The 288,358-nt window shown below is 36.8% G+C and overlaps 2 protein-coding genes across 8 annotated transcripts; one reads left to right on the plus strand and one right to left on the minus strand.

Moving 5' to 3' along the window:
* Window positions 1-10,592: 10,592 nt before the first annotated feature.
* On the plus strand, window positions 10,593-46,838 carry LOC102682401 (large neutral amino acids transporter small subunit 1-like). The gene is made up of 11 exons (XM_006639426.3): window positions 10,593-10,988; window positions 14,908-15,354; window positions 15,912-16,037; window positions 30,292-30,397; window positions 30,929-30,973; window positions 32,313-32,436; window positions 33,212-33,315; window positions 34,212-34,308; window positions 42,992-43,141; window positions 43,616-43,790; window positions 44,437-46,838. Exons 1-11 carry the CDS (start codon window positions 10,919-10,921, stop codon window positions 44,502-44,504), a joined length of 1,512 nt encoding a protein of 503 aa, XP_006639489.1. The 5' UTR covers window positions 10,593-10,918; the 3' UTR covers window positions 44,505-46,838.
* Window positions 46,839-70,158: 23,320 nt separating this feature from the next.
* Window positions 70,159-216,200, minus strand: tox2 (TOX high mobility group box family member 2). Of its 7 annotated transcripts, none has more exons than XM_015364669.2 (10): window positions 215,558-216,200; window positions 153,328-153,423; window positions 139,042-139,101; window positions 116,836-117,081; window positions 96,979-97,215; window positions 87,507-87,734; window positions 79,945-80,025; window positions 74,306-74,698; window positions 73,405-73,541; window positions 70,159-71,713 (listed from the first exon to the last, which is right to left on the minus strand). In XM_015364669.2, the coding sequence occupies exons 1-10, from the start codon at window positions 215,660-215,662 to the stop codon at window positions 71,674-71,676; spliced, it is 1,623 nt and encodes a 540-aa protein (XP_015220155.1). In that variant the 5' UTR covers window positions 215,663-216,200; the 3' UTR covers window positions 70,159-71,673. The 7 variants fall into 7 exon arrangements, with proteins under 7 accessions (XP_015220155.1, XP_015220154.1, XP_015220157.1 ...); XM_015364668.2 differs by having other exon boundaries at window positions 70,159-71,716; XM_015364671.2 differs by lacking the exon at window positions 215,558-216,200 and adding an exon at window positions 213,880-213,946 and having other exon boundaries at window positions 70,159-71,716.
* Window positions 216,201-288,358: the final 72,158 nt, after the last annotated feature.

A 288,358-nucleotide genomic window follows, 5' to 3' on the forward strand; every position in this document is an offset into this window, starting at 1 on the left:
CTTAAGTATGCCAATACTTTTGTCTTCAGGCAAAGATAAAGGCAACAGGAATCTCTGACTCACATCAGCTAGCCCCTCACTCAGCACATTTCAAACCCTCAGAGTTTAGTGCTGAAGCACAGGTGTGTGGTAGGATCCAGGTGCACACGTCTCTTTTCTGTATGACAGTATAAAGCTATCTCTATGAGATTAATGAATGGTATCTCTATTAAATTATTTCATAACGTGACATTTAGTTTATGTTAATCAATGACTTCATCCACTTTCATGCTGTTACTGTAGAAATATTGCTTATGTTTAAAAGGAATAGCTCAATACTGTACAAGCTATGTCTTTCTCTGTCAGGATAGAAAGGATAAAACAATGAGCTAAAAACAACTTCCAAATCTGGCTTCCTTTCAGACTATGACTATTAAAAAGAAAAAAAAAATACAAATATATTTTCTTTTATTATTTTGCTGTATTATTGCTGTATTATTTTGCCTTCATACAGTAGCTCATTTCAGGATGGGTTAAGTAGTACTAACTGCTAGAATAGCTAATAAAAATTAAATCAAAATGAGACCAGATCCAATAAGGTCATCCCTCTCAATAACAACATACTACCCAGAATGGAGAACTTAATTCTTTGTTCTGTTTTATCTTTCTATCCTTTAGGCATTTTTACAGTGATACATCAAAAGTCTTTCTTTTTCTGCAGGGTTTCTTTGTTCTTACAGCATCATTTTGCAATTCTTATTGACACACTTTTGTCTTCCTGTGGCAAGTGAGTTGATACCACGATTAGAGTTGCATTTTCTGCAGTAGCTCACAGGTGCAAATGGTGCATTCTAAATCTTTTTGTATACTTAGAGGAAATGTATCTATGTAGAATTAGTATAGTTTCTAGTTTTTAAAGCATGCTATCTTCTCATAGCGTCTTGTTAATTTTCAGAAGTAATCCTTTATACAAGTAACTTGTAACTGTAATGGTTTATGTTTTTAACAGTAACATTACCCAACACTGTATATGACAGTCTCCTGAGACCAGGAATCATGATTTTTTGTCCTTTTTTGAGCTCTGAAATATCCTTTTTGCTGTTAATTGTTTGTTGGTTTTTAACAGTACTCATAGTAACAAAAGCAGGTCTAAAACCAAGCAGAATATTGACCTCCAATGATTCCAGTATTAAATCTACAGCCCTGACCAAAATAGTTTAGCTGAGAGACACAATAATGGTAGACAGTGATGAGAAGCATTCTCCACATTGATCTGAGCAATTCCCAACTTGGATTGTCTTCATGGTGTTATACAGTATATGTTCTATGTAAGATTGGGACAGATCATTCTGTACCTCCAGGTTTAGGAAAGGTCATATTTCCATCCTGATCTCTCCAGCAGAATGGGTAAACCAGGATCAAGAGCTGGTTCCACACTTTAGAGACTAGACTTCCTTAAAACTCCATATTTGAGCCTTCAATTAATTTTTAGGCAATCAAAATTTAGGCAATTCTAAAATCAGATGCAGATGGTTTAGGTAGAGAGTTGTAAATACATTGAAAATGAAGCATTGCCAAGGCTTTAAAAACATCACAAAGAGTCATTTTGTGACTTTTGTCACATATTTGGTCATTACAGATAAGAATAATTTGCTGTATTATAGACTGTTCCCTCATGTTTGTCATATAGTGTCAGCCAAAGTTCAGTTGGCCAACCCTGTTTCTCAGCAGAGCAGTAAATCTACATTGGGTCTAGCAAACAAGCAATCACACAGACTGGCTGTCCAAAGCCTGTGATGTCCCTTATTACACCCTGTACAGCTGTATCTTCCTCAAGCTACCTCATAGCTTCCCAAGTAACACAGATGTGTAAGCCATCCCAATCCATCACTAGAACTCCCCCACTGGAGCACTCACTCTCCTTCCATAGACACAGACTGAAACCCTTTCTTCCCAATTGCTCTTATAAACCTCTTAATTAGCCCCAGAGGAGCGTCTGATTCCACACAGAACCTATCCTGACAGCTCCTTTCCCTCCCATGGAATCCCCTCCCCTCTGAGTGCTTAAGACAGACTCAAACTGGCCTTTTCTCATTCTGCAACATTTCTCTACTAACAGGCAGACATTTTGGCTCCAGACCACACCAAAGGACCAGGAAATCATCCTGAGAACATTACAACTGAGAAGTGCTCTGGGGATGCAGTGTTAGGGTGTGGAAGACTTGTGAAGATACAAAGCAAAATGGATGAGGCAACGTATGGAGCAATTCTGGAGGAAACCTGCAGTAGTCTGCAAAAAACCTGAGACATGGGAGAAGATTCATTTTTCAGCATGACAATGACCCAAACCAGGATAGGCTCTGGCTGCCCCCAACCCTTCATTACAAGAAGCAGTTAGAAAATGGATAGATGGTTTAATTTAGATGCATCTGTAGAATTTTGACATTAGAAAGATCCTAATACAATAAGATTACAAATTGTAACAATATAAAATGTGAAAAAGTCCAAGGGTGGTGAATACTTTCGATTCACTGTAGCTGGTATCATCTTCCCCTATCTTTTATTTTTTATTTTGCTGTTTTCACTTTAACATATAACATTTTTTGTATGTTATAATACAAATTTCATACTGTGAACCTATATGGTTTATTTTTTAAAACATTTGAATGCTTGAATAAAAATATGTGTGTACGGTATTTTCTATTGCTGTATATGCACAACAATTGTGGCATATGAAACAAGACCTTACTGCATTTCCCTGCTTAAATTGTCTTAAAATTAAATGCAAATTGCTTGTGAAATACTGCTACTGGCTTTTTTCTCATTCCAGGTTGTTCTCACCTTGTGAGATAGGCATGCCTGTTAACCATATCCCTCACAGGTTCAAGTATGAGAATACGTGCCGTTGGGGGTAACCATAGAAACATCAACATCATCCAATTTCCATGGTTACTTATTTACTCCCTCTGATTCTTAATCTCTAATGACACAAAGCATGAGCAGTAAAGAAAATTTAAGGTGGTACCACTAAATGAAGAGATAGTATATGTACTGCATATCAGTGCCTCTACCTAACCCCCCTTTATTATAATTGCCAATTTTTAACGTCTCCCAACCAACCCCCATTCCTAGTCTCTACCATAGTTGCCCTGGAAACATGTGACTAAGGAAATCCTCAGACTAACACTAATGCAGTTTGTGTGGGTAGACCTACAGCATGTTTGTTTTTCAAATTGGAATTACAAGCCTACTTAAGTGTATAATTAACTGTGAAAAACATAAACCGGTTACATTGTAAAAGTAACAAATCCTGTCTTCTCCTATGGAGGACATAGCTATATTCCATTTTACATAAGGAAACATGTTTCACATTAATCCAAAGATTTGTATCATGTATGTGCACTCTGAATTTCCAAAGATCAATTTCTCTTTTAACATGTTAGAATGTATCTGCAAATACAGTATGTAGGCCTAGGGAATGCCTACTCAAACTCTGTGTAAATTGTATTTCTTTTTTCTCTATGCATTGTATCTATGGAAACAAAGTTTTTTTCAAAACATGAATTTACAGAGCTTTTTTATGGCTACATACATGTCTGCCAGGAGTTCTTGCAAAAAGGTAAAAGTTCAATTGCAACATCAGCTCTGGCTTCAGGTCTTCTGGGTCTCACAGGCTGGCTTTGTATTTTAGCCAATCCGGATTACAGGAGTTACAGCCCTGTGCCCAGTGTCCCAGGATCAGTACTCAAGCCATTCCGATGTATATGAGAGTTTCCCATTTGCAAATCTACTGTAAGCCTCAAAACATGACAAAGAAAAGAATGTGAGGAATTTAAGCATAGAGGGGCCAAGGTATCCTTAAATGTTTGAATGCAAAATTTAACACGACTATACATAAGGCAGGCTGCAACAAACCTAGGGTGATGTTAGAGAAGGGAGGTAGGAAGAATGGATCCTGTGCAGAACTCAGGAGAGAGAGAGAACACCAATCCAAATCGCTAAGCAAAACGTATACCAGGAAAAAAGCAAGAAGGTCAGAAAACGAGGAAGACAACTAGAGAGCAACAATCCAAAATGCAAGACGAAATTGAAAACGAGGGGCGAGCTAGGAGGTCAATTACCGAATGTAGACTAGTAAAGAAATAACGCACTTGGGAGCTCAAGAAGCATCCACAATAGTGAGCGGGAAAGTGAGGAAAGAGGGGAACTAAAATAGTGACGGGAGTGAACGGTGATAGATACATTACTTGCAGCATTAACGTTTGTTAAACACAGGGTGCATGGGAATGGGAGACAGGACAGAGACGAGTGTGAAATGTGTAACAGGTGGTCCATGGATCTTCGAACACATAAAAAGGCCACAAGGGACAAGTGACAACAAGTGCAGGAGGAAATTAATCATTCCCCTTGGTTGAATACCCTCCACCATAAGCCATCTCTAAAGGAGATCTTGGGGGTCTTCAGGTCCGCATGTTTTCCTACAGGGACTGGATCCAGGATTTCTCCAGCAGGCTGTGAGTTGGGCAGCCTTGCCTCTGATAACCCCTCTTATGCCTTCTTGTCACCGCAGGGGCAAACACTCCACTTATGACCTCCATCTCCTCTTCAGGACCTTTTGGCCAGTGCAGCAACAGAAACATCACTCCTCCTTTGGAAACTCAGACTAAAATGACAAAGTCAATCTTTTTCATCCCTCTTCTTTCACAGGCTCAGACCAGGGACCATCGCTAGCTTCCTGAATGCAGAGGAGTTCGGGGAGGGTGTAGGATCACACTTGCCTTGCTGTCAGCATGCCTTTAGTTGCAGCATATGCACTTCTTTACAGCCCACAGTTTGACTGTAAACTGTTCAGAGACTCTTCTGGTGCCATAAGCTGAATCAACAGATAGGGTGTGTTTCTTTGCTGGACAGGCATCCTATGCTTTCTGCTTGAACTTCTGAATCCAGTTATTCTGCTCTGTGTCAGATGCAAAAGTATCTGAATAACCTCCCTCACTCTACTTGCACGGCTCACAGCTCAGTTTGGTTCACCCCTGACAAAGGCTATCCAGCTCTTTAGCTCTTAGGGTATATGTAGCACTTCTTAGGCTGGCGCCACTCACATTTCTTCATTACAACAATTATCCATGGTACACTGTAGTATAAACATGGTGAAGTACTGTAAAACACAAATCAGAATAAAGTGTGAGAGATTTGCATGCAAGCCTAAGCACGGAATGTATCATTTATTTTGCTAGAGCAGGAGAAAGTACCTGCTGGCACATTTGAATGTAATACTTCTGCCACAAAAACTGGTAGAATTCAGATTTTAATGGTTTCAAAACCAATAGATTTGAAGATTCATGCTTATGATAGAAGACATATCAAATAAAGTCTATCTTTACACAACCATTCTCTGAGAGTTTGTGAATGAGTTCAGTTTTGATAAGGGTTTCTGATAAGGAGATAAGGAGAAAAAAACTGTTGAGAAACAAGGATGAGCTTCAGTGAGCCTGCTTCTATTTCACAAGGATCTAGATTTGTCTATTACTTATTATTTCCTTACTTATTACTTATCTAGGAATACTATTATACTGTACTTAATTTAATGTTATTAAAGATTTCTAATAATATTTCTGCTTGGGTCTCTGTGTAAAAGCGGAGGAATGTAGCTAAAATGGGCAGAACTGATAAGAAACATCTTCCAGGTCTGGAACACAGACCAGAACATTGTAATAATAACTAATAAAAATTGCTTACACTTATATTGTGCTTTTCTGGACACTCCACTCAATGTGCTTTACAGGTAGTGGGGACTCCCCTCCACCACCACCAGTGTGCAGCCCCACCTTGATGATGCGACTGAAGCCATAGTGCACCAGAAAGCTCACCACACATCAGCTATCAGTGGGGAGAGCAGAGTAATGAAGCCAATTCATAAATGGGGATTATTAGGAGGCCATGATAGGTAAGGGCCAATGGGAAATTTGGCCAGGGTTACACCTCTATCCTGTTCGAGAAACACCCTGGGATTTTTAATGACCACAGAAAGTCAGGACCTCGGATTTACGTCTCATCTGAAGGACGGCACCTTTTTAAGTATAGTGTCCCCGTCACTAAACTGTGGCATTAGGACCCACATGGACCACAGGGTAAGCGCCCCCTGCTGGCCCCACTAACACCTCTTCCAGCAGCAACCTCAGTTTTTCCCAGGAGGTTCCCCATCCAGGTATTGACCAAGCTCACACACTTCAGTAGGCTGTCAGTTGTGAGTTGCAGAGTGATATGGCTGCTGGTTAGGTCTATTCTAAAAGACCCTATTGATATATGGTGCAGCCAGGTTCCCCTCAGTCCATTTGTCTGCCCGAGATAAGGGGTCAAAGGTCACTGTCAATCACCAAAAGGATGATCGTCCAAACGAGGAACTAAAAATGATGACATAACCAATTATCAACTCTTCTTTCTACAACTATCCTGACACTCTGACTTGTGACAGCATGTGACACGTGACAGCAAGCAGTCCAAGTTAGGACTTTTTTCCAGGAAGCCTGGCCAAAAGAGGGAGTCAGTAAAGAATGGAATTCTACCCAAGATTTGCTTTCTAAATTAACCAATTGTTATTTTCACCTGATCAACAAAAATAAGACAGGTGGACTCTTTCAGGGTGTTCAGTAAAAAGCTACAGTATATCCACGACGAACTACATTTCTCCAAGCCATCTAACTTCCTACAAGACCCAAGCAGATGTCTGTGCATGGATTATTTTAACGCCGAAGCTCAGGATGACGTTAAGTTCCCTGAAGAGCTGTCTTCAGCAACAGTAGCCAAAGTTTCCCTCTCTGCAGCAGGACACTCCCAGCACAGAGCAAGGAGCTGCCAAGTCAGATGATGGACAAATCTAGCCCATCTCTGTCTTAGCTGGTAATTTAGATTCATCATGAAATTCAATTCAATTCATTTTTATATATTACCTTTCACATCAAGGTTGCCCCAAGGCGCTTAACAATGCAAGTAACCATACATTTTGTGAATACAGAACAGAAGACCAGAAAACAATGGAGGAGAGGAACCAAAAACTCCTTAGTAAGGAGAAAGAAACCTCAGGGGTCCAAGGTCAACTGGCTGCCCAACCCCTTTGGGCATGTTAAGATTATATAATTTAAAAAAAGGAAATAAATAAATGACGGTATTAATCCATCCATCCATCATGTCTTCTGTATGTCAGTACTCCATGCAGATCTTTGTAGACCAGCAAAATATCCTAAACGATATCCATATCCAAAATGTCCCTCTTGGATCTATGACAGTGATCGCGTATCCAACTCAGGACAATAGGATAGTTTTGTCAGGACAGATGTATCTACCTGGTAGGCCAACATAGAGACCAAGACACAATGGCATGTACAGCAGCACCAGCGGCCATGGTTGCAGCAGGCTATAATGTAAGGTGTGAGCAGGCTAGGCTGAAGTAATAGGTCTTCAGTCTGGATTTGAATACTGAGATTGACTCGGCAAATATGGGGTGGGAGACTGTTCTATAAGGTAGGGGCCCTGTAACTAAAGACTTTACCCCTAACTGTTTTTTTTTTATTAATGCGTAGAATATGAAGAAGACCTGCATTCCGTGATCTAAGCAGGAAACTTGGATGGTAAGTTCTATTAGATAGACAGGTGCTTGACCTCTGAGAGCCTGTGAGTATGTAGAAGGATTTTGAAGTCCACCCTGTACCTGACAGGAAGCCAATGAAGAGAGCTAAGTATAGGGGTTATATTGTTCATACTTTCTACTCCCACTAACAATTCTAGCTGCTGCATTCTGAATTCGCTGTGAGGTGTTGAAAGAGTGGTGGGTGCTCCCTGATAGTAGGGCACTGCAGTAGTCTAACCTGCTGTATACAAGAGCTTGTATTAATTTCTCTGTGCCTTGAGTGGAGAGAAACTGACCTAGTATTGCATTATTTCTTAACTGTAGGAAACATGTTTTCGATACTGTTTTAACATGAAAGTTAAATGAGAGCCTTGTGTCTAATATTCGGCCAGCAGCCATATCACCCTGCAATTCACAGCTGGCAACCCACTGAAGCTAAGCAGGTGTGATCCTGGTCAGTACCTGGATGGGAGACCTCCTGGGAAAAACTAAGGTAGCTGCTGGAAGAGGTGTTAGTGGGGCCAGCAGGGGGTGCTCACCCTGCGGTCTGTGTGGGTCCTACTGCCCCATTATAGTGATGGGAACACTATACTGTAAACAGGCGCCTTCCTTCGGATGAGACCTGGTCCTGGTAAAACCGAGGTCCTGACTCTCTGTGGTCATTAAAAATCCCAGGGCGTTTCTCGAAAAGAGTAGGGGTGTAACCCCACCATCCTGGCTAAATTCCCTATTGGCCCTTACCAATCATGGCCTCCTAATAATCCCCATCTATGAATTGGCTTCATTACTCTGCTCTCCTCCCCACTAATAGCTGATGTGTGGTGAGCGTTCTGACGCATTATTGCTGCTGTCACATCATCCAGGTGGATTCTGCGCATTGGTGGTGGTGGGGGGGAGTCCCCATTACCTGTAAAGCGCTTTGAGTGGAGTGTCCAGAAAAGCGCTATATAAGTGTAAGCAATTATTAATTATTATTAATAATTAATATGACGCCTAGGTTACGTGCTGAGTCTTTGAGGCAAATTTTTAAATCCTCTGAGTTAAGTGCTTATAGTAGTCCTATCAGTATTGTTGCCTCCAAACAACAGAACCTCAAAGTTGAGTAACAAAAAGTTTCCACACATCCATTTCATTACTTCATTAATGTAATTAACTAAAGTGATAATAGAAGAGTTGTCATTAGGTGTAAGCGAAATGTATATTTGAGTGTTATCAGCATATGAATGACAGTTAATATGATGTTTTTGTATTATCCTACATAGCGGCAGCAGGAACAGAGAGAACAATATTGGTCCCAACGCTGATCTCTGAGTACCCCAAATTGAACTGATGACATTGACGAAGCAGTACAATTATTAGATATTTGAACATAATGAAAACGATTAGTTAAATATGAAGTAAACCACTTAAGGACGGTTCCACATACTGTAAGCCAACCTCAAACTCAAGCCTGTGTAACAAAACAGAGTGGTCAACCATGTCAAAGGCAGCACTAAGATCTAGATCTAGCTGTTGCATTTCCCACATCAGTATCTAACAGAATATAATTTACGACTCTTGTTAATGCAGTTTCAGTGCTGTGGCCTGGGCAGAAGCCAGACTGAAACTTCTCAAGTATATTATTTGAGTCCAGATACGATTGAAGTTGGGCCACAACTATTCTCTCAAGAAATTTAGATAGAAATGGGATGTTTGAGACAAGCCTGTAGTTGTTAAGAACTTGTGGATCCAAATTTGGCTTCTTAAGGAGTGGTCTAACAACCTCTACCTTAAATTGATCAGGTACAACGCCCGATGCAAGGGGCATGTTGTTCATCATGCTAATTATAGTTACTTCGAGGAAATCTTTGACTAGTTGAGTGGGGAAGGGATCTAGCGGACAAGTGGTTGACTTTGTCTTAATAATTAATTTCTTGAGTTCTTGTTCATTGACTAATTGAAAAACGCTAAAGAGGTGCTCATATTGTTTCTGTACCAGACTTCTTTGCAGCTTATTTGATTGTGTTTGAAGTCTGATGGTGTTAATTTTATCATTGAAGAAGTTTAATGAAATCGTCACTACTAAAGTTAGATGGTGCTATAGAATCGGTCTTATTTGTTAGATAAGCTATTGTCTGAAATAGGTAGCAAGAGTTATTTATTTATGGCCAATGGATTTTTGAGTAATAAAAGAATATAAATATTCTTTATTCACGATTATCACAAAAATAACTATTATTCAAAAACGTTTGATAATTTAGTTCACAATAGTAAATGCACATTTGTATGTGAGAATGTACAATATAATTTAACTTTATGAAACCATAACATGTTATAGTTGATATATGTTAACTTTGATGTTATTATCCATTGTACTCCCTGAGTAAACAATCAACCTGTTGAATCACTGAAGATTTATTGACAAATATATTCTATACTCTATTACTCGTTTGTTATGCAGGTTTTGTTGTTGTATCAATAAATTGTATATTGTATATTTATAATCCATCTGTAGTACTTTAAATTATTATGTCTGATTCCTAACGCTCATCAAAGCACTCTCACATTTGACTGTTTTCCTAATATCGCTACACTGGAAACAAAGCTTGCTCAGATGTATAGTAACAGAGCCTAAGACTTTTACTGAGGAGTTTAACATATTTTCTTTTGTGTATAAGAGGTATATACAAGCAGTTGTTTGAAGGAAAACTGCAGAAGTATCTTGTAAGTTGTATGGTTGTGAATTGGAATTGCAAAATTTCATGTAGCTTTTATATAATACATGAAGTAAAAACAGATTAATAGATTCTTTTTATCTATTTTTTATTTTATTTATTCTTTTTAAGGTCCATTTTCTGTGCTGTGTACGAAAAGAATATATGAAAGTTGTTTGAAGGAAATATGCAAAAGACTTTTTCTCTCCTTCACCAGATGACACATTTATTTTTCCCTTTATCTCTGCACCTGAAACAGAAAATGAGTCATATTACTAGTTGTCCACAAGAGAGCATCGCTGAAGAGAGGGCTGTGCCTTTAAAACACTGATCAATGTGGCACTCGTAGGAATAATTGAGGACACACAAACAGCCTCACGGTGTATATATTCCAAGGATGTGAGTGCCATATGTGCATGCTGGTATAACCCTGGAATGAATAAGTGTCAGGATTACTGTTGTCTGTTTGCCACAGGGCAAGAGAGAAAGAATACATTGATGCTTCCTCTTCTCAGGGTCTGAGATAATCTTTTTCTAAAAAATAACAACAAAGAAAACAAGAATTCCCTCAGAATAAGCGCATATCCAAGTCAGGATAGGATCTGGAAGAGCCAACAGGATGACAGAGCTGAAATCGAGGAGAGGAGAGAGCATGAAGAAGGAGAAGGAAGAGATGGAGGAAATGGAAGGTAAGGAGAAGCGACTGTGAATATGTTTCAGTGCTGTGAGTCACAGTGAGGGGAGCACAACTATACAGAACAGAGCAGTGTGACATGGTGCAGTGTGGTATTGCATTGCTTTACAACTTAACACAGGTGACATTAAAAAGCTTTTAATCAGAATTTTGCTATTTCTTTCTTAAAATTAAAATAAAAACAATGTCACTGAGTGCTACACATATAAATAATGTGCTTAATTTTTCTTTATAAAATAGAAATGGAATTCAGATTGCAAAATGCTGCCCAGACTCTGGCTTTAATAAAGGGTAAATAAAAGAAATATGTGCTTTAGGCCACTCACTGAGTTTTAGTATATTAACTACTGTATGCTGTGCATGTTTGTGAATTTACATTGAGACATTTATATTAGCATGATGTAGAACCAGCTAAATATTTTTATAACATATCCATAGTGTGAATGTTAATTTTGAACATCTGTGTCACTGCAAAGTGATGATATTCTAGTATGATCAAGATTAAATACAACCAAGGTGGGCTTTTTTCCAAGAAGTCAACATGCATGTTTTACCTATAACTACCACTTTTATTTAACAATTACAGTGGCCAGACTGATGAATTTCATTACATGTTAAATGCGATATACTTATACATTCCTGTCAATTGTTGTTACAACTCCTCTCCCTTTTGGCATCCTGCCTGTTAATTAAAATAGGACTGATGTGTAAAATATTGCCATAACCCAACTGTACAAATGAAAAATGACTCATTCCCTGGGCATTCATGAATAAACAAAATTTTGGATGAAATGGATTAAATTGAAATGCTTTCTGTCACCACGACACACTTCTATTTTTACAACGATAGCTATGTATTATTATAGTCTGATCCCATTGGATGTGCAGGCTAAGTTTTCCCATTTGATATAAAAAACTCATATTAAAATGAAATTGGTGAACATATGCCCTTACTCAGGGTGACTTACATTACTTATATTATTAGAAGTGCAATGCCTGTGCAGAACAGTGTGAAAATAGTTAATTGTTTCAAAATAAAACTGCAGCATGAAGTAACAGAGTGATTACATTTTGGTGTTTTGTTTAAGAAGCCCTACTGAGCCATGTTAAATTGTGCCTTCTAGCAAGCAGTCTTAGGCACATTCTTGTTGTTTTTGTTATCAGTGAGCATGGTAGCATTCTGCTTACCACTGCTGTCTGTTGTGTAAGATTCCGATCTGCAGTGCCTTCTTGGTGGAAGTTGCATGTTCCTAATTTTCTATGTGCACAATATAATGTACTGTATATTGTGGCCTGGCATCCCATCCTGGGTGTAGTCCCACCCTATACCCCAAATGTTATGAACAGGATCCAAGTTATCCCTTAGCAAGAATAAGCAGCTTTATGATAAGGAATTATAATTCCTTCCGCCCATTTCAGGGTCAGGGGGAGCCTCAATCTATCCTGGCAAGCAATACGTGCAAGACGGGATACTGTGTATCCTGGATTAATTTTATTGAATATTATTAAAAAAGCTGTTAGAGGCAAGTTTGTTCAGTCTTGGTGATTTGAGATCCAGAGACATCCTTAAGAACAAGCATGTGCTGTAGCTCTTAGAATTATTCAAATTATTTCTTGGAGGAAACATGTCCTGCTATTTCTATGAACTTTATGGACTCTACAGAAATAAAATAAAATAAAAGAATAAATAAATAAATCTAAGTGGCAGGTAACTATTTGAGGCAAATTAGTACTGTTACTAATGTGAAATAGAGACTTTTATTCTCTATTCCTTTTTATGATAGCTTTGGCAAAAGAGAAGTAATTTCAGAGTCATCAACCCATTGCACAGCATACAACATGAAAATATTAATATATATATACCAATTACACAATATACAAAACAATGTCTCTTAGGGGCCTATGTTCTACAGACCCAGATACACAGAATGCTAATCCAGTAACCTGAAATCCTAAGCAACACCTTCACCAAACAAGAGAAATACCCTCCATCCTAAATAAAAGAATACCAACATAGCACTAAATCTTCCTTCTTACAACATGAATGCAAAAAAGTTAATGTGAATCTGTCTCCCAGTTCTAAAGATACATCACCACCTAGGAGAGAGATTGTAGCCTTAGTATTCAACAACAAAGGAAATCAGAATTTCTTAAAATACATAGGACAGCAAGCTCCCTAAAACAAGGTTATAATTACTTAAGAACCAGAACCTTGGTCTCCAAGATTTATCAGAACAAGGTTCTGATAAATCTATAGGAAGGGACAGAGCCGACTTTACTTCTTGAGGAGGCTCAGGTCCTTCAATGTATGTAGTAAGATGCTACATATGTTCTATCAGTTGGTGGTAGCGAGCGCCATTTTCTACACAGTGGTATGCTGGGGCCCTGGGATTAGAGCAGTGGATTCTAAAAGGCTGAACAAGCTCATCAGGAGAGCAAGCTCTGTCATTGGGTCTGACCTGGACCCCTTGGAGGTAGTGGCTGAAAGGAGAATGGTGTCCAAACTAGAGGCCATCATGGACAACATCTCCCATCCCCTCATTGTCAGGCTTGTAGAAATGAAGAGCACGTTCAGCAATAGAATGATTCATCCAAGGTGCGACAGGGAGCGCTACAGGAGGTCATTCTTGCCTTCTGCCATAAGGCTGTACAACGCATCCACCTTATGTCTGGGCAGAGGCAACATTGACAGTGACCTCTTTCTGGCCTGAACACATCTACACATCTACTGCTACATCTGTTCTTTTTCTTTTCCCATTTACAACTGTTTATTGTGCAATATATGCCAGGGACAATACATTTATATTTATATCTATATTTACATCTATATTTATATTCATATGTGCAATACGATTTTTCTGTGTACTGTTCTGTTCTTGTTTGTTTGTTCTTTGTGTGTCCTGGACTGTGAGTAACTCTTGTAGTGCAACCCTCACTGTACTGATTGTATTGTATGTATTGTATTATTATTATTATCGCTTCAGAGAACACGTCAGGGCTGTGAAGATTAAAGATCTCTCCAAGCCCATTGTTTCTCATTTCACCTCTGACGGCCACGACCACACTAATCTCTCCGTCTGTGTTCTCAAAGACGGTTTTCCGAACTCATACATCAGAAAGACCACCGAAACTAAAATTATTCTGCAGTTAGGATCACACATTCTCCCTTCCCTTAACGACAGATTACTGTTCTTTTAAATTTTCTCCATTCATTGGAAATTTCATTTCACACCTCTCTGCACCAATTCTGACTTCACACCTCTTAATTGGCCTCTCTTTCTGTCCCCTGCTCCCGCCTCTCACTCCTCCTCTCTCCCAACCTTTGTTCTCCCGCTACTTTACCTTTGCCTACTGCCCTGTCTCTCTCACACCTGAAGAAGGCTCCACGGCCGAAACGTTGTGTTCTCTTTCTTCTTTTTTTCAGCATGGAATAAACCTATTACTTGTTCCTTATTATTATTATTGTATCATTCGTTACACTGTGGCTGTGTTGTTTTTGTTAAGATGCTGTTGCACTGCAATTTCCCTCACGGGATCAACAAAGTATCTATCTGTCCTCTTGGAGGGCACAAACATAGAGGAGAAGGCTGGTAGTGTTTCTTTTCTCCGTGTATCCTCTGTTTGTCTATCTTCCTCCTAGTTCCCTTTCTTCACCTTCTGTTTCTTTTTATTCTGTATTGTGTTGTGTTAAAATCTCTCATAATTCACCAGAATAAACACTTTTGATTATCTCTGCTTATGTGTCTGTAGCTCACATAAAGCTATGCAAACATATCATTATGACCCTTTCAGTAATAATTCAATCGATCTTATGTTGAATTAATCACTTGATTGATATAATTACACAATCCTGCCCTGCTACCTTTAGTGACAACTCACTCTTTTTGTCTTTCTGCTGTTTCTGTTGTAATCAGTGAGAGAAGGAAATAGTCCTGATGGAAGCACAAGCAAGATCGAGCTCAAGCGGAACATCACCCTTTTCAACGGAGTAGGCATGATCATCGGCACCATCATCGGTTCGGGAATCTTTGTCACGCCCACGGGGGTGCTGAAGCAGGCTGGCTCTGTGGGCTTGTCCCTCATCATCTGGGTGGTATGTGGTGTGTATTCCACACTGGGGGCCCTGTGTTACGCCGAGCTGGGCACCACCATCACCAAGTCAGGTGGAGACTACACCTACATCTTAGAGGTGTATGGGAGCCTCGCTGCTTTCCTCAAGCTCTGGGTGGAGATGCTGATCATCCGTCCGTCATCTCAGTACGTGGTATCTTTGGTTTTTGCCACGTACATCCTGAAGCCGTTCTATCCTGATTGCGGTGTGCCAGACCTGGCTGCCAAACTCATCGCCTGCCTCTGTCTCAGTGAGTAAAACTAGGCCTGTTGCGGCTTACCTGTGATCTGCTATAGGTAGGTTAGAGTGCTGGCACATGGTGATGTGAAGTATCTTGAGCACCATGCACAAAGAAAATAGCCTTGATTCACTCTTCCTCGCCTGCATTTTCATTCTTCTTTCATGTTTACTGCAAATAAGGAGTTTCTATGTTCTCCCCACATTTGCATGGGTTTCCAATGGGTGATCCGATTTCCTCCCACAGTCCAAAAACATACTAGTAGGTCAATTGGCTTCTGAGAAAATTATCCCTAGGTTTAAGTCTGTGTGTCTCCTGTGTGATGGACTGGGGTCCCATCCAGGGTGTACCCTGCCTTGTGCCCACTGCTTGCTGGGGTAGGCTCTGACTAACCTGTGACCCTGGATAAAGCAATTAGAAAATATATGGATGATACTAAAACATCTTAGAAGTATCATTGTGTATAATGTGTTTTTCTACCTTGAAAAATACCATCTAAAAAATATAAATACTACTCAAAGAATGTGTAAACATGGTAGCCTTTTCTACACCCTCATCTGTCTCAACAGCTCTGCTGACATTCGTGAACTGCATTAGTGTGAAGGCTGCCACCAAGGTCCAGGATCTGTTCACTGCATCAAAGCTTCTTGCCCTTGGAATTATCATCATCTTTGGCTTCATACAGATCGCTGGAGGTAAGACATCTGAATGCATAATCATGTAGAATGCTCAAGGTAAGATATCTGAATGCATGAACATATACATCTCTTGCGGTAAGACATCCGAATGCACACAAAAGGAAATGGGACTGGCTAAATGAGACAGGCATGTAGGAAGTAGAACCTCAGCTGAGCCTGCAGGAAACCCCTTCACTTAGAAACACTACATGCAAGAAAGCAAAGTGCTTGTAAGTAGAGCTTCAGGCAATCCTATTGCCTGGACTACATCCCTTAGGGCCATGGAAAGAATGACCCAGACTGTTCAGATTTTAACCAATATATCCTACAAAAGTCACCTGTCCAGTGAGGGATAATAGAGTATTGAAAGTTTTACAGATCAATTAAGGAGTTATACAAAACCACTGCTAAAGTGCCACTGGGTCCCTCAGCCCACAGTGTGGGGTACTTGGTTCCAACCTACAAAACTGCCCTGAAGAGAGGTAAAGTTGAACACAGAGTGGTTCTGGTTGGGACTGAGGAATTGTACAGTAACTGAAGGACTGTTTTATGAGTCAATGGGATATTCATTAAGCATTCAAGTTCTAATCTTGACTAACTGACAGATACAGTTACTAGTTATGTATCCTTTTGTAAAAATACTGTTATACCTCTGAAATCTTGTACTCTATCCCATTATAAAAAGCCTTGATTGACACAATCTCTCAAGTCTATTCTAAACAAAAAAAATCAGTAAGGAGATGTTGCTTTGAGTAGGGAGACTTAAATGAATGTTCAAATAGACATTAAGTTGGCTAAACTAAGGCATCAAGTTAAAAATGAGGGTGAAATAAGTGAACGTAATTCATGCTCTGCATGGCAGAGTATCAAGTCAATGGTGGGAAGGCATGGGAAGGAAAGCAGGAACATTAGTACAGGTGGAAAATCAGATCCTGGCCTTGTGATGAATTGGTTTGATGTACATGATTTTACTAGCAAAATCAATGTTTGTAGCAGCAGTATCTCTGATTGTGTTATTAACATTGATAATTTTAAGGTTTATAAATTGTTTTTTTATAACAATTAAGAAGAGAAAGACTCCAGGTCCTGATTCTGTTTGGGTTAGAGTACTGAAAGGGTGAGCTAGAGACCTTTGTGGCATTTTTTTTTCATTTTGCAATAGTCATTAAGCCGGCAAAATGTTTCTAGGATCTGTAAAGAATCATTGGGAAGGACTCTGTATAGCTCTACATCTTTTGCTGCTCAACTTTTCTTCAGTTCTTAACTTTATATAATTAAAAAAATGTATTTTTGCTAACTTGATCTACAATGTGTCAACAGGAGATTCTTTAAAATTAAAGCACAATATATCACAACCTAATGGGTGTCTCAAAGAAAGGTCATGCGAGTTATCTTGTAATAAAAGACAAAACCGGTATTAGTGGTATTATGATAGTGGAAGATAGCCAGCCCTCTAACTGTATCTATTGTACACTAAGAACTTTCCAGCATTCCCAAATGGAATAAATCAGTGAATCATTTTTATTTTACTTTTAATATATAACAGATGTTTTAATACAAAACTGATTAATTTTACCTCTAACATAATACATTTGTGTTAAAATTATATATTGAATTAACCACACATTTTCATTATAATATCATTGTTATGACCCCAAATGTCTAGAGGTAAAGGGGTGTAACATTTAGGATAATTCTTTTGGAAGCACGTGGGTTCTGGTGAGGGACTAGGAAGGATGAAAAAGGTGGGTGCAAAAGTGACGATTTTAAATTGAATAAGTGACTGGTAAGACACGATAACACACAGAGTAAGGAACTAGAGTGGTGCCAAAGAAAAGAATAACAAACAAAATGGAGCTGGCTAGGAAAGTGAGGGAAAGCTAACTTGACTACAAAAGAAAACGCGAAACACATGGTCTTCGGCGTCTTCAACACCCTAGCTAACCTCCACCGACTACCCAAAACCAGACAAACAGCACTCACCCATACTAAACTAATGTTACTAATACAAAATCAACTAAGTGTGTAGAATGTACCCAACAACCCAAACTAACCTTATACACAAAAGTTCACACGAAAACACAAGTGAACTAGGAATACAAAAGTAATCACCAGGAACAGGGTACAAAAGAACACAAAGGTTGAACATGTAACACATTAGGGCAAGGTAATGGCAAAACAAGGATAAACACAAACAAATAAAAGTACAAACAGAAACCAACAAAACAACAAATCCAAAGCTATACAAAAATACACACTCACAAAACAAACCAACAAAGCAATAACGCAAAGTGAAGCAAAGTGAAGCAAAGTGAAGCAAAGTGAAGCAAAGTGAAGCAAAGTGAAGCAAAGTGAAGCAAAGTGAAGCAAAGTGAAGCAATAACCAAAACCAAGCAGGACCGAAGCTAAAGTCCTTCCTGAAAACCTCCATGTTATATATTGAATAAGATGCAGTCTGATTGGCTGAGAGGCTGATTGATGATGATGTCATATGGAACAGTGGTGTAATAGTGGACCAATGGGGGAGGGAGAACTATCAAAGGTCAGCAGTGTGGAACATAAAAAACACACACTGGGACGTAACAATCATATATCATATTCGAGCACTTATTCCATGATTCTGCTACATTATTTCTACACAAATATTCATTCAATTTAACTCATATCTTCTCCAGAAGGGAACTTTTAGAATAAAGCAAGTTTGATTACAATAAATAAGATCTGGAAATACGGTTGCTTTCCTGTTATTGACTAATTTCTTTGATAGTATGTCTCTGGCAAGTTCAATGCTCTGGGTCTGTTTTATCTGGACTGATTTTCCAGTTGATCAACTTCTCCAACTGCAGCCTGCACCTGCCTTTCCAGTGCTGCTGTTTTCTCTGCTTGATAATATTCTTTTGTTGTTGATACAATTCTGACATGAGTGCCTGTTTTTTATCTACAGAATCTACTCTGAAAACAACTTGCAATATTTAATTAGAGCTACAGTGGCTATCAAAAGCATTAGCTTTCTTAGACTTTTTCACTTTCTTACAATATAGAATCACTTTATATTTATTTGGACATTTTTGCCATCGAACAAGCACAAAACATTCTATAAGATCAAAGTGACAACAAAATTCTACAAATCTTCCTAAATTAATTATAAATGTATAACAGAAAATAGATGATCATGTAAGTATTCATACTGTAGTGTCAAACAAATGACAAAGTTCAGGTGTCTGTGAAGAAGAAGTCTCTTTATTCATATGCCGGCTTGCGACCATCAGACTTAAAAAATAAGTAGCCGAAGATGGTCCTTTATACCTTAAAACACAAAGAGTTACTATGACATATTCTAAACAAATGATGAAACAGCAACACCTACCAATTAATTATATCTAAGTTAGTTAGCTATCTAAGTTAGCAGACTAGACAACAGTTAGTTCTTTTCATATTCTGGGCGTACATCCAGCTTACCAAATACATGCCCTTATCTTACTGACCAAGGACAGGCTGCATCTTTATATACATTTGAGCACAAATCCTACGTCAAGCCACTAGACTGCATAGTTTGCAAAAACATACAAAAATAAGAAAATGATATTATTATCTCACTTCCCGGCCATCTCTCTTATCTCTTTATTCTTCAGTCCTCCCTTAGAACCTTATTGTTCTTCCAATTATGTTCTACCTCTAGATAAGAGATGTAGAAACCTTTCTCAGGAAATCATTCTTGACCCCTGTGTTCCCTTCATGGCGTACAATTAGCACAGAAGCAGCAGCTTTAGTACACACGTTTTTCAAGCAGGATATTAACAATATGATCATTATGAATAATACCAGACCCACAAATATGTATTGAACCAGAGACCCTCCCCATGTTCCTAGCACAGACTGTAGCCGCGCACCAATGCTCCAATCATCTGGATTATAATTATGATATATTTTTATTGTTCTTCATCATAAATGTGCTGTGCTAAGTCATTAATGTGCTCAGAATTGTCTGGAATACAAGTACTGTTTAGTCTTCGCTCACCTAAACAGCAGTCTATCACCCTAATAGAGGATGGCCTAGAACTGTGTTTATAGCAGGGGGCATACAGTTTGTTCCATTCAATACATTTAAGCTACACTCAGACTAAAAGCAGAACTATTTATCCATGCCAATAAATCTAAATAATCATCTCTATCAAAGGGGATTACTCCCATGAGCACCTTTTATAGCAATACAAACCCAACATGAGCTCTGATTATTATTTGTGGCTGATTGATAAAGTATTGATTCCATATCCCCATTTATCAAAGTAAAACTCCTTACTCCTTAATGTTAAAGTCGCACTATAACTTTTTACCTCCCATTTGCAGCACTCGCAGCTCTGCATACATGCTTCTTGAGTTATTAAATCAAACCCACTCAAGTAAATTCAATAATAATAATAATAATAATAATAATAATAATAATTTCTTACACTTATATAGCGCTTTTCTGGACACTCCACTCAAAGCGCTTTACAGGTAATGGGGACTCCCCTCCACCACCACCAATTTGTTTTATTACTGTGTAAGTATCTTCATTCACTTCCTTTTCATCGGCTAACCCCGAGTATACTTTCCATAAAGTTATAAACCTTTCTGTAAAATCTGAAACATCCTCACTTCCTTCTGCTGACATGCTTTTTTCCAATCAGTTTTTGGTGGGTAATGGTCTTTCAAAAATCTCCACACTAATTCCCACCCTTCTCCCAGATTCTCTCTTAAGGCATTCTATTTCTTCTTTTGCTTTTTCTTTTTCTGCATATATAACTTCGTTTCGTTCAGCCATTGCTTTTAGCTTTTCCATCAGGGATTTTTTTAGCCCATTGTTCATACACTTTTCTACATTCCTGTTCAGCCTAAATTCCGTCAACAGTCCACATTTCTTTTTAAGTTTCACTTTGCATTAATCTAATTTTCTTTTTCTGACACCCAGTCAGACACCTCCACTAATTTTTCTTCACACCAAACCATTTTCTCGTCTCCCACATGCCCCGCGGAATCCCCCAGTCGAGACAAACTGACAAACTATCACAATTCTGGAACACGGACCAGGTTCCAAATCCTGGCTTTAATAACACACTTGAATCGAGTTACCACCCTCAGCTCTTCTGCGAGTAAAGTTTGAGTTACTACCCTCAGCCGTACTGCAGTCGTGTACCAGGATACAACACCTGGATTTTTCCGCGTATCAGGATGCAACACCCGACCAGGATACAACACCTGGATTTTTCTGCATGGGCAGGGCGAGACGCTATTCCTTCAGCAATCCCTCTTTTTCTACCCCTCCTTCACAAAACAGGCATCTACAAACACAAACACATACACCATAAACACCATAAATTTTTCTTTTGTACTCGCTTCAGCTTCAGAAAAACCCTCGACAGCAACATGGAGAGGATAAAGGACTTTTTAGAAAAGAGGAATCATTACCTCTTTTTAGAAGCGGCCGCCTAGCTTTTCCTCTCCACCTCTCTGTCAGAGTTCCCTCAGCTGGGAGTACCCTGCTCGCAGTGCCAAATTGTAGCGTCAAACAAATGACAAAGTTCAGGTGTCTGTGAAGAAGAAGTCTCTATTCATACGCATATGGAAGTCTGGCTTGCAACCACCAGACTTAAAAAATAAGTAGCTGAAGATGGTCCTTTATACCTTAAAACACAAAGAGTTACTATGACATATTCTAAATAAATGATGAAACAGAAACACCTACCAATTAATTATATCTACTGTATATTATATATTATATATATATTATATTAAGTTGCAGACTAGACAACAGTTAGTTCTTTTCATATTCTGGGCGTACATCCAGCTTACCAAATACATGCCCTTATCTTACTGACCAAGGACAGGCTGCATCTTTATATACATTTGAGCACAAAGCCTACGTCAAGCCACTAGACTGCATAGTTTGCAAAAACATACAAAAATAAGAAAATGATATTATTATCTCACTTCCCGGGCATCTTTCTTATCTCTTCATTCTTCAGTGCCTTTTACTAAGACACATCTAAACAGACTATGGTGTAACCAAAAAGTCTCTAGAGGTTTCTGGGGGGGTCTCATAATTGATTAGTATAGCTTCCAGCAAAAACTTCATGATGAAGACAAAGCAGCTTTCAAGGTAAATCTAGGATAGGTTCTTGAAAAGATCCAATACCGGGTAAATTTGAGCTTCAAAGCATCCTCACACACGTTGTGGTTTCACACAAGAAATGGTGTGGCAACATATTCAAACTTGGCATAGCTCACCTGTCTGAGAAAATGGCAGCCAGTCCAGACCCATTCCGCTTTGCAAGTGAATGAGCCAGGGAACTACTACAAGGATGAAGACAGAGTGAAGCGAGGGATGTGAGAAAAGACATGCAAATGCACAGGAAGCTACTGCATGTAGTAGAATGCAGAAGCCAACCAGATATATTTCAACCTCCTTTTCAACTTCTGTTAAAAAACTCCAGATTTTGATTAATTACAAGTGTAGTGAAGTGAGGGTTTTTAACTTACTGTAACAATTAGATATTGGTTACAGTAAATTGTGAGAGTGCTTTGATAGCTGTTAGGAATTAATCAAACACAATAACAGTTTCACTCTGGGAATTCTAAATAAACATTATACAGCTTATTAATATAATACTAAAATATGCAAAGCAGACCAGAAAAAATAATAAAATATGTTTTTGAATCAATCTGGTGTGATATAAATGGTTGATTGTTCACTCAGCAAAGATAACAATTAACAACATTTAAAATATATTAAAATAGTTAAAATATATCTAATGTACCATTTTTGATTGTCTATCTTGTAAGTTATGCTCTGATATTCAGAATGCTGACTAAAGAGTCCAACTAACTTATTTTTGTCGATCAGGTGAAATAACCTGGATGGTAAGTCACAACATTTCTTCTATTGAAGGGAATCTTGGGTAGAATTCTGTTACATATGGGCTCGCACTCTTGTAGCCCAGCGTCTTGAATTAATTTAAAGTTCTGACTTGAATGGTAATGGCTGCACATGGTTGGTAAATTGCCAAATTCGATGGAGAGAAAAGAGGAGTGAGCGAGATGGAAGGTATCTTTTAAACCAGGAAATTGTAGTTGGTGATTGGTTATGATGTCATCAGGTCCACAACGCAGTATTAGCACCTTGTCCAGACAACAAAAAGATTAGAAATCATTAATAACACAGAATTATTAGTGTAGTAATATGCCACCACACAAATAATGTATAAAAAGTATTTTTTCCAAATGAACTGCATTATCAAACTAATCCCTGTAATATGTGAAGAAGGGTGAATATTGGAAAATCATGTGTAATGGCAAGGCATATTATTTCACTTAAATTAAGTGTTTTAAAGATTTCTAATAATCTTTGTGTTGCCCTAGGCAACTCTGCCAAGGGTAATCCTATCAGGGAAACAAGACTTTCAGTAACTTAGTTCTAAGGTTCCCTGGGGCAAACCACTTGACCATGACAAGGTCAAGATCCAAGGAAGAGCTTGTTACTGTATACCCTTGGGTATCTTTTTGAAGGTGCAGCAGAGGGTATGGGGTGCTGGAGCTTCTGTTGCCTGCCATCTGTTTCCTGTATTTATGGAGGGAGTGTTGTGTTTGCATTCTCAGTTTTTCAAGGTGGGGGTTAACTCTCCTGTTTCATCTCCTTTCCCTTTCATATCTTCTCTCCTCATGGCGCTGCTGGAGTGTATCCAGTTTGGGGACCTGAGAGTTGCATTTCTGTTGTCTGTGGATGACTTTGTCCTCTTTGCCTCATCTGACTGTGATCTCTTGTGTGCACTGGAGAGGTTCACAACTGCGTTTGACACAGTCAAGATGAGAGGCACCCCCAAATCTCCAACTCTTTCCAGAGAACAGTGACTTGATATCTCCAATAAGGGGGAAACAGCTGCCACAAGTGGAGGAATTTGAGTACCTCAGGGTCTTGTTCACAAGTGAGGGTAGGAGATTGTGTGAATAAGCCATGGATTTATGCAGCAACTGCATTAATGCAACTGACCCTTGAGGATGAAGTGGGAACTGAGCTTTCAGACGAAATTCTCGGTTTCCCGGTTGATCTACATCTCTCTCCCTACCTACAGTCACAAGCTTGGTGAAATGACTGAAAGAAGGAGATCAAGGCTTCACACGAAAATTCATTTTTTAAATAGGGTTGTGGGCTTACTCTCCATGACAGGGTGAGGAGCTTGGGGGTCTGGGAGGACCTTGGAGTAGTGTTGCTGCTCCTCTGGATCGAGAGGAGTCAGAATGAGGTGGTTCAGGCATTTGGTGAAGAGACTCTGGGGCAGACCCAGGACAAACTGGATGCATCCAGGACAGGATTATATCTCTTGACAGCCTGGGAATCCCTTAGGAGGAGCTGGAGAGTGTTCCAAGGGAAAGGGAAGTATGTTCTACTCTGTTCTACTATACTCTGTTAGCACCATAAACCCCATTCTATTCACTGTTGCCTAGTTTTTGTGTAACATTATCCTGTACTGTCATAATTATATTTATTTCCATTTTACCGAGTGTTTCTTGTGGACAACTTGTGGACAACATCTATGAAATAAACATTAATCTTCACAAAAACAAAAGAGACATTCACAGTCGCTTCATGTTGTATACAGAGATGACCTGTTCATGTAAATTTGATACAAAAACTAATTGCACAGAGTACATGATGAATGACTCATCTCTGACTCATTTTGATGTTGATTGATGTTGTAATCAACAGTTGTCTGTGTGAGTCATGTCCATTTGTTTACGAAAATGTGGAGTATTATAAAACAATAAAGAAGAGCATTTAAAACTGAGAATAGGTGGCATTTTACAGAAAGTTTTGCGGAGCATGCTTCTTTAAATATTGTTGAAGCTTACACTATGGTTGGGTTTAAGACTACTCCTGCTTGTGCTTTCTCTGTTATTAGCTTATCTCCGAGGCTTGTTAAGTGGCAGAGTTTATCAGGTCAAGTGCAGACTTAAGGGATAACTGTGACATATGTTTTCCCACTGTCTCCCACCTTGCGACATCCCTCTCAGATCTTTCTGCTCACTAATGTAGTGACTGCTGGAGGGATGATCGGTGCTGTCTGTGTTCTCAAAGACCTGTCTTGCCATTTCCTTTGAGCCCATAATACTTTTTATACTTTTTTAATACTGTGGACTGATAACCTTTGCAGAAGAGGAGAAACACACATAACTCTGGCTCACACCTGAAGAAGGCTCCACGGCCGAAACGTTGTGTTCTCTTTCTTCTTTTTTTCAGCATGGAATAAACCTATTACTTGTAACTCTGTCCTTTGGCATCTCTTTGTACAGCTTCAGGAGATCCACCATGCTTTATATGACGGTTTACCATAGCAAATCTGCCCAGTAATTTTGCTGCATTTACCATGTTGTTCCACTTTTTATACTCTTTATTTACTCTTCCTTGGCATGGGTTGATAAATTGGATCATGCGCTACTTCTCCTCTCTATACTTTACGAATACGTGACTGTTCTTTACTGCCTTTTATTACTTTTAGCATGATATAAGTGATATAAGGACTCTGTACTTAGGAGCATGGTGTGACTCTTATTACAGGCTGAGTATTTTAAACCATATATTTCTGAAAACTACACTGCAGGTGTTACTGTCTGTGAATTACACTAGCCCTATCCAGTATTTGTGATTGCTTTTACATGTATTTCCATTACATTGGAAATTTGGATTGCTCACGTTATTTGTAATGCACTCTTACACATTTTGATTGAATAATTTAATATCTCCTCTTGCTTTATGCAACATTTATGAAAAAACAATAAAACATAACCACAGTTTGGAGTAAAAATGGCAAACAGCTCCACAAGATTACTGGTTCAATAAATCCAAATCACAACAACAGGAAAAATAATAACATTGTTTATCAGAACTCCCCATCAGTGCCGAGAGCTGAGGCCTCATCCTGCTCACTCCGTGCGGGAGTTTCCATGGGAACCAGGCAGCTAGAGCGTCAGCAGCTTGAAGCCCCAGCTTGATCAGATAGCAGAAAAACATAAACACTTAAATTGCCACAGCTTTAAAGAGCCCATGTCTGCTAAATGTTGTTTTGCTAAAAGTGTGTGAATGAAATGTTATGTGAACATGGCTGCGCATGTGCAACAGAAGGAACAGAAAGAATGAGGGCCAGTATCAATACTGTGCATGAAAACGGAGTGCTCCTGTGGCTTTTCTTAATTTACAGCTCTGGTGTCTGTCTGTGCTCATAAATACGAGCATTTCAGGTCAAAACCTGCCTTGTTTATGAACTAGTTTTGGCAAAACAAAGCAAAGCCTTTATTTCAAAAGGGTACATATGAATATAATCAATGTCAATGAATAAGATTACTAAGAATGTCCCAAATACAAAACTGGCTGAGGTCACTTGGGTAAAGAGGTCAAAAAGGGTAAAGTTCCACCTGTGGAGGCTAAAATTTCAGCCATTGCCGTGTTTCCTATCCCTACCACCAGGCATGAGTTGCGTAGATTTTTAGGAATGGCTGGTTACTAACGCAGTTTTTGTAAAAACTTTACTACTGTTGTTCACCCCCTCACTAATTTACTCAGTCCATATAAATCCTTTTTACATGGTCCGATGAATGCTAACATGCCTTTGAGAGCGTGAAAGCTCTTCTTTGTAGTGCTCCTGTTGTTGCTGCGCCAGACTTTACTTAGCCGTTTAAGTTAGAGGTAGATGCGAACGAGCGCTCTGGGAGCTTGTGCAGTGTTACTCCAAGATGATGAGAACAGCATTGACCATCCACTTTGTTATTTTTCCCGTACATTTAATAAACACCAAGTAAATTATTCAACAATCGAAAAGGAAGCTTTGGCCTTATTACTAGCATTGCAATACTTCGACGTTAATGTTGGGTCCAGTTTTGCCAAAGTCACAGTTTGCAAATTGAGCATCAGTTATGCCTTTTCAAGACGCTTAAACTCCGTTTTAAGAAGTGTCATATGTTCCAACCAATCTGATGAATTAACTACAAGATTGTCTAAATATACATTGCAATTGGGTACATCCGACAAAATCAAATTAACAAGCCTTTGAAATGTGGCAGGTGCGTTTCGCAACCCGAAGTCCATAAAAGTATACTGTAGGAAATTATCAGGGGTCACGAATGCAGAAATGTCTGAGGCACGTGGGTTTAGTGGTGCCTGCCAATAGCCCTTCAACAGATCTAACTTGCTAACAAAATGTGCAGAACCTAGATCTATCGTACAGTCTTCCATGCGAGATAATGGAAATTAGTCTGGTACCGTAACTGCATTTACCTTACAGTAATCTGTACAAAACCGAAAGGTTCCATTGGGTTTGGGCACTAGCAGACACAGTGAATTCCATGGACTACAGCTCTGTTTTTTTCATAAGGGATCTTTTGTTGGTATTAACATGGTATGCATGTTGTTTGATAGGAATAGGACCATTAACATCTATGTCATGCTGTAGGACTGTAGTACGGGAAGGAACATCACCAAAAAGAGATGAAAAGTCTTGAATTAGGTTTACAATGTCCTCTCTTTGTTGTGCAGACAAATAAGTAAGATATGATGGCAAATTCTGTAATATTTCAGAATTTGGCAACCTAGTGCACTGCTGAGGAGTGTTGCGCAGCACCAAACCATCCTCATCATCGCCATTAACACCAGCAGAGTCTGTAACCCTACAGGTTCAAACAACAAAAGAGACAGCAGGCCTAGAAATCTCATCTGTAGAGTTTACCTGTGGGTTGTCTCTGGTATGATAGGATTTCAACATTTTAATGTGGCAGACACGAGACTGGCATTTTCGATCAGGAGTGCGAATTTCATAATCAGTTTCACTCAGTTTTTCTACGACAATATATGGACCAGAAAAACATGCAGAGAGGGCAGACCAAGGAATAGGCAATAAAACCAAAACTTTATCGCCAGGATGAATAGAGCAAGAGACAGCTTTCTCGTCATAGTGATGTTTCATGGATTTCTGTGCAATTGACAGTGATTCTTTAGCGAGAGAGCAGGCTAACTAACACATTAGTTTTAAGGTTCGAGTCAATTGCCAGAATTCTCTCCTTCAGGGCTTTTAAAGGTCCCCTAACAGTGTGACTGAAGACAAGTTCAGCAGGGCAGAAACCCAGAGATTCTTGTACAGTTTCATGCACAGCAAATAAAACAAGCAGAACACCTGCAGCCCAATCTCTACCTGTATCTAAGCAGTACTTTCGTAGCATCGATTTCAGTGTTTGGTGAAAGCTTTCAAGTGCGCCGTGATTTTCAGGATGATAAGCACTAGATACCCTGTGCGTTATTGCTAGAGACTTTAACACTTGGGTAACAAGCATTGAAAGAAAATTTGTGCCTTGGTCAATTTGTACTTTATAATAAAACTTTTTTGCAATGCAGCTGAATCTAAATCAACCAAACCAGTCTTAATTTTGCAGGCTGTGATGGTAAATGTTAAATTTAATTGCAGTCTTAATGTGATTTGTTTGCCTCATTTTGTGAAGTAGAGCAGAAATAAAAGATTGAAGAGATATATTAAATGTGAGCTCAAAATGTTGATTCTTTAAAAAAATGTCAGTATCGTAATTTAATAAAGATTGAAAGATTGCTTCACTATGCCAATTCTGATAGAATTCCTATTGTATGCTGTTCAAGGTCTTTCATATTTTTTTAACTTGAAAGCACATTTTTAAAAACAAAAGCAGACTAGACTCTTCAGATTACGTTTGAGAAATTTTTCTTACCACAAGTCTCTTCTCATCTATGATTTTCGATCCATTGGGCACAGTGCCTATTCCATAATTTTCTTGCATTACTTTTTTTAGCTTTTGTACTCTCAATAACTCCTTTGTTATGTCTTCAGAAGTCTGACACCTGCAAAATACTATCAAAGCTCCCAGGTGAAGAGCTCATAAACAGCTTTACTCTGTAGCCGTAGGCAGGACAGTAATAAACAGAAATTCTAAAATTCCCTATTATCCACTCTTTATCCCTAAATTCCCACTCCATATGCCCCAATGTTTATTTCCCCTGGAGTTTCATCAATTATATTGTGGCAGAGTATTTCCTGTTTATTTTTAAATTCAAAAGCATTTAAAATTTTCATACATGTTTTAAAAGGTGTTACGCATATAGATTCAAACCCTGCCACTCACAACTAGCAACCAACTGAAAGCAGGTGTGAGCCTGGTCAGTACCTGGATGGGAGACCTCCTGGGAAAGCTAAGGTTCCTGTTGCAACAAGTATTAGTGAGGCCAATAGGGGGCGCTCACCTTGCAGTCTGTGTGGGTCGTAATGCCCCAGGATAGTGGAAGTCCTGACTTCCTATGGTGATTAAAAATCCCAGGGTGTTTCTCAAAAAGAGTAAGGGCTTTACCCTGGTGTCCTTGCCAATTTTCCCTCTGGCCTTTGACAATCACGGCCTCCTAATAATCTGCATCTATGAACTGGCTTTCATCACTCTGTTCTCCTCCCCACTGAGAGCTAGTGTGTGGAAAGTGTACTGGAGCACTACGGATACCATTGCTTCCTACAGGTGGCGATACAATTGCCTGTAAAGCTCTTGTCGAGAGCGGATGTCGAGAAAAGTAATAATAATAATAATTGCTTACACTTTCTGGACACTCCACTCAAAGCGCTTTACAGGTAATAGGGACTCCCCTCCACCACCACCAATGTGCAACATCCACCTAGATGATGCGACGGCAGCCATAGTGCGCCAGAATGCTCACCACACATCAGTTATCAGTGGGGAGGAGAGCAGAGTAATGTAGCCAGTTCATAGAGGGGGATTATTAGGAAGCCATGATTGGTAAAGGCCAATGGGAAATTTGGCCAGGACGCCGGGGTTACACCTCTACTGTTTTCGAGAAACGCCCCGGGATTTTTAATGACCACAGAGAGTCAGGACCTCGGTTTAACGTCTCATCCGAAGGACAGCGCCTTTTTTATGGTATAGTGTTCCCGTCACTATACTGGGGCATTAGGACTCACATGGACCGCAGGGTGAGCACCCCCTGCTGGCCCCACTAACACCTCTTCCAGCAGCAACCTTAGTTTTTCCCAGGAGGTCTCCCATCCAGGTACCGACCAGGCTCACACCTGCTTAGCTTCAGTGGGTTGCCAGTTGTGGTATATAAGTCTATGGAATTTATTATTATTATTGTTGACTTTAAAAGGGTTAACACAGCATCTCCCTGAAACATTCTTCAGCAGCAGTCATGTCAGTAGCTCATTGTTGCTCCTTGTCCAAACAGGGGATGTCCAGTACTTGAAGAAGGACCAGGTGTTCGAAGGCAGCAAGACCGGAGTGGACAACATTGTCTTGGCCCTGTACAGTGGGCTCTTTGCATTTGGAGGCTGGTAAGCTACTTGATTTAAACATGAAGTGAGGTGACTCAGCCTCATCACCTTCATTGTAAAATATGGTATGAGTATTCAGGTTATTTAAATTATTCTGGTAAATTACCATTACCATTGCTTTTGGGTTCTTTAGGGAATATAAGAGAAAAAAATGAAAGCTGGGAAGCAGGAAAACTTTCTCCATGTTTTTCCATTTCATTTTGGGATTTTTTTGTCTTGTGCTGTATTAAGAGTCAGCAAAAAATGAAAAATCTGTAACATGGTTTTCTCCTCAGCTTCTATGAATTAGTTACACGGTTCAATATGAACCTGCACGTGACTCCGACTCCATCTTTGAGGATTTTGATGATTTACTTCATTAAACTAAGCACTGGTAACACAATTGTAAAACAATTCTCATTTACCAGAAGCAAAATTAACTATATTCAGTCAAAAAAATATTTTTTATAGAAGTTATTACATTTTTCATTATACTGTATTGTACCTACACAAAGTTAATTCATGCTTTATATCTTTCTCACTTGCTTTTAGGAATTATTTAAATTATGTAACCGAGGAAATGGTCAACCCCGAAAGGTAAAAGAATTTCATTGTGTTTGAAGACACCATACATTCAGCAAAGAATGTTTTTGTATTTAGTCTGTACTTTTCCCTTTCCAAGTTATCTTTCTGAAAAAAATGACAGTGCTTTATATCATATTGAGCTTTTAAAACAAAGTCATGCCACTTGTAAATTCACTTTATATTTCAAAAAGATGTACAGTTCACTTTATTATGTATATAATATAGCAATGCCTTGTTGCTTTCACTGTGGAATTGAGTTTTCTTGAAGAGTTGGAGACATTCTTGCAATTTTAACCTTTTAATCTTTGTGCATAGAGGTAGATGCATAAACACGGAGGGAAATATATTTACATATTTTAAGAGACTGAGATGAGATTCCACTTGCAATCTGCAAGTGTTTTATGGTCTCAACAAAGAGTTGCTGGATCTGAAAACCACATATACAATTTAAATATATATCCCTTTGGGATAGTAGTTTTGCATTACATTTGAGTTCCTAAATCAAAATAATTTACACATTGTAAGTTGGTAGAGCTCCTTTCTGCATTCAGAAACTGGTGGTGCATCCCATTACCTTAGTCTGAGGTGACTCAGTAATTTGGAGAGGCACACATTGATATACAGTTAATACTTGCAGTACTGTACAAGGCATACTGGACAAAAGTAATTGTATTATCTAGCAGAGCTCCCAAAGGCTTGTTCTCCAGACCCGTTTTGGCAGTATGTCAGATCTTGATGGAATCATAGGATCTACAGTATAGATGCTGTTCAGAAACCAGTGAGAAGAAGGATGCAGTGCCAATAATTAATCAGACTGACTGCACCATAGGGAGTTTTTTTAATAATGGGAAACAAATAGGTTTTTGCAAAAGAACTACATACATATAGATCAAAGGGTTTCTCTCTGAGCTTTAAATAGCAGCCATAAATAGCAGCTCAGACCCACAGATTTTTACAGCTATTCCTACAATGCATACTATCATCTATACCCTGACCTAAAAAAACAGTTTTTTCTTCCATAATATATTACACAGTATATTCATGTATTCTTATATATACAGTACTTCATGTGCAAAAACGTTTAGAAGGTTTACCTAAAAAATATTTAGCTGAAGGTGTAAGAAGGAGCACAGATTTTTTTCTCCTTTTGTTCATTTACACTTTTTGCTTGATATTTGCATGTAAAAATGTTAAGAAAGGCATATAGTTATTCCTCTGTTACCCTTTTAATACTGTAAAACTGACAATTAGAAAGATCTGATTTAATTAATACCAGTAATCAATGTGTTTTGAAGGAAATTCTGCAATAATTAAAAAAATAGTTGCATTAATCTTTACATCTGCCTTCTAGGAATCTGCCGCTGGCCATTATAATATCAATGCCAATTGTGACTATTGTGTATGTCCTGACCAACTTGGCATATTTCACCACCATATCCCCCTATGAGATGGTAGAGACTGAGGCAGTGGCTGTGGTAAGGCTTTTTACATACAGCAATATTCTAAAGGTAATTGATTTTGACTGGGTACAGGGAGCAAATCATGGATGATTCAGGAAAAAGAATAAAATGAAATCTTCACACTTTAAGAGGCAAAGGAGTGTGGGGTGCTTGTGTGGTGAATCGACCTATTCTGTACAGTATGTATTCTGATACTGTTCTGAGTATTTTGAGAACTGTGCACTATGGAGCAATGACATGTGGTATATTGAAACACATATTCCTGTGGACAACAACTGTGTACTTCAGAAGGCTAACAGACAACCACTCCAGAGGATGAATGTAAACTATCGAGGGCAACTAACTGATATTCATGCTGAGCTAATGCATATCTGTCATTGTCCAAGGAAACATGATCCTATTTGTATGCATACCCAGTTCAAAACGTTGTTCCAAGGTACACAGTTTGTGCAATTCAGTTGTTTAAATAGGCCATTTAACACTTAAAGTTCCCTCTGCTGAGTGGCTTTGTCTGGCAGGTATCACCTTTTTTTTTCCAAAATGGAATTGGTGGAAATGTTCCAGCTTTGGACAGTTCCATCAAAAATGATTCTAAATGTGCAAAAAAATGGGTTAAACAAGGACCTTAACCTGTTGATTTTAGGAATTATGTGTTGTCAGAAAAACTGATTTAACGGTAAATAACAAACAACATCAAAGAAAACCTTGACTTAAAAAAATTACTAGACTTTTGTCTGTCCATGTTTCTCAGTTTCTCTGTCAATGTATATAGCTGATGTTTCTTTTGCAGATTTTTGGTGAATATCATTTGGGGGTGGTGTCTTGGCTCATTCCAGTCTTTGTGGGCTTGTCGTGTTTTGGGGCGGTCAATGGCAGCCTCTTTACCTCGGCCAGGTGAGAATTTCCAGCAGCCTCACACTACAAACACTTTCACATTACTGGACCTGGTTTCAGTATATATTGTTAAAATATGGCCAGACTTTCAGCTGGAAATTTTAGCTGCTCAAGAACAATCAGCAGATATTAACTAATGAAACCTGTTGGATAAATGAATGATTCACTTGAAAAGTGTTCTCTGTTTTATCATGATATTTCTGCCCTATAAAAACCTAAAATATCGAAACACTTTGTTCTCTGTTGACCTCTACACCACTACATTCTGTTGAACACAAAATTCAGCAGCCATATAACCCTGCAAATCACAAGTGGCAACCCACTGAACCTAAGTACACACTAGGGCTACACACTGGTGGTGGTGGAGGAAACTCTCCATTATCGTAAAGCGCTTTGAGTGGAATGTCCAGAAAAGTATTATGTAAGTGTAAGAAATTATTATTATTATTTGTATTATTAAAAATATGGCAATTTATCTTTGGCATTCCCAAACCCAGTATCTGAAATAGTTTATTAATTTGGGCATGGCATAGTACTGCAGCTTTAGAAAACAGATCTTGTGCGAGTGATTCTGGCTTGTTGTGTTTTCTGTAGGGACTTTTTGTAGGGTTTTCTCCAGGTTGTCTGGTTTCCTCCCACCCCCTGAGGTTAATTGTATCTCTAGATTGTCCTGCATGTCCCATGTTCTGCAATAGATTGGTGTCCCATTCAGAGAGTAGTTCTGCCTAATGCTCCGAGTAGCCAGGACCCTTCCTAAACAGAATTCTGATAATGAATGGACAGTTACTAGTTTGATTCGATTTTACTAATTACTACTCTTTTGATAGTCATTCAGTGCAGTGTGGTGTAAAGTGAATTCCTGCACACATTATGATGTGTCTTTGTGTTTGTTGTAGGCTGTTCTATGCAGGTGCTCGAGAAGGCCACCTTCCTGCCGCCCTCGGGCTGGTTCACACAGATCTCTTTACACCTGTTCCTTCTCTCATCGTAACTGTGAGTCACACTGTTACTCAATCATTTTTGTTACAATCCAATATTTTCCACAATGATCATAAAAATAATAAATGATAGAGTTAAAACATATAAAATACAGTATACACACACAAGAAAAAGAAAAATCCCCTTTCACACCCTCCAAAACAAGAAGGGTTTACAAATATATTGGCCAGCAGCCATATCACCCTGTAACTCACAGCTGGCAACCCATTGAAGTTCACCAAGTGTGAGCCTGGTCAGTGCCTGGATGGGAGACCTCAAAGCTAAGGTTGCTGCTGGGAGAGGTGTTAATGGGGCCAGCAGGTGGGGCTCACCCTGCAGTCTGTGTGGGTCCTAATACCCCACTATAGTGACAGGGACACTTTACTGTTAAAAAGGTGCCGTCCTTCGGATAAAAAATAAAACCAAGGTCCTGACTTTCTATGGTGATCCCAGGGAGTAGGGTGTTACCCTGGTGTTGTCACAAAGCATCTTTCAAGACCCTATATAGATGGCAGAATCTGGAGGGGAGTGAGACAAACACAGGGAAAAAAGACTAGGATCGGGCCTTGAAGAAGAACAGGGGGGCGTGTCGACGGTGTGCTGGTGCTCGGGGGGGCATGGTAAGGCAAACAAGTCCAAAATGAGTCCGTAGGAAAATCAAGAGAATGCAAAAGTCCAGAACCGGGTAATCCAAACCAAGACAGACATTACAGAAGTTAAAAACTGGAGCGGGATCCAGCGAAGGGTCGGGGGATTAAAAATGGGTAACAGGGCCAGGTGCTCCAAGCTCTGGACCCAGATGGTCAGGACGCCATTGCGAAGCCTATGCCATCAAAGCTTTCCTGGACTCGCCCGTAGGCAGGTTATTGGGCGTCCATCCTCCAAAGCTGAGCCCAGATTGGTAGGTCCGTCTAGCTTGTATTAGAAAGGGGCTGGAACCAGAGGCAGGTGCAAAAAATCAAAGACAAACAAAGAAGAGCCAGAGCGTCCTTAAGAGGAAGGGCTTACGATCGTGACAGGTGTCCTGGCCACATTTCCCATTGGCCCTTACCAATCATGGCCTCCTAATAATCCCCATCTGTGAACTGGCTTCATCACTTTGTTCTCCTTCCCACTGAGAGCTGGTGTGTGGTGAGTGTTCTGGCGCACTTTGGCTCATGTCGCATCATCCAGGTGGGGCTGCACATTGGTGGTGGAGGGGAATACAAATTACATGTAAAAGTGTTGAGTGGAGTGTCCAGAAAACGCTATATATATACTATGTATAAGTATAAGGAATTATTAATTATAATAATGCATAATCAATACATCTGAAAAAGTATATATATATATTAATATATTTATTTATATATTATTTCTTAGAGTGACATTTATATTTATAGAAATATTTTAAATCTAAAACTTAATTTACACTCATAAAGTAGTAATTCAGTTGAACAATTATTACCTTTATCTTTAATTATTTATAAAATACCACTTCAGAATATATTAAGCCTTCACATTTTCTCCTATCTATCTTCAAAAACTTTATTCTGATCCCTTATTCTATGTGTTATCCATTCAATTTGATAAACTTCTGTAATTGTCCTTTACTGATTTGAGGTGCTTGTGGTTTGTTATTTGTCATTGTTATTTGTTTTAAAGGGGTTATTCTTACTATTTTAAAGAAGTTATTTATCTATTTCAGAAGGCAGCACCCATGGAGTAAAACATGACTGTGATGACTTTAGTCTCCCCATTATTTCACCAACAAGCAGTTGTGTTTGTTCTATTTAGGGTGTTTAAAAAATCTCATCTGTATTTTCCATGCATATTTCTTCCAAGACCAATAATTAGTTGTCTTAAAATTATTCTGAAAAGTATCATTCCAAGCATTAGAAATAAATTCTGCTTGTAGCTCATTTTTAGCTCATTTTGCTATTGAATATAACTTTAAATTAACCAATAACCAATAAATTACCAAGCACATTCTTAACATTAGATTCATCATACATTTTGCTAGAAAATAAGGATGTATTTAATCAAATGTTTTATTGATTCCCCAAATATTTGTAATATAACTTATAATTTGCAAATAGTTAAAATAACTGAGAACTAGGGAATTAAGCATTTTAGATACATTCTCAAATGAGTCTACTACTTTATCTGGGATTATTTGATGATACCTAATCAGTCCTCTATGTGCTCATAACATAAAAGTGTCAATTAATGTATTTGGTTTAAGATTTGGATCACTTTTAATTTCCCTTAAGTATATTAAGTATGTGTATATTTTTACAAACAGAAATCCATGCTTATATAGTACTGTATTTTGAATACATATATTTTCCAAACGTTTTGAATAATTATCTAATTTTGACAGAAACAGGACTGCAGTAATTGATCGTTCTATCTACTGAATTTCTGTCTCTCTCTTTATTCATTCATCTCTCTCCAGTCCTTATCCATCCATGTCAAATTGGGTTTTATTTTTGCTTTTGATAATGCCAATCCACCCATTTCTTTAGATTGCTTAATTATCTTAAGCCTAACCCTTGGTTTCCTCCGATTCCATATAAAATAAATCTACTCATAAATGTATCCCATTGTTTAAAAACATTTGGAGGTATAATCATTGGTAATGTTTGAAAAAGGAACACAGATCTTGAAAGAACATTCATTTTTATGGCTTCAGCTCTTCCCATGATTGTTATGGGTAGCAAATTCCATCTATATAAATTCTCTTTCTATATAAGTTTATTTTCCAGTACCTTAAAATTATATTTATTGAACTATTGAAGTCTGATAATTTTTTGGGAATTATAACACTAAAACCTTAATACTTAGGAAAAAGGTATTAAGGTTTGTGGTCCCATCTAAACCTAAATTTGGATTTAATATCTTGAGGTACGATTTGACCCACTGTTTTCCTATATATTATATCCAGATATTTTTCCATATTCTATCTTCCATTACTACTGGAACTGACGGATTTTCTGTCAGATACAGAATGATATCATCTATGTACATATGTTCTTCTTCTCCTACCACAACACCTTTTATTTACAAAGATAAAAAACACCATTATTATTAATTTAGATGGCTAATACAGTTAACCAAATCAACATTTACCCATTTAAACACTTGGACATTTTACTGGAACAATAGGAGGACTGTACTTGGCTCACAGGTAGAACAACAGAGCCTCACCTGGGACCTGAACACAACCTTCCAGAGCCCTGATGACAATGCCATATGACACTTACAGTAACGATGTCTTGAGTATTGCAAACAGCAAAGTAATTGTATATGGCAGAAGTGTGAAACTCTGTGATACTAGACACAGGAATATCACAAATGACCACCTCCATTTTCAATACACAAGCATGAACAGAGAAGTCTATTGATGAACACAGGTTCTTATACACAGCTCCTTTAGTTCAAGTGTAAAATGACAGCCCTGTTTTCTTGTATTCATTTCTTGTTTCAGAAGTTCGTTTAGATCCCAATGGATGTGATAGATAAAATATGTATAAAGTATTTGGTGTGGCTTGCCCACCTAAAGGAATGGCAGCCTGTATAAAATAATAAGATGCCCAAACCCCCTTACTATTGTGAGGATTGAATGAGTTAGTTTGCTGCAAGGGTGTACTGTATATGGGAGGATGCAAGAGAGATAAGCGAAGCAAAACAGCTCCTTTACATATCTTTCATTGAAGACAGGGGTTCTATAGCCTTGTCTTTTTCCTGGGTGCAAGATTTACATATGAAAGCGAGCAGAAGTGTTAGGATTAGGACACTCTGAGATTAGTGCAAGATTAGGATCTAACCTCCCACCTATACTACTGTTATAAACTCCATTAAGTAGTTTGGAAAAAAACTTCATTTTCTGTAGTTTGATCATATTCTAATAATAATGAATCAGGCCAACGAACAGAAACAGTGTACTTAATACTGAAGTAATTAATTTAGTAAAAGATTATCTCGGTTAAAGGTTGGAGTTGTCACAATCCCCCTTATTTAAGAGGAATGAACCAGGGAGTTTTTTAAATGGTGAAGCTGGGGTAGAGGGATGGGTCCTAGAAAAAAGTTGTGGGCAGCCAACAAGTATTTTTAAGTCCTCTCTACATACAGTATGGTGTTAAATAACACCATAAAACAAAAAAGATGCATGATTTGAATTAGTGAATTTTACTGGCATAAATTGCCTAACTGAGGAGAATGCCTATTTGTGCATAAAACAAGGTTATTGAAGCCCTCCCTTTAATGAAGGATCTTCTGTAAGGGTGAAGATGGAGTGGAGGGAGGGTTATGAAACATGCAAATAAGTAAATTTAAAACAGCATGTTTATATGCAGGAAGGCAGAAGTGGGTGATAATAAAGTTTGACTTCATACAGGACATTTATTTCAAACTCTATTTTAATAATTCAGACATAGTTAAAAAAGGGAAGAAGGGAGGTTCAGATTAGTAATCATTTTTGGTAATACTCACCTGGTTGAGAAGAACAACAATATTCATTATAGACATCATCACCTACCCATAATGAGGAGGCTTTCAGAACCCCAAAAAGAGGCAAAACAGATCCCATAATGTTGAAGCAGAACTCTTAGGTTAAGGAATCTAAGACTATGAATGAGGATATGGTTAGCAGATTGAATGTACAAGGGGTATAGAAGGTAGTAAGAATACTTAGTAACATTTCAAAGAGGTTGTAAACCGTTGTTAACATTTTGCTCTTAGGAAGGTTTTGAGAAAGAGGAAGGAATGAGGACCACTTAATACTGAGACAAAATTATTAATTGAAATGGTAAACATGCTTATAGTGAATTTGTGAATTTGTAAAGTTCAAAATAACAAGGAAATGAAAAGCTACAATTGTGATGCCTTGATGAGCAGTGAAGCTGCACCAGGAAATATCCAGCAACAGCTGGTGCTGAAGTCTGCTTTGTCAGTGTTTTTTCAAGGTGGTGTAAGACACAGCAGCAAGTCACTAACTGATGGATTGTTTTATAATTAGTGGTTCACATGTGATGGCTGTCTGTCTGAGATTAATGCAATCAGTAGCAAGAAGAGGGAGTTTTTGAAAAGATTGCAGATACTCACTGAATGAATGAAAGGGGAGGCTGCAATGCTCTGGAGAATAATGATTTGAAAAAGTGTTTCAGTATGCAGAGGAAGCAATACTGTCATTTCTGAAAAATGGAAAAACCAGCGTTAGAAATTGTAGATCAGATGGTTTAGGAGGGTTGCCTGAAACTATATTATGTATGTATATGGGGGAATAGCAGATGTGACTAAACTTTAGACCCTGTTATAAGCACTTTCGAAGTCAAGACCCATACCATGTGTCTTAGAAGTTACTGAAACAACAAGAGAACATGACCATGTTCGATGAAATACAGTAGAGCAAATGTGATAATTAACACAATTCTTAACAACCTGAATTCAAGATAGAAGTGAGGTTGATTTGCATGAATTAAAAACAGACTGATTTGTTTTATTAAAATAGACAAGTTTATTAGGATGAAATAGTACAAATAAAAGGCTTATGGAAAGAGATAAAGAAATGGTCGGAAATATTAGAAATATTAGAAAAAGTGCAAGTTGCAAAGGCATAGAACAGTGCTAATAAACTTGAATTCTAATTCGAGGCAAAAGTCATCATGTTAAATTAAATTATTTTAAGATAAACATTTTATTTCACTCTATCATTAGCAAAGATTGAACCCAAGTACTGTACATAAATGCAAACTATTTCTTTAGGAAGTATGCAGTCTAGAAAGCTTGGTGTGTCTCTATTGTTCATGTCATGGGTAGCGGGGAAGCAGGCATCACCTGATCCGCGGGGATTTGTTGGCCAAGGAGTGCTGTGACTCTGCTCAGGAGCAGTGGACTGCAAGTAGATGGGCTGCTGGCTAGAGAGGTTGGAGTATCGGTATCGGTGTTTCGGACTTTGCTTCCCATGTCCAGTTGAGCTCTTTGCTACTTCTTCTCCTTTGTCTGTATTTCTTGGGTTTTGACGTCCAGTCCTCTTAGGCTTAACTTGATGTAATCTTTCAAACTTACAATCCTCTTGTCCTCCCAGGTGTAACTTCCCTGACCTAACTTCCAAATTGTGGTTTTTGGCTTTCCCTATTTATTAGCCTTGAATTAGCCTCAAACAAACCCTCTGCCAGGGTTCTGGTTGGCCAATTCAAATCTGTGATTTCTATATTTCTCCTGCAGGAGTATTGCCTCTATCTAGAGAGACAGGATAAAATGTTCAGAATTTGGAAAAACTCATAACTTCTTTCTAAGTAATACACACAGGTTTAATATTCTTCTCATATATGAGAACTTGCCATGTTGGGCCTATTTACCTGAGATCCAAAAAGCACAGCTCACTAATTTGTGAAGTGATGCCTTAAAATTGTATTTTAGATGGATTCAATTTTAAATAAATTTGAGTTTACCCTTTGGTAAAAGAAATGTAGTATGAGATGTGGCATCAAATCCAGTTTTTCAGTACTGTAGTCTTTTACCAATAAGGAATGAAGGATGAAGGATTTATTGAGTCAAAATTCAGAATTAAAATTTGGATTTTCTATGCAAGCTATGAGAGGAGGTTGTACCACATTTCCCCACTAGAGGGGTGACTCAGTTTTCCAAGTTTCCACCTGGACTCTCAATCGATGTGAATGGATCAGAATAACCTGTTTTATTATCAACATTTTCAATAATGCTTGTTGCAGTCATAATTCTGGCCATTTCATGTGTTTTGTTATAACTTGCAATTAAGACCAAAAAGTGATATATGTGGGCTTTTGACCATCTTGAGGTTTAATGCAGTTTGTTATGTTTATTTTGGGTATAACCGTAGGACATGTTCATTTAAGATCTGCATAACCTGCGTAATCTGTGTAACCTCCTTGTTCACAGCTCCCTTGACCGCCCTCAACAACCATCCGCACAAGGCACTTTCCCTTGCAACAGAGCTCGCTGTATCACCTGCAAGTACACATCCACCACCCCACTCATTCAAGGCACCTCAGGACAATTCTGGATCACCCAGACAGCATCTTGTACCTCCAGAAACCTTATTTACTGTATCTCTTGCAGTAAATGCCCAGCCATCTACATTAGAGAAACAGGAAGGAGACTCGTAGACCACTTCAGAGAACACATCAGGGCTGTGAAGATTAAAGATCTCCAAGCCCATTGTTTCTCATTTCACCTCTGACTGCCACGACCACTCTAATCTCTCCATCTGTGTTCTCAAAGATGGTTTTCTGAACTCATACATCAGAAAGACCACCAAAACCAAAATTATTCTGCAGCTAGGATCACACATTCTTCCTTCTCTTAACGACAGACTACTGTTCTTTTAAATTTTCTCCATTCATTGGAAGTTTCATTTCACACCTCTCTGCGCCCATTCTGACTTCACACCTCTTGATTGGCCTCTCTTTCTGTCCCCTGCTCCCACCTCTCACTCCTACTCCCTCCCAACCTTTGTTCTCCCGCTACTTTACCTTTGCCTACTGCCCTGTCTCTCTCACACCTGAAGAAGGCCCCACGGCCAAAACGTTGTGTTCTCTTTCTTCTTTTTTTCAGCATGGAATAAACTTATTACTTGTTCATTTGCAGCCTACGCATGCTGACGCAGCTACCCACCTGAACTACTATCTTCATTTAATATCAACAGGGTGGTCAAATATGGTGTTCGTGGTATATAGGATACTGTATATATTTGGATGATTTTAAGATATGGTTGCACAGTTTCTTGAAACTGAAGCTTTACAAAAGTTCATCCTTGCATTCCATGCTAAGTAGTGACTCCAGAATATGACCTTTTCTCTGGTGCTGGGGAATCTCTTCTCTTGACTTGAGAATCACCAGGTCTGCTTTGTTCATCGCCTAATGGTTTTATTGCCATGTCTGTGCAACTCTTAGCAATTGTGGTGACACAAGGAATGCAGATGCCCCATTATTCAGGCATGTTACAAGTGGGAAATGCATGCATCTTACTTATTAGTAAGAAATTAGTACACAAACACCCTAATATCAATAAGTATGGCTAACAAAATACATGTATTCTAAGGCCCTGAAGTTTTGAAATGATTGATTACAAATGGAAACCCAGGTGGGAAGTCTAAGAAGGTTCATAATCTGCAGAGATTAAAGCACTCATATGAAAGTGTGAGTGTGAGCTATGGATATAGGACTGAGTGAAAGAGGACAGAGTAGTGAGAGTAATGATGATGACAGGGCATGATTTGCAGAGCCATGCTGAATCCAATACGATTCATGAGCCTATAGACAATACGGTGCTGGTGACACATTGGAGGTCTATTTGATAACAGGAAGTCATTATAAAAAGACATTCTATTACTCCAGGCACAGGTGCAACATTTTTAGTTCCACCGTGCTGTTGGTGTCCAGTTTAACACAGTACAGGTGCTATAGAAGAAGTACGGTTGGAAAGACGAACAGCAGTGCGCCTTAAGAGATGATACACATAGGCTAGTTTAAGTGAATGATAATGATAAGAGCAAGAGGGAAGGGAAGTGGTAAGAATTGTTTTAGTATTCTAAGAATACCACTTGTCTTTATACAGCAGTATTCTTAGTGTCTCTATAACTTAATGTATTTTAATGTATTACTTATTTTAGAAAAATAAAAACTGTTCTGAGAATTGTCATTGTCATCTTCCTTTTTTCCATATTTCTCTACACAGTGTTTCTTGTCCATGTTGTATGCCTGCTCAAATGACATCTTCTCAGTTATCAACCTCTTCAGCTTCTTCACCTGGTTGTGTGTGGGTATGGCCATTGCTGGGATGCTTTGGCTGCGCTGGAAGAAACCTGAACTGAACAGGCCTGTCAAGGTGAGTGTTCTAACTGTTCACTGTGGGCAAACTATGGGAAAAGTTGGCACATGATTTATCTAAGAATAATTAAGCCTTATTTTGCTGTATGTTTCACAGTCAACACTTCAATTCCAAATACAGTTTAATTTTGTCATTGCTAAATGTATTGAATTATGAAAAACTCAGTATTTCACTGTATTTGACATGAATAATGAAAGCATAGTTTTTAAGCTATGCTATGCCCACCTACTGTATATAGTTTGTAATGCAATATTAAAAGATTTTAACGTTTTTTCCATTCAACCCAAGACTTTAAAATATAATCCAAAACTCTTTATTAAAATGAAAGCATACTGGAATGTGAAAGCAATGGTAAAATTAATCAACAGAGCTTTTCTCATCTTATGAAGAAAAACAAAAATGTGTATGGATTTTGCTTCACAGTCTGAGGAACGTGACAGATTTTCTTCTTTTGATTTCATCTGTTTTCAGATCATCATAGTGGTGCCATTGGTGTTTGTCCTGGGCTGTGTCTTCATGATTGCTGTGTCATTCTGGGCAGCTCCTTTCGAGTGCCTGATTGGAATGGGCATCATTCTGACTGGTGTTCCCTTTTATTTTCTGGGATACAAGTGGAAGAAGCCTCACGTCATAGAAAAGGTCATAGGTGAGTCCTAGATACCTTCACATATCGTGTGGACAGGAAATACAGCTGCACTGTTCTCTTCCCTTGGTTTGTTTCTTTGAAAGACCAAATGTGTTGTTCATGTAGCTGCACCTTAAATTTAATCTGCCATTTCTTAAACAATCTCCAAGCACTTCTCAAATCCACCTCCTTTTCACAGGAGGTCTGGACACTATTTAGGAGTTCCATGGAGTGACTCATCTGCTGTCCTGTTTCACTTCCAGTAGCATAGCTTCTGTAGCTAAGGGATTTAGGCACCTCATTGTGCAAATTGAATAATTGTCCAATAAATATAGAACATGTTTCCCCAATTATGGTGTATTGGTTAGGGGCATAAGTGTGCATTTCATGACTCTCATAGTTGTTGTCTTTTAGATCTGATAAACAGTATATTAGAATAAATGAATGGATTTAAACCATTGCAAATTAACAAAGATAAAAATGACAAAATCCCTTCAGATGACAGAATTTTGTGAAGGGTCTGCTATGCTACATGAAAAGGTAATTGGATATGTGCATTCAGGATTCAGTGATCATCTTGCAGATAGAAGAAACTGACTGACATTTCAGTAGAAGTGCTGAGAATGGGTTACTATAGAGGTGTCATTTTCCCTCTCTTTTCTCACAGAAATTTTCACCTTATTCTGCCAGAAGATTTTAATGTCTGTCCCTGAGGAGAAAAGAGAAGCTGACTGAGAATTCTAAAGCGAGAGAGAGTCGGTGCTGGAGTCTGGAGTTCTGTATGTTCCCATTCATGTTTAAAGTGTTTTTTAAGCCTGTAGACCTCGAGTGTAAAGATCTCAGCATTGTTGACTGCAGAGGCACCTTTCAGTGTCTTAACCGGTATCTTGTTAATTAACATACTTCATTAGAGCTGGGTCCAGTTCATAAACATTTTATTTGAGCATCAGGCTGTGCCATGTCTATCAAGGATGATAGCTGAACACTGCTGCTGTACAAAATGTAACGAGTGAACTGCAAATACATTTCCCCAGTTTCTATTCTGTAACTGCAACAATAGTGCATAGTGCAAATTGCTATGCACCTTCTTTTAGAGATGTAGCCTTTTCAATATAATGCTGGTAAAAATTCCATTGATTTTTCACAATTTCCCTGTGGTTTTACCATAGATTTGCTGTGGTTTCCTTCACTGTGATAAAACCATGGTTAAACTGAAAACACCCAATAGTAAATTTATCATTAAAGTTCCAAAAATGAGGTTGGTGAAACTTTTAGAATCCATCTCAAAACAAAATAAGTAGCTCCCTTCAAAGTGCTTTCTTCAGCTAGCCACACAATCAGAGAAAGTGTTTTTTTCTAACACTTGATTGCAGATCTATTTCTGCAGGAGGAAGCTAAGTATTGACCTTGCAGTGTTGCTAAAAAAAACATATTTAGCCAATTGGTTGTTCACATGCACAGTGCAGTGAGTGTTACATTTTAAAAAGGCTGGATTAAAAAAATCACAAAATCAAAAAATATTGTACAGTATTATATTAGCTATTTGGTGCAAAAGCATGGATACCACTTTACCTTCGAGCCTAAACTTGTCAGATCTTAGAAGCTAAGGAAAGCTGGTCCTTGTCAGTTCAGTTCTCTAAAATCCAGGTTACTGCTGTAAGTGCTGCTGGTTGACCAGGGTGCTCTTCCCGTTGTACCAGCATTTCAGTGGTGGTACAATACAGTGTCCAGGGACATTGTGTTGTAGGGGGGTATGGTGCTTCAGGTGAGATCTGCTGAGGAAGATCAAACTGAAGTCATAACTGCTATTGTAGGTCATTAAAGATCCCATTACAATTTGAAAGAGTAGCATTGTTTTGGCTAAATTCCACTCAGGGGTTGATCTGCTGTGTAATGACGCTGCCCACAATGGTAGTTTCACTTCAATGATAGATGAAGTATTTACAGATATATACAGCAGGTCCACAAATTTCTAACCAAGCTTTGCAACATATAACCTTCATTTGCATTTATATGTTAACAGCAAAAGGAGAGAGGGAAAAGGATAAGGAAGCAGATTTCAGCTGGATTTACAGTGGTATTGCAAACATAGCCAATACAATTTTGATGTGTGGAATCAGAACAAATTTTAAACAACGCTATACAATGATAAAATAAATGAAACATTTCCTTGCACTTTTATCTAAGTGTGATAACCTTACTCTAGTAACACTGTGTATTTTGTGACACAACATCTCCTGTTTAAAATTTCACCACTCAGCTGAAATAGAAAATCTGTCTTTGAATATGGATCCAACCTACCTTGTCCCTACTAAAAAAAACAAATCTCAAAAATGTATCTCCCTGCTGTGTCCTGCAGCTGTTAATGAATGTTACTCTTAGAGAGGGAAGCATTTAGCATATGTAAAGTATTACATAAAATTTAGCATTTAGCATTTACCAGCCATCACCCTCTCCTTCAGTAAACTAGACAGTGGATACAATTATTTATATTAGTGCTCTTACAATCCATTTTTTAAACTTTCAAAAGTAAGAGTTTTTTGGTCATTTTTTTACTAAAAGATCGTACATTTTCAACATTTTGTAACTATTCTATGGTTAAGTCCCTAAAATATATCCATGGCAGCATCTCTACAAATTAGCTTTAGAGCAAACTGTTTCTTAAAAGCTGTTAAAAAGAGCAAAGAAGCAATAGAAGCACTGTTAATTGTTAACTGTTAATAAATTATTTTAAAAATATATTTTTTGTGAATATGAATCCTGTGGCAACTAGTGTCTGTCATAAAGTTTAACCAGTTATTATATTAATAAGTGTTACAGACGTCCTGACCTTGATTTAAAGCCACTATTACAGAACTATTAAAATAGGAATGTTTCTTTGAGGAGCCTTTACTGATTTCAGATTATGACCAATTTTGTCTATTTGTAAGTGCAAATGTTATTTACTTTTATTTTAGCCAAGGCTTGTGTTGTACATTCTGTAAATCGACTAAAGTACAAAGTTGTGCATTTGTCCACTTGATGTCTGTGGGTGTGACAGGCATTAAAAACTTTCTGGTCTAAAAGTTACTGTCTTGTCTGTCTGTATTATCAGCTTCAAATCTGTGTTTCTTACAAAGCAAGTACAATATCCTGGCTGATTTGTTAGGCATATTTGTGTATGTACCCGAACTCCCCAAAGCATTTAAGACACATTAGAAAGCATTAGGAAAATGCAGTCTGTAGTTTCCTATATTTGTAAAAAGACATATATTCAGACACACATTCAAATTCAGAATAGCCATACATTTTTTGATAGCCATCTAATCACCATCACATATTGCTACATAACTACATATGAATAGGATCTACAGTATACGCACATACAGCACTGCCACACAAATTGTTATGTATGAAAATTACAGTCTGTTGAGGGAATGCAGTCCTCACAAGTGCAGGACACAAGTAAGCAAGTGACTTAACCCTAAGTAGGCTATTGTGCAATAGCTCAAATACAACACAACCCTCCTCCTACCTTCCAAATGTAAACTACTTTGTATGCAACTACTTTTTATATATCAGGATTTGTATATTTATATATTAATATGTTTATTTAATTTTATGTAATACTTTACAGGGGTTTAGCGGCATATTAAATTATCCACCACATTACAAAGCAACTGACTTTGAGTCTCCAGTCCTCCAGTCACAGAACACATCATGTTAATTGGTCATCATATAGGGAAGGCATGCATGGAATGGAAGTCAATTGATTTATTCTTCTAAGACTTGTCATAACACATGATGATTCATAATAACAAATAATTATGACCTTTTAGTCCTTTGTATTTTAAGGAATATGGACAATTACAGTCTTAAAAAAACACCTCTGTAGATTAAAAGAGCCAAACAATCTGTGCTGAGAATGTAGAATGGCTTTGATTTCCGCCCTGCAGATCTAGGATTAATCAAAGACCCAGTTTTGTCCCTCTTTTATCATTATGCTCACAGAGGCTATTGTTACTTGGCTTTTCTTTGTCTTATCTGTTGTTAAAATATAATAATCAAGATTCCATCTCCCAGTGCTGACACATTTCCTCTGTACTCAATGACAAACTCACCAGCCAGCTTCAGAATAGGAAATTTGGAAATACCTTGGTGTGAGGGTTTAGAGAATATATTAAATACCTCTTTCAAATTTCTCAAATCTCCCTCAATAAGAACACAAATAGTGAGCATCAACCCCTTTGATTCAGTAAACTTGCCTGTCCTAGCCTCTGGTAGCTCTCAACGGTGTGCCAAGACCATCAAGACTCAGAGGATTGTCACACTGTAAGTCAGCCCAACAGATATCACTCAAAGGAGGCAATGCTTGACAATAATAGGTGGTAATTTGCCTCATTGTCACTCTAAGTGTTGCTTCAGTCCTGCTCCAGTGCCTGGTGATTTGTCATATTTTTATTCATTTTGATACTAATTTCTCCTTATGTTGATTGAATTGTATGTGTTAACAGTGTGTGAACAATGTTTTTATATTATAAATATAATGGAGATTAATTTTGTACTGTATAGTGGAGTAGTGAAGAAAACAGATAAACTGAAGTTAATTGTGAACATCATGAAAATAAATCTCTTTATTATAAGTATTTTACTTGTTCCCTATCAACTAACATAAAACGTAGTTTTTATAAGCATTTAGCCAGAGAACAATCTATATTTTGAATTTCAGATATTCAACAATTTCACCATTTCACCAGCATTGAATGATATGAGTGTATCAATATATGCACCAAGATTAAGAGGGCCATAATATGTCTTCTTTTGCAATTAATGTGTTATTCACATTAGTTTTGTGTCACATGTTAAAGGTGTTTAGTTGTGGAAATTACTTGAGTGCATCAGTGGTCACTGAAGTCACTGATAGTTTTCTTTCCAGGATGAAACAATTCTATGAAAGTGAAGAGCTGCAAAAACGAAATAAATTTACAAAAAAATCATATCAACCAGGAGAAGCAACTCTTCCCAGTCAGTGCAGTTTTCCTCTCTGTACCTTAAACTCATTGCAGTACCTTCCATTTTAAATGGAAAAACATCATGGCCTGGACACCTCATCAACAAGCATGATGGCAGAAGAGATTAAAGCTATCTAGTTAGAGAAGTCCTACAGTGAGTAATTAGTCCACCCATATTTCCTTTGTTACGGATCTGTGGGACTCTCCGGAGACATTTATTAAGGGCATGCTTACGTGCTAAACTAAAAACTGCAACTAAGTGAATGATCTGATGCAAATTAAAAAAATATTAATAAATGTTGTGTAGCACTGTTTCTGCAAAAACAAATAGGAAATTCAGTAACTCATTACGACATTTCACGAGGAATGACAGCAATAAATAAAATAAATAATGAAGTTTGTGTGATGGTAGAATCGTTTATTGAATTTAGCAAAAACTTGGCTTGAAAGCTGGTGAAAGTTGCACCAGGTGCGCCTTATTAGTTTGGCTGCCTTCATTTCTTCAGAACTTTAGTTAGGACTCCATCAATGGATTTATATCACCTCATGGCATTCTCTTATGATCTGATGAACTGCCAAGAAACCCGTTGAATTTCCAAGCAACCAAATGAGCTTTTCAACTGCTAATCATCCTCTGTGAAAAAAATAATTTACCAATGAGATCAGACAGTAATACACTAACCAATGAATAACTAGACATAAGCAATCTGTTTCATCTATTAATATTGCAGCTTTTCATAGAGTTGTTTCTTTCACTGTCCACTGGATGAACAGTGATTACCAGGTTCACTTTGTCACTTTCTTGACCTGACTACTGAGACTTGTTTCTCTCAACTACTGTTTTCCAGGCTGGTCTTCTTTCTGGGAAAGTCTCAACCAACTTTACACAAATGATGGACTTTTTGCCTAATTTTCTTGTCAGACATATTCATGCTCTCTAGTATCTTGGACAGCTGTTATCCACTCTACAGATTCATGATAGGTGACTTGACTTGATGATTCATGACTTGATGATTCAAGTCAGGATTTCTACTGGGACACTAAAGGACATTCACTTTCTTATTCTTAAGCCACTCCAGTATAGATCTTTATCCTGTTCATTTTTTTCATTTTTGTCCCGGTGTTCGGGTAAACTAATTTGATTAATTCAACATGTTTCCCTATAATCAAAGTCTGTACTTTACTCTATTTATGTTCACATCAGTATTAACAAGCTTCCCAGTCTCTGCTGAAGAGAAGCAGAAGTACTGTATAACAAGATGGTGCCTCTTCCATGCTTGACAAGAGGAATGATTGTGTAGAATTGACAGTATTGACAGGATTTACAATAGGAATCTGTGACTGAGAAATGCAATACTGTATATTGGGTTTTTGCCAAACCATAACACTTGGATACTTGGACCATAAGATCGAATTTTGTCATGTCTGACCACATTTTGCCACGTTTACACTATGTGCTTTATTGCAGACTCCATGCAGGATTTAAGGAGGGTTTTCTACACTGCAGTATTGTGTTGTGATTGTTATTGTTGACTCCTTTTCTCTCAGTCATTGAACTCACAGTGACACTTCACACTCACACTTCACAGTGGCATTCCTTACCATTTTCCTCTTTGCCCAGATGCTCAGTGAGTGAGGGCAGCCAGACCTAAGCAGTGTCTGGGTGGTGTGATGCAATTTCCATCTTAAAGATCAACTTCATATTAACCAAAGTGATATTCAGTGCTTTGGAATTTTGTATCTTTTTCCTGTTCTGTACTTTTCTACAATTTTATCCTGTATTGTTTTGAAAGCTCCTTGGACATCATTGCAGGAACTATGCTTAAAATACACTACATGAATGAGGGACTTTGCTAAGACAGGTGTCTTTTTGAAAAATCATATAATCCACTATTTATTACACACAAACAGAACCAACTTTGTAATTTTGTGCACTAAAGTTAATTTAGTTTTATAGCAACAAAATGTGAAAACTACACAAGGCTCTGAAGACTATTGCAAGGCACTGTCAGATATACCAGATATTATGGCTCTCAGCTTGAGTTCAATATCAGTTTACTTCAAACTGGGACCATTCAAAAGTAACATACTTTAGCTTTGATAACAGAACAACTTTGATGGCTAGATTAATGCTTGTCATTTCTGCTTTAGCTGAACTAGTTAGCTGTACTTGCCCTAATTCTGTAAGTCACCTGCTGGAAGTCTAGAGGCCAATATTGTATCATCAGGCCTATGAGAGGATGTTAAGGTGAAATGTTACAGGTACTGTAGCTAAATCTCCACCATCCATTTAACCACCCACTTAAGATAAAGTGCAGCTGGAATTTGAGCCATTCATTAAGCTGTGCAGTAGAGGGACTCACAACTCAGAATGAGAGAGTTTTTTTTTGTTTGATTCTCATCTGGGCCATGGGGCTCTAGTACCTAACCATCTTTCTCAATATATGCATAATTATAAAATTATATAATAATTAGTGATTAAACCGTTCTGACTGGCATCCCATCCAGAGTTTACCCTGGCTTCTTTCCATTTCTTCCTGGGAAAGGCTCCAGGCCCTGCAATCTTGAATTGAAAAAAGCAGTTCGAAAATTGGGCAGACACATGGATGAACAATTTAGCACTGTCATTTAATATTGCAAGAGCGAGGAAGATCCATAAAGATCCATAAAGTAGGAGAACTAGGGGTCTTGTGATAAAATGTTTAAAAGACCCATACAAAAATTATGTTTTTCTTGTCTCTGTAACAGGGCTTTGATAAATTAAAAACTGAATTCTTTAAGAGTCAGGAGGCAAACAAAAATAAATTGTAGGACAAGATGTTAAGTTTATTTTACCTGCTATATTATTCTGATCCCTACAGATGGAGCCATTTCACAGCTAGCAGAAGCAGTGCCTAAATTACAAGATTTGTAGTTTCAATTGTAAATGCCATGTGATGAAAAATAACTAATGTCTGCAAAAAGGTGTATTGTATTGGCAAATGTTAGATCATATTTCGTATAAATTTTAATTTTCTTTCTCTTATTGTTTGTAAGTGTGGGAGGGTTAACCTATACAGGTATCCTCTGCTCTGGACTTGCAGAATCTATCTCTCTACAGTTCCACTTTAATTCATTGAATAATTTCTCTTTTCTACAGCTGTGCAGTGGAGTTGCTGAATGGGTGCAGAATGGCTGCTGAGTGACATCTAGGTGCTCCCAGGCTACACTTCAGGGCTACACTTTAGGGTGAATATAATGGGTCTCCTCCTATATGTAAAGTGATTTGGGATTAAAATCACTATGTTAAATTATAGCAATCATCATCGTATATTTACAAATAACCTCTAGTAGGAACTAAGATAAAATAGACAGAAGTAAGCCTTTTTCCTCCTGTTCAACACACTAACCTACTTGTGTGGCTAATTTTATTTATGAATCTTGAGTTGGAGCACCAGGGGGCTCTCTTTCTCCACTCACATCTTCACTCATTGAATCCTTGCAATTCACTCTTGAAAAGGGACAGTTGGGGTGTATCTCCAAGGATACCATTCCTTAGAGGTGACCTAATTTATTGGACATTGATCTAGTGCCACCTTTTGTCAAATGACAAAACTACAACACATCATCTAAAGCTCCAGGTGTCCAGGCATCTTATTTTACATTCCAGGTACATATCGGACATATTGAGAGAGATATGTCAAATACATATCAAAGAGACATATCTGTGTCCTCACATTTATTGAAATCAACCAAAATCAGTTTACATTTCCATTAATCTCCATTTCCACATCGTGATATACTGTGTGTGTTCTAAAATGTTGTATGAGGTTGGAGTTGAATTCACCAACAGTTTGATCAGTACAATAAATATTCAAATTTGTATTTGTAAGGGAGCTAAATTACACAATACAGTAAAATGCTACAATTTAGAAACCTTTGATGATGATGATGATTAGTATTATTATACATAAATCTTAAGGAAAGGAAAAGCTAATTTAATTGTGAGTTTTCTTAGCTCTCAGCACGAGGAGTTGAATTATAACTAGTCATTTCATGCTAAGGTATTTCCTTCAGAGTTGCCTTTTTTCCTAATGTGTACATTAAACAGGAGGGTTAAGGTTATTAAGTACACCAGAAGCCAATTGTATTTTTGCTCAAGTAAGCTTAGTGGAAACATTCCATCAAAACCCTTATATGTTGAAATGCAGTTATGAATTTTAAAGTAGCCACATATTGCTGAAGGAGGCAGCTGTGATCTGAATTTTGAGCACTGCCTTGATAGAATTCCTGGTTTTTAAAATGTTTAGGAGGCAGGCTGTTGAAAAAACATTAAAAGCACTTACAACTTGAGAACAGCCCTGTGGTTGTATAAGAAGGTTAAGGGGATGAAGATGAAGCAGTCTGATTGTATCAATGTCAAAGTACAGAGTAATTGCATTAATTTACTTATTGAAAACTTTGTGAATGCCAAAATGATCTGTAAGAAACTTCAGAGTATAATGCGATATTTGTACAGGCCACAGAGTTATATAGTGTTAGTGTTATATTTCTGAAGGAAAAAATAACATAAAATCAAAATCTGTATGTATTTGCACAGATTTTTTTTATTTCTTGTCGGAATTGGACTATGTTTTACTATGTACAAACAAAATGACAATGCTGGCTCTAGTATATTGAACAAAAAAAGGAAACACGTTTACTGTACCTCTTGTCTTTTTGTATTTGTTCTTGCTTCAATATGTCAGCCACAGAGGCGACAACGTTAAGACAATCTTGTTTGAAACAAACAACGTATCTGTTTTCTTACTGAGCTGTTGAGATTAATTTGATACTGTGATAAAAACACCTTTTCCTGTTGAGAGGAGGATTTTTCTTGAATTTACAAGTTGTACATGGGGTGAGATAAAATGTAATTATGAAATTTCTCTTGGGTATGTGGTTAACAGCCCTAATGACATTTTTTCACACTTGCGCATAATGCAAATACCCAATACAATATTTTTATATGTTAACCCATTTAACACCAGCCAGAGCCCAAGACAGCTAGTGTGTTATTTATTAATTACATATATAAACACTCAAGTTAATCAGGCATGCACAATGTGTGTGCATATACAGTAAGCCTAAATACAACATATCAATTAATGTAGGCAGAGTGCTGTTCAGTAACAAAATGAGCTCATCATTTCAAGCAGTCTAGTTTCTTAGTGTTAATAAGTAACAATACTGAAACAGTGTTCCAGAGCTCCCCTAACCTGCCTACAACCAGTGGGCAGTAGAATGAGGAATTTTGCCATCATACGCATTTAGCCCCTTGAAAAATGTTCAGGACCTTTTATCAACACTATCACATCATTCACACGTCATATGTACTGTAAATGTACCTACATAGACTAATGCAAGAGCTGTGAAGAAGCACTGTCATAATCAGAGCTATATTTACTTTAAAACCATATTGATTAATACACTTATTTTAATAATAATAATAATAATAATAATAATAATAATAAACTTTATTTTATATAGCGCCTTTAAAGGTGGCTTCTCAAAGCGCTTTACAGGATGACAATAACAATAAATAAGAAGACTACAACAATAAATAAGAAAATTTCACAAGACAGGACACAATTATAATTACAACAATACAACAATAACAATAGAGGAGACCATGGAAGATGGTATTAAGAAGAGCAGAGGGGTGAAGAATGGAACCAGTTAAGTAAAGGCTTTTCTGAAAAGGAGGGTTTTGAGTCTGGATTTGAAGGAGTTTAGAGAAGGTGACTCTCTAATATCCTTGGGCAAGGAGTTCCAGAGCTTGGGGGCATAGCAGGAGAAGGCCCTGTCGCCCATACAATGTAGACGGGCTTGGGGGACAGTAAGGAGGGCAGAATTTGAAGAGCGGAGGTTGCGAGGTGGGGAGTAGGGCGATAAAAGTTCAGACAGGTATTGAGGTGCCAAGCCATGTAAAGCCTTGTAGGTGAGCATGAGGATTTTAAAGTCGCGGAATTTGACCGGAAGCCAGTGCAAGGACTCCAGGATAGGAGTAATGTGAACACTTGCACTAGATCTGGTCAGGATTCTGGCTGCTGAATTTTGGACATACTGCAGCTTGTTCAGAGTAGATTTAGATACCCCAGGGAGCAGAGCATTGCAGTAGTCAATTCGAGAGAATACAAATATGTTGATCAGCTTTTCAGCCACAGTTAATGATAGCATAGGGCGTAGTCTTGCGATATTTCTAAGGTGAAAAAAAGATGTTTTGACAGTATGCTGTACATGTGGGTCGAATGTTAAGCCAGAATCGAATATAACCCCAAGGTTTTTCAATTTTGATTGGAGCTCAAGTACAGAGCCATCTACAGACAGGGTTACAGGACTGGCTTTACGAAGTTGATGGGGGGTACCAATAAGCATGACTTCAGTCTTGTCACAGTTAAGATGAAGGAAGTTTTGAGTCATCCAAATTTTTATGTCAGAGATGCAATTAGATAGAATAGAGACAGCCACATCAGTGTCGGGTTTGGTATGGATGTATATTTGAGTATCGTCAGCGTAAAAATGAAAGCTGAGGCCATGTGATCTTAAAAGCTGACCAAGTGGGAACATGTAAATGCTGAAGAGCAAGGGGCCCAGTATTGAGCCCTGAGGGACACCAGACTTGACAAGACCAATTTCAGACCTGTACCCATTGAGAGAGACAAAGTGACAGCGATCAGTGAGGTAAGACTTAAACCATTTGAGGGCAGTGTCAGAGACTCCAAACACAGTCTCAAGACGAGAAAGCAAGATGTTATGGTCAACAGTGTCAAAGGCAGCACTGAGATCAAGAAGGATGAGTATGGAAAGAGAACCAGAATCAGAAGCTATTAGGAGATCGTTGGTGACTTTGACTAGGGCGGTTTCTGTGCTGTGAAGTTGTCGGAAGCCAGATTGGAGGGGTTCGAAAAGGTTGTTTGTCATGAGGTGGTTATGTAACTGAAGTGTGACAGCACGTTCTAGAATTTTAGAGAGAAAGGGTAAGTTGGAGATGGGGCGAAAGTTGTTAAGATTGTCGAGAGCCATGTTAGGCTTCTTTGGCACTGGGGTAATAGCAGCAGTTTTGAGGACCGTTGGTACAATGCCGGTGCTCAAGGATTCATGTATTATATTGAGGACAATGGGACAGAGAGAAGAGAAACAGGACTGGAATAAAGTGGTGGGAATGGGATCTAAAATAGATGTGGTGGGTTTCATGCGCGTAACTAGTTTGTTTAGGGATGCTGAGTCAAAAAGAGAGAAGCTGGAGAGACGGGAACCAGAGACGTTGGATGAGGAGGAAGGAGGTATGGAAATTATATCCGTAGTGGAGAGAATGTGATGCCGGATGTTGTCAATCTTAGAACTAAAGAAATCTAAGAATGTGTTGCAAAGTTGTGATGAGGCAGGTAATGTGGTGGGGCAGTTTGGCTTGAGCAGTCTGTTGATGGTGGAGAAAAGATGTCTGGGATTGTTTTGGTGATTTTCAATGATGTGAGAGAAGTAGGTGGATCTAGCAGACTCTATAGTAACCTTATAATCAGATAAGTAATCTCTCCAGGCCTGATAATGTACATTTAGGCTGGAAAGACGCCACCTACGCTCAAGTTTGTGAGAGGCTGCCTTCATGAAACGCAGATGGTCATTGTACCAGGGGGCAGGGCGAGAGAAGGAGATGGTTCGAGTTTTTAAAGGAGCAAAGGTGTCGAGGGTAGATAAAAGAGCATTGTCAAGTAACTGTATTTTGTCCTCTAGAGGGTCAGAGGAAGAGAAACAGGATAAGGAGGACAGAACAGAATTTGCAAACCTTGGGTGATCAATTGATCGCCAGTTGCGGAAATTTACAGAGCGTGAGGGGGAAGTGTTAGAAACAGGTAATTCCAGATTGAAGAGAATGGCTAAGTGGTCAGAGAGGCCTAGATCAAGGGGGGAGCAGTGGGAGACAAAGGAGTCATTGACAAAGGAGTCATTTTGCTGAAACATTGTTAAACTAAAATAATTAGGAAACAATACTTCATCTCAGGAATTTGCATGCAATCATAGATGTCTCCCACACATGATGATCTTTAAATACAGACGTTTTAGATTAATTCCTTCATAGAGATGTTTAACATCCTAGAAAGTGTTTAGACCATTATTGTTATAGATATGTGTGTGAACATTTCTTCAGGGCCAAAGTGGGCAGGTAAGAGAATGAGAGTCAATTAGCATGAGAAAATTATTCCAAATGGAAAGCTTGTGAAACAGTTACTGTAACTTTCCTCTAAAAGATCATTTGGAGTTAAAGAGTGTTGGGTTTTCGAGTAGTACACAAAAGATCAGAAAATCCAAAAATCCAAATGGTTTACTACCTTCTAGTTCAATCTTCTCAGATCTTAGAAGCTAAGCAAGTCTGATCAGTGATGGGATAGGAGACCTTAAAGAAACCCAGTTTCCTGCTGGTAAGGGGTGATAGTAGAGAACCCAACCAGTGCTCCAGCATACTGTGCTATTGGAGGTGCCTTCCTTAAGAGGGTTATCTCTCTGAATTCAGTTGACAAAGTAGCTTCTCATTTCTCCACTTGATTTGCAGCAGTGGAGCTGCTGGTGCACAATGGCTGCTGTGTGTCACACAGGTGGGACTGCACTTCAATAATGGATAACATAAGACCCCACATGTATGTAAAATACTTAAAAATGTATTATAAGTGTAAGTAATATTTATTTATATTTAATGTCTCCACAATGTGGTACTATGGAGCCTAGGCATCAGATTTAAATATGTCTTATGTACCTCAACTTGAAGATCCATTAGCAATTATTTAAAATTAAACAATACCAATCCACAGTAATATTTTAGATTAAAGTTTACCAGTGTATACCAATGTATCTTGCCCCAAGATAATTTAATGACAACATATTTTTTATAGTGAATTGCTCTGTTCTGGGTTGTGCCCCCACCCCACCACATGTCATACTTGTGACATATAACTGTTCCTGAAAACTCAGTCTGGCCTGACATATGGCTGATTGCTAGCAGTGCCATGACCTTTGATGTTTATGGGTGCTAATTAAACTAAGAACAATTCATATTCTACATGCTTTTTAATAAGCCTGAGTGTCTTCAATTTACTAAGAGGAGCCAAGATTGATACATTTGTTCAGCCAAAACATTTATCCAAGGCTGCATACATGCAATATTATCACTCTTTGTACAATAAGGTGTAACAATTTTGTTGTCATCTGTAACAAAGTTACATAGTGTGATAAGATGATTGATGCAGTAAATCTAATGTTACAGTACAACTTGCAGAAATTAGAATATCAGTGCAATGCAATATCAGTGCAAAGCAAAAGTAATACAATAGAAACATGCTACTGTACATAAGTGTAAACAATTAATATAATTATTAGACATACTGTACAACAAAGTTATTTGGTCAAACACAAAGAAGAACAAAGGCCTTGATCAAAGGTTAAGAATGCACAGCAGAAACAATACAGATATTTGAGTAGTAAACATTAAGTAATGCATAACTGATGGCCCTTTATAGGCATTGGGATATAGGAATCAGAGGTACATATAAAAAAGGTTAAGTTTCAGAAAGGGTTGAAATATGGGATGGAACAGAAATTATCATGAGTGATTTGCCTAAAAGGAGACCATGAGACCTCTCAACACTGCTTAATCTTTCTATACTGCTAATGTTTCACACTGTGTCCGGAGTCCCGGGTGGTGTTCTGAATCACCTTATTACAAGGCCATGATTTGTTCTTTGAGTTTGACAAAACCGAAGTACAATATTTTGAGTACAGTAAAAGAATGATGGGATGCCACATAAAGAGAAAACATCATTAATGTAAATGGGGAGCAATTATCATCTGACAAGAAACAAAACAAGTTATTAGCTGGCTGGAAGCATAGCTCTGATAACAATAGGCAATTGAAAGTGATTTCTGGTAATCGGGTTTGATAACCGACTCTCTTGAGGCCCCCCAGATAGAGAAAGCAACCTCTCTAGGCCAGAAATTTCTATTGCACTTCAGAAGTAGCTGCTCGGTGTGTTGTTGGTTTTATGTTAAAAGACAAGAAATTGAGAACTGAGCTAGGGCATTCAGCAAGACAGGTTAAAGCAATGAAGACTGCAGGAGGCCAGTGGCATGCTGAAATAGCAACCCATGAAGTTTTATGTGAATGTGTAAATATCAGCTCAGTCTCACTACCCAAGACTCAAGGGGTACCGTCTGTGCTGCTATTATATCATGACAATGTTGAGAATCGCACTTAACTAATCTGCATATGCACCTTAATTAGCTGAACAGAGGTTAATTACAACTTTTAACCAAGAAGCTGCTCTAGATCCTGAGTGTTGTATTCTGAGCATGTGCAATTAGAGAATGAGGGCCTGGATAGATGAACCAATTGGAAGGGTTCAACAAACATTTGCTCTAAACAAACAAATGTTTGTTACAGACATAAAGCAATATGCAATTCAGCTTTGTTTTCAGGATTTCTGGAAGTTGCTTTGTTTTTCTTCAAAATGATAGTTGCAAATGAGAGGAGGCTATTCAACCCATCTAGTCCTTTTTTTGTTAGCAGCAAATTGAGCGTTGAGCACAGGAATTCGTGGAGTCATTTTAGCAAAGGTGCTACTTTCAATGACAGGTCTGTTTAACTTGTTCCGTTCTCCCACAATCCTTAGTAAAGTTCCTCCTGTTCTTTGTTTTAAGCACATTTCAGCATTTAAGTGTCACTTGATGCTGAAGAAATCCACTGAATTTACTTTATCAGTGTCTTTGAAGATTTTGAGTACTTGTTTAATGAACAAACATGAACATAGAAATTACAAGCACCACGTCAAGCACCATGTGGATCATCATGAAGGGATGCTTCAGCTATTATCTAGGCTGATGTTTGTAGACGGATCATGCTGAGCGGTGGTTTCTGGTGTAACTATGGGCATGTACTCCAGAGCACACAAAAACACTTCAGTCAGTGAGTTAGAAACTTTGAAAAAAAAAATAGAGCACATGATATCTTCATATCAATGCCACCATTTCTTTCAATTCTAGGTTATTGGGTGGTTTTACAACTTGTTTTTAGAACTGATACTTAACTCCAGTAATTAATGTCTAGCACTTTGAGAAATAGAATTGGTGACATTGCAGTAAGATGTTTTAACTGTGAAAAACACAAGATTTACATTTATTTTTAAGAAGGTGTATTAGCATGTTATTAAACAGACATGACATAAGTTAATTCATTTTCTTAATTAAAATGTGGATCAACAGAGAATCTGTTTTGAAAGTCAGAGGTTACTAGTGTGTGAGATTGCTTTTAGAAGCAGTACATGCTGTACATCTTTGATACTAGTTTTCATATGTTATCTGTGAGATTCTGTCCTACAGTATTTCTCTTGTATAACCTGGATAAGCATGTGCCTGTTCATTGGTTTCTAAGCCATAGATGATACGTTATCCCAGCAGGAAGAATGCGTCACAACTGCAAAGTTTATTCCACGCTGAAACGAGAAGAAAAGAAACAACTTTTTAGCTGTGGAGCCTTCTTCAGGTGTATGTTAGGATTAGTGGAAGTAGTGGGGGTGTTTAAGGTTTTTTTTTGGTAGAAGATGATTTAGTTTCTTATCCTTCTCTGCAGTGAGGAACTGGTACTGTAAAGTTTGGAGTTGAGGGATCTGATGAGGTTGGTTCTAGAGGGAAGTTGATGTGGTACTGCTAGCCGTAAAGATTCCTTAGCTTATTTGATATTGTTGTCAGAAAGGGTACTCTGTTTTTTGACAGAGAAAATGGTAGAAAGCATTAGTTTCCTCAAAATTTTTTGTAGAAGTCTCTGATTGTTACTCTGGGTGGTGTCAGAGTTAAAAGAAAAAAGTGTTAAATTTCAGACTAAATCCTTTAAAAATGATATTGTAAGGATGACATCTGTAAAGGAATAGGTGGTGGCTAGAAAGCCTGGTCTTGGAACAGACTGCTGTAAAGAGACGGAATGCTGGTTTGGTGAGAGAGGGGGGGCAAGTAGCCCAAGAAGGAGGAGAAGGAATGACGAAGAAATCTAGAAAAAGATTTAGCAGAAGGCATAGTGGGTCGCAGCAGACGTAGGCTGAAGTAGTTCAAGTAGGGAGCTGTGTCAGCATGCGTAGGCTGCAAATGAACAAGAAATACGTTTATTCCATGCTGAAAAGAGAAGAAAAGAAACACAATATTTCAGCTGTGGAGCCTTGTTCTGGTTTCCACCTACTCTGATTTGAATGGAAATCTAGCAAAAAATGAATATATTGCGAAAATACTGTGAAGATGTGTATTTAACAGAAAGGAAAAGAAAACACAGAGCTCTGATACACTGTGCCCAGTTAATGCTCTAACTTCTTGCTAACCTCAAAAATCTATCTGCTGTTTTCCCTCACTGGTGACTGGTGCAACTGTTCCTACACAAGGATGTATTGGTGGGTGTGCTAGATTAGTAATTAAAATATGGCTACTGTGACCAAAAATTATTTAAAACAGGAAAAAACATATACAATCATTCATATTACAAAGAGACACTGCAACATGGCACTATTAGGTAAAAATACACCTATGAAGAAAATAAGCAGATATAGAAAAAAGCAACATAACAAAAGAAAAATACTGTTATATCTCTTCTAGTATGGTTAATAACTGATTGCATCCTGGATGTCTCCCAGTATGTCTCCCAGCATACTCTCAGTAGAATGATTTGGCATACTAAGCCAAAGCAGAGAGAATATTAGTGGAGTCTCAGGCAGAGCTTTGTACTGCCTGGAAAAGTCAGTGTCAAATCAGGAAACTACTGGAAAACATTTCTGTTTCACAGTAGGTGCTTGGTTTTCAATGTGTGTGAGTGAGAACATCACAAATTCACATTATAGTAACGGCACTGCATGGCTTTCCACTTTTTAGTCTTCACTTTTTGGAAACCTACAACCCAGTGTGAAATTGAAATTTCCCATTGTGTACAGCTTTTTTTATTATTACTAATTTCCCCCCTGAGATGATAAACTCTTACCATTGTTGTAATGTTTGAACACAATGAGCTATTAATCTCACAGAACAATAAAAGTACAGGAAATTGACCTGTCTCTTTAAAAATACACTGAATAGAAAGGAAACCCAGTGGAAGTCTTTTTTAATATAAACATATATATTGTATAGACAACACAAAGCTCTTACTGGAAATAAATGATAAATATTCTTGACATGTGTGCCCAACAAACACAAAATTGGGGAACATGTAGACTGAGCTCTTTAATAACTTAAGAAAACATATTTACCCTAAACAGCATATTAAAATCTTGTTGTTGAAAAAACCTTGATTTTTAAAATCATAAAATAAAAATGATCTGGACTTGTGTTGACTTCTGTTTCAATGTCTGGGCTTTATTATTAATTATAACATAAAGAAAATAATTTTCTTGATGACTGAGCATGATTCAAATAAAGAAAACGGTTCAAAAGCTGGCTAAATTGTTTTATTAGGTGCAAGCTAAATGCCTAGTTGCCTGCAGCCTAACCTGAAAGCAGCTGTTTAAAGTGTTTCATTGTAAGGAAATCAAAATCCAAATCTTAACTTTGCCCACTTCACAAGTATAGAAATGTCATATCTCTTAAAGATCCACTCCTCCATCATCATTACTCCTCTGCACCTCATTGCTCACTTTGGCATTCAACCTGCTGAGAATTCGCTCTCCTTGCCTTCATCTGGCATGGCAAATATCCCCAGCCTGATTCAGAGGATGAGGCGCTTTCCCATTCAGATCCACTTCAGTTCCCATTTCCTGTTGCCCCACCCCTGGCTCTCAATTTGTCTCCTTCATCTCATAGTCTCTGAACCACCAGTGCACTGGCTCAGCTTCCAGATTTTCACTTCCCCACTCCTGCCCACAGTACCTCTGGCCCCAGCAATGACTTCCATGCTTCCTGTTTAATGTGTACTGCTGCATCTCTTCACACCTATAAATAAATATCTCTGTCCTTGCTTCCAATCTTTTCCTACACCATAAACTCTTTGCTCACTTTCTTCTCTGAGGATTAACCTTTAGCTTTTCTCTGGTGGTCATTGCTTTCCTCCACTACTCAGTAGTCCGTAAGTGGCTTGATTCTATTCAGGAGTCATAATTCAGTAACTGTTCCTCTGTACTCTATCTCACCCTCTTCCAGATAACTATTCATCAGAAAACCACACCCCTTGCTCTCTACTAAGTTTTCACTTCTAATTTAATTCTTCACATTCAATAATTTTGAACCTCCCTGTTCTTAATACCGATAACATTCATCTAATTTGGCCTTCCCTTCTGACCCTCTTCTCATCAAGAGATAGCGTGATTCGTCACTTGTTCCCACCTCTATATTAAGGCCAGTTTCAGCTCCAGAACCTTCAGAATTGGTGCAGTGTCTTCTGTTGCTCATCAAGACATCTCAAACACTATGATTTAATCCCTTGAGCACAACCAAGTTTACATCAGATCCAACCTGGTCCACTTTCAGCACGCTCACCATACATTCTGCAATTGTAGGATTCTGTATTGGTGTTATGCAGATTCACAGGCTTTTTTCGGGTTCTAGTAACATTTTCCCTATGGCCAAGAGGTTGTTCCCTCAACAAACTAACTAACTGATTTAAATCACTTTGATGCTCTGCCTTAGCAAGAATTTGGGCCAAAGCATTCAAACAATTAAACCTATCCATGTAGACAATGCTATTAGTAAACGTTTCCATCTACTCAGTTGTTATTTCAGATTATAATTCATTTTTAATTGTGGGAGATTTTTAAAAACTCACAAGGAAAAATTTGGAAAGGATCAATTGATTCCAAATTAGCTAATGATGATTTTAATTACATTGATAGCTCAGTTATAATATTTACATCTGCAATTAAAAAACATGTTAATTAAAATACAGCAATGTGTTCATCCTTCTTTCCAAGATACATGTAACTGGTATTAAATGAATTTATATTTAAGGCATTTTAACAATGTAAAATTGTATATTTAGAAAATATATTTTACTTAAGACACTTACATGTTGATTGCAATTAAAACCCAAAATTCACATTTTATTAATTAATGGATACTATTACCATATTTTCTTTAGTTTTTAGTTCATGCCTGCTTTAACCACACCCATGCTACTACTATTAAATATAAAAGATTTCCTTTATATTAATAAAGAATCTGAAAATGCACACAATTTTAATTTCTGACAGAGGGAGAGCACTTAACCGAGCTCAAAACATTTGAGACATTTTACTTCTTGCGGCCTCTAAACTTAAACATCAATGAGAGAAAACGATACTCTGATAACCAGAACGTGAAACCTTTTTCTTGTCAAAACCGCCTACGTGTTTCCTGTGCTGTTTCTACCACAGAAAATGAGCTGCAACTGACATGTTTCTTTGTTCCAGAGCCCCAAGAAGGGGACAGAGGCCTGAATTACTCTTGACCCTGCCCACGACAGGTGGGCGGCTGGGGAGCCTGCGCCCAGTCACATGCTTAATGTGTTCTAAGAGTCTTAACACAGAAACCATTGCTGGTAGATCACACAACCACAACACAGTAGAATTAGGAACAAGAACAAAAAAGGTTTACTGTAAAAGTGTGACCTTTGCACGTTACACCACAAGTTGCAAAACCTCTGAGGTGGAACGACTTTTCATGCTGAGTTCACAAAGCACACTTGTGAGCCTCCCAGTACAATGCCAAAAAAAAAAAAACTGATCACAGGATTAAATCACTTCTATATACAATACCTGCCTCACATTCAAGAAATAGCTGGATGAGATCTTTGGGCGAATTAGCTATGAACTACCAAAACAGTCTAGGTGGGTCAAAAGGCACTCTCTTGTTTGCAAATGCCTTTGACTGATTTTTTTTGTCAATTATTGGCAAGACTAGAGATACTGTTCATTTTCCTCAATGCAACATGGACTTCTGGACCAGAGAAATCAAATAGTAATGATCCAGCAAGAATAAGTTTATTCTTAATAAGTTTTGATTGATAGTTTTTAACTTATCATTTTAGAATGGGATGAAAATTCCAGCTGCACTGCTGCCTTCAAGTTTTCAAACAACGTCTCTCTATCTCTCTACCTCTCAGGTCTTGTATCCTGGGGACACCTCCAGCTGTAAATGAATGATGTGATGAAGTAGATAAAATAAGACTTTTTGTTAATGAAAGATCTTCAAGTTAATTACTCTCACCCCAGTCAGGCTTTGCATCCTAATAATTTACTGTTATTAGAAGGAGAGTATACATGTGCTAAAAACAAATGAAAGCTATGTTCATCCTTAGTGAATAATAACAATAGCTGCATTTTCAATAAATACCAGAGGTGAGGTGCAGTTCTTATTTCCCATTTTCAGCATTCCTCCTCTTTGTAGAGCTCTAACCTACAGTTTGGGAGAATAATTCTGGAAACGTTAATTAAAACCATTGTGGTCCTCCCTTCTGATGGCTGTTAGTGCTAAAATGTTCAAATATTAACAATGAAGAATCATGAGACAAACAATAGGGGGCTATGAAAAACCCTTGATGGGAAAACCTCTTGATGGGGCTCTGCTGTAACTGTCAGAAACGCCTGTCTAACTTTGCTTTCATTGGCTTTCCAGAACCCTCAGATACTTAACTTTTATGGGACCCTCCACTGTAATAGCATGGATTTTCATGTGATGTGTGTCATATCCTAGAGAGGCACTTTGGGATTCCAGTTGTTAAATAATGATTTGTCTGTCAATTTTATACAGAAAGAGAAGGCTGCACCACATGAATTAAACATAAAAAAAGAAGAAGGTGCAGTCAGAACAATTCTTCAACAAAACAATATGCAAGAGAATTCCTCACTTTATGTCTGAATAGGCTGTGTGCTACAGAGCTATGAATACTCAGTTGATAACACGGTACAGTATGCTGTAAATTGGAACATGCCACTCATTTTGGATCACTCATGTCATGTTTACTGGGATAATTTTTCAAAAACAGCAATTTGCACACTGTACAAGTGTGTCATGCAGTATTTGTTTGGTTTCCAAGCTAATTTTCTAAGCACAAAATTCAAAATGAATATAAGCGAATGCTGAACCTGATTATTACTGCAACATGCTGCAATGCTGCAAGCACCCTTCTTTGTAGATGAGTAATGATAAAACAATTACAAGAGCAGATTAAATCAATGCGTGAAAGTTGCTGACAACCACTGCTAATTTAGGTCAGTTTTGAGTGAATCTATAGATGGAAAACTATTTCAGTCCTGATGTTTTCAGTACTTTATGTTTCGTTTTGCTAGTGTGAATTAAGTTTGTGACTATCAAATTAACCAAGTGTGTTATTTGCATCTACATTTTAGATTAAGACCTGAGTTAGAGTATTATCTTTTGCCTTTTGTTCATATACAGTACACTGTCCAGCGGGTAGACAGTGCATGATTTTAGCACATTATTCATTAGATTTCCATCAGATCTTTTAATAAGTGGGCTAGAAAGCCTGTTAATGATGTGTATGTGGATATCACAAATTAAAATATCAACCTTAATGTGGCAAATCCCCAATTATCTGCTTTTCAGTTGTCTGAGGTTGCTAAGAACTTTGTTTATTCGTTTTCTTAGATTACAAACATTTAAGATGTGACAACAGTCTAAGTATAATGCTTACTTTTGTTGTTGCTATGTTATGGTTGTTGAAAGGTGAGAGGAATCAAATTTTCGATGTCTGCAGGCAGGCTCCACAGTTTTCGGAAGAGTTTTACATATTTCATATCTCAGGAGATTATGGTAAAAAACTGAGAACCAACATTCTCAGTTTGCTGCATGACACACTTGTATAGTGTGCAGTTATTCTCATAACTCATTATAAGTTATAAGGCAGTGGACCAAGAATTTCAAAATGCTCATCAAATCATTGACGTTGTAAGATTAGCACCAGTATCCCTTACAGACGTCTACATAAAAACAAGTCTTTGCACCTCAGCCAACTCAATAAGCACTTGTTCTTTCCATTCCATCATTTTGCCACACATTCAATGGAATAGCACAGTCCTGCAACAATCTCTGGGATATTACTGATCATCAGGACTGTACTCTTCAACTACAAACCTAAAATCTAGCACATTCTGAGCAGAAGGTCACCAAAGCATTGCATTCTGTTTCCCAGTTTGCAATTCATGCTTCTTATTAGGTCCAATGAGGCACAGTAAACTGAGCAGTCATTGCTGCATTGCATGTGTATTCCCGCACAGAACCTGTGACTTCCTTACCTGATCTGGGAGAGAGGTGTGCCATCTTCGAATCTTGATGTTTGAACTCAAGATGAAAGTGAGTAAGGATGATGGTGAATTACTGTGGATTAACAGTGAAGAAAAAAATCATTATGCATCTACTATTACAGTATGTGAGCAGTACTTTTTTCTGGAGATTACATTAGGCTATTTATAGGCCATATGCATAAGTGTTACATTTTAGTGGAAGCTGAATTAATCGTAGTAAAGCATACAAAAAGCATATTAAGCATAGTAATGTTAGAACCATGAGTGACAATGGCAAAGAAAAGTTCACACTGTAAGCACAGTATGGAAGATTATGGAAGAAGTAACATGCCAATGCAAAAATGCAAAAAAAGTTCCACTCAGGAGCCTTTGGATTTCACAAGACTTCACAGGGCTCAGATTTGTATTGTGTGTTGTAGTAGTGGTTAGCCTCACCGCACTGGGGCCCTGGGCTCAGTTCCAGATCTGGTGTGCTATCTGTGTAGAGTTAGTATGTTCTCCCATATTCCAAGGTGGCCCTGGTGTGATGCATATATTAGTGTCTACCTGTATGTGTGCCCTGAGATGGACTGCCGTCCCATCCAGTCTGTATCCCACCTTGTACTCTGCAACCCTGAATTGGATAAAGCAGTTAGAACATGAATGGATGGATGCAATACCCATTGCAATCTTTTTCAATAAATCTGCCATTTACATTTTTTTTCTTTTGATACACACTAATCATTAAACATATTTTTATAAACAAAATACAATGTAATTGCTCTCACAAATGTCATCAAAATTATTAACCTGATGCATAAATGCTAGTGGATTAATAGGAACTGTTTCCTGTGAGGCTGCGCTTGGTGTTGGTAAGCATTAATTTAATGGTAATCATTTTGTGTTCTGCCAGCGCATAATTTACAACACAAAACTGAGGTTTGTCAAAATAGGTCATTATCTTGCTCAGTGATACTGGATCTCTTGCAGCAATATTTGCTGCAGCTCTTGAAATAAAATCTAGATGCCATGTATCATTCCAGTTTTTAATAACCTGAACCTCAATGTCTTTTTCTGCGTAAGGTTTAGGTTCATTATCTTTGGCACAGCCCCAGAGATCAAACTTACAAAAATGCATTGATCCTGAAAGGAAGCTTTTATTAACACCCACAGTTTCCTTTTTTGGAGGGGGGGGGAGTCTCTTCATAAAATTCCAGGTATAGCACCTTTCTCTCACATAACTTATGAAAGTCAGTAGGTGTCTGTTTTGATATGATACAAAAATAAGTCATTTCTTTGTGATATTATCTTTGATCCCCACAGCATAATATTGAACATTTCCAATGTCAAAGTAACCTAAATAATATATACAAATGCTTTGGTTGCATACACACTATATATAAATCACAAATATAAAGATAAATCTTGATTCAGCCACCACAAAATAAAATATTTTATTTGAAAATGTCAAAATAAAGATGGGAAAATATACAACCTATTTTAATGATTACCTCTTTCTGAAGCACAAAGGCTGTTTCTGTCAAGATTTTCTTTGTTTCCAATTTGCTTTTTATTTCCAATAGTTCTGTTTTAAATAAAGGGTGAATAAAAAGATAAAAATACATAAGATTCTGTTCTATAGATCTTTGTTCTATACAGTGTGGAAATGTCATACCATAGAAGAAAAATCTAAACAATTAAATTCTTGTTATAAATGCTCATCAAGACATATCATTTACTATAAAACCAGCTACAATCAGAAGAAGAGCAGAATGAATCACTTCTGTTTTAAATTTGCATGTTTTTTGACAGAGGGAAATTAACTATTTATTAAACTAATTTTGTTCATTAATATTAAACAAGCAAAACAAATATTCATTAAAATGAGTGATGAAATATGAAATCAAAATGTAGGCATCTGCTATTATAATAACATAATTTGGTTCTGCTTTCAGAAGGTGAACACTGAAAACATGAGCTGCTGGAAGGCCCCAGGAAAAGCAGGGAAGAACCAGTTTTCATTAAATAAATGTTTTCTTTGCCAAGGAAGAGACCAGATGCCTCTTAATCCTTGCCAAATTTCTGATTCCTTAAATTAAAGGACTGAGTTAGATCTACACTGTGAGATTCTGGGGCCGCTATAAGATCTCACGTCTGGAAAAAAAAAAACTCATTAAAGGACCTGGAGACAATGAACAGCTTGTCTGAGTGCACCCATTATGGGGATCCTCCTAATGGGCTTTTTGGAGCAACATGCGGGAATGTTAGACATCCAACACAGCTCAGTTATGACTGTTGAGGACAGCTCTTAGCCATTCTGTCCATCTTCTGTTTCAATGGCTTCTTGTCTTCAGTGTCCAGGATGTTTTTTTCCTTCTTCTTCTTCATTTTGTATTCCCCACAACATACAGCTGGTAGAGGCATGCATGACAGGTTCCAACTGAATGCAGCAGAAGTATGAAATTCACAAAACAGGAATCAGAACAGGGTGCAATTTATGAGCTAAGATTTCTTCAGATCTCAGTACTTCTGTATCAAAAGTGTTATAACTACACATTAGTTGCATTAATGCAACCCTGATGTAACACAGGGCAGTGTGATATTTATTTTTGCCCACTCACATTCTGAGGGTCCTGGGTATTTCTCTCCATTATATTCTCCCTGTGTTAATACAAGTTTTCTCTGGGTGATCTATGTTTAATTGGCTGTCCTAAAATTGTACCATTCTCTGTGGTGGTTGGTTGTCTTTGCACAGTGTCGAAGGGAAGAGGAGTTGTGTGCTCTTAGTCCCTCTTTGTGCTGGGTTTCCAGGACAGACTCACCAGTCTTACTCTAATTGGCTGCAAAGTTAAAGTGAGCATATTAAAAAAAGGTGGTGTTCCAGTTTTCCCCTTGTCCTTCAGCACCCACTGCATAAAAATTTACCTTCTTCATGGTTGAAGTCATCAGACGCTTCCAGGACATACCTTTGGACCTTGCTATGTCTTCTTTATTTTGTGTTTGTTGTGTTGTATTACAGTAACATTAACATAAACCAAGTATGTTCATTTTAATCTGACAGGACTCTTTAAATAGTAAGAAACGCCACACAAGAATACATGCCATTCCATTTCTCTAGAAACACAAAAAAACAAAATTAAACACAAAACATTTATTCACTTTAAACATTTTATTACAGACAAATGAAAATAAAAGAAGCATTGTGACACAAAATGGACGCGCCGGTGCCCAAAGAAAGCCCCAGCACCAAGAGAATGCAAAAATAATAATAACCAAACAAAATTTAAAAAAGAATGCACCTTTGTAAAAACAAGCCAAAAAAACAGTTACTTCATAATCGTTCATAAATAGATAGGAACCAGTCGACAAAAATTAAATAGAACTTGGGCAAATGGCTGAAAATAATATTATAATGCAATAGAACAGATAAAAAAATCTTCCATCACTGGCTTTACAAATAAAAGAAGTACATTTGGCAGGTTTATACACAACCTCAATGTCTTCCCCCTAATACGTTCCTTAAAACCATAAAAGTGTGCTACGGTGAATATAAAATGTATGTCTTAAAAGTAAATGCATTTTTTTCCACAAAAAAGTATTCAGAAGGATGAGTTCAACACAATTCTAAAACACCTAGTAAAACTACTTGAAAACTATAAACCCACTGTTATGTTTATCTTTAGTAACATTTCACATTTAGCAATTTCACCTGTACAAGTCATGTTGGGGACTGGAATATCAACCTGACTGGGAAAGCAACTAAACATGGAGCAGAAGTCTGTTCTTTATAGACAGACCCCTCAAGACATGTGGTCTGAGAAACAAGGTGAGTCTTTTTTTATCCAAATCCCTTCATACTGTCAGGACACTAAATCTTATATAGTCTTTTCCTGGGTAAAACGCACCAGTGAGCACAGTTTTTAATGCAAGATTTAGTGTGTTAAATCCTTCATTGAAAACATTTGCGTTAAATTCAAATTTACAAAAAATAAAGATAAAAAAATCAGGAAATACAGCTACAGTATTATGTAAAGGAAACATCTGGACTTCAAGATTCTCAATTTGATCCCTAGCAGTGATATATACAATCACACTGTGACAGATCAGAAAAACCTTGACAGGTCTATTATGATACAAAAAGCTTGATTTCTTTCTTGTTACTATTATTTATTTTTGCAATTCAGTGCAGCACTAGTGCACTCAGTTTCTCACTGCCCTCTTACACCATGTGGCATATACAGAGCCTGCTGCGTTCAGGTGACACCAAAGCAGGCGTCGAATCTACAAGCGTTAAAGTCCCTACAGGATTTGTCCATAACAGAGCTTGTGGCAAGCAACAATGACAACAAAAAATAAATAAAACAATTGAAAAGCAATCAAAAAAAGAAGAACTTTATTGTCTTCATAGATTAAAGCTGAACGATGCCCCAAAAAAGTAGGCCCATAGTTTTTTAATTTTATTTTTTAGGTTAAGAGGAGTGCTATGACTCAGGCTCTAGTTGAGGCCCGTACTTCTAAGTGCTTGGCAAAATAGGCTCACTAGTAGTCAGTCGGACTTGCTTGAAATCCTTCTAAAAAACACAACAAAAATAGAAGTTATAATGTGGGTTGGGGTGGTGTTGGGGGGGGCTCCCTGGTGTCCTGTCTTGTAGACTTGCTTCAGCTTCAAGTGAGGTAGAGTGGCTTATCCCTTGGTATCATGCTGCTGCTGAAAAAAGAATGGGACAAAGGAATTAATGTTGACTGGGAAACATTAAATGACAGCTGCATACAGACTGAGTCATTTTAGCCTTTTTGTGGCGAACTTGGTGAACACCTTGCTGGGATATATAGTGATCAATGGCTGTGGACAGCTTCTTCAGCTAGGCTGTGATGTTTCGAAGCCATTCACCTTTTAAATTATCCAATAAATAAAAGCAAAAAAGGCAATTGAAGGACTTCTGTACAATGGAAGAATAAACACCTTGCTTCCCTGAGACACAACTTCTGTGGAATACCAGTTAAAGGACGGTAAAATCGGCAATAGTACATGAGAAATATAAATCAACTCTGCCCCTTTTTACTAATTGAAGCACAATCTAGTAAACCTTAAAACTGTTATGGTAGTCTAGAACCTTTTTTCCATGTGTCACTGACAGCAAAGACCTTAATAATAATAATAATAATAATAATAATAATAATAATTGCTTACACTTATATAGCGCTTTTTTGGACACTCCACTCAAAGCGCTTTACAGGTAATGGGGACACCCCTCCACCACCACTAATGTGCAGCCCCACCTGGATGATGCGATGGCAGCCATAGTGCGCCAGTACTCTCACCACACATCAGCTATTAGTGGGGAGGAGAGCAGAGTGATGAAGCCAATTCATAGATGGGGATTATTAGAAGGCCATGATAGGTAAGGGCCAATTGAAACTTCAGCTGTTGTCTGTGTGGATGCAGTTACCAAACAGAAGTATTTTGTCATCTGAACTGTTAGATAAATACTGAAATTCAGTCCTTTCCCTCCCTGGGTCTTACCCAAGCAAATAAACGTCTTTCTTTGTGCTGCCAATGTACAGGAGTTTGTCTTAAGAAAGATGCTTTTACAAATATCACAAATAATTTTAAAAATGTCACAGATGTGATCAGGGATCGGATGTGTTAAGTATGTGGTAAGGATTATGAGGTTTTAGAGTGCTAAGAGTGATCTGAAGAGATGTATTACATATTCTGTGATAGACAAGACTCTGATCAAACAGGGTCACTGTAAACTTAAAGGGCAGGAGTTTGTAAAAAGAGAGTTCATCATTCTGTAAGACAATGTTTTCCAATCCTAGTTCTGGAGTATCCCATTCTCTTTTGCTTTCATTCATTTAATTCAAGCTGAGCTCTGAATCAATTAAGCTTACTGAGACAATTAATTGATTTATATGTATTTTCTGAACTCATGAGTTAATCTTATTAATAATCTATTTTGTCTGTATAATTTCCAAGCAACAGATCAGAACTCTATTTCAACTTATTTTAAAATTCTTACTTTCCTACTTTCTTTTCGAACTGACTCTTATTGATTGTCAATTAATGCTGTTTAGATACTGGTGGGCAGACCTTACACCTAGCACTGTGTTCATGCTCATTTCTGACCTTTCTCTTTTATTAAGAATTTGGGTAGATTTATTAATATAAAACAAACAGTTCAATTTAAGAGCTTAAAGGGCTAGACTGACAAGGTTTGGCTGAAATGAAAACCAGAGGAGAGGATACAGAGGTTATCTCAGGATTAGGAAAAACACCCCAAAGATATCTGGTTGGCTGTATTGAGAAGAAATTACAATGGCCTTGTATCACTGGCCTGTTTAACTCAATTTCAGCTGCACATCTCACTCACTCCAATAAGCTGAGGCACTCACCTGCAGTGGTTGACTCCACACTCCCTATTGCAGTATTCATTGTCCCATTCTGGATTCTGTCCTCCCACTGGATTAGAGGATCCTGGAGACTGAGAGCCAACACTGTTCTGATACTCTGACTGGATGTGAGAGAAGCCCTAAGAGAAAGAGAAAAAGCTTTCCATCAGCCTCCATAATCTTTAAAAAAAATTGTCCTTTTTTTTAAAGTGGTACCAACTACACTGCATCAGCAGTACTCCCATCTCTCTACTTAAGATTTAAGTGTTCCCCTTAGCCCTCAAGCTAAAGTGTGAAATATTCTACAGCATGACAGCAGTGGTTTAAATTACACTCAGTCTGTATTTAGGACATGCAAATTGTGAACAGGTGAATGATCCAGAGCTCATGCATGCACATAACTTAACAGGATAATATTTTGTTGTTTATTTGCTTGCGGTATTCTGAGGAAGCTGCTGTAAAAGGTCAAAGCTGTAATGTGTATTGTCTTTATTTCTGGCTGTGCATCATTTGTTGTAACTAATATTCTACAAAGGTGCATTTGAAGTTGGTAATATATACAGTAGGACTGGTATGTCAGAAAAGATAAGATCCACATAAAAAAAATAAAGATCTATTTGAAGAATAGGGACTGTACCAGGAAAACTGCAAAAGCTGGTGTCAACAACATTCTTCAATATTTGTTCTAAACTTTAAACGGATTGCCCCAGGATACCCCAGGAAATGTTTTTTTTATATCTATGGATTTTCTCCTGATTAAACACCTTCATAAAGCAAAATCTGTCTTCAAACCTTTTTTGTCCTGACGCAGGGTAAGGCACTGCATGAGAGGCCTAAGCAATTGAAAAAGCAGAAGTGGTAACAGGAGAACCAGCTGGCACTATTTTGAACACACCAGACTTACCTGCTGGCCTGGAGGAGGTGAGTGAAGAGGAGCCTGTAGCCCCATCTGGTGGGAGATGATTGGCTGTGACTGGACCTGCTGCATGCGGATTGGCTGGTTGAGGAGGGAGGTCTGGTGCAGGGAGAGCTGTTGGTGCAGTGGTGGGCTGATCTGGAAAGTGGATGGGGGTGAGGCACTAATGCTGGGCAACATCTGGGACTGGCTCAGAGTCCTGGGCAGGCTGTGGTGTGATGGGCCACCATAGCTCTGCAGGTCTGAGAGGGGGAAGGATCCCGGGCCCAGGTACGTGGAGGAGGGCTGGTGTGGCACGCTGTACATGGGCTGTTTCGGTGGCATCATGTGCGAAGCCTGGCTTGTTTGGGCACTTTTCGTTTCCACCTGGTCGCTGTAGCTCTACAGATAAAGAAGGCAAATATAGAGAACATTTAAAAAGTTCTAGAAGGGAGACTTATGTTCAACTCTGTAATTACATCTTTATTCACTCAGTGGAACAGCTGTTGCACTGGCTAAGTTCAAACCGAGTAAGAAGTGACACAAGGCCCATGCCATTCTTTAATACATTGCTGTAAGTGACACATCCTGATACCGATGTTAAGATGCACTGCATGTTGTAAAGCACAATTTGTACATGCATTAGATACTTCTTTTGCTTCAATGGCATGGGACTAGACACTGAACTGAATTAATTTATCAAAGCATTTAATATGCTAGACCATTAGGACTACATATATTACTTTAAATAACACTATGAAGCCTCTTCTCTTCATTTTTTATCTGTCACAGTTGTTAACCAGATCTATCGATGATAGTTATCTTGTAATGGACCTCATTTGTATGAATTGTGCAAGGCCACTGATATAATCAATAGATACTGTACCTAGCTGAATGAATGGAGGTGTGAATTTGTACGTTTGGGAGCAAGACAGGATTTTCAGGGCTAAGAATGAGATGAATGCCAAAAATAGGTCATCTGGACATTAACATTCTAAATAGTAGAAAAGTAGAAATAGTAGAAAAAGGCAACATGTGCAAAATCATAGCATCTTTCTTTTTGTCCTGTGGTGCTAGAGGAATGTGGTTAATTATGAAAATAGATATTTGCATTAGAATGCTGCATTAGTCATAAGCATCGCATGTCAACACCAGAACAAGGCTCTTGCATGTGTGAACAGATACACAGTTAAATAAGACAGACGCTGTTTTTTAGAATTTTGGACTGAACTGATTTACTACTGCTACTTGCTTTACAATGCCACATTCAGATAAAGTGTGGTAATCAAGCTGTATTTGTTGACTGTGGAGCACAAATTATTAAGCAGCCCTTGCATGTGATAAGACACCAGATGCATACAGAACATTTGATTAGAGAAAAAATAGCATTCAGTCAGCTTTCAATAGATTGAAATTCCCATCCCTACAGACAATATATTTTTAAACGCTTTAAAAGTCTATCCGTACTCTACCTTAATTTTATTAACACAGCAAGAGCAACGTAGAATCTGTTTCAAATTTATATTATTCAAAAAAAATTTAATTCCTTCAAATGATTCCCATAAGGTGCACCAGTTTTAGTTTTTCATTATTTTTTTTTCTTAACAATACTTTAAATGCTTGCCAATTTACAGAAACATCAATCACATATTTGAATTACAGATTTGACAGAATATTTAATTAAGTAAAATGACAGATGAGATTCATTCTTAATAAATACTGCCCTGGGAACACGCTGATGAATAAACCATTCAGTCTGTAATCATGGCTCTTGTTTTTTGGGGTGTAGAAGATTTAAAAGAAAGAGAGAGAGTCAGAGAGGGAGGGAAAGGGAAAAAAGCACAGAGATGCTGCGATTCCATTTTTTTTGGGTAGCTGAAGGAAAAAGAAATTAGTTTCCAAAGTACAGTAAAGTACTGCGAGGTCTGCACAAGGAAAACTGCAAAACTGCAGTTTAAATACACAGATGTGATCACATTAAATACACAGATGTGTAATTAAATACACAGATGTGATCACTTCTTGTGAACAAGTCAAACTATTAATTTCATCAGTCTATTCTGTTTGTTGAAGCATGATCTTTTTTCACTCTTAATAACCCTCCTAAACACATATTCAACTTCATTTTCGCACACTTGACTCAGAAGGTGTGATTAGGGCCCAGGACTCAAGACTGAATGATTGTGGGTCCAAATCCGCACTGGGGTGTTGCTGTTGTATCCTTGAGCAAAGTACTTCAAATGTACAATTGTAAGTTACTTTGGATTCAAGCATGATCTGAAAAATGAATAATAACTTGATCAACTACACAATCTCAGGGGGGTAAAGAGGAGTACCTGATTGATATCCTTAATGGATGTAAGAGTACTTGATATAGGAGTACCTGATTGATATAGGAATACTCCCTTAATATAGGAGTACTTTGAATACAAAGTCCCATTGCATATTCTCTCATATCACAGAGAATAACCAAAACAATCCTAGTTACCTGCTCCACATCAACAATTGATGGATAAAGTCTAACTTTAAAGTTTTTTAGAGTTTTTGTACAACATAATTGACAATATCACTACTTTACTAGTATTCCCTCAACTACGCCTCCTACCTGAACGCTTGTTTCTGCTGGTTCTCCTTTTTCTTGTTTTTCTCAACTGGTATTGCATATGAAATCTCTCCTGGATTCCTTTTCCTTCTTTTAAGTCTTTAACTTTAAAATGTGCTTTGCCAGCAGGCGTTTTCATACCGGAGGTACCTCTTCCCAGTACAGCCCATACTGACTATGGCATTCAGATAGAACTGAAAGAAGACCCTCCCTCATCTGTGGAATTTATGTTCTGAAAGTACTGAGGTTCAGTTTGAAAGAAAATAAATGCAACCAGGCACTCTGAGTACTTCAACATACAGTGGTTTCCTGATTTACAAAAGAAAGTATCCATTCATCCATTTTATTTATTATCAGTGCTTCTTCCTGGTAATGTTCAAGGCAATCTGGAACCCAGGCAACTGGAAGCACAGTGCCACAAGGCAGGCCTATGTGACGAACTGAATGCCAATCCATAGCAAAGGAACAGACACAACAGCACAGAGACAATTTAGAGAAAACTATTAACCTTGTCAGGCTTTGGGAGGTGGGATGAAACCAGAAAAGTCAGAGAAAACGGTACGCTGCCATGCTAACCCAGATTATGATCTTCTTAACATGCAACACATACAGTATGCCTCAGAAATGTAGGGAATGTGAGACATACAGTATGTTGTTGTTTCCCCTGTTGGCAAACTGCCCACTCCACAGTAAATTAGTTAGACAAGTAATCTGCCCATGGAGTATATTGGGGTTGCTTAGCTGGTACAGCAACACTTTTTATGTTTATAAACATGTACCATAGCCTTGGTCAATTCATATATTACCTTATTCCTTATAGATTACCTTAATGTGCACCATCAATAAATCATTTTTACACAGCTCTGCACTGTGATTCCATTGATTTCGTTGGATGCTGCATTTATTTTGCTTCCACTTTGTCTCTCAGAGCAGTAAACAACAACGCCCTGACCTTTCAACATAAATCAAGACATCATATACTGGTAATAGGAGAGCATAGTCTCACTATTCCTTCAGCTGAGCAGATGCAGAAGCAGTAGTGTTAGGCTTCACAATTAATAATGTACAGACATGAAAGAACCATGAAGGGCAAAGAAGGCCTTAATTAAATCACCTTTTTATTTTTAGGGCAGGAACATCCATAACTTCAGCATATTTATATTGTTGCATGCTGGAGGCATCCAAATGTTTGCATTTCACATCATATTACTCTGTTCATGAGTTATAACAATGGGCATTCTGAGTGTTTGCATAGCTGTGTTTGGTTGACTGTCCTTTAAACAGTCAAACATAACCAGACCATTGTAATATTTTCTAACTAGCCTCCATGTGGGATGAAACACAGGCAAAGCAGGCTATGAGACACAAAAAAAGAGTGTAGAGACATAGGGAAAGAGTGATAGGACAGAAGGAACAGAAGCAGAAAAATGGGCAGCTTCATTGGAACCTCACAATCTCCAGGTAATCGGAGCATTAAAATGATTGAATCCAAGTCTTAAGTAAGGGACTTTTGATTTATCTCTATAAAATTCCTATTTCTCATTTGTGGTATCCACCAGGCTTAAAGCAATCTCTCATTTTGTTATGAATTCAATATTTTGAACATGGAAATAGGCTCCCATTTATTGAGCATCAAAGTAATAATACCCATATATAAACTACTGTAGCTTCACCACACTGTTCTCCTTCCTACTGATAACATATGTGTGGTGGGCGTTCCGGCACACTTTGGCTGTCCTATTTTCCTCTTTTCTTTTTGTATTTGTATGTATGGCTAAGTTGCCAGGTCGAGTTTTATTTTCCCTTGTCTGTAGAAGGCAGGGCCTGATACTTACTGTATTGTAAATATCTGTAGTGTATTAGTAGTGAATGTGTGTTTTGTATTAATAAATTATTGTTTGTCCTTTTTTTACCACCTTGTTATTTCTTCGTTACCACCCAGTGATACAGAAACAAAGACAACATGTGCGGAGTACTAAGTGGTGCTCATTTTTCCCTGACAACAGATAATGTATTAATTGTTACTTTTTAAAAATTGCTTGCATAGTAAGCTTGTGTCAGGATATTGATATTGATTTGATTGATTTTCTTATTTATAATTTTAACCTTTATTCAATTATTTACACCCACTAATTGATTACAACATAAATGCCAGACAAAACAATAACAAAGCACCTGTCATAAAAAAGTTATAAATAATGCATCTGTCTATTTAAAGTCCTGGGATCCCTGTTTAGACATTTTAAAATAATGTAGGAAATGCTCAGTTTCAGAACAAAAGCAGAATGAAAAAAATGGGTCTGAATAGTACTGTATGTCTTTAGTTTATTGTTGAATAAAATCTCTGAGATTCATATACTATGATTTTGTATGGAGCATTTGCCATTGAAAGATTTGAAGAATTTGGAGAAGGTTTATCAATTTTATGACAGGAAATAATACTGATTATGTATTTATACACTAAGTGAGTTCAAACTGTTTCACAGCAATTTACATTTTTCTTTAATAAATATCAAGAATCTTTTAGCATGCTGTTTAGCAGGGTACCACACAACATACCTCTGTTCTTCTGTTTTATTACAAAGCTGAAAACAGCAATGCATTTGTGGTGAAATACTGTACAATGCACACAAGAATCTGCCTATTTTCATTCCTGGATGATTTTACAGTTTGTTATTATTCTAAGGAACTATTTCATTCCAGGTGCTAGCAGATAGAATATTTATTCCAATGCACTATTTTCAAAGCAGTAACAGCAGTAGCTGAACCTTAAGGTGTAAACATAGACCAGTGTAACTGGTGATATTTTATATCTCAATTGAAACTGGTATTAAAAGTGACTTCATGTAGGTTAATTTATACTTGTGGAATATAATAAAGACTTTTATTCCTTCTGACCGGGCAGGGAGCCTAATTTTAAAGTAGCATTATGCAGCACATTTAACATTGGGCTGCACCCCCCTCTGGATTAGAAAGGAATTATTCATCTAATTTATCACAGTCATATCTGCACTGACCCCTGTGTATCAAAGAAACAACCTGTTACCTTGGAAACCAGACTGGCTCTGTACGCTGCCAGAGCCTTCAGGTACTCCTTCTTTGCAGCTTCTGTTTTCCTCTTGTAGGCCTGCAAAGTGAAACAAAACAACAATGATGAAGGTGAAGATTAGACTGAACATCAGCCTGAACAATAACACACTGCAAGCCCTGGTCTGCCTGCACAAGCCTGGAAAATCACACATCCCAGATCCTGGTCTGCCCACACCAACCTGGACAAACACCATCAGTCTATACAACTATCACACAGGGTCCCCTTCACCAGCCTGGACAATGACACATTACAGGCCCAGGTCCCTCCACCCCACCCTTGACTATCTCCAGGATTCCATCTGCTGTCAAGTGGCACAGCCCGTCTCTCCTGGCTCCCCCTACAGGCTACCCATCACCATTCTGGTCAAGTATAGGTTTCTTTTACATAACATACAGCAGTTCACCCTTCAGGTATTCTGAACCTCGAGGTGCTTAAGCAGGACCGTCAGCACCTATGTTGGCATGTGCATGAATCCTATCCTTTTAGATTAACTTTAGATTGTGAATTGAAGTCTGATAAAACTGATTTAAAATGTAAAAATAAGTAATTAAGATTTATTATTTTGGGGATTTATTAAGCATTTTGAAAGCGATCTTTCAAAATAACTAAAAATCAAGACATTTCTGCCATTCTGCAGACATAAAGACTGGATATAGTTTAGATTTGAGGCTTTGTTACAAAAATAAAGATAACAAATATATTTACAAAACTACCAAACTTTTCATTATTCTTGGACACATATCCCCACAGTCACTTTAGGGAAAAGCGACTTATTCCTAGTAAAGTCTATTCATTCTTTTCCTGGGTGGTTTTTGTTTTTTCTAGAAGGGAAAAACAGTGAGAGAGGAATGAGGGAATGAGGGAAGACCTTGAAAAGGGCAGTTTTCATCTTTGATCTGTTTTTTATTGTCTTAGAACATGGTATTAATATTTTCAAATAAAACCAGTGACCTAAAGTCCCTCCACTTAAATATTGATAGAAGCACACTGCCTTTTAATGAACTCCAAAGTACTCCCAGCCGTTTTAATTTCAAATTCATTTAACACAGCTAATGATTCACAGAACGACGGATATTTTTAAATAAATTACCATGCCTAAGGATTTCTAATTATTCCAAAGTGAGTGGATTCATTAGCAATTGAAGCTGTCAGAGTCTGGAGGTCGGGGATGTATTAAAAATAACTAAGCTGTAAGTAGCATATGTTGTGGTCGTAATCCTGACATGGGGGTGTCCCAGCAGAATTAGCTGGTAATTGTACCTTAATGAAATGTGCTTGTTTGATAACCAGTTAATTAAAGAAGACAATAACTCCAAACCCTGCTGACATGAGCCAAGCAATTAGGGGGGGAATTGTGAAAAACTTATAGGGGGGTGCCCGGTTACAGCAGGTACACTTTGGGGAAAAACCTTTTCTCTTAACCCAGCTAAACAGAAAAAAGAGAGGTCTATGAAACTGTCATGGTAGGAAAAAGGGAGTTCTTTTTTGTTAAAGCCCAAGTGACCTCTTTATGAAATTCAAGCACAGCTAGTTAGAGCGAGACCTTTAGTTTGTACTATACAGTATGTGATCAGTTTAGAATGTCCTGTATCTCAGCACTGCATATTGCTCCCCTCCCTTTCATCGCCCACTTTATACTCTGCTGTGTCCACCAGTGCACTGCTGCAGTATCTAGTCCATCTCAGTCCTGCAGAATGTTTCCCACCCTGTCGCAGTGAGAGATAAATAATACAAAAACACCCTGAAACCTGATCCCCAGGGAATTTAAGTGCTTGAAAAAATAAAATGATACAAAGGTCTTGAAAAAGTGCTTATTAATATTATGAATTGATAAAACAATTGCATTGAGCAAAAGGTAAAACAAAATAATGAGCCTTTTATTACCCTTTTATAGAGTACATGAAAATGCATATTTACTGTCTTCGGTGGCAAATATTTTTTTCCTAGTTCAATTTCGGGAAATTTAAATAATGAAAAAAACTTTTAAATAATTACTTGGTGAGACCAAAGCTATCTAAAATCATTAACACCAAGTCCACCAGGGATAGATTACCTCATTAATTAAACAAAATATTCAAAAGTCTGAGCAAATATTCTGCTTTGCAATTCAATATATGATACTTTTTGGAAAAAAATGATTTGTTTATAGGACAGATCCTCAACATCCTAGCAGTACCTAGCAGTTTTGTGAGTTATTATTAATAATACATATTGTATATTTAAAAAGTAAAGGTACAATATGATACCTGAATACTGATACAAAAAAATGGTAAAATAAATATAAAGCTCTGAATTCTCATTATAATGCAGAGTCATTTCACACTTTGACATAATCCACTGCGTTCATTCTTCATAATCAACAGTTTCATTCTTCAGTTTTTATTGTTAATCTAACTCAGAGTAACAGATCTGCCAGAGAAAACAACACAGCAGAAATTAACAGTGTAATTATTTTGCAGGAGTAGAAACATTTTTTTTTGCCTTTTTGTGTCTCTGTGGGGATTCGGTTTCACCCTGAGCTCACAGTGCTTTCTGTAGCAGGATCCTCTGCTGAAGACCAGTACATTTTTATGGTTACCTCTCAGATCTGTGCCTTCTTGTAAAGGATATGAAATTGCATGGATGGAGTCCCAAGGCAAATGGTGCTCTAATTAGGGATGTGTAGCTGTTGTCAAACATATAGAGCTTTTCAGAGGATATTAACCAGACATAGGTCTAGCACTAGATGGCAAATTGAATAAGCAAGTACAGCCACCCAATTAGGAACTTGGATTCTTCACATGCGGAGAATGAGAAAGTACAGACTGGATCTTCTGACCCAGCCATTTATCATTTATCAAGAAGCCAAGAGAGCTCTATCTGGCTAATCCCAGCCTTTCCTCTAGTGGTGCTGAGCCAGTTGTGTGCCGCTCGAGAATCCTGAGAACAGCCTAGTGACATGGCCCTGGCTTGACCCCACAATGTCTGAAGCACTTTTGCTAGGTCAGCCACGTATGAGGCTTAGATAGATCTGTGAATTTAAATTTAATTCTTCTTAAAATACATACAGGTGAAAAAGCGTTATATAAAGTACGTATATATGATGTCAAATACAAGACCCCAACATACAACAATATCAATTTAAGAGCATATAAACACCCACACCTTTCCTTTCCTTTAAGCCTTTAGCTGTTCCATATACACATACTGCCACTCCACCAGAGATTTGTCTGTCACTGACAGCTGGGGGAGCAACCAAAATAGATTACAAAGTGAGCCTTGAACAAGGGCTGTACCTACAGATAAACTGTTATGCATTTAATTCATTACACATAATACATTTTGTTGATTCTCCCTTCAGGTATATGGAATTATATTTTAAGAGATTTCCTGCTTTTTCTCCTCATCGAGTGTGATCACAGATCCCAGCACCACATCCTGAGGAAATGCACAAGCCCGGACTCAAAGGGGTTAACACAGGGCTTATAAGCCATTATAGCAGCATTCCCTCTTCATTACAGCACTGATGCTCCCTCATCTCAATAGTCCATCCTTCACTGCACTCATGAATCATTTCCATTTCCAGCCATTTGAAGAAATGAGCTAGAACCCTCTTTGAGTAAATATGACATTGTCTCTTCTTTTCAGAGCTTGCAGCCATCAGCATCCTAGTGCAAGGGAAAATGGCATTAATTATTATACTATGTTTTCAAAATGATTGTTATTATTATCTTTATATCAGGAATACATTTCAATTTATATCTATGTGAAAAAAGCCCATTTTATAGATACAGTATTACAATTTTTTTTATAAAATGAACATAAATCGCCCTTGAAAGAAAATAAGAATTCCTAAAGAATAAGCAAAACTGAGGTTCCTTTATTCCAAGTTACATGTATTCCAAGGTCTTAATCTCTTACAGGCATACCTAGTTGTCTATTTACCATCTTGTACAAATACATTTCCCCCAAACACTTTTCAAGTATTTTTAAGCTTGAAATAAATAGCAGATACATATCAATATTGTTCTAGTAATAATGTGTAATCAAGATAACTGCTCTGCTTTTTATTTTTTTTTATTTTAAAAGAGATTTGTTAATGCATTCCTGCTAATAGTTATTTGAATAAAAGAAAAAAAGGCATACATTATTTTAATAATTTTAAGGGCACATAAAAATCAATCAATGTTAACTATTTCCCATCGTAATATGGATGTAAGATTTGTTACTCAGAAAATAGTTCAGAAAAGGCATCTGATTATTAGACAGAAAGCGCAAATCATTCTAATGTTCCTGAGAAGTTATACAATAAGAATAGGAGATCTGAAGAGTACAATAACAGCTAAGAAGAGGCTGTCAGCCCATCAGTTTCTAACACAATATTAGATTCAGGCCAACAGTAGGCATTTATTAAATGATCTCAAGGTCTTTCTCATGCTTTTTAAAGCTTACAAATTTCATCAGGTAAAGTGGTATCTGACAATGTAAAAAATGTTATATCCTGCATTTAGGATAATGCCTAAGCACATTTGCCATGCTCACATTTTTATAAACTTAACAGACTCTGCATACTCTACTGTGTCTGCTTTATTTAAATTCACACCAACTGGTTAGATTGGGTTCAAGAATCTAAAACACACATGAGATATTATTATTTAATACTGTAGCAAATCTTATATACATTTAAAGGTTTAACAATATCAAATAATGGGAAAAAGTAAAGGCTCACTCTTCTTTTCTGTTCTTTCAAAGAGAAACAACATATACTCATTTTAATAAAATAAGGTTTTACAATTTTATTTTATTTTTAAATTAAATTTTCACCCTAAAATTTCAAGGGGATTATTGGCACACTTTTAATAAAGAAACCAAAAGCTATAGTTTAAATCCCCACACCTTAATCAGCTAAACACACACTCTTCTCTGGGTGATGGCTCTCATCTATGTGAATATGTCTTTTAACCCACTGTTCTAACATCAATAGTTGTCACCTTGACCACAGAGCAATTGAGGTCATGAATGAAACTTGCAAAAAGCATGCAGGGACTGTTTTTATCGGGTAACAGTGTTAAGTTAGAGCAGCGTGCATGTGGTTTCTGTAGTTTGCACTGTTATTAGTATAAAAAAGAAACATCATTTCTCAAAACACAGAGACTAACAAATTCATATTTTGAACTTTTTCAGAAAAAAAAAATAAAACCAAACCAATAAGTATTTATCTCCACAATGCAAAAGAAAAGGGACTGCTGATTTAGCATAGGAATTATAGTGTGGGTGCTGAAGTTTTATTATCAATACTGCTGCCTTTGGCTACAATTTAAAATATTTTTCGATTTAAGTCTTTTCTTCCCGTTCCAGGTTGTTCTTTATAAATCCAATGTTTAAATCACTGGTACTTATTTTTCCCATGATAATGTGCAATTTCTGATAAAGACCTATGGCTGTATAAATTGCATATCATCTTGCATTTATATTTATACTTGCTGAACTCAAATGTCAATGACAAGAAATCCAAAAGAACTGCTATTATAAATATTCACCAGTTAGGAAACAACATGCTTAAACTATGCAATTAGCCTTGAATAAGAAGCTGGTCCTATTATTTGCGGAGGTTATGTGCTGAGTTAGCATGCTGATATTCTACGGCAGAGAATGGATATTCGTGCAGAGAGTGAATTCAAACCCCCTCCCCCCCGCCCTCCCCGAACTTAAGGGGTTAAGGAACAAAAACAATAACAGCACTTCCTGAACAGGTGTCCTTGAGGCGAATTCAAGGACGAGGCAATTGCTAATCTTGTATTCCTCAGCATGATCAAATCGCCAGGCAACAGATATAAATAAAAAGACAGGAAATGAGGAATTCACATTCGAGGGTGTCAGGGAACAAAATGAAGATTCATTGTGAAGAGCCGGCTGAGGGGAGGCCAAATTAACGACACAACCACAGCCACAGCCAAGCAGTAATATCAGACTGGGGGACATTCACTTTGAAAATTAAAACCAAGGATTAACGCAACCACTACACCTTGTCAGGAAGTTCAATTGTTTTATTTCCCAGTGCAATCTGTTGATAAAAAAAACAGAACATACCAAACACCTACACCCTTTTGTCTCTCTGCCTGTACCTTTTTCTATACCTCCCTGTCTATTTAATCTACACCATCTATCTGGTACTCTGTATTTAGACATGTATAACTAGGTATTACACCTGTTTTTAACAATAATTAAGAGAAAATGAAAAGTTTTACACAACTTATAATGAGAGCCCAGGGATATTTTTTTCCCCTTTCAGAGTTGTCCAATAAACAATTATGTTAAAATACAGAGCTACCTCATTAGATTTCCACACATACTTTCATTTAAGCTTAATGCAAAAGAGCTGGTAGTTGGTCTAAAAATGGGATACAGTAAGCCTAACTGTTTTGGCTGAAAATGTAATGAAATTCTGAAGTCAGCATGTGCTGGCTACTAATGTTTTTTTGACGTATTCTAAAGTTGTCACAGCAAGGAAGTGATGTACAGGTCTTTACAGTAAGGACAGCGGAACTTGTTTAGGTTTGTCACTAACTTCCAAACTGCTAGTGTTCTTGTGGTCCCTAAGACATTTGCTCAAAATATCTTGCTGATAAACAGAGAAAATCCTGACCTAAGGGATGGATGTTAGGCATTGCAGCTATAGCTGAATTTCACAGAAATAAGTAAAAAATTAGATGAGTGCAGCTCCATCACTGTTGGGATTTAATCATGATCATTCTTGTACTTGGAACAAGCTCAAGAGATACAGCCCTGCTCCCCATAGAGTGGGGATTTCCACCATACCAACAGTCTCTCATGGTGTAGTCTCACAGAAGTTTGTGCTATCACCTGCTGTAACAGGATCTGTGCCACTGAGTCATGGTAAGTACATGCAGACAGAGCTGGGTTATTCTGTTTAACACCTTACAGAAGTCAAGAGTCCACTGTTTCAAAGGACATGAGAGGGGCTTGCAATTTTAGAATGTTTGTATTTCATCCACATACAAAACTAGATTCTCAAAAGACTAAATACAGAGTCATCTTAAAACATTAATTTCGTTGAGTTTTCTTAACGCATTGCATAGAAATACAGTACACTGAAACCCCAAATGAACAGTAATCAACATGTAACGGCCTCATTTTCCGTTCATAAGGTGTGGTAAAGGTGGTAGCTGTTGAAGCAGAGTTTCCACATCACAGTATCTTTAAAGGTGCTAGGTGACACTGTGGCTGGTAAGTAAAAATCTATAAACACTTTTATTTTGTGTGGCTCTTCTTCAAGTCTTCAAACAGATAGGAGTGACATGTAATGAAGAGCCAAATGAGCAAATGTCAAAGTTATTCCCAAGAAAAGGGATGTGCTGGCAATAGTTTATACATCTTGCAGAGATTTTACCCACTCCGTGATGCAGCACACACAACCACTCCAAACACAAAAAGCTCCATTCTGGTTGCCTACTGTGCTCTGCTCCTGGCACTTTATAGAAAATGTGCTGATATCACATACAGTAAGGGGTTCTCACCTGTTTCTGCTCCTCCCCCAGGCTGTCCCACATGGAGGCCACGATCTTGGAGACGTCTCCAAAGGTGGCGTTGGGGTTCTGGCCCTTGATGGCGGCCTGTGTGTCCCTGAAGAAGAGTGCATAAGCCGAGACTGGCTTCTGTGGCTCATTGGGATCCTTCTTCTTCTTTTTCTTCTGTGGTTTGGGCTTCTTGATCATCTCTGATGATGGCCTTTTCTCTCCAGTAATCTGGAAGGCATACAGGTCCTCAGATTTGAAGGAAATCTTGCTAAGAGCTTCATGTTTAGTTACTGGAAAAATATATTTTAAAAACTCTTTAGTCTTAAAGCTGGAGCTGAAACAATTATTTGATTTATCACATTCAGTTTAGCAGGAGACAAAATGAATCACTGGGGAAAATCTGCACAGTGATTTTCCTGTTTGTCAGGTGTCAGGTTATTCTAATCATGCACCGAAGTGGAAATGACTATTTTAGTTAAAGAATGTTTTGCATATGATTAAACCTAATAAAAACAGTTTCACAACAATGATTATGTAAAGAATTATTGTGTCTTTTCTCAGTGGGTTGATCAATCAACTCATGTTCTTGCAGTAGATCTTGAATTGAATGGTTTAAAACAACTCAAGACATACAGAAGCACTCTTTACTGAAAACACATTTTGAAAAATCCAATAATCATGCCACACAGCTGTACGTGCAACAACAATAGTCCGAGTAATAAAGAATCTTATTTTATAATAGCTAACCTTGAAAACCATGTTTTATTTTAGTGAAAATTTAATTCTCTAACTTTCTGAAGATGCTCAGGCATGTTTAATGAGAACATCTGCCAAGGAAAGACAAGTTTAAAAGTACTGGTAATAATAATAGGTAATGTGAAATATGTAGAGGATACATTTACAGTATCTCAGGATACAGTACATAACATCTAGAGGATTTTTAGTTAAAAATAAATATCAGACAATAAAAAAACAATCATAATTTTCAAGCTCCAGAAAAGTAAGTGATTCCATGTTGACAAGCAGTCAAGTGGGAAGGATTGAAGAGGACAGTAATGGGAAGAGAGAACAGGCTGCCAAGAAGGCCTTTAAACCTCACAGCCTTGTGTAAATGCTAAGATATCAACTCTTCTTATGAAACGGCTTAAGACAAGGAGCTGCAACTGACTGCCAAGCAACTATAACATCAGGCATTAGAGCAATGTTTTCTCCCATAAACCACTGCCTCATAATCATTGTTTAACACTAGTGGGGCTGGGCTTTTTCACAGAGAACATGCTCTGCAGGGACTGAGGCTTTCAAAGGGTCAGAAACCTCACTCCCCACCTTTTGATGTGAAAAGGGTTGATATGGGCAGTCTAGTGCCATTTCCTTTAATTTACTTAATGATTCTTTTAGGAGTTTCATGTAGTATTTACCTTCTGAAGGTTCTATAACACCTCTTTACTGTCTTGAAACTATTAATTTTATTGTAGGAGGTTGTAAATGCAGCACCTTTATTTTCAGCAAATTTTAATATAAATTTCCCACAATCAAATCACATTCAGGGGACTAAAAAGGAAAACCATGGGTATTTTTATACCCTGTTTGTTGCACAGTAGAACAGATTTCACAGTGATTAGTGATGCTCAGAGACTTTCTCATAAGAGATGTAAATGTATACGATAACAAGCATATTCAAACAAATTCTAAATGCACACTGATTAATGCATTCAGCCATAAACTGACATATTTGTTTCTAAGACAATGACTAACTGCATCTCTGAATATTTCGAAGCACGGTTCACATGAATATCAAATGTTCTGTGACCTTTTTACCCCACAAAGTCTGCATTAAATTTTATAATTCAAAGTCTCAGGGGCAAAAAACTCAATTCAGAACATTACATTGTCATGGTGCATATTTTGCTGAGCAGTGATGCTAAATCTCTGAGCTCACATTACACTCAGTACAATAAACCATATTATTTAGGCTGAAAAACATACAGCAAGAGGCACAGAATGGTGATGCATGCAAACGCGGTTTAAAGGTAACTAGTTTCTTGCAAGTATATTGTCTCACTACATAAATAGCCTCTTTTATGTTTTAATTGCATCCAGGAAGCTGTGTAAACGTTGTGTTTCACTGGATCTCTAATAGCTGAAGCAATTCTTCATTTTGCCATATCCACTGTTTTGCAGCTTTCATTTTTATTTTTGCTTAAAGCAAATCATGAATGCATATCATCTATAGTTTATCATTCACTTTTGATTAAGACAAAGCAAATGTTCCTTTTGTAAGACCTGTTTTATGTGGTGATGCCACCAAAAACTGTGTGTTGTTTATCCTGGTTTATCATTACCTTGGGGTTACTAAACCTCACAGTCAGGATAATTTTGCTCTATTCCATTCTGTCAATGTTCACAAATGTTGAAAGAGAGGGATCTATCCTGGTATGTTTCTTTCCTTTTTTTATGTACGTGTTAGGAATTTACAGTATGTTTGAATACAGTATATGGGCTTTAAATAACAATCCAGATCACAATTTATTACGAGATTATATATAATTCAATAATACAAGCTCACTCTGAAATCAGATGTTCATATATCCACAGTGCATATTTACATTTTGTTATAAACTTAAAAACATTACTTTCTGCACAATATATATTTTTAATTAAGGCAAGATCGATGGGGAAAATAAAGAAATATACAAATGGGATATGGTTTCTGAATTAAATAAAAAGGTTGTGCTGTATTTAAAGCTTAAATTATATTTTGAAAGAGAAGTAACATAACGTGCTGAGTGATATTTTATGGAAATTACTTTTACTGTTGCTGAGCAGAGCTAAAAGAGCATACAAACCATTTCTAGGGAAAGTCAAATCAAATATTTAGTGAAAAATTGATTGTTTAATGCTGCTGGATTGCAGTGTCTTCTTTTACATCCCATTAGAATCAGTGCTACATGAGTTGATATCTGAAGCAAGCTTTCAAATCTGTTTCGTTTCTAAAACACTGAAATATTCTAAAAGGAAACCATTTGCATTATTTAAAAGAGAGGGAAATGAAAATGAAATGGTTGATATAGAAGTGAACACGCACACAGACAGAAACTGTCAGCATAATAGCTTGTATAGAAAAATAATTCTGTTTAAACTAACTGTTAACTTGATGTTCTTTCAAAATAAGAAGCAACTACCTGCCTAGAGCACAGCTGATGTGCGTATAGCTTGGGATCCTGTTCATCAAGATAACTTTTATGTCTTTGGAAAACTGCATTTCGTAGGAGCAGGACCAAACTGGCAAACATTATTTTGTTGTCATTTATAATACCGCAATGAGGCCAATTCCCAGAGTTTTGTTGATTCCCTGTATGTGTTATGCTGCCGCTCTAGGGGATCCAAACATGATCCCAGAGAGAAAACGTTACAATATAAAACACTATATCCACACCTCTTTAGGTGACTTTCACAGAAAATGAGTCCAGTAAACAAAGTTTAGACCCTCCTGTTCAGATTTCAGAACTGAGCCTGGTCCCTTTACAGAAAGAACAGGAGCACTTCAAAACCTCTGTCATAGCATAAACAGACTCCTAATCCTTCCGCAGAATTATTATCATGACAGGTATCTTGATCTCCTAATTCCTTGCTTTCTTTTTCCCATTTGATAGATGAAGGAGTCACTGTGCTCCATGTGTTTTTATTGTTATCCATGTTATTAAAAACAGAATACCAAGATCTACAGCAGAACACACCAAGCCATTATTTTGGAAGTTCTGCTACTCTGTGGCACATGCTGATCTGCATTCCCAAACCTGCAGCCAAAGAAAATGTCATCCTCCTGCCCTGTGTTGTTGCCATCATTCCCACATTGACAAATAAATGAATCATTTGTATATCAACGGCCACCCACACCAACTTCTTGTCAGCTTTACAGACTTGCTCCACGCAGTTTCTTCCTGGGTGATGAAAACCAATTCACCTGTAGGATACTCAAAACACAGCAACTAAAGCCTAGCAAAACAGACTGCCACAGTCTGTTTTTATCAAACTTTCAAATAGCATACTTGCTGTGTTAAGGCATTTCCTTCCTAACAAAGCATAGAAGTCCAGATATTCAGACCTTCTCAAATTATTTTCTCCTAGTATGATGCGGTTTCCTTATATACATATACCATTAAATATCTTTAGCTGGAAGAAACTGGAAGAATACACTAGCCTAGATTTACATACATCTTTTAAGATTTTTCATCAACAATAATATTTAAAAGATATTTAAGAGGAAGTACCACAGAAGTGATATATAAAAAATATTTTTTAGGTATTTTATATATAAGTATAAACATTTGATACTGAATGTAGCATTTTTATAGTTCTGACTTTATAGTTCTCAAGTTGCTTGGAACTATTTTTCAGAAAGCTAAAAACATTGCAGATAAAAGTTGCTCCTCTTTAGGAAGCCTATCTGCCTATCTCTGAAGTGAATGAATTAGATAGGTAATTTTCTCACTGTTTACTCACAAGGAAACTTGTGTCAGTTATCATTATGTTTTTTGGACAAAATAATTTTAGTTAGAGGTAATTAGGACTTTTTAGAAAATATGAGGTTATTGATTTCTTCAACACCCGAAGAAGGCTCCACAACCAAAACGTTATGTTTCCTTTCTTCTCTTTTCTTCTGTGTTTCTGTCCATCTTTATTCTCCCGGTTTATCTCTGTCTCGTTCTGTCTCTGTCTACCTCTCTGTCTCTCCCAGAAATTAATGGAAAAAAATAGAAAGAAAGATGAACTTCATGCTGTTTCCATTTCTCCCACTAGTAATATATTTTTTTCTTCAGACTGTGCAGTTTCATTAAAAAATAATCAGTTCCCAGTTTTATGCAATGAGGCAAAAAGTGTTTGAAACGACATCTGTTCCTTCTTGCTTTGATGTGAACACTGAATAAATTGAAAGGTGCTGGATGGAATGACACTGAAAGGCAAAATAATCTCTGGCAATAATCATTTGTATTTATACATTGCAAAGCATATCACTACATGACATCTGTCAGGAAAAAAGGCAATTTTCTTGAAAATATGACACTTGAGTTTTGCAAGCAGAATTGTATATGCATATATGTACTGTACACAGATGATGAGAAATGTTCAAGTATTTTAAGAGTTAGGATTCCTAAAACAAAACAAAATAAAGCTAATATTTTTACATCATTTTTAAAAAAGAAAAAATATGTAAGAAATACGAAATATAACCTTCAAAGTGCAGAAGCCCCTTTCCATGGAGCGGTGGCTCTTTTTCTAAGGATCTGTGCCCATGGCTAGAAGGTTGCTGGTTCAAATCCTGCAGCTGGCAGAGGAATCCTACTCTGTTGGGCCCCTGAGCAAGACCCACCTGTTCCAGGTGCGCTGTACAATGGCCGACCCTGTGCTCTGACACAAAGCTTCTCTCCCTGTCTATGTCTCATGGAGAGCAAGCTGGGGTATGTGAAAAGATGAATTTCTAAATCAAGAAATTGTATAGGGCTAATAAAGTGATGTTATGTTATACAATTTGTGAAGTGTGATTTGACATTTTAAATTTTTCCCTTTTTAGTAATGCTGGTTGCTGCCTTCACACTAGATAAACAACAATGAAACACAAGTCAAAGCAATAAAGACATCTCAAGGTAAGCAACATCAGAGCTACAACTTCCAAGTAGTTCATCCAAGTTTGGTTCCTCCTGTTCCACTGTTCATAAGTGATACATTGTACATTTTTTAAATTATCTGAATTAAACTAATTTACCCAAGAACAAAGATGGCATCCAGACTAAGTTTTTTCCACAGCTCCTTACCTTCACTTCTTACTGTTTCTGTTGCTCAGTTTCCCTTAGCTAACAGTTGTTCACACCGTCTAATACTGACACCGAGTCACTCAGATTAACAGGAACCTCCCAAATAGCTGTTTATCATCACTGCAGGTAAACTGAGGAGAAACTCTGTCCACATTTTAACTCAGCACTACTAGCTTCTACTCTACTTAACTGTGGTTGATCAAGCACAATACATTATTTTTAAAAGCTTTGAAAAACCAGTATTAGTGCTTTCTTGAAATATGGGAACCACTAGCTAAAGATGCCACTATGACTACAGAATCCTTACTTGCAGTTGTGTTTTAATTGGATACCCATTATTCCTCGACTGCGTGACCAATGAATGTAATTTAGTGCCAGGCAGTGCAGTACACTCCCTTCCCTTCAAGTAATCAATTGACTGTTTTGGAAATGATGACAGGAAGACTTCTGAACACACTCCCTGTGATAATGAAGGGTTTTGAATAGATCGCATTTTATTACAAGACTCACATGTATTTTGACAGCTGAAGCACTGTATTGCTATTAAAGAAAACGGGACGAGAAACTAGTTCCTCCCAGTTGAAAGGAGCTAGGATAATTGGATTTTGAGCATTATGGAAAAATAAAATAAATCAAAATAAAATCAAAAGATTTTTACAACGGATAGTGCAGAACTGATCATAAAAAAGCCACTTAATGGTGAAACTCTTCTACAATGCCATCAAGAAAAGGTTAACTGTGGCTTTAAGAGCACTAAAATGGGTCTAGCAGAAAGAAAGCAAACCACCAGAAAGGATCGAACCAATGACATCCAGGGCACCAAGTAAATTCTTAATAACAGCAGTCACATGAGGTGACCACTAGATGGCAGTGTTCCCATAGCCCTCTCCAGTAGTAAAAGGAACCAACACTTTAGCTTAGCTGCATTGCAGGTACTTTAAAACAGACTGTCAAAACATCAGCAAAGGGCTGGGTTTGCATAAGGAATATTTTGTAGCTCAATCATTTTATGCAAAGTTCCTAGCAAGAAGGTCCCCAGAAAAATTTACTTTAAAAGAAAAAAAACGGTTGTATACTACACAAGAGGCATAGAAGCTAAGATTTCCATGAAGCAATTAGACTTCTTGCCTTTATATCTATGAAAGACTAAGTTTTGGATTTGTTAAGAAAGTACATGCTCGAGTGGTGGCATGCTTTCTGACCGGTTGAACGCTGCCTACAGAAGCCAACTATAACTGAAGAAGATCTCTACTTTTAGCGGTAAAGCTTTCTGTCTGTGCTCCTCACTAATGGAAATGGCTCACTCTTCCACAGAAGGCTCTTATCCACAATGTAGATTTTAGAAAACACCAGAAATGAGCAGAAGAAGTATGAAGTAAGGTATGAAATGAGTGATTGTTACCTTGGGTAAATTTTGTGAATAAATCCTTGACAGATACAAGCTGGATAACAAATAAACCAGTGCCTAGAAAATGTGTCCCACCCATTTCCTCCAAAAAACAAACAAATAAAGGCACTCTTTTTGTTTGTGCTTTTCAAAACAGGCACTTGTTTAAAGCATAACCAATTATGAAAGAGGAGGAGATACAATGAAATGTCATAAGGAAACGTAAGCATACAGCCTTTGAGAACCCAAGAATAAAGCTCGTTTGTGATTAAAGCATGACTCAAGCATGATTTCTGGCTCCCTAGTTTACAACTTCGGTTTGTGCTTTGGTACCTTTGCTGGTGTTAATCATTCGGTTTTGAACTTTTAGACTGGATTCTGGTTTACGGCTTTAGAACACGGTTTCACTACTCTGCACAAGATCCTTCACAATCTACCTGGCTATTGTAACACATTCTTTCTGATGTATATTGTAAAAGAAAAGTACAGATAGTGGACATAAAATGGAAACATCAATGCAAAGTCACTTAATAAAGTACCGGGCCACCACCACCACCACCACCAAGTTTAGCAAATTTAATATTCACTGTCAAATGATCTAGTTTCTTGTCTGTACTGGAGAATCTTCCACTCACTGTTGTCCTTCGCTGATGATGTCTTTCGTTTAGAGTTCTGTGTTGACATCACCTTAAACATCTTCATTCATGAAACATCAGCAAGTTGAGATATCTTTGGTCACTGAACCTCCTGACCCAGCAATCACCACATTTTCAACGTCACTGATGTCTCTTCTTGCAGTCATGCTAGCCATAATTTTAGGCAACCAAGCCTGCCCAGCATTTTCATACATGACCCTAAGCATGCTGGGATGTTATTTGCTTAGTAATCACATGAGTTGCACCTTTGTGAAAGCCCTTTCTTTCATTATACTATACTTGGTGTCCATCTTTTACCTAGTTGCTTCTATTTTTGCTCACTACCTGCATAAGAAGCCATTGAAATTTCCAGATACATCCTTCTCATGTACACTGCCACACATCTATACTTAAACTGCGTTGCGCTAATTTAAGGCACAGGCATAGCTACTAGAGTTAATTTTGTTTGTGATTAAAGCATGACTCAAGCATGATGGTAGCCATACAATCTACTGCTTTTACCCCCCATTTTGTTTCACAGATAACATTTTTATGTGTGAACTGATAAGTACAGCTTTCCTTGCCCCTGACACAGCTTGATCTCAGCTGTTTGTGGGTTCTGAGCACAACTCAGCTCATTGCCACTCCCTAGATGACGGATAATTCCACCACTTCTCTAACTCGCTCGGTGGATGAGCTTGTAAAGAGCAAAAGAGATATACTTCTGTTAGACAATCTATCTCTTAGAAATAAGTGTTACTAGAACACAAGTTTCATTGCACAAAAGAGCTGCTAGCATTTGTATTGGTAACTGGATCAATGAGCTTGTGAAAAAGAGACAAACATCCATGAGTTGTATACAATGACGTTAAGGTTTTCTCTAGTTACTCTTTTCATTTCCCAGTCTCCTGATGTTTTCATGTTGTTTTCATATTGTTTGGAAATAAAAGGTTGCCGTTAACACTTTAGCTGCTATCCTCTTGTCTCTTGGTGTTATACACTGACACTCCACTGGCCTTGGAGAAGCACATCTTTTAACCATAGGGTGAATTGCAAAAACCAACAAACAAAAGGGCAGAAACATGAGTGAACAGTTGAAGACTTATTTGTTCCCACAAAAGAGATGTGCTTATTTAACATCAACTCTTTCCGGAATTAACAGAGGGAATCGGATATACAGTACCAACATAGGAGGAAATATCTAAAGGGAACACATGCATAAACTGGATCTCATGGAAATCACTAATTTCAATGAAAAGAAAGATTGGCTCAAATTAGAGTCCCATTTTTTCATTTAGTTGGCTATATTTTCTAAATCAACCTATTTGTATACTTTAGTAGTTCAGGTGGGTAGCTGCGTCAGCATGCGTAAGCTGCAAAGGAACAAGTAATACTGTAGGTTTATTCCATGCTGAAAAAAAGAAGAAAGAAAACACAACGTTGTGTTTTCTTTCTTCTTTTTTTCAGCATGGAATAAACCTATTACTTGTTCCTTATTTGTATACTTTATTAGGACATATCTATTGTTTGTTTTTTGAGAAGGACTGTTAAGTAAAGCCTATGTGCCCAAAGCTGCACAGTTCCTGCATATCCCTTCCCCAACCACCCAGCCCCCCCTCTCCCGTTCCCACTGGTACCTTGGAATGGGAATCAGTATCCTCTTCCTGGGCAGAGCTGGAGGGGGAGGGTGTGGCTGATTTACTTCCTGGAGGTGAGGGGGAACCATGGGTTACGGCACTTCGCAGGCCAACCTGAGAGTTCAGCTGGGACAGAGCGCTCATGTGATGTGACAGTATCCTAGGTGTTCTGTTTATCAGTGGGCCCTGATGGGCGCCGTCATAATGTGAGCCGTCAGGGTGAGTCATCTCCTGGATCTGGGATAAGAAAAGAAGAGGAACTTTAAAATTTTTTTAATTCCCAATTGCCTATTTTATAACTACTGACAGTTAGATGTAAAATCTCCTTTTCTTCTCCCTTTCGCCAGGAGACAAGGGGTTTACATTATGGGGTTCAAGAAGAACTGACTCCCCTACATACTGTATGTGCTGCTGGTCCTGCTGTAGCACAGCAGCAGCTGGCTGGAAGCGAGTTTTGGCCCAGTTTCCCCACTCTCCCCAGGACGAAGAACCAACTCTCATATCCAGGCTTCCACCCAGAGCTACAACTTACGGTCATTGTGCTTCAATGTGGAGCAGCTACTTCTACATTCAAAAGCTGTGTTGAAACATAACTATATGCTATGGTGGTGAGCTTCCCTTGGCTCACTTCCATTTTTTTCCTGTCTTAGTTCTCAAAAGACAAACCCAGACTGCCAATACACAACTCCACTGTGTCACTAATAAAGTTTTTTGGATTTAAAAATGTATAGCTAATAACCTCTTAGAATGCAGAGCCCGTCTAAAGAATGATCAATAGATCACAAGCATTTTTTTAAATGAGGATGTGGAAGGCACTTTCAGTATTACCTGACCTGTATTATTCTGAACACATTGCCTAAAAGAGCTTTGGCAATCAGTGTCCTTCTTCTAACATCTACGCCAATCCAATTCTCTGGTTGCCCAGTAAAATAAAAAGCAAATCAGAAAAGGGGGTCTATCCTTAAAAGTCTTTTGAATTACATTCTGCACATTCTACTACGCTGTTTCTTTACGGATTGTTGTTTTTGTGCACAGTCTGAGCAAAAGACTTAGAAACCCCATACAATCTCACATGAGGATCCAGGTGAGGATGAGGGATGCATCTATCAGTCATATGGAATACAGATCAACTTCTTTACACTGAATTATTTTATCTAAGACAATGAAGGATTTAAGACTTTGCAGTTATTTCTGGGTGCTTGTCTGAGTGCTTTGGATAACTTTTTGCACACTGCTAAGTGTGAACTGAGCTACTGTCATCTGTTAGCAGCTGTTAATGAAAGACAACATTCAATTCTTTGCCTTGACAAAATAAAAAGTAAAACATTTCTTGTGTAGCTGTCACATTCCCAGATGCCAAGTGGAGTACAGTACCTACACTAATCAGGACAAAACACAAAGCTGTGGTCTGGTATTTGTTAATCTAGTAAAACATTCATAAGCAAAAACTCTAATGAGATTAACACCGTGCTAACAAGATCAACTTGGATAGCCCCAGTAGATCAGATCATAATAAACACTGGTAAGGCATCTGAATTTCAGCCCTGGCTGTACAGTCATTTTAATTGGTCCCAATGGGTTGCTAGAATAAAATGTAGTGTAACAAATGAAAACAACAAAAACAAAAAAACATGGCATTATTAAAAACAAGTACAGAACATTACATTTTCTTTTCCCTTTGTGGCTGGCAACAAAAGACCTCTTAAACAAAGGAATTTTTTTCTGCATTTCAAATTACTGAGCTAACCCTCCCCTTGAAAAAAAGAACCACCAACATTTAAATAATAATTTAAAACACCATCACTCCACATGTTGAAGTGGCTAAAGAAATGTTTTCCATTAATTTTCCATTTTGTGTGGCGTTGCCCTTTAAGGGGTTTCACAAACCAAGGAGCATTGAAAAACCAATTAATCAAACATGAATGGGCTATCATTGCTAGAGCTGGGCTATTTCCATAGCAACAGCCTCGGGGCGCAATACTCACCCCCTAATCGGAGCTTACTATGTTTTTAAAAAATGAAGGAGCCAGGTACACCCAGAACAATCTGAAAGGGACATTTTTCACATAATGAAGTATTTGTTGGGGAGCTGACTGCAGTAGTGTTTTAAAGACATAAAGGAATTATGAATGGGTGAATTGTATGTATTGTTAGGGAAATAAAAAATCCACAAAGTGAGCCCCCCTTTTCATTTTTGTTTCTTCAGGTTTTCTGTATGCCATTTTAACGTTTGATATAATTTCTCTTCCAACATATTCTATGATTGCCTATACTGGTACTGTATGGCGTTTCTCTATGAATCTTTCTTTTTTAACACAATTCTTTTTTAAGATTTATATTTTTATGACAAGCCACTGAATGATACATTACTGTGCTGTGTGTAATAAAGTGAATTGTACATACAGGGAGTAGGAACCAGAAAAGACCTATCCTTCAGAATCAGATTCTCATCAAATAAACGCAATTAGAAATTTTGGAATGTCACATGTGATGTTAATATACAGTATTATAGAAGCTTGTCTCTGTATAGGACAAAGTTTGAAGATTTATTTTTAGTTTTATGTTATATTAGTTTATTTTGAGTGGATTTTGAATCCATTTCTGTTTTTGTTTTCATTTTAAATGTGAAATTAAATGTTATTATGAAGTGCATGATTATTTTTGTTTCTTTTTTGTACAATATATTACTGTTGACTAATTCCTTAATGGTAGAAAGAAAGAAAGAGTAAAAAATATTATAAATTTGTTCTTTTTATTGTTTGTTAACTTGCTTAGGCTGTTTATTTGTTATAATAACTTTGTTTTTTAATATTCAGTTAAACTCTATGAATGTCTGCCTATCTCTCACACTGGCTTTACAAAATCTAAAGAAAGAGAATGACTGTTTCGGTATCATTTGTCCTTATTTATCTTCACACAGCACATTAGAATTAAGGCTACATTTCTGCCTTTTAATTAATTTCAATGAATATATTTTTACGAATAATATTAAATTAGTTTTCTCTCTGATCCAGTGGGAGAAACCATATCTTGGCACATGACAGCTCATTACCACGTTACCTCAATATGCTCAGAGTTGCACTTAATAGTTGCACTTAATTGCTGTTTCATTTTCCACATGGTTTTCTCAAAAAAGCACAAACATCCCATTTTGAACTCCGAACGCATGTGCAAGTATAAAGTCTGTCTCTTGTTCGCCTGCCTATCATTTGTGATAAAAGACCAATACAACGATAAGGGTCAGCATTTTCATTTTGAATCAGATTATTCTTAAAAATCAGAACAAGTCAGCTCAATACACATTATTATTTACAAAAAATATCTTGCACTAAGAGCTACTATAACTTTTTTAAAAGAGTTATCCCAATAAATATGCAGTATTTAGCCCTTTTTGTGGTTTCTTTTCATTCAGCTGCACTACAGTTTACAGTTTTACTTTAATTCTCTCCTATCTTAACCAGGAGCGAGCAGGACCATTACTTCCTCTGGGTTAAGAGAAACTGTGTGATGTGACTGCTGTACAAACATTATGAAAGGCTATTACAAAGGTTGGTGGTTGCCATAGGTACTGTATGCTAATAGTTCCATGGTATCATCCTCAGAGGGGGAGCCAAAGTCAAGGCAACTTGCTCTGTGTTGGTATCAAAGCTTCACTTTTGGAGGCCAAGAGTTACAAAAAGGATGCATCTCAAATTTAAATTTGAGCAAGAAACAAGGTATTTCAGACTCACATAAAGCAAATATATTAATTTCTATTTTTTTTTTCTTGAAGAAGAGTATTGTTTTGTTTAAAGTATTTCAACATGATACCTAATGCCCAATGCACCTACTACCTTGTTTGTATTTACTTTCTTAGATGAGGGAAGGAATCCTACAGAGAGAAAATATTTTTTTCTAATTTAAATTTATTGAAAAATATTTCTGTCATGTTATTCCTACTTTTGTAGCAATGGTTATTTTCCCAATGGATATGGTATTATTAGAATGACTCTCTTAATCTGATCGTTAATGACACTGCTTCGCTGTACATATTGTAAATGCAAATGTTGGCAAGACAACACAAAACACAGCTAAATAGCTTCTTTTTAAGAGAAAAACAGAGTTGACAACAGATGAAATTCCAATGATTGACAAGACACATAAAACATAATTTTCTTCCATCTCTGGGTACTAATGTTAAAAACATTTAGGATTTAAAAAAAATTAATATCCATCAACAAGGGGAACTTCAATTTAGAAAAGCTTAGTTTCCACTTAGCTTCCTAATTTCATTTCAGAGTTAACAAACATCTGGATTATATGTGCAATTAATGTAAGACATATAACAATTTTGAACGTACTGTATGTTTCAGGTTTCATTTCTGCAAATATTTCATAATTGAAAAACAAACATCCAAAGAATATGGTCCTACTTCCATGTTAATTAGGTGACTCAAACAACACAATGTTTAGGAGAAAAAAACAGTTCCTGGAACACCAATCTTAAATGACAGATGTTTTACTGAAACTTTGAGATAAGCTGTATGGCAGTGCTGTGAAATTGATTTTCTGACATCTGTTTTTAATGTTATATGATTTGTATTTGTGATAGATACAGAGTATGATGCATTGATCTTCCTTAGTCCTCTCCAAAACAGAACAGAATCACATTCATCTTAATTCAGGAACATAAAAACCAATAAAGAGTGCACTGTAAATGATGAAAAAACAAGAAAGCTGCATTTAAGACAGTGATGAGCTTTTTGCAACACATTTCACAGCCTTGAATTTTTGAGAATTTGAATGCCTATTTTACTCAAATGAAAGCCATACTGTACAGTATATAAGAGGCCATCCAATGAGACGTTGTTCACAGAGCCTGAGACGAGATATACAGTAAGATCTTTTGCATTCAGGTTCCACAGGTCTGTTGATTTCAGCTTGGAAATGATTTCAGTATCAGCTATGACTGCTCTGCAACACCTGGCCTGCCAAAAGAGATATATTTATGGCACTAACAGCAACACTACCAAATAACACAAATATTACAAAAACAGAGTAACAGCTGAAAGAAACTGTTTGGAAGTTTGGAATGGCTTAAAATAATACTTTATAATTGCATTTAGTACTTCACTGATGGGCATTTCCATTTCAAATTGCTACATGGATATCTCCCAACAGGATGAGATATGACATCTGTTGTTCTATTTATTTCATTGTACAGGATTCTGGCGACACGGCAACAGCCAGTTTGTGAAGGTGTAAGTCACTATCTGGCAAACTCTGCACAAGCTGATGGTACGATCTGATAAATATTCACATGCTGGTCTAAGGTGGCACTACAAAACACTTATAAAGTAAACCCTTAAGTAAAACAAAGCTTCAATTGCACTACTGTCAATTGGAAACTGTCTTGGGGTGCCACATGCCTCCAACTTTTACCCAGTGACAAACTGCGGTAATGTACAGGGTTTTTACAGCAGGAAAAATGGGTGAATCAAGCATTTTGATTTAGTCAAGCAACTGATATACAGAGGAGCTGAGAAAAAAGGAAAAGTGACATTAAACGTAGTATGAATAATTGTCAGATGTAATGAATTAATGAATTAATGAAAGGTATAGACTTTGAAGAAATGCATCAGAATCAATTAGCAAAATTTGCTAAAAAACTGTAGGCAAAAATTCATCTGTTAAATCTGTTAGCCACTGCAGGAAAACACAACCACATAGTACAGCTTCCCCGATAAGCTGTATCTCCCTCATCTCAAACTTGCATAACACTTCATATTAAAAAGCAATCTTCACACTAACTGGCTGTGCAGCGCAGCAAAATTTCATTCACATTGGCTTTTAAAATCCTGGCTTTGTTGGCCCTGGCTTATGGCCTAGTTCCATAGAAAGTTTGTACCGGAGAAGATAAGCTCTGTGCACGCACCGAGAACTGTTGCATGAAACAAAACATTAAGATGCAAAATTAATTGTAATTTGGCCCTTTTTAGAGTCATCCCCTCTTCCCAATTTGAAATGTCTGCCAAGTGATCTGTCATTCAGAAAGCAGAGATAGTAGCATCAGCTATTTTTTACCCTGGCACACCTGTTTGCTTGCCAGTCAGTTGCTCAACTGAGGGGCACGCCCAGAATTATGTCCTAGAAACAAAACCAAACAGGAAAGGTGAAGAAAGTCCTCAGAGCAACTGGGGTATCTGCTTTTCGCCTGGTTTGGAGACATCTTGTTGAGAGTAATAGCTTACTCACACAGGTTCACAGTTGCTATTGTAAAATCACAGAGCGTTTAATTGAAACAAATGACTATAATAATGGAACATTATCCCTGCAGGCTCCCAGCCATGACAGCTTTAATTATTGCTGTGTTGAGGACTCGGAACGCTGATCCTTCAAAGGAATGGCAAACATGTTTGCAGTAGAAAAAGCAGGCTGCCTCTTCTCCTAAGCTTTTCCTTCCTCACACAATACACAAAGTATGATGGATAAAGAGACAGAGAAAAAGAGCTAGTTCTTTTGCAGTATCTGTACTGCTTTGACCCACAGAATAGCCATCCCCTAAGAAGAGAAAGCAAATCTGTCCTTAGAATTTGACTGTGAAACAATCAGTTAAATTACTTGGTTTTCATTGCAAATGAACAAGAATCACAAGACAGAATATTAGTTTTCTAGAACCACACATATCAGTTTCTATATTTGTTTTCCCTTGAATATCACCCCTTCTGGCAATATCACATTCTCAACAACAAAGATTATGTATTTAACTCTCATTATTAAAAATCATTTCACAAATGGTTTTTATGAAACCCACTCTTAAAATATCCCTCCATAAACAACCCTTGAAAAACATAACATATAACAAGTCATAACTCAATTCTCATTGTTAAAAATAAGAATTGTTATTTTCTGTAGATAAACAAAGATAATATCCATATAGGATGAATGCAAAGCAACTCCAGCTAATGAGCCATTTACATTCCACCCTTTTTGCTCTCTTCACAAGACTACAAGTTGGGGGTTATTTAAATAATTTCTATCAAGGGGGATATTTCTGAAACTGTTCCACTCTTGTTTTGAAAGAGGGCAACAGCACAAAGCCCTGGTATAAATGTGTAACTGAGCACCACTCACCAAAACAGACTTTGCAAAAAAAACCTTGAAATGACTTGACAAATGACTTATGAATTGAATATCCCATACAGACAAGCAAAAGAGCAGCTCCACGTGATTAAGAATTCAAATAATTAAGAATCCAAATCTGGAAGTCTGGTCTTTTTGTACTCTATCTTTGAATCCATTTTCACTCTTTGTTAGCTAGGATCGCCTTCAACTGAAACATGTAATATTACTGGCTGTGAAGTAGTGGATGCCATGTTCCATTTTTGGAAAGTGGTCAACCCCTTTCTTTTCCTTTAAATTAATAACCAGCTATCCAGATTTAATTGTTTATTCTCTGCAGCTAATCCCTGGCAGTCAGCTAATGCAATGTTCAAATCTCTTTGGCCATGCTGTTTTAAATTATTCATTAGTCTTAACAACAGTTGCCAAAGGTAATTTAAATTAACAGTCATGAATATTCATTAAATGTAATGAATACTGATTTGTTTTTAATGTTCATTCCTTAAATACTTTACTTCACTGCTTCCTATTTATACTAACCTATTACCCTCACAAAAATATAGCAAGACTTTTTCCCTTTGAGATACAGGCAGTATGGCATATTCCTAGTCTTTTATTTTCAATAAAATGTAACATTTTTCGTGCCGTGTCTAAAATGCCACTGCTAAGCATACATCTCTGTGCAATACAAAAGCTCATTTGGAAAAAAAGAAGCATTTCACCTGCGCTGCAGAGCTGATTTATACTGAAACACTACCAGCTTCTTTAATACCTATTTTGTTCAAGTGCAATGGTGCAATTAAAATACAGTAGCGCTTTTGGCTACACTTGATGGATATGTCAGCTTGCTTTTGACATTAAGATTCTTCATTTCCAGTAGATACTTCTTTGAAGGTTTTCAATAAAACTTCAGACTGGAAAGTACCCATTTTATGGTTTTATCTTGATTTTTTTACTTTTTGAATCACAGTGCTTTGGTGGGACTGGTTCAGCAAGAGGCTTTCTTAACAAATACCATTAAAGCTAGTTCTGCAGCAGAGGTAATATTTATCCTTAGTTTGCTAGAGGATCAATCAAGAAACTCAGATCACTGCCTCGTTGTGAACTGAACAAGATGAGTCTCCCAAAAGCTGATTGTATACAGCAAATGTTGCTTTATTTCAATTCCAGAAACTAAAAAAGTATTTAGGACAACAGCTTCTTTGAACAAGCTGCTGTACCTGTTGTTTAGGCAGACTCCATTTTGTTTGACAGTTTGGCTTTTGTGACAATTCAGCCCGCTGCTGTGGGAAAGTGTTACAGTGGTCATGGTGATTCAAACTGAAAGGCTTTAAAATTTCTTATTAACTAAGTTCTGAAATGTGATCTGTGGCGGAGAAACACTGAGAAACCACGTTCTGCATTTTTTTTTCTCTTCCTGCAGTCAAAATCAGCCCATTTGTGCAAACAGCTGTGGTTAGGAGAGCATACATTTTGCATGGTGATCTTCTGAAAGCTTCCATACATTCGATATGGTGGCATAGCCAGTTTTTGGCTTCTGTAGAAATAAGATGACCACACTCTAATACTTTGCACACAAAAGAAGTGTGCTTTGAGACAGAAGTCCAACACCACTAGGGACCACATCCACTTAAATGCATCTCATCTCTCAAGGTACGAAAAAATGCAATGAAATAGAGAAGAGACATAATTGACAATCTTTAAACTCTAAGGAACAGAGCTGGATTTTTCAATTGTACTCATAAATCCTATAATATTTAACATAATAGAGATGGATCTCCCAACAGGCCATACTTATAAATTCTATGGAATACAATGAATTATAATACTATGTTTTAGAACCTTGATATTGGTGAGTCTGTGATTAGATGCTGCAACAATATAAAAGTGAACCTCTATATATGTTGGGATTTTAAATTTTCGAAACATTACCAGGAAAAAAATCTAGTCAGCTTGAGCTGACTATGATCTTACAAATCCCTAAGTGTACAGCACATACCTGCTTCTTCTCTGAACCTTGTAATTTGGCCATCTCATTTTAAACAGAGCATTTTCAAATCCAATCCACATCATGGAAATGCAGATGACACTTTTGATTTCAATTTTTAAGTCTCAACACACCTATCTGCATTCCCAGGCTCCTCATTACTGGTATTGTCACTGCATCCACTCTTTCAAAGAACTGCATCATACACTGCTTGGAATTTTACAACAGATAGGATCTGAGGTTTGCATAATATGACATGTTCGCTACTGCTTAAAAAAGTACACCCAGAGAAGATACAATTGTTAGTTAGAGATTAAATTATGGATGTATTTTGCAATCAATTCGCTATCTCATACTATAAAAGTTCTTCCTACACCTTTTTTTGCAGTTAGTGAGTCATGTTAGCAATTAATTTATACCTGCTTTCTCAATACAGCCACTCTTCTAGTCTTTCTTCTTCAACATCATCAAACGGGCTCACTGCTGGGAAGTGCAACCCATAGTTAAGAGGAACTCAAGTAGATTTTTAAATAAAAACAGGCATTTGTTTTTTATTTCCTAGCCTTTTCATTTAGAAAAAAATAAAATAATAAATTGTTAATAATTTCTCTCTAATTTTAAAACAGCTACTTGTCACTGCTGTCAACAATAATACTTGGGATATTATTTCAATACATCTGTCAACTTCTAATCTAGTTTGTACCTGTAATGACTTAATGTGAGAAAATGAACTTTCGTATGCAGGTTAGTTCTGTGGGAATGAGAAGGATGGAAAAAGAAGACCATGAGTGCTGATAACAGCAAGCAAATGAGGCTCGATTGGCTGAGTGACCTCCTCTCATTTGAAAGCTTTCTTACATTCTTACACCTCAGAAACTGAGGCAGAGAGAACAGAGGGCTAAAGGAGAGGTTTCTATCACTTCCATTATCCTCTTTTTATGTACACTTCTATATCTTTATATTTGAACTCTACTTCTCATTCTGATATTCTGTTATTTGGCATATTCTGTTATTTGGCATTCAAATGTTGTAAAAAAGGGAAAAAGAAAGATTTCTCTGATTTTTTTCTGAGTGCTACTCAGGGGAAGCAAATTAGCATTGATCTCTGACATTTGGCTCAGGAGACATTGCTGAGGTGCAACTATGATATCTGCATTCCCAAAACCTCGGAACAGCTCACATTCAACTGGGACAGAAATTTGCTCAGAAGCCATTTATTGCAAGAGCAATTTGTTGCTGTGGAAACCAGCAACAATCAGAAATGGCGCAGAGAATGCTTAGTAGGAGACAGGATAATAGAAAAATGTACAGTTGACATAAAACCAGACAAGGGTTGAGTTAGTCCAAAATTTAATTTAAGTTCAGTTAAGTTATAATAGTAATCCAACTGGAGATGAAGATCAAAAAGATCCTTTGGCCCTCAAGGACCAGAGGTTGGCTATACCTGATACAAGCCTTTACAAAACCCACACAACCTGATAGAAGGCAAGAATGTCACTTTGGAAAGGTCCTACAGCATCTGTGCAATTAACCTAAAGTGGACTTGCTCTATGTCAAAAACATTTTGGAAGGACCTGAATTTTAGAGAATACAGGGGCTGAACTGCTTGGCATGTACATGTAAAACAGCTCAGTAAGACACCACAGCCTGATACAGACAGGATTTTATTGAGTGATAATCTGAACAAGCCTTTGGCAAAATGTAGCATACAGCCTTCTATCATCGTAACACTGTCCCTAGAAACTATATATCTTGTCTGATGTAGTCAAGTTTATGTTGGGATCTTTTACAGACGTTAATATAGTTTAGAGCTCACACAATAGCAGAAATAAAATAAAGACTGTGAAGTTATATTAGAATGCATCTTATATATCAACCATGCTGCATTTTGTCTTCACTGTCCGAATGCTAGAGCTTTGCACAGCCAAATAGACCTGCAATGTGGATCAATAACAAGAACTACAGTATGCAGCCTGTTTTGTGCAAGAAAAAAATGGAATATGTTGCTGGAGGGGTACTGGCAGGATTGTTATCTGATCAAAATATGTTGATTTGATGAAGCATAGCTAGCTTTAGTGTGAACTTTAGAAATGACAATGTCCAAAACGTTTTAGCACACTATCTCTGGAATTATGCATTATCAAGCACAAGTAGTTAGTAGTATCAAGTCATCATTAATGTATTTATTCAGACTTTCTCTATACTGTACAAATTATGACATTTATAAAGAGGCAACAGTAAACATCTTGATGTTTTAGCCCACAGCTCTTTTTGAAATGCAGTGAAATATTAAAGGCTGGCTGAAACATTCTTACCTAGTGCAAAACATAAAAATATGATTTTTTCACTTGCTTGCATTTGTTATTCCACACCATCCACAGTACCCTATATGATTAAAAAAATAAATTAAACTCGTACCTTATCCTTTTATTAGCCTAATCTTAAAGCTAATTGACTTTTTTTTAATAAAGAAGATGAGTTCTATAAGAGAAATGAAAAGTCCTTTTGACATAATGAAATTGAAAATAACTTCCATTTCTTTAAAATATTTCTCAATATACAGCTACACAGTTTTATATCATATTGCAGCAGAAATAAGGCCCCCTTTTCCCTAGAGATAATAAAAGAATTGAATTTTTCCTTATCGGTCATCTATTTTTCCAGAGAAAGCTATTACTTGCTGCCTCTGGTTGCTAAGCAACAAGAAATATTAATAGCAGCTTTTATTAGCCAGGCTTTACCAGAGGAGTACTAAAATGAGAAAGTGGAAAACATGAATGTGTTACATAAATCTTTAGACCTTTCAGGGTTTGCGCAAGTCTCTGTTTGTGCAATGATTTATTGCGATGACGGTTCATTTATGAGAAAAGGGGGTGTGAAATAAGAAAATGGAACATTACCCTGAAGGACTATTTGAAAATAAATAATTGCAAAGGTGAAAAGAAAGCTGTTTAAAAACCAGAGTTCTCTTTCACAGAGTTTTTATTGGCCTATTACACACAGAAAAAATAAAAAAAGAGTTGCATTTTTCCTCTCTTCCCTTCTCACGTAGTAGCAATATAAATACATTCATTTATTATAAACTATCCCCAATAAAATGCTTTTTCCATCAGCAACAGAAGGATGAGGATATTAAAAAATGTGTTTTTTTCACCCAGTGGCCGTAATCCCTAACTCGATTTTATATCAAATGGATAAACCCAGCACAAAATACTGAATAAATCTTTGGCTTTCATCAGTGAAACATTTGTCTAAACCACACTGCCTGGTAGTTAATATGAGAGACTGTAATTCTACTAATGCAGTTCTGTTAGGAAAAAAGACTATTTCATATGGTACCATGACCTTAATTTCTATACATACATGTCTATCACAATAAATTTAAAATAGAACTGGATGTAAAAGTTCACTGGAGAAATATTTCTGTTTTGATAAGCCAAAATATTGAATGCCTGTAAATTTGTAATGTTTTGTGTTCTACTACCACATTTACTTTTCTTCCCTTGGTTTTCCATAGTTTATATCACAATTTACAATACTTTGTGCTTCACCATATAATAAAAAAAAAATCACCTTTATTATGATTTCTATTTAATACACCTCACACTGTTTTTACAACAGAAAAATAAAAGGAAATGTATCTTTTCAGTCTTTAACAGAGAGAACAACAGTGGAATTTATTCAAGTATTTAAAATCTTTAAAGGTTTTAACAAAATTAATATGAAGGACAACTTTAGGACCAAGAGAAACGAAGCCCTGAAAACACATAGAAATTTAAATGATGTGAATATCCATCTGCAAACAGCATTTAGTTTGTCTTTTGAGTGTTTAATGTTCTGTCCACACTGTTGAAGCAAATTCCTTGAAACCCATCAAGAAATGTCTTGAATAAATGAATGATTAAACTACTAATAACAAGTCTCGTTAGGTTATATACTTATAGTACATGCATGTGGCATGTATAAAATGACACCTACACAAAAAAGAAACAATACAGAAAACTGTAGGAACTGAGGCAACTTTGTGACTTTCTCTCCTTCGATTCTGCGAAGGCATGCCTCACATTTTTGTAAGTCAGAGAGGCCAAACCCCCACCCACAGGATCAATTCTGGCAGAATGTGTAAGTTTAGTCAGCAGATAAAAAATATAGAAATTCAAATTGGGACCTTGTCTCAAACATGGAAACTAGGCTCTACAAAAATACTTTCATGTGTCAGAGTAACTCTTACAACTTCTGAAAGGTATAGGTGTGATGTACTGTAGATCTGCATCTCAAGGATCTGAAAAATTCAGAGCTTATAATTTTCACTGTTCAGAAAGCTTCGTTCACTTGAATGGCCCTGTATCTGTCAAAGGTGTGTATGTCTGACTGCACAGTGTGCTTTCTGTATGAAAACCAGGCTTTTACTTAGAACCCATAGGAATAAGATGCTATGATGCTGCTTTTGTTGACAGAGAACAATTTATTTCACAATTAGGCACACCTGAAGTCCTAACTGCAATTATGTAAATGAGTTGAAATGATTCAGTATAATGCTCAGCCTTTTAGTTCATAGCTGTTAAACATACCTTATAATTCCTATTCACAATAATCTTTTAAAAATAATCAAAATTGGAAAAGCAGGGTAAAAAGTGTTGTGAAACATAGTGAAACCGTGGCAAAGACATGGCAAAGAATAGCACAAAAAGACAGTAAACTGGGGTAAATGAAAGTGCACCATTGGTACTGTACAAGTGTAGTAAAACAATATAAAAAACATTAAAATAAATACCCACAAGAGTAGATATTAACCATGGTAGGAATTCATAAGGGTGCTAAGTTCAACAAACAGTCTGTTGAAAGTGAAAAGTTATATGGGATAAGGAGAAACAGACAAGGCTCTCTTTTCCCTTCACAGGGCAGAACAGATCTCTTAGCAGTGGCAGTTACATCATCGATATTTCAATTTATCTCTCCAGGGCTCTGAACTTATCTTTCTTTTGAAAAAGTGCATACACGTACATGTACTGTAGTACACGGCTGCAATATCGATGGTTTCATTTACGGTTGTGGCTGTTGTGGTTATTGTTCATTCTTTCTTATTTTATCAAGTAATTATTATGTTCTCGTTTAATTTTCAGAGTTCATTTTCTAATTACGTTCTAACTTATGTAAAGCACTTCAGTCTGGAATACACATTAGATCTAATTAAATTTAGATAATTTGGGCAAAAATAAATTCCTATCTCTATCTGATGGGTGAACATATTTAAGTATGAATATTTATAACACAAAGTCATATTTAAATCAGATGAAAGTATATAACGATGAATAATTTACACAGTGATCTATTATTTATTTTGGTCAAATCTATGATTAGAAGATTGCTATTTGCTTGCCAGGGTTGTGTGCATGCTCTCTATTAGGCATTTTCATGTCATATCAAGTAATCATTTATATGGTAAGAGTAGTATATGGCTTCAGATGGAAAACATAATAGGAGGAGAAACTTGTTTCCAAGCTCTTAAATGCAATACATTTCTTGGTATACAGGAAGAGATGAAAAATTACGCTGGTGAACTAAGGGTACAGACAGATGCAAGAGAAGAAAGCAAACACTGGAATTGTTCAGCATTTTAAATGTCTCACTTATATTGACACAGTGCAATGAAGGTCAAAGACAAAAATGAAGGACCTGTGGCTAGTTGCAGAAAACACCTTAGGTTCAATCTTCCTTAGTGTTTCCACTTCAGTTTAAGGGTGGTGCACAAAATCAGATGAGCATAACCAAACGATCATTTTACAGTATTTGCTATGGTGTCTTTTGCAACAGTTTTTCACAGAGCTCTGTACAGAATTGTACAGGAGTCGACAATATTGTAGACAATGTGGGCAGAAGAGAGAAAAACATAACCCCCCAGGGAGAGAAAATAAACCACTGGGGATAAATAATTCTTCCTCCCTCTTCAGGCCAAGGGTTTGTGGTACATTAATTATATATATACAGTTATCTGATAAACTGAAATCTCAGTAACATCAAGGGTTTAAATCCTACTGTCCTGAGTTTGTCATCAAGGTTAGTTGTAAGGGAAAGTCCCTATTTTACCCTGGAGGCGCTCTGCCAGTTGTGTTTAGGGAGATCTGGTCACAGTCAGTTAGTGATATGACCCAAACCCAAACCAGTAACATCTGGGTTACAACCTGCAAGATCAATGAGAACCTTTGCTCTCTGAGCTCCTTGGTAACCCAAGAAGGCTACATCTGTACTGTTATTTTTTTCAGTATTTTTCATGGCCTTCCAGCCTTCCAGGTCAAAACCAAAAGATATTCAAGGTCTTAATTATGGAGCCATCATTTATTTATTATTGAATTATGGATCTGTTACGACCCCAAGCGTCTAGAGGTAAAGGGGTGTAACATTTAGGATAATTCTTCTGGATACAGGTGGGTTCTGGTGAGGTACTAGGAAGCTTGATAACAAAGGTGGGTGCAAAAGTGATTTTGTAACAAACAAAATGGAGCTGGCTAGGAAAGTGAGGGAAAGCTAACTTGACTACAAAAGAAAACCCGAAACACACAGTCTTCGGCGTCTTCAACACCCTAGCTAACCTCCACTGACTACCCAAAACCATACAAGACAAACGGCACTCACCCGTACTAAACTAGTTTTACTAATACAAAATCAACTAAGTGTGTAGAATGTACCCAACAACCTAAACTAACCTTATACACAAAAGCTCACACAAAAACACAAGTGAACTAGGAATACAAATAACGGAAAATGAGAGTAATCAACAGGAACAGGGTACGAAGGAACAAAAAGGTTGAACATGTAACACGTTAGGGCAAGGTAATGGCAAAACAAGGATAAACACAAACAAACAAAAGTACAAAGAAACTAACAGAAACCAACAAAACAACAAAGCCGAAGCTATACGAAAATACATACACACAAAAATAACCAAAGCGAAATGAAGCAAAGCAAAACCAAGCAGGACTGAAGTCAAACGAAAGGCCTCTCCTTCCTGAAAACCTCCATGTTATATACAGAATAAGATGCAGTCTGATTGGCTGAGAGGCTGATTGATGATGATGTCATACGGAACAGTGGTGTAATAGTGGACTAATGGGGGAGGGAGAACAATCAAAGGTCAGCAGTGTGGAACATAACAAAAACCACACAGACCACACACTGGGACGTAACAGGATCCAATCAAGCCTTGGGCTAATTAAAGCTTTTTCTCACTTCTTAAATTGATTAGTTTAAAAAAGATAAGATGGACTCAATTTTGAATCTGTACACTGCAGTATACAAATCTGGAAATAAATAGCTACTGTATATGTTTAAAGATAATTTGCACGGGAGAGTGCTGTTCCATCTAAAATGGAATTGAATACAGTCATTAGGGCTCTGGAGTCCAGACTGTAAGGTCTTGGGTTAATCCTATGTGTGATGCTACTGTGCTATCCTTGAGCACTGTACTTCGCTCAAATTGCTCCAAAATGCCCTGCTGTATAAATGGATCCCCTTCTCATGACTGTAAATGACAGTGACTGTATTTAGCTGACTGACCCTAAATAAAATACAGAATAAAGTATACTGTAATTAATCCACTAATTCTGTAAATGGCTAAAACCTGGATAAAAGCCTTGCAGTTCATGTCTATTATTTGCCTGACAGGTCTATAAATGGGTGTTTTCACTCAATCGCAGTTTCTCTCCTTGTTATGCTTATTTTCAACATTCAGGTATATTCTTTGAGAAAATAATGAAAGCATAAATATACAGTCACTAATAAGGTATAGAAAAAACAAAGCAACTGTAATACACCCTGCCTAAACCATTAACAAAGACGTGTGTCTAGTCTGATCACATCTATGTGATATGCACTACCTGAATATGGATATTAAACATCTAATGCCTTTGGAACCTCAGGGAGCTGTCATAGCATTTACAAGTTTAGCGGGAAGAACAGGAGGCTGGCAAATAATATCACTCAAAGCTGTGTACATTAAAAACAGCTTGCAGTTGGGCACCAGGTTTATCCCAACAGCATAAAAAAGCACAAAACAATGAGTGTGACAGGGACGAATGGATTTGAAATGGTCTTGAATTAGGAAAATTCCAGCAATTATAGCTTTCAATCTAAATAGTTGTCATGTCTGAAAAAGAGGCAATCTGAAACATTAAACAATTTCTGATGAAAGGTTGGATTTATTTATATTTTATGTTCCTAATTTTAAGCACCTACAGTACCTGGACTGCTGCTTGATTTGTTTTTGTTCAAATCACAAAGAAGGTAAAATGGTGGTGCATAAATAATGTTTTATTCAAAATTCTCAGGAAGAAATGCACATGTGTGTAATTATATGCTTTAAGCATATACAGCCACTTACTAAAAAGAAAAAAAATGGGATTAGATCAATTCACTGCCACACTTCAGGGAAAAGTGCATTCTCCAGCTTTTCCAAATTCAGGTCGTTACCCTCCCCTTTGTTTCCACTTTAGTTAAAACAGAGTTCTCAACAGCGCCATCCTCTGTCTCTCCTCACGCAAAACTGAACCATTGCATTAGCTGGCTGTATGCAAGTCTGTCATAATTGATCCAGTTCTGCACACTGAGCTGGTCGTTGAGGTTAAAATGGAAAGCATCCCATTGCACATCTTTTAAATGTCTTGTACGAAGCCATAGGAATTGAGAACTTCGTAAGATCTTTTAGAGATTCAGTTCCTCCCTGTATATGTTTATTTTTTTTCTGACCCCAAATCCTGTACTCTTCTTACAGTACATAAACTCAATACGCCCCCAGAAACTGATCTAAGTAGCTTGGCTGTATGATTAATGATCAAATTAAGGTATAAAACAATTTATTCCTGAATTTTTCTACTTAATATTGTTTGAAAGTATTAATTATTTTTTTATTGTTTTGAAAAAAAACAACTAAAATATTATACCAAACGAATGAGAATTACATCCCTTTTAATCACAGAATTAATCTAGTCAAAAATGTATGTAATCACAGGTTTTGACTACCAATGTCAGCTGTGTCACAGCCAGTACCTGAACCGTGAAAACATGTCTGTTGCATAAATACTGGAGGGATGCATATAGTAGCCACTTGGGGGTTATTATTATCATTGAAATACATATTGACAAATCAGTAATTAATATATATATATAATAAACCTACTTATTCTTTTCTCATCTATCAAGAGACCGTCAACATTCTTCATCAAGAATTTTACATTTGAACATTTTCTTTTCTCTTCAGCCTTCTCTGACTCTTTTTTTCCAAACTCTAGTGATGAATCTGCCTGATAAAAACAGATCTTATTGCTGCAGTGTACTGGCATAATACCTAATTTCCCAGCCTGTCAAGTGAAGAATGCCTGATGCTGGGCAGATGACGTCTAATGGATTTTTTCCAATTGAAAATTTCATGTACTCTTTTTTTACAGTGTATGGAGAAGAAAAAAAAAACAAGTACTCAAGATTAAACTGATGCTCTGACCTAAAGATTTCCGTGGAGCTGTGCAGCAAAAGTCCAAAACAGTCCAAAACAAATTTAGCATTACAGTATTATGGAGAAAGCCTAATAAGGATTTAAGTATCAAATAAAAATAAGCTACAGATTGAAATATCAAAAATAATGAAAAACAGTCCTGAATTACACACAAACTAGTTTACAGGTAAATGTATTTTTCAACCAATTAAAAAAACAAATTTTGATTAATCAAAGATGCACTGTTTTGATTATTAAAGGTTATTCAACAACAGCTTGAGATTTCAGTGATACTATCTGAAAAAAAAAACTCTTGTCTGAAAATATCATAGAACTTCTACAAAATATTGTAGCAGTTTTCATATTAAATTCAGGTCCTAACTTACTGTATGTTTTGAAGGGATTGAAAAACAGGTGTACACTGCCATTTAGGTGATAGCAGGTCTTCTAGGTCAATTAAAACAAATAAGATTCAGACTGTTTTGGTAGTTTCTTACTACCCAGAGATCTTTTTTCATATTACGGTAGTCGTTTTAAAATATATTTTACTGTGCTAATATATCCACTATGATTAAACAACTCCTGAATTTGTCTAATTTAATTTAAATGTTATTTAAAGAGGTGATACTCACAGTTACAAATTTACTACAAAATTCAGCTTCCTGTTTAGCATAGATTTTATCCCTTCAACTCATGTCAGAGTTTTTGTCACAAGGCAAAGCAGTAAGCAATCTCCCGTTGATGCAAAATGAAATCAAAGGTTAGTTCTCTCTTGAGTTGGAGCTGTTACTGATTTTAGGGATAAAATCCTGAAACCATTGCTCCCCATGAAACAAGAAGGAGCTAATCTTGCAGTATTGATATTGCCCCTTTCTTCAAAAGACTCAAAGCGTTTTAAACAACATTCCTCTGATGTGAATCCCTGTCCAAACACAATCTATGCATAAGAGGTTAATAAGCTACAGAGGAAGGCTTTTTAGCTGTATTTATCTTTTCTACCAAGTACAAATGATGCACACAGCTACATGCAAAGACAGGGACATCATACTTTCTGTTGCAAGTCTTTTGTTCCTAAGCTATGGAAGTGACTTACTGCAGCAGGATGAGCTGAGCAATTAAAGTACTGATACAATCAAAGTCCTGCCAAAGGCATGAATTGTATGAGAAGAGGATCTCAGGAAATTGTGTCCCTGGTTTCCTTTTGCTGCCTGGGTTCATTCAGACACATCAGTCACTACAGACATAATACTGTGCCTAGACAGGGGGGTAAACCAAACTGACTTACAGAAGGCATTTGGCTGGAGAGCAGATGTCCATCTTGCCCAAGCATGTTGGACATCATGATGGCTGGCAGTTCTGGGTAGGAGTAGGGATTCAGCAGGCCATTGGGTGGCAGTGAGTGGCATAGGGAGTGGTAGCCAGACTCTGGGTCCATGAGGTGGAGCAGGGAGGGGTCAGGGAGATTTGGAGGAGTGATGGGGGGGATCTCGTAGTCCTCATCACCTCCACCACCACCCTGACTGGAGTAGTTCTGGAGAGCAAAGAAACAAAAAATGACTTTCTAGCAATTCAACCAACATACAGGATTATACCTTATAAACGCTGCAGTTCCTCTTTGGGACAAGCAGATTGGACTGTTTTGTAAGAAGCATAGTAAACAGTAAATGTGTCTCATCAAGACTGAAATCACAAGGTTCCTAGTCAACCCAAAAAATCTTAAAGCAGAATAATGCAACTACTGTATACAGTGGTTAATGAAAAACAGTTTCGCCACAAGTAATATCACAGTGTAAATATTGTGGGTTCAGTTATTTTTAGAGAATGAAAAACTGAGGGAAATATGATTCTGTAAAATACCCATTTAAGTGGGTCCTGAAAACACAGAAAATCCCAAGAGTTCAACATAAATATTTGTGAATTTCCCGTTTGCACAGAACTACGTATCATTTTCACTTCAGGGTACTGGGAAGTCAGGTTGTGCTGTAAAGAAAGCAGGCCATTAACATACCTGACCAAAAACACAGTTCTGTTTGTAATGAAGATTAAAATCTATCCCTTCCCACATGCATACATGATTTACTGTACTTTGCGCAGTTTCTCATTCTCACATAGCTTACATATATGATTCAGCACCATGTACAGTTTACCAGTTACAACTCAGAGAAATTCAGGGGAAAATCCCTGTATGACAATAAAACATAACAAAAAAACTTAAAAGCATAGAAAAGGGAAACAATAAGGGCAACAGTAAGCATTAACAACCCTATAATTCCTAAGACAAAGTAACTTGATTTCTTTTTTGTTTTAAAAATCACCACTTCCAAGCATTTCTCTATTATCATCTACAACTACCTCAACATAGAGGTGTGCTGAGAAATATGATTCTGTACTCTCAAAATGCATACTGGGGGTATTCAATGGGGAATGAAAAGCAATTTTGTCAGAAGCAATCTGACTTGACTCCGTTCATAATGACTGAGTCGAATTAATCATCACAAATAATATTCTGGTGTCAGCCATTCAAGAGGTTTTTAATAGAATTTTTATGATTCATGTCTTGCGGTATATATCAAACAGTCAGTTCTGCAACATTTCAGAAATCAATTCAATATCATCTTCGTGTAGGCTGTCATCTTCTTCACCAGAACAGCCATTTATCTTGCAAACAAATACTTTTAGCACATAAACAGCAAAAAACGTTTTTCAGAGTTTTCCATTTTCTCTTTCATTTTACAAAAGCAAAAAAACAGGGCTTCAAAACAGAAGGATTTTTTTTCATGATCTAAAAAGCACACAGTTAACATACTGACCTTTTATTTATTTTACAGTACACACAACTTTCCACTGTGTTTTACAGTATGTTAAGATGTAATGATGCTAGCTCCTCAAAACATGCTATTACAATTAGGTGAATGATCAAGGAGGCAAAGAGCAAAGCTTTGGATCATGGGATATCCAACAAATAAGGTAACAATTAATATTAAGATTACATGTTTAACATTTTATAAATAATATATGTATACAATTAAAAAGGGCCTTTGGCTTTGGTTTGAACAGGAGCAGTTCAAAAAACATTTAATAATTATCCAAAAATTGACTTGTGTATAAACAATTATAGCAAGTAAAAACCACTTTAGAAATGGTTTTTAATATCCTTGCATGCTAACAGAAATGGAGAACTCAATTGCTTTGATTGGATGTACTTTGCCTGTGCTTTGTCATGTTGTAGAGATTAATTTTCTAGATTGTCCTTTTGAAGACAGATGTTTTTGTAAACCTTCAAGGATACTGTTATTGTTTCGTCTAATGGACGAGAAAACGAACATTTCCTGAGATTCAATTTACCTCATAATTGTTGGAAGGAAACTAAATTGTCTGTTGTAAACATTTGGAGCATTGTGTGAAGTGACTCCCTGTCAGTGGACTTTGGGAACTCAACATCTCTTTCTTTTTTCACAATACAATTGTATTATTAGACTCATTATTTTCCTGGCATGGGGTTCTGACTTTGCCAGGATTTGGTAATGTGAAAAGCATGTGGTTAGCCATGATTTGCCACAATAAAAAAGACATTTGTCAAGATTATGTCTTCTATATGGAGAGAAAAAGTGAGCAATAGCTTCCCTTTTCCTGGGCTCTTGGTTTTCAAAAACAAAATCCCACAAGATCATTTTGCACTGTCTATCAATGCCACATTCCAGGCACCTAAACGGAGGCAGATTCAGACCAAAAATGTAATGGAATGGTGCATACCCTGTGACTTTATCGCACGAAGAGAAGTACTGAAATCAGAGGAGGACATATGGGTGGACTGGTGCTTTGAAGGAGACACCTCTGTGTTTGTTTGAGCAATAGTATTGCATAAATGATGTACTTAATCAGTAATCAGTTAACAAATAAAAAAAGCAATGTTAGACACCAAAAAAGAAAATACCATCGTTGTGGATGAGAGATTTTAAAGTGCAGCCTTTTAAGTAGTTTCTTTTAAGTAGTTTCCAAACAAATCAAATTGTCAGGACTTCAAACTAAAACAGGTTTTAAACTGAATTTACAGCTTTTGCTTCTGAGCAGTCAGAACGTAACAGCTTTGTTGATGAGAGAGATGCAGTACACGTGTGAAGGGGGCTGCATTTATGATGAGTTTATGGAAATGTGATTCCTGAAATAAATGCATGGAGAATAAAAGGATTCATGCTGTAGTTGAAGGTGTCAGTTTGACACAGTTTTAATCAACTTTGTTATTTCATATAACGGTGAGTCCTTGTAGCATCTTCTTTTCACACATTCACAACCAATCAGAGGAGCTATTTAAGTAATTGATCCTTATTTAACTATGCAAATTGTCTGCTACTGCAATGCACTATGAACCACATCACCATGTAAGAATTAAATAAGAAAAAAATAAAAACAGATTGCTTATTCCACTTTTAATTACCTATAAAAGACTCTTCATATATTATGAAGAGTACTGGATTTGTCAAATGTTAAGACTGCACTGCTTGCAGGATGCCCTTGAAGATAAGATGCAAATCTCAAGGATGTTTCGAGTTGAATATTTTCTAAATAAATAATTCATATGCTTGAGTTTTATGCAGGATACAATTGCCTATGTACCAAAAAGGGGATCAAAATGAAATGTCAAGAACTGAATTTCTTTATTTTTTTATAGATTTAAAATCAAAAGGCCCAGGACCTTTTTTAATCATTCATTCTTAGAGTACTACAATGACACAAAGAACGAGTAAAAAAACAAGCCCCTGCAATCATTTCAGATTCCCAAGAAACAAGCCTTGCTTTCCCCTAGCTCTTGCTTTTGAATTTTTAAGAACTATACTACAGTCCTTTTTTAAAAATGCCTTTATTTTAAAATAAATCAATACAATAATATTAATCAATAAAGGCCATGATAAAATTGAATGGCTTTTTTTAGCTTTTCCATGTTTATGCAAGGTATTTTTAGTGTTTCCTACAGTGTGTATCATGCTTTACCATACATCTACATGGTCTGTCTTGATGGTCTTGTGCTTTCCTATATATTTTACCTGATTATATCATATGATATATATATATAATTATATCAGAATTATACTCTGCTTTTACCATATACCATGGTAAACCTTTAGAAATTATTCCATAAAAGTTATTTAGCTTTTTGGACTGCTGAACTGAATCTTCCAAACACCTTCTGTCACAATTATGTACAGGACAAGACAATTTGTATGAGGGAGCAGTATGGACATTAAGAAGTGTCTCCTTGCATTGATGTTAGAGTAAATGCCCAGATAATAATCTGATGGCTTGCATGGAATTCGCTTTCCGCTCCATGATTGCATAAATTGACTTACTAAAATTGTCTTGTGTATTTGGGGAATTTCTGCACGTGTGGTTTTTAGTGTATGGTCAGCGTTTCTTTTTAACCAATTTTGAAAATATAAGATTAAAAAACTGATCTTCTCGCACATTGCCTACTCCACTTCGAAGCAGAATTAAATTGCATGATAAATCTAAAAGAAAATTGCCCTGTATGATTTAAATAAATTCAACTCCAACTCCAGTAAATTGTAAATATTGTGCAGTGATTGACAACTGGATGTCAGTCTACTTTCACTGTCCACTCTAGCTGAGTGGGTTAAGAATGACACTCAACGGCAGGAAAATACAAGTCCACATTAAGAATTATTCCTGAGTGACACCGTCCCTTTTGAACCCAGCTCCAACAAATGCCTTTTTGACACAAGCCCCAGTATTACGGTTATCCAGACATGAGCAAGGGAGTGCAGCTTGACTGAGAAAACATGAGACAGAATGGCACTGGGATGACTAATGCTCACCTTTTCTTTCAGTCACAAACTCTTCTACCACATTTCTTTTAAGCCACTTAATAGATTTTCACTTGAAGAATATCACTTTCCATTTGAACATATGATCAAATACTGTGGTGTACAACAACAGAAAAAGGCATTCACTCTTTTGGGGAGTACTAGGTGTGGGAACAATCTGTCAAAATATAGACCTATCTGACATGATCAAATTCAGATTTTGTAACTCCTTATTTTAATTTTCTGATAGAGTCAGTAAGATTTAATGTGGTGATGAAATGGATTGATGAACTGGACATATCTGAGAATGGTGTAGATTTTCCTTTTGTCTGCAAAAACGACCTATCATAATTAAGACAAAGCGATCGCTCTCAAAAAACTATTTAACTCAGTTATCTATGTTGGTCAGTTTGAAAATAACGTATATCAACTGATAATTTTAAAAACTGTAAAAAAATTAAAAACAAATGTAACATTTCTTCTATTGTAGATAAACTAAAAAAAAGATAGAAATCAGTCCTTACACCCATGTGGCTATGTGATCCACCAATGACAATCATGCTAGTAAATACCAGCCCATTTAAATAGCTTCCAGTGATACAATAAATATAAGTGTCCCATAAACTGGTAACAGCTACAGCTGCTGCTTGTTAAAGGATACTTTTGTAAATTTTTAAATCTGGTTTTACATGCGCACTAAAAAAATCAAATGGAGGCTTGCACACTTAGAACGATTCACTATTCTTTCATTTACCTAAAGTGCAGATTAAATTTCCTTATGCTAATTTCTAGGTTGTGAAATATATCCACAACCTAGAAAACATCAGCACATTGCACATTCCAGTACTTATAACATTACAGTAAAGCCAATTAAAAACCAGAATAATATATTTTGGAATTTTATAGACTCCCACCTTTACTTTCAGATAGAGTTTATCTCGGTCTCTTTCCAAAAACAGGGTTAGTTATTTTATTCTTGAAGCCTGTGACAGACCGGTTCCCCAGCATCACCCACTCAATGGCATTTCTCTTAAATGTCAGATTCAAATTGATCTGATTTCAGTTTTTAAAAAAGACCCTCTCTGCCTGCATGCTGGGCGGAGGTCACTTCACTCCAGACGGATGACTCTCTCACAGAAGAGAAGAAGAGATTGTATCTGATACTAAAAAGTGATTGTCACACCTACTGTGGTATGTAAAACTGACACTGAAGAAGTACATTAATTTTTTTTAAAACATCATCTACTACATGGTAGATGGATTTACTACATGGTTATGTAAAAAATTGATGAAAATATCTGTGTGAAGTTATTACACAAGATGAAGGTCATCCAGCTATGTGAGTATTTAATGACAAAAATGCAATTACCAAAAACATAATAGAAAATATGAAAAAGAATACCGAGCATAAAGATATTTAAATTTACATCATAGCTGTTTACTAATGAAATCAAATTATCATACTGTAGCTAAGGTTAAACAAAGCAAGGACAAAAGTAGGAAGATGCATGTTTTCTGGACCTTCTGTAAATTCCAGGGCACACAAGCAAAAAAAATAAATTTTTCTTGTGCTTTTCCATGCCTTGTACTGCATATTGCTACATTAGCAAAGGTGTTTACTGTACATATGTAATTTGTGCAAATACCACACAAAGCATGTGCAATGCTTTTACAGTTTTCATTAGATGTGTAGTCAAAGTCCTGCTGAGGGTCATGACAAGTCTCCCATGCAAGCCGGAAGCACGGGGCACAAGGTGGGAGTGAGTACATGATAGATATATAGGACATTTATATTACTTTTGCATTACTCAGTTTATGCTTTGACCCACTTCACCATGCTTTACCATAATTTAACCATGATTTTACTGTGCCTTATTATACTTAATTGATTTAACCATGTTTTACTACAGCAAATGTTTATTCATTTATTTAAGCACAACATCTCCCTTCTAGAAAAGCTGTTCAGAATCTAGTAACCTTTTATGTGTGGGCTTCTGTCTAACTTCTCTCCCTGCCTCTTATCTAGCAAAAGGCAGGAGAAAGAATAAAGCCGAGAACGTAAACTGAAAACTCTCCAAAAAGGCCCTAAACTACTGAACTGTCAAAGAGCTGCTAAACACCTCCAGATTTCCACTCTGTATTCTACAGTTCAGTACTGAAATAAACACATTGCAAATGGTAAAAAATACACACTTTGTAAAGGGTGACAAATTTGTTGTTTTGTGCCCAATATGCACATACTGTATCTCTCTCCCAGAGGGCTGTGGCAGATTATAATTTATGCTTACACCCAAACTGGAGGAACAGTATGTTAACTGTAATTTCCTCATTTCAGGTTTCAAAGCGGTATGTACGTATCTTGCCAGGCTAAAAGTGCTTCATCCATTCTCATCTGTCTGATGTTTTTTAAAGACAAAATAACATCTCATAAATTATCCCAAAGATCAGGCTGCCAACCCTGCAGGTCCAGTGGTGACTTTGGAGGAGGGTTGTGGGAAGGTTTATTAACACACCAGGCTTAATCTCCTGAATGGAGACTAGACCTTCAACACCTGTGAACATTCACCTTACCAACACCTGTAATTCCCTTCCCCAAATATAAGAAGAAATACATTAAAATGAACAAAACCATTTCCCCCACACAATCCCTTTCAGCCATCTCCAGTCACTCCCTATCATACTGATCCTCCACTGGAACCATGCTATGTATCCGAGTTGTCAATAGCTTTATGGAAATAATATCAAGACAGGACCCTATGATGCCAGGAGAATGAATGTAGATGCTCTCAATGCACTTCAATCCAGCATGAACAATATTTAAGCTGTAGTCAAACCAGTCAGACAAATTTGTTTCTACAACTGTGAGAAGCCCATATTATCATCTAACAAGAGTGACAGGTGAAAACAAAAATAGGGAATATGTATATTTAAAATTATAGAATGAATAAGACACCTTTAGAAAATTAAATCAGTGTGGATGTAGACATTTTCTTAGCCAACCAGTTAATTATTGGAATAGCATGGTACAGTATCTCAGACAGATAAACACTTTTTTCCTTCAGAATGACAACGGCCAGATTCTGCTGTTTCAATCGTTGGCTGAAAGAGAGTGCCAAATGATCCTGACAAAAGAGGAAGAGGTAGATGCCCATTATCCTTGATAATGAAAAGCCACTTTAAACCCAACAACGCAAGTCAGCTGCATCACTTCCTGTTGGTTTGTGCCTGGAACACAATGTTCTTCCTCAGTATGAGGTAAGTCTTGCACCGTCCCCATTGGGCTACGAACAGTAACACACAGTGGAATGAGGAAGAAGTAAAACCACAACACACACTATGGGAAACCAAAGTAAATGTAAAAGTTCTGCATAAACCACGAGAAAGCTTAGAGCTTACTGAGAACATTCACCATGATACTATTTCTTAAGGGCCGGCTCTGGTTCGTACTAGCAAAAACTGCAATCCAGGAATGGATAAAAACCATGACTTCCATAGCATAGATGAAGCAAAGATTCTCTTTTACCTATGAAAAAAATATTGGAATCCTTCTGAGTAAAAGATACCACATAACTCCAAATTGTTATCATTAGCTTACAGTAACTCAACACCAGTGGCAAATAGAAATCCAACAGAATACAATAGGTTGTGCTTTACCAATGATTCCAAAACTAAATGTCAATTCATTCTGAAGGACTAACACTGAATTTTAATGTAATTATAAATTTATTTCTATATCATACAATTAAGATGTGAGCAGTGAAATTACCATTCTCAAAGGCTGATTTCTCCTATGACTAACTTTCAGAGCTAGTGTTGTTTACCCTTCAGTCTGTCCTCTCTCTCCTACCCTTCATTTTCAGTGCAGCCTGACCAGTCCTTCAGTCCCTCTACTCACCCTCATTAAGGGTCTGTGCAGTATTTTAGAGTTTCATTTCTTACCATTCCATGTCTGAAATAAGACCACAAAAGGCTCTCTGGAGCAGCACTGACAGTGGTGTCGAGTTACTGCCATTGTACACTTTGTGCCCCAACTTCATCTGCGCAACAAAGAGAATGCATTATTTATCCCCCTCTAACTCTGATCCCATTTGCATTTGGGAAATCTAAAACTCATGTATGCCTATGGCTCCTCTGCATTCTTGTCCAAGGTACATGTATGTGTAAGTTACAAGTCTTCAAAGTTGGTCCATGCTACTGGTACACCATTAAAGATTATTACATTATAATCACTGCTGTGTTGTTTTCATTTGAGAGCTTGACTGGGTTTATCAATCAACTTCTTAACTTTCCATCTCAACTTGCAGTACATTAGGAACCTAAACCACATTACAATTGTGTTCACATCTAATTGTAAATGGGCTCTTAACTGAAATTGTAATAAACTTTAGAAAGACCATAAAAAAGTGTGCCAAGTATTTCTATTTCTTCATTTTGTCCTACAGTCTGAATTGGTAACAAATTGCCCCAAGTATGAAATTCACTTGAAACCCTGCCCTGGAAAGTGACGTTTTAGAGCAATCAAACTTTATTTGTATGTCATGAGAAGATGGGAGAAAAGTGGATAGTGGAGCACCTGCCAAAATCTATTTTAAACATGGTGAGGAGCAGGTAAATAATTGTTTATAATTGCCTACACCTTGGAGGGGATGCAAGTGTGTTGCAGGGCATAATAATAATTCCTTACATTTATATAGTACTTTTCTGGACACTCCACTCAAAGCGCTATAGAGGTAATGGGGATTCCACTCCACCAATGTGTAGCATCCACTTGGATGATGCGACGGCAGCCATAGTGCGCCAGAACGCTCACTACACATCAGATCTCAGTGGGGAGGAGAACAGAGTGATGTAGCCAATTTATAGATAGACAGGCAGCATAAACTGGAATTGAGCTTAGGACTGCAGAGATCTAGGGTAGCAGCAATGAACACCTTACCGCTGTACTGAGGCACAAACTTTACCATAGTGCATAAATAAAACATTATGATGGTCTGTAATGGACGGTCTTTGCAGTAGTCATACTATGCTTTTAGCACACACTTTACTTTTACATTATACAACCACCTGGATTTCACTGTACTTCAATATACTTTCATCTGCATTCACCACATTATAAACCAGTAAGCTTTTACGAAGGGGTGAATGATGAATCTGCAATCTTCTCTTGGTCATTCCCTGGGATTCCAAAGAGCTTTTGAGTCCAAATCTCGGCCTTGTGTTGGATGAGTCTGACATTCACCAGGGCAGTGCATGATTTTTAATCTGGGTTACATGGTTCTTCAATTGGGGTTAATCGTTTTTTTTGAGGTGACACATCAAACCTGGTGGCCACCCACAACTACCTGTACGTTAAGTAGTCATATTGCAATTTCGACACTGTTTTTAAAATAGAAATGTGCCCTCGGGAATAATTCATTCATTTATAAACCTGGAATGTCAGCCTAATCGCTAATGAGTAAATCATTACTTCAGGATCCCAGAGTGTGAGCTTTATTTATTCCCTTTGGCTTTGAAAATCTAAACGTTCTCATATCATTATCTAACATACATGACCACAGAGGACTAGTGTTTTTTATTTCAAGATTACAATTTTAAGACATTCAACAACATGTACTGACCTTTCCTCAAGCCAGCTCAATAGCAGATTTATGCAGTATTTTAGGACAAGGTCATCATGTGCCTAGTGTCCCTGAAAACCAGCTAGACCTTGTACTTCCTGCCACCCTTTTTGCTCATCTTCATCTCCCTAATGTTTATTTTTGTGTTGTCAAGCCATCAGAGGTAACAGAAATGTGGAAAAAGAAGATTCTTCACCAGTAGGTGATGCTTGTAAAAACTGTGATGGGAACGGTGACACTATAGCTTCTTGCAATTGGTGTGGACTTAAACACTCAGATGTTAACTATTTAGTAAACAGTCCTAAAAAAGGACTTGGTCTAGAATGAAAAAAGTGATAGAAAGTTACTAAATTAAATGTAGTAAACGAGTCTGGAACACAAGACCTACTTAACTGGTCCTGATATATATAGTGGGAAGTGAGAACAACAACTCTGGAAAAATTAATCCCTAAGTAAGTGGTGTCATAATTAAGGCCACAGGACTTTTGATTTATGGAGATCAATCTTCTGGAGGCTGTGACTCATCAGGTATTTTTATTTCAAGGTTGTTTCTACCCTGGTAGATGGCTCCTTCTGAAAGAAAGCAGGTGATCCTGATTCATTTTCACATTTGAGGGATCTATGTTGTTTTTACCCAAAATTACAGCTCAGAAACTACCCAGCAGAGACAAGCCTTTGTAAAAGTGAGGAAACCACTAATAGACAGATAGAGTCTGGCATCCTATCTTCCCCATTGTGCTTCTCAAAGTTCAATAAACCTGAAGGGCTTATCATGCCACGTCAAGGATATTAATATGTTCTGGTGCTTTCCTTGGTTGTTCAGACAACAATAGCTTAGATTTGTTGCAAAGGGAAAAATTGATATTGTTATGATATAGGGATTTTAACTGGAACTACAAGATGTGTGTATGTTTGTTAATAAGTATTACTGTGTCGCGGTTTTATCTTCTGCAGAGAACAAAACAAAAAGTAACTTAATTGTATTGGAAAAAAATCTGAATTTGTATATTTGGGTTATGAGATGACGAACTAGGGAGACATATTTTAAAACTAATATTTCAGGCAAATGAATTACTTTAGCCTCAGCTCATGCCCTTAAAACATTAAAATAAGATTTTTTCAATCTCTTGAACCCTGTAGGAAACTGCCGAGCTTGATATGTTTCTGGGTATAGATATAGCTGTCAAGAACTGTATACATGAGAGACTGAAATCGAAATAGACAAAAGCCTATGTCTCCTACAGCTTTAAGGAATGATACATTTGACTGTGGTGTGGTACAGTAGATATATGGTTTATATGGACTTAAAAAAGAGAGTAATTTCTGTTAGAGGCTTCAAACCCTTCACAACCATAACTATTTTGAACATTTCTGATGAGATATCCTGGGACACCATTTAAAGCCACATTAATTCTGCTTCCAAAAATCATAATCATCATATGATTCAAAGGCCAGTCCTTCTTGCTGATTCTCAAAGCCCTGGCAGCCGGCATCTGTTTCTTTCGGCACAGGAAGCAGAGCAGTTCATTAGATGTGAACAAGATCTTTTCACAGATACATTCCTGTTGTTGCGTGCACAGGTAAAATCAGAACAGGGTTTTTTGTTCCGACTTTTGTTGGGACTGACTTTTGTTTGCAGAGGGGGTGTCAGCTCAGTTTTGTTTTATACTAATAATTATTTGCAATTGAGATCTCAGGGACTGTCATTTTTCATCCAGAGTGATATTGAACTGAGGCTCAGCACTCAGAGAATTGAAACACTAAAACAAAGGAAAATATTTTTCACTTTTGCAAGATGGACATAATCATACTCAGTTGTAATGCAGCTTTTGATCAAGTATAATTTAATTGTTTTGGTGTAACATAAACAGTCTTTGTGATTCCTTAGAAAATTCTTACTTAAAAAGAAAAATTACCATCGACAAGTTAGCGCAACACTGCAGCTCTTTGTTACGAGCTCTGCCCTTTTGTCTGGACATAAATATTGGATGAATCTGAAACAACATCTTGCAGCAGCAGTCCAAATGTCTCAAACTTTATCCATTCCTTTTCTCTAAGAAACCTTTTACTTGCAACAAGAGCCTTTCTTTGAGGAGATAAAACAATAGCCCTAGTGAACAACATCCTGTTGTGATCTCTCTCTCTCCATGCCACAGTGCACACTTCACTCATCTCCAAGGTCAAAAGGTCACCTTCATTTGATCAGATGTCATCTTAGATTAAAATCAGGGGCTTTGTGAGATGTCATATTTCATTATGCATTTCAGTCATTTCTGGGGTCGGGGGTCACTCTGATTTGATTGGATGACAGAAATGATATAATTTGTGTTTAACCCTGGGCAATATGAGTTCTGAGTGGCGTACTAATGCATTTTGCAAAGATACAGCTGCCCTTAGTGACTAATTTGAAATGGCACACTGCAGAGCTGCACAAGCCATCTATTGTACATCATCGGGGGTTACATGGGGGTTTATCAAATAATAAATAAGACCTACAGTCTCTCTTCCTGGCATAATGGCACTTTGATTCCACTTAGAGAGGAGGTTCACTGTGGTACAACTGTCTGCACTAACAGGTCATTATTGGTGAACACTGGAGTGGAACAAAATGCAGTTCAAATCTTTCAAATAAAAGGTCTAAAAATGAAACAAGAACATCAAGAAAGAAACCTCTGGGCAGAGTCTTAATTAATTTTAGGTTTAAACATGATCAGAGACAGATGTAAACATGAATCAATATTATATAATATAGAAATACAATTTGTATTAAACATTGATTTAGCATGCCAGGCACATGCTAGATATTACTTAATGGTGTGTTATAATGCCCCCAATTTCTTCAGAAGGTTGTCTTTGCTACACAAACGGTGCACAACAAGGGTTCCCTTGCATAGATCCTACACATTGTGACTTTATGGGCCTACACTGAACATGAATCACCTGAACAAACAGGACCTTCCCCTTGTTTAAGTACATCAAACTTCTCTGTCAATAACTCTGCAAAAGAAAGCTTGCAAGGACAGGCCAGCACCTCTTCCATCAAGCTGTCAGGATATGATTTATCATACACTGGAAAACTGTGCTATGAATATGCTCTTATATAACAGGTAAGGTATGAGATACAGTACTGCAGTAAAATAAAGTCTGTTTTCCATTATTGTAAAACACTTTAATTAGAGTTTTTGCCTCACTTAAAATGACTTAAACAGGATGCATGATAAAAAAAATTTAAACACCAAGCATTAATATTCCATAATGTTCTGCAGTATTTTTATAGAGGGCACTTCTTTCGTTCTGTAGAGGGCTCTTGTAACACCATTGGTTGGCAAGTTTTAGCTCTGTTGGCTTTTATGTAGCTTTCACAGGCACATTACTTTTCGTTTAGCAGGCAATGCAATTACAAGCCAATATAAAATGAGATCAACAGGAGAGTTTATGAATTTTTAGCGCCACTTCAAATAGTTCAATTTCTGTATTATTCACAGGCTTTCTGTATTTCATACAGTGGGAGCTGTTACAAACAAAAGCCATTTTTGCCTGTATACCTAAGGGCAAAACAATCTGAGGTGTTACAGATCTCATAATCATTAATTACATTAAACCACTTCCAAAAACATAGGGAAATATGAGAATCAGCTTGACTAACACTTTCACTGAAAAGATGCTTGGTACAAGTACAGTCTGCTTTCTCAGAAGCTTCTGTAAACTGTTATATACCTATGATGAAAATCGCATGCTGACTGTTGGCATGTGAGAAGGACAGTAGCCTCTGGTAACTGTATGGTATCATTGCATGAAGCAGGTTCTATAAATGTGTGTGTTTTAGTTTCACTGTAGGAAGAAGGGATGAGCACATCTGGGACTTGAACTCCTGACTCTATTATTTACTACTGGCTTAGGCAGTGTACTATATTCTTAATGCTCTTCCAATGATCCACCCTTTTCTCTGCTCTTTGCCCCCATTTGCCAGGCATTAACACTACTAAGTGTAAGCGGGGAATTCTTTATAGTCTTATATTATTTTTTCTTTTTAAATCACATTTTGTAATTACATTACAAAATAACATTAATCCATGAGGACATCTTTTTAGAATACATAGAATTGGTTGCTGCTGAATATCAAACTGCATAAGAAAATAACATTTTAAAGTTTTGCTATCTACAGATCTATGTACATACACATGTATTTATCTGCTAGACTGCTACTTAATTCTCTATATTGAAACTCTGTTACTTAAATCTCTTCAAAAAACTAATGGGAGTTTTTCAATATTCATAATTAGACCATTGCAAATATAAAAAAAAGAAAAGTATTTGATCATTCCCAAGCAACATCTGTACATCGCAAACAGTATGGCCACACTGCGGCTTCAACTGCCTCATTTCAACATTTGACAACTTCCATTTTTTAAATTCTTGTTTTGAGTAACACTCCAATCCTGTGAGAACCCTCACAGGATTATAAAGGAATAAAGAAATAAAGGTTAGTTATGTTCACCAAAAATGAGAAATTTATATCATACACTGCAGTTTAAATAAAAATTATATTGTTTCCAAAACTATAGTGAGGTGACTATTACACATTTTTTAGATGTTAAAATAATCAAGTCCTGACATGTTCCTGTGCAGACCATGACACCACTTAAGCATAATACCACTTAAGAACTCACATTCTAAACAAGATTGGCCTTTTCTCCTGTGTTACATTTCTTACAAGTTCTTATGTTTCCTATTATAATGAGTAGAAAGGCTAGAGTTTACTTTGTCTCATGCCTTCAGTCTCCGAGCCAGACATGGCCATCACAGGAGTAGACATTGAGAGCTCTGTGAAGCCAGCTTTGTACATTTGTACAGAAGCTCTTTGAGGTACAGTAATAAAGGTCTCTGAAAAAACAATGTGAAGGAACAACAGTTTAGACAGACATTAAAAACAAATACAGTCTCAGAACTAACTGACTAGCTGTTGAAACAAACAACCATTTAAGTTTGCTCTCCTCCAGTCTATTATCAATGGAAATCTGTCTGAAGTCTTGACGTTTATTTATGGTTTGAAAAAAAATGACTTAGATGTGAAACCTGTAATGCTACTATGCCAGACAGGCGTAATCGACTACAGACAGCTAGAGGAAGTTGTAAATCATGTCTAGGAATTCTGATATAATGCAAAACAGTGGGGGAAAGGACAGAGACAGACCCATGCAACAGGGCTCGAACACGGTGCAGAATTTCTTTAATCAGCAAGATAAACCAATGATTTTTGTCCTAATCAGAGGGCTTCCTGACAGTCACACTAGACTGAATTTAGAACATGGAATCTGGTTTATGTGGATACAACTGGGGACTAAATACAATAGGTGGTCCAAAGAGAATGTTTGAAAGTAATACTTGCAAGTATTTTTTAAAGATTAAGAAAGAAAATTGACTGCACACAAAAAAAGTAATTGTCACAGAGATGGTATCCTGTAGTTGTCTCAAGCAATCGTACAGTACATCAAAGAGGTTTCCAGCTCAAGCTAAGGGTCCAGGGTTGGCTTCAATTCCAGTTTTTCAATTCCGTCATTCAAAGCAATTCCTTTTTGCACATTCAGAGAATTGGAATTGGGAGATGGAATTGAAAAACAGGAATTGACTGCAACCCTGGAGAACTCATTGCTGAAGGTAGAACACTCCTATCTTTTCACTCTGAAAGGAACAGAAGGTTCATGAGGTATTTTTAACAGCTCCAAGTGCTTACTCTATGGATGAGCAGTCAATCCACCAGTCCAATCCAAAACCTTGGCTGTTTATGGGATAAGGAATTTGACTTTGTCAAACAGAAAAAAAAGGATTCATTTCCAGATTCTCAGACTATCCAAAAAAATCCTCTTCCTGCCAACTACTTGATGAAAGAGAGTGGGAGGAGGGGTAGATTCTCTATAGTAAAAACAAAGTCTCAAAAACAAAGTGCAGGGATAAACAAATAAATGAATAAATAGATCAACAAATAAAAACTCAAGCAAGTAATTATTTATTCTGGCCCTAAATTGATACTTCAAAAGGTATATTTCCTTTTGGCTTCTGAGTTTTATAGGAACCTATAAAAGCACAGGTTTCAGACACAGTTGCTGTACTGTTGTAATGAGAATTAACACGTAGTTTTAAATTATATTTTGCAAAAGAAACACATATACAACTCATTTAGTAAAGAGACAGAGACACCTGACATGCAAGACAGGTGTTAAAGACAAAGGTTAGGCTTCATCACTGCATGCCTTCACATGACATAAGGACTCCTGCCAGTGGAAGAAAACTGAAACGTTTCAATTTTGCAGGTTTTTAAAAATCACACCATGGGGTCACTCAAAAACACTCTGTGTGTGAAACAGACTGTATAGCTTTAATATACTTTTTTAATATACTTTAGTTCATGGAATGCAGTGAGAATGAACTAAAGGAATGTTAGTACTTTGAAGGCAGTTTGTCTATAGACATGTTCAATCAGTTGATTACATATGAAAAGAACAAAAAAGTACCAAATCAAATGATAAAATAAAAATAAAATGCTGCAATCAAACTTCCAAATTGGATTTATCATTATCATTAATTATGTGAACGGCCTGCATTTCCACCCTTTAGATCAGATTTTAAATTTCAAGTTTCAATGAATATCTGAAGTCACAGTACAGTGGCATTAAAACTGTTTTAGTTCCCCCATGTGGGAAAACAAAGATTGGTGCCATATTTTGAGGACCAGAGGAGCATAGCACCTCCATGTCTGACGTGATATGTCTGAAAGAAGGACAGGTCAGGTCCTTCAGGTCTCCGAGTCTCGGAGAAGGGGACTGGTCCGAGCCCTGCTCACTAACCTTGGTCCCTCACACTAGAGAAACCACACAGGCCCCGGTGAACAGGGTACCCAGCAGCCACGCTGACCCAAATGAATGATAAAGGGGGATACTATAATTTAACTAGACTATAAGTACTGCTAGTCATAATATAATAATGAGACTATTCAAGTTTTTAACTCCTACTACACTTTTAGTACCATACATAAAATATATTAAAAATAAATCACTAAAATAAGACTAAAAAATAAGACAGGAACACTGCTTCTGAAGACTTTTTCAAGACTGTCAATTTTTTAATTTATGCTGATTTGAAAATTCAGGTTAAGACCAAATTGTTCCCCGTTTCCTGTAGAGATGCAAAGGCAGATTTCAGTTGATGCAAAGAGCACAAGAGCTACACAAGGGAAAAAAGAATAAGGAATAAGAATAAAAAAACTGCAAGAAAATCATAATATACTATCTGGGTATTCTTCAGTTGCATAAACAGATAGGGTGAGGTGAAAGAAACAGTCCTTGCTATTTTTTATAAATAGTTATATACATATAATATACAGTTTTTACTACTGTACTGTATGTTGACATAAGGTAAGTTTGAGCTCTTCCTTGCAGTTTTGTTGTCAGATGCATTTGCAGCTGAACTCAGCAGAGCTCAGTGGCTCTGGCAGGCGTGTCTGCGCAGGGTCGCAGGCGGGAGAGTGGGGAAGACACCTGTCAAATGCTGAGAGTCTTAAAGCAAACCATAAAGAATTTGCACTCTGTCCCAGGGTACAGAAAGGCAGTTCTGAGCCATACTGTAAAACAGCATGCCCATTACAAAGCACTGTTCTAATTGTATGTACTGTAGTGTAGATTCTGTGGGTTATGTGACAGATTATAAAACATAATATATTTAAGCACAATGCATTGGTGCCACAGCCATTTATCAATTACTTATCTGCTTACTTAGATGTTATCTGCTAGATTTTCCAATCAAATGTATTTATTTTCAATAATTTCTCAATCAAGATCATTTTTGTGTTAAACCCAACATAAAAAGAAAGCACAGCTCCAGGAACGGCTTCTCTTGCAGTACTGAAGGAGAGCTGGTTCACATGACATTCTCCATGTTTTACAGACACCTGCTCACTGCATTTATATTGCATGTTCCAAAAAACACCCAAAACTGTGTATATCCAGACTGTAAATTAAAGACTGCAAGTCATACAAATCTTTGTGATGATAAAAATCCTTCAGTTACAAATAATTTAAAAAAATATTAGGGACTGAAAACGGAATGCTTAAAAAATAACCCTGTTATGTCACAAGCCAACATTAACCAGGAATCTCCAAGTATGGGATGCGCAACTGGCTCAGTGCCACCAGGGGTCAGTTTGGGATTAGCGAGCCAGGGCCTTTTCAGATCTCAATAAAATCATGACACCTGCAGGCTCCTAGCTTATGCTGACATCAGTGAGGGGTGAATCTCTCCTCTCACTGCAGTATTTTTCTGCAGCACTTGGAGTGTCAAGAGGTCAAGAGATGATCGGGTCAGAGGAGCCTGTCTGCCCTTGCACGTTTTCTCCATGTAGGCCCAGACAACACAACCAACATTTCCTAATTACACAAATATAGAGAAAAATAGGTAATTTTGAATATAACAATAAACATTAAATAAAACTTGTGAAGTCCAGGGAGGTGGTCAGCTAGGTATATTAGTTGCTGCTACACAGGAAATAGGCCCTAGGCAAGCTCTAAGCTGGCAAGCACAGCATACATTGTATCTGTCTGTAACAGAAGTGTGTGGCTGGACCTTATTTAAAATAGAAGCATAGTAGAAGTATTTGTTCAAAATTGTGACCACTCAGCTGTGATTCATGACAGTATTGGAAAAATGCCTTGAGTCCTTCTAATCCTAATAAGCAATTTTACACAGGAACCCCACAGTCCATGATGTTGAGCCGATAGCCCAACACAATAATATTATTTGACACTAAACACTTGCATTTATACAGTGCTTTTCTTTTCAAAGGATCCCAGAGCCATCTACATACATACAGGAGAACTTTTTCATCCACCACTGAAACCACTTGGGTGATGCATAGCACCTGTTCTGCACCAGAAGCCCCACTAGTCAGCAGATCAGGTGAAGAGCTGTGATATTATTTTGCCAATTGAAATAAAGGAGGATATTACTGAGGCTAGATTGTACGTGTCCAGATAGGAATTTACCCAAGATACACAAACAACAGGATGCTGGTTTAATGTCCCTCTGAAAGCATCTCTAACACCAAAGTGTCCCTGGTCATGGTGCAGAACCATTGGTTTAAAAAATCTAGTTCAGAGTGAAGAGCCCCACCAGATGTGGTCCACAGACTCCACTTATAATAGCTATCTGGTTTTCTTTAAAGGTCTGCAATCGCAGTACTGACCCAATATTGCTTAGCTTCTGAGATCTGACTCGATGAGGCTACGAGATGGTAAAACTGGTACTAAAGGGTAAATAAGGAATAAGGAAAATAGAAAATTAAAAAGCTAGGTTTTTTCATCACTTTGTCAATTGCAGTGAATATCAAAGGTACAATATACATTAACATTACAAGATGTGAGTATGTCAATGTATATCAAAGTAATTAAGCAAAATTGCTTTGTCCCTTGAACATAAATTAGCACATAAAACATGGAAGCAGCATGTCACTAAAGAGTAAATATAGTGTTGCATTGCTTCTGTCTTCACAAAGAACTAGTGAAATGCCTCATTGCATTACCCTTCTTTTGCTTAGAAAATCTTGGACAGAATCCCAGTAAACTTTCCTCAGAATCATTAATTTGTCTTATTATTAAGGCATACAGATGTCAAGGATGCACATTTTATAAATGATCTAGTCTTAATCCTAGGGTTATGTCATTATTTATTGGATGTTTGCTATCTCTGTTTTGTGTGAATGACAAAATAATTGGATAGATATTAAAGGACACCCCCCAGCTAAGAAACTAGCTGTTTACTTAGAAAAAATCAAATGCATACTTTAGATTTAAAGAGCACACATTTATCTCAATTGAATGTCCTCCTGACATGTAAATTTGTTTTACTTATAAACATGTCTTTTGAATTTTTTAAAACACCCACATCCAATACAATTTGTGCACTCTAAACCTTCTTTACCACTGAAGGTTGGTGTGAATGATCTCTCTCATTCAAGTGGCTGTTTGAACAGCTTAATATTTTGTTTACATCCGGGCTTTAGTTTCTTAAACGTTTTTAAGGATTTGCTAAGTGAAATAAAAATGGACAGGACAAATTAAATTTTAACACTACTTTTTCTGCTTGCATGGAATGGTTGTATGGTGGCTAGCCCTGCGGTCCTGGGTTCAATTCTAGACAGACCATGGTGCAGAGGGTGCCTTTTTTGTCTGCATGCTCACAGTGGGTGAGCATGGTTTTTGTCAGATCCTACAGTAGTCACTCACTTTTCAAATACATGTTTTCTATGATAATAGAAATCTCTAAATTAGGTTCTAAAAGAACTTAAGTGTTCCCTGTGTGTAGCCATATCACCCTGCAACTCACAACTAGTAACCCACTGAAGCTCAGCAGGTGTGAACCTGGCCCGTACCTGGATGGGAGACCTCCTGGGAAAAACTAAGGTTGCTGCTGGAAGAGGAGTTAGTGGGGCCAGCAGGGGGTGCTCTCCCTGCATGTGGGTCCTAATGCCTCAGTATAGTGAAACAGGGACACACTGCCGTCCTTCAGATGAGACGTAAAACCAAGGTCCTGACTCTCTGTGGTCAATAAAAATCCCAGGGCGTGTCTCGAAAAGAGTATGGGTGTCACTGGTGTCCTGGCCAAATTTCCCAATGGTATCATACTACTGATACCATCTATGAATTGCATTCATTACTCTGTTCTCCTCTCCACTAATAGCTGATGTGTAGTGAGGGATCTGATGCACTATGGCTGCTGTCGCATCATCATGGTGGGGCTGCACATTGGTGGTGGTGGAGGGGAGTCCCCATTACCTCTAAAGCTCTTGGATTGGAGTGACCAGAAAAGCGCTATATAAGTGTAAGCAATTATTATTATTATGCCCTGCAACCCACTTGTATCCCCTCCAAGGTGTAATTTGCCCTGAGCTTCTGGGACAGGCTCTGGGCGCCACGATTCTTATCAGGAATAAGTAGCTCATTGATGATGGATGAGCAGTTTTTCCCCTGCCATTCAGGATACACTTTCTTTTCTAAGATATAGCACAAATTAACACTTTGTTAAAACATAGTGCTTCACACCTAAAAAATCAACGTGTCTGACAATTAATTAGAGTAAAATACATTCCTTAGTCACCTTAGTCTAAGTCAGCCTGTGAGAATTTATCTTAGACCTGGGACTTTAAGAAAATGATGTCTTTAAAAGTCATGTCTTTTCTGAGCTTGGAGATTGCAGAAGAACTCCTTATTAGAGGTGTGTCTGATTCCTTTGGTTTGTAGTTGTCCAACCTTCAAATCAAAGCACAACTTAACCCTATAGACACCCGGTAGCAGATTCTAGGTGTCAATGTTAATAAAATCAATTACTCATGTATTCAGATTACTGAACAAACTTCAAATCCAGAGGGCAACAAGTATAGGGGTAAGTATAAGGTTATTTAAGAAATTAAAGCAGGAGGTACAGTACTTCTGTACACAAACAGTTATAGGTTTCAGAACAAGCTACCCAACCATCGCTTGACAGTCAGATTTCACTGGGGATTACATAAGAAGCAGTCAATGACATCCTTGGATCAATAAGCCATAAGCAATTGGAGGAAGAAGACTGAATGAATAGCTTTCTTTCCTTTGTAACCTTCCTTATGTTCAAACTTTTTCCAACATCAGCTTTCTACCTTGTGGGATTAGGTCAGCTTCAAACAGACACAACCCAACTGAAACAAAGGCATATAATATAAGTAGAAGAAAATTATAATTGACAGTTACAGTTATAAATCATGGGCTTCCCTCTTGTTGTAAGTCTTAAAACAATATCAACAAATCTTGAAGCCCATAGAGAAACAAATATCCTTTACCAAACCATGTGTTCTCTCCAGCTGGGAAACCTGCCCCCTTCCAAGGTGGCACTGCTGTGTTTAAACACCATGTGATCTTCTGTACTGCAGTGATACCCTAGATCCAATACCTATTTAACTTGTCTGTCTGCCCAGTGGCCTGCAAGGCTTTAATGTGTACATAAAACAGCTGAGAAAGTTGCAGAACTCACCTGATTTGGAGAGAGAAATTCCTGGTTATTTTCATTCATGTACATGTTGTCACCATCAAACTGTAAACAGAAATAAAAATAATGTATATATGACGTTAGGTTTATAGGAAAGGAGAAAGAAAAAGCCTAAACATGAATCCAATTACTTTGACACATCTTCTCAACCTCAATTGCTCTCATAGATGTCAGCAATTAGAGTTCATTAGAACGAGATCTAATTAGATTGGTCAGGCTGGATAATGAACAGCAGTTTGCCCAACAGGATTGCACGGGGGCTCTAGTGCCTTGTCTCTCACAAGAATAGGTGAGAAGGCCAGCTGATTCAGCGCATTAATCATGCCAGGCAGAGACACTGCGGCCCTGAGAGGTGTAGAGTCAGGAAGGCCACAGGATTTCAACACTTTCTCACTCGGGTAGTCCTGAAAACACCAGAGTGTGACCAGGAGCAGGAAGGGGGAAGACAAACATGAGGGCCAATTTGCGCTGATGTGTGCGGCTCATGGCAGGAGTACAGAGTGAGAAAGAAAAGCCCTGATCTGCAACAGTTCAGAAGGCTTAAGCACACTGACCCTGAAAAGGGAACTGGCTGCTGTTACTGGCAGCTTGCTAAAAAGATATGGGGGGGGATTATAACCTCATTGAGGTGTCAAAAAGTCAGTCTTAATCTTCTTTGGGATTCTCCTTCATGACTGCCCTACAGAGAAAAAATAAAAATTCAGCTAAGCCAGCTGCACTGTCATGTGGTTTGTGAAAGAAAATGCTCTTGCTAACAATCAGCTCTTTTTTGATAATCAGTTTCACTATTCAGCCTTTTATTTTTTACAAAACACATTTTACAACCTCTTAAGCTTGTCAGTTGCTGTTTGTGATAAAATGAGAAGTTATTACTGGTTTTGCCTAACTTCATCATCCACTGTCCCTAGTCTTCATATTCTTTTATAGATAAATATTCTTTATTATTTTCTCCTTATCATTTTGTAAGGATCCATTAGTCCGTCTCAGAATAATTTCTTCCATACAGTAAAGGAAAATACAATCTATGATCTACCTGATATTTATTGACGGCAGATAAGCGTTTGTTATGCAAACTCATAAAAGAGCTAAAAAATAATTTACAATCACAAAAGTCCTTGCTGTCATGGAGCCTGTATTGGTAAACATCCTACACTCTGATTAATATTGCTACTAACACTGCTACAACTTCTACTACTAATGTTATACTGAGTTACCAATGTACTCTCTCTGATCCTGAGGTCTAATTGTCACTCATCCAAGTCAAATACCAACATTGATTTCCTGTGATGGGCTGCTATCGCTAAAAGCATCAAAACCGACGGTTTCGTAAACACAGACAGATGCTGAATTTGAATCCCATAGTCCCTCCTCCTACAGTATTGAACATGGTGAAAAATCTTGACAGCTTTAAGCCAGCGTTTGCAAGCAAAATGAATAAACTAAAACCAATTGTATCATTAAATATTTTTAAAAGAATAGCATTCACAGTTTATGTAATAAGAAATAATTTGTTTTGCATATTGAAAAGAAAGAAAATGTTGTGGAGGGGAAGGAACTCCAATGATCAAACAATGGAGTAATCTTGTTGCGGCACTCACTTCTTCAAATCTCTTCTTCGGCTGACAGCCACTATGAGAACTGTGTTAACACCACATCTCTCTTCCTTAATCTCTAAATCACTTTCAAAGATAAAAGGAAGAATATAATCTGCACACTGAACAGATATTTAACTCTTAGCCATACAAAGTACTTTTATAATTTGTACAACTTTAACAACTATCTTCTCATCCTGATATAACTGTGTATATCTGTCAGTGCTATTTTACTACTAATATTGGTTGGCATTGTACTGCCGAGTTCATGGCTTGGATTAAGGTTTGTCAAGATAATTTATGGAAATCAAAAACAATGAAGACACTTTTCAAGAAGGGGAGAAAATGAGTCCATATTTCTAAAAGAGATTGCTCTGTCAAAAAAACAGACTTGAAGCGCTTAGGGGTGATGGTTTGTAATAACTATGAAACGTATAATTTGTGATACTGTAACACTGGAACTTGTACAATACCACAGAATGTAAACAAAAACTTAACTCACTTCTTATTTGCATTGTTTCAGGCTTAATACAAAAACCGTAAAAATGAGAAATGTCCAATTCTTCCGGAAAGTCGGCAATGAGATACAAAATAAAGTTACATATACAGTATTATGTTTCTCCCATATCAGTAAGGCCTACAACACATTAGTTCTTTAGAGCAAAGGACTGTTCCACATACACAGGCTTCACAATCCATTGTGGGATCACACATTCAGAAAAGTAAAAAACTGCACAGCTAAATAAATGAACAGCACAGAGCACCAGTCAAAGACACAATGAGAGAATGCTAAACAAAAGGCAGCAAACAAAAGCTATACTGGTAGCAACAAGAGGCTTATTCTAACTACTGACGCACATCTGACACCTAACACTCTGGTTTGCAAAACTACAAAAGCACAGTGCAGAAGATATAAATAGAATTGGTTTTGCATAAACTGAAGCCACCAGAAGTGATAAGTTGGTGGGACATGTTGTCATTGAGATCCTGGCAACAGATACACAATAGCAACACATGAGCCCCTCCCAACTCCACACCTCCAATGACTATCAGCATATCTTTGATACATACCTAAAAATGTACTCTACTTCGGGAGACTTCTGGGGTTTTCAGTGCACAGTAAACAACCAGAAAACAGGAAAGAGGTCTATCCATGGGAAACAGCAGTATTCCCTAAACACTGTGTAGCACAGTGCCAATCCCAAACTTCCAATAATTCCAGTATTCTTTTATGAATTATGAACATCTCCCGCTGACACAATACTGAGAAGCATAATTCAGCTTTAAAAAAAGGCAAAAAGTAGATTATATCTGCCTGTTACTGGAAAATTTAAAAAATGCACTAGTTTTTCACAGGCTGCAATTTTAAAAAGCTTCAGATTGCTTACTGCTAGACTTCCAGTTCATTAGCAATAATCTTGTACAGCAGAGCCTGTACCGCAAGTGCATGAGGTAGCCCCAAGGTCAGCAGTATTCAACTCATTCTGCATAACCATATTTTAGTATCAGATCTATAAACATCCAATGTATGTTCATGTAAATTTTGATAACTGAATTTTGAATACCACTCAGAACAAAATAGGAAAAATGGTTCATTTAATAATTTGTTCAGAATTAAAACATGGCTATGTGTGTAGGTTGTATACAGTATTCTCCCTGTTTTTACCAGTTATGCTGGTTCTTCCCACAGTCCAGGTTAATTGGCTTCTGGTAAAAACTGGCCCTGGTGTGAGTGTATCTGTGTGAGCCCTGCAGTGGACTCATGTCCCACGCAGGCTATATATCACCTTTGCCTGTTGCTTGCTGGAATAGGCTCTGGCTCCTCCATGACCCTGAATTAGATGAATTACAAAATGAATGAAGTACAAAATACCCATTTTGATGTACCACCCAGGGAAAATATTGAATTACTTGTAAAGGTATTTTGGATTTCTTTATGTTTAAAATTAACTTGTTTTAACTCATTCAGTTATGTTGCAATTATTACATAGTCTATTCAGAACCCCACTGCTCATACTGTACATACTGTAGGGTGTATATAAAGTGGTGTGGCCTGTTTGCACATCTGTGCACCATGTTGCAATAAAATCTGGCACAGATACAAAAGGGACAATGGAGAACAGATTCTCATGGAAAATACACACCAGAGGCCACGATGCTAATAGGCATTTGCAGCAATCTAGTGAGCAATGGTGAGTATACGCCCTATGGTGTGTATAGCCCTTGTCCATTGGAAGGTATCTCCCTTGGTTCCATCTATGGTTACCAAATCTTTATGCTCCATGGTGTATAGTTTTTACAATACAGATATTTGAACAAGGAAGACACAGTGGCACAGCCCTGAGTTCAATTCCTGACCTGGTGTGTTATCAGCATGGAGTATGTTTGTTCTCCCTGTGTTTGCATGGGTTTTCTCTGGGTGCTCTGGTTTCCTCCCATAGTCCTAAAACATACTGATAAGCTCATTAGAGTCTTGGAAAATAGCCCTAGTATGAGTGTGTGTGTGTGTGTTTGTGTGTGACCTGTGATGGACTAGTATACCTTGCCTTGTGCCCACTGCTTGTTGGGATAGGCTTCAGGTCCCCTGTAACACTGAACTGTTGGATGAAGTAATTTGAAAATGGATGGATATTTGAACAGGGCAACTAACTTTAGAATCAGCATTTATGTAAATCACATCCTTTTATGTGAACAGTTTATGAATGAGAGCCTTACAATAGGTTTTAAATTTCACCCTAAGTGCAATATTAGAAGAGCCATTAATATCCTCTGGGCAAGACACAACTAGAGACAAGACCTTACCCATAACCTTAGGATTGCCTGTCCTGCGGAATCACACAATCCTTACAATCAGATTGTTGCCGTAAGCTGAACAGGAATAATTCAGCAACAACCAGAAGTCATGGCTAAGGGAGCTCTCAGAAAGCCATTCATGATCTAAAGCTTGACATAAGTGAAGATAGTGAGGAGTGTGGCATAACACAAGTCTTGTTTTTTCTGCTCTGGCAAAGTAATCTCCTGAAATCTCTGCAGAATTAGAAAGCCAATGCAAAGGGCAGTTTGATTGTAAACATGTTCAAGCATGCTTGTGAAAGGAATAACAGGGTGCTGCTTAAACCAATGTCTTTTTTTATTCGCAGTCTTGCACTGAGTAAAACCCTGTAATTATTATTACAAATACTGGAACTACTATAGCTGAGATAATAAATAAGCATGGCATAATGCTAAATGAATTCATTTTGGGTGATTGTTTGATATGCATGATATGAAATGCAAAGTGCAAAACATTTCCATGCCAAATATAGAAGATATATTTGGAATATAAAATTTTGGCACAAACTCAAAATGATCATCCAACAGTTTCTCCTGTTTATATATTAAGAACATGTACAGTAACAGGCTTAGGGTAGTTTACCTGTTTTTATTTATTTAAGAAGAAATAAGGAATAAAATCACATGTTAAAGGTAAATGACTTATTTCTTTACATTTCTTCAATGGTTGCACAGGCAACATAAAGAGAAAAAAGCTTTCTGTTACTGGACATTATTTCAGCTGATGGGACTTTCCATTTCAAAACTGCATCCCTTTTCTGTTTCTCAGTGTGACCTCTGCTTTCAGAATACATCAAGTGTTTCATTTATTTAAGCGATGCCCCTCATAGACTGTCTGTCATAAAGTGGTCTCTTGATATAAAGGCCACTAAACCTTGTCTCTGGATTCCATTAAATCTATTAAAACCTTCAGCATTATATCATGCACCACACAATAGTGAATTCCAAGGGCAGTGTGAGAAAAAAAAAAGCTTACAATAGAGTTATATTTGATGTACAGCCTTGTAGTTCACAAACAGCATGGTATGTTTGAGCTGTTCTCTTTCTGGTCATTTTTTCCCTGATTTTTTTCATTTTAAAAAGTATTTTCTGCTCTTCGCTTTCAGTAGGAACAGCACCAGATAACTTTTGAATGTTATTTAGCTTCAACAACTCCCACTGCTGAAAACCTGAGGTTAAAAGGTGTGAAGATGCTGTTCCTCAGAAGGCGGAAGAGTCAAGATGCTGGTCTTGTCCTTGTTGCAACTTTGACCACCTTCAAGAAAAGATACAGCTACACTTCTGGATAGGAGTCAGTTTCAAAATCAGGTTCATTTACAGAAATAAACAAAGTAACGGTAGTAATGATCTTTAGGTAATAAAAGTAACAGTGCACACTGTATGGAAGTGTGATCACAAATACTGTATATACAGCAGTGTTCCAAATTGATTAGGTTGACATTAGGTTGACATTGGTTTTAATTACATTGATAACCGAAATGAATGTCATACCTGTATACACACTCCCACAACCAACTCAGTTCACAGGGTAGAGAGGCAGAAGAAATTCAAAATGCAAAATTCAGGCCTCTAGACTCATAACTGGTAAGTTGTATGTTGAAACCCTAGGTGGGGCACTGCTGTAGTATCTTGTGAAAAGTACTTCACTCACACTAGTCAGCATTTCTGGCATTTCTGTCTGAGATTTCTGACAATCTCATAATCATTATTCCTGAAATCAATTCAGAAGAATGATATTGCAATGCAAAACCCATGGATAAGGATATCTCACAACTGTTCTGACGAATGTGATAATAAATTCAGTTTGGATCCGATGAGTTCTTAAATATTACATTTTGAAGGCTAGTGAGCTGTCCAAGTTTCTGTGCCCCTTAGCATGACTGCCAACAAACCTTAATCCCCAGTGGCAGGAGCTGGGGGAGTATCCCCTTGTGTCTCCTGTTTTGACAACAACACCCCATCCTTGCCCATATGCTATCAGCACAACCATTATTTTGTTTTCCATGAAAAATTACCTTTCATCTGTGCTCCTTTTTCTATGCATCCCTGGCATTTGAGCAGCACTTTCTATTACAAATCTAATTGCACATTCCAGACAGACAAGGGCTCATTAAGCCTTAATTACACACATGTTGTTTTCTACAAACATCTCCATTTGGATTGCTTTGCATTGTAATTGTTCAGCGGGGACTGCAGTCTGAGATTACACAGATTGTCGTGATGGAAGAAGCTAGCTGGAACTAGGTCATGCCTTGTTTTAAAATAATATACCCACACTGTGGAAGTAATACTAACTACTAAGTGAATCTGGGACTCATGTAATATTTACAGTGCACTAATAGATAGATGGTAGGTTTTTCAGAGCTTTTTCTTCACTAGGTTTTCATTTGTGAGTTTCAAATAAAAATCTTGCTAAAAGAGGACAAATTTCAAGGGGCATTTAACTAATTTTCTTTCTCTTTTTAAACATTATCTATTCATGTAAATCAGTCTTTTTTTAATTTATATATTCTTTACAGTTCCAGTAACTGATTTAATTAATTTAGTAATTGCAAAGATAAAATGTGATTAAACCACACTTGAAAACCTGAAAAGGGTTTATTGCACATACTGTTTCTGTACTAAGCAAATTAATCTTTTAATTGGTTGGAGGAAAAAAATGAAACAAACTTAATATATTAAAAACATAGGTTTCTACAAATATACTTTTAATAAAAATTTAATAAATGATTTGAATGGCTCTTACATTATTTTAAATATTTGTTAAATTTATAACTTGTTTTGATCTGTTTGACTAATTCTGTGGTCCAGAGAAAAGCTCCTGTGTTTTAAACACATACTGTGTTGTGTACTGAGGTTTTTTCTACAGGTTTGTTAAGGTCCCTTTCTCCGGTTTATAATGAGGGCAGCAATCAGTAGGTAAACAACACGTCATGTAACTGTTTGTTTTCGGTTCTTTTTTAAGGAATTATGTGTCATTCCATTTGGAAGTAGATGATTCATTTGAACCCATTCTCAGCCACAGCCTATTTCTTCTAATATTCATTAAACCTTTATAGGACGGGGCTGTTGTTTTATTTTAATTTCCAGACAGATTAATTAAAAACTCTTTATTTATGCAGAACTCGTCGTTTTTCAATGAGCAATGTCTCATTAAAATAGAAAAGTATGAATGGCGATCAGCAGAAGAACTGGAGCAGACTTTTTGTGTGGTTGGTTACCATAAACATTCATATCTCCTCTCCAAGGAAATCACTTAATACCCATTGTATTAAAATATGAGGCATCATAATATTGCAGTTTTATTTGACTTCCTTGCTTTTAAATGTTCACCCAGTGCCAAAGCTTTAACTGTCAACTTTCAAACAAAGACAGTCTTCAAGCTTTACTGGTTTTGTTTTACAGTTTTACTGTACAGCTTTGTTCTGCAGCTAAGTATCAAAGCACCATTGGAAATGGACTAATGACTAATCAGAATTCTGAGAAGACACCTAATGTAATTGTAAATTTACCCACAACTGAGTTTGGCTGTTGTCTTTCACCAACACAACATGAATTTACTTCCAGCAGCTGAATATTTTACTATGCCACACTCATAATGGTACAGCCATGCAGGGCAAATATCTATCTTTACAACATGATTTTAGGAAAAAATAACTTTGACATTCAGAACTGCAAATTGTTTTCTACTTGTATCTATGAACAAAATAATATGCATATGGAAAAACCAGTTCCCCTTTCTCAAACAAAAGGGTGAGGAAAAGTTCAGTTAGATTGATAGCTAAACTTAATGATCTGTTGAAAGAAGTTCAATAAAAGTTTGTGTTTATTCCCTCACAAAGTAAATATTATCATGAAACACAGGTGTTGTTTTCTATTGCTCTCCCTGAATTGGAGAAGGCATTACCTAGGACTAAATTAGAAAGTTTTTACTGTATGTGCAAAAAACAAGGCGATTAAACTCTTCACTCTCTTTCAGAAGCAAACTAAATTCTCTCTTCATACAGCTTTTTTCATGGCCCAGATAAAGCATACTAGTACTGTTCTGTAATTCTTTTCAAAGCAGACTTCTGAAACCTATGAGGCTAAGTTCATACAGTACGTACTGTTGAAATGTTGATGCTGTCATGAATTAGCTGAGAGGCCACTAAATAATGATTAAAGTTTTATACTGAATCCATTGTGGCACACTCACAGTACACTATTTTTCAATCTAGTAACTTAGCAAAGTTTTTGTGTTGCAGTTTCTAAACTAGAGCTTATAAGAAGAGAATGTGGAGCATTAAAATCTGTTTCTTGAAAAATTCACGTTGAACTGTGACAGGGTAAAAATCGGCCTTTTTATAGACAGATGTTTTTTTTGTTTTGTAAGAGAAAAAGGGATTTCTTGAAACTTTAAAAAGCCACTACTGCTATTGTTCCCTCTATAATGTATATACTATACTTACAGAGCAGAACTAAAAGGCACTGTTCTATACAAAATGGGTCTCATATAATATTTATTTTGCCCAGTATGTGGTAACTTGGTTATGCCCTCCCAAATGTCACATAACATAACTTAATGAACTCTGTAGGTCCTGCATGCAACGTGAAACAAATACATTTATAATTAATATAAGCAACATTACTTGTCATTCACGCAAAGTCACTGAATTTTTCAGGAATGTATTTCTGGGATACAAGCTAGTTCACAGGAAAGTGTGACTAAATAGTGACAGTTCTGATGTTAACTCGCCCTAAGCAAATAACAGCAATCCTGCTGACTTGATCCAAGGTTTTATTAAGTTAGATTATGCAGTACACAGGCCCATTAAAAACCAAGCCACAGCAGCTTTATCTATACTGCTTTTAGATAAGGAAAACTGGTCCTGTTCTGTGCTTGAATGGTCAGACCTCCCGGTCAGCTAGAGGGGTGTTTGGTGACTCAGACAGGTACCATCCTGAACAAGCTCAAAACAAAATACTTAGGTTAAAGCAAGACCAGGTCTGTTAATTTACAGCTGCTTGTCAAACGTTTCTAAGGGTTTGACCACTGCACCACCCATCCCCAATTCCCAACTACAGTACCATCCTCACATTCTACCTAAATTAGAATTAAAAACAACAAACTCGGCAATATCAAGCTTAATGCTTCATTCACCAGACAGTTTGTTCTCTTAATATTACTAGTCAGTCCATAGGGGATATTACTCATTATATACATTGTACTCAGCTCTGTTGTTCACTGTAGGAATGATTGCAATATTGGTTAAAGGGGAATTTTCTTTGCTTTTGTGGATCCTTTTTTATTCCAACTACAGACTTCATTTGTGACACAAACTCGATGCTTAGTGTACAGCTGTTAACAGTTTAAGCTGCCCGATGATGTTCAGTAAAGTTGTGTAGACAAAGTTTCTATGTGCAGAGAATTTAACTGACTGAGGGACTTACCCTAGCTGTGCTTATCCATCGGTGTCTTACAAACTCTGGACAGTGGGAAAAGTAAATTATTTATAAAAAACAGTTATTTTCAGTTCTTGCAGTTGCCAGATGAGGCTGTGAAAACCGGGATCCCATGCTCTCTGTTCTGATGGTCCCAGGCTATGGAAAAACATCTGAGCATCTCACTCTTATACTCCAGCTTGTTTAATTTACATTTGTATCTGTCTCTTTTGTTCGATCAAACAAAAATAATATGTTATGCGTCATAAAATGACATACCATGAAAGATGCTATAATGGTTAGATTATGGTTATTGTTAAAGATCGTAATTCCCTTAGAAGAATGTGCTGTGATATAACAAGGTAAAATATCCATAATATGTAATAAAGCACAGAGTGGAATGGTAACACGTGATACCAAGCATGTGAAACTGTGGCAAAGTAAATGGTACGACTGGAAAAAAAAAAGCACAAATACAGTAAACACTCATAAGTGTAAAGTTTATATTAAAGTCCCCAATACTGCCAGACTTCATTCCAGCACCAGCTTCCTGAGGGAAAGGAAATGGGATTAACCCAAATATCTTCCTAGTGTTGTGCAGCCAGGGATACAGAAAAGTGAAAGGTTAAAAGCTGAAGGGACTTCAGGCTGAAATAATTAAAACATATCAAACATAAGAAAGGTTTCCATTCTACCTGCTGAAGCTATTCCAAAAGCAAACATTACAACTCATGCAAAAGTTATATAAAATGTAAAATTATATTCTGTGGCCAGGGTTTAAAAGTGTGCTAGGATCAGTGTTAGTTGTGGGTTTTATGTCGTCATCATAATGTCTGAGGGACTGAACTTATCCTCATGTCATTAACTCAATAGCAGCATGCAGTCCACTTCTTTACTGCCACAACATGGCAGGACAGCAGCCAGTGACTGGAATGCCTCTGCTGACAGAGAAGAGTGCACTTCATGATCAGGTTCTACAGTATGTGTTGAACCAGCGTCCTCAAGTCTGCTGCATATTCAAAAACAGCAAATTCTCACTCTTTTGTCACCTTTCTCATTTCAACCTCAGAAATTTGTGTCCAAAATCTCAGCTATTACAATAACGTCCATTCACCACAGACCACTGCTCACATGTAGCATTAGTAGAAATGTCTTATTTTCAAGACTAGCAATTATTTTAAGAAACAGTATATATTGCCATAAGCACTACACTTTTCTATGTGTGATAGAGAAAGCAGAAAGAGTAATGTAATTGTAAAACCAAGATGTGCAAAGGAGAGTTAATTCAATCCAATAGGTTTTATGAAGGTCTCGCACTAACAGGGAATTGAAACAGGTCCAAGACATTTAAAAGGCATGTGTTATTAAATGCACATTGAATTCATATCTAATCTATTCTCTATATGTGGAGTAAATGTAAGGTTTCCATCAAACAGCACATAAGGGATATGACTTTCAATAATGAAACAATCCCTGCTAATAGAGAAGCTACATATTATATAATTTATTTTGCAAATAGATCACTAACTTATAAGGATTTTCCAGTTTAACAGAAAATACAGATGTTGGTCAAATATAAAATAATTTAAAATCCCTTAGAAGCACAATAATATTTAGGAAATGCTTATAACGTATTTGGACATCCTGGATCTTTCAAATTTTGTTAAACCTGAAATAAATAAATGCTCTTCGTTCACACAGCTGTAACCCTTCCTTAAGAAAGAAATTACCCACCTTTTCATTTTAAATGACTGAGAGGAAGCTACTGTAAAACGAAATAACACAGCACAGGCCACAACAACTGCCAGTTCTGAAAACTATATCTGTTCACCTGATGCGTGGAGCCCAGTAAGATGGAGCGATGTCACAGTATCACCCACACTCCAAGTCATCCCAGCGCAAAGAGGTATGAATGAGACTGAGGACTGACTTTCTTCACACCCCTTCCCAACCTAGCTGTCAGGGACTGTGTGTGGGGAAATACAAACTAGTCAGCGGAGCTCTGGGACTCAGCTACTACAACTTCACAATTCTAAGGAACTATAAAACAACATCCTTTCAAACAGCAACAGTGAACACCTTTGCAAAAAGCTGCAAAAAAGGAGACTGCATGAGTTGAGTGAGGTTACTTTGGCAGGAGAGCGGATGTAGAAAATAACCCACTTTTAACTGAATATGGTAAACAGAGATCACACGATAAAGGGCAGAGTGAATGTAATAGGGCTGTGAGTTACTGCGCATTGCCTGTGCTCACCACAACATCTGATAACAGCAATGGAAAAAGTTCTGGTTTCCTTTAGCATATAATTGGTTATCTTAATGCAATCTACAGTTCTGTTGCTTTTCTTCACAGAATGAAAAAAAAAACACTGTAGTTCAGTTATTCTGACAGTGTCAAATATAAATCATTACAGTAAAGGAAGCAGGCATGTTTATTTCTGTCTCTTTTTTGTTTTTAAGTTTTTTTGTCTTTTGTTTCAGGAGATACAAAAATCTTCCAAAAGCTGTGTAAAGTTTCACTTCTAAGAAAAAGAACAATTAAAAATCCACAATACTTATTTCCTAATAATGCCTTGCTGTTTGGTTCCCATATGGAGAAAATATTTAATAAGTGACCTTTATTGAGTTGGGCACGGTCTTGTGTCCACATTGTCACAGATCTCTTTTTAGTTTTTTTCTATCAATTAGTATTTTGTTTACATTTCAGCATTGTGAGAGATAAACAGCCACAAAACAAAAGTCAAGGTGCAACGTAAACAGCTCACATCTTAACTGACTTAAAATATAGAAAGGGATGCTTCCTAATGTTTATTTTAAAACTTTAAAGTTTTGTACAGAATTTTTTAATAGAAATGCATTGCAGTATCAGGCTAAATAACAGATCATACTTGGCTCCAAAACAGGATGAGTTTTGTGGCCATGCTTTGTTAACAACCGTCCATTTGATAAATGATTCAGGACATGAGGTTCAGAATATCAATAAGATCTCTATTGTAATTTAAAAAAGAAATCCTTTACAATACTGTACTATTTAAACAAGGTCCAAAAGCAGGGAACAGAGAGATGGATAAAATAAATGCTGGTCTGTGTTCTACAGAGCAGTTAAATAGAGAGCCAATTCAAAGGAAAAGCGCTGCTTAACCCCCTCAGTTTTTCATTTCTTTGCATTAATTCTCCATATAACTACAAATTGGAAAAACAATACAAAGTAAACATGATTCATAGTCAACCCCCCAAAAAAACCTTAATTGCCAACATGTTTAATCTGTTTTGGACATAAGCTCGACCATTGAGATAGCATTTGATACAAGAGTGTTCTTTAAGAGTAGAGTAAACTTTACACAAATGTGAATTACCATTGTGCACACATTTTCACTGTAGGTTCCTATTATTAATTTCTAGGTACTGTATTCCAGCTATTTACAGAGTGTTGTTACTCAGTATTCGGTTGGGTACCTCTTTACCATTACAACAGACACTGAACTCATGCCGCATCTTTCAGCTGTGGCAGACTACTGAAGACACTATAAAACCAAAACAAATATATTAAAAGGCTGTCTGATGATTGTTTGATTTATCAAATACTAAAACTGTCATCAGTTGTCAAAAGCAAGTTCTCAAACAACTACTTAAACCCACAAACAGAACTGTGTTTCTATATATCCAAGAGGGAAAGGGAACATTGTTTTAAAAAATAAACTGGTAGATCTGCTGTACATGTAAACTAAATGTCATCAAGTGTGGACCAGATTAATCTCCTATCTCCCCCAGTGACCCCAACAGAAGGGAGGAGGAAGACGAAAGATGATGAATGCTTCTATAAAATGGACATGAGTAAGCAGCTCATGTGCACCAAACAAAACAAAAAAAAACACCCAAATGTGAGAAACGCAGATGAGACCGGACGCGCTCATCTGAAAGCCATTCATAAAAAATGGTTCCTCGTTCCACCAGGGCTTTCACCAACACACTCAGTTTGTTTTCTGAAAGAAAGCCAGAGCATTCTGACAGACGTGTTTATAGATAATGCAGATAACACAAAAACACCAAGTAACCAGACAAGGGTGGTGGGATTTCCAGGTTCTATATGATGTCACTAATGTTGGTTTATGTGGGTAAAACACAGCAAAAAATACAGTGAGGGGGCGAGCTTCCTCTTTTGCTTCTAATTTAATATTAAAAGAATCTCAAGGGACTGAGCTGAGGTCCTGAAGGAAAGCTTAGGGAGTGTCAGGCATGTTGTAAGTCTACAAGAAATCAGAGCTGCGCTGGCGATGTGGCCACAGGTTTCGGACACTTCACATTTGAAGTGATGCCCAAATCACAACTACAGAACCGCTGTTCAGGCACAGAGGCACAGCACTGGACCCCTGTGGCAGTGGGGCTCCTTGCTTTAGGAGGCAGGGGAACTTAACTACATTCTCACCCCGGCAGCGGGCAGTCTTTTCCCGTCAGGGTTGGGGCACATTGGCAGCGCGCTGTGAAGGAGCCTAACACCGCGCTCACCTGCGCCGTATCTGGTCTGTGGAGAAAGAGAAAAAGAGAAAGAGGGGGGACTTCAGTCTCAATTACATCAGGTATTGGAAATAAAACTCCTGGCATTGCGAAGCTGTGACCCTTGGCCACAAACTATTTGAAAAAAAAAACAGCACAAACTCTCAGAACTATGCAGTGTTCCTGGAAAACAGTGAGGCAGGCCTGATGAGGTTTTCTCTATCAAAATGATTTTAAATGGCAAAGGTTTATACACCATAGGTCCACAAGTTTTACCAAGCGATACTGTACATTTTCATATCTAATTAATTACACAAAATACCATGGACCACATAAAAAAATCAAGGTGTGATGTCTTTAGCCCAAGAGAACAGAGACACTTTGACAACATTTAACTTCATGAAAACCTGTTCCCACTGTCAATAAATGGCAGTTTCTTCTATTATCGCTGCTGTGCGCCCAGTCATCAGTGTGCGGTACCATCTGATTCAAGTTGTTTGTTTTGGAAAACACAAGCTGTTAGGAGTGCAGCTAGGGAAGCTGATGAGTGACAGACTGAAGATCTCATGCTACAGTCCTGCGCCAGAGAGAGAAGCTGAAGTATCGTTACAGACCAACAGATGAGGTCGCCTTCAGTCCATTGAAAAGATTCAGTTAGCTTCTCTCCACATGACAGCCTTATTCCTACATCTCCTCCTATTCTACACATAACATTTTGTTTCACATACAGTGCTATACAGCTTTTGCTTAGTCAAACCTCTTTTATTTCAGGTAGAGATTAGGTTCCCCATATTACACACAAAGGCCAAATACGAACCTTCACCTGTTCTTCCTACAGGTCCTTCCAGTATTAGGCCTTGATTATGTTGACAAACATATTCATGTGCATTATTTATATTTTTCCAGTTATTTTTGCCACATCCACCTGATTTGGAATAGCTAGCTGTGTGTTTTTTACATCTCAGTTTGGCTGCAAAGGATCCCATGATTGCACACAGGTGAGCCACCTCTGACATTCTCTAACATTCTCTGACATTCTCTAACCTGTCACAGACCACACAGCTGTATATATCCCATAATCAGCTCTGAGGTGAGGACAATAACCCCATGCCAACTAATTATAAATAATAATAAACTTTATTTTAAATAGTGCCTTTAACAGTAACTTCTCAAAACACTTTATAGTAAGAAATATAGATGAGGAGATAACAACATAGGAACAATTACAAACAAGGGTTTAGAATGTAGTAAAAGATGCAAATGGCCAGATAGAGGCATTAATTAAATTAAAGCCTTTCTGATGAAAACAGTTTTGAGTCTGGATCTAAAAGCATTAAGGTAAGGTGATATCCGTGGGAATAGAAAGAATTCCAGAGTTTTAGGGCACAGCAACAGTATTATTTAGATGAGCTTGGGGGAAAATAGGAGACCAGACTTAGACAAATGAATGTTGTGAGGTGAAGAGAGGAAGATAATATGTCAGATAAGTACCAAGGTGCAAGCCTTGTAGAGCCTTATTGGTGAGCATGAGGACTTTGAAGTCGACACAAAACCTGATAGGAAGCCAGTGCAAGGACTCCAGGACAGGAGTAATGTGATCACTTGCATGGGACCTGGTCAGGATTCTGGCTGCTGAAAATGGACATACTGAAGTTTGTTCAATGTGGATTTAGATATCTCAGTGAGTAAGGAGTTGCAGTAATCAATTCTAGAGGGGTCAAACCTGTGTTGACCAGGTTTTCAGCAACCAGACAACATAAGGTGAAATGGAAGAATGATGCACATTTGTGGGGCAAATGCCAAGCCAGATCAAATATCACCTACAAGTTCTTTACATAGTTTATGAGAGGTGCCAAGAAGCATGACTTCAGTCTTGTCACAGTTTAAACGATGGAAAGTTTGAGTCATCCAGGTTTTTATGTCAGAAATGCAATTAGAAAGTGCAGAGAGAGGCACTTCAGTGTCAGGTTTAGAATGGACGTAGATTTAAGTATCACTTGTTTAGAAATCATAATTCAGACCATGTGACAGCTGACCATGTTGGAACATGTAAATGTTGAATAGAAGGGGGCCCAGTATTGAGTTCTTAGGAACGTAATGAACCCAGGTTCAGAACTGTAACCCAACATATCAGCTATCAGTAAGGAAACATTTAAGATCAATGTCAGAAACAGTATCAAGATGAGAAATTAAGATGTCATGGTTATCAGTGTCAAAATCAGTGCTCAAACAATTGTGCACCACCATTTGGGAGATTCTTCCTGCCAGTCACACACTTACTGTAAATTAAAGTAAATTAAGATTAACAGCAAGAAATGCTTTGTGACTCTTCTGGAAAATGCAACTGCAGTGCTGGTCACAACAAGATTTCGACTAGATGTACAGTAAGCACAAAGAAGCAGAAACTGAGTTTAGGAAAGGAACTGAGCAGTGCAGAGATTTCAGTTTGTTTCAGTATGATATTTGTTTTTCATCCTGAATTTAAATTATTGACATATTGAATCTAATGAAAAACAAACTGGTTCAGGCTCACTTTTATTGCCCCACTAGGTGTACTTATTAAGCTACAGTTTTCTCACTTCTCACACTGCCTAGACAATCCTGCTTATACAGACTGTCTGGGGAACCAGAAGTGGGTTTTGTGTGCATGCAAACATGCCCGTTTCAAACAAATGGAAAAGGAAACGTAAAATATACCTCCATGATCTTGATTTGATATGACAAATGCATAGTGCAGTGCATTTCAAGCCCTCAGATACTGTACCATTACTCTGCCAAATAGTTCAAATAAGGACATTTCTCCTGGATCATGCCATTTCACATCCTTTAATGCTCAAACAAAATTGCCATGATCAAAAGCTCTGAAATCCAAAGGTGTCAGTGACAACAAAATAAATAAGGAAAGAAAAATGCCAAAGGACTAAGAAGTGAACGGCCATATAAACAGACATCAGCACAATATGCAGACTAAGCTACAAACTGTAAATGCCGAATGAGAGCCAATGATGAATTAGCCCAGCACAAGATAATGTAAACAAGCTCACTGTAGCACTATATTTAATAGGCCTCTGCACTTAACGCTGGCATGGAGCAGATGTCTTTGCCAGCAGGACTCCCCTGGGAGGCATGCAGTCTGCGAGCTGGCTGGTCATTTACCATGCGCCCTGTCATTGCCATCTCATTCTTTCCAGGCTGAAACAAAAACAGCTCCATCATCTCTTATCTGAACAATTACTGCATCTATTAAAATATGCAAAACCTAGCCTGTTCCTTTCTTCACAGATTTCTTGTGCTCTGTCAACAGAAAATGACACTTAGAAAATAGCAGAAAGCTAGGGCATTTGTAATAGAGGAATGAGCTTCAAGTAAAGTAGGTTTCATTGGTGTTTGATCAAAAATATGAAGAAAATACAATCTGCAATAGTACACTTTAATCCTTACCACAGGACAGGATTTTCTAATGTGGCTAGACCGACACCATTATCTAGACTAAATAGTGCTGAAAGTACATAGAGACAGATGACACAGGAACCAGAAATATACTTTATAATAGTAGTATAATCATATCAGTCTAGTAGTAGACATAAAAAATGGAAAACTATTTTATAAAAAAATGTCTGCGTTTTTTGACTTGAAATTTCTACATGCAAGACAGAATTGGAACCATCTCTTTAGATGGTTTTTACCTCTTTCAGCATTTTTAAAGTGAGCTAATTACAGTAACATCCATTTTCCATAACTCATAGTAACTGCATGTTCTTATAACATAAGTCTGAAAGGTGGACCTTGTTAAACTTTAATTTCAAATTAATACTGTTGTCCCAGTTAATATTTCTTACACCCTATAATAACAATAATAAAATACAATTCAGTTGAGTAGGAATTTTAAGAATGAAACACCCCTTTTAACATTAAACCCCTCACCATCGATGTTTATCACATGTTATGATTTTAAAAATATTTTGCCTTTTATTTACACATATCACCACAAAATTGTGCAGGTTATATAATTGTGCCTTCTAAAACGCAGCTATGAAGTGACTGAAAAAAAAAGATGCGAAGAGCATTTTGAATACTTTAATACTTAATAGTCAATGTGCTAAAACTTGTAATTCAGGCAGAAATTCTCCAAAAGAACCAGCCATTTAAAAAAATGTCAAGGCAGCAGAGCTCAAAATAACTTACTCCTTCAAATTATACTCGCCTTCCAAAAATGTAAGTTCACCTACTGTTCTCCGCTTCCTTCATGTGACTGAATCTTGTCTTGTCTTGTGTGAATCTTTGATCTGTGCTCCATTTTTCACATCCCTATTTTAACCTTTTCTTGAAAGCACACTTATTCAGAGTGCTTCAGGCCAAGCTAATTTAATCAAAAACTGAATCCATTGAAGTTTCCAATACTATAGACCTTCTCATACACCAGTATTTTAATATTAAAAATTACCTTTTGTAAATATTACAGACAGACTCCTCTGACCTAGCTACCCATGAAGACATTCATCTTTTGACATGCTGCAAACTCAATAGCATCTAACAGGTGGATCAGTTTCAAATGGAGAATGCTGCTTCAGGAATCCAGGTCACATTACCTCCAGTTTTTCCAGGAGTAGGGAAATCTTGTAATAAGTAGAGACCAGTCAATGCTGCTGGCCATTGGAAAGCAATGTCTAGGGTGAGAATACTATGAGCTTATGCCATTAATACATCTCCAATTTTCTGTTCAAGTAATGATGTCAGCCAAAAATGCCACCATTGAAAGACTGAGACAATACCTGTCATAATCGTAATCCCTCCTCTTAAGGGGGCTCCGGCCCTTTCGTATTTTTGTTGATTACGTGACCTGCCGCTATTCCTGGCTCAGCATTGGGAGATGGACACCCGGAAGCCCGCCTACCAGCTGGTCCAGGAGAGACCTGACGGCATAGGCTTCATCACGGCGTCCTGACCAGCTGAGTCCAGGGCTCAGAGTGCTTTGCCTCGTTACCCTGGTTTTTATTCCCTGTTTCTGATCCAGATCCCGTTCCGGTTTTTAACATTGTTTGTCTCGGATGTATTCCCCGGTTCCTGGACTCTGGACTGCACCCTAGATTCCCCCTTTTGAACTGTCTGGATTTGTTTGCCTTCGCCACGTCCCACCTAGCACTGGATCACTGCTGTCACGCCCCCCTGTCTGTCAACCTGTCCTGATGTCTACGTCTTTTCCCCGTTTTCCTTCTCCACTTACTTCCAGATTATACCGTCTGCATAGGGTCCTGAACTAGGCTTCAATACCCTGTTCCTAATTCTTTCATCCATATAGCTTTCTCACAATGGAGCAGCGTGACAAGTGGAATCTCAGAACTGAACATACAGAACATGAAGCTTCAAGGTACATGTGTTAAAAAGATTTATAGCTCCTTAAAAGAAAAGCAGTAAAGATAATACATTGCTAATTTGGTGAAGAAACAAAATCAGGCACAGGAAAATGTACATTTATAAGAATTAGCATGATTTTTTCTTCCTTTTTTCAACTGAAGTGAAACAAAAAATCTGAAGAAGGACGTTTTTATTGTTGTACACTGGGTTTAAATATATATATATATTTTAAATCATTTGTTTCAGGGCATTTCGGGATTAAAAGAATTTAGCTTCTCCTTAGTGCAGCACCTTATTTTCACACACGGATGTATAGAATGAAGGAAATGAGCAACCAGAGAGCTCCTGAATGCCCATGACACTGTGCATTAATTCACCTTCCACTCACGGTAGCACCGTCACTATGACATTGTTCCACATGAGTAGAAGGCAAGAGCTTGAATCGCATATTGCAGGGTTTTCTTAACAGGAAAATACAGTACACTAGAGGAGAAAAGTAAGGCAACAACAAAATACATAAATCTTGGAAATCAACAAATGTGATATACAGAAAAAAACAGCACTGTAATCAAATGCAAATGAACAAATGCTTTGTGAAGATTAAAGTATCAAAGTCTTATCATAAACATAGATTTTGTAAAAGCAACATTTTGTAAACCCAGTAAAGAATAAGAGAGAGTTTCACAGAGTGTAATTAAGTCCTTCTTCACTGTAGGAAGACCCTGAATTAAAAAAGAAATTGTCTTCGGGTAAAAATAAGCTTCACTTTTTATTACAACATTTTCTGCTGCACACCTACATTATAAGGAAAACATTATAATACCCATCATTGGCAATTTAAGAATTTTTCAAATCTAACAATCTGTTTATACTGATATCTATCAAGGCGCACTTCTATAAGCATTGTCTCAAAATGCTCTAGTACCTTTTACCAGCTCAGTGAAACCTGCAAGTTCTAAAGCTAAGAAGCTCAAAGAAATTCTGTCTGTTAAAGACAGCCAAATAACACAAAAGTGGTATTTTACAGAGAATAATTCTTATTTAACAAACATTAAAAAATAATATATTGGACATTATTAAAGGTCTGAATTAACAAAGCAAATGTTGTACTTCAAAGACTAAATAAGGAAATCCAAATGTTAACTTTGTCAGCGCTCAGTTTCAGACAGAGTTCTACTGCTTCACTGGCCTTTTGCTTCAAATAATTCCTGGATTAGTTACGTTACAATGGGCAATTTGGCTCTCCTACTACATATTCCAGATGATTAGCTCAGAACTCTCAAAGTCTGAATATAAGAACATTCAACAAAACCTTTTACATTGCTATAAAACACTATTGTGTTCATTCCCCAGAGAATGCAAAAACATACTTTTTACACTTCCCATTGCACCTGGCCAGTGTCCAAATGTTTGTGACAGTTCTATCCCCAATAAAACTTCACCACAGCTATAAGAGATATAATTACAATTATAATTAAAATGACAAACAGAATACTTATTTCTAATAATCATCAATGCCCAAACACATTGCTCTAATTCAGGAGCATTTTGCCGTACACTAATAAGGCCCAGTAATAATCTGATAAATACTTATATTTTAATGTAGTTTTTTGCCTTGCTGAAGGAATGCAACGGTTTCTCCAGGAACCTTGAGCTTCAAAACACCTACTGTAGCTCTTATACACCAATTCTGGAGCTGTGAAAGTGTCTGTCCATTCACTGGATGTAAAAATTCTCCACATTTATCTGCACAGACATTTCCTAACCATGGCCTAAGGGTCTTTTTGTTGAAAGCCAAATGCAGTGCTAAAGTAATTTAGCTTTGCAATCTGCTGTGAGGGATCTGGCTACTGGCATCCCTGCTTTCCTGCTGAGAGTGAAGTAACTGTAATTCTGCAAAGGCTTCAGAAATTTCAAACTATTGAGTCAAGCTGGGTAATGGGTTGCATTCAGAGTGCTCGGTGATCCCTTTATAGTGAAACACTTGTAACCCAATTATAATGCTATACAGTTTCATTTCTTATTTTTTGTTAATGAACTAATGAGACTTGAAGCAGTAGATTCTGAAAACTTTGTTGCATAAAACATCTGAAATTCTGGCAAATGAAAGACCATAGGTGAGCAATGGAACTATTTGTTGGGACAGTATTACACAAAGAGAAAGAATCCTCAAGGTAGAGAGGGAGTATTTTAATCTTCATAATATTATATGTATTAGTATTTCCTGGATAGTTGCTGCTTGGGAAGGGAACTGGCAGAAGGGAAAGGGAAAAAGGCAGACATTCCATTAGAAAGATCTGTTGGAAAGAGGAATGCATCCTGGGATGCCTATTTGCATATGCTTTGCATCCCCTTTGTTGGAGCACAAGGATGGAAAAATCACTCTTCTGTGCAAAGGCCATGCATGCTCTGCACACGGAGCTGACTCCCAGAGGAGATGATAGGGGGAAGTGTATCAATTTTCAAGAAGCCCAACATTAGGGCAAACACACCTTCATGCTTTCCTGAAGGCTTTCAATGAAGGCCTTTATCTTGCAGGTAACCAGGAAATGTTTGGTTAGCCTTGTTAGTCAGCTGACTTTTGGTTGCAGACTTCCTTTTGCCAGGAGACCAGAGATTGTTCACAGATGGCAACCAAGCATGGAATTCATCAATTTTAATGTAGCAATTCAGTGCAATTAGTATGACTTAACAATAGAAATTGCCACTGAACTTCTATGCCTAGTCAATTTTGACCCAAGGCTGACTAGGTTAGGTTGTGTAAGGCTGTGGTAAAATGTGTAGGAAGAAAGTACATTACTTAAGCATGCTCTATTTAATTAAAAAAACATATAATCTGTATGTTAATTCACTTAAGGGGGACAGAATAAGAAGACTGTTGAAATGGATTTAAACCGTGCACATTAAAGTTTTTGTTTCTTTTTATTTGCTGTATCTAATATTCCAAAAACAGCACGATGTTGATGTGTTAGCAATCAGTTTGGATTTCACCACATTACTGCACTGTTACATTTTATAATACTGTATCTAAAGTCATATAATGCATGTTCCAAAGTGGTTTAAAAAAAGGGATAAATTCAAACTTTATTGCAATGATTTCATTCCTAGATAGTTTTCATGTAGGTATTCTGACCTAAACACATTTTATTTATAAAGCACACTGCTGTACTGTATGTTTGTCGCAAACAGACTTAGGGATTAGTTCTCCAGATCTGTCTTAGCCCTTGCATTAAAGTAATCTGCTATTTGTATGTTTTTTATTTCCATCAGATAGGAACAACCCAGTTTTTTTCCTATCTACTTAATGCCATCTGCTCTTTGTGTCATTCTTAGCAAAATCTAAATTTCACAATGCCTGGGTTTTGACTTTCTGCCATTGCTGTGAAGAAGAATAGTGTTAGCTGGCCTTCTAGAGGGAAGCTATTGTACTTGGTCCACAGGGAAGCTATAAATTCCACTTGCTATTACTAGAAATAATAAAGGATATTGGATTCTGTTTGGCAGAACATTAGAGCCATATGCAAGCAAGGCCTTACCTGCTGGGGCAGCTTTCATCTCATTCATCGTGGTGCCAGAAAAGGGGGTGCTGTGCACACTCTGTCAGATTAGTAAGGCCTGTCACGGAATCTGATCGCATTTGAAAGGATCTCACACAAAACTACACTGAGTGCAGCACCACACAAGTGATTTGCCCAGAAACACAAGACTCTTAGCACATGGGCTGCACTAGAAATCTTCACAGAGAGCAGCTTCTACTGGCACCTATGCCAGACTCTGGGCTGTGTGCTATTGTTAGGATTAGGACAGTGGATAGGACCCTGAAATGGAGACAAATACTGAAGAGCACACAGGCTCTACATAGCTTTTATGGCCACTGCCACACACAGGAGCTTATCTTTGAGGAATATAAGGTATACACAGACCAGGGCAGCGAAGCTACTTGCACAAAGATCCTGACAACAAGCTCACAAGAAAGCAAGAAAACAAGATCCTGAAAACTTGTCAATCAAAAATAGAAAGAGAACCATTCAACCTGCTGTACAATGGGGGAGAAAGTATTCCAAATTATTTTTAAAGCCGGGTGTTACCGTGTCTCTATCGAAACAGTGCACTATGCAAAATGTTTCTATCATAGTATCTTCTGTACAAAATTACTGTACACATTCATTAAGTAATTCAGAAATACAAATCTATTAATGACTCTTAAATTAAATTGGACACATAAAACAGCATAGGGTATATTTTCTGTGAAAGAACAACAGCTGCATATGTACTAAAAGCATAGCCACATTTTCCTTTCACCATTGCAGTGTAAAATAGCTCAGAGCAGTAAAATAGCTCATAGATAGCTGTAGAGTTTTTGGACAGCATATTATTTACAATGTCTTCCACATTGATGCAATGTAATTCACTGCATTATTCTTTAAATCATCTTGATTTTTCCTCCAGTGACAGTAAAAAAACTGGTGAGCAAATTCAAATGTACTTTACCTCATTCTGTTTTCTCATGCCCTGTACTGAAATGAAAGAGCTTTTTATTTTGACATTATTTGCTAGCTCTTATTCACAGTAGGCAACAGTAAGTGTCAAAGTGTAAATTAGTCGAATCTATCCAGACACTTTAACAGATTTTTGAGACAAATTTAATATGTGTTAAACCACTTACTCACTAGCGAGTTCCAAGTTTCAGTGTGTTAATATAACTGTAATTATTAGCTTTGTTGTGACAGTTTTGCAAATTCACTCTTTGACAAAATTGTTCAAAAGAGACTTGCGTCTTTGTAATTTTGATGCACCAACACTTGCTTAAATAGGAGCTGACTGCTTGCGTGGCTTCAGCATCCATCAGAAAGGCATGGCTGCTACTCGGAGGCACACATTCAGTCTTCTCTCCCGACCTGACTGCCTGCCTCTGCCGTGAGATTTCAAAAGCAGATGTCTCGTGTTGTACAACACTACAAATTACTGGTGCTGTTGACTCAAACATCAACAAAAGCTGAAACTATGGGAGATGTGTAAACAGAGAGCAGAGGATCGGCCTCAGTGGAACCCACGGCTTATCGGGGACAGGCTGGCAGCTTGTGCTCCTGCTGCTGCTCCTGCTGCCGTGGGATCCTTCCAGCAGCTAAAACACAAGTTCTGTGTCCATACGCCTCACCTGGCCCCAGGACTGCTGAGGTGCTGCTTCAGATTGTGAAACCAGAAGCACTGAAAGAGGGGCCTGGATAAACCACTGCTACATGAGGACTGAAACATTTCTGTAAGAACTGTGTATGATGGCAGATGGGACTGGCAGACAGCACACAGTTAATTATACTTTCCCTGTCCCTTATATTCCAGAGGGCTGATAAGATAAGAAGTGGGAAAAGTTCTCATGTGACTGACTGCACAGTGACCTCCCAGCTGAAGAGTCTACCAAGCAACTCACTCCTATAGCAATAATGTATGCTCTGTGGCTAGACCTTGATGACAAATGCTACAATTCTAAAGTCACTCTGAGTCATGATCAACAGTTCATGGGCTACTAATATGTAAATTGTTTCTTATTTAAAAAGTATAAGTATAAAGATGATTGGAAATAAAGAAATAAAAATAAATGGGGATCAAAAATCTAAGTTTTACCTTAGTACAATTGACTGATATTGCACTGAAACTTCTAATTTAATATTGCACGGTGCTGTGTAAGACTCTGAGGGGGGTTCATCACACTGATATTGTGAGAGTTCAACAAGTCAAAGAAAATATCCTAAACTACCCAAAAATGATGCAAATTTCTCAGTATAAATTCTCAGCATTGTAGGTGATTATAAAGTAGAAATCTTGCTAATAATCTTGCTATTAGTACAGGTTTTAATTTGTGTTTTTTAAAGAAAAATAAAATAACACATTAGCACAAATTGTTTTCTTGGGGGTCTACCTACTTTACTGGGGAGAGGAAACAAAACAAAACGGAAGAAGCATTTTTCAAGTCATCTACATATCCATGGAGACAATTAGCAGATAATGTGCACCTGTCAATATGATTTACCTTCATTAAATAAAACTTGATTTTCTGTGATCTTGTCATGTGAAATCTGCAATGATATTCACTACATTTTTAGAACTCTATAACGGCATCACTGCCTGTACGTATACAGGCCTTGATTCAGTACCGCACTTTCTTATGGGCTGCCTGACGACCAGTGAAACTGTAGAACATCAGTATAATGCTGTATTAGGCTACATTTCATTTTTACACAAAAGCAAGATATCTACATTGCACTATTTGCAGTATCCACCCCCTTTTTCCTTCCCATAATTATTTGCGACACAGCATGCTAAGGAATTTTCTCGTAACAAACACAGAAGGACTCGAATTGCACTTGTTTTATTTTTCACATCTCACCTCAGAGACTTGTCTACAGAGTCTAGAAGTTTCTGTAGTTTGAATCTTAATAATTCTTTAATAAGACAGCTGCACATCATTAGATAAGCCTGGGGGGTAAAAAAGAAAGATGGAAAAACAACAGTAGGAATGTGCTCACCCCAGCTGACATGCACGTCCTTGATCATATCTGTCTGAAGACAAAGTTGTGTGGGATTAAAGCTGAAAAGTGTGCAACAGCACACATTCTTCAGGTTTCATTTCTCCTGTTCTAATTCCCTAGTCCTGTATGAGGATCATTGGCCTTTTGTGTACTACAGAGGTTCACTGTAAAATTAAAACACAAAAGGCCCCAAACTGAACTTAAATAATTGATCTGTAATCAGTTATTTTTCTGTCTTATTATTTTGATGGAAATGTGTGCAAACTGAAAGTTGCTGAAAGTTGTTTGTGGGTAAACAGTAGCTGGGCAGAGCTGCTTTCTTAACTTGGATACATGGATACATACAGTACAGTGGTTTAGCTGGACAAGAAGACACGCATATTGTTTTGCATCCAGAACATCTGGCCTGTGCCACAATTTTATTTTACTGTTTCAGTAAGAGTAAGAAATGCAGTGCTTTGCCTGGGAGGTATCTCCTTTGAAGAGCTATTCATCACCTCCAAATATAGTCCTTACACCCTCAGTCAGCTGTTTGGAGAATGTGCCAGCTGACTCGCTGTCCACAGAGTACCAGAATTACGTAATGAAAGTACTGAGATTGCAGAGCCCCAGTAAACATCCTCAACAAACTACAAATCTACAAACAGGAACTAGTGAGAGTCTTTATCAGCTGCATTAAAAACCACGGCAAATGATTCATCTTTTCATTTGTGCAATTGCAACCCAACCAATGACAGAATTTGCACTAGATTCTGTTACAGTGACAAAATCTGCCAAAAAGATGTGATCTTCCAATTCTATAACGCCATCAGGAGTATGGGTCTAAGATGATAAGTGCAGGCAGTTTATCTATGTATACACACAAAGGCTCCAGGAAACACGTGCTGCCTTCTTCAGAACAGAAAGACAAGTGAGCTGCATTAAGTCGTATTTTTCAATTAAACTGATGTGAACAGTCTGCTTGTCTGCAGAACTTTGTAGATCATGGTAAAATGATTTTCAGGCATTATTCTGAGGACAAAATGAGTTCCAGTTCTTCATATACACTATAAATCATATAATTCCCCAGAAATTCCTCTAGAAACTAATAAAGGTAATACATTAGGTTCCAGGTGACACAATTTGCAGGCAGATAGAGTACAATTACACAAAAGGTCATTAAAAATAATAATTAAACAGAAGACAGTTAAATAAAGAGAAAATGCATGCCTGCATTAAAATATATTAAAGAACACAGATTAACAAACTTCATAAATTTGTAACATTCAAGATGATAAACAGATTGAAGGGATGGGCCTTACAAGTACCTTGACTTCAATAAGAAACTCATAGTGGTTAACGATAAGATAAATGGCCCACAGCCTAGGATTTTAATGCTCACACTCCTTCCCTCCATTGTTACTTCCACATCAAAAAGCTTAAATATGATTTTTTTGCTCTATTGTTCTCTAAGCTGCTACAGAGAGATTTGCTTTTCGATTTAAGAGCTCAGCTACCGGTAAATGTAATGTTTGCTTTGGTGTCTGTTGGGGGAGCCCCAGGAGCACCAGCCTGCAGACATTATCTTCACAAACACACACTCAATATTTCCTGTGACCACAGGCCCGCAGCCTACTGTATTGAAGGAGCATGAAGAAGCATGAAGAGCTTGGACTCCAGAAAATGTCTGAGGCTCGCAAGTCAGAGAACTCAGAGGAGAGACGAGAGGACCACTCTTGATTGGGCACCTGGGCATCTTCCTAACCTATGTATGTTCGGCCTCATCTGTACCCCTGAGTTATTCAGAACTCTGTTTTTTGTTTCTTGCATGTTTTTGTTTTTAAATTTGTAGTAAAATTGTCATGAGAAGAATGCCAAACCTCTAAAGAAATTATTTGTGTAATAAATTCCACCGAACAAACTTAACTGTCTATGCAAGAAAGCAGAGTTTAAATAATTCTTTCCAGTGAGTATACCACTTACAAATTCAACAATGGCAAATATACTGAACTTTCTATGTTTAGACTAATTTATATATTATGTCATTTTACATTCATTAAACACAATTTAATGTTCAAACAATTGATCCAATATATCCCTCTCTCTAGAACAGACAAAACATATATTTGTTTACAGACTTTGTTTTAGAGACTTAAAAAGCTAAAGCAATATGTGATTGAAAAGGTGTTACAACAATTTAATTTTTCTCAGTGTAAAGATGCAACAAACCACTTTTCTAGCTGACAATGTACATATTGTGTCTGCAAAAAGCAAATTGCAAAACGTTGCTCATGTCTAAATGAGACTATACTGAAGAAAACTTCTGGAAGCCCTGCCTTTTGATCCTGTTTAGTTCAGTTTCTTCTGCAACTATCATATCTGAGAACAGGGAGCATCTGTGTGAGAATGACGGGCACATTAAAATGGCACATCTTGATTTTTTTGAACCAGCTTTCATTGAGAATGAGGTACTTCTTGTTTCACAATGGATGCATTGTTCACCTCCCACCCATGCCCACTGAAATCACTAATGCATCTGCATATATTTCTTCTTAATCTTTATTTCTTTCCCCAAATTGCCTTCCCTCATGGATGACACGAAGGGGTCAGCAGCAGCCTTGTTCCACACTTAAGGAGGAGAGAGAGTGTCGGGAGTCACACAGCTCTGTGCCAGCTCTCTAATGAGCCTGTCAGGGTCTGTTAGAGGCAGCCCCTCCATTTACTGCCTGCAGCCTGCAGACAGCTCTTATTAGGCGGGTAATGGCATGCCACAGGGGCAGATTAAGCAGGCACTGTAGAAACCCTCCTATCATATTTTCATTTATCTGTTGTGATGTAATAAAGCCCCACTTCCTAGTAGACAGTATTGGTGATAGTATTGGGAGAAGTAGGGGTAAATAAAATACATACAAGGCTCCCAATATGTTGGGAGTTGCCAGTCAACCTGTGGCAATCCATTTCTTTGCAGAAGTTTGCTTCCACCAGATTTTCAGTTCTCTAAATGAGAATTATCATGATCAATAAAATGAACAGGAAGCTGGTCTATCAAAGCACTGCAGTGGAGTGGATTGGAAGGTCCAATGGTTGAGCGGCCCAGTTCTAAATTAACAGCAAAAACTATACATAAAACTATACATGTGGATAGATTTGTACACATCTTAACAAAGAAGTTGACTTTCTCAGAACATTATCTTGAAGCATCATAAGAACAAGAAGAAGATACTGGCCTTTCAAATATATGCATGCCACACACACCCACCCACATAACACGGGATCAGTTAGGTGTCAGCAGAGATTGCTTTATTCCAAAATATATCTTACCAAGCACATGCATATTTGGTCAAGCAAATTAGCTGTGTGTTGAGGAAAACAAACTGAAACAGGAAGAAAAAGCTTTTCCTAAGTTTCCTGTCAAATATATGATGGGGTTAAAAGGGTATAAACTAAACCAAAAAAAAATATCTTTCTCTCTTGACATGCCATGCAGCCAAAAGATACATAAAATACAAGAAACCATAGCAGTGATGTCCAAACCTTTAAATGATCTGCTTTTGAATCAACCAGATACAGTATATCTACTATATCTATCTTGAATTCTTGAGCTGAGCAATCATGAGTTCAAAAGACTATCCAGTGGGAGAGCAAACTGCGGGGACACAATAAAGCCGGTTGTTGATGTAAAAATTTTATATGCTTATATCCATTATGTACCCTACTAAAGCAGTAATTATGTACAGGTATATGTGCACTGGAAATAATAAGGCCCAAAGAAATGAGGTCAGAAGAATTCTATATTCGCTAGATTCAAGACAGTGGCTGGTCAAAGAGTTTAAAAGCCTCACTGCAACACCTCATACTGTTTTTCAGGCTAGTCCTATGGGACAACTGTGAGGGCAATCCTACTAGCAGCTGGAAGTTACAAGCTTCCAAGCAGGTTAAAGCCATCCTTTAACGACATAACACTAGTTACAAGCAAGAGCGATCCGAGGATCTTATCCAGCCACTTCTTGAAAAATGCCAGACTTTCAAGCTTCAGCAACATGGCTGGGTAGATTTATTCCAGGTTTTCACAACCTTTGTAAAACAAAGCACCTGCTGTTCTAGGGTTGAAATGCACTTCACTGCAATTCCCACTTGTGTCTGCTAGTTCATGTAGCTGATTTGGAAGGAGTCTTTGTGTGTCTTTGGGGGACTTTGTTAAAAACTGAGGATTCAGAATTCTTGAATCAGGTCTGCTTCTTGACTTCAAGTCTAAAAAGATTTAATTATTTGTGAGAGAGAAGAACATTTATTAACTTAAGGAATGAACAGACTGCCATTGCCATATTTCTGAACATTTCAGTTTATTCTTGTCCATTTATTCAATTAATCTTAATTTTTCATGTGAAAGTGTCAGATAAACTGTCTGACAAACACATCTAGAATGGTAGGTAGCTCCTCCTGTGCAATGTGTGACACTGTTTTCTCAAAAAAAAGTAAGAAAACACTCAAAAATATTTATCAGTTACACTTATCCCTTAAAGAACAAGAACAAAACTGAACGTTCAGACAGGAAAGAGTTAAGTCTCTTATCTCTGGTCTCCAGAAGAAATTCCTAGTAGAAGCCACAGTCCACTGATTTCCTGCTTTCTTACCCAATGCCCTATTTTTACTTTCCACTCTAGAATACCACTGACAGCTTTTTCCTTGTCACTGACACATTTCCTGCCATTTTAACTTTGACATTTATGTTCTCAGCTAGTTCTACAGCATTTCAAACAGCTCCTTTTCTCTGTAAACCTCTGCTGAGCTGATCTCATTCAAGTTGCTCTTTCTTTCCTCCCCCCTCTTGTTTTCATTGCCCGTTTGCTCTTGTTTTTACACTTTGGGCTCTCATTGTAATGTAATGTGCACAGGCACTTCCAAGCAGGATCACGGGCAAATTGATAGAGACACAGTAGTTGCAACACGACATTGGATTGGTTATGTTTGAATTAGCTGTGCTACTGTAGTGGTGTAGAACGCTGACTAATGGCCAATGACCATCCATGGTGACTGACTACATTATCTGTAGCATTCAGTAGTCAAGAGGGTTTTACCAAATAAGTGTGAAAGCTATACCTCAAATCATGTATGAAATATACAGTATGCATTTTATCCAAATATATTTAATTATTTAACAAAGATTTATTCAAAGTTATTCTGCAATAAAGGACACTACTGATGTCTTGCTGTTATAATTCTTAAGGATCATCTCTTAAAGCCATCAGTATCTTTGGAGATTTACTTGGCGCATTCCTTCCTTCCATGCTGTTGGTGTCTGCAAGAGGTCCCTGCATTATACTATAATTAATAATCTATAATGCCAGGTGGCCTAACTGGATTCTAATAGATTTGGTATGGAAAAATAGGATTTGAAGCCCATTATGTCCAGCGAATCCCCATGGTCAGACTTACCAGCAGAAGAAGAACACTTCAGCATACCTGTTAGGTGGATAGAACTACTGCTTAATGATTTTTGGGGGGAGTGGACATGAATTAACTGCACAGACATGAAAGATAAGTAGATTTCCAAATGTCGTAAGTACCAAAGTATTAAAGCATATTAAATTAGTATTGTGCATATTAATTAGTGGACATCCATATTAAATTCTAGGTAACCATAAAACTTCCATAGCTCCTGTTTAGTCTTAAGAAGAGGCAGTCTGAGTGCAGGAATACTCATTCTCCATAACAGACTTTAAAAATAAAATTAAATAAATAAAAGAGGAAAACAATTATTTTCACCATTCTTTTAACATCTGTGCAGTCACTCAGTCACTTTAATAGGTTAAGGGAAACAAATCTTGCTGTGGATGCATGCAATTCCAGAGGCATAAAAGCTAAAATTGGTTTACAGAATCTGTGGTGGCAATCTGTTCTGTCAGTTATTTGTGGGTGGGCCAGTGTCTCAACTGCTTCCAGCTAGATAATGTCATAAATTAAACCCTTCAATGAAGAAGAGACAGAGAGGCTCAGAGGGTTTAGTGTAGCAGGTTAATAATGACAAGTTGAGGTCATTGAAGGGTTAAAGGTCAGTGTTGATCAGCCAGAACCCTTGAGAGTGCAGGAAAAGGAAGTGGAGGGTGCTGTTCCATATGCCAGTAGGCCTGTGTAAATGAATGCTAGAGTTCAGTCATTAGCCCTAGATGTAGAATTCTGTGTTTTGTACAAATTAAGTATAAATTAAGTAATTATCAACAGGGCACAGTTTTTTAGTACACACAAGTCCTGAATTAAATTTAGTGAAGAATGATAAAAACAGCTAAAAGTGGTGCAGTGTGGGTAAACAAAAGTAATATATAACAGCCAAAAGAAGAGAGAAGAACATAAGGCCACACCCAGTGTTCCATCCCGACTGCCAATTGCAGGTGTAAAATACTCATGAGGATGGAATAAAATAAAAACTTGAATCTCTATCAGGTTGAATGATTTCTACAGGACTTTCTGCTTTGTTTTCAAAGTGTTAATTACCTTCACAGATATTTGTGACTTTCCAAATATTATTAGTATATATTATTAATAATATAACTAAATACCTGTCATAGGAATATATCTCCCAAAATGAATCGTTTATAAAATCTGACATACTGTCCAATGATGTGCTTGCAAGTGTTTTGGAGAGAATGGTGCACTGTAACAGTTGTTAGGTTCAGTGTTGTGCTGTCCTTTTTTCATTGGGTCAGTAAGGATATGGAAAATCTTAATATTGTATTCCCCTGCAAATCCCCATCAATTGACAAAAATACCCTCTCCACTCTATGTCAGAAAGAGATGTTTTCAAGTGCCATTTGGAGAAAGACTTGTTTCACATCCCTGAAAGATTAAGCTCAGTTACGCTTGTCCACTTGAATGTAGCCTTCCTATGATGCTTCCTTGCATCTTTGCAAATATCAAAGGAAAGGCATCGAAGATGCCACAATTGCCATAGACGTTTGACTTTTTCACAAACACTAGGAAAAGTAATGATTATCTACTGAAGAGTTAAAAAATAAACACTTAACAAATAGCAACGTATATAGGATTAAGAGCATGGTGCAAAGCTCTGCTATCTACAGTAAAAATGCAAAACATTTAGAGCAAAGCTGGAGAAAAAGATTTCACATTTTAAAATGTTTTTCTGTTGGTATTTCTCCTCTCACAGAAAATCAAAAGTCCATAGCAAATTCGAAATTCTCAAATTGAAAGAGTCTTCTCCACATCTCCTCTCACATTTAACCTTTAGCACTGTGGGCCTGATTTTGTAGACTTGGTAAAGAAAGTCAGTTGTGGTATAATTAATCAGAATGCTCACTAAAAGGTCAGATTGCTAAATAAATAGCCTTCATAATATCAATACAAATGCACTCCAGAACAATGATCTTAAAAGAAAATTTCTGAGTTGAGACATTGCAGAAATCAGATCATGCTCTCAAACCATGTTCCATCTTCCAAAAAGAAGGACTTGTTTTTAAATAAAAGAAATAATTATACTGCCGCACCTTGTTATATGCAACATCTGTTGGAACTGTGCTTTGTTACATAATGTTGTCTACGAAATCCTATCTTTTTAGCATTTCTCACAAACAGCGCATCAGGAGGTGCAGTCATTGCACATACTGTGTACAGTACGGTACGCTGCAATGATTCTGTTATATCCCCCAAAAGTAGGGAAAGACATCTGAGACCTGCAATGTACTATGAGATGGTGCTATTAATTAAAATGAAGTTACTGTTAGAATAAAAAGAACCAGTCTGCCATATTTATTGTGCTGGCTTCATAAACTTGTAGAATAATTGAACTCTGCCCCTTTGGCATTCTGACTCCATTTAGTCAATATTGAGTGGTCTTTGATTGTAAGGAGGCATAAATAACATACTTGTGTCTTCTCTCTCATCAAAACTTCTTAAATATGGCATTTTAATAACTCTGAAGCTGCAGCTCCTTTTTATTGCATGAACCTCCTGTTTCCAAAAGACAATCGTTCATTATGGAACAGTATTCCACAGCTTGAGCAACAGAGTGAAAACTCTGCAGTAAAAACAGACTGCTAGTTATTACAATCCTCAAGTGTTAAGAAATTTCATTATTTTCTGTTTTCCCAATGAGAAAATAAAAAAACCCCATCAGGTTCTACATACCAGAAATGTAGTACGTATACATTGTAAGTATAAAACAGCCCATTTAATTAAAAAGATATATTTTGATAGTTCAAATACATTACAACTGATTGTACTTTCTAAACCTTACAGCTATAATGGAAAGTAAAATTTTGCATTGATTTAACCATTAATTGCTTTACCAATTACCCTTTTTTAATGGATCAGTCACCTAACTCTGTAAATTAATTTCAAAGAAAGAAGACAAACAGATATGTGTAATATTCGTAATGAAACTGAAAGTTCCAATTTTAGTTATATCAATTCATATTCAATTCATGGTTGACCATTCAGTTCAAAATAGTAATGTAAAATACTTTTAGAGCATACTGTACATAAAAGCACTGACTGATAATAATTTTCTCACAAGATAACATCTGGTTATTTACCAGTTGAAAAAGCCAAAGGAACACAAGTCAGCAATATGAAGTCTTTCAGTTGCAATTCTGAAATCAGTAGAAATAAAACAATAGAAATATCAACTAAAGATAAGTTTGAAATGTATACAGCCTCTTGTAAGCTTATAAGGACTCACAGCCAAAAGGGTAAGTTAGTGCAAAAATTCAGCTTCCTTAACATAGTCTATTGCAAACCTAGGTTATCCTCTCCTCTTACCTACTGAAAAAGTAAATGAGTTTATCACACTTTCAGTCTATTCTGCAATAACACTTTGATGAAATGAATCACTCACTTCCCCAATAGCTGCTGCATGAATGTCACTAATGACAGAGATATGTGTTGTGTGTATTTAATTCAAAATACTGTTAGCCACTGTTAGTGTGTTCTCACCCATTTAACTGCATTCTTCAACTTACACCCATAGATGGGTTGTCATCCGAAATGGCTACGCTGTCAGAAGCGAGACCTTGCACACATTACTGCCAATATGCACTCCAATCTCATTATAGCTCTATAATAAGAGGGCCTCTGTTCTCACATTAGCTCTCTCTAAAGTGCCTTAGCCTCTCTGCAGTGGCTCTGCAGAGTTTACTTTGTAAATCTAGCGCTAACCTTTATCACTCATCTACTTCATTTTTTTATATGTTAATGGACTGAATCATTCATTCATCCTTCATTTTTTGACATGACCCGTCATTCAACATCTTGTGCTTTTGATGACAGATAGTTAAATAATTCATTGAATTTATATAATGCTTTTCATCCCAAAGGATCCCAATGTGCTTTACATATAGAAGGAGTCCATGTATAGCAGCCATAATGTGTCAGCAGCTCCTCTACATATTGAGTCAGGTGGAGAACTGAGAAACTGCTACATTAATTGAATGAAGAGGGAAGTTTAGAGAAGTCTGACTATGCAAGCCGGTAGAGCTCAGTCTAGAAACCATAGTTAACACCTGTACTCTTTAAAACAAAATCACTGAGCCCCTGCTTAGTTTCCCTCCCTGACTTTAAGGATGCCCAAGCAAGTCAGCAAGTGATCATTTGTGCCAAGGATCAGTATCTCCAGTTCCTGAGAGTCCACGAGACCTGGTGGGTTTGTGCCGTAAGAACAGCCATATTATCCTATTAATGCATTCACTTCCATAATCATGATCAACGGTGTTATTATTAATACAAGATCATACCCCCAACCTACATCATGCTACTGTATTTCAGCTCCCCCTGCGCTTTCTGGTGTGTGTCCGATCTTCCACGAACGATTCCATGAAAGATGCTTGAAACAGATGTTGGCATGCAAGGGAGACTCTCAACAGTATAATTTGATTTTGTACAGTTATAGAACAGAGACAAAAAAAGCTGGAATAAAAAAATATTATGTTTTTGACAAAAATATGTCACTTTCCCATCAGTAATAATAAGTAGTAAATTAATTTCACCATTGTATTTTTTTGTGCTACAACTTTGCTCCATTTATTTAGTTTATGCATGTGTAATGACTTAAATGAAGGTTTGACCATTATTCAGTAGAACTCAATGAGCTAATGGAAAATTGCAGATGGCCAGCTTAACCATGTGTCATAGAAAGAAAAAATGTTGCACTAGTTATACAATTCCACTAGCACAGGCCTCAGAAATACAAGCTTTGTACAGTGCAGTAAGTTTATAGAGCAGGCATAAAACTAAAAAATACAACTCCATGTAAAAAATGGTTTTAGAAATATTCCCACAATCCAATACTAAGCTCTCTTTGCTGTGAAAGTTAACTTGTTCATAGAAGGAGAAGCTGAGAATCTTAATGCATGAAAAAGAACTCCTGAGACAGTAATTGAATGATTGAGACAATCAAAGATGTCAATGAACTGATAAAGCTATCCATCAGGAATGTAGCAGCATCTGAAAGCTTCACTCTTCCACAAACAAGTATAAGATGTAACGTATTGTACCGAGTGAGATTCCTATTTGGAGCAGGCTTATTGCTGCCATCAAAGGTGCCCCAATCTGAGTTACAGTATATGTCCTTTGCAAGATGTGTGATTTTACATGTTGTGCTTCAGGCTCAGCATGGTCACAACCCTTACCACAAATAAGCAGCTTCTGTTAATGGATGGATAGACGGACTCTATATCTTAAATATATTTTGAAGGAAACTAAGATTTAATATATTGAAAACCATGACCAGTTAACAGCACACAAGTTTCTGTTATATTTAGGATGACCAGAAGGCCTGGAGTGTTCAGGTGTTGCTGACTGGGTGTAACACAAAACAACAAAGAATCTGACGGACTGACGGTGTGTACAGCTAACAATAAAATAACTTGTCCTGTTGAAAAAGAGTAGATTTTGTTTGACCTTGCCATGGAAACCAATGGATTTTATCATAATCACACTTCTTCTAAATCTATACAGATTTGTGCAAGTGGTTCCTGTATCAATAAATGGTTTGTGGAAGAAGCGTTAGAAACAAGATCGACAGATAGGGCGTTGGCTGCAAGTGACTAGGTTTAGAGTGCCATTACATAAATGCTGTGGTTTGTACACTAATAAAAGGGCAAAATGTTGGCAATAAAAACATAAAAAGGCAAACAGGAACCAGCCTGAACCTGGCTTTCTGTGGGGGATAACACTCAACTACAACAGCTGTCAATAGATTTATCTCTTAATAACTTTGTTTTTTGTTGAAGATGGGGAGGTTCACTTGGTAAGCGAAGTGCATTTAATTTCTCCTCTGTTTATCAAAGGCCTTTAATAACCTTATCCCAAGAATTATTAAAACCACTATGCTTCAGCACATAATATAAAATGTTGTATTACATGACAGGCATAAATACATACTATAGGCATAATATAAAACAAAATCAACTTCAAATGTTTAAGTATCACATGGTTAAAAACTCTATCAAATATCACCAGTGATAAAGATGTACTTTAACTGCCTGAACAATGCATGTTGAGCTGAGTATGAATATCATGTTGCGATTTTTCAGTTGTTAAATATGATTTATTTTTTTTATTTCATAGGACTGTATTAATTAAAAAAATATGCAATAACACTCCTGCTTCTTACTCTGCTACATATGTACTGTAAATAATATAATCTTATCCATCGGCTCATGTTCATGAGAGTTTAAGCAAAGCATTTTGTTGGAAGTAAAGGACAGCAGGACAGAATACCTATTGGCATTTACAGCTAAGTTTAATTTAGCCTCGTCTTAAAGAAAGGACTTTAAAAAATTTCACCCTTTCCAACAATACACCCTTTAAAAAGGTGAAAGATCAAGCAATACCAGGCATCTTAAATGTTTGCCTTTCCCAAAATAAGATACAGATTCATTGTAACTAAATTTTTATGTTGGGCTGTAAATAACATGCAAAAGCCCCTAGATGCTAGAGCCTGTCTCTATTAAGAGGAAATTAGTTGATTCCTAAATTAAAAAGGCCAGTCTGGTCTAGGGCAGGCTTTCGTCTCTGTAAACTGAAAAGGGTTTCTGTGAATCAAACATAATTTGAAAACAGAACACATCTTTTCAGAACATCATTTTTTTTCTTTCCCCTGAATTTAGCTTTAGGTTTCTTTCAATAAAATAATCTAATTGCATTCCCTTGCTGCTTAGAATTAATTTATATTCATTAAAGTGTGGCAATCGGCAGAAAAAATTCATTCACAGGGTTCTTGGTTCATTTTCCGTGTAATTAAATCAGTTAAAATAAAAACATGTAAACTCACAAATGATTTTGAGAAATTTGCATTTTTAATCACAGCAGATTAGTTTAATAACTCAATCAATCTGTGACAGTTAGAGGCCCATTGCATGTTGTCACGGCCATTTAGTTCTGCAATTTCAACCAAATATCCTATTATGTAAATCAGCCTGGGACAGTCTCAGATGGGGTTTATTCCTTGATAAACCACCAGCCAAAGTTATTAACACGATAATCCTCAATTAGTATACCATTCACCTTGAAGTGCCTTAAGCGTTTTTATGACTTTTTCTATCTTTGAAATGAAAACATCAACACAGTATCAGTATCAGAAACAGAATCCCAAATACAGAGTCACTGTGAACATTGCCATGGTAGAATCCTGCTTGCTCCCTATGGAGATAAACTTCTACGGATCAGCAGTAACTTGGGGCACTCCACCGCCCAACCACTAGGAATGGCCCATTTCCACTTCTTTCCAAGCACATTTGGATTAGATGAAAGAATATAATCCCAACACATTTTTTATTTTTTCTATGAAAGCATGGCTACTTTTGCTGTAGCCGTGCCAAATCAATACGCCCCTATGAAGCAAACCGAGCTCTGTCAGCCAGAAAGAGGATATTATAATTTCATGTAAACCCTGTATATTTTTCACAATATCTTCTTTAAAACCCTCTTTTTCAAGGGTCACTTTATTATTTTTTAATGTTATGATAAAGCATCAATAGTATTTTAATTTACATGTATCTACAAATCCTTGAACTGGAACTAGGAGTGAACAAAACAACGTATTTCTTTCACAAGAGAAAAATAAATTGTGCACAAAAGGTACAAAGAAATGAACACTAGCATTACTTAAGCTATAAGTGGTAATGGGCCTGAGTTGACAAGTCAGTAATGGGCTCTGTGAGCTCAGTAAACATTCAAAAACAATTTACCACAGCACAACGCAGTAGGAGCTGCTCTTTAAACCATTTCCCTTAAGACTCATTACTACGGGTAAGAAGTAGTGTCATGTAAAATTCCTTCCGAAAAATATTCCCAGTATTTTTTTATTGGTGTTTGAACACGTCCCAAGATCAATATCTTTCTCGAGCATGAAGTAGCTACTTTACTATCCAGAAGAATTACCAAGTGATAAAAAGAACTTCAATATTGCTATTGTAAAGGCTGGGTATTTTTCCAGCACAGAAAAAAACAGTGAGGTGTATTTTAATGTCAAGCAACAGCCAATACATGGCATGTACTGAGCCCTATTCATAAAATTTTAATATGGCCTTTTATTTATTTTTTTAAACCTTCTCCCACATGAATTACAATTTCCCTTCTCAAAACAAAATTTGGGTGTTTTTTCAGCATCACTCATTCATTAGGGTGTGTCCTGACAGGGTTAAAGTCTGTTTTCATTAATTAAAGAAGATTTAGAATTTAATACCCAATTCAAAGACGGTTTTGTCTTCAGCCTCTATTCTCACATATCACTGTACTGCGTAAATAAAGGGCCTTTTCTTTTCCTCCCTAAAATAGAAGCCTTACTTTTCAAATCAGAAAAGATGCAAGACATTCTAAGCCAGTACAGTATGCATACTACTACAGTGCTGTATCGGTAGTTTAAAAAAAAAACAATACCTCATGCAAACCACTAAACATAAGTATGTCACCACCGTGGGCATTGTGAGAAACTGGGGCATAAAGACAATCATTATTTTTGTTCTATGGAGCACAGACTTAAAAGGAGAAAGTTTGACGTTGATATTTTGATGTTATAAAAAGACAATAGTGATCCCTGCATTAGACACTGCATTAAAAACTCACAAAATAAGTTTCTGAAGATTTGAAGTGAGTTTTGTCTCACTTAAATAGGACCACTTAAAGGATTAACTAGTCTTGTTGTGTTATTATCAAAACTAGAATTAGGTCTGTGTTCTCCCTGAATTCAAGATTTTACAAGTAAATCAAAGGGGACAGACAGTAACATGTATATAAGAAATAACAAGTGGCTGTTCTTTTGTTCTAGCTCAGATTGTTCATGTAGTCCTGCCCCTTACAGCCTCACAGGGTGATGTACATGGGATAGGAACTTCGCACTAGCATGACTCTTCAGACTCACCAGCCTGACACTCTACATCATTGACATGTAGTTTAACTGGAAAGCAATTCCACTTCATCATGAATCATAGCAGTCTAGATAGATATGACTGTTAGAGAATTATACAAACAAAACCAATTTTTAGAAAATAATACAAGTGGAACCACTGTCAAAAAGCACCATTTAGAATATTTCTTTGACTAGTCTGTGCCCTGTTATTTTAAATAACAGCTAACTGCATTTGATTTACTATTTGGGTTTAATCTTGTTTGCCTCTCTCTCCTCTTTTGTTAATTGTATTTTTATTGGAAAGAGCGATGTGGTGTTTCTGACATGAAGAATGCAATAGAAAAGAGAATTATTATTCTTAAAGAGAAATATGAGCTTTCTGTTCCCACTATTCATAATTATAAATGAATATAGACTCCACACATACAACCAAGTACAATGTTCTTCAAGGACCAGTCAAGTGCCTGTCACAACTACAAATGAGTTCAATCTTAATTCCCATCACTAAAAGCAGAACTAAGTGAACTATGAAAGGACTTAATCTTGATTAAAGACAACAAAAAATAAATAAAAAGGGTTATAACACATAAATATGTGTACCAGTTTTGTTTTTTGTGTGGGTAAATACTGAAAAGGGTAAGTGCCAAACCAACAAAACAGATATATCCCTAGAGATTCAATGTGTTGCCTAGAACATACTCTAATGTCTTGGCACTTCTCTGCCAACGGGTGCTAACATGGAAGAGCTCCACCACACCCCATCCACCCCACTGTGCCACCAGCAGGCACAGGGTTAAACTATTTCCTCCTTGCAGTTTGACAAGAGGAGGAAAGGGCTGTACCACTCTGTACTCACTGCAATCCTGCACTTAGAAAGGAAATGAATGAGAGGCCTTTGAGTATGTGGCTGGGGGTCTGCAGTTAACTACAAGAGAAAAAATATACAAAAACACCATCCGTTTTATTGTACGATACACTTTACGGACACCCACGCTGTTCACAACATAGCGGTTGCCATGGTCAAAATGTAACATGTTTGGTACACATTCCTTCAGTGATCTCTAATTTAAAAAGGAGGGCACCATACACCTTAAAGTATAGTCTTACACAGTACATATATTTCCAATTAAGCATTTTCCAAGGTTTACAACATGCAGCTCAGCATCACACTAACCTCCAGGCTCCTGGGTTTATCAAACAAGATTTTGCTAATTAGGTGTTACTTGACATGGAATCCAGGATTATTTACACACGCTTTAAATGTTAACATTAGCGTGCCAGCTCAACAGCCCCCTACTGTTGCACAAAGACAGCCTCTCTTTGACAGCACTGCCCTTGAAAGCTATGTCATTGACATACTCTTACACAGCACGTTTAATAATGAAATTGATCTGATAATTGTTTCAGATGCAGTGCTCCTCTGCAAAGCAACCCACATCAGAAAGACACTGCAAGAGAGCAGCTACAGACACATTTTAGTTCACAACAGCCTAAATTAGCAACACTAAACTGTACAAATATGGCATTTCCTAAGAAAATGTTACAGAATTAACATTAAGATCTTTCCCAGAGACAGGGAGGATCTCACAACCCAGGTGTCAGTGTGCTGAACCTGTATTTGAAGAACAATAAGCAACTGACTAAGCAAGTGTACAAAAGTGCAATGAGGCTTAACGTGAAAGACAGAGAACAGGGGATAACCCAAAACCAGCTAACAGTAAATATAAAAAGCCAGCCAGCAGCTCACATTCGGTTAACCACTGCAATGCTAGCCAAATGACAAATAAACTGTATTTTGTTTTCATCCCTAACAAAAAATGCAAAGTCTAGCTCTTTAATATCTTATATATCTTTAATATCTAGAGATAAGAGACTTAGATAACCAAGTCTCAGCTCTCAGTTTCCTTTAGGTCTCTACCTCTGCATTTCTCGAACCGCAGTGGCTTAAAGGAGTAGTATGCTTCTTTTACACTTACATCACTTCTAACTTGTAGAACATCATACTGTACTTGCTGTGCAATTTTCTGTTACTGTTTTGGCTTTCTTCATTCTCTACACTAACTACTTATACCAATAATAACTTCTTCGGAAAAAGACTTGTCAAAGCTGATGGCTGGGAAGTCTAGAGGGAAATCTTATTGGTGTCAAACCAAGCTGAATATTTCCTTTGCTGAGTACAAAAATATTTGGCTGATACAATGCTAATATATGCCCCCACTTCACTTCCTCCATCTCAGATTAGAGAAGTTTTTTTTCGAAGATATTTTTGCTATTATTCAGCTTAGTGAACGTGTTTCCTTTTCACGGTTCTTGGCAGTCAAGTTCTGAAGAAATCTTTTCTGAGATATTTTTACTGGATGGAGTCAGTTATTAGGGTAAAAATGGCTTAAAATACACAAAATAAAATCACACAGAAGATGCATAAAAAAACAACCAATATGAAAGTACTGGACAAACAGAAGTAAGCCAAATGATATGTACAGGCACTGTGCCGTGGACGACAAACTCATATCTCCATTCATTTTACCCAGCCCACACACTCTAAATCTAAGTTCTAAGCGAGAATCTCAGCACAGATGCAGGTTTATGCATTTGGAGTTGTATTATCTGTATTACACACAAATGTGATTATATTGTAGACTATAAGACACTCGAAACTCATGAGACATGGGGACCAGTTCTCTTTATATTAATCTAACGTTAATTTCCTTTGACACTAAAAAAGGGGAGGGACATAAACACACTCATGTTTCTCACAAAGACATACTGTGGCCTTAAATTCTCTTTAGCATCACCTCGCCAGTGCAAGGATCACTATGGCAACCTTAAAGGCCCAAATATACTCTCCAAACAGCATGGTAAGTAAAGCAACTGCAGGATGATCTGCATCATCATCAGTGGCCGCCAAATTATTTGGTTTTGATTAATCTGCACATTTCGGAGAGGCTGCCAGAAAATCATGCCTATATCTCTATGCCTTTTCCTTCCAAAACAGTAATGAAAATGTGGAAGAAGAAGAAAGGGTTACACTTTGATCCCTGTTTCCAAGAGGCATTGTCATTACAGGCTGAGCTACCAGCTGTCTTTACCTTTGCCAGGCAAACAGTGTCATTAAGAGCGGTCATGTTTGTTTTGGTGTTCGATAATAAGCCTTGAGCAAACATACTCATATATCTTAACAGAACACTAACAATGCACACTAACTACACATTTCACATTATATTTGCTGAGGCCTGTCAGTTTAAAGGATTTTTTACAGATAGTCAAAATGAAGTAGGAATCTGAAAATCATGCAGACTACAGTATATCCCATTATCCTACATTACTAATGACTATTACTAATTACTATTCTGCAAAAGTAAAAGTCTGTCCTTGACTTTGTAAAAGACTTCAAAAACACCAGCAAGTCTAAGACAGCCTTTTCTTCAATTTTTCAGTCAGGTTTGCATACAGATACTGTTGTTTTCTTTTTTAAGAAGATGATGCAAAGGATTTGCTTAATACAATTTCCCATGTCTGGCACACAAGTGTTGTCTTGGTGATATGACCCAAGTGATACTGCTTACAAAACAAACAGCAGAAAAAACAATTTACTGCAAAAAAGAATAAAAACAACAACTAATAAACACACCTGCCTTAGCAGTCATTCCCTACTTTAAACAAATTAAGGGACACAAACAGTATCACTTCTTTAAAATGTGCTCTTTTTTCAATAAACCTTTACATATCCAGGCACAACAAAACCTCCTTTAGCTGAACATGGATATTTTTGCTTTTAATATCACTGCATTAATTTTCTGTTTTTTGCCTGAGATAAATCCCAGGATAGTTTGTAAACCAAATATAAAGTCATTAATTTTCCAAGTGTGATTACAGCTGTCAGAGCTATGGAACCCTTAAAGCCCAGAGCTTCATCTTGAATTTGGTATATACTGTAGTTATATAATGCACATATAAACCTCTCTTTTTCATGTATTACCTCATTGTCTCCAATATAGTACAACACAATTGAAATGTTTTGGCCTCTTGTCAACAATAAGATTTCACAGTGGGGGTGGCGAGCATTGACAATTTCTGGGGTGGGTGCTATCTGCATGGAGTTTGTATGTTCTCCCCATGGTCATGTGGGTTTCCTCCCACAGTCTAAAAACATGCTGGTACTGTAGGTTAATTGGCTTCTGGTAAAATTTGCCCTGGTGTGTGTTTGTGTCTGTGTGTACCCTGCAATGGACTGGTTTTCCATCCAGGGTGTTTTCGGCAATCGATTGCCAAGATATTGCAAATCTTTTGATCATGATCTGTGCAGTACTACCAGGTCGAAGAAGGAAACCAATCCATCCATTATCAGAGCTTATCCTGGAAGCACAAGATGCAAGTCAGGACTACACAATAGAGAGAGTGCCAGTCCATTCCAAGGTGCTCACAGAGGAACAATAGAGACACATCAATTAACATAGACAGCATGCCTTTGGGAGGTGGATGGAAATACAAGAAAAACATGCAAACTCCACTGAGGTTAGAATTAAATCCAGGACCCAAGAGCTGTGAGGCAGCAGCTATATCATATATTTTTTAATGTCTGTGTCTAACTATAATCTGTATATGCATTGATAAATGTATACTATGACCACTATTTTATTTCTAATAAATACTATATCCAAAAATTCTAAAATGCCATGTAACTGAAACATCCCAGTGATACTTATAATTAGATTAATAATTTTTAAAGACATGCACATCAGAAAAGGATTAAAGATCCCTCTCAAATAAAATCTAAAAAATATATTTCATTTTTTTTCAAAAATTAAAAAAATAAATTAAAAAAAATGTAAGCAGATGTAGGTTTTTTGCTTAAATTTTATATCTTTCTGATGGGGGATTCACTCAACTTACCCATAGAAATCCGTGACAACAATATGAAGCTACTGCACTCTTAAAAAACAATTTCACAAGAAATTTCACAAGATCATGCATTTCACAAGATCATGATAACACAAGTGTTATAAATGACAGAAGACCTTTTGATCCACTATGGAGTTTGGTGGTGAACAGCTTATTGTAGCAAGAACATTAAGCCATTACTTCAATCAATAGCAGATGCCCTTATTTTGCAAGCTAGAATAAAGCAAAAATAATTTCTGTTCAGAGTTGTGTGCTGTACCCTAAGGTAAGCTGTAGCCAGTCAAATGGCAGGATTTTTATATCAAGCCTAAGTGTACTTTTCAGATCATTAACCACTGTATTTTATAATCAGCCAGTGCTCATATTTATATCAGGACAGCTGTAAAATGACAGATAAAGGTAAACTGTGTTTCCCTAAAGGCAAACAGCAGGAATAGACCTGAGAGAGCAATGTCATTATCACCACAGTGCACTTAACCATTCAAAACCTTTCCTTCCTCTAGCAGAACTCTGAACTCCCATTGACATATTTCCATTTATTTTTTCCAAGCATCTGTAGTTCATAATCATTTAAAACTGAGAAAAGTACAAAAACATAAATATATAATAAAGGTGTTTTTTGGTTTTGTTTTTGGTAAGTGATTCTAATAGGAATTATAAATATATTTCCCTCATGAGAGCAATTCAGCAATCAATTAAGTGCCTGGTGTCTTGCTTCCACTTTCTTGAATTTTGTAAGTCAATGACATGTTTACTTGCCCTCTCAGAGATGATTCATCACCAAATGCTTGTTGAATCAAAATAATTGTGGTTTGGTTTAGCATTGCTTAATTAAAAATATTAAAAAGGAGTTTAGATGTGTGGGCACTTTAACATGGCAGTTAGTGTTTTTTCCATACAGGTTTGATTCCAGACTAGAGGATCTTCTCTGTGTGGAGTTTACATGAGTTTATTTTACATTTGTCTGGGTTTTTCTGGGAGCTGTAGTGTCCATCCATCTCTCTGGTTAGGTTAATTGGACTCTAAGTCGTCACTGTGCGCGTTTGCATGTCCTGTGATGGAGTGGACTCCTGTACAAGCGTAGGGTACTGTCTTTTCCCTTGTGCTTCTGGGATAAGACCCAGTCTGCCTGAAGCATTGCCAAGAATTAAAATGATTTCTGGTAAAACATGGGCAAATGTATTGTTTTGCTTATTTAACAGCTTTCGTTTTTCTACATTTTCACAGCACATCACCTATGTTTTTTATGATCTTATGTATGCTCTCAGAATTGTTGCCTGAGAAATGTTAGAAGTGTAAACAGAATCAAAAACAGAATCAAACTAAAAGCCAGTCCCCTCCCAGTTATCTTTGGACAGAGTAGTGATACGCTGGTAGTATTTCTGATAGGGATGCAAATATTGGGAATAATAAAATAAGATCTAATATTTTCTTGTCTAAAAAGATAAACCTTGCACAAAGATACAGTACAGAAAAAGGAGAAAATGTGCCCTGTGATATTGTGCTTTTGGTTGGGAAAATTAGCTTTCAGATGCTACAGGGAATGTCTTTTTCTCTTCTGTATTAAATATTCACCCATATCTGTAAATAAAGCAGGAGTTTTACATGTTTATGAAGTGCTCTGTGGCAACTTGTTGTGATGGAAGGGATAAAGAAAAAAAAATACAGATTCCATTTTGACAGTGTTGACAGAATTTCTGTCTTCAGGGTTTGTTTAAATCCCACCTTTTCTCCATTATATTGTGTGAGCTCCCATTTTTGTAGGTTTTTTTGGTGTTTGTTGTACTTTGTGTGATTTTATTTTCAAAAATTGTAACAAAACACACCAATACAAATGTTGAGCTATAATCTAAGAAATAAGGCTTGAACAGGAGTTTCAAATTATTCATGAAATATCCATGAAAAGTGCAGAGTAAATAGTCACTGCAGCTAAAGAGGCACTTTCAACCCAGGGCCTAATTGTTTCCAAGGATACCTAAGCCAAAAGCTCATCTCTGGTACCAGTTTGAATGTAAGGAGGTCAGTAAATGAGTGAGTTTATTTAATCTTGGACAGAATATAATCAGAAAAAGTGAGTTATTTCATAGACTCCAGACCCAGCCATTTATAAAACAGTAATTTTGGCTTTAAAAAAAATTAAAAATGGAAAAAGACTTCTTTAATAGCCTACCAAATTATAATGTGGTTTTACAGGGCTGGATACCCATTTTACAAATGACTTTACTTTAATTTTACCTCTCTGTGAATCAAACATACCCCAACATTCAACCTCTTCAAATACAAACAATCACAAATGTGCTTCATGGCATCTCAGACGGTGTTTATCATCACGTTTTTTTAAAATGCATATTTATGCTGCGAGAGCACTCAGCCATATCTTCAAGTCAGAGACACTTTTGTTTCATCGTCTGACTCTTCTAGCCTTTAGCTGAGCAGTGGCTCAACACACTCCAGTCCAGTACATCAAAATGGATGATGTATTCCATAACATAACAGTTTTAAAATTAACAAAGGGTTATCATAACCAACTTGGACTAGCAAATGAAGGACTGGGTCAGACCCTGACTGTACAAAGAACCTATTTTTTGTTTGAATTAATTCAGAACTTGTGTAGCTGAGAGCATCAAGTTGTAAAAATACTGTTATTTAGACAAGAAAGCTACTTGTGTTTTAGCGCTTTCAGCAGAGGAGTGCTTAAAAGACTTCAAGATTATGTGAGAAATAAGCAGCACACTTTTGGAAAAACATGCACAAATGTAATAATAACAAGAGTACCATTCCTCACCACGCATGGGACAATGACGTCCAATTGCTAATTCAAGCCTAGCAATTCTAAGTAATGCAGTTTACATATGATCTATAAGCAATGAGGATCCCTCACCTGCTTCTCTTTCCCCAAATAAAAAAATCTAGAAATTTTTCAATGTTTCCCTTTTCTTTGCAATTCTGTCTGCAAAAGATACTAGTCCACAGAGGATTCTCAGCTGTGTTCCATAAATGGGTTGGGCAGATTTCAGCTGAATATATATACTGTATATATTGGAGAATTCCTTTAGAAATCAGAGATAGAGTTACAGTAAATGCGGAAAAAGAGGAAGGCAATCTCATTATGAAGGATGATGAAATTACAGCTATCTGTGCTAATCTATTTAGATGATATTTTAAGGGGAGACTGGGGGTTGGTATAGCTTAGTATGAAAAAGCAAGGCTCTGCTGATCTTATCTCCAAACAGATCTATGAGAACTAGATGCATGCTTAAAAAACCATCACGACTGCACATCATTAAAACTGATATTCCCTTCGGCCCCATTCCATTAGAAATAAAAATGCAAGACAATTAGTGTTTGATAGGTCTCAGCTCTGTTGACTCGTACGCTCAAGGGTATTAAATTCCTTAATTATTCTGTTCTGTTGTGAGATGTACAATATGGTGTCACACTGTAGTTGGCTTTCATTTTGCATAGAGGGGATAAGGAAATGCATCTTTTTTACAGATAGATATTTTTATAGAAACACCATTTCATTTTAACCCATAGGCAGTTTGAAAACAATTTTATTGGCTTGGTTTCCACATTGCTATTAGGATTATGATAATATTTTAGCTCCACTGGAAATCAGGAGGAAGATTACCTAAGTAATGTTTTGAACATGTTTTTTCAAATTAAGTAATGAAATTCACTTTACTGCGATGTTGCTCTCTAAGTAGCAATCAGTTAATTATCACCCCTGCTTAGGAAAAATTTAAAAAACAAGATATAACATAAACATGTTGACATTTTGACAGCTACAGTGATGTTCATGACCTTATGTGATACTTCTTTGTATACTGGGTGACATTAGAACAAAAGAGTATAAAACCAATGGCATTTGATGTGTTTATAATGCCTCTCAGCATATACAAAACTAGAACACTAAACTTTCTCTGCATTATAAGCTTTGGGAGTTTCAGCATAAAAGCCAAACACTACTTTGCAGGCTTTGAAAGAAGACTGGCTCTAAGGATCATGCCTGTAGGAAATATTAGCAAAAATATGAGGTTATTTTATTCTGTAATTCGGAAATCTTGTGTCAAAAATAATTGTGTTGAGCTATGGAAGAAAACTGTGATGTGGAAGCTTTTGGGCTTCCAGTTCCTGATTTTCTAAGTCGATGTGGTAGTCCAGGTCGATGAACACGAGTAGGGTTCTCATGAAATGGGAAGACATTATTCTCATACAGTATTTTCTTGCATCCTAATTAATTCACATCAGTGGCAATTTAATCTGCCAAGCCTATTGAAGTATAAAAATATAACCCAGCTGTGGTGCAATCTTTAATATTAGTTACACTGTTTGGAAATTAAGATGTTACAACATCTTCCTTTTGTCATTTTACATGGGAACAGCCTGTTCTTTCACAATACAACAGATAAAACTGTTGGCTTGAATCTCTCCCTTGCACTGATCACCATCGATAGATGGTAAATCCATGTGTCAACATCTCTTGAGTAGAAAAGGCTCTGTTTATTCACACTGCGAATGATGGCTCCTATAAATCCCAGATTTCATGTACACTACATCTTTCAACCACTGCTAGACAGCTGAGTATCAGGGAAATAAAGTTAGGCATTTCTGAAAATTCTAGGTACCAGCAGTATTTATACTAGGTACCAGCCTACCTAATTCTAGGTACCAGCAGTAGGACTGTTAGTTTCTTGCCATATAACACTGTCAAGTGCTCTTGCAGGTATGAGGAAGAGGAAACTGCCTGAGATTGACACTGCATCAATATAGTTTCCCCTAGTCTTTTCACAGGGCATTTTTTAGGTTTCCTCAAGCAGAACTCAGTGATTTGCATTATGACACCAAAAACCATGTTGGACCTCTCTGAGCAGTAGGAGCAGCTTGAACAAGACTTATGTTGGATCCCACAAAGTACAGAAATATTTACAGCCTAATCCCATCCAATTCTTTTCACTGGATCTTCTTTTGTCGAGCCTGTGGTAAGAGTAATGGTGTGTTCCACCTTTTTTTACATGGATTGAGATCTGGGGATTGATTTTAGCAGAGACAAGACAACCAAACATTCCCTGCTAGTGACAGACTCTATGCATTAAACTAGGGGTGTCTAATGTTTTGGCTAGTGAGTGTAGCTCTGAGCCAAAGGCTCCAACCTCCCTTCCTCCACAAGTTCCACCCACCACTTGAGGAAAAACAGAATGAAGAAAAAACATTTTAGGTTTAAAAAACAAACCTGCCCTGATTCTGTACATTTTTAAAATAAATGTACTTAAGAAGACATCATCTTGGGGAAAAAATCACACATTAGATTTATATACAAAACGAGCAGAAAATAAAAGCAATTTTCAAACATGTTCCAATTCAAGCAAGTGTTTTCAATGATAGACTAAGGTAATGATGCATGATGAGAACCCAGCATGCTATTAAGAAAACAAACAGGAAAAAAAATAACAAATTCCATATGATAGCAAACTGTTCTGTTTTTGGCAAACACACTGTGTATACTTTTGTCAAAACACACTAATTAGTATTTGCAAAATCTAATTAAAAAACTATTAAAGCATACATGTTGTTGAGCAACTGTCTGCCAATACTCTTTAATTAAATAAGACTGTTATCACTGAAAGGTGGTTGTGATCTTTAGATACTGTATCGTTTAATTAAAAAACAGCACATTCAGAGCACAATCTCCTAAAAGCTACAAAAACATTTTTGTTTCCTTTTTCATGGACATCAGAAGTTGTAATCCATACAAAAGCATGGGGCACAACAACAGCTTTGCATGTGGGGAAAAAAAAGTTATTCTTCATGGAACCAAGCATGTGGCAGCTCATCTAATTACCTACAAAGCTGTGTGTAACTCAAGATGCAGATGACTTTATCTTATTTAATAAAACATTGCATTCTCTTCTGATGGTGCAACTGAAGTTCACTTAATATTACATGACCTATATTATTACAAGCATTTGCCTTGTTTACAACTGATCATGCTGAGCCACTCAGAACAGTATTTTCCATTACAACAATGTCACTGTAGTGCTGAGAGTTTAAACTACAACAACAGCATGCCCTTTTTAATGAACGGGAGGTCCACTCTTTGCTACAGTGGCAATGTTCTGTATTAAGCCACTGCACAATATAGTTCTGTTAAGATAGTTTTTAGCTTGTGTTCTCCAGTGTATTGATGACAGGATCTTTAAACAGTATAGCACTCAGTTAACACTAAAAATGCCAAAATGCATTACACACTCACCTCAACAAACAAACACACAGACCACTGCCTCACCAGCCCAGATATGCAGTTAACACCTATGTTTTTACCATCAACAGATTAGCAGATAGACAGAAACCGTCATACACAAGAGAATGCTGATATTTCCTCTGGGAAGGGCTAATATGAATATTTCTGTGGTAATAGAAGCTAGCCTCAAAACATTTTGTACTGACACCATTTTTAATAGAGTACAAGATGTGTCTGTTGTTGTTTTCTGAAACTTGGCTTAATATCAAATAATGTATTGAAACCAGGAAACTAGGTACAACCTCAAAACAAAAAACTCTGAATCATAAGCATTTCCTTTTATTAGGTTTCACAATTCTTAAATATCCTCTCATACATGATCTACATAGCTCTGCGTCATTGCTGGTGTTCAGAAAGTTGTTTGGCATACTGGCTAAATGAAAAGAGGCATTAAAGCATGTTTGAGCACTGATTGGTAGGAGTGAACTTAACTGCTGCACAGCCAAGAAGCGATTTGATCTAATGACACAAGTATACTGTTTTACCACTAACACACCTTATACAGTACATGCAATTTCTAATGCAAGACAAAATAGTTTACTGCTATTTTTCTGGAATAACTGATATTTAAAGATAAAAAAAAATCCTAGTCAACAGAGTACCAATACAGCAAGTAGAAACAACAGAAACAAAAAAACATAGACAACTCTCCTTTTTTACATGCGAAATGTACAGTAGTGGCACAATCTTTTTCTGATCTTTACCTATAGCTAGACAGTTCTCATAATAGGCCACTTTCATGTCTAAAAGACCAGCCATTCAACCCATGGATAAACTACACACCTCCTACAACATTATCTCAGGACCCCTATTGCAGCTTTACAAATACTCATAAACTAAGGAATGACAGGTTTTTTTTTTTACAGGCATTCACTTTGACAATGTCCACACACAGGGCTCCTTGCTGCAGGTTTTTCATTGCACTTTGGTATCCTTCAGTTTGACTCCAAAGCAGAAACACCACCAATATGAACTGGATACATGTACATTTTTTGTGACAGAAATTAAAACAAAGTCTTAAGAGAAAAAAAACTGTTAGGATGAAACACCTGAAACAAATAATCTTGTCTTGGTATTTCTTGGTATTACATAACGTGTCATAATATATTTGGCCTGTAAATTTCATGAAAGCTTTTTGGACCTCTTCTGTCTTAGTAATGCTACTTGCAGTGCAACAGCATAGTATCTCTAGTATCCTGTGCCTCTGACTGATACATGCCAAGCCTACAGAAAATCAGGAATGGGTTGTACCATATTGTCACACCGATGATGAGAGGGATTATTGCCATGTTTCGTGTATTTCTGACACAACCTCCTTACCAGGCCCATGATACAATTTTTAATAATTACAAAAGGATCAATGCTCTCTACAATAGCATTGAACAATCCTTGCAAAGGAACTCTGAGGGATGTAAGATATCCATACTAAAATAGCCATTACACAGAGATATTATCACATATGCTTTCTCTGATTCCACAAGACAACACAGACCTCAGAGAAATGCTTTGTAGATAAACAGAAGACAGGAGGAATGACTACTTCATGACTCACCTTGTTGTGACATACTGCACCCCAACTGCAAGTGCATTAAGGACAAGGTGAAGAGGAACACTACCTGAAATTGTGCCTGTGTCTTCTGCTGGTGAAGCACTCTCTCTGTCTACTCTTTCCTTTGTACCACCCGATTCTCAAGGTACAATAAACTAAAATGATATGAGTGATTTTAATTCCAAGATGAAGGTTTAATTAATTATATCATGTGCATCAGGACAGGAGATAAAAGAAAGAATGGAAATGCCACTATTTTCTTCTGACCAGTGATTCCTAGAGTACTTTCTTCCAGCACTGTGATGTGCTGATTGTATTTTGATGCCACGTACTGCAGGCTGGAGTCACATGATTCTGCCCTCAGGCAATGCAAGCGGTTTTTTACTGTTGTGGGCTTTGTTATTAACAATTCTATAAAAAGATTAACATGAATTTACCAAGCTACCAGAAGAAGATGGAAACATCTGTTTTATAATAATTGCTGTTTCTGAAATGTCTTCAATTAAAACAGCGACATACAGTATTTGGTTCCGATGTATTTCTCCAACATACAAATGCAAAAACGTTAAAACTTTTTCTCTCTACTAATTAAATACCACAGAGAAAAGTCTGTTATTTGGCTCAAACATGTTCATTTTTATTTTGTCATTTTAACTTCTAAAATAGGAGTAATTACTCCTTGTACATTATTTGTAACCTTACAGATCAGGAAAGATAGAGATTTATTAAGAAATGTTCTCAATAAGTGTGGAACTGTTAAGAGTCAGTTCAGTTCAGTTCTTGTTTAATATCAATATGTTGAATGACTGCTTAGCTGAATGCTACTAAGCTGGGAGTGACAGAAGTCTAGACCAAATGACTGGCACCAAGACTACCTCAGCAATAATTCCACCCCAAACCTAAGGTGTCTAGCTACAGACCATCTGAAAAGTCAATTTCAACAATGGTTTCTAAACAGCATGTTTTTAGTTTATGCTACTGATTAGCCAAGGTTAGCGTATGTTTTTGGAGGCTTTTTTCTTGTGTCCAATGATGTTAAGGTATGATGAGATCTTCATCAATAAAACTTCAGAAAAAAATATGATGGAATTGTGTTACTTTTTAATATTTGACATATTTTACTAAGCAATATGGATTACGGCTTTTGACCAGATTTGAATTCAGCTTCAAACACTAATGTTTTGCCTTAACACCAAAACTGTCAATAACAGTTGGGATGCATGCTTTTTGGATTAGTTCATTCAGTGAAATATCATATCTAACAACTGGTAGAACGAATGATGGTTCACTACACTTTAGAGGTCTTAGTTAATAACCTTGTGTGGTATACAATATTCCAATTCTTGTGTCTGCAAATGTACTGTATATTAATAATACTTCCAATGGAGTTACATTTTCCTGGAAAAGAATTTCCAGCTTGGTGAATTTCTAGCTGTTCAAGATTTACTGTTAATTTCTGATTTCATGAAAACCTCCCCTTTTCAATGACTCACTGCCACTGCTGGGGCTATAAAAGTCAGTGGAGCACTGTGGTCTCAGGTGTGTTATAATGTTGAGCTTTGAGTAATCTTTTCACACGGAACTTAGTTGTGCTGCTGAACTGTGCAATGGCAGATGGCAGCCTCAAAAGTATGCAAACTGGCCTCAACCCATTTCTGTCCATTTTGTCTTTACACAGCTATTCAGAAACCAGCTACTTAAAAAGGGACTCCACCTGACAGAGATATAAGATCAAATTAGACCTAGATATCTATCATCTCTTCTTGTGACTTATCTGTGAACACATTATGTCACAGAAACAAACAGCCTGATAACTCCACCCTAAAGACAGAAAATGAAATGAAGGTATCGTAGGCCCCAGTATTGCACAGAAAACTATTGAATGAACAAATAAATGAATGGCCAAATCTGACATCTTGCAGAGAAAGACATCTGAATGCCTCAATAAACTAAATTTTACACATAGGATAGAGTTTTTATACAAGATTCGTTTTCTATATGTGGGCTGGGATTCCCAGAACTCAGATGTGGGCTGGCTAGAGTGCCACATGACAAGACACTTTCAGGGAAGGCAAACGACATTAGATTTGCTCACAACCAGAGCTCTTTGTTTCCGCTTTAGGCCACGGCAGAAGAGCCGTGAGAGAGAAGAACTGATGTACTGCCCTGGCTGTGAAAGGGTTAAACCCCTCTCTCTGAGACATTTTACAGATTTTCTTTTCTGTTGGCGCACATTATTAATTTCTTTGCTCATCTCCTTGCAAACACATAGTGGATGACAGTGAGCTCTGTAAATGGTGTCCTGAAAGCTGTACTGTGTTGGAAATGTTGGCTCCTAAGCCAGAATGGGAGCTGCCATCTATACTGCTGTTTGCACAGGACATGCCTCATGAAGCTAAGACAACAGCTCTTGTTTGCCCAGGCTCACTGAATCTCTTTCCCTTGTAATACACCTACCAGCTGGATTTTTTGCCTATTTATTTTTCTCCATAAGTCTCTTTCCACTGTTTGTTTATCACCTTTCTGAAAAGACTGAGAGGAATCCGCAAGAATGGCAGTTTGGAGCTCCAACATAGCCTGAGATAAAATAAGACTATTCACGAATAAAATAATTCCTTGAATATCTACAGTGCTTTTCATCCTAAAGCACTACACATATATTAGGGGACCAACTTCATCTACCGCTGAAGCAGTCATTCTGTGCCAGCAGCCCAACTACACAGCAAATGAGGTGGAGAAGTGAGAAACTGCTTCACCAAATGACTGAACAGGGAATTTTAGGGAGGCCAGATTGCTCAATCCCAGTGTGGAATTTGGCCAGGACACCGGGGGTGACACTCCTACCCTTAAGACCAATGCCAGGTGATTTTTGACTGACTAAATAGTCAGGACCACATTTTAATGAACAGTCAATAAAATTATCCGCTCTTAAAACTGAATTATGGAAGGTGGGGGTGATGAGAATATTTTTACTGTTCCATTTCATTTTCTTTTATTTTACAGGATAAAATAAAATCATATACTTAGTGTGAAAAAGAAATGTTATTTATTTCTAGGCATTTGATCTTTCATTCCTTCTATGTGTTTTACAGTCAACTCTTCATTTCTTCTTATTCTAAAGTAACATGATTAAATTGAGACTAAACTCACTCACTTCATAATAGGACATTGACATTTTTAATTTTATTTTGTTTTTCCCCCTAATTAATTAAATTTATGAAAAAATCCATCCATCCATTTTCTAAATTCTCTTTACCCTGTAATGTTTTAAATGTTTCGAACAGCTTGTCCTATGCTTGTGTGAGCGATATTTAATAGCCAAATGCTGTGCAGCTAAATATTTGTCACTAAAATGTCGCCAGGCACTTTTTTTATCTCCAGGAAGATTACTTTGTTATACCTGTGGTGCTAGATTTGTTCAACTGTTCTGCAACACATAAGATAAGCTAAATTATCATCTCCTGTGTTCCTAGAGTGTTGTTTTAGCCAAATTCCGAGTAATAAAAGGTGCTTAACTATTTTAAGTAGAAATATAATGTGTTAACTGTGAAGGATAAATTATAGCAATTTTACAGAACTCCGAGAGTGACCAACATGCTCTTCTGTTATCAGTCTTTTTCTGTGACTTCAATGTCTAAAATTACATTTCCTAGTTTTAAGTTAGTCTAAGCTTCACTAAGAATGAAATTAATTTCAGCATACAAAGTTTACTCAGACAGCACATCTCTTTACATAAACATATAACAAAAATGCTCTTTTACTAGTGGAGTTAAATAATTCTTGTATTGTAATTGAAGCTAAAAGCTATAATTAATTTTATTAGTTTGTAGTACAAGTACTGTAATGTTTACTGTAAATTAAATCTATGAAATTTACAAGGACAAATATGATATTTGGATTGCAAGTCAACCTGTATAAGGTCATCTGATAAGAACATAAAAAAATTCAAAAAGCCTTTGTCCATTTCTCAGTCAGGGAATTAACTACAATATGTCCTCTTTTTAACTGGGGTTCTGCCTAAGCTGTTTTTAAGAAAACATTAATTTGGTCATTACTGCTCTAAATTACATTATGCGGAAAGGAGTAAGAGCTTCAACAACTGCCACAGATTTGAAATCTTGATTGGGTGAAATGTAAAAAAAAGGTAACAGAAAAAGAGGCATCGCCTAAGCTGTTATATACTCCAATATCCTCTGTCAGAGAAGAAAAACAGCAGATGTGTTCCAGCTCACATAATGACATCAAAGCAAGCATTTACTTATTCTTTTTTTGCACTTTTAGTGTGGTTTAGGTCCAAATGAGATGAAACTGAGTTTGATGGATCTTTCTAAAGAAACATCTTCCGGTTCTTCTTTTAATCACAATTTAACTATTTGCTGCCTCATATAATCTCCCAAGCAGGAAGGTACTGTGAGCTTAATCCTCTGTAGTTGCACTAGTGAATGCAGTCTACATGAGCTAGTTCTGAAATGGGAAGGCAGAATAAGCTTAGATGTCTGACTGGATGTAGTCAACAGGTATAGTCAATTAACTGGTATTTGCCTTTGATAAAGATAATAAGATTTTTTTTTAGAAAAGGCCTAGGATTTTTAATGACAACAGAGACCTTGATTTACATCTCATCCAAAGGACAGCACCTTTTACAGTATAGTGTCCCCGTCACTATACTGGGGCATTAAGACACGCCCCACTAACACCTCTTCCAGCAGCAACTTTAGTTTTTCCCAGGAGTCTCCCATCCAGGTACTGACCAGGCTCACACCTGCTGTTCTCCAGTGGGCTGCCTGGTGTGGAGTTGCAGCGTGATATGACTGCTGGCAATAGACTCTAACAAGTGTTGTTTTAGAGTCTCTAAACTGAGAAGCTAAATAAAGAAATGCCTTAAACAGGACAGTATACTTAATTTCTTTTTCTTGCCATGAGTATGTTTGTGGGTTGTTTTTGACATTAGCTAGGAAATGATTACTCATGCACCTAAAATAAACCAGACTGGTCTGTGCTACTTTAAAGCATTAACCACATCACCATGTAGAAACTGAACACAGAGCTGAAGAGAAGGTGGGTATACATGCAAATAGTATTTTAAACCAAAACTGAAGACCAGTTAATGATGTTTATGTTTATTAGAAAAAATGTGAAAGTTGGGTGAGTTTTTTAGCCTTTTAAGTTATCATTCCCAAATTACCAAGAAAAACATCATGGACAGCCTTTCTGCAATAAGAAATTAAAAAAATTACCCTACAGACCAGTAAATTCAGGACCTAGAAGAACACGGGGAACAAGTGCTGTCTGTTTTTGTAATATAGTACACAGACTGGGCCTATTTTGTCTCAAATGACCGTATTAGTGCCATACTGTCTCTTGAAATTAGTACATTTAATGTCTGAAGGTCTCATGCCTTAATACATAACAGTATTAATGATAGTTAATATTAGAAATACTACTCAGCAAAGAAGTTATTATTTTGAAGTGGGTTATCTGACATAATTGTCTTAATGTTAAAAAATTAAGAGGAAACAAAAATATTATCAGATGACAATATAAAAAATGTAGCATTGACTACCTGTCACTTGCTCTGCATTTCAATAAATTATTCTGAATGGAAGAGGGATTGTGCAAAAATGAGCCATTGGTTGAATTTGAAAGCATAGAAGCCTCTGCCCAAGGAAATAGTACAGTGCAGTGAAAACGTGCTGAGCTAGTAGCCTCCCAAGAGCTGTTTGGCTCAAGTTGAGAAAACCTGTTGGCCAGCAGAGTCATGTGATTATGCTGAAAATATAAACTTAGACTGACTTCTCTGCATGTATAACATCCTGTCAAAGAAATAATCATCAACACTAGAAGGAATAAAATTAAATTTGTATTGATAGTCTGGTAAGTTTTTCAGTTTTTTAACTCGCCCTGGCATCCCATCCAGTGTGTACTGTTCTTTGCACCTGCTGCTGGCCAGGATAAGCTCAGGCTTCCCCGTGACCCTGAATAAGAAGAAGGGGTTAGTACCTTAAGAGCAGCAAGCAGTTCTGAAACAGATCATCTAAATAACAGCTAGTTTTCTGCTGCCACAGGCAGGTTTTTCTTATAACATTACTATGTACAACAGGAAGTGTGAGTTTGTTTTCACACATAAACCAATACAAAACACCCACTACAACATACTGTAAAAGGTACAGTCTACACACATTGTACTATGATTTCCAAGGGGCCTGGCATTTCTTATTATTTCTATTATAATTTTCCAAAAGAGGAATCAAATATAACACAAATTTCAGCTTATTAGAAACACTCCTTCTGACAGCTAAATTATTATAACATGTTGCTTTTAACCTCTCAATTAAAATAAGTATGGACCAAGGAAGAAGAATTTAAGTTAATAAAAGAAACACAGCCATTTCAATCAGGATGCAGAAAATTAATAATATTCAAATTCCAACAAGAGAAGTGTTTAACTTCTTAGCACTTGAAACTATTAACAAACATAATCAACCCTTAAATGCTGTGCCCAGGGGTAAGGCAAACAGTAGGTACTGGCAAAGTTTGCAAAGCATTTTGCTGCGGGTTATACTGGAGCCCAAGCAGTACCCCGCTGGAATCCCATTCTCACTGACTGTGAGCCGCACTGGAACGGACTCACAGCCTTAATTATGCCAAAAGCAATGCAAAGTGGCAGCCTACTCAAAGCAACAGGCAGCAATTTCCCTCTGCCAGGCCATCTAATTAGCACACAGCTATCTTTTTTTTCTCACCGCTGTAGAACTTGCACAGAAGGAGATGCAATGCCTCGATTGTTCATTTGAGTTTTAACTGGCTAAAACACAATTATTTTTGTATAGTTTCAATCTTAAGCAATCTCCTAAGCACAAATGTATTCTCCCTGCATTGTCCCATTTACACTCAAAACTAGCACAAAGAAGCCTTTGTTGATGTCTTTGTTGTGTCGTGTAGACCACCAAAAGGTACTCAGGGCCAGCAGGGGGCGCTCACCCTGCAGTCTATCTGTGTCCTAATGCCCCTGTTTAGTGACAGGAACACTATACTTAAAAAAAGGCACCGTCATTCAGATGAGATGTAAAACTGAGATCCTGACCTTCTGTGGCTCTTAAAAATCCCAGGGCGTTTCTCGAAAAGAACAGGGGTGTAACACCAGCTTCCTGGCCAAATTTCCCATTGGCCCTTACCAATCACGACCTCCTAATAATCCCCATCTATGAACTGGCTTCATTACTCTGTTCTCCTCCCCACTGAGACCTGATGTGTGGTGAGCATTCTGGCGCACTATGGCTGCCGTCGCATCATCCAGGTGGGGCTGCACACTGGTGGTGGTGGAGGGGAGTTCCCATTACCTGTAAAGCGTTTTGAGTGGAGTGTCCAGAAAAACGCTATATAAGTGTAAGCAATTATTATTACACGTTACACCGGTAGTGTGAGCAACAGCTTCTGCCAGGATCTACTTTGACCTTTGACTTTCATCGTCAGGCTCACAAATGACTTAGGCCATGATTCAATTGCCTCGTACTGGCGCATACAGGAAAAAAGGCAGTGGACCACTTTACGGGAAGAAGTAAAGATATTCTTAAAACATCACACTCTGATATACAACCAGCAGCTGAAAAAAATTGATGGTTCCTTTTATAGTTTTTCTGAGCTTATGATAAAAATCAGCTTTTAATAACATTAAAAGCTAAAAAAACAGACCAAACTTGTTTGAGCTATGGTGCTTTACCACTCACTGTTACACATAGTCAACCCCAGTGACTTAATTTTCTCACTCTCACATTGGGTGACAATACTGTTCAACAACATCTTCTGCCTACATGGTAGAAGTAGCAGAGTGAAAATGCTTTCACTGGTCAAATTTACCCAACAACTGCAATTAATTAAAATATGACGGGGAATGAGGAGGTCTCCTCTCATGTCTGAGAAACAACTCTGTGGTCTCTGTGTAAGTGCAGAGGCAGAGGTAGTGTGCATGTACTGGAAATGCATTTGACTCAGTCCCAGAGTTTTTCATTCATTTTCCTTCAACCCCAGTCTCCTCAGAAAACACAGGAGGGCTTCACGTTTCCACATGGATCACAATGGTTTTACCCAAAACTACTTGTACTTTCTGTGGAACATGATTGCCAGTTATCAGAAATGCACAAATGAATTAATAAGCCAGCTGTTATTTGTGACCAGTCCCCCTGTGTTGTTTTCCCCTGTGACAACTAACATGACAGCACAAGATTTATTCCCTGGCTCATAATGTAAAGATGGTGCCATCATTCAAGCTAGGTTATTACCAGGAAAAAAAAAAATCAAAAATGAAATTTCATTTCTATTCTTTGTTTTTTGTTGTTCTCTGTAGGTTCCCTCAACAATAACACATAGACTGCTACTACAAAAACGTATTTGAAAATCTAGGTGATATTGATATATTTTGAAAAATATTTTGCATTCCTACTTTGACTGAAAGGCAGGTGTATATTTCTGTATGTACTGTACAGTATACAGTATGTTTGATCATGAGTAAGTAAACAGAAATCATTGGATACTAATTTAGAAAATTTATAGCACAATATAATTATTGTTGGAAGCTCAGAAAAACATCAAAATACAATCTCCTCACATATAAGAATGCAAAGTTTTAGGATGGTTTATTTTTGTTATTTAGAGCAAAGCACAGTGTTGAATCTGTCATAAAAACAGTTCCTTCTGTGGTTGGGTGGTTAGAATAACATTATATTTACAGTGAACATAAAACCAGGAAGAACACAATTTAGTTACTATACTATTTTAAAGACAAATAACACCCACAAATCCAAGTACAGAGATGTAAACCACGTACAGGAATTGAGAAGAAACATGAGTAAGAAATAAGCTCTCCAATTCATAGAGAAAGCACATAATTCCATATAATGCTGACTGAATTTTACAAATATCAAAAGTACTGGCTAGTAACCAAGGTTTTGTTAAATCTCTCAAACATCTGTATTTGTTTGGGCTAACCATCAGTTCTAATTCGTTCTAATAACGTGAACCTTCTGAATAAGCAAATCTGGTAACAAAAAGGAAAGTGTTAGTTTGCGATGACTAAATCCTGTCTTAAAACTGTGAATCACAAGAATGAAAAGCAAAGTGCACATCTTATGATGGCAGTAAATGATGCTGATCTTCTGATGCCTGGATCAGCTCTCGTGTGGTTTTGAAAGTATGTTACTACCTATTTTTACTTAACCTTTAAACATTCAGAATTAAATTATTTATTTTGTAAGGTATCAATGACCATGTTTGTGTTGTCACATGTTGGAATGTATTTTGGTGTATTTCTGACATCTTTATAATAATCAGAATTCAAAACGCATTCTCAAAATAGGTTAGAGATGTACTTATTTACATTACTATTGTATACTGTATGTGGTAAAATTCATCTACCCCTTGGGAAGACCCAAGATTAAACTTAGTGAATTGCTCCTGATCACTGTCAGTCCTAGGGTGTTCACTGAAAGTGCAAAGTTAGCATTTTCACACAAACACAGCTCATCGGAGAACTTTGGATCTCCCTTTTAATTCAAAGCTACAATGTAATTAAATTTTAAATTTAACAACATATGTTCCTTTTTCAATGATGTTATAAATTCTACAGTTTGGGGTACTTCTTTTTTAGCATCACAGAAAAAAAATATCTAGAAGCAATCATCCAAAATTAAAACTGACAGTCCCAACAACTTAATGAATCACTCCTTAGCTCACTTCTGATCTCTACCAAAACTATCTATTTATACAATTCTAGGGCTCCATGTCATGCCAGTTCGCTGTGATTCCAACACCTTGGATTGAAGGTACCCATGTTAAGGAAGACACATTGTTGAAAACAGCTTCTTCTATGAACAGAGCATACTGTATGTGCTGAAAGGTACCAGTGTGAACTTCATCACAAAGAATCCAAAACAAAAATATATAAAATACAAAGGCCTCAACAGGTCTGGTCTACTTTAGACTACCTTTGTAGTTCTCTCATGCAGCCTGTAAATTGGCTTCTGAAAGATTTTTAACTCCAGATGAAATAGCGAGAAAAGTATTACCTTTCATCCAGCCCACCACTTCTCTTAATTTTGCCTCAAGGCATTCTCAACAAACTACACTCTGATTAGGTTGCAACTACAGAAGGGTCACCTCTTCATCCTTTCTTCTTCATGAGCACACACCATTAAATAACAGAACACAGCAGTTTTTGAATCAGTCCAGTGAAGTATGTGGAAAATGCACATTTATATTTTAGTGGCTAGTGACAGAGTTGTAATGGTTGGTGTCCTGTCTAGTTTCAGAGCAACTACTCCCAAAGTGCAGCACAGTACATTTCACTAATTTAAAAATATAATCTGCTGCAGGCAACCTGATTTTGTTCCGGTGACCTTTTGGCATCATAACTTCAAACATAAATAGAGAGCTTTGACCCATATAGTGAGGCTTGATTAATAACAGGAAGAGGCCATGCTTGCTAGATCTGGTAGCAAAGGCAACTCTGTATTTTAGTTTCCTTACTCTGGTAGATTATCCTTAGACAAGAACAGCAAAAACACACAACAATCATTATAGGACAATTTTGTATGTGGAAAAGTTTTGGAAATATAAATCCATAAACAAATATATTAAAATGAAAATTAATTGGTTTTACTATAAACAGAATAGAATAGCACATGCATTGAAAGTCTTGATGTTCCAAAATTAAGCATAAAACTCCAGGTGTAAATACTGTATCTTACCATACCAATAAATCAAAACCTAAAGACTTGTATGACTTTCAATACTGCATGTATAAACAGAATGTGAAAAATACTAATAAAATACCTCATTTTAAAATAATGTTCTTTAAATGTATCCATACTTCAGCAATCGGTATAGTGTTACGTGCAAAAAAGATATAAAGTTACTGCACATCCATGCAAAAACTCTTTCACCCCCAGGTTATGCAGTCTGCACTAGTGATCTGCTTCGCTTAGCTCATACCACAAATGTTGTAGAGACAGTGATAACCAGTATATAACACTAACTTTTATGCTCTTTTAGCCATTTGGTCACTGAATTTGTATTGCAGTTTTGTTGTATTGGAAATGTATTATGAATTTCATTTGTGACCAGACTTGAACTTCATAGCAGAAGGCACCCGGTTTTATCTAAAATAGCTTTTCCTAAGTTCTAACTAGGACACCAAGACCAAACAATGTAAAACAACCTTAAAGCTGAACTGATCCATTTCTATTCTTCACAGAAAGGATGACATTCTTCATAAAATGAGTTTAGTCTTTCTGTCCTCATCATACTGCTAGTATTACAGAAAAATCACAAGAATCACAAAAATCACAAAATTCACAAAAACACACAAATCACAAAATTGAGGTTACATTTTTTTAAATTGAATAAAACTCAATATGAGTAGAGCTGTTATGTGTCCATGGTGTGTGCAATATATACATGTAGTGCAGATATGCTGAATACAGTGAAAACTGTGTGTCCATGTAGCCATATTAAATGGTAGTTTTGGATACACTGTATTATGGTCAGGCCAGAGCTTTTTTGGAAGATTGCCAGTTGTCACTGGGTGACAGAGCAACAGATATAATCCCAAACCACTTTTCTAATTATTCACTTGGGTCTTTTCCTAGTTTTCCTACTGTTCCTAGTGGTGTAGTAACTCTAACTATGATGTCATGGATCTGATTGTTTAGTTTCTGTGCTCAACCTAATATGAAACCTAGCACAAATCAAGTGATTTTCAACAGGTTTTTCAACTTTCTGAGGCTGTGTGAAACTAAACAACAACTAAACAATGTCACAACATTAAATTTACATTTTTAACATGTTTCTGAATATTTTTCAGTATTATGTATTAAGAAATACAAGTATTTTTGTCAACTCATTGATACAGAATATATTCGGTGTTCCTTTTCTTACATTTAACGCATTTCTTATTGAGAAATTTTGAAAAATCGTGATGTAAACCTACACTTTCTGAGATAAATGAGTTTTTCAAAGGGAAGAAATCTGGAAACAACCATAAGTAAACCCTTAACATACACGTAATGAATATCGCTTAATTTAATAACTTGGTATATTGATCTTTGGATGGAAGTAGACAAGTGCTAAAGCTTTTAATTTTCCATGTCCATAGCAATAGCCTCATTTCCACTGGAAACAATACCATACAGCCTCTTACTTTCCCACATCAGCAAACTATACAAATGAGTGCAGCCAACACTAGCACACTATGTAAGCCTAGGCCTGATTATTTCCACTTAATTAAGATTTTTGTGCACATACCACGGCTGTGTTGGAACATCTATTTTCAAAAGGCCCAGGACAGAGCATCACGTTTCTGAAGGACAGAGACATTTTAGCACCTCCATTTTTTCCTAGAAATATTGGGAAATCCAGTTATTAAAAACAAAATGGAACAGAGGTAAGGTTTTCTCTCTACAAACTCATTTAACATCTTCAGTTGTTTTTTTGCATAAATATATTTACTGTATATAAGAATATATCTCAAAGACACATTTTCAAAAACATTGTTAGCCATGTTCTCGTTACTGCAGTAATTCTTATTTGAAGACAGACAAATAACAGTAACAAAAAGTTCACAGTTCTTAATTAAAATATTTCCATGGCTGGATAAATATATAAAAACATATCTGAAAGCACACCAGAAATTGAAAATTGATCTTTATCCATCCGACATACCCTATAAATGAGGAATACTTGAAAATTCATCTGGAGCTTCAGATACCTACTAACATTATGTTTAAGTTTGTGTTGTCTCATCTCCTTCCCATTACTATAATAAACAGAATCTGATCTCAGAATTTATCTTCAGGTTTGACTGCCCCATTGGTCGCCCGACACCTCTGAAGGCTGGAGCTTTTGAATCACCACATGACCTACTAGTGTTGCACCTCCTGCTCACTCTCCATCTGCCTCCTACTGTACTTACAGTCCACAAAGAAGCCGTCCTGTGGTTCTGACATTGTCTTATACACTGTACCTGAAAAAAGCGCTCCTTCAAGTTTCTCCTCTTCACCATCATTTAATGTGATTAAGGATCTACAGTTCTGATTTACATGCGAACTGAAAGCATAGATGTAGTATGTTTTCCCACCCTATGCAAGTGATTCTAATACCTAATAAAGGCATAACTATTGAAAAAGAATGTGTACCGAGCTAAATGTTTTACTGTATTAAACTACAATTTACATTAAAATTAAGTTAGCAAACAATGTATTTTTCAGTCCCATTTATACTTAGTTATTAATATATACCACAGACTTTTGTATGAAGCTCCTGAAAGCTAGCTAAACCCCTCTTAAAATATTGCTTTAAATTATTTTATTATCAACAGGACAAAAGTCAAAGATGCTACATTACACATTTCTGTATTAAATATAAATAAATTGTGGTTCTATGTTAATATTTTCATTCTCCTTATCAAGTAAATTTCCTATTACCTTTCAACTGCATAATCACATAAGATCTTACTATATACTGTGCATCAGGACGGGTAATGCAAAGCACATTCCATCATTACTCTTGTGATGCTCCATCATATCACATTAACAGCCCCAAACAACTCTTACCCCCTTCTTTAGTAAAAACATGATGCTGTTCCTTACATATTTTTCTAAAAAAAAAAAAGCAAACAAGTTAGAATGTTAGAATTGTTTCACTGCTTCAAGGTGCAATATAATACACATATTATTTTAATATGGGCCAAACAAATGTTGGAAAGCCCAATGCCAAGCCAATCATCAGATATTTACAGAGAAGGAATGAAGAGACACTTTCTGTAACTAATGTCCATTATAAAGAAAACTTTCAAACCAAATTATTCATTAGAAGGTGTTGTTTTAACATGACAGGTTGAAAGAAAATAAAAATAAGTAAATAGTAAACTAAAGAATTCATGCAAAGTTTAACAGATATATACAGTTCACCTGTATGTTACAAAAACATTATGTACTGTATGTCAGATCTGTCTGTGAGGTGAAGCCTGTGGAGATTTCATAGTTAACTGTCACAGGACAGACTTTTAATTTTGAGCACTTCGGTGATGCAGTTCTCCCAGATGTGTAAAATATTATTCTACCAGCACAGATGTACAGAGAGAATACGTTTCTGCTGGTTTGGTGATGGAAACTCTGCCAAAGGCAAACCTGCCTCACTGACAGATCTGGTTTTACTAAAAGAAAAAATAGATCGATTTTCAGGGGTGTCCTGTAATGTTACAGGTAATTTTCAGCTCATTAAATAATTAAAGTAATAGACAAAATGAGTATGTCTAAATTCTTCATAAAACTATAAAATAAATCGTACAAGGGGCCTGAAACTGGGCTCCTAGCTTTCTCCCCAGGAGAAACACCTGTAATTCATATAGCAACTTGCCTCCCTCCCCAGCCCACTGCTAGGCCTAGTCATTGATATGAATTTTAAATTTTCATTCTGTTTTATGCTGAAAACTTCATTCAACATTACTTTCATATCACTGGGAGGAAAAAAAAAGTTCTAATAAAAATAATACATGACTGACCGCCAGAAATTCTAATTTTATACGTCAAAATATGACTTTTCAATTATTTTGTAACGACGTCTTTTTTTAGCTCTGCTTTCAAAATAAAATGATCTGTAAACGCTACAAGAAAAGACTCCAAAGAAGTAAGAGACTGCAACTGACCATGTTCTGAAACAGAAGACAATGGATAATTAAATGCGCCAAATGTGCCAGAGCATCTTAAAATTAAAAACTGACAAGCTGGGCGAAATACATTTAACATAATCTGTACTAAAATGAAATATTTACAATGTGTATTATTTTCACTTCAGAAACAAAGGCAAATATCCAACAACCGACTCTGACCCTTATTTTGCAGTGTCAGGAAACTGTAGGCACATGAATTAAAAGGACAGCCTGCCCTCTAAATCTTACCAGTCTAAATTTTTACACAATTTTTTCTTGCCATTTTTCTTGGATGACAAGCTTTTTCAGGCTTGTTTTTTAGAGGACTAATTCTTCACCCTAGTTAAAGACAGCACTGACACTGCAGACATCTGAAAAAGAGAGGGGTACTTTACGCCCTCAGAAACAACAGGTTCTCTAATATCTATCTTTCTCAAACTTGTTAATTCACATGAACAAAATAGATGTATTTTAGGATTTGGATTAACATTTAACTTATTATATTGCATTCCACTGTTAGATATTATAAACAAAACAAATTCTTAGCTTTTTCAATTTAAATGTATAAATAATATTGACTGCCATGTTGCCCAAACTATGGTATACACAACATTTTCTTCTAAGCAGTCCCAGATAGGAAAAATATATGTGAATGAACATTAGGTAATAATAACATATGAACATGTATGAAGTATTCTCATTGCATTTTATATGCAATTAAAATTGTATGCAAAGTTAAAAGTTATACAATTAAAAGTTATATTGCATTTAAACTTTGCACTTATTAGACAGGTTCCTTTCCTGGCATGGCAAATACTTTGCAGATAACCATTAACAATACTAGTTGTTTCAAGCACTCTAAAACAGGCACATTTATAATGAAATTCAGCAGGCTCGCTCAATTCACAATGGGAAACATTCCATCATTCAATATCTAAAAAAGGAGTGCTGTATTGTGTCTTTGTTCCTTTCTCTGACGATGGGAGCTGTGCATATATAATACATAGCTCTTAACTGATGTAATCCAATTAACCCCTGAGAGAGACCCAGACATAGCAGTTTAAAACATGCCTGTAGGTTTCATCTGCTTAGATATGTCTAACACATGTAACACTTTCTGCTGTCAAAGACAGTGCTAAAAATTGGTTTACTCTCTCTTGAGGGCCACAGACATAAGTCACCCATCCTGCCCCTGTTTCTGAAGTTATAAATTTGAGTTACCTCAAAAAATCATTGCTCATTTTTTTTACCCTAACACCCTTAGATGTGTGTATGTTAGGTAGCAATCACTTTTCAGCTTTGAAATGCACAATCCAAAATAAATGCATTTATATAAAATGCATTTATAGACCAGTGATAGCAAAGTCAACTATTCATCTGAATTAAAGTATCTGAAAAATATATTGATTTATATAGACAGGATTGCACAGATGGCTATCCTGACAATAATTAAATACGTGCCTGCAATTTATTTCTTAATTATTTGCACTGGAAATGTTTTTTTCCTTTTCTTGTGAAAAAACACAACCTCTTAACTGGTATTCCAAGAAATGAGCAAAACAAAAATAAAGGGATTTTCATTCACTTCCTATAACACAACAATTATGTGAACGTAACATAATTACCACATAATCACCCTAAAATCTATGCCACTGTAAAATGTAAAAAAGCTAAATTAATGACCAACTTTAAATATTGAACCTTCCAGTTTTTAATTAATGCAGAATGTGCCCCACACATTGTGTGTAACATCTCTAATGTTAAAATAACAATAAAAATTAAAAACTTTTTTTTAATTCCCACTTAAGATAAATAGATGACAGAAGACACTTACAGTATGTTAAACTGGAGTAAAATAAAAAAAAGATTTTCCAAGGCTGATGAAAGAAATAAAAAATAGGAGCATCTCCTCATTCTGACTTCATTTAAGCAATGCAATTCTGCCCGGGGATATGCACAAGTCATAATGCATTCAGCAAATATTCTTTCACCAAAACATGCACTTATGGAGAAATGGCCTTCAGCACAAGCACACACAGTGCATATACTGAAGGCACAATATCTCGCTCATCAATGCAAGATATATTGAAGCTTGAAAGAGATTACACTAAATCTCTGCCAAGTAAAAATGACTCAGACTTCACTGCGACTAAGCTTTCATGCACAAAACTTCAGAAGCCATGCAAAACTGCACAGAGGAGCGTAACTGCTTTAGCAGCGATATACATGCAGTTAGATCGCTTTCAGTTTCATCTGTCATTGATGCCTAATTAAACTTGCTGGGAAGCTGAGAACCGCTCGGAGAACAATTAGCACAGTTAATATTGTATAAAGGCATCAGCATATTTTGTTTTTCATTCAATGAAGCCACATTCCAGAGATTCCCATGAATACACATGGACTTCAAGTTGCCCTAGACTTCTTACAAACTTCCCTGTCGTTCCCCAGCAGATTTATTAAATTCCATTAAACTTTCAGTTGCATTCCTAATATGATGGTCTTAAGGTCTTTTAAAGATAACAAACAGATATAAAAGGCCTTAACCAACCTTTTTAACACAAACCCTAATGATCCAGCTCCACTTTTACTTGTATGTGCCTCAGTGGAGGCGTTTAGTAATATTTAATGACTTCATTCATGCCACAAGCAAAAGCACTTTTTAACTCATTTGATGAATTATTCCGCTAAACTCTTAACATTTTAATAAACAAGAAAGATTCATATGGTCTGACACTGAAGATCTCATTAAAAGTTCTCAGTGATTTTGCTTCATACATGTGGCACTCTTTTCTTTCCAGCAAAATGTTACATCTGAAAAACAGAACAAGCCCAGTCATTTATACTTCTGAGCTCATTCTAATTTACTGTAAATGTCTATCTAGGGGAGCAATGAAAAGAGGAAGTACAAATGCATTACACCAGTACCCACACAAGATATTCTAGCCTGATTAATTTACAATAAACAGTAGGCATCAGTTGAAGAGCTGACTAAATTAAATTACCGTTACAAAAAGTTAAATGTTAATTTCTTGAGGAGTAAGAATATGACTGAATTTAAGTCCATACCCTTTTGCCTGAATGGAAAAGTAGATTTTTAAAACAGTCCAAGTTTAAAGTTATATAGTGATAGCTGCAATGCAACACTACATGTGATTTCTTAAAGAGCAATAAAATATACAGATTGCTTCAGTTTACCTATCTATGAATATCAACAAGGATAAAATGGAGGATGTTTTTTTCTTCTCTTTTTCAGTGAAGCTATGCCACACCAGTGAAACCAGCCTATGTTTTAACAAATAACTATTGTTCTTATGAAAAACAAAGAGATTTGTTCCCAGAAGGGAACATTTCAATGATGCTGTATCTAGGTAGCCATATGTCTAAAAGATAGGATCAGTGCATTTTATGATCAAATGAAAGAGATTTTCAAATCTTAGACAATCTGAAGTGTGCTTTGTGAGACTACCACTACATAAACATAAGACAATCACATTTTTAAAACTCAGTGTAGTCTTTTCTTTTCATCACATAAAATAATTTTAGCTAAATTTCCCCCTATGGAATCAGATCTTTTGTTAATCATATTCATGGAACACTGGCAAAGTAAATTGTCTGGCTTCTTTAATTAGTCCTATATAATATCAAACGACATATGAAAAGAACTTTAGAAAACTCATAACTTTTACAAATCAATGTAAGCTTTCTGCAATCATGTTATTAATATCATCAGCAGAAATATGCTCTGACAACTGTTGCAATCTCCAAACAAGAAACACTCAGAACAATGGTGCATACACATTATAACACAACAGGGAGTTCTGAATAAAATTAATTTAATTTCCGTGGTACAGACTTAAGGGAAGCAAATGCAAGATGGACTTTGACTGTCCATTCAGAACAGCTGGGCAAAATTAACCCTTCTATGTCTTTAGTCTTAGAATTTAAATGATAATGTCACTAAGGTTATGATCTTATAATTTCCGCAGCGCCCTACTTATGTCATTTGCACACATTTAAATTCACATACAGATGCATATCTAAACAGATTAAAACAAACTGCACACAAAAGTAAAGGAAATGCTAAGGAAAGCAATCTTTCTATAATGCACATGACACCAGCAATGTGATGAAAAAAAGTCTTTACCTAACAATTCAAAATAACTTGATTTTATTCCCCACATTGAACAGATATTCCAACCCCCAAATGGAAAAATACTGAAATGTGTAGACTGCAACCAGTCTACTTCTGAAATAATTTCAACAAGCCTTCAGATTCCTGCATAACTGATTCAACGCAACACCAATATATTGTCCTGTCATATTAAATATGCATGAGGTGCGTGCGCAGAATCCAACTGAGGATCACATTTCCATGCTGGATTCGTGAAGCAACCGCTTGACATCCAATTTATTTTGGGTTCTTTAAACTTATGTTTCATAGCTGTGCTTTTTCTTTGTAGTGCTGACAGATAGAGTCCCACCTGTAGTATCACTCTAAGCCAGTTAAGAAAACATTTCTCTTCAGAAATTACTGAAAAGTAAAACCAAAGTGAGGTAGTTTATGTCCTCTGGCTCAGTCTCTGTCAGCATACTTCACAAACAAGAACATACACATCCAAATTAATAAATTAAATTTAGACAATTTTGCAAATTATTTGGATAAAATAAGAATCTTGAACAAACATCAGTAAAGAAATTGTTTATTCCCTTAACATTTAAACAATTTATATTCAGTAGTAATCTTCTGCCCGCACTGTTTCGAACACCAGAGTAATTACAGGTTTGAATTTATTATAAAGCCAAAGAATTTCAATTTAAAATAATCCATTTGTCACATAGCGAATCTGACAATACTATCATGCCACTGAAAAATAGTTTTTCTAGAATACAATATACTGAATATATTATTTCAAGATTTGAAAGATAAATATGAGTAGGCTTTTTTTATATAACCTATCATTTAAAACAGACCACAAATGAATTTAGTCACAGGCTCTTAGTCAACAGTAAATAATTATTGGTATAACTGGCTTACAATTGACAGTGACATTCAACTGATTATGTAGACTCCCATGTAAAACCATCCTTCTTCCAACACAAATTTGGTGGTCTGAAGCATTTGTTGAGCTGCAGTTTAAGTTTCAGAATTAGCATTTCTGTATGTACACTGCACCATACCTTATTACTCTTTCAAACCCATAAACTTAAGACAACAACCTAACACTGCATTACAGTGACATTTTTTAATTTTGTTCTTCTGCTGTGCTTGACAGCAAAACAGAACTCATAAGTGCTTTGTACAAGAAAAAACTTTTGATAAGGTACTGTATATAAGCACTTTTTAATTGAAAGCCAATAGTAAGATTGATTACTGGATAACTGAAGATTAAGTGTGCAACATCAGTGAATGTTTAATAAAAAATGTGACTTGATTGTTGAATTTCTGCAGAGCAAGGTTATATTTTTGAATCACAGAAAGATTAATAGACAAAACCTTGACAATTACACACATAATTAAGTCTACACAGAATGTTAACTTATGCAAATCTCCGAGTTCACAATAAATCCATCAATATATATGATACCCCTCCTTCAAACAGCAAACAATTTTGTAACTGAAGAATCCAGTACAGAAATCGTAAATGTAAAATATTTGCTAAATATCAACTCATTGTTAACCCAGTAACTGACCTTGCCTTTTCGCAGACCTTTAATTAACTCACAATAGCCCTCAACTATAATTAATCTGCTGCTACGTGTACACAACATGAAGGATCGCAACAATGCAGTAATGGCACACTGAGCTCCAAAATTATAAATTAATTGCTGGGAGAAAACAAAACAAAAACAAGTAACACAATGACTATATAAATACATTGCCTACATGGCAAATAAATGAAAGCTTGAATTAAATTACACAGTGTTAAAAGGTTTTGCTACTGCTGCATTTGTTCAGTTAAGCGTCTTCATTTTACAGCAAATAAAATCTGACCACTGTCTTCCAACAGAAACCCCGTTTTTTACTCTTGATGCAGACAAGTTAGTTCTCACTGGACACAAATTCATATTTACTCCCAATGTTAAGTGCTGTCTACAGATAAGCAATGCTGCACTTCCACTGTGCCTTCTATAATACCTGTTTTTCTGAACTTTCTTGTATACTCTGATTGCTCGTGCAGAAGGCAAGGTGACAGCATTTTATCCTTAATCAGATGAAACAAGTGAACATTTTATATGTATTTGCAGATGACCATGTACTAATATGTAACAGACACACTACCAACCCTTCATGAAACATCATCGTCCCATTGAAGAGTGTTCACACTCAGTGTGATACAAGTGCCAAAACGCTGGTAGCCATTCTCAGTAGCAATGTTCATTCCTGCATAAAAACGAGTACCAGTAATTTTGTGTTCCAATACATTCCAAAGGTAAAGCTATTATAAATATTTGCAGTTTGGAAAATATGTCCGATAGATATTAGGTTGTAAAACACATGAAAATCTCCTGCTGTGTAGTTACTGTAAGTGATGCCCTATACTGTACTTGTTTTATACTTGTTTTAACCTACAACGATCAAGTGATGATGTGTCTGTATGCTCGTAGAGTCAGCAATACTGAACGCACTCTCGACGGTTCGAATACAATTTTCCTCATTGCACATTAAAGTTTAAACAGGAAAACAAAACTAGGTTATAACACAATTGCTATGTTATGACTAGTGAGCTTCTATGAGGCGCTGAGGCAAAGACACCCTTTTACGAAAAAACACAAAAGATAAAAATAAACGACGACACTGATACAAAGTTACCTCAGCTTCCAGGAGTTTTCAGACTGTGTCCTGGAATTGCTTCGAAATCTTTGGAGTATAAAATTTAAAACTGCTACACGACTAACGTCTGACAACAGGTGCTGTTACAATACAGTGACAGAGACAAAAATCAAACCACATACAACACAACTCCCTTTAATATCGACTGAAAACGCATACATTCGGTAAAATGTACTGTTTTGTGCATTCGTGCGCTTGCACAGCGTACATTATGCAAACCTGCATATCTGTATTTTTACCCTTTTCACAGGACATAAGAACATATAAAAACAATGTATTGTGTACACAGTGCAATGAATGGTACTGTATATAATATTTGGAAAATATAGCAGTGGAAAAAGATACACTACTGAATCTTAACCTTTTATTTATTGATTTGTGTCTTTCCCGATCGATAATTATACAATGAAAAAAGCCTTAGAAGTGAGCTAGAGGATGCTACTGCCTGAATTATTTTCCTAAATGCAAATAGCTGGGTACTTCTTTCTATTTTTTATACCCTGTACTTGAAGTATGGCAACTTATAAATGATATTTATATTTACAGATAACAAAATCACTTTTGAGAGCCCATATCATTCATAGTCTCCACATTTGCTAATAGCTGCAGAGTAATCGAGAGAATTGATATCAAGTCGAATTAAAATTTAAATGACTTTAAACATTTCAAGTCCCTGAAATGTGTATTTAAATCAAAACACCATAGAACCCAGCAAACCAATAAGTAAGCAGATTTTAAACCGGATTTTTAGCAGTAATCTATGCCTGAAAGCTTAAAAAAATATAAAAAGATTAAGTAGTACTTCATGGAATCTGCTTTTAGCATGGAACAAAACCATTTGCCAGGAAAGTCAATCGAAATGGATGTTTTACTGACTTAGCGGGTTTCTGAAATTGTAGTACTCAGCTACTCTGTAATTGCTGCGTGGTTTTATGTTTATTGTTAAGTTACTATTTATGTCTGGTGCTTTTACAGAAAGATCAAAACAAAAGCGCAAACAGCGTCCATTAAGTTATATGGAGTTACTGCTACATGCATCTAGTGCAATGGTTCCTATGCGGAGTTAGAAACTAATTATCATTTGCTCTATCAAAATCTACATCCTTTTAATTGACTTTTAAGGAATATATATAACTATTCTTAAATCGTAGAGGTTCTGTTGTCATAAACTCATACACTGTATAACCACTAGGTTCGGTTACACTTCTACGATTTCGTTTTTTTTTTTGTTCCACCTACTAAAAGTGCTCCTCTTTTTGGAGGAGGTAACAGCGTAGCAGGGGTTGCTGCAAACCAATTGGTTGTGCCCTTCTAGGTTGCTAGAATTCCTTCGAGGAGAGGGAAACAGAAAAGTTTGGGAATTCTAGCCCTGTCTCATTTGGAAAGAAGCAAACGAAGTGTCGCATTCGGCTGCAAAGATGAACAGTATCTAAACGGTTCCGACTGGAACCGAGAACCCGGTCAGCATGTTGGACTACAGTGCGGTACCAGGCTGCAGAAAGAAGGAAAACACCTACAATTAAAAACAAGTCAAAGTAGCAGCGCACCAGCACTGACACGAGTTGCAAAATGTGACACGTTATTGAAAGATGGTGGAAACAGGTTAAATACACCGATACTGTACAATTAATATATAAACGCATTAGTTCCTAATTACCTTGTTGCAGTGATAATAGTCCAAAGAGCTCAGGCAACTTGGATCAGTTGGTAATGAACATGAACCCACGCTAGAAGGGGGTGCTGGATAAAATCTCACGTCCATCTCAGAGTCCGCAAGACTGACGGCATGAAAGCAGGTTCAATGTCTGTGACTCTCTCTCTCACTCTCTATTGTTTAACCGAACAAAAAAGAAACAGACGGAGAGAAAGAGAAAAGGGGTTGAGTCTTTCAGTGCACCCTTTCCTCACATCCGTTCGCGTTCTAACTTCAGCACCAACAAGCTTGCACGACTGATGCTCAATCGACTTTTTTAATTTATAAACTGGATCCTGTATTGTATTAAAAGATGCCAAGAAATGTGTTGTAGGAAAAAAGTAAAATATTCCAGTCCTTTATAAAAAAAAGTAACAAGGCAATATTAATCAAATGTGTTAGTTGCTGTAGTCCCAAGTGCACATTAACTTTTTGCTTTCCTTTAATAAGGTTTGATTTTCTTTCGTCTTTTCCCCCAGTCTGTCGGCTCTGCGTTTCTATTTTCCCGCTACGTTCGCACTCCCTCTTAGCTTTGTCATGCAGCAGTGCTTATCCATGCGTTCAGTTCAGGAGAGAGTCTCTTTTCGACTGTTCCTCTCCATGCTAAATGCCATGCGACCTCTGCTGATAATAGAGGGAACACAGAGCCGAAGGGGGAGGGGAGCTCGCTGCCTTGGCAACTGCTCCAGTTTCTGTTATTGTGCGATTCACATTAGCCGAACACTACTGTAGTGCAGTTTGTACAGCCGCCCAGGAGAAAACGCGGGCTGTAGTGTGTATTCAGGGTAATAGTCGTTTTCATTGTTGCCATTAAGTTGAAGGGTGGGCTTCTTTACTTCATTTTGCAGGTTTAACAAGACATTCTCAGGGACGAATATACAGCAATGTGTGTGCAGGCAAACATGTACATAGAAAGAATGATTAGTCACTCTCTCTAAATATAAGCACGCCCATATACTATATATGATGTTACTATTATGCCTTTTTTCTGTCACTTCATAAAGAAGTGGTCAAAATATTTGGTACTTGGATAACATTGGCTTCCCTGAGATGGGCTCTCAGTGTTGCACTTTTGTTTACTGTTTTGTCCTTCATTTCAATAGCCACTTTTCAGGCTTTGCTAAGGATACATCAGGACTAGGTTTTGATCTTGTTCAGTTTCCAGCAAGATTTTGTTGAATGTTCTGAACCCCCTTTGCATCAGAATAAAAGCTTAAGTAATTCCTGGTTTTAATGGCAATCAGCAAACCCATTCATTCAAAAGCCAGTTCCATTATCAGTAACCTCCTATTCAAAAACAGGTCGTAAAAACATTTAGCAGCAACTTAATTTTGTGAAACATGTTTTCTTTTATGTGCTTCAATAATTATAAAAAATGACTAAAGGTATTGAATTACTGTATATACAACCAAAAAGAAGACGAGACTTCCTGCAGTGAGGAACTGACATTCTGGTACAATGAGTTTCTTCTCTGGGCTATGCAGATCAGGCAATTGTAGACATGGCTGAGCCAGGGGTTCAAATCAAACATCCTAACACACATACTGTATACTGCATATACTGTATATATATGCAGTGTATATATATATGTGTAAAGTCTGCATGGGAAGACATGACATGAATAAAACCTTCTGGGCTAATGCCCAGATGAACCACAAGCTCTTTTACCCAATCACATAGATTTCCAAACCTTTCACCATCAACAGTTCAAAGTATATAAATCTCTACACATTTTGGTGTTGTGTCCCTGTCAAATAAGGCGTCAGTTATTATCACCGTTTCTATACTGTATGTTCACATTGTGTGTAGAGAGAGTGAGAATGTGATTGCAATTTATTTGTAAGATTTTTGCAAACAGTAAGTAAAAACAAAATAAAATCAAAAACAAAGTCAATAGTGCCAAAATTCCCTTCTTTTACTTGCCATATACTGTTTCTTCAAATATTTTTGCCCAGATATCAAATGTGTTCTTCCATCTGGACAAAAGTCACTTTAGAGCGTTCATGTTTTTTACACTTGCAGTTTCAGCAAGTGATTTTACTGAACTGTTTCAGCCAAGGACTGGTTGAACGTACTGTAGTTGTCCGGAAACCAAACTGTGGGAGTGTTCTTTTGTCCTGCATAGGGCAACTGCATAGCCACAGACTGTAGTCATCAGATTTTTGGTTCAAATTTACCTTTTCAAAATCTTTTCCGACTTTGAAAGGGTACGTTCTGGAGTAGTTGAAAAGATCTAGACATAGTGAGTATAATTGAATTGAATGTGTGATAATTTTTTGTGTGATTGACAGATGAAGTCTCACCTTGATGTATAGGAATTAATACATTTTAAAACTGCTTGAATAATGTAGTTTTGTAATTGTAGTTGAACAAAATTAGAATTATCTAAAAGAGAATTATCCCTGTAATAACTAATTGTTTCATAACTAATTATTTGCATCCTTTACAAACTTAAAGGTATAAGTTTTGATTCATTTATTTGGCCTTTTATATGGTTATAGAACAATGTTTATTTCAAGTTTTATTGGATTTGGGCTGTGTAAATATATTTGGGGATGTGCATAGTGATAAGATTATAATATAATTATATTATAATTCATATACTGTACGTTTTCAATTTACAGCTATTGTTGTGTTGTGTAAAGGTCTCATTATGTGCATGTTATTGTTCTACCTTGATGAAGGTAGAAGATTCTGGACTGAATAATTGGCCAATAAAAAAAAAGAATTCAGGAGCTGCTGGTATTGGTAGTGCATTTACGTGCTTCTGGATCCTTTTTCAGTTTCTTTTTGAGATTTACAAACATTTGCCAGAATGGTACATGTCAAAAAGACTACAATTTTCATCTAAGGTGGTGCTCCAGCTTGCTTCCAATGCAATGTAAAGATTAACAGGGAGTCAGAACATTATAGCTCTGACCCAAAGAAGGCTCCACAACCGAAACGTTTCTTTTCATCTCTTTTGTGCATGGAATAAACCTTTATTTGTTTCATTATAGCTCCTGCCTGGCTACTCACGGGACACAAATTCCAATAGACTATAGGTGAACAGCATCCAACCTACCCTATATGGCATCTCAGTAAAAAACTATCTCAGAATCCCCTAGTACAGACTCTAGTATATTCTAGTACACATGCCACAACACATTAACCCCATATCCCATATAACCCCATGTTACACAGCATAGTTAAATGATATGTGGGCTTCCAGAATAGAAACATTTCTAACTCTATGGAAAGTAATAATAAATTATTGGTGCTGAAAGTTAAAGGGCATTTAATAAAGAGAAAAAAGTTTCTTAGAGCAGTGATTCCCAAATTGTGTGCAATGGAGAGGTCTCAAGTGTGCAAAATAATCAGAAGAGATCACATCAAAAAGTCTGGATCAGGAGCCTTGTGTAACTGTTTCTAGCTTTGAACCAAATATTCAAGTTTTCGCATTGTAAAAAGTAACATTTCACATTGAAATTCTAGTTAAAAAAGTGAAATCAAATGTTTTTCATTAAAATTGTAATCTAGTTGCAATATTAGTCCTTATTATTTTAAAATAATTAAGTGGGCAGCAAAATGTTTGGGACATTAAAAATGTGTCTTTCACAGAAAATGTTTGGAAAACACTGCTTTAGAGGAAAAAATATTCCTTCTACTAATCACACTTTCTAAAGTTGAAATAATTATTTGTGAGTGCATTGTAAAATTATTACCATTATTTTTATGTAGTATTTTTCATTTGGGACATATTTATCCACTTTTAACAATACACACTATAGTAATCATGATTATGCTCAGAGATTTATTTCAAAAATGGAAAATAATGCAGCTACTAATATATGCAACAATAACATGGCCATATATAAATTCTGTGAAGACCAGTTGATAAATGTGGAGCCTGCATATTTAATTGTGGATGCAGAATTGTTATTTATTTAGAATCCTCTTTCATTTTGTTTTAACAAAAATATTATTACACAAAAAGTACACTGAAAAATACTGAAATGTTGGTGAGATACATTCTGCTGAAATCCTGTATTGCAGAATATGTTAACTTTACTCTGGATACAAAAAAGATTCACGTAGGCAAATCTAAAATGTTTCATTGTGCTTACAATTTTGTTTTTGGAAATGGCAGATTCTCCAATTGACTGCAGAATCAAACAGAAATGGGAATTTCAGCAGGGGCTAGGAATGGATCAATTAATTTATTCAAAGTTCTAAAGTTTTTTTCTTGAAAGTGCTGATGAAATAGAAAAAAAAAAGATTTAATTCAAGCATGTCCTGAGGGCGAGGTGAGTTATTTTTTGTTCTGTGTGTTTAATATGGTTATCGTATTATGAAGAAGATTTTAGAGTAAATACAACAAATGCTACTGTGCACAACTCAACAAAAGAAAATACAGGAATTATTCTAATTTTACATATAACTCTGTATTGAGGGAGTAGTAGTCAGGGACTTGGGACCTATAACCCGAAGGTTGTGGGTTTCAATTCCAAGTGGGAAAGTGTTATATCCCTGAGCAAGATTTTTCAACCAGATTGCTCTGGTAAAATACCCCAGCTGTTAAAAGTATAAAACTGTCAACAAAATAAATCAATATTATGTGTATATACAGTATGTATGAGTCAATCAGTGAATTATCCAGAAAACCTGTCTCACTGGTAGGGAAGACTAATTTTTTAACACAATCACCTACAGCCATACACGTCTGTCATCTCTCCACAAAGCTATGGATTCCCTAGTAAAAAAATGTTAGTTGGTCCCTGGGCATTTCCTGCACCACCATGTGGATTCATCCTAACTAAAGAACATTCTCTTTAGAAAATTAATGGAATACTGAAGGATCTCATTTGAACCTGACCTCAGTTACCACCTGCACAGGCTGAAAATGTAAAGCCCAGCGAAGAACAAGCAGAGAATACAGCATCAAACTTTTGTCTCTTTCAGATGTCTGTGGATAAAATCTAAAACATATTAATCTATGCCACAACCCAGTACCTGTGAAAACAGCCAGCCTGTGTTCACATACGATCGGGGAGGCAATGACTGTGTAAATACACATCTTATACTCTCTGTGGTCATTAAAAATCCCAGGGCGCTTCTTGAAAAGAGTAGGGGTGTAACCCCGGTGTCCTGGCCAAATTTCCAATTGGCCCTTACCAATCATGGCCTCCTAATAATCCCCCTCTATGAATTGGCTACATTACTCTGCTCTCCTCCCTACTGATAGCTGATGTGTGGTGAGCGTTCTAGCGCACTATGGCTGCCGTCGCATCATCCAGGTGGATGCTGCACATTGGTGGTGGTGGAGGGAGTCCCCATTACCTGTAAAGCGCTTTGAGTGGAGTGTCCAGAAAAGCGCTATATAAGTGTAAGCAATTATTATTATTATTATTATTATTATTATAATTATTATTATACAATGTAATGAAGAATGTGTTTAGTTCATCACAAGTCATCTTTGTGAGGAAGTTATGAAACATTAATTTAAAGAAGAAAAGACGGATTTCCAATATATATTCATTAAGCATATCAAAGTTTTACCAGCAATTTATAAGTTAGGTATAAAAATATTGTTTTTTGAAAGTTTTAGCAAATGGTTTCTTTGGAAAATCATTATATTTTTTTGTCACAGCCTTAACTATTTTCCTGTAGCCTGTTCCTTTTTTGTGCGTGGGGGGGGGGGGGGGGAGCTTTCAACTCACTAGGAAAAAGTCAGATTTAGGTCTTACTATAAGCCCAATTCTCATTCTCCAACACTCTGTCACAGGAATCCAAGCAGTCTGAACATTAAGTTTCTTCTCCTGCCTCTGTCTAAGACCCTAGTAATGATATATATTTTTCAATGTTGTGCATCAGCAGTGAAAACACACACTAAACACTCTGTGCAGTATCCTTCTCAGTTTGAAATACCAGACACCAGCAGCAGAAATTAATTTTGGCAAGTGGATTTTCAAATCAGGGCAGACCTTATTTTATACCAACAATCCTTAATTGCTTAATCTGAAACAGCTGCACATTTGTCATTAAAGCAGGCAGAAATTGTTTGGGTGCTATGTGGGAAAGACTGATAGCTCAGCTGTCAGAAAACTTGCATGACATACAGAAGAGAGGAAAAATGTTCCAGCATATTGTTCATGCATTGAGTGCCTTTAAATGTGTCTGTCTGTTAGACTGACACTTACATTACCAATGTATTACCTTGTTAACCTGAGAAAAACAAGTCAGTTTTAAAGAATAGCTTTAAATGAGTTTACCAGTACAGTATGTAGAATACATTGACCACTGTGGGAGTTATTCACTACTATCGTGGATCACATGCCACTAATCGTTCAGTCTTTGAATCTACATGTTCTTTTTATGGAAAAGTAACTGTTTTCCATGTGTGTAAACTGCATTCTTTGCACTCAATGAATTAGGAATGGCATTTTCCACAAAATTTGGTAAAAAAAAATTGACGATGCAATGGGTTTGAGCTCAGTTGTTCTTTAATCATTCTCTAATGTTGAATTTGACCTAGAATTCAAAGTCAATCCAGAACACTGCCTCAGGTTCAAGGACCATATTAAAGTGGAAGCTAACTTGCATTTAGCAGTGGAAAAAAGGAGGCACTTCTTTTGGTTGCCTAAAGCAAACTACCCAGTCTTCAGAGAAAGAGGAAGGCAAGATCCTAAGATCAATAAACTAGTGGTAAGCAAACAAGAAATGGACCAAATAGCTTCCTCTCATTTGTAATTTTTTAAAAGTACCATTATAACATAAATAACCATGACTCACTGTTTGGGATACTGTACAGTACGTTGATTCTGTTTTGACCTGCTTTGACAAAAACCACCTGAAATCGTACAACTGAGCACCTTTGTTGCATAAATGCCAAGTTGAGACTGGTTTAGTTCTGTAAAGTGTAACCCGTCAGGCATAGTGAGAGGCAGGTAGGTAAACACACAAGCAGCTCCTGCAAATGGTTGTTTTGACAGATCCAATCAACTCCAGAATTTAAACATTCCCTTTTGGTATGGAGAGACTGTACCAGTTCATAACCTAGACAGCAAAACAAACAAATCCTAGTAAAAAACTAAAAAGGAATTTCTTAACAAAAGCATTAAGAAGGAAAAAAGAGAAATCAGAGAAAGCAGTTGTCCAGGTGTGACTCTGAAGCAGCTGACTAATAATTTAATATTCTCCAAAGTACATATGATAAGGTCTTTTTTCATCCCTCACAACTAAACTGCAGATATCTTTTATCTAATAAGGCCTCAGTGGATTTGAAATACATACAGTAAAACATTTAACAAGGGTTGTTTAACCCCTTCCCCTTTCATTGATGGCGTTTTACATCATGAGACAGTGTTCAATAGTAATGATGTTTGACATGCTATGAATTAGGATTCACAACTCATATTTATCTCCCTATCCTGTGAAGAAATTGGCAAGCAATAACATCACAGCATAATAAGATTTTGTTCTTACAAAGTTACGAACTGATTTCAGAAATCTGGGGGTCTCCAGGACACTTACCATGTTTTATACATATCTATATATTAAAAAATGCTATGAGAAGTCACACATGCAGAGTGCAAAACTAACTATCCAGTTTATCCTTTTTGGCCAGGGACACCTCTCTGTAATCAGCACTTGCATCTCTTACACAGCAGTAGCCTCATCTTTGTTTTTATCACCATGACTAACTATCTATCTGCTGATGGTAAGGCCCAGGAAGTACTCAGGAATCAACTTGTGCTATCTAGACTCCTCTCTTAGCTACCAAGCAATGCCCCACTTCAAGTGCCAACACCTCTAGTCATCCCCAGTTCAGATGGTCAACACTTTTCCTTGACAGCATACTTCAATGCCATTGAATTTGTATTTCTGTATATTTTCTCAGCATCTCTAGCTTGCTGAATCCAACAGCCCTGTAAATAAGCACCATCTGTTGCTACTGCACAAGCACACGCACACGCACAAGCACACCAGATTGAAACCCTTTTCTTCTGAGATGTTCTTATAAGCCTCTTAATTAGTCCAGAGGTCTGTCTAATTCCACACACAACCTATCCTGACAGCCTCTTTCCCTTACAAGGAACTTAACTCCCTCAAAGTAGTAATTACTCAATCAGTCCAACTGTGTCTTATTTGACAGGTGTTTACCAATTAACAAGTGGCTTTCACTCAGAACTAACTCCAACTACTTGACACCATCTCAGTGCAGTGCTGGTCTCAGGTTCACATGGTTTACTACAATTCAGACAACCCTCTCATGACATGATCATGCAAATTGACTGTTTAATCCAATTCTCTACAGTTGTATGTAATGGTTTTATTTTGCTATTTGTTAACACTGAATATCCTCTTAAGAAAATAAGAAAGGTTGCAATCAAGATTTCAATCAAGAAGAAACCGTTCAGCTCATCTTGCTCATCTAATACAGAAGCTAAGGAAAGTAAAATTTCATTTCACCATTTTCAGCCTGTGCCTCAACCACATGGCTAAGAAGGCTGTTCCCAGTACACACAACTCTACAACTCATTGAGTGAGAGAGTATTTCCTATCCTCCATCCTAAATGAATTTGACTTCTATTGTACTATTGTGTCCTTGTTTCACTCATAAGTTTGTAGTTGTCACTACATACTCAATAGTGTGTAAATTGTAGATACATATTGAAATCAAATTTTACACACTAACTTTCATACTGATGAACCACTTATTGTGTGTAAAATATAATCTTTCCTTTCTTCTTCCTTTCTTTCCTTTCTTCCTTTCTTCTTTCAAATGTCAAAAACATATGACATTCTATAGCAACACATTGTCTTCTTTGTGGCCATAAGAAAATTCTAAATTGGTAGATCATTTTTCTGGACACTAGATTCCATCATGTGTTACTATGAAGCACAGATGATGGTCCTTACAAAGTGCAGGCAGCCCTGTGTAGACACAGCTGAGCTCGGGGTGGTTTATTTTCAATTATTGGTTTAGGTTTATTTTATTATTGATTTTTCAATTCAGAAAATGTGTTCTATGGCCCAGTCCAACTCATATAGAACACAGAATGCTCTGCCTTTGACCTCCAGGGCCAACAAGGTAACTAAAGAAGTCTTCACATTCAATGTCATCTCTCTTCTTTTCTGTTGCTGTACCTTACTTACCAGCTCATTCAGTGAAAAGAAAAAAAATCCTTTCTGTGTTGTGAAACTGTGTCCTTGAGGAAGAAAAGAGGTGAAAATAGAAACAGTTGATATTCTGTTGCTGCTAGTGTTCTTTGTATCACGTTCTTTATGTGGTGGAGTGAATTTTCCTCACAGTTTGCACACTGTTGCCCCTCAGATCCAGTTTATTTCAAGGTGGTTATTACACAGTATGGCAGGACTCATCATACAGTGTGGATTTGTTAAATAAAAGTCACAGATGGAGCTCACAAGAAGCCTGAGAAGAGGAGCTCAAGATCACCTGCTGGAGCTGCAACGACACAGAGAGAAAGTGCAGGGTTAACTGGTGGCTGGATACGATGCCTTCATGGGAATGGAATGTGTAGTGCTTATGTAGTGGTCCTATCCCAACATCCCTTAGCACTGACAAAACTGCCTACTGAATGCTAATGATCAGAATTATTAAAGAACAATTGATGGACTGCAACCAAACAACAGAAACTAATTACTACTAAAGCTTTATTATCCTTTAATTACTGAACCTCTTTGGCAATTAGTAGAACAAATACACTTTCATTTTATTGCTACAATAAAATCTGCATCTGGTAAAGGGGAATATTAAAGATGAAAAACAGAAAACAGTGAAGCACCACGATATCATACTGCATTTGGGAAATACAGATGGTATGGCAATCAATTTATATTCTATGGTCAATAAAAATGAAAAAAATATAAATTAACAGCGCTGCATAGCTGAGCTGAGGTGTTTTTGAAACTCCTCATGCACTTTTGACTAGAGTTTCTAAGATAGCAGAATGTTTTGATGCTATATTATTCTACAAGCAGAGTAAACTTCAGTAATGAACAACACTTTTGTAGTAGAGGTATGGTTAAGCATAATGGGGAAAGGAAACCGTTATAAAAAGAAGTATACAGTATGTAAGGAAAATGAAGCTAAAACTATTAAAAATACATTTTTTTGCCAAAGTAAACTTTTGTTATAAACTAGAACAAATAACTAGAGCAAAAAGTAACAGAAGTGTGATAGGCACTGACTCAAGGTCTAATGTCACAAATGCTAAAACATCGAAAAGTTAGAAACCTCTAATAAACACCTCTAGAAACACAATGTGCTTTTTCCATCTGTATCAGAGTGATAGCATTGCTGAAGTTCACTAATAGGTTTTTTTGTGAAATGGTCCTATGTTCGAAGATATCATAATCTGGAAAACCACGAAATGTACAAAGACTTGCATTTATATTAGAACAACACAGCAGCCCTTTCATCAAATTTTCTTTAATGTCAAAATATAGTACAAAATAAATATAAAACATTGGGAGTTTAGTTTTTTTTCATTAGATGATATCTGTTAATAGCTATCAAGGAAAAGCTGATCACATACTGTACATACCCTCACTGGGTCACATTCATGGACCACAATATAACCTGATCTTGTTAGACCTCAAAAGCCAAGCAAGACTAGCCTTAGTCTTATCTGGAATCCGAGACCTCCAAGGAAAATTTCTGCAAGTAGTGTGGGTAGACCAGTAGTACTGTAGAAGCTCTTCTTTCTGGACCACAATTTTCCAAATCAATTCCCCAGTATGGTGACAGAGGACACTGGGCTGTAGGAGGTGCTGTTCTGTGGATGAGATGTTAATCTGAGGTCCTAAATACTTAAAAATTAAAAACCATAAAATAGTTTAAAAGAGTAGAGGTGTTCTACTTTAGGTTTTTTACAATCATATCTTCCTTAAAATTTTCACCCAAAACAAGTGGTGAAGCAATTTCTCACTTCTCTATATGATGTGCTGTACACTGGAGCTGCCATGCATGGTGCAGTAGTGCTGCTATACATCGTTTGATGGATGCTGCACTTCAGTGGAAGAAGAAATGGGTGCTATGCATGATGAAAAGAACTGTAGAAATGCAAGATATTGTTATTATAAATCCAATTAATTGAGTGATGTATAAATTAGATCCATGTATATGTAAAGCACTTTAAGATCCTTTGGGATGAAAGTGTTATATAAATGTTATATAATTTGTGTCAATAAGTCACTCTCAAACAGGAGCTTTGCAGACAACAACCATTCAGACTCTACTAAGCAAACAAGCTCTGACATTTATAAAGTTCCTCAAAAAATAAATAGTGAACTGACTTCTTAACAGAGTATAAATTAAAGTTCAAAAGATGCTTATTTTTCAGCTCTGAGCTTGATGCGGTTTATGTAGATGCTCGTGCTTCTCTACAGATCAACTGACCGAATTATTGGATTTAAAATGCAACAAACAAAAACGAACCATTAAAGCAATAATTAAGAAATTCTGCTTCCAAACTTTCATACAGGCCTACTAAATGACTGGCCAGGCTTTTTTTGTCCAGTGGAGAAATCATTTTCTAAACCATAATGTATTTTTTGTGTGATTTGTGATTCTAAGAACTGATTGAAACTGAACTCTTAATTTATAATTATCTATTGTTGTTATCAAATTTAGGGAATGTTTTTCATTACTCCATGAAGACTGAATATTTGAATCCAATTAGCAGAACTCATTATTACAATCCGTCTCTTACATATAGCAATTGTCCTGGGATTATTGTTGTACACTCCCCAATCCCTTTCCCCTCCCAGACTTCATCCAATTTTAATTGAATTATGCTCCCAAACCCTCCCGTCATCTTCTAAACTGAAACCAGATGAGCAGCTCTAATCTTGAATCTTAACTATGAGTTTATTTAAAGGATTGAGAACGATGTCTGAAGAAAGCAGACTAAAATTATCTTTCTTTTCTTGTTTTGTATACAGTGCACTGTATGAGACAGAGTTAGAATATATTTTGTTCTTTTGGCCTAAAGATCTTAACCTTAACCTGTCTTATTTCCATCAAAAGGACTAAATGAGATACATTTTTGTTTTTGTCCTCATACTTCTTTTAGACAGGATTTTGTGGTGTAAGTGTTAAGAACACTTTAAACACTTTAAACAGAAACTGTGTGTAAATACAGACACACTTCCCTGAAGAAAATGTACTGTGGTATACTGTGGTGCTCTTTGGCACCACATAATAAAGCATAGAGAGATAAAAGATGAAAAATGCAAGAAAGTAGGGCACAGATAGCTAAGTGTATGTTGAAAGATTGGTAAGGAAGCATGATGTGAACTTTAATTTCCCATGCTGTATCGTATACATTGGAATTTCAATACTTTACTGTAGGCTTTATTGCTATGTTACCCTTCTCCCCTCCACACACACAGCAAACTGAACATGTACAGTGTAGTAACAGATACTGTAAAAGCAGAAGTTTTTTCTCCCTGTTGTGTGCAGGCTAATGAGCCAAACTGGAATCTTACACTGTGGCTGTGCCAATGCCCTTTACACTGTACTGTAGCTCTCTGGACACTCCACCACATGACACCAGTCATATGGAAAGAGTGAAGCTCAGCCCACACATACACTAGATACAGTAAATGCTCTGGGGACATTTTCAGCAATTATACTAAATTGCCTACAATACAAACTGGTCATATCACCTGATTTAAGAATATCAGCCAGTGGCAGTAATCCCATGTCCTGAATATCAACTTTCATAAAAAAAAACTATTTAAAAATGTTCTTAAACAGGCTTGACAAAGTATTACTCCTTATATGAAAAACTATGATATCTCAGATATTAAACCTACACACTCACATACAGTACATATAGGTATTAAATGTACATATAGTATATGTATATGTATGTGTACGAAAAATGGATAGTTGTACATACTGTATACTGTACATATATTGTAAGTAAAATCAGGTCACCTTCAAATAAAACATAAGCAAGAGTCTCTCTGTCTTCTAGCACAATGAAGTACAGTATATTCAGAATTGTGCTGCTTGCAGTTTTATACTGTACATTGCCTAAATTACAATTAACAATAAGAACAACATTAATATAAACAGGGCTGGTCACTCAGGTAGAATAATATGCCATTCAGTGTATATCTTTTCTCTTCGTGGGCAGTTGGTTCCACACTTTTGTCTGTGAGGACAAAAGTCTACATCTTAGTAGTACTCATTGAAGACTAAAGGCATGAGGTTCCTGTCATAAAGAGTGGTTTTATTAGGGATTGCACCTAAAAATTAATATGTACAGGGAAAAAATAAGGTCACAGCAATTCTAGAATTGTAAAGCACATTAACACAAATCATAGAAAAAATATATAAGGCTTTTGTGAGAAAAACTGAACAAGACAAAGTGCAGACAGGAAACTGAAGTGGGAAACCATCACTCTTTTTTTAACACGTTTTGTAACACCATACAAAGCGTTGTTTTTATTTATATACTTCAGGTTTCTCATAAATTAAGTAGTGATTCTTATCAATGCTAAATTTAACTAGGACTGTGAGCACACACATGCGAGCTGTGGCCTTGTTAGCTCACGAACAAAAAGTTTCTAAATGTTAGAGCTGTTTTCTTCAAACACAGCAACAACAAGACTTACTGTATAGCAGGCAATAAAAACAGAGCTTTGGTGTTCAGGTTAAATAGAAAGTCTCTTTAAATCATACCTAATTAGCAGTGAGCTGATACTACTGGATTCTGCAGTGCTGAAATATTTTTTACAAGATAAACTTGTGAAACATTCAGCTGGCAAAATGTGTTAACATATGCAATGTGCTTCTTTTTATCATACCACAGATTTAATTCAACATTATAGACGACAGATAAAGAAATATATCCATTGTATTAATGATCTCTAAAATTTTTAAAAACCATTTTACATTTATCTCTTATTTTATAAATAATATATGAGCATGTAAATTCAGGGTGTTTGTCAAAACACATTTTCCTTCTAAGCATGCATAAATAAAGCACAAAAACAAAATGCTAAATAAAAATTAGATGATTTAATTGAGCACATTCTCCACATTTTTAGTATCAAATAGTATGTGAATATCTCATTGAATAGTGTTAATGTTAACCTAATCATAAAAATGAAAAATGGTGATTACTATTTGGTGAGGTAGATAATTCAAATTGCATTATGTCCTGAAGTTAATAAGTGAAACTCTTTGCGCTGAAGCTTGTGTATCACAGATATACAGTACAGAGATTCTCCACCTCATGGTCATATCATTTTCAAGACATTGTTTCTGATGTTTAAAACACACAATGTAAGAGTTAGCAAAAGTCCATCTGATGCAGCTCATCCCAGATTAGGTTGGTTTTTAGCATCACCTCTACAGAATTGAAAACATTGTACTGCATTACCTAAAAACTTATTTTATTCACTCATTCTATGTAAATCAGAATTCTGCCTTTACTCTGTTCAAAACAAACACCATCTTAGTTTTTTAAATGCAAAGGCAAAAAAATAAGACAGACTCAAGAAGTAAATCTGATGTGAAAGAGAGCTGATATAATTTTTTCTTCTGTTCTTGTTTTTGCCCCTGCTTTTTTAATCATGATGACATATGTGTGCTGGGGAGGCTGAGGCAGTGACAGGCAAAGCAAAGAAACCAAAGTTAGTACCTCCTTAAATAGCCATAAGCTCAAGATTAAATGAACCCAGAAAATGAAGAACTCATTGTATGTCTTTTCTTCCAAATCCATTAAAGTATTTTTTAAAACTGCTGCAGATTTACACTTTTTCTAACGAGCATTCCAAAGCACTCATCACTGCCACTACTTGTGCATTGCTGTCCAAACATGCCTGATGTCCTGATTTTTGTTTTAATGTATAGCTGTTCACTATGCAGGAAGATAGTAATACAGTAGATAGAACATCCATATACTGTATCTATTAAAGCCTTGAGATATGAATATTCACTGTTTGATTCGGAAACCTCATTCAAGAAACTGGTTTTCCTTAAAATTCATCCTTCCCAGTACTGGCTAGGCCCATCCTTGCTAAGTTACAGAGATCTGAAGATCAGGCTTCAGTGTGGTAATACTGCTTTAAAATCCTCCAGGATCTAAAGCTTTTTCTTTTACTAGATAAGAATGCTTTCATTAAGAGCTTGCCTTGGCTCTTAACCAAATTCCATGACAGACCACTACCACATAATTAAAATGTCAATTAGCTAAAGTTCACTTCAAAAAATAAAGAAATTCACAATAATGTGGAGCTTTATAAAGCTTTATAAACTTTTTTTTAAAGCCCACCGTGCACTATTTCATCCAGGTATTATGGAAGCCTCACTGGCGAAAATGGGATTCTATAAAAATTAGTGTAATTAATTTGATTTTTATCAGGGCACTGTACAAGACAAGTCTTCAGGCCTATACATCCTATGATCCTGTACAGTTCATGAATATAGTGTAACGGAACGGCCGATATACAGGTTGTACGATCTGTTTGCAGTGTGGTGACGGCACCGCCCTTCCCTGCACATAACAGGGATGCTGGCCGCCGGGGCTAAAGAAAGTGTTTCTTACAGTATATTTAAATGATACTTTTATCCAAAGTTACTTGTTATGATTATAATTACCAATGTCCCTAATTTGAATGTTTAAGTCTATTTATAGGGCCACTGGAGCATTTTCCTTTATTTCATTGGCAATATCCATGCTCTTTTGACACAATGTCCTTCATAAACGCTATAGAATTATTTTTCAGGAAATTTCAAAAAGAATAAATGTCATTCCATGACTTGTAACTGCCACTCAAACCAAAGCTGTGGTGGCAGAAAATGGATTCTATCTAATTGAAGTTTCTTTAATGAAATTATTTATATATATTATCCCCTTGAAAAAAATGCATCCGGTCTTCAAAACTACTGATACTTGACTTATTTTTGGTGTCCATGCATGTTAAACAAGCTTTAAAAATAGTTATGAGTGACATGCTTTCAAAGAGGCTTATCAGGTAGCATAAGGAAATGCTACATGATGGAATTGTTTTCGTTCTTTGATCTGCCTTCACATAAGTTTATGGAAGTATGTGGACCAGAGGACATGTTGGTTCAATAGTGAATTAATCAGGCATATTATTGTGCTCACAGTATGTCAACATTATGTTATGGTGAAATAATTTGGAAAAAAAAAGATATATAATAGACATTAAACGGATGTTAATGTGCTGATCTGAAAAAACATGGTTATGATAATAACAAGCCTTAGCAGTCAAATTCTATTTAAAAGAAGGGCATGCAAATGATTTAGAATATGGCAATATTGAAGGTTTATTCCGCATTATTGGTATTGCTTTGTTTTTCATTGCATTCATTTATATTACATTGATATGCAATTGTGATTTAAATAAATGAATCTATGCTTTTTTTTAGTTCTGCTCAGGTAGTCCTGTGCAGTGCCCTGTGCTTTTGGAATAGGTTCTGTGCTACTGCAGCCCTTCCCAGGAATAAGCAATTTACTAATAAAGGACAAAAGTGCACAAAATTATAAGATAAGGCAACAATTAAAACAGTAACAAATGAGAAAAGAAAAATCTCAGTTATCTTATCATAATGCACCATGTGTCTCTCAAAGGAAGACTTGGCTCTAAACTCACTTGATTTAGACATTTCACCTTTTTACAAGTTAATAAATTAAAATAAATAGTGTTAGAGAAGACAAATAGACAACTAAATTTGTTTACTCATACTGAAAGCAGTGTCAGTTTTTGTCAACCCTTAATTAAAAGTAATAATGTATTATTTAACGTGACATACTGTAAATATTTAAATATAGCAAGCATTAAAATACTGTAAACTTATTTTATTTACACAGTTTATTTAGAAAAATAAAGAATTAAGATATGTTTATGTCATTCTGCTTAACTGGTCAATTAAGAATAAAAATGATGTGCTTGTGTGGCTTTGACTGTTGCATAAACACTAAATCATTTTATCAATGAGTTGATTAGGCATTTAACCTGCTGAATGAAAACCAACTGAAAATCAAAAAGAGAAATACAGAAAGAAACCAATATGCTCACTCCAGACAACAATTTATTTGTGTTATTGAATTTTTGGAAACTAGACTCAGTGCACTGTTAATTGCCGTCCATGTACTTGAATCCAGCAAGATATTAAAGCCAAACACTGACAGGCCATGACTGGGGAGGCCACAAGTCTGCATTCCAAGATCAATGGGGAGGTCAAGTGTGGTGGTGTTGCAGATTTGCTACAGAACTCTGCTTGTGATGATTGATGGTAACCTTACTGCACACCACTACATTTATTAAGCCTTGAGTTTCTTCACAGTTCCTCGAGGCTCATCCTGACTTGACAACATTCCGGCTTTCTTTTGAGATGAGAATATGGTAGCTTTGCCACAGTCTCATCAGTCTTGGGCCCTATTGTACATTTTGAACTCAGAAAAATTGTGGCATCTAGAATTCTGAGACCAGTATATAGTGTTGTGGGAAATTGTTCATCAGAGGAGAAGGACACAGTCTTGTGCCGATTCAGTTTTATTGAGCCTCAATAAGTACAGCAGCACGCGCTGGGCCTGACCTGTAGAACAGGCAAACTGCAAAGGTTTCCAGCTCTTATACACAGAGACAAAAGTTACTACAGTACTTCACACATTAACATGTAACAGGAGTTTGCTTGACACTTTTAGTTTTTTCCCTTGTTTATGGTGTGTTTTCCTTGTTTATGGCTTTCTTTGTTTATTTTATTGCAGCAGGGCATTCATTGTTGCAGCTGTTTGGTGCAAGTCACCTTTGTTTGCTGTAACACATATTTTGAGATTACCTAAGTTAACTTCTACAATATAATTCAGTACTAATATTGTAGTGCTGGATACGTGCGGTATAAATATAGGTCCTACTTCAATAGGTTCTAGTTACTGTATATATTTTCCATGACAAGTACAACATTATTATTTTTATTTTAAATCTAGATAAGTATGGGCAATATATAGATCAGATAGCACCAATATACTCTTTGTACAGTATCTTTATAAATACAATAGATGATTATGATAATAATTTTAAGAATAACATCCAAATCCACTTAAGATCTTAATAATCCCTGCAAACAGATTAAAATGATTTAGTATAAATGTAAAGCAAAATGATTGGCTTTCATTACTGTGTCCCATGTGACATATGTGCACTGACAGAGTGATTTAAGAGAATGTTGTTCTTCAATGGCAGTTGCCCAAATACAGACAATTGATTGCATCGTCAGTCTTCAGCTTGTCTCTGTGTACAAAATACTTGCTTAGAGCTATTGTTCCAAAAGTTCCAAGCACATTATAAAGGTAAAGGTAAGTGAACTGTAAATGTATATTCTGACATTGACAAAAATAATCTGAAGCCATTGGAACACATTTATGAACCCTTAGATGAAATCATTGAATTAGCAAGGTACAGTACTAACAAGATGGTCCAATGGTTTCTTCTTTGTTATATTTTTCTGTGCTCTAAAGTTCGTGATGCACAATAACATCTTTTAGGGCGTTATTTTTAACTTTCTTTTAGCTAGAAAGACAGTGCACTTTAAATACAGATGGGAAGAAACATATGTGTTTCTTTTCATTCTGCCTAAGGACTGAATTACTGGAGTGATTAAGAAATTTATGTGGGGCCTCTCCTTTTGTGATAGAGTGGTTGAAGACTGCTTTCTATGATCTGAAATGCTAACAAAAAGGAACAGAATTTTGGAAATTGTTAAAAAAGGAAATATTTTTTACAAACTGTATTTAAATATACAGTACAAACCTCAGCATACAGGAAACAATATGCATTAGAAGTGAAGCAGGGTGGCACAGTGGTGCAGTGGTTAGTGCTACCAGGGCCTTGGGTTCAAACACAGACCTGGGGTGCTATCCCCGTGGAGTTTGTATGTTCTCCCTGTGTTTGAGTGGGTTTTCTCCTACAATCCAAAAATATACTGTTTCTTGGCTCCTGGGACAACTAGCCTTAAGTGTGAGTATGTTTGTCTGCCCTGTGATGCACTAGTGTCTTGTGTAGGGTGTATCCTGACTTTTAAATGTTGTTTATCAGGATAAGCTCTGGCTCCACTGCAAATTGAATTGGAAGTGGATGGATAAGTGAAACGTAGCAGGATGGCCTGGATACGAATACGAAATAAAAACCAAACAATAGCCTTTAGTTTCAAGATAACGTGTTTATGTTTTTTGCATGACAACCTCTATTCATTTATTTATCAAAACATAAAAGTTCAAGAACTTGACACAAAATGTAATGTTTTTGCCAACTTTAGGTTCTCAGTCTTTGTTAATGTATTGCTCCAGTCCTGTCAGAACAATTGTTTCCTTGGTATCTAAGGATGTTCTCCATACTTCTCAATTTAGCAAGAATTACTGTCCTAAAATCTTGTGTCTTGATCACCCTGAGTATATGAAGCAGCTCTATATATCACAGTAGTCTATTAAAGGTTTCAGATCCCTCTAGAAAGATGGATGCATTAAATTACTTTATAGAATAATAAATGTTGATGAAATGATTAAACATTACATACATCTCTAAATTACAGAGTGCAAGAATCATTTTAAGATATACTGTATAGTATACTGTATCTTTAATATAAAATCTCATATGAACCTTTCATTTTATAGTTTGCAAAATAGATTACTTAATATTAATTATAGATTAATGAACAACAGCAAAGATACTGCAGCATCATGCTGTAGTTGAAAAATGACATTTCAGTGGTTCTCAACATGCATTTTGATTCTATGGGTATAAAATAGCAGAAACAGGTAATTCAATATCTTGGGAGATGCTGTAAGGACATTTCTTAGTGTGATGCAGTGCTATTGTGGTAATATGAATAATATGAACTGTTTAAAACACCATCTTAGATCATAATGCTTTTCCTCACTATAATTTATTTTGTTTTTTTTCACTGTCTGTTTTGTGGAATGTTCTTGCTTTTGGTTTCTGATGGTGCAAATCACCATCATAAAAGTGATCGGATTAACCTTTAATTCCAGGGCTTCTACTGAAACCTGAAGCTCAACTTTGAGGATGTCACATATCACCACTGCAAGTCCTACTCTAAATTGTGAGAATGAAAGAAGAAGCAGAGTTAAGAGGAAATGTATATTTTCCTTAATTCTCTCTATTCCAGGGAAGCTGCATTTCAGAATGTCTACAATATGTTCAGAAATATGCCTATGCAAAGTGGGATATTTTAAATGGATGATATGAGGGTGGGTGGAGCTTATTGCTAGTCATATGATTTTAAGCAAGAATTTCAGCAGATAGGCTCTGAAAAAATGCCTCCAGGCTGACTTTCTAGGAATTTTGTGAGGTGGAACTAAATAAAAATCACACAAGCTCTTTTCTGAAGCACATTCTAGCCTCAGGTGTTTGCAAACCTGATACTCTTCCACTTCACATTTCCTCCAAATAGGCCTAGAGACACCCTTTCAGATTCAATTTTTCTTTTCTTCAACAGTTTGTTAGCAAACCACACTAGAGGAAAAAAGACAGAAGATAGGAAATGAAAAAATAAAGATACCAATTATACCAATTTATCAAAGAAGAAATTCCTCAAAACTGCAAAGATAAAAAAGAACTGCTTTGTAAAGAGAAAGGCATTATTTGGGTCCCTTTGTCGAGCCATTTCATTAAGTACAGCATGTCTCTTCACTCTCAGTTTGTTTACTTTTGGCAAATTAAAAGTAATATTATCACAGTCAGCTAGGCATAACTAGATAAGGCTATACAGAAAGAATTACACTAGGCTTAAGTTTTAAACATTTTTCCTTCAGTAATGCATGAACAATGCCAAAGAAAAGGACTACAGATCCTCATTTTTCCAGCTTCCCAGAATTAGTAATACTAGCAATTTTTAAAGATTTTCATCTTTGTTTTTACAGATCAGGTTTTCTAGTTCAAATCTAATATTTAGATCAATTTATCAATTTTTAAATCCTGACTCTCAAGTAATGTAGTTAAAGTTCCTTAAAATATCTGGGCACTTAAGAACATAGTTATTTAGAAACTGCATTGAACAATAATGGGTTAACATATCAAATTAAGAAATTAATTTTAATAAGGAAGGATAAACAAATCACTGAACCCTAAAGATGTACTAATATGCCACTTGTGATGTCACAGGGGGCACAGTCACCACTGGGCACACAAGTAGGCATGGTCCAAACCAGAGACACACCCCAAGACAAACTAGCAAAGTAAAATAACTTGTAAAATAAAACTTCCTTATTTACAATGGGGAAAAATAAAACTAAAATAAAGCCTAGCTCTTCTCTGAGCTCCTGGCTTAACTTAAAGACTCAAAGGCTGAGGTTGTTCTTCTACACAGGCAGAGCACGATTTACAGATAAACAAAACAAAGGGTTTTACTCACCCACAACCCAATTCCACAGCAAATATTGTTTTCTCCAAGTCTGTTCTTCCTCTGGTCTGTCATATAAAACTTCAAGTTACTCATTCAAGTTCTTCAAGTTCTGGTTTTCAGTCAGCATTCACCCTTCCACCAAGTCAGCTTCAGTCTCTCTTCTGCCTCAACAATCGACTTGCATAGGCAGCAATATAGCATGCAGATGTATCTTTTACATTGATTGCTGGCACACACCATTTTGTAAATGGTTTCCTCTGTTAACTATCTTGGGAAGGGCAAGAGTGTCTGTGAATTATATAATGCTTCAGGGAAAGTATCACCCACTGAGAGCCCCTTGAGGACTACACCCCTCGTGGCATCACACACTGTTTCGAGAAACGCAGTATAAAGAACTCTGCAACCTATTATATACAGTATCTTTCCTCACTTTCATTAAAATGGCTTTGGGGAATACTGTTTTATTATTAGGGACTGCCTACAGTAGAGCTTTCAAATATTTGGCAAACATCTTTAGACTTTCTCAGAGGGACATGTGAATCAAATCACTGGTGCAATTTAAATAGCATTACTTCCTTATGTGCCGAATCTTCAGAGAGAGGAACTGAAAATAGGTATTTCAGATGGAATTGGTTATTCTTAATGTTGCATTTGCAATGCTGCAGTGAGAAGACAAGTGCAAGACTTGGGTGCAAGACCCAAGTGCAAGACTTCGGGATCTTCAGGAGATCCCAGAAAGACGAGATGGTGGTGAGCCAGCAAGTATGGTGTAGAAAGAGAAATGACCAGGCTGGCTGAAGTTTTGGAGTGAATGAATGCTGTAGTTTGCAGGATGAGAACTGTCTGTAGGAATAACGGCAGGCAGTGGGAGGGGAGCAGTCTGGAAAAGTAGGCAGTAGTTTTGCGTAAAGGAGTCTGCCAGGAGGGTACAGACAGTAGGACTAGCAGGTTCTGCAGTAAGGCCAGTGGAAGGTTGGATATTGGACGTTCTGGCAAGAGGGTTTCCAGGGAGAGGGGATACTTCTGTAGATTGGTGCTTAAATTGTGAAGGAGAAAAGTTGTCTTTTTAGAAGCATGTACAGTAGGTAGTTGTTACACATTCCACTTCTGTCTCTGTCCCGTCTTGCATTCCCACGCGCATTCTCTTTAACAAATGCTCACGCTGCAAGTAATACACCTATCACCGTTTACTCCCATCACTATTTTAGTTCTCCTCTTTCCTCACTTCCTCGCTCACATTTGCGGATACTCCTATAGCTCCCAAGTGCATGTTATTCTCTTCTAAGCCTACACTTCGGTATTTGATCTTCTAGCCTGCTCCTCGTTTTCGACTTTGCCTTTCGTTTTGGATTGTTGCCCTCTCGTTGTCTCTCCCGTGTACAGACCTATTTGCTTGCTTCCTGGTTTTGTTCTTTGCTTAGTGTTTTGGATTGGTATTTTCTCTCTCCTGAGTCCTGCACAGGATACATACACCCTATCTGCCCGACCTGACAGTAGTAGCCTTACAGCAGTTGGGGATCAATATCAGAGTTCCGATCTAGCCAGACTCCAGCCTTAAATGTCCTCCTTAGATGTTTGACTGGTGGATTGATAGGCAGTTGGTCTAATTGAGAAGCAACCCAATTTCAGACACATGGGGCTGGTGGAAGGCTGAGTCCCTGTGTGAATGCTCTGGTCGCCTGTGGCAACAGCAGGATGTGAGCTGCTCCCAGCCTAGGCATGACAGTTATCCTATGACAATAGTAGCGGCACTAGTCAAAGAATATCTTCAGACAGATGAACCAAAATTTGTAATTGTTTTTTTTTTTCATTTCTACGTGTAACAACTTTGCTCCCCCTTTCAGAGGGGAAGACAATAAATATACCTCCTCTGAAACAAGACACTTATTGGACCATTACCTTCTTTTTACATTACAATCCCACAGCGCCCAGTTGGCAGCTGATTCAGTAGACGGTGTAACAGACACAGCAAGATTGCATGCACCCTATATGCTACAGGGGTTGCTGCTAAAAAGGAAACTGTGGATATCTTAGCACATTTGAGACCACCTATTTTAACTGTGTGTTTGGGGGGTTCCCAGTCACCTAATAATAATCCTCTAATCACAGAGTTTAGATGAACACAAGTAAAAAGTCAGGGCATGAGACTCCAGTCTACCTTTTGAATGGTTGTCTTCACTGGATCAGTGACCACAGCACAAGCCTCTCAGAAGCAGGATTATAAGGTAAACACTGAGCAGCTCCAGCCTCCTACCTCTAAAGTGCTCGCAGTCCTATAGAGACTTGTTTTAAAACCTAATGTTGCTTCCTAATGACTCAATTTAGTTCTGATATGGAGTAAATTAGTTAGTTATATAATTTCACTGCTAAACCTGTTTTAATTGAACTGTAAAACACAAGCATCACCTGGAGTGATCAGAGTACTGCAAAACAGCTACAGTAGCTTACAATGCTAAGCGGAGCACTTTCATGAATGAAAGTACAGTAACAGATTATGTTATCTTGTTTTTTGCATGATTAAATGAATCACTGAAGAGTGGATTGGTGGCAAGTACTACAGAATATGAACTCACCAAATACTCCCTATATGAAAAAGCAGATACAAATATATACATACATAGTTTTATGTATATATTTATATCTGTTTTTTCATATAGCACGTATACAGAGAGCTAAATTTGCTTACTATTGCCACTATAGGAGTTTAGAATCAGCACAGAATCAGAAAGCAGTGGAAATAGTGTATGTCAGAAAAGTATGAGTGTACAGAATTTTCAATAAATATTTGTATTTTTGTATGTCCTCCTCATGTTTTACATAGTGTTGCACATATGTTGTACATATGATTTGGCCTTGAAGAGGAAGCCAAAATATGTATTTATATATATTTATACAAGGAAATCTAAAGAAGACTCTGAAGAACCAATGTGCTAAGAAAAGGCATTAATTGCTTCAAATAATATTATTGAGGGAATACCTTACAGTGATGATGATGACTTAGCTAGTTCTGTGCATGCATTTACACAGCCTCCATTTGTGTTGTGTTTTGTATTTCAATTAAAAATCCTTTCTCAATGATTCTGGCAGAGCTTTGATGAGGACTGGATATGAAAAGCATTACTTAAATGTAAAGAAGTGTGCCCTTAAATATCTTTAGAAGAATGAAAAAAAGAACAGAAGTTAAGTTTCTCAGGGAAGCCATTACAATGGATTCAGTGGCCTTTACAGTATAATAATCCACATACCTTAGTGAAATTAATCCCTCCTGGGATTTAAAAAAACAAGTGTAGTAGAGCCTACTGCTAAATGCAGTCTTTAAATTACTATAGCCTTGTGGGAAACATGATGTCTGGAAGATCCAGATCAGTGTTTTTTTATTAAGCAAATGCTGCTTCAAAGAACTGTGTTCTCTGCCCAGAGGGATTGTGGGTGATGATCTGATGAGGAAAATAACACCGCGTGGTTATTCTGCTCAAATAAACCCTCATTGAACAGAGGTGCTTAAACAAGAACAGAGGAGAAATGATCAGAACAATGAGGTGGGGCCCAAAGCGTCATGGCCAGTAGTGACCTATTCATGTAGTTCTCATTAATTACAGCTGCTTGCTTGTCACAGCTGGGAAAGGGGAGTGGGGGCAAGAATTAGTTTAGTCTATTGCTCATACCATGAGGTGAAGCATGGGGGAGGGGTTAGGAGAGGAGCACAATACAATGTAAAAATGAAAGACTGGTGCAGTGCCTACTGGCGTGGGTGATGTCCATTTCTCCACTCAAAACACATTTCATTTACAGTATATGGAAAACTGTGGGCATGTATAGTTGAATACAAAAAAACACTGGAACCAGCTGCAGCTTACTAATTTAAAATTCAGAAGGTAGGCAGAACTAGAAGAGTTCTTAAAACATCTGTAGAAGAGCATGCATCTTGCAATTTACATGACCCTTTTTTTCCTTAGAATAGCAGAAAGTGTGTTTTCAAAATTCTTTGAAGTTAAAACTGTACTGTGAATCAAATCTGATATTCATTGTAGTTGTTCAAGGACCTTCAGACAAAACAAAAACAATTTGCCATGTTTTTTTGAGAAATTGTAATGCCATCAAGCATGTTTAGTTTTGTAGTTTAGTTCAGATTTTGTGATTGAGATTATGTGAAAGTAAGTGAACAATTCTGAGCTCTGCCATACCCTCAAATCCATCCATTTTAACCACTTAATGCAATTCAGGATTGCAATTGAAGCAGAACCTATCCTGGCAAGCAAATGGATAAAGGCAGGATACACCATGAATGGGACATTAGTCCATTGCAGCACACTCTCAGATTTAAAACAAAAACAAAGAAGACCCTACCCACACACAAGTGTTAACTAACAGACACAGCTTTTCTTTTCTTCAGTTTGCATTAATGTTACTGTGAGTGTGCCCATGTGCTCCTACAATATGAGTCTCGCACCTACACAGATGTTTGCTTGCCTCAAAGTGTGATTGCACAGGAGGCACTTTGCATAGAAATATAAATGTATAAATATATACATACTGTATGAGAATTTTTTATTATACTTTCAACTGCAGTTCTTGATTTTATTTCACCTAAATTAAAAGAGTCATTTACATGATAATCTCAGTTCTACAGACAAAGTATAATGCACACACCAGAGAACTTTGATCACCAACAAATCAAAGTCACAAATTAGTATTTAGTGCCTCTTTTATATTACATTTCTATGTGCTATCTGGATGAGACTTTTATGAGTAACAATAATAAAATAAAGTACAACTTTAGTACAGGGGCTACTAATTAATTTCTAAACATATGAACAGTCATGAAGAAAGGTCATGTGGCCCAGTTATCCCATTTGGTGTTAGTTAATTGATCCAAGGATCTCATCAAGCTATTTCTTAAAAGAAACCAGGTTATGGATGGGCTTCAACAACATGGCTGGATAGTTTGTTTTACATACTCCCACAATCCTCTGGGTAAAAGAAGTGCCCTCTGTTCTTAGGTTTAAATGCACTTCTGCACAGTTTCTGCTTGTCTCCTCTGGTTAGTTTCACTGTTCATTTGGAAGGAACCCACTGGGTTAACTCTGTCAATGCCTTTGAATATCTTGAATACATGTATCAAGGTAGTCTTCTCTGTTCAAGAATAAAAAGTTCAATTCTTTCAGCCTGTCAGTGTATGATAGCCCCTTAAATATCTAATTGCTGTTATCTGGATGGATTCCAGAGAACCAATATGTTTTCTATAATGTGGAGATCAAAATTGTATGCAATATTCTAAATGAGGTCTTACTAAAGTGCTTTTTTTACAGTTTTAACTTAATGTTCCTTGATTTAAATTATTTGCTTTTAACTATATATCCTAGTATTATGTTAGCCTTTTTTAATGTCTAGAAGATGTAAATTATGTATTTTTCATAAGTAGGCTCTTCTAGCTAAGCATTTCACATTTTGTTTTTATTATTTATGTGTTTACTGCCAGCATATTGCACTTGTTTACATTTAATGTCACCTGTCATGTGTTTACTCAATTGCAAATTTTATCTAAATATTTTTTTAATTTCATTTACAGCTTCTACAATGATTCCTAATCCTCCAAATTCGTAACCATTTGTTATCATCTGCAAACGTGAATAACTATTCTAGAATTGAGATAATTGACATAAATTATGAAGAGAAGCAATCCTAGTACAGATCCATGAAGTACTCCACTAATTACTTCACTCCATAGTCTGTATTCATCCCTTATCTGTAACCACTTTTTAATAACCCATTCTGAATCCAAACACTAAGATTTCTTAATTTTAAGTAATCATTGTACCCAAAACACTTTCCCCACTTGTATGCTAATACTATCCAATGCAGAACATTGTCCTTCTGTCAGATTTACCCCTGCTGTGGTATACTAGCACTTGCCTTGGTAGCCAGACACACATCCACTAATCTGTCACTCAATGGCAGTTACCATGGAAACACATTCTGACAGGAAACCTGCATCACCTGTGGACAATACTCGGGGATCTGGTAAAGAGTTAAGGTCCGACATTAAGTCTGTTCTATGAGTGTTGTTCAGAGCCCCTCAAGTTACATTCTCGTGTCTCTTGTATCATGCTTACTTGGATTCATGAAATTGCTTTGTTCCCAACCATGTCCCTTGAATCACCACCTGTGCTAGTTACTGTCTACGGTATGTATCTCGGCTTGGACCCTGCCTTGCTTTGATCTTGCAGCCCAGACATTCACACTGTGGTTTGCTACAGTGAGTTTCTGGCTTTGACCATCACTAGTTTCTGACCACTGACTCTTAACTGTGTTTGCCTGCATCATGCTCTGCCAATTTACCCCTGATAGCTGCAGCACTATGCTGGTGCCTGCTGAGCATCTCTGTGTATGCTCTGTTTCCTGGTTCATTCAGCTCACCCAGAGCAGAGCACCTTATGAAAACAGACCATCTCCATCACAGCAGTGGGACATGACACCTTCTGCTGCCTGAGGCATGTTGCTCTTCCTTACTGAACACCTGAGTGAAATACTTATTTAGTAACTCAGTCATTTCTGTTTTATTGTTAGGAGGTTTACAATTTTTTCTTGGATACAATTATCTTCATCCTCAATGGTTCTTTTGTAGTTGTAGTACTGAAAAAAATGTACCCACTCTATGACCAACTAGTGGGCACCTCACAGACCTGCCCCGAAGGATTGTATAGTTGTGTAATAGTAAATGATTACAACGCATGGAGGAGTGGGATCTTTCTCAGTTACAAAAATATGTATTACCTTTGTCACAGCTTAGAAGTCTTAAATAAGTAAATGCCTTTTCTAACCTTGTTTTTTTTCTTCCTGCAGCTACTAAAAAAATAATACTTGATACTTTATACTATGCCTAGAAAAAAGCATTTAGCATTTATAGTAGTTCAGGTGGGTAGCTGCGTCAGCATGCGTAGGCTGCAAAGGCTGCAAAGGAACAAGTAAACAGCATGGAATAAACCTATTACTTGTTCATTTAGCATTTATTATTGGTATTGAGCAAGGTAAGGCAAGGTTAGAAATATTTTGTAGAACGTCTTATTTCCCCATGAATGTTTTTTAATATAGATAAGTAGTATTAGTGTGGTACAATATATTGCAACAGCCTTTGTGCAAAACAGTAGATGATTTATTTTTTGAAGACCAGCCATTCTAAGCTCAACCTGTTATGTGTCAGCAACTTTTTTTTCTCCCCAGATTCAGACGTTTGCTGTCAAATGAACCAAGGGATGTTACACTTGGTAAGGAGAGTCTCAGAACGTGTGGCAGAATTAACTTGTCACACCAAGGCTGCTCTACATGCCAAGAGAGCTCATTTAATTAAAGATGCCCGGGGACAGCTTAATCTGTATTTGACAAGACCTGTTTAAATCTCTACAGCGGGAAACACTGTGCAGGGCATATCTAAGAATCACCCCTTTGGACCACTGCAGAAGGCTGGCCAATATATGGCAGTGGAGTGGGGGGGCTACCTGCTAAAATTGGTGCTGGGCTGACCTGTTTGGTCTCTCAAACTCAGAACTAGAAAAATCAGTTTTAACACATATTTCTTATGTCCTGAACAAAAACTGTCAAATAACAAACTTCCAAGTGGGACAAAAGTTGCAAAATGCCACTGTACCCCCATTATTCCAGCTCCACATACTAACTCCTTTGTTCTTTGTTACAGAGAGAAAAAGGGGAGCAATGACCTGCATGCCACGTGCACCAAAGACCTTTACATCCCCATCTTCCTCCAGGGTTTTTTCAGAGATATACATTTATGGAAATTTACATTTCAGCTGTTTTGAACTCACTTTCTACAGAAGTTCAGGTCTGTCACCCTCTTCTAGAGTTAATTACAGGGACCTTTGGAATGTGGCCTCAGCAGTAGCTAAATGTGGAATAGAAAAATCAAAAGTATACTTTAGTCTTTTGGAGGGTTCCTTGCAGGTGGGATAAAAGCAGAACCCTTTTCTTACTTTTACTGTACATCAACAGTGTAGCTCAACAGGTAAGGCCACACTGTCTAAAACTAATTCAGGCTGGTATGATTTTTTTTTACCTTTAAATCCAGTTGAAACTAACTAGTTTGTGCCTGAAATTATGCAACATAATCGGAATGCTATTCTGATAATGTAGATAATGCATAGATACTGTCTATATGCATTACAAATGACAATTAAACTATAAACTAATATCTCTCTCTAAAGGTTTACATATTATTGTAGTAAAAGATTACACACTCATTTTTAGATTCTTATTTTTCATTCACAATGAATACCAATCCATTGGCAGCTTTATTTTGTGGGGGACTTGACCTTTTAAAAACTTTTAGAGACAAAATTAACATGTTAGTAGCACAATAGAAACGCTGCTGTTACAATCTGAAGTGTTTCTAATTACCCAATGGCATTACAGAGGATTGCAATTGTAGGGTGAATTATGCAACATATAATCAAGTTTAATCATATAATCTAAGTTTAACCAAATGGCGATTTACAGGAGGATTCTTCAGTCTCCCAGGATTTTTTCCCTTCTAATTGTACCCTTTGTTTTTTTAGGGATTTACTACGCTACTTTTAATATCACACTGCAAATTACACACAATCCATTAAAGCTCATATTTAAGTCCTGCAATATATCCTTCTGCTGTACTTTTCTTGGAAGTATAAAAACGTTTTGTGAGAGTAACCAACACCACCAATCAAAAATAGTCAAGAGACATTTCATACAACTAAGCAATGTCCACTGCGGGGTAATGAAAATAAAGCAGGGTGAAAACATGGAGTACAAATGAAAGAAGGCACAAATATTCCAGTAACCTTGACTCTCTCTTGTGCATCCAATACAGTAACACAGAAAATACAACATAGTGGATTTTAATTTGCAGAAGCCTTTTGACAAAATTCCTTATAAAAGCTTAATTCTCAAATAATGAGAATTTGGGAAAACCCACATATTTGGGTTGGCAGTTGATTAATAGATTGGAAGAAGAGAGTACAGATAAGGAATGAAAGCTCTTATTAGGCTGCTGTAATTATCTACAGGGATCTGTACGAAGACTATTCTTATTTCATATACAGTAAATTATCTGGATTCTGGAATACTTGTAACTGTTAACTGTTAGATACTGTTAGTTACTGCAAGATGGCAGATGATACCAAAACAGAAGTATTATCAAACAAAATTATTTCGAATGATTCTGACAAAAATCAAGATCAGGTAAACACTTGGAAGATGATGTCTAATGTAGTCAACTACAAAGTATTAAATGAAAACATAAATTATAAATGCTAAATGGGAAATAATGAGCTGATGAGAGTACTTATGAAAAAGGTTTATGTGTTTATGTTGACACATTCACCTCCTCTAGAATATTTGGGGAAGCAATTAGAATGTTAGAATACATATTTTAAAATATAGGATTTAAATCAAATTATTTTATATTAACCTTGTATAGTGAGAAATCATTAAGAATTTTGTATACAGTTTCAATCACCATTTTGCAAACAATAAAATGCTGCTCTAAAATTTATCCAGAGAAGAGCATCCAGAACATTACTGGGGCTTAAAGTGATGTGCCTTAGGCAGTGCAGTGGCTCTGTGGCTAAGGATCTGCGCCTGTGGCTGGAAGGCTGCTGGTTTTTGTCCTGCGGCCAGCAAAGAAATTCTACTCCATTGGGCCCCCGAGTGTCACGCCCTCTGCACCAGAGGGCGCTCCTACTCTGTCCTGTCCCTAGTTTCCTGTGCTTTGCTGTCCTTCTGGTGTCTCTCCCTCTGGGGCTATACTGTATATTTCCGGGTCACTCATTCACCTTCGCTCAGCATTGACGTTCAGATGTCCTGAGACCCGCCTAGCACCAGGTCGCCACTCTGTCCGTGGGCTGAGGGCACAGGTTTCTATACGGCAATTCCAGAACTCTTTGCGCTGCTGAGCCCGGGCTAACTCCCTGTTCCGCCGATTCACATAGGGCCTTTTTCCGCTCTCCTGCCATTTCACAGTTCGTCCCTTCCAACATCTGTGACACTGAGTAAGGCCCTTAACCCCAACTGCTCCAGGGGTGCCGTATAAATGGCTGACCCTGCGCTCTCACCCCAAGCTTCTCTACCTGTCTGTGTGTCTCATGCAGAGAAAGTTGAGGTATGCAAAAAGACAAATTCCTAATCCAAGAATTTGTATATGGCCAATAAAGTGATCTTATCTTATGTCCTATACAAACTAAAAAAGGTTAACCTCTTTTATCTTGAAAAGAGAAGATAACAAGGAGACTTGATCAAAGTATTTATAAATCCTGAAATACATGGTGAACATTGAAGTGAATACAATATTAACAGTGTAACATTAAATTGAGGCCACAAAAGAAAATACATTTAATCTGCATGCACTTCTTTGCACAAAGTGTGATGAGGATCTGGAACAAGCTGCTCAACCATGTTGATGAAGCCATGGTTACCATGGTGTTCTTCAAGATGGAATGCTCATATCAATTAGCTACTGTTACCAAACAATTGGCCAAGTTCACTGTAACAATTCTTATGTTCTTATCCTAAACATACAGACACGGAAGCAAGGTGGGAATTCTGGGTAAAAAATCTAAAGTTTGCTTTTGGAGAAGGATCAGTGACATTAATTGTAATCATGACAAAGTTTTGTGTATCACATACTGTAGTTGCTCATGATGAAATGTACATTCTGTTGACAGCTACTGTATACTGTATGTTGGACATAATGAAGGCACTGTCTTGGCCATTGTCTTTACACCACAGTAAAGAAGAGAATATATTATTTGGCTTTCTTTGCTTAAAGATGTAGTACTGTTGTAGACTCTGGATGACTATACTGTATATCTATTTAAGTAACTAAAGGCCAGATGTATAGTTTATAATGAAGTGGTTGTGAATAAATTAGCAGTTACTGCACAGGAGCACAAGGCACGCTACTGTTATGTCTGATCTTAAGATGACCTTGCCAAGCCTGTGATCTTCAATAATGAGAATATGTTGCCCCTTGTTCTTGAGACAATTGGCAATTGAAATAACTACAAATTGTGAAGTCAACTAGAACCCTGTGGCAGAACTCTCTTGAAATTTTGATAATTAAAACATGATACTAATAACTTCTCTACCTTCTAGCTCTAAAACCTTAAATAAGTCCTCCATTTAATTTAAAAAAAAACTGTTTTTAGAGGAAGCTTGCTAGCTAAAGGTTTATATTTCAACAGGATATACAGTATAACACAGAAACTGGTTTAAATTGAATTTTTAAAAAATCTGGTTTCAAATTATCCTAGCTTTCACTTCCTTAAAAACAACATGGCAGCAGCTACAAAATAAGACCCTTGGGATAATGCAACTCTAGACAATTTGGATTTCTTCATCAGGAGAATGCCTTTCAATAAGAGAAATGCTCTCAGTATTCAGTTTCTTGTAGGGCGCACTGCCATTTGCTATTAATTTAACACAGGAAATTAAGTGGTCTGTTCAAAAGATCTAAGTAGCAGTGAGTCTGAAATACAGTACTCTGTATTAATTTAGGACCTTCTTTTTATCTTGTGGAAAAAAAGCAGTTAGAGGCTTTCTGAGCTCCTTGATACACAAAGAGCCTTTTAAAAAATCACCCTTTACTCTGATTAACTGAATACAATGAAAGTAAGTTCTTTGCAAATCTTGTTCATATGACAGAGTTGTTAAAATCAGCCCAGAATGAAAGCAACCGTAATATTCTCCAAGTATGAAAAATTGACTGAATTTACACCTTTTCTAGACACCACTGTGAAGGATTCACAGAGAATCTATCAATGGATATTGACTTCTTTCATATTACTAAGTCTACATATAAAACATTTTTTTAATAGAAAGCAAACAACAGAACAAAAAATACCCAGATTATCTTTCTTGCACAATCATTCAATTTACTTTAAAAACACAAAAGTAGAGAAGTTATTAGTATCATGTTTTAATATAAATATTCCTTTGTAAATATTAAAAATGAAGACTTAAAGGAGGTGTTCTACTTCAGGGCTGAAATTTTAATGAGCTACTAACAACTGGCTGACATACATACATACAAAAAGAAAAGCATGTAGAGTATGAAGAATTGGTACCTCCATAATCTATGACCAAAAATGGGTTTAGCTATACAAATATCAATATTCAGTGCTTTATATTAAACATTTCAGCCATCTCAAATTCTAGTGCATTGTTTGCTGGAATGCAAAAAAACAAGATAATACCATTCTTCTGACAGACCACACTAGAACATAAGAATACTCACAAAAAGAGGTGGTCATTCAACTCATCTGTAGTTTTGTTGCCAACAAGCTAAATGATACAATGATCTAATCCAGATCACATATTAAAAGCGTAACAGCTTCAGCAACATGGCTGGGTAGCTTTTTTCAAGCTCCTAAAACCCTCTGTGTAAAGAAGTGCGTCTTGCCCCTAGTTTTAAATTCATGTCCTTGTACTGTATGTGTGTCCTCTCACTTGTTTTGCTGTTCTGATTAAAGCCAGCTCCACTGGGTTGACTTTGCTTATGTTCTTGAGGATCTACAATATTTACATCAGGTCTCCACACAGTCAACAGTGATAAAGACTAAAAATATATGTTTTTAACCTGCTATAGTAGGGCTTTAAAGACAGAATTGTTCTCAGATCTTCATTAGACTAATTTCAGAGTAGAAATATATTTTAGAATATAGTGACAAGACCTGTATGATCTTAGGTATTATTAGTATGTACAATTTTAACATCACACCTCTTTATTTAAATTCTACAGTATTAACAATACAATGCCCTTTTAATTATTCAGACACTTCCGATGGAGTCCCATTTTTTGTGAAAATACAAAATGTCACAAACTCAAGACTTAAGGCTGGGATAAAAAATAACAATGTTGATTGCTTAAGTTTTCAGATCTGTGAACTCAATATTTGCTGGAAGCACCTTTGGCAGCAATTATAGCCATGCGTCATTTTGACTAAATCTCTACTAACTTTGCACATTAGCTTGCTACAATTTGTGCCCATACTTGGGAATTCCTTATGGACGACAGTTTTAAGGTCTTCCTAGACATTCTTAATAGGATTCAAGGCAGGACTTTGAGTGGGCCACTGAAGGATATTCACTTTCTTATTCCTAAGCCACTCCAGTGTAGATCTGGCCATGTGCTCTGGATCATCATCTTGTTTAAATGTGAAATTCTAGACTATTTTAGGGACCTTTTTCACATTACTCAAAGATTTTATACATTTCTCCTGATTTGTGCTTTTATATAACTTTATCCTTGACTTGTTTTGAAAGCACCTCGGTCTTCATGGTTGAACCTTTTCTTAACAACCTTTGCTTAAAAAGGTTCCTGACTGAGGGACCTTCAAGAAATAGGTGTATTTATTGTGAAACCACCATAATTTCACACAAAGACTGCTTAGCTGTGTGCTTCATCAAAGTTATTTTTGCAACAAAATTAATTTAAGTTCGCTACAGCAAATGTGAATACTTATGCAATTATCACATTGACATTGTTATTACTTATAGATTTACTTCTTTTTGTGTTTTGTTTTGAAAGTATAGAGTGTCATGTCTGCAATGTGTAAAGCAAGAAAATATGAAAACTGTGCAAAGAATAGTTTTATAAAGCTGTATCTGTCCTAACATTGTTACAATAGCCAGTGAGTTTAATGAGGATCCTATGGAGAGAAGTGAGCCAAGACAGAGAAACGTATTCCAAAGTCCAAGCCAAAATTTCCAAAGCCAAAAAATCCAAAGGAGTGCTGTAAGCAAAAATCACTAAGCAAAAGTTGTAAACCAAAAGTCATTATAGTCCAGAAAGTCTGAAGGCCGAAAGATGCAATACCCATGACAACAGCCAGAAGACCCAAACAGCCAAAAGCAGGGTCAGAGAGAAAAGCAGTCAAAAACCAGAATCCAAACCCCAACAAATGAGTACCGAGTATCAGGAGTAAAACTACCGTGATGTAACATTACGGCCCCCCCCCCAAGGGGCGGCTCTGGACACCCTAGAAGGACAATTGGGAAACTGACAATGAAAATCCTGAATGAAGGTATAATCGAGGATAGTCTTTTTGGTCACCCAGGATCTTTCTTCCGGACCATATCCTTCCCAATCAACCAAGTACTAAAGAGCCCCACGATGCCAGTGAGAATCTGGTAAAATCTTGTTGACTGTGTAAGCACGTAATCCATCAATGAGCCAGGGGGGGGGGAGTGGGGTGGGAAAGAGGAGATCGATGAAACGGTTTCAGTAGAGAAACATGGAAGGTGGGGTGAAGTCTGAGGATGGGGGGTAGTGCTAAATGGTAGGAAATTGAAGTAATCTGTAATAAAATGAGAAAAGTTCTGATATAACGAGGACCCAGCTTGCGTGAAGACTGTCTTAATGAGATGTTAGAAGTAGACAGCCATACCATCTGTCCCTGTCAAACTCGAGGCACAGAATGGCGCAGTCGATTAGCAGTATCTGCACAGTATCTGGAAGATGTGTGAAAATGAAATGTCAACATGACACTCAAGTCTTTTTCATAGTTTCTCCAGGTTTACTGTTTTTCATTATATAACTAATGTTTATGTTTTTGCTATCTGATTGTAACCCTCTATGTTATCAACTCTAAATAACATCTTCTAGATATTTTCACAGTGATGAACTTCATCCTAGTAATAATCCTAATGCAGATCCATTTGGATCTTCACCATCACTCTCTATTAGTCATGCTTTTGTTATTCCAATAATCCATTATCATGTGCTGGTACAGTGGCTTCTATCTAATTCTCCTTATATCTAGGTACTGTATAATCACTTTTTACCTGGTCCTTTGAGGTTCTCTCTTTTCCTTTGGTTTTCATTTAATAATAATAATAACAATAATAATAATAATAATAATAACAATAATAATAATAATAATAATAATAATAATAATAATAATAATCATAATAATAATAATAATAGTTCATTTCCCTTATATAGCACTTTTCAGGACACTCCACTCAAAGCGCTTCACAGATAATGGGGACTCCCCTCTACCACCACCAATTTGCAGCCCACACACCAACTCTCAGTGGGGAGGAGATCAAAGTCATGCAGCTAATTCATAGATGGGGATTATAAAGACATGATTGGTAAATTTCAAGGGCAAATGTGGCCAGGACACTGAAGTAAATATGTCTACTCTTTTCGAGAAACCCCTGGAATTTTTAATCAAGAAAGTACAGAAAGTAAGGACCTTGGTTTTGCGTCTCATCCAAAGGATGGCGCCCTATAACAGTATGTTCTTCCCATCTCTATACATTAGGACACATACAGATTGCAGGGTGAGCGTCCCCTGCTGGCTTTTCTAACATCTCTTCCAGAAGCAACCTGAGCTTTCCCAGGATTTATCCATCCGGGTATTGGCCAGGCTCATACGTGCTTAACTTCAGTGGTCTGCATAACTTAACATTCTTTTTGATTGTCTTCTTTTCGATTGACCTTAAATGTATGCAATTTGTATGACTGACTTTAGCATTCTTGTTATAGAATGATATAGTAAACTAACTCTACTTATTAAGATATTTTTTAAATTGTTGCTACTGTATTTCATATTGGTGTGAGTGTGTCTGTTATAAAGAAAGGAAAACATCCTTTCACTACTTTCAAAGTTCCTAACCACACTTTCTGTACACTAAGTCTGAAGCTAAACTGGAACATACACTTGTATCAGGCTTCAAAACTACCAAAACACAAGAAAAAGAGGCATAGGGATGCAGAGAGAAAGATCTGAGTCATGTGTTAACAAAATACCTGATCTTTTGATGTTGTAAAACACAGATTTTATTTAGAAAAAATAATATCTGCGGTTCACAAGGTGATTTGTCATTAGTTTGGATTCTTTTTCTCTTTTTGTCTTAATTCTTTGTTCTGCACTTCTTTAAAAACAACTCCCTTATACTCTTCTCTGGAAATTGGCCTTCACTCATTATAACCACCAAGAAGCAGAATGAAGTAGCCTTTTGTTTTAAAGAATATAGTAAATGTATTTTGTTATCACAATGTGCACAAGGTTATTTGACTTGATGGCAACATTTGTAAAATCAATAGGAATGTCAGGGAGACAAAAGAAAATGTTTTTGGAATGTTTGGAACTTACTAGAACACAATATATTAAATTACAGGAAAAGTTAGCCAAAACAAATATAATATATTATTCTTAAACATATTATTAAGTCTTCAAATGTGAGGAGTAATTCTGCAAATATACAGTATATTGATCTACAAAGAAACATTCTCATCTCAAAATTCAGAGTATGTAGTAGATTGACCATCAAGCAGCTGATTCTGCTTCATGATACTCTATATTTAAGTTTAGGATTTTAGTCATTTTAGCCTTTTTTCCTCCTTTGGAATTTTTAAGACAAACAAAAGTTCTGATGTCAGCCTGCATTTGTTACATTTTCATTATGTCTGATTTTTCATCTTCATAATACCCATTCATTTGGTGTCAAATAATTTTATCATAGTCATGCTAATTACCTTTCATAACTATTAACTCAAAAATAATTAAACAACACAAAAGGAACCTGCTCATTTAAATCTACAGTTAAATCCTTCGTTCTAATGAAGTATCAAACTTTCAATTTACGTTCACTGCCACTATCCTATGTGTCCTTATCGTTATTAGCAATTGTATAGTGAATTGTATATGATCCCGTGAAGGAAATTGTAGAAAATCATAAAAATCATTATGGTTAGACAATGTGAAATACTCAATTGTTCATAAGAAAAATCCAGGGATGCATATTTGGGATCTCAAACAACCAGGTGATGTGTATCATTCTAGTGATTTGCACCACGTAATTCAAATGTGCCCAACCCTTGCATTTTGGCATCTAGCTTGATGTCTACGACTCTTTAAATGGTCAAAAACCGAAGGCTATGGGAAGAAATAATTAAAACCTTAAATAGATCGACTTAACTCTTCTTTCAGGTGAAGAGATATTTCTAACTTCAGGATACACAAAACTTATGCTGGATTAAAGACCTTAAGGACTTAATTAAATTCAACAACTACTGACAGTAAATCTTCAGTCCTATGCAGATTACCCATGCAGAGAATAATTCTATTCAAAAGAACAAGATACATCAACATTTATTCTTCTTGATGAGATCAATGTGCTAGTTGCTATTAATCTTGACATTATCGGGGAAATACTGATCTCATTACATGTTTTTCACTCTAAAATTAAGAAACAGAGGTTTTGATGTACTGCTGAAATCCAGCTTCCACTTATGTATTCCAAATTCCAAGGAACTTTATTTTAAAAACAATTTCTGTATTAATAGATTTCTTGAGTAGTGCTGACAAGGTTTGGTTTTTCCATTGACTCTACGGACCTGGGCCCAGAATCAAATAAAATATAAATTGCTTGCAAATTACAAATGCAGTGCGTGATGTTGGGGTTTCCATAGGTACAGTAGGCAAAAGAAACCCCTGACAATCAGAAAACCACCAGCAAGTTCTGGGATTGCTATTTGTGTCAGAAGAGATAGTTAAAGATTTGGATCTTTGATGATAGCAAACTGCTGCAAAGCCTGAGTAGAGAAAAAGGTATCCAACTTATGAAGCAAATAACCTGAAATTCCCCATAACATATCAGAGTGTGATCCAAACCACTAATCAGGTTCAGAGAATCAGTCTTTGTGTAGGGGAACTACTCTTTATGCACTTACCAGACCTAATGAAGTGGATAAACTCCTCAGCCTTCTTAACACAGCTGTAAAATCTTTCCTTCACTTCCACCATCACAAAACACACCAGAAAAGATTAAAATCCCCAGGTACACCACTTAGGACGTGCTTTCTTGTCTGGGTGTACAATATATTAACAAAGTATTGGAATAATAACCATTCTATGTATTGAAAATTTCTGCACGGACAATTATGCTCCATTGACGCAAGCAATTAAGGGCAATCTTGAACCACGGAAATCAGAGCAGTTTTCACTCTGGGAAGAAACAGACTGAGGTAATTTAGATAAACACAGGCCCTCCACAAAACAATCTGTACTGGGTAATTTCCTATTCAGCTTTCAAAGTTGTATTTAACAATCTGCAAAAAGCCCTGTGGAGTTTTGTCCAAGATAAAGACGCTGAATTTAAAAAGCAAAAAAACTCAACAAAAGAGGGACTCTTAATGGTCTGACAGAGGATGAGAAGCTTCAAGATTCAAATGTTTTATTCATACTTCCTTATTACTCTCTTTCATTGACACTGTTTATTTACCATAAGATAAAAATGCTATAGATTTTAAAGAAACATTTTCTTAGATTTTTTCATATCGATGGGAAATGGTTAAAAGTTCATTTAGAACAATAAAAATACAAATGGAACCACACTTGTTAAACATTTATATGCATTTACTGTGTTTATTCACCTGAACCATAAATAAAATGCTCACACCTGAAGAAGGCTCCACAGCTGAAACGTTGTGCTTTCTTTTTTTCAGCATAGAATAAATCTATTACTTGTTCCTTTGCAGCCTACACATGCTGACACAGCTACCCACCTGAACTACATAAATAAAATACTATTAATTTCTTTTATAAATTATCACTCTCAAGTTTTTCAAGGCTAAAAGCTAGGGAGTATCTTTTCATTGATTTCTGTTCAGCTGGTGTGATGGTTTCTGACTAACCTGGCAGTGGATTGGAGATGTGCACAGCTCTGTATTAATTTGTGAAGATAAAAAAATTATTTGTTTTACTGGATACTGCTAAGGTGCGTCTTTGCCTGAAAAATGTATACAGTTTGATAGAAAAAGGGTTAGGCTTAGAAAAACAAAGGAGAAGTAGCTTTGAGTTTCTGCCACCATTGGCCCAGAGCTTCAAAGGACATTAGAAAATATGAAAATAAAAGGATATATTTACATAAAATTGGGAATCTTCCCAAACGTAAGATCACATTTTGAATTTCTTAAATATATAAAAAGTCTACAAAAAGGCAGAATGGTAAAGACTAGACACAGGAAGACTACTTTTACCATTCTAGGAGTTTTAACATCCATATGAAATAAAACTTGCAACCTGCTGCTCATTCAGGCTTAACTTTCTCCATCAGACTGAATAAAATTCCATTTGGCTTAGTCTACAGAGTGCTTTATACTTCAGTTAACTTATGCCAAATAAAGTCACATCACTACCTTCTTAACCTTTCATACACTCGCAGCTACTTCTGTTTAAGTAAAATAATCTCTACAAAAGGAGAGATTTTAACAAATATTTCCATAAGAAACAGTACTTTTGTTCTTACACTAATCGTAATAGCAAGGTCTAACACCCTTTTTCTAGGTTTCATATACTGCATAGCATGAGAAATGTTTCATTATCATTACAGAGACAATATTTTAGGTACTTATGATTTTTTTGCACCCTGAATCTGTATTTTAACACGTTTGAGTATGAAAATAGACTTGTCTCCACAGGAGTGATTCAAACTGGTTTGCAGCATGTGGCCAGATGGTGAGATTAAGAGAGGGTGCTACAGGTAACACTGTGAAGAAGAGATTTGTACTGAAAATAATCAATGAAGTACGGGAGTCTAAAGGGCAAGATTATATCTTGTTAAATATACAGTACTTAATCACATGATGGAGTCAGACGTGTTTTTATCAGGATACCAGAGACAAAAAAAAACTTTGCACAAGTAATAACCGATCACATGCATGAGCTGGACAGTGTGAAGTTTGAGCCAGTAATTGATGATTTGAAATAATCCCAAACCAATATATGGAATGTGGCAAAACACACAAGATCCAGTATATTAAATCTAACAAGGCGCTAGTTATTAGCATAGAAAAGTATCTGTGTATGTAAGTCTGTCTGAAAAAATCTAAGGTCATTTCTTCTTCTGTTAGAGATTTCTTTCACCAGTGACCAGTGATTACCACAAAGTAATCTGGGCAAAGAAAAAAAAAACAGTTTTCTATTTGGAATGACTCTCCCATTAAGAGAAAGTTAAAACTGAATTCCACTATAATTGCTTACACATTTGCTTTCAATTTTAGGAATGTGAAAATATTAAAATATTGTAGGTTCATGAGCCACTTTATATTACACAACAAAACTAATATATCATGCACAAAAACAGCAACAACTAACTGTGACCTTTACCAAACACAGTCAATTGTGAAAAGTTATGTGAAGGAGTGACTTAAGTGGTTCTGAGATATGTACAAGAAATTTCTATCAAGCAGCAGACATTTATAAAAAGGCTCATTACAACATATTTCTGGGTTTACTGGATTGCTGCCAGTGTTATTTAATTCTGACTAGTTAAGGAAATTGTGCTTAGAAACAGTTTTGACATTAAAAGCTATTCAATAGCTTGATAAGGCATATGGAGTTGATTATGAAAACAATTTAATTACATTGTATTTTGTTTATTTTATAGTGTCATTTATGCTCATATGGTTCTGATTTAAAAAAAAAATCATCACCATGGAGGAAAAATAATATAGAAGAAGATTACTAAAAAGATACCTGTTAGTATTTCCTGGGTAGTAGTTTCCTATTGGAGATAGAATACCACTAGCACACTACAAGTACTGTATTTCTCAATTTTGCATTTCAATGTACTACAAAGCCTACCACCAGAACATCTATGACAATAGTAATAAGTATGTTGTTTTATTCTGTCCAATTGCTGTTAGACCAAGAAACAAATGTGAGTCCAATTAACCCGTTAGACAGGCTGTTTGCTGAAATTTCTGGCTGTTTCAAGCAATGGGAGGTAAAACATTGGGATAGTGGGAATGTTGACAGGCTACAATGGTATGCATTTAAAGTCAACAATACTTGTTGTAATGTCTCACTGAAAGGCTAAAAATGAATAAATAAAATAAAATGATATTCTGTGCGAGACCTAGGCTTAAACTTTGTTTCTTCTTTAGTCTTCTTAGTGTAAGCATTGATTAGAAATGAGATATAATGAGATATATCTCCCTATCCGAAATGCAGAAATCAAAACTTTCATATTTCAGCTTCTATTTTATGTGATGTTGCTCTCATATAGTCTGCTCACATAACACAGAACATATTTTGAATATCTGGCACCTACCACCCTGTTGAGAATATTGATGGTGAAACTAATAGAGTGAGAGTGAAAAGCACAAGGATTGCCAGCACCATCAATCCTGAGCATTTTATCACAACATGGAGACTGCAAGGGTCTAAAAGGGACCAAAAGCCTTATCTGAAAGGGTCTAGGCTGCAACAGTCATTCTTTTTCTTAACTTCTTATTCCATCAGAACAAATGGGTTCACAGAATATATGTAAAAACCATAAAAGCAGATGTTAATTCCAGACTGAAAAGCAAAAAAGGAGTCATATGCATTATTTCAGCTGCTTTATGTTCCTTTTCTCAGGCATGTGAAGGTGGAGAGAGAGGCACAAAAGAGGGAAAGAGGGGGCAGGGAAAGCAGAAGAAACAAAGGTTGAGAATATCTGGGGGTTCACGTGAAGGAACACTGATGAAATCTGAGGTGAAGAGTGAAAGGTAATAATCTGTGATTTTGTATTTGTTTTTGTCCTTTGCAGCTGCACACTGATGCAGCTGTCTGCTCTAACCTCAAAATATATTTAATTTCATTTTTCAGAAAGTTGCATTTAGACAATTCTCAATGCAGTAATATACAGATAGTTTGCTACATGTAAATAAAAATATGTAATGTTCTCACCATGCTGGGAATGTTAGATTTGTTCATGGAGAGTTAAATGCATTTTATAATATTTTTTAATTACTCTTGTAATTGATCTGGAGATGACATAAAGAACCGTCATCATATTGTTATTTAATTAATTAATAGCTTTAGTTAAAGCTTCTATAACATCAATGAATTAACTGCACACCTTTCAAACCCATTTGCCCACACAAAAGAAAGGAAAATGTAATAAAATATACAACATTTTCTTTTAGTACCAGTTTGACATACACAATATATATTTTAAATGAATATTATTAAATGTGCTCTCTTTTAATATAGTATTGCAATGTAATGGACTAATGCATTATGCAAATACATGCTGGCGTGAATCTAAAGAACTAGATGAAATGATCAGATTTTAATCTTCTAAGTTAAATACTGGAACTAAATGCAAGATGAGAGATGATGCAGTTAGGAAAGCCTACCAGGAGGAAAATATGCATTACTGCAGATGCACTGTCCTATTTCCACAAGTACAGTACACCAGTTTTTACTTGATAATGAGTATTCAAGCATACAGGTAGGATGATTTAGAGCCTGTGTGTAGAGTCAAAAGACTGTGACACTATGGGCTTTCAAATCTTGGCTCATGAGTTCAGCAAAACACTATAATACACCCAATACACCTTTATGAAATATCAAAACTATATGTTAAACACATACATTCTGAACATTTTTTTCCAATATCATTTTTTTGTCAGTAGTGTACATTTCAAAGTGGAAACTGTAACACTTTCTATTTTTACATCTACATTTTGATTAGTATGGTGATGTAGAGATTGTTAGATAATTTAATTTTAAGATAAGATAGAAATACAGTATATTAGACATAAATCACAGAAATGTTGTACACAGACCACATTTGCACAGTGCAATATTGCATATAAATATCATGCACAGACACATTACTTTTTCCTAACAAATTTATTTATCTATCATCTTTATAGTAAAAATGCTAATTCTTCTATTAGATATATTTCATTTATTAAATCTGTCACGGCCCACACTCTCCCTCGCAAACATCATTACATTCCTAAACGCACTGTTTCACAATCTCATTCATAATTTAACCCATCACGTTCCACATGCACCAGGTTCCACAAATTCTCACTCCCAGACCTATTATCCAACCATGTCCCTTTCACTTCAGTATTTAAAGTTCCCTCACACACCAACCTATGTTCACTATTGAGAAGCCTCCCAAAGTATTCTCTTGTGTGTGGTTTTGCCTAGGGGGCTATTATCAAAGTCAGTGGTTAGCAACATCTTGGGTTTTTGTTTACCTTCATCTCTCATTCTTATCATTCCTCCACTTTATTCAAACAGTTTCCAATTTCCATTGCTGCTTCTTTTTGGGGACACAATTGGAAACAGTCATTATCTGAATGGGACCTTATCCATTCAGATAGTGTTACCATTAAAATCAACAAAGGAGGGACTTTCAACTTATGAAATTCCTCAGTCATCTCAAAGACTTTCTCTTAAGAATCATTTTAATTGATGCAGCTCACATCCTGGTTTATTTTATTGCTGATTTCTCTTTCTCGTTTCCCAAGTTCAAGATCTTAGCCCTGGATGCTAAAAGGATCCCTGTGCAGCTCCTACCCTTTCAGATCTTGTATTCTTCTAAATCACCATCACTACCTCCAGCTGACTTAAAATACTGTTCTATATGGAGCTGCACCTCTCACCCTCAGTTTATACTGCACCTCCTAGAAATATTTTCAGTCCTTCCACCTCTCCTCTAATATAAATTAAGATCCAGGTATGACCATTTAAGTCTACGTCCATCAGCCCTTAAGAAGCTCCATTCCATTATCTTCAGTCCACTTATCCTCTTTTTGGTAATGCAAAGTCCTGTACTGTCTTTCTAACTGCATTCTCTATAATCTGTAAGAAGTTCTCACAAAATCTGGATTTGCTGCTGAGCAATCTTGGCCGTTCCTTCTGGATTGAAGCTGCCTCCTCAGCAGCTCATAAAGGCATGTCTATCTCATTAAGCAATTCAGCCGCTGGCTTACATAAACCTACACAGATACCCTATCCAACTGCTGCAATGACCCACAGTTCAAGATATATATCACAGAACACTTCACACTTCTCTCCCCTTCTCTATGCTTTCCCTAATTCTGCGTTGGTGGTTTGGGATCCTGCTTGCTTCTTTTTTGGGGGTCCTAGACTCCTCATCCTATTGCCAGCGCATTAGCCCTCAGTCAAGAGGGTTAAGCCAAATTTTGACTAAAACACTCCATAAGCTTTCAGTACACTTAATTCTTGAGTGTTATTATTCCTAGTGAAACTTCACTAGTGAAATCGTCTTATGTTAGGTAATTGAGTACTTTTCCATATAAACAAAAGAGTCTACATATGATGATAATACAGTTATTCTTTGAATTAAGAATTAAGCATTGCATTGCATGAAGATTGAATGCATATGTGTTACACTCATTCGTAGGTCAGTGAATTCAGCAATGGTTCAAATACTTATCTGCATCCAGTTTGATCATTCACTCCACAATATCCCTATTGTTTCCAAACTTACATATCTCCACGTCAATAACCAGAAATCAGTCCATGAAATAGAAACTGACAGGGTTATGCTGAGAGAGGTGTCTTGGTGTATCACTATTGTTTCACTCTGAGGAAATATCTGTAGGTGGTACAAGGGATGATTATCATGTCAGTATGACTGTGCCAGGTACCCAAAATAATGTAAGTAATGCCAATTATGGATAATAAATCTATAAAGGTTTTGTCAGTACCTACAGTGCAGTCCTTTTGTCAGTAATAAATGCTATATAACTTTCTGTTATAAGGTATAAATTAGGCATTTATTAGTCAGAGAATAGGATTTCTAAATTGTTTTTTTATTACTAAAGAATGCAAGCATCATGATGTGCACATAGAAGAAAATATTCACCATTTAACTAGTTTTGTAACAGTAATTTTTTTCATTAGTTTCAAAGAGTACAAACAGTAAGAAAAATTGATTGCCAGGAAGGGGGTAGGGGAAGTAAATTAATGTCACACTGTACTAAAAAGTCCATTGAAGAAGCAGTCTGTGCAGCACTGATATACAGAACATCCTCATCTGACTTCCTCTCATTCAGCTATCAGAAGTCTTTTTTATAAACTGTGTTTTCCTGAAATAGTTTGTGGCGTTGGCCAACCCAAGCAGAAACAGCAGAGAAGCCTATAGTACAGAATACACACAATATTACATGTAAGTTAGAAAGGAGGCAATAGGAGCACGGGGGTGTACAAGTGTTGTTCCTGTGCAAGAGTGGTACTTCTACAGGAGATATACAGTACTAGGAAAGTATTGCACTACTACAGTATGTTAGTTTTCTTAAGAATTATCTACAGGGTTCTGGAAGAACAACAAGAGCACCATGACACTTGTCTGTATATGGTACAGGGAGGGTATTTGTATAGTTGGTGCAGACAGTATGTGACACAACTTTTTCTTTAAATATCTCAATATTCTGAATTAAGAAACTGTATTTCAGAATATAACCAAAGGATTCTGCTAAATACATAATCTTATCAATGTTAAAGAGATTGTTTCAAGCAGTCCTGACAACCCAAGGTTACCTACCCCTTCTGCAAAGTATTGCCTTCTTTGTATTAACAGTATTACATGAAAGTATTCAATGGATAATTATATGTGCCTTCTTACTGTAATTTAATATTTGCATCCTCAAAAACAAATTCCTGCACAAAGGGGGAAATGCAAGGTGCCACTGATAAACTTTTATTAAAGGAAGTGTCTATTGTGTGCATTGTGCTTATTACTGTACTGTTGCACTCATTTTCTGCAGGTTACTGGCTCTGATAATCACATTTCCTGTAAGAAACACAACAATGCTAAGTGGCACATATTTCCCAAAGGAAACCATCAACATACAAAACAGGTTCCTTCTGTATTTGTTCCCTTGTTGAAACAAATGAGAACTGTTAACCCTCTGTTCATTCCATGGTCCCTTGAGAATCCTTGTTCAAATGAGCCAATGCTGACCGGTAAATAATCAGGTAACTTTAGCTGTTAACTTTGGCAAGGAATGAAACAAGATTACTCTTAATAATTAATAAAGATAAAAAACAGAGCTCTTATGTACTGTGTCTAAAATAAATAGCATTATGGGCTCTGATGAATAAAGCTACTAGCCATCCTGTCTATACCATAATGGGTCCCAGATTCAGTGGCAACTCCCCGCACACATCGTAAAGACTTATTTTAGTTCTAGTTTGGAGTTATATTATATTATATTTCCCTATTTTTTAAAGCTGAAAAATAATATAAAAGATTTGTTTTCCCCATGTCACATTATGACATAAAACAAAATGTGCACTACAGTACAAAAGCTTTTGGAATTTGGTTTATTCTGCTTCTTCTCCCTTTTTACAAACATAGTTCTACTGTATGTTGATTCTCTGCTAAAAGTTCAGCCATTTTGTTTTAAGCTAATAATTAATCCTGGTCTGTATTTTGTGGTATTAACAGTACCAACTTTATGGATGTGTGGAGAGGAACCAATGATGTTAATAATGAAGAACTCCCAAAAAAGATTAATCGGTTAAATTTTGATTGCTCAAAGAGATCAATTAATTACCACAACACTTCATATTGGTTGCTCATATATACAGTACAGTACCAGATCTTGAGTTCTAGTGATTGAGTTTTTGAAGATTCTGATATTTAGGATACTAAGTGATTTCTTCTCACCCAAACTATTAACTGTATTAACAGCTCTAGTCTTTATAATAGTAAGAAATACTATTAGAGCATTTGTGGATTACATATGTACATATATCGTAATGCCTAATTCTAAGACTTTTGTACATTAAAGTAGATACCTACCCCCTAGCTCCCCAGTTTTTACAGTGTTAGGAACTTTAAATAGAAATGAGAGTAGAACACCACTCTGTATGGGAGAGTACTTTATGGAATTATAACATTATAACAGAAATTTGGGATGAGGGTTAGATCCTAACCTCACATACGTCTATTCTCCAACATGTATAAGTCTAATGCAAGGGATGTTGTTTCGTGTATCTCTCTCGCATCCCCCTGTCCATTAGCTAGGTGAGCCCCCCCAAATCTTTATACTGTATATGTATTCATCTCCTCTTGCATTCATTAGGATCTAACCAAACTACTGAAATGACCCTTCTATTCACAAGGATACATAAATTGAGAATGATATCCAGTGGAGACTATAAAGGGTGTGCTAAGGAAATCCAAAGCTCCCCAAAACGTTGTTAATTTCTAGTAAAGTCTCCTTAAAAGTCTCCTTATCTGGCTACTTTAGACTCCCATGTAGTCTTTACAAACTATCAATACCTAGGAGCATCACTGTCATCAAATCAGATGTTACAGCAGTTTAACTTCAAATATGTAATCTTCCCTGTTTCCTGAGGCAAACTGTGACAGCTGAACTTGTAAATTAAATAGTAATATTTTTCTCCAACCTTTTCAATTATCCAAAATTAGGACACATCAAATCAATGCTCTTGAAACGAGTGTCCTTAAGATTCTATTTCTTTACACGTCGCTAAGTAGAGCATATTTAAAAGCTGAATCCCATAGGTAATGTGCTAAGGCACTGCTCCTTTGAGTACATTAGTCATAATTAGAGGAATGTATTAACTTCAAGACAACCTGCTTTTTTTATTTTGTTTATTTTCCTTATATTGACTCAAGGGGGTTGGTTACTTATTTAATTAGTTATTTTTTATTTATAACTAGTTTAGTAAGATCTGTAGAATATTGTTTTCACTTTGACATTATAGTGGTTTGTGTCAATCAATGGCAAAAAAATCCCCAGTTAAATACATTATGATTTCATATTGTGACAGAATAAAATGTGATCAAGTCCAATGAGGGCAAATACTTTTAATAGATACTGTATATAATTATACACAGAGGTGCCTTCTGTAGGGAGTTTGTATGTTCCTCTTGTATCTGCAAATGTTTTAATAGGTGCTCCATTCTCCCACTCTCTTTGAAAAAATCCCAGAGATACTCTAGCTAGGTTAACTAGAGTCTGTAAAGTGTGGTTGTGTGTGCACCCTGCAGTGGACTAGCTTCTCCTCTGGAGTTGCATCCTGCCTTGTGCCATGTGCTTCTAGGACAGGCCCTGGGGTGCAATAATAAGATAATTGTTAGTTATTCATTTCAGTAAGTTAAAGTATAAAAGGTAAATTCAGAACAATGTGAGACACTTAACTCAAGAAAAAACTTATGCATTTTGCTCGCCATCCTTCTGACGGGCTTGCACTTACTGACTGTCCTGATATGAGGCTGAGGTAAATCCTAACTTTAAAAATCAAAGTGTATGCTTTAGATACTGACACTCTACAAGTCATCTGTCACTCCAGAGAAAGGGACATTTTCTTTATTTTACTTATCAGCCCAAGGTCTTTGTATTCTGTAACTAACAGCTTGTAAACCTCCCCATGTCCCCATGGACAGAAAACACAGCACTCGTCTACAGCTGCCCTTAAGGTAGAGATCCTCAAGTCAGGATTAAATACATGTTTTAAAAGCTGCTGTAGGCACCCCTCTCCATTTACAAGACTGTGTAAAGATTTATACGTTTTTACCCACAGCAACTGGACAGCTGCCAAGAATAACTGCATCTTTCACTCTAGATAAAGATCAACTCTGCTTCATTTAATGTGTGATGGCACATTGAGAACAAATGTAGCATCCTTTTCTGCAAAGTTGACATATAATTGGGAAACACAGTGTTGGACTGGGCTTGAGATGGTACACATATCCATGGCAGGATGCCATCTTTCTCTCACCTAATAATCATACCTGGACAGCAGAAACAGAAAAATTATAGAGCTCCTCAGGATGTCAGCAGGAACCTTAATATCAGACAAAGGTGTTCTACCTCACATAGCAAATCACAAGTTAAATTAAATGAAAACAGAACAAATTTATAATAGTATGTGTCTGTGTGTAACACATTGACAAAATCAGCAGAGGTGTAAGATATTATGCGCCTTGGGGCAACTTTGTTGTGAAAGGCGCTATATAAAAATAATTTGAATTTAACTTAATTTAATATTATCAAAACATCCTCTGGCATCCCCTGGCTATTGTGTACTGGTCCTGAAATCCCTATACCTGCCATGACAAAGCAACTGTTTGTTGTTTGCCTTGTGCAATCAATTTACTTTGTTTGAGTGGTGTCTGGTGAATTACAGATTAATATGGTGGTGCTTTAGTAAAAGAGGTATAGGTATACCATGGTAAGATACAGTAAACTATGGCAAGGCCAAGTAAATGCTTGGTAAAGCCATAAGAAAGCAGCACAAATCCAATGCATAATTTAAACAGGTGAAGTGACAGAATGGTCCTTCTAAACAATCTTTTTAATAGTGAATGGTACATAATGCTATGTTGGAAAACAGTATTTAGTTATTAGTTACAATTATTGTTGTACTGATATTTTGGATACCACATTACAGCTCTAGTGAGTCTTAACAGCTCACAGACATTTTGTCTCAGTTCTCTGATAAGCATAATAAGGGCAGGCATGTGCCAAATGTGTTCACTACAGTCTCTGCCTTTCTGTAACATAACACATAATTATAGACAATTTTTGTTTAGGCCTTAATCAATTTCTATTGGTGTATGTTATGTTAATAAAATGTTTTATTATTCATAAATATTGCAGTTCTATTTTAAATCTCACTTTAAACATGTATCAGTGTCTTGTGAGGAAAATTGCTTCAAATGTAAATTAAATTAAACCATTATTAAGAATTATAATATCATGCACACTTCATCTTTGTATTAAACATCACACCTCATAATGGAGCAACAGCACAGTTATAGAACAAGAATGTACTGGAAGCATAATTAGTTATGGTTGCAACCACATTACAGAAATGTAAGGATAACTGCAATACAAGCTTCATTGCATTAAACAATATTGAGTTTTTCTTTTCCATTAACCTTTGTGTAAAATTGTGAATCATATAGCAAAGTCATCAGCTCTGTGAAAGTGTGCTGATGTATTTCAATATGAATAAGTGTTGTGTAAGTTCTACAGTAATTATGAAGAAATTAAAACACATCTTGGTTACAATTGCAAACATAATTGCAGACACACCCACACATGTACTGTGTATATATATAAATCAAAATTAGTTGGCCAATAGTGGGTTTATTTATATTGTCTAGTTAATTGTGGCATAGGTCAACCTTAACACCCTTGACACATAATTTAATTATTCTGATTCACCAAAATTGTGCAAACTGTTCTTTTATAATCTTATTAATAGCTACTGACAAATTCTTCAGGCTGAGTAGAAGAATTAATATCCATGCTACATCCAAGGAAGTTCCTGTTGTTAACTTTAATTTTATCTGACATCATTAGAGAGGAGGTGGCTCCTGGCAGTGGTGTCAAGCACTCCAAGCTGGGCTGACATTTAAGAAAGCATTACTGTCTGTTTCTCTGCTGCTGTGTTCCCAAGCATCCCTGGACTTTCAAACTACTGAAAGGCAAACGATATGGTTTTGATGTTTTATTGATATTTAAGCAAATAAAAAAGAGAAAGGGAGGACAGCTGCCTAAGCAGTACTGATCTGATCAATGAAATCTGAATAATGCTGTAAGCTCATTTTCAACTATTTTTTTAACTTTTAGTTAATAGTGAACTTCGTTCACTTGGTTTGAAATGGGTTAAAGGTTAAAGCCTCACTCATCAAGCAGCAAACTCCCTAAGAAATACATCAATACTTAAAAACAATAATAACAAAACACACAAAATAAACAAGCAAATCAAAGATTACAAAGAACAGTTTGGGAAAACAGCTGAACTGGTTAATTTTCTCTTTATAGCTTTGCAGCCTTAGACACTACATTGATCCTGTACGGACAATGCTAAAACTCATGGCTTTGTGCTTTGTGCAGTATTCCAGTCATGTGCGAGTGACTCAACCAATTTAGGTTTAAACTTCTATGTGATATCAAGTTTTGTCAGGTGAAAATGAGTCTAGATGAGAAACGTTATTTTGAGAGTTGCAATGCAAAAATAATTGGCTACATTAAACAAAATACATTAAAAATCTTCTCTGGATATTCCATCAAAGTATTTTCACATTACACATTTGGAACTGTGTCAAAATTAACCACAATTGTATATTAAATTAAAACATAGAAATACATAACAGTATACTGTACACATACTTCTTAAGGGTACACATTATGGAGATTGATATAAAGTACAGGTGGTTTTTCACAATAAAGACATTTCTACAGTACAGGGATATGTTTTGAGGAAGTGAAGAGTGGGGAGGGCAAAGGTGCCTAAAGAGGCTCCACAGTTGAAACTTGCCTTTTCTTTTCATTTCAATATATTTTAACCCTCTATATTGTAACCCTCATACAGCTCACTAAGTTTGAACCATACAGCTTACCATAGCTTATTAAACCTGTTCTGGCCACCTGTAACATGAGTGATTAAATTCCAAACTACACCTCAGTTCTTTTCTGTTGAGAGAGCAGGTCAAACCATTACTGAATTGTCTCTTATATGATCATGACATCCAGAAAAATGTGTACAATAAATCAAATGTAAATCATAGTTCCATGAAGTCCACATTTTTTATCTTCATATAACAGAAAGTCTCTGGGTGTTTCAATGTTTTTGGCATACCATAACTTAAGAATACAGTATGTAGACTTAAAACAATCAAAGTGCCAGCTTAATTTCACCTTTTTAATGTCCCACATCCAGAAGCCCCCTCACTAATAATTTAAAATAATATTTTGTATAGAATTTGTGTTGTGAGGAAAAACCTAGGAAAGGACTGTAGCTCCTTTAAAGAAAAAAAACATTTTCCCATTATAATGGAAACTGTCTTTTCAATTTTCTTCAAGCTGATACAGTAGCAGCAATTTTGAAAATATTCTTAAAGTTCCATAACAAAAATAGGTCCTGATATCTGGGCTTGTATTATAGACAAATTAGATACAGGTCTCTTGGATGAAATTCAATTAAATACAGATATTTCAGATTGGATTGAAGACAAATTGGATTTAAACTACCTAAAACAAGGCATTTAATCTTGTTCTCCCCTGAAAATATACGAAAAATATTTTTTCCTGATACAATAATGTATAGCAAAAGTCTAATCCAAGTCCATCAGTATATTAAAATGTCCAGGACATGAAAAGAACAAAAATAATTGCTCAGATCGTATCTATGTGGATTGAAAAGGACCTTATTTGGTTATCTGTGCACACAAATTTCTGGTGTCAGAAGTATGCTGTTTGACGGATCTGTAAAACTCTTTGCATACTTTAATGAATCTCAGATTCATTTTATGTAATTTCCTAAATATAGAATAATGTATAACATTGAGCCATGTAGAATTTAATCAGGTACACATACTGCATGATTAATATTAGGCTAAGAAGGAGCTTGTTGCAAAATAATTCCATTAAGACAAAACATCTTCGAAGATCAGGTTCCGAAACTGAATTTTGAGAAAAGTTCCTTCTTCTTTCCCATCTCTAAGCATTCTTAAAGAGAAATTGATTGAACTATGCATCATGCCTCCAAACTGTAACACAATATATGTTCCACAAGATGAAGTGTTACAGTATCAGTAGATTGTATATTAATATCAGACAAGCAGGGGTGAGACTTGAAATATGTAGAGTGGACTGTGAATTCAGAGCAAATTAGAAAGCCAAAAAGGGCTAACAGGAAGATAAATTGTAGAGAATTTGATGTCACCAAAGGGAATCAAACACTACAGATGCAGCCATTCAAAATGCGCGGGCGATACCGCATTATTTTGCGGTACGCTGTACGCAGTCTACCGCAAGCTACCGGTAAATACCGCTAGTTACCGTAAATTCTCCTATAATACGACAAGCAAAATAATAGTATCCGGAATTTCTAACAACGCTAATAACGCTCAACCTCTCATGTTTGAGCTGTGGCCATCAGTCTTTAACGAAGATATTACTAATAGTATTAATAATGAATGACCTTGGACAAGCTGTAAGTGTAATCTCAAAGTATTGCCCTGGTCAACATTCTTTTTTTCATTGACCGTCTTTGTAAAAGTAACACCACAGCATTTCGCAATCACGCATTTGTTTCCAATCATGCAAAGTACAGTAACTTTTGAGAATCGATTCACCATGCTCATAAAAGAGATTGATTTAGGAACATAAACATATTACCGTATGAAAACTGTACTGTATACAGTATGTATATGTATATTTAATGTCTTAACTGTGCCCGTTTAAGTCTTGAATATTCATATCTAATTTTACCACTGAAGGGAAATCTTAGTAGCTGAGCATAAAAAGAATAGGAGCATACTGCAACACGTTTGAAGGCCATAAACGATATTAATTTTGGAACATAAACATACAGTATATGGCTGGTCTCGGTACTTTAAAGAAAACATACACGAAACATGGTTTCATTATGACCAGAATCGGTCTTGAGATATTTTTAACTTGATTTACAGTATTTGAGAGGTATGTCTTAACACCGATACTACAGTGCTTAAGTACTGCTCACGTATATGTTTCTAGGTTTATATTATGCATTTCATACGGTCAAATTACTTTTGAGCAACTAATAAGAAGCACGAAACCGTATGCGTTTTAGTTTCGTTTTGTGCTGGGACCCGTGGATTGATTAGAGATATCAAGTACATACAAGTCATTTTTTAAATGTTGTAGTTCGTCTTGAAAAACTGTTACGAGTACATCATCTATCAACAATTACACAGGTTATGTTTCCATATTGCGGATTTTGGTTACGTAATATTATTTTCTAGATTTCATGTTGTGAATATATGATTTGGGCAAACAGAGCCGCAAAGAAGTACATTATGGGTTGTTGTTTTTTTTTTTTTGCAGTTTTATCTAGAACAAGCAATGCTTAAACCTTTGTCTGATTCTTGTGAAACTATCCACACGACAGTTACAGTACCTAGGAGTTGACTTCAGTGATGTCACTGATGGGATGTTTCTAAAAATCCATCCTCTGTAAAACGTCTTCTCTAGTTGTCCTGCATATGTATTCGCTAATGAAGCTGTGTGTTCTGAGCCTGGATCTCTACATTTCTGTATGAACCAGCTTAGAGGGCTAAAGGCAGCTTGTGTTTAAATTGAGTGTAAGGCAATTTATGCTTCTAAAGTCATGGTCAGCATTTATTATTGTACTGTGCTGTAAACTTGTTCTGTGCCTAGTCACATTATTTTATAGCGTTTTTATAGCGTTATCAAATCCGGTGGCGCTGTGTGTTAGTTTCCTGACTCCCATGTCACATGGTCTGTGATTGAAACCTGTGAAACCGGTTTAATTCGTCACAGCCAGCACTCCAGCAGAGAGTGGGTTGTACTCGTAAAGTAGAAGCAGGCGAGATTTCCAGCGAAAGACACCTCCCCCTTCTTCAGGTGTGAGGGTCTTCTGCTCAGAATGAAACGCTAAAATGTAATGTAGGCTCTGAATGGGTTCAGTTATGATTTGGGCTTGATTAAGGTCGCTGCCTTTCATCTAAAACCCTACTTGAATCCTTCTAAACTAAAAATCAGTGTTAGTGAGTTCTAAATAAAGAGGTATCCAGGTAACAGTGAAACGGGTGGACGGTCTGGGGAGATCGCCCGTTTTCTATGTAAATAGTTCCCTGGTTCCGCTCCCCTTGGTGTTTCTCTCGCTCTCTCTCGGGTCACCTGATCATTAGCTCGAAAGATTTCAGTGCTTTGGGTATATTCTAATGTAGTGGGGGCAGGGTGTGTGGGAACAGGTTTGGTTGAAATTGCATTGGAGATCTATGTTCTTCACACCTGAAACATTTTCTCTGAAAGCATTTTCTTCGCAGTTTAACCGATCTTGTTACAGCATGTTACAGTTTACTATTATTAACCATACTAATTTTAAGTGCTTAATGTAAAATCTTGTAAAAATATATTTTCATTGTTCAAATATACATTAAGTCTGACTATCATATAATGAGTTAAATACAAAACTAAAGAAAAAATAGGGTTAAATATAATTCAAAATATTTTGCTAACAATGTTAACTGTTTATGAATAATAAAATGTATTAACTAAGGAGTAGGATGGCACAGTTGTTAGTATGTTTTTTGTTTTGTTTCTTTTTCATAAATACAACAGTAGTACCTGATGTCTCAGTGGCTTTCAAAATTAAATTATGCATGCAAACCTGTGAACTAGAAAGATAACTAAGATATCCATCCATTTATAATGGTGGCGAAGTGGTTAGCATTGCTATCTTGTAGCACTGGGGTCCTAGGTTCAATTCCTGCCATCCTGTGTGTGTGGGGTTTACATGTTCTCTCTGGGTTACATGTTTTTTCTCCATATGTGTGATATGACTCCCTCTCGCACTCCAAAATATACTGGTCAGTTAATTGGTTTATGGGAAAACTGGCCCTGGTGTGTGTGTGTTTGTGTCTGTCTGTCCTGTGATGGACTGGCGCTATGTCCAGGGTGTATTCTGCCTTGTGTCCGTCACTTACTGGGATAGGCTCCAAATCCTCTGTACTGGATAAAGAGATTAGAAATGGATGGAAGTAAAGGCACTGTGTGGATGGAACTATACACAGTGTTAGAAACCCACTATGAAATGGCAGCATCTCACTGAGAATAAAACATTTTATAGTGCTGGCTTAAGGAAACAGCCTTTTCACCTCTCTTGCACATCAGTATCCATACCTAGTTATTTAAACAAATTGCCTCTAATTATAAACATCTTAATATGCTGGCTCTGTGGATCCGCATCAGCTATGTTTGCCCATTCCTTCAATTCATGTGCATCCAACACACAGTTCAACGCTAGCAACTACACAAAATCTAAAATATGAGCTCTACTTGCCACTTACAATACCAACAGTACCAGCTAACTTTAGTAGTGACATTTTCATGGATCTTTTTAACAATAAAATTTACAACATCAGACTTCAGACACAATTAAACAGGCCTCAAAAAAGTCTGGTACAAACATTTTCAGCATGGAATAAACCGTTACTTTAATGGTATAAACCTTAAATGGATTCATATTCTCAATAAGATTTGGTGCTCAGTAACATGACTTAGAAAATGACAGAAGACATACGTATCATGCTTATCCTTCTATTTTTCATAATCGTAAACTCCTTAAGGCAGTTACATTTTCTCTGTTCTGACCTGGAGTTACAGAGAAATTTAAATTCTAATAAGAGATTTGTAATGAGGAAAGTCATACCAATCACTCATACAGTACCAGGATTTGCAATTACAATACAAATACTTTCTTTCTGTATGTGTTTATTTTGCAGTTTGAGTCTATGGCATTCCTTTGGGGGTCTATACTCCAAGGCATGACGTGATAAAGTATAGTTTGGATGTTTATACATTCATGTTAATCGTATTCTTGATTTATTTCAATAAGTTTTCATGTTTCATTTGCTAACTTAGAGCATATTGTGCAATGAAGAATAAAATAGCTGCATGACAAGTGACTTCCTTCTCTCAGTGGAAATTAAAAGGTAGCCTGATAAATTATAAGACAGTAAGAAAGGTTCCAATCAGGAGGAGACAATTCTTTCCATTTTTTTTGTTTGATTGGTGGTAGCAAACTGATCTGAGGATCTACTCCAGCTCTTTCTCTTTTTATCATAGAGTAAATTTTATTTTCTTGCTTTCTGAAACACAATATAACAAAAAATAACCTCACAAACTCAAAGAAAAAATCCTTGCTCCCCCCCCTCCCCTTGGCAGTACTTCCTCCCATGCTTTTAACTAAGGGCATCTAAAATACTGTCAAACAGCTACAATGGTATCTCTGTACAAGGCTTTGACTGTGTCAATCACAGCACCTACCGTTCCCTTACCAGCAACAACATGGATTCTAACACTCAGACATTAAAAAAAGTCAGGCCAAGAGAGAAAATACCGAGCTTTACAACATGCGATACCAGTAACATTTTACCCACAGTAAATGTAGGTACCCACTGTGATAAGCGAAACAGCCCTACACAGCCCTGTCGCAGTACACGGATATAATCATACCGTTATTAAATTATTTAGATACGCGATTCCATATTATATTCCCTTTTAATCAAATTCTAAAAGTATGCTTGTTGACTCCAGTATCGCGTTAGTTAAAGACTTTGATGCTTAAAATGTTTAGGGAGAAATGGAATACTGGTGTGTATGTTTTCTTTAAAGTACCGAGACCAGCCATATACTGTATGTTTAAGTTCCAAAATTAATATCGTTTATGGACTTCAAACGCGTTGCAGTATGCTCCTATTCTTTTTATGCTCAGGCACTAAGATCTCCCTTCTGCTTTGTGTAAGGATGGTATCAAAAGCAATCTTAAGTGGTGAGAAAGCTGTGCTCAATGTATTTAAGGGACTTAAAAGTGAAAGGAGATGCTTCATATTGCTTGACTAATTTTAAAAACTAAGTTATAAATGCAGACGCTCCCTCGGTGCGCTGCTCTGGTGCGCCGGCTCTTACACAGTGCCTGTCTGCCGTAAGCGTTACAATATACATACCCAACACTGCTTGTACCCATCTGTCATGCAAATAAAACACCTTGAATTGAATTGAGGGGAGAGGGGGGGAATACTAAAGCCAATACTGGCTCAATACCCTCAATGGGCTTTGACGTGCTAATGCGTTGGTTTAACAGTCCGGGTGTGGCAGGCTTCCAATGTCAACTCGACTCGATTGGAAGACAATGAACGTATTTTGTGATATTTAGAAATATAAATTTGTTTGGTGCGAGTGAGGTTTTATTTAATCTCTGACCAAGGGAAACGTTTCATTTTTTCAAAGAAATGTTTGTTAAAAAATAAAGTCATAGTTCCATGGGTTTCAATCACAGACCATGTGACATGGGAGTCAGGAAACTAACACACAGCGCCACCGGATTTAATAACGCAATAAAAACGCTATAAAATAATGTGACTGGGCACAGAAAAAGTTTACAGCACAGTACAATAATAAATGCTGACCATGACTTTAGAAGCATAAATTACCTTACACTCAATTTAAACACAAGCTGTCTTTCTGTATGAACCTCTAAGCTGGTTCATACAGAAAATGTAGAAATGCATTAGCCTGATTATGATTAAAAAACACATAATTAAACACGCGTTTGCGATTTAAATCAGAACACGATTTAAATCAATATAAATGTTTATATTGTAACGCATACTGTCCAGCCTCCATTTCTCTATAAAAATTTACTCTGTTGCACACACACACACGCAATAGAAGCAGGAACCGCTGCCAGAAGGGAAGAAGGTGACTATTCATTGTTATCAAAAATGACTTAGAATCGATCATGTTGTGATATTTTGAAATATAAAAGTCAATTGATTGTCCATAATATCGCTATTCTATTTTTTCGAAGAAATGTTTGTTAAAAGAAAAGTCCAGCACCAGCTGGATTCAAACACACAACCTGTGCGTTGCTAGTCACACATCTAGACCAGTAGGCTACAAGACAGCTTGCATGAACAGACAGGCGAAACAGCCCTACACAGCCCTGTCGCAGCACACGAATATAATCATACCGTTATTAAATTCTTTAGATACGCGATTCCATATTATATTCCCTTTTAATCAAATTCTAAAAGTATGCTTGTTGACTCCGGTATCACGTTAGTTAAAGACTTCGAAGCTTAAAATGTTTAGGTAGAAATGGAATACTGGTGTGTATTTTTTTCTTTAAAGTACCAAGACCAGCTATATACTGTATGTTTATGTTCCAAAATTAATATCGTTTATGGCCTTCACACGCGTTACAGTATGCTCCTATTCTTTTTATGCTCAGCTACTAAGATTTCCCTTCAGCTGTAAAATTCAATATCTACAACGGGCACAGTAAAGACGTTTACAGTAAGTCTTTCTACGACAGACCAACGGACCACGAGTGCCCCTATCGGTCAACCAATCACGCACCGCGTCATGATACGCGACACCGCAGCCAATTACCTGCGGCACGTGTCTGTACCGCTCACTTTGAATGGCTGCATCTGTACAATCCCTCTAGCTAGATAAAATGTCTGCTGTGAGTGGCAAATGATTACTTTCTGTAGAATTGGTCAGTTTTCCAGCACTCAGCATTTCAGTCTTGTCAGAGACAGATCTCATATTCAGCATTTCCAAATCCTTATCGTTATCACATTCACCTACAAGCCAGGACTAGACTCACTTTCTTGCTTCTTCAACCTCAGATTCTTTACAGAAAACAAAAAGCTTTTATCTGCTGTCCTGTCTTATCTTTTCTCTTCTCTCTTAACCTAATCCTCATACTCCATTCTCTCTCCCTCCCTTTTTTTTGTTTCTGGTGGAGCATCCAACACACTGTGCCTGTGGTCTCTGCCTATATTTATTGTTTTGTCTCCCCTTTCTCAGCTCCTCCTTTTCAGTCACCCTGCAGGAGTCCCTCCCAGTTGTTGACATGCACCACAGGTGTGATTGCATAATATCAGTCTGCACTGGGCTTGGGCCTTCTCTCTTACAGCCCTCACAGTCCTTGGTGGCAACTACAGTACAGCAACAGGGTTTCCCTTCCACTTTATCCCATTCCTCAGTTGGTGTCCAATTGGTGTGGTGTTGGCCCTCGATGCGGGAATGTAGCTTGGAATATGTCCTTATCTACTCTATTCTAGCAAATTTCATCAAGCTATTGGCTCTTTTCCTACTTCAGCATCAAGCTATTCTTCTGGACTATTGCTAGTATACTAGTTCTCTCACCTGTTCGTTGACTTATGTTCCGTCATTCTAATCATATGTGCTTCTCATTCACTTCATTCTCCATCAGTGATCCTCCGAAACAATGCACAATACACACTTCTCAGTCATTCCATACTATGCATAAATTGGTGCTTGAACAGAGTCCCTGGACCCCCTGCAGTTCGCCTACCAGAACAACAGATCAGTGGATGATGCTGTCTCCCTGGCTCTGCATACAGCCTTGGAACACCTGGACACTAGGAACTCGTATGTGAGAATGCTGTTTGTGGACTACAGTTCAGCATTCAATTCCATCATACCCAGTCAACTGGTGACAAAACTCAGGGGATTAGGTCTGTGCAACTCTGTCTGCAACTGGCTGCTGGACTTTCTTATCGAGAGACCACAGGTGGTGCGGATAGGCAATAAAACATCAACACCACTCACCCTGAGCACTGGAACTCCACAAGGCTGCTGTCTGAGTCCAAGGTTGTACTCCCTATTTACTCACGACTGCACAGCAAGACACAGCAGTAAGTTTGCCGATGACACCACTATAATAGGCCTGATCAGTGATGATGACGAGTCCACTTACAGGGATGAAGTTGTACAGCTGCTTAGGTGGTGTCATAGCAATAACCTGGACTTGAACATAAAGAAATGAAAGAGCTAATAGTGGACTTTCGGAGACACAGGCCACACACTCACAGCCCACTCAGTATTGATGGAACGGAAGTGGAAACAGTCACCAGCTTTAGGTTTTTGGGAATCTACATCTCTAAAGATCTAACCTGGACTGTGAACACTGACTCTATCATGAAGAAGGCTCAGCAGCGCCTTTATTTCTTGAGGTGCCTCAAGCGATGGGGGATGCCAATACATGTGTTGGTGAACTTCTACCGCTGCACTATCGAGAGCGTCCTCACCAACGGGATCACCGTGTGGTATGGCAACACCTCTTCGCGAGAAAAAAAGGCACTGCAGAGAATGGTCAATATGGCCCAGAAGATCATCGGCTGCGGTCTCACCGAGATTAAACAGCTCTATGAGGACCGCTGCCGTGGTAGAATTCTGGCCATCACAGAGGACAGTCACCACCCCGGGCATGAGCTCTTCACCCCACTGCCCTCAGGCAAGAGATATAAGAGCATACGGTCACTTACCACTAGATTCTTCAATAGCTTCTATCCACAAGCAGTGAGACTGGCGAACACATTTAGCCATCCCCCTCGGACCACACCTACACCATCACCATCTACCTCATTGTAATTTATTTATTGTACGTCTCTAGTCATTATTTACACGTCTGTATTGTTTACATTCAAACTGTCTGCATGTTTACTTGCACATTGTCTATTGTTTGTTTGTACATTGTCTTGATGCACTGTTTGCACTTTGTTTTGTTTTTTACACTTGTTTTACAAACGAGAGACTTTCTGTAAGTAAGAATTCCATTGTACCAGTACCGGTTACATATGGCAATAAAGTTCAAGTTCAAGTTCAACTTTGCAGCCAAACTGACTTGCTCTTTGCTAAGTCTTCAAATGTATTTTCTCTGTTTTATCTGTATTTTAGGAATTGGGAGAAATTGTGAAACCGACGATCTTCATTCAGTACTCAGTTATTTTAGCAGATAGCACTGTTAAACTACTGTTAAAGAACAGTATGAGTTTTTTTTTCCGTAATTAGTGCTGTATACAGTCTAATCCATCACTAGAGGATTACAATCAATAGTGGGGGCGTTAGCCACCCTAGCCAGGCTCGAATAGGTTGCCATTCCCTTAGCTAGGCGAGCCTAGCTAAATAACGTATAATGTATATCTGTCTTTCTCACACATTCATTAAAATCTAATGAACTATGAAACTATGGAAAGCTAATCATCCATTATATCAACAAAGATCTCCAAATCATTAACATTTGGTTTTATCACATAATACCTATAGAATTGATGGCACACTTTAACAAACAGCTGTAACATAACTCCTTTTCTCTCTTTACTATGAAATGGTACTCCAGATGAAGCAGGTACCTGTACAGCTGAATTCAGTAGCACATTTCTACTGTTGCAGTGTTCTCTCACTGCAAGAAGATATTATTAATGTTTGTTTAATACAAAACCATGTATATAGCTGTAAAGATTGAATACAGAGCAGATGACTCAAGAGAAATCACAGAAGAACCAGTGTGCAGAGAAACTTCACATTTAAAGGGGTATTTCTGATGTCCATGTGCTGGTAGCATTAAACACAGCTGATCAATGCAATCCTGTTAAAGAAATTGCTTTGAATCAAGCAATGTCTGATAGAGGAATACAAAATCAAAAAGTACCAATATTTGAAACTCCAATGTTATTTAAACACATCAGTGGTAAATAGTACGGGCACATTTTCTTTACTCTTGTAAACCAAACATTTAAAACGTAATTTAAAGCAAAGTTCTGTTTCATTGTAAAAACTTGCAGGGAATTCTGAGAGTGGATAATGAAGGTATATTTATTTTTGCTATCTCTAAAAAATACTTTCCTTGTTTTAATAATTTATATATTTTTATTGAAATCCATCTTGTATCATCCTTCCAATTAAAATAAAAAGGATCACAGCTAAAAGTTATACTGTACTTATCTGAAAGATCTATTAAGACATGTTAGATAATTAAACCACTTGGAAGTTATCCATACTACCAGCTTCATCATGCTAATTAGGATAAGCAAATGAAAAAACATTTAATGATGTAGTGACTTGGTATAAAGATACTCTTGGGGAAGAAGATGTAGGGAGAAAGCATTCAGGTGTGCATATTTACTTGCATATTTACTTGTTTGGTCTGTTTTTTTCCATCTTTCAAAGATATGCTTGCTAGCTTGACCATGTGGTATAGTCCCATCTTCACCATGTGTTTCTAGCATGTTTTCTGACTCTTGCCAGAAATTAGCAACTTTCTGGCAATGGATGGATGTTTGTTTGATTATTTTTGTAAATACAGTATGTAGACACTACTGCACTTTGTTTTTACTTTTTCCTGCAGATGGAAATTTCCAGTTTTTGCAGGACTGCTACTCTCCAAAACAAAAAAAGTACCTTGAAAACATCCACTTATTCCATTTCAACACTTCCCTTATACCAATGTAGTGTAATGAGCTCACCATTTTGAGATTGTGTCGGGGATAACCAGGAGCAATAGTTGCTACTGCCTGTCATTTTCTTTCATTCTTTTTTGTCAACCACTCTCACCTTTTTTGTTATACTATTGTTGCATTGGTAAAACATCACAGACAACAATACCCAGAAAAAGAAGTTAGAATCTTAGAAAATTACGTGGTGGTTTACAAATCTGGGGTATGTTGAGGTCAAATAAATCACAGAGATCATTCTTCTAGAGGCTGTGACAAACCCTAATGTTTATTTTCCTATATATTTGTTACTCTGATAAACGGTTCCCTGTTTGCTAAGCTGAAGGATCCATGATGTACAGTATTTATACCCAGTGAGTACCCAGCAGAGACAGGATATTGCAGGAATTAAATCTCTACTACTATACAGTAGTACAGTAACCTGTTTACCTTAGAGCGGGACTGAGGAAATTACAGAGGAGAGTGGGTACCCAGTCTTTTCTCTTGTACCCAGCAGAGCTCAAAGTCCACCTTGCTGTCAGACAGTGTGTGTCAACAGTACAGTATATAAAAGAAATTGGTCAAAGTCAGTTTTGCTACAGTACCTTTAAAATTAAAACTTTAAAAGTGCAAGGGAGAATACCATCTCACCTCCCAATGTAACAGGTTAAGTACTTCAGAAACCTTGCTGAGATTTATTCCTCTTAATTCATACATTAATAGTTATCCTTCAAGATCAAGGGCGATTGTCTTTCATAAGGTCAAGATGGGATTCTAAACCTATCTGACAGGATGAGGTTGTGTTACCTTGGGAAATATCAGACATATCAGAGACTGCAATGTGGTCATGGATAGATCTTTTTGATGTTCTTGCTTTGCTTCCTAGTTCTGACATTTGTATGTGTCAAAGTGAAGGTCTCCTTTATAGACATTTTCCTCCATTTGGTTTGCTCAAAAGCTATCATCTCCCAGAAGCTGATATTGATGTTGTATTTCTTAATGTGTGTGTTAACTATAACTGTGGAATGCTTCGGAAAATTTAGCATTCCCATTTCAATTTTCCCTAATCGTGAACTCCATACAGGTATTTCCCTTTTCTCTTTTTCTTCAGCCATCTGTTTTTCTGCTAGCTACTTCATCCAAAACATTAGCAGCTGTTACTATTTAGAAAAGAGACTTGAATATTAAAGAAATTTCCTGGGACAATGTTTAGTTAAATATAAATTCAGATTCTAAAAATCTTAATCAGTGAATGATTAATTTAAATTTGCTTCTCTGGGAGTACCTTACCTCAGCATAGCTGCTATTTTTTAATCTGGGCTCTATTCCTTTATGTACAGTTTGTTAAGGGGCATTGTGAGGACCTTTTTACCTACGTTTTGGGAGCATCCAGATGGGACTAAGTTTTGGAAGTACACGTCTTCTCCTTTATCCACTATTCTAAACAAGACAATTGTGTGCTCTCTCAAGTAGTTTTGATAAGTCATATCATGCCCTCACAGAACCAGATCTAGTAGCCTGGTCTAACCACTAAAAAGATGTGAACACTACATTAGGAGTATTTGTATTACACCCTCTGGTATTTTTGGATGCTTTCCTATCAAGATAGCATTAATGTGATACTTGTCTAATGCTTGGTGCCAGGGATGATGTGGAACCTCAGAGTTATCCTGTTGAAAAAGTGTTAGCATTATTACGCAGGGCAGGGACACTGGAACCTTTCCAAAGGTGGGTAGGTCAAGCCAGTTTTAAAAGTGGTTGGGACCAGACTATGCTTTTGTGTTTTCTGTGGTGTCAACACCCCTTGCACAAAGTGGGAATTTCAATTTCGTTACAATATTTAGAATTTAAAAGTAATTAAATAAAATGGTTTACAAAAATGTTGTTAGAACCACAACAATATGCTCAAGCATATACTGTATCTTTGACATATGCAAGAACAATATCGATGGGTTTAAAAGTCATTAAAGATATAAACAACTGCATGAGTCAGTCAGTCAGTCCGTCCCCTTTGTAACCACACTTTTTTTTTAATCCAAAGGTTGTGGAAGTTTTTAAACAAGCTTTTCAAGTAATTTATTCTTTTAATAATACACAAACTATCATTTTCTTATATTAATGCTCATAAATTCCTGGTGTGTTAAATGATTATATGCGATCTGTTCTCTAATCTTTACTTACTTCCTTGAAAAGAGTACTTAATGCACTGTGGGGTATATTAATATTTAAGTTTTAAGGTTTATATCCCTTATCCCTTTATTGGTATAAAAGGAATGCTTTGTATCAGATTTTAGAATGGAATATAGCAAACACTATATCACTTTATACTGTAATACAGTTTTATTTATATATCTACTGTATACAGCATTTAGATCTTTAGAAATATAAGATTACTCATAAAATAATAACTCAAATTGTTGGGAGTAGGCATTCAAGGTAATGAATGGCTTTTGATTAATGAATAGAAAACAGATGAGAAGTGTATGTTCAGACTGAAGTAATAAATTCAGTGGAGCAACACAATGATCTACAGTATACCCTCTTTGTAAGATCTGCTGCACTGACCTGGTGGAAGCAGCGGCCAGGAGACAGGAAATTAAATCCAGGAACAAGCTTTGTGGAAATGAAGAAGTGCAAGCTGGCGAAAGTGAAAGTACAGTTTCACATGCATTCCAGGCACATGGTCAGACAGGCAGGGGTCAAACCAGGAGAAATGAAATAAAACACCAGCGAAGATCCAAAGACTCTGAAGGAGTCGAAAAACCAGGCAGAGTTCTATGCACTGAACTCAGTCTAAGACAAGGTCGTACAGGCAGGCTCCGAATAAGGAAAATCTGGCAAAACATAGAAAAAAAGACAGATTCAAGGACATAACAGAAGCAAGTCAAAGCAAAGGGATAACACAGATAGAGAGCACAAGTAGAAATGCAAAGACAGAACTCTATGACTGAGCAAGGGACTTTGTTACTTCCGGACCGTATATTCCTAGTGGAAAAAGGTACGGTAAGTACTGGCTTAATTGTGATTATTGTAGTGGTTATAATAAAAATCCCATTCTCGTAGCAACTGATGAATTGGCAGTCTAACTTAAGATTCTGCCAGTTGCCATGGTGGATGTGCTGTGTAAACCAGTGTTCCCATGGTATGATACCCTTAGAATTTTATATTTAGACATACTGTATTTGACCTTCACCTAGACCACAAGTCCTAATGGTAGATAAAACTAACCTTATTTCATAAATAACAAAATATTCTACTTTGTCATTATCAAATTTAAAAAATCAGCAGTCAATATTTTCTTTTGCAAAAATAAGTAGCAATTAATTAAACTTTTCAGTGTAAGATTGTTCAGTTTTTCACATCTCCTGGGAGGATTACTGGTCCACTCTTCCTTCCTGAAGTGAACTGTGATGTTTGAAAGCTTTCTTGTATGAACAGTTCTCTTTAGGTGCTGCTACAGCATATTAATGGGGTTGAGAGCTGAACTTTAACCTAACCATTCCAAAATCCCGAATTTATTTTTTTTTAGCCATTCTGTTGTAGATTTGCTTGTGTGTTATGAATCATTGTCCTGTTGCATGATCCACTTTTGACTCAGTTTTAGATGTTAGACAGATGATCTCACATTTTCCTCTAGAATACTCTGGTATAATGTGGAACTTACGGTAGACTCAATGATAGCAATGCGTCCAGATCCAAAGACAACAAAGCAAGACCAACCCATCACCCTGCAGCAATGTGCTTGTTGGTTTGTATGAGGTTCTTCTTGTCAAAGCCACTCAAGCCCATTGCCAATCTATCCAGGAATAGCCATCCTTCTATCTTACTGTTATGCTGAGTTACATCTTTGCCAGATGGGGAAGCATGCTAAATTCCCACTTGTGAACTTCAGGCATAAAAAGAACATTCATAGGTGCATTTCTATTAAACAAGCTTGTGAGAGAAGTGGTACAGTATGTTTCTTTTGTTTTATTCTGTTCTTTTATCTTCCTTGCTTGTTGTTCAAAGCACAATCCACCTGTAGAAAATGAATGCAGCAAATGCAAGAGTATATTTGAGGTGAATGCAAAAAAAGTAGCAACCTGCATGTTGTTTGGTCCAATAATCGCAACAAGAAAAAAAGTGATGAGAGACTAAGCAGGAAGCAGAAGAGCTCTGGTTTTTGCACTGGACTGAAGTTTAGCATGGCTGATGACATCATCAGGTTATGCAGAAGTTTACTGTAACTAGAACTTGTTTATTGTGTACCTTTGATGGGTAAAAAGGAAACAATATCCTGAATACATTTTATCATAATGGAGAGTTTGGTGATGTTTTACTACAGTCCAGCTGATAATGGCAGGAAAGGTTTTGGAATGGACAAATCACGATTTGCAAATGTCACAGCAAGTTTGTGTTTGCAGGAGAAATAACAGAATGGATTTGAAGCTGAGTGCTTTGAAAATAAAGGAATGAGAATGGCAGATCTCAGCCTAGAGAGGCTGTAGACTGAAAAAAGACCTGTGGATGAGGCTGGCTGAAAAGCAAGTAACTAAGACGGAAAAGTAGCAGGTAAGATTGCAGGTACAGACTGAACATGAGGAGCTGCGGATTCTTGGATGAGATCAAAAACTGTTCGATAAAACAGCAAACAGGAATATTTATTAAAAACTGAAAAAAGATAGGGAAAACCAGAGTCAAAAGCATGGGCCACGCAAAAATACGTACATATATGAGGGAGAGAAGGGGATAATGTATAGAATTTATAGTGTTTTAGGTGAGGAAATTACTTCATCACAGCAGTGATTGTAAATTACTGACAGCTAAGTCTGATTGAACTTGGCTGTTGTCATCCTTTCCAGATTTTTGTTATAAATTCCATTAACAACACACAAGAATGGCCCCACATTCCTCCCTCTCAGCCCCTGCAGCCCCTGAGACGATCTTCAGCTCCTGGTCTGATAGGTGATCTGGCTGCTCAGCCAGCAGGCATCCTACGATATTCTCCATCCCAGGGTGTTAAAATTGACTCCATTGGCCTCTTCCATTTGTCCCCCACACCAGTAACAAAGTCATCTGGACTACCAACACAATCCTATGTACAGCAGTAACAAGTTGATCAGACAGTCAACAGAGTTACGTTCAGCACATCATGAACAATTCCACTATCAATCTGTCACATCTCTAGTCGGTTTTTGTGTTAAGCCTGCTTTATTGCATTATCCACAAAAAAAATATATGCTTATTTACTTGCAACACGTAATTATTTCACAAAGGAAGTAAGTTGTTTCAGAGTTCATCTCAATTTTGGAAAGTTTTGCTTGACATCAGGGCAACCAGTACGGACACAATAACAACATTGTCATACTGTAACATGGTCATTCCTACACTTTCAACAGATCAATACGTTCAACATGTGTTCCATCGTATTTCAGACTCCACAGAAGATGGGTCCTTATCCATTTAGATAACATTATAGATTGCCATCTATAAGCAAAAGAAGATCTGAGGAAGATCCTCTCAACTTGTAATGAAATTCCTCAGTCATGGCAAAGGTTTTGTCTTATCAATCAATTTCTTATTATTGCAGCTCACATCTTTGGTCCTTTAAATAATATTGCTAATTCTGTTTTTTAAGGCCAGTTTCAAAACTTCAAGAACTTAGCCCTGGTTGCCAGCCAGAATTTCTGTTCCTCCTTATTCAGATCTTGAATTCTTCTGAATTCCCTTTCCATCTCTATCTCCAGCTGGCTCCAAATACTATTCTATCTGGAGCTACATCTTGCACCCTCAGTTCCTACTGGACTGACAAAAAACTTTTTTCTATTCTTCCACCTCTCCTCTAATGTAAATTTGCTTTTGGACTCTTACTTCCTCTTCTACTGTAAGGAAAATCTTAAGATCCGGTAATGACCAATTTAAGTCCAACTCTATAAGCCCTTAAGAACCTCTACTCCATTATTTTCAGCTTTGCATCTCTCAAGTATCTCCCTCTGATCCTATTTTCATACCCATAAACAAGTTACCCATAAACAAGACTCCTCCAGCTTTCTACCGAGCTGCCGCAATGACCCACAGTTTAAGCCATACAGTACATCACAGAACACCTCCTTCACCTTCTCTATGCTTTCCCTAATTCTGCATTGGTGGTTTGGAGTACTCTATCGTTCTTTTTGGGGAATAGCTCCTAGAGCTATTCCAGAAAGTTAGCCCTTATGCAGGTTAAGCCAAATTTTCACTAGAACACCCCATAATGCTTTTAGTTCACTTAATTCTTCAGTGTTGTTATCGCTAGTGAAACTGAGTTATAATGAAAGTTTAGCAGGAATGAAGACAGCCAAGTTCAATCAGACTCAGCTCAGTAATTCACAATTACTGCTGACATAATTTCCCCACCTAAAACAAAAAAAAAATACTGGACATTATCTACTTCTACAGCTACCCCTTGGTCACTCCTCACTCTGAATAGGGGTCCTGCACCCTTGTCCTATGGCCAGGAGGTTAGCCCTCAGCCAAGCCATGAGCACCAGGATGGGACCCAACTATGCAAATATATTTTTTTGCTGTTAAATGGTCTTTTCTTCTCCTATGCTTTATTTATCTGCAAGTTTCCCTCTCTGCCTCACTCCTGGAAAAGGCTCGATGGCCGAAACATTGTGTTTCATTTATTTTTTTTTCAGGATGGAATACTGTATACCCTGTTATTGTTCAATTTCATAAGATTATCATGTCCAGTCAAAAACACATACATAAGGATAATATTATTCAACATTCATCTCCTATTGAAGAATGTAGAATTGAAGAAGAAACTGTAGAATACTACAGAACTGAAATTAAAAAATGTTGAAATTGTAAATTGCACTAGTAAGACCTCATATGAAATATGGTACCGTATACGATTTTGGTTTCCATGTAACAAAAAAGCTACTGCTATTTTGCAATCAGCCCAGAGAAGACTAATCAGATGCACTACTGATACTGATACTGAAGGAATGTCCTTCACTGACAATCCAAAAGAACCAAAAATCATTTTAGATTTGAATTGAGGAGAATATAGGTGGACAAGATTGCAATATTCAAAGTCCTTAAAGGCATTGACAAAGTTCAGAATCAACATGGAAACATGAACCAGAGGATACAATTTGAAAGTATGATAAAGTGCATTTAGAACTGAGAACAGTTTTTCACAAATTGTTGTAGGAGTTTAGGACAAGTTATGTTTTTAAAACTGACAGTCAAGTTTTTCAAGAAGTTTGTTGGATAAGATCCTTCGTTCACTTAGCTACTAACAACCAAATGAGCTGGATGGGCAGAAAAGACTCCTCTCATTTGTATCTTCTATTATGTTCTTATGATCTTAACTTAAGCCTTTGTAAGTTCAGTTTTAATTTAATTTTCTGTGGATGTAATCAAGCACTTTAAAAGTAGTAAAGATTGCTGTGTCAGCACAAACGTTGTATGCATTATGCTCAAATTAACTTTTAGTTAGCCCTTTTGTGTGATTAAAACTTCATTGCTTTTTCTCTACTTGTAAAATTTGAACTTGGACTGGATAAATCTACCCAGAAGACTATTGATTGTTTTTAAATAACATTTTTAATAACTATGAAAAAAAGAAGAAAAACGTAACTGACTACTGGACCAGGAGAGGATGCTGAATGGCTGGCTATCTTTTTCTTATGCTTTATTTATCGATTTATATCATCAATCATACTAGAATGTATCCTGGAGGTCTTCTTATGTCCTCAATTAGGGCATTTATTGGTTGGCACAACATGCTCAGTCTCACAAGGCGCTGGTCATATTAATATATTTTATATCTTGAGAGTTACTTTGCTTTCACTGAGTAACTAGCTCGACATAGTAAGAACTCAAACTGAGGAGTGCTTGTGCTAGAAAAAAGATGGAACAGATTCCCAAAGGTAACAGTATGATGACAGGAGGAAGTAAATGGATGTGAAAACTGAAGTGAGAGTCCTGAATTGGACCGAGCCTGAAACATCAGAGTTCTGGCAATCCTAAAGCAGGCATAGGCTTTGACTGAATGAACTGCTTGAGAGCCTTGAAGAACATTAGTTCAGAGTTCACTTGGATGTCATGACTATACATGTATATGCTGCAGCAAAAAAAAAACAGAATCTGTTTCATCCTTGAAGCGACCACAGTAGGGCCTTTGTAAATGTTGGCCATGGAATGCATAACGAGTCTGTACCATACTCTTTCCTGATAGTCAACATTTTATGGATATTCTAACACAACTGTCCACAGAAGTTGGAGTTTTTGGTATTACAGATAAGTTATTGTTACCTGTGTGGCTGCGCTGTTGTGTATCTCCATTTCAGAAAAGAATAATGTGAAGCTGATGTAACAGCACTCTATTTATGAATTCAGAATTTATGGTATCTGGATCAGGCCAGTACTTTGATGGCTGTATTAATATTTTACGAGAAAAATTGCCTTTTATGAGTGCTGCTTTTGCCAGTTTATTTAAGTGCCTTACATATACTGTATAGTCACCATGGATTACAGAGTTTTTTTACATATGGGATTTGCTGATTAAAGGCTTTTGTACTACAGCATAGCTTAAAATACATTCTAAACAATATACAAAGATGATACAACAAAAAGCAGCTACTTGAGTTTGAATAGAAAAAGGACAAAACCCTGTAAGAAAATAGCTTTCAAATTATTCTTCCTGTGTTAAAGATTATATAAGCTATAACAGAAATAAATTATGTCGCAGAAACTGTTTCCCA

Source organism: Lepisosteus oculatus, chromosome 16 (genome assembly GCF_040954835.1).
Source record: "Lepisosteus oculatus isolate fLepOcu1 chromosome 16, fLepOcu1.hap2, whole genome shotgun sequence".
Lineage (NCBI taxonomy): Eukaryota > Metazoa > Chordata > Actinopteri > Semionotiformes > Lepisosteidae > Lepisosteus > Lepisosteus oculatus.

What these genes read in the sequence shown, in the direction of transcription:
- LOC102682401 (XM_006639426.3), top strand. Translation starts at nt 10,919, where the DNA reads ATGACAGAGCTGAAATCGAGGAGAGGAGAGAGCATGAAGAAGGAGAAG. An exon ending in AGACTGAGGCAGTGGCTGTG is followed by an intron (nt 32,437 to 33,211) that starts GTAAGGCTTTTT and finishes TTTCTTTTGCAG; the next exon opens with ATTTTTGGTGAATATCATTT. An exon ending in CGTCATAGAAAAGGTCATAG is followed by an intron (nt 43,791 to 44,436) that starts GTGAGTCCTAGA and finishes CTTTTCTCACAG; the next exon opens with AAATTTTCACCTTATTCTGC.
- tox2 (XM_015364668.2), bottom strand. Translation starts at nt 215,662, where the DNA reads ATGGACGTGAGATTTTATCCAGCACCCCCTTCTAGCGTGGGTTCATGT. An exon ending in ACTATTATCACTGCAACAAG is followed by an intron (nt 153,424 to 215,557) that starts GTAATTAGGAAC and finishes CTTTCTCCACAG; the next exon opens with ACCAGATACGGCGCAGGTGA. An exon ending in ATACTGATTCCCATTCCAAG is followed by an intron (nt 87,735 to 96,978) that starts GTACCAGTGGGA and finishes TATGCCTTCCAG; the next exon opens with ATTACTGGAGAGAAAAGGCC.